Source organism: Lygodium microphyllum, chromosome 23 (assembly GCF_053477565.2).
Source record: "Lygodium microphyllum isolate KBCC chromosome 23, Lygodium_microphyllum_v1.1.10, whole genome shotgun sequence".
Classification (NCBI taxonomy): Eukaryota; Viridiplantae; Streptophyta; class Polypodiopsida; order Schizaeales; family Lygodiaceae; genus Lygodium; species Lygodium microphyllum.
Window position 1 is genome coordinate 93,000,879 of NC_141157.1, and position 288,358 is coordinate 93,289,236.

Genomic DNA, 288,358 nt, shown 5'->3' on the forward strand with positions numbered 1-288,358 from the left:
TTATGCGGCAAATAAATGTGGCAAAATACTTAACACCACCTAGTGACTAATGAGGCATGAGACCACAAACATTTGAATGCACAAGTGTCAATGGCTCATCCATGTGTATAGAACCAAAATTTTATGCAAGTTACGTGTTTACGTGCGATAAAAACAATGATCACAAGAGTCAAAACATGAGTAGTCAAGAGGTGGAAAATATTGTAAATGAGTGAGTAGTTTTATTCCTTTAAGGAACATATGCCCAAGATGAAAATGCCATAGAGATACATGTGGAACATCAATCATGGCTAAAACATGATCAACAGATCTAGATACAAGCAAAGGGCGCATGCTACTAACCTTGGGATCTCTAGTAAAAATGAGATCTCCACATATAGTCTTCTATTGAAAATTGCTAAGACAACAGTCATGGTACTGATCGTCATCTAGATGTCTAATGAAGATAAGGCTTTTAATCAAAGCCAGGACATGACATATATCATGAAGCACATATGGAGCACCAGTACCAAACTACAATCTCACATCACCTATACCAACAATGTTGCATACATGATCATCACCCATTCTGACTGAACCTGTAACAATGAGGCACCAATATTCTATTTGCCCCTTGTTCCTTCTTGTGATGGGACCTGAAATGGGCCGGCATTGGCTATAGCACTAATCGGACCTCATGCTCATGACACACAAACACCCTCACGGCCTCGCGGACCAGGAGCATCTATCAAATGCTAAAGGACAAACTGCCCTAAATCTTAATTCATGCATTTATAGTTTATAGTCCAAAATTTTCCTAAAACTCCTCAAAGGGAGAACCCTTATACATTGGCAATGCCACGATTACACACATATGGAGGCACTCCACCGACTAATAGTCGGAGCCCCACTGCAGCTCTCCTATATCGCAGGGATTGGCCCTTTGATGCGCTGCTAGGCATATAACACAAACGAACACAAACTCCTCTCAAGGTACCAATATTTTACGTTTCAGGATGTACCATTCCTTACTACAATTTCCCCCTTAGGACCCAACGACTAACCTACAGCTTAGGACATCCTCTCACACTCATCGTTGGCCACAACCTAAGGAAGACAGGTGCCATGCATCTAGGAGGTTTTTCTGATACCTTTTAATTATTATGCTTAATGCAAATCGTGTATGGCTATGTGCTCAAACAAAAGAAAAATCAGCATCGTGCATGGTGCATAAAGCATTCTTTTCATGAATTTCGCTAACGCATACTACGTTGAAAGGAGGCACCGAGCCATATGCTCATGCTACCATCCTCTTTATTTAAACCGGTTCCTATATGTCAAGTGCAATGCATAAATCAAATCTTTTATTTATCTTTCAGTGTTTCAGCCCCTCTTCATCTAACTCTTAGGATTTTGCATCATTGATCAGTTAGATAGGGTTTCTATGCATTTTTCCCTTTTAAAAGAATGATAAATACGCACAAAACATAGAAACGGGGACAAACCGAGGCCAACCTCATGCTTTGCCATCGTTATACATTGCACAAACATGGATATAATTTTCCCTAATTTTCATCAGTCCATTTCCTATTTTTTTCCTAATTTTAAACCCATTTTTTCCATTTTTTAGGTATTTTTCTCTATTTTTCTTTAATAAATAATGACTGAAAATGAAAATTGATTGTGGGCTGTGGCCCTTAGGTTCATTGACAGCAAAAACTCAGATTTAGTTGATGTGACATATCATATTTCTCATTTATATAGCAAAGAACCCAATTTTATCCTTAAAACGCATGTTTTTCATGTATTTTGACATTAATTCCGGCCATGTAGCCTTATATTTTCTGATTTTTAGGTTGCAAATAGTTGAAACTAATGGAAAAAAATATTATAATGAACTTTCATCCCATATAAACAAAGTTTCATAAAGAAAATAGCATAAAAAGATCATTTTTCTTCATAAAAATAGCATTACTGCTTATTTTCAGGTCTCGGTTTCTTGGTCTTGATTACGGGACTGATTTCCAGCATGCATTTAATGCTCAGCATATTCAAGAACATCACTCTTCATGTCTTCATCCATCCGGAAGCAATCTGGTCTCATCCAGACAAGCTTTCATTGTCTTCTTCCACACAAGAACAACCCCTTAAGGGAAAGAGAGGGAGGAGAGAGAAAGACTAGAAACAAAGATCTTCATCCAAGCCACCATTTGAGGAGCGAGAGGAGGCGATAGAGTCAACATACAGGAGGTAGACAAGGCCCATGATCTGTTTGGTAGGTTGTATGCAACCTCCATGCCATGATGAAGGAGGAGGAGTTGCATTTTTCGGGCGCAAACTGAGGCCTCCTCTCTCCATGATTTGTCAAGATTGTGGGAGAGAAGGAAGGAGTCTCACTTGTAGCTTTCTTGCTTGCACAATGGGGGAATACACATATAGGTGGAGGCTGAAAACAATTTTCCTCTTCTTAGTTGTGTAAGCCAAAAAAACTTTAGTACAAAGAAATAGAAGAACCCTATATATGGGTCTCAAACCAAACTCAACTAACTAAGGTGGCATACTAACTGAGCCACGAACTAGAGTAGATAAGGATAGCTATCATGTAGCTATTATTCATGGGCGGTGTACCAACCGCGTCTGCAACTGACAAGTCGGTGACATAAATACACAACGGTCACCCTGGCGTATCACGAGTGGAGCTCGATATCTCAACACTCCCCCTCGAGCTCAATCCCAATTCCTGCACACCAAGCAGGTCTCTGAACTTGCGCAGCTTCTCTGCGCCCAATGCCTTCGTGAATATGTCAGCTACCTGATCCTCTGTGCTGACATAAACTAGATCAATAAGACCTAGTAAAACCCTCTCTCGCACATAGTGATAATGCACCTCAATGTGCTTTGTTCTAGCATGATAGACTGGGTTATTTGCCAAGTGTATACTACTCATGTTGTCACAATAAATGACAACTGGCCCATCTGTAGACTGATGCATATCATAAAGTAGCTTATGCAACCAAGCTACCTCACATGCAGCCATTGCTGCACCCCTGTACTCAGCCTCTGTGCTCGACAAGGCAACTGTAGGCTGTTTCTTGCTACTCCAAGTGACTGTTGCAGCACTCCCAAAAGAGAACACATATCCACTGGTAGATCGTCTATCAGAAATACTACCAGCCCAATCAGCATCAGTGTATCCATGCAACTGTATCTGAACCCCAGTCTCATAAAATAGTCCATACTGCAATGTGGACTTCACATACCTGAGTATGAGTCTAGCCGCATCCAAATGTGGTTTCCTTGGAGCCTACATAAACTGACTTACCAATCCAACAGCATAGCTCAAATCTGGCATGGTAATAGTCATATAAATTAAACTTCCTACTATGCGTCTGTACATAGTAGGGTCTTCTAGAAGCTCACCTGCATCTGCGCTCAGCTTCACATTCTGCTCCAAAGGAACTGAAATAGGCTTACAGCATGTCATCCCATATTTGGACAGCATGTCCAATCCATACTGCCTCTGCAAGAGCTGTATCCCACTTGGTGATCTAATCACCTCAATGCCCAAGAAATAACGCAGCTCTCCCAAATCCTTCATCTCAAACTTCTGCTTCAATAGCATTTTCACATGAAGGATATCTTCATCACTGTCACCTGTCATAATCAAATCATCAACATAAATGACAAGTAGCATAATACCTTTCTCTGTTTTTCTCACATAAAGTGAGAAATCTGCCTTGGAAATCTGAAAGCCAATAGTGACAAGATACTGTCCTATCTTGTCAGACCATGCTCTAGGTGCTTGCTTCAAGCCATACAAGGCTTTCTTCAACCTGCAAACAAACTCAGGATGAACAGCATGCACATAACCTGGTGGCTGCTCCATATAGACCTCTTCTTGCAAATCACCATGCAAGAAGGCATTCTTTACATCCATCTGATGTAAAGACCATCCCTTTGATGCAGCCATAGCAATGACTGCTCTTACGATTGCCATCCTTGCAACCGGACTGAATGTTTCTTCATATTCAATGCCATATGTTTGTGCATACCCCTTGACGACTAATCTTGCCTTGTATCTGTTCACAGAACCATCTGCATTGTGCTTCACCTTATAAACCTACTTACAGCCAATTGCATTTTTACCTTTAGGCAAAGGTACCAATTTCCATGTAGCATTTGCTTCCAAGGCATCCATTTCTTCATCCATGGCTTTCTCCCATTTTTCTTTTCCCATGGCTTGCTTAAAAGAAGTGGGTTCTGGTTCCTGTATCACTTTGACCATATATGCATAGTGAATGGCTGTAAATCCATCATATTTCAGCCTACTCACAGGATACCTAGCTCTTGTAGACCTGCGCAAAGTAGGTTCACTCCCAGGTGCTCTCAAAACATCCCTGGTCTTCCTTACTCCAGGTGTAACAATAGAAGGAATACCCAACTCATCATCAATGCTCTGTTCTGAGCCACTGGATTCACCATCCACAAAAGAGTGACCTGCATTCACATCAAACATGGGCTGATCTATCTTCTCTTTTCCTTTTCGTGATACCTGCATACCACTATCTGCATTACTTTGAGAAGATTCTCCTGATCTCAATCTGCCTGTCCATGGCGAAGAATGTGAACCACTGCTAGAGGACGCTCCAGGTCCACTAATATTTTGTGACTGCTGCTGTGAATTCTATGCAGCATTACCATTTTGTGCATCTACATCATCAATCACATTTACTGGTTTATACCAACTACTCATCTCATCAAAAACAACATCCCTGCTCACTGTAAACTTACGAGTAGAAGGGTTATAGCATCTATACCCTTTTTGCTGCAGAGAGTAACCAATAAAGATACACTTCTCAGCTTTTGGATCCAACTTGGATCTCAACTCATCTGGCACATGTACATAGGCAATGCAACCAAAAATTTTCAAATGCGAAATATCTGGTTTCCTACCAGTATACCTCTCCTCTGGAGTCATCCCATGTATTGCTGCAGTGGGAGTCCTGTTCATTATGTAGACTGCTGTAGCAACTGCTTATTTTTCCTTTCTACAATTCCATTTTGTTGTGGGGTATGATTGCATGAATATTGCTGCTTTATGCCATGCTCCTGCAGGAACCTTGCAAACTCATTTGAGAGGTACTCTCCCCCTCCATCTGACCTTAGGCATTTTATTTGCAAACCTGTTTCTTTTTCAGCCATAGCTTTAAGAGTTTTGAAATGCCCAAAAACTTCACTTTTCTTTTTTATAAAATACACCCAAACTTTTCTGCTATAGTCATCAATAAAAGTGACAAAATAATGACAGCCTCCAAGAGATGCAGATTTAGTAGTCCACACATCAGAGTGGATTAATTCCAATGGCTTCTTACTCTCTTGAACATGTCTAGGAAATGGTTTCCTTGCCTGTTTTCCAAACTGACAGGCTTCACATACCTTATGCATTTCTGCAACCTTGAATTTGGGCAATCCTGCAACAATATTTTGGGCCTGCATTGATTTAAGTCGCTGTACATTAACATGACCAATGCGTTTATGCCAGATATCAATATCTGCAACTACACCGGTCCCATGTGCAAACATTGCTGCACTCAATTCAGACATGTCTGCATCCAATGTAAACATTCTGCCCTTCTTCTTTCCTTTTGCTATCAAGCGACCTTTATTTTTCATATCCTCAACAAAGCATCCTATTGTGCAGATTGGAAAATTTCCTTTATTGTGGGAGAGAAGGAAGGAGTCTCACTTGTAGCTTTCTTGCTTGCACAATGGGGGAATACACATAGAGGTGGAGGCTGAAAACAGTTTTCCTCTTCTTAGTTGTGTAAGCCAAAAAAACTCTAGTACAAAGAAATAGAAGAACCCTATATATGGGTCTCAAACCAAACTCAACTAACTAACGTGGCATACTAACTGAGCCACGAACTAGAGTAGATAAGGATAGATGTCATGTAGCTATTATTCATGGGCGGTGTACCAACCGCGTCTGCAACTGACAAGTCGGTGACATAAATACACAATGGTCACCTTGGCGTATCACGAGTGGAGCTCGATATCTCAACATGATTTGCTTCATCTCATGCATTTTTTTTTTCATGTGACATTTAAAGTTTGGCCTCCCCAAAGGTCACTTGCCCATTTTGCCCAAATTTTGTCCACCCCTTCGCATCTTGACTATTTCCTTGGCCATTTCTCCGTCCGGTGTCCAAATCGAGTGCTGTAAATTTTTGCGCGTCCGGTTGACATCCCGCATTGGCCGGAAACTCCTGACAACCCACATGGCAGTCTAAAAATTTATAAAAAATCCACAAGTGTCACTCGAGCACCTTTAAAGCACTTGCGCTTAAAATCGTCCTAGCTGGAGCCGTCGCCTTCAATGTTGAATATTTTTCCCTTGATATTCGTAATTTTTGGCTATTTTTAAGCACTTCTCGGCATCAAAACTTTGCTCTCATTGGTGACCATGGGATAGGGCGTCTCAGCCCGTCGAATCCCACAGTAGATCTGCACAAAACAACCAAAGGTAGCATCAAGCTAATACAAAATAGATACATACTAAACACAGCACAGTGCTCACCCTACCCCCTAACAAAACCAAGGCATGAAATCCACAAGGAGTAAGCCTGGCATAATCTGATAAAAGGTCCGAAGCTAGTCACTAACCAACTGCTCCAACACAGCCAAACTAAAAAGAACTATCAAAGAGGTTGCTCTAAGTGGTGGTCTGAACTACCTACCTAACTAAGGACAACACAACCAGGAGCTCCTACTAGGCAATGACTCCTATAGCTTGATCAAGAAGTATTTTCTTCGAGCACACTTCTTCTTTTAGGATTTTATTTTTCCATACTTGGGTATGTAAAAAGGAGGGAGCTGAGCGTAGTGACCCAAGGAGAACATGGCACTGGCCTCAGGTCTTGTCTCGGTACCCAAGAACCTACCAAGCCCTCGCAAGGCGACACTTAATCCTTTTTTTATGCTCACTTTTATTTTTACTCCAACCTTCCTTAATTTCTTCTTTTCTAGCAAGAAGCCACCCCTAGAAAGATAAGGCATCGGCCCGGGTCTCACTCGTCCCCAAGAACCTACTAGGCCTTCACAAGGCGATGATCAACTGCTTATAAATTTCCCTTTCTTTTCTTTTTTGTGATAGGGGGTAGAACCCCTTTTTACACACCTTTGTATATATTTACTATCTTTAAGTTATTCAGGATTTCTCTTCCCTTATCATTATTTTCTTCTTCGGCAGGCTTCTCTAACTGCCTCACACCTAACAAGAACTCCTAGAATGGCGGCCTAGCAGGCTAGCAGCATAGGGTCACTAGAACTTCCTTCTAAAATAGGTCTTTTGATGATTAACAATGTCTTTACAGGAGACAAACACTACTCAGACCTCCCTCAAACATATTGAACCTAAACCTGGGACTTCATGCCTTGGACGCCAGTCCCCAACAAGAAACAAAAAATCCCCTATAGGTACACATACATATATAGCATAAAAACCACGGTACTCATAAAGGAAAGATATCACTTGGAGAGGGCCATGAGAAGCTTCCATGCAACAAAGGCTCCTTCCAAGCTCTTCTCTGAAACTGTCTAGCACAAAACTAAAACAAGAAACCATTAACTGCACCTGCACCAAATAGACGACTGGCCCTCTTGGCCTAATGAAATAAATCACTTCGCTACAAAAACTGATCGGCCCTCTTGGCCTAATGAAATAAAATAGTAAAACCTCGCAAAACTGGCCCTCTTGGCCTAATGAGATCAAACCGAATAGCACCTACACATCCCTCCTTGAAAGAGCACATATATACAATAATAAGCTCCTTTCCAAGGAGGAAAACCCAAGGCTCGTAGCCCTAAACTAAATGCATAAGGTTATGACCCATCCCTCCTGCATATACAGCAAGAGACGTACGCATAATATGTTGTCTAATCAACCTATGGGTCCAAGATAATAACGGTAGATTGGTCTCGACTACTCTTTGCATCACCCATATCAACCATCCTCTACCATATATTGCATGCTCTGATAACATTCCCCACAAGTGACTGGGTCCTGTTTCATCATTGATCACAATATCCAAACTAGGACCACAATTAAAGAAGAGGTCTTCTTCATAAGCAAGATTTGCCAATGAATCTGAAAATTGATTCCAGTAACGTGGAATCAGCTGAAAAGACACTCTCTCAAACTCTTCAAGTAGGGTCATCGCAGTCCGATGATACATACAGAGAATGGGATTCCGTACTGTGTATGTCCCATCTAGTTGATTTAGGATCAACTGGGAATCCCCTTTTACTAACAATCGACGAATACAACCTTGGTTAGCAATATGCAGTCCCATAATGAAGGCTTTATACTTCGCCATATTGTTACTGAATCCTACCCCGAGATAAGCAGCTACCTTCATCGTAACTCTACATCGGGGATCGCGGATTACTACTCCAACACTCCCTTTTTCATTAGGGCCCCTGGACGCTCCGTCAAAATATAATGTATGCATCCATAATGGGTTTACACAGCCTGCCATCACGAACTCCTCTATTCGTAATTATGATAGTCAAAATTTAGCATGTTGAGAGGATGAACTGACGGCTCCATCCCACCTTCTTCATTGAACTCAATAGGGATACTTGTCAATAATCGTAAGCAGTGATGGCAGAAGACTTTGATCTCCCACACAAAGGTTCCGTCTTCTTGCTCAATCACTTTATATCCTTTGCTCCACCAGATAAGTTTCCCCTGATGGTATCTTTGCTCCAGATATGGGTGCTCCAAATAAGGAATTAACTGACCCATCAACTAGCTTTAAGCTCTTTTGCAGGTCTTAAATCATCCCCAGCATGGACCTGCAATGCATTTTCTTTGTATTAGCATACTTAGAAATAATAAGGTTTAATCTTATTAAGATTAACCTTATTTTTAAACTCTACTCCCTGTAGATCAGCTAATAGAGCCGTAGACCTATTTTTTCCTAGTCTGACAATCTTGTAGGGGCCATCCCATTTAGGTTCCAGCTTCCCTGGAAACAACTCCCTACGCGCATCATAATATAGAACTAATTGCCCCTTTTTAAAGGTATATTTCTTCGCTTTGAGGTCATGCAACTGCTTCATCCGACGTTCAGCTACCTTCTGGTGTAATAAGCTCTGGAATTTCAGCTCATCCAAGTGGGCTATAGTCATGAAGCGTTCAAAAAGGGAATCCTCATCTCCCAAAGAATGGTTGATTGCAACCGTATGGTTGGCAACTCAATCTCAAGGGGTAACACACACTCTTCCCCATAAACCAATTTAAATGGAGTATGGCCGGTAGCTCGCTTGAACGTTGTATTGTACGCCCATACTGCCACATACAACTTCCTATCCCAGTCTCATTTCTTCTCAGAGACTATTTTAGACAAGATACCCACAAGCTGTTTATTAGTACTTTCCACCTGCCCATTTGCTTGCGGATTATAAGGAGTCATTTTATTATACTTGATTTGCCACGCTTCAGTCAAGCTTTTGATCACTTTGTTCAGAAAAGGGGTTCCACAGTCCGACACTAATTCTTTCGGTGGACCAAAACGGAAAATAATCTGCTCTAAAAGGAAGCTTGCAATCTCTTTTGCGTTGTCTTGCCTCGTCGCCCGCGCTTCTGACCATTTTGTAAAATAATCAATGGCTACTATAATGTATCTCTTCTGGGTAGTAGACGACGGGGTAATAGGACCCACAAAATCAATGCTCCACTTCTCAAATGGAAGGATAGCCATGATAGGCGTAAGTGGGTGTTTCCTATTCTCTCTACTGTCATGTCTTTGACAGGTATCACATTTCTTTACATACTCAAAAGAATCTTGGAAGATGGACAGCCACCAATATCCAGCTCTTAACACTTTCTGTGCCGTCAACCGTCTTGCAAAGTGCCCTCCACATGCAGAGTCATGACACTCCTCCAAGATAAAAGGAACCTCGTCAAGCATCACACATCGGTGATAGATATCATCAACACCTTGCCGATATAGTGTTACTGTGATCAAGGAAAACTTCAATGCCTGTTGTTTGATCTTCCTCTTTTCAGACTTTGACAACCTTCTCCCGTCTCTCCTGTTGATAGATAGTGTGTAATAGCAGCATACCAAGATGGGATAGAAGTTGTATCAATTTTAAACATTTCCTCAATATCAGTTCCTTTAGCCAGAATCTCTTTCGGCTCCCTGAAATCCACAAGGCATTCCACAATACCCTGCAACCTTGGTGGCTTACTCTTAATCTCATAATCGAACTCCTGCAAAGTGATTAACCACTTTGCCAAATGATCAGGCAGCTGCAGCTTGTTCATAAGTAATCTAAACCCTTCCGCCTTCATATAGAATACTACCTTTTCATAGAGGATGTAGTGTCTGAATTTCTTAGTCCCAAAAACCATCGCAAGACACAATTTCTCCATGTAGGTATAGTTGATCTCTGAAATGCCCAATTTTCGACTAGCAAAATCTATCAGATGATACCACTTTTCCTCCCAAATTTGGGCTAAACAGCAAGCTGATACTATGCATGGTGGCTACTGAAAATATATAGAACACCTCGCCTCTTTTAGGTGCTTTTAAAATGTGTGCTTTTACTAGCTCCTGTTTCACATTCTCAAAAGCTACCTTACAAGGGTCGCTCCATTCAAATGAACAACTAAATGATAATAAATTTGTTAATGGCAACGTCCTTTCTGCCAAGGCATTGATGAACCTTCGATAGTACCCTATCGATGACAAAAAGCTATGTACCTCTTTCGGAGTGCGTGGTGGACTCATAGCAACTATGATCTTGATCTTTTCAGGGTCAGTCGCAATCCCTACTGAACTAACCACATGGCCTAGCAATAGCCCATAAGGCACTCCAAAGACACACTTCCGTGGGTTAAGAGCGATACAAAATTGTCTGCAGTGCTCAAAGCACTTTCTTAAGATAACCAACATCCTTTCCCTTACAGTGGCTGCCCCTAAGTCATCAATAAATACTTTCAACTCATCTGGGGAAATGTCACCAACGGTCTTGTTTGCTGTTTGCTGCCACGATCCAGGTGCATTGCACAAACCAAAGGCCATCACATGGTATGAAAAAGTACCAAAGACAGTAATAAAAGTTGTTTTCAACTTGTCCTCTTTTGCACGACATCTGGTTGTATCCTGTAAAGCAATCCATAAACGAATATATATCCCTACCCGCTAATTGATCCAAAATCAGGTCAATAAATGGCAGTGGTTAGTAATCCTTAATCGTCTGCTTATTTAGCTCTCTAAAATCTACACATAATCGGATCTGGTTATTTTTCTTCTTCTTGATAACGACTGGTAAACACCATTCTGTGTGTTGTACAGGGAAGATTAAACTAGCTTTTCTTAACTTCTGTAACTCCTCGAACAAACCATCCCTTAATTCAAAAGGCATACGCCTTACCTTCTGACACACAGGGCGACTGCCTTCTTTTACGGGAATAGTATGAACAGCCAGGCTGGGAGGAATACCTCTCAGCTCATCATAACTCCAAGCAAAGATATCGCGGAATTCTTGAATCAGGGACACATAGTCCTCCCTTTCTACTGAACCGAGCATGGAACCTAATTTAATTGGCCGCGAATCATTCGGCGTGCCAAGGTCTAACTCAATCACATCCACATCTCTTATCCTATCTTGAGGCTCTATCCGCTCGTTTAGAGTTATCAGATAGATATCCTCTGTAGTGGACCCCTCCTTAGATTCATCACTGGATGATGTCTCACTACCAGAGGGATCATATGCAGTCTCTAATTCAGTGGAAGATAAAGGAGCTCTCTCACTTTGAGGAGACTCAGGATAAGCATCGACTATTACTTGATTAGCACCTTGACCTAGAACCACTCGACCGGCGGGTATATCGACTTGACAGTCTGTTCGTAAGATCCAAGGCCTACCTACTGTTCGTAAGATCTAAGGCCTACCTAGAAAAACTCGATAGCTAGGTCGTCTTGCAAATCTTATCACCCTAAAGTCCAAGAAGCATTCTACACTTGCAACTGTAACATGGACCTTAGTAACACAACCTTCTGGTTGTCTCAGACTATCATCAGCCATTCTAAGAAGAGTGGAGCTACCTTTCTGGATGCCTAGACCCAACCTCTCCATCAATTCTGAACTCATGATATTGACAGAGGATCCAGTGTCTACAATGGCATGGTCCACTAATATTCCATCCACATAAGCTCGAACCCTAGGGCAGTTCTTTTCATTATGATCAAACTAATCTTCTCCTACTCGTGCTATGCCCAAAGGTTCTAGAATATACCTGATGGGACCTAAAACGGGTAGGCACTCGCTCATGCACTAGCTGGACCTCTATCATGCACTCAACAACCCCACGGCCTCGCGGCCAGGAGCGTTGATGACGCATACATCATACATTGCCTTCCTAATCATCTTGCATTTGTATCACGTCTCCTAGTCCAACTCTAACCCAATTAACACACCTCAGAGGGAGTCCCAGCACATTGCCAAATAGCACGAAGTACAAACATAGGAGGTCCTCCAACGGCTGACTGCCGCTACCTCACTGTGACTCTCCTACACCTTGGGGATTGGCCCCTCGATGCGTCGCTAAATATTAATAATACAATATCGCACATATTTCCACTCAAGGTACCAATTGATTGTATCCAGGAATGTACCATACCTCACTTTACTTCCCTTAGGACCCAACGCCTAGCCTACAGCTTGGAACAACCTTACTCACTCAATGTTGGTCATGTTCCTCTAGAAAGCAATTGCCATGCATCCTGGAGGTATTGTCTGATACCCTTTATCATTTTATGCTTCATGTAAATTGTGAATGTCCACATGCTCAAACAATTAAGAAAATCAGCATTTGTGCACATGTGGAAAACATTTCTTTCAATGATTTTGACTATTGCTCGTATGCCGCGTTGCATGAACCTAGCATCGAGAAACCCTCGTGCTACTAGGTCCTTAATTTTTAATTATCAACAAACCTAAATGGTATGCATAAAAACCAGCAAGATTTTCATCATTCCATTCAGCATTTAAACACCTTTTATACACTCTACTCCCTCACCCGTTTAGGTTGTGCATTATTGATGGGTTTAGGGTTCATTTCCATATTTTTATTGTATAAAAAGCAATAAAAACTCACTAAAACATAAAGGTAGGGCTGAACTGACTCTAAACCTCATACTTCAGACCCCCCATACATCCATAAACATAAATCTTATTTTTTCTTAATTTTCGGCACTCAAAATCAAAATTTTCCTTATTTTTCTCAATTTTCTCAATTTTTCTTATATTTTTCCACAATATTAAATAATTGAAAATACAAAATGAGTTATGGGCTTTGGTCCTTAGGTTCATTTGCAGCAAAAACACAAATTTAGTTGGTGTGTCTTATTATGTTTTCCATTTATATATCAAAAACACCCAATTTTCTCATATTTTGTGTGTTTTACGGGTTTTACACCACTAATTTCAGTCACAACACTTATGATTTCCTGATTTTCTGAGCATAAACTGATCAAACTCATAGCAAGTAGTATCATAATGCATAATCATCCCATGGGAACAAATATTCATGAAGCAAATTGCATAAAACATCAATTTCCTTTGTAAAAATGGAATTACCGTTCTTTGCGGGTTTTTATTTGCCATGTCTCGGGACTGATTTCTAGCAACCACTAATGCTCATGACAGTCCACAATCAGCAATATTCATTCCTCTTGAAGCACGGAGCAATCCGGTTTTCATTGGACAAGCATCCGTCATCCATTCCTCTTCTTCTTCCTCACCACATGAATCTGCCCTTAGAAGAGAGAGAGGGAGGAGAGAGAAAGACTGATTTCAGAGATCTTCATAGAGACCGCCATTAGAGGAGCGAAGCATGTCGATATGACCAGTAGGCAGAGGGGATTCACTACCAATAATCATTGAGGGGGGTTACATTGAGGCTGCATAATGCATCTTCATGCATCAAGCGTGAATTTCGGCGCCTTCCTGCTCACGCCCTCCTCCACGTTTCTTGCTCTCTTTTGCATGAAAATTTTCATGGTACATTAAGTTGCTGCATGGCCCCCCCAAAAGTCATGACCATTTGGCCAAACTTTGGTCCACCTCCTCAAATCTTGCCCATTTGTTGGCTCCTTCCCCGTCCGGACTCCGAATTGAGCTTTGAAAAATCCTGGGCATCCGGCTTGGCATCCCGCATTGACTGGTGACTCTTGTCAACCCACACAACAGTCTCAAAAATTATGAAAAATCAACAAGTGTCGCCCAGGCGCCTTTAAAGCACTTTGGCGCTTCAAATCGTCCTAGATCGAGCCGCCGCCTTCGACGTTTTAATATTTTTCCCTTGATATTTGTAATTTTTAGCTATTTTTAAGCACTTCTTAGCATCAAAATTCTGCTCTCATTGGAGACCACGGGATAGGGCGACTTGGCCCATCGAATCCCACAATAGATCTGCACAAAACAACCAAAGGAAGCATCAAGTTGATACAAAATAGATACATATTAAAGACAGCACAATGCTCACCCTACCCCCTGATAGAACCAAGGCATGACATCCACAAGGAGTAGGCCTAGCATAATCTGAGAAAAGGTCCGAAGCGAGTCACTAATCGACTGCTTTAACACGGCCAAACTAAAAAGAACTATCAAAGAGGTTGCCCTAAGTGGTGGTCTGAACTACCTACTGAACTAAGGACAACACAACTAGGAGTACCTACTAGGCGAGGACTCCTATAGCCTGATCAAGAAGTATTTTCTTGTAGCACATTTTTGCTTTTAGGGTTTTTATTTTGTTATACTCAGGCATGTAAAAAGGAGGGAGATGAGCGTAGTGACCCAAGGAGAACAGGGCATCGGCCTCAGGTCCTGTCTCGGTACCCAAGAACCTACCAAGCCCTTGCAAGGCCACACTTAATCCTTTTCAAATGCTCACTTTTATTTGTGCTCCAACCTTCCTTATTTTTTTTTCCTAGCAAGAAGCCACCCCTAGGAAGACAAGGCATCGGCCTCTGATTTGACTCGTCCCCAGGAACCTACCCGGCCTTCGCAAGGCGATGATCAACTGCTCATAAATTTTTGTTTCTTTTCTTTTCTTTGATAGGGGTTAGAACCCCTTTTTACACACCTTTGTATTTATTTATTGTCTTTAGGATATTCAGGGTTTTATTTCCTTTATCATCATTATTTTTCTTCCGCAGGCTTCTCTAACAGCCTCACAACTAAGCAAGAACTCCTAGAACGGTTGCCTAGCAGGCCACCAGAATAGGGTCACTAGGATTTCCATCTAAAACAGGTCTTTCATGCTTGACAATGTCTTTACAGGAGGCAACAACTACTCAGACCTCCCTCAAACTTGCTAAACCTAAACCTCGAGACTTCATGCCTTGGACACCGGTCCCCAAAAAGAAACGGAAAAAAACCCCCCTTAACAAGTACACAAACACATATAGCATAGAAACCACAGTACTCATAAAGGAAAGATATCACCTGGATAGGGCCACGAGAAGCTTCCGTGCAACAAAAGGCTCCTTCCAAGCTCTTCTTCCGAACCTGTCTAGCACAAAACTAAACCAAGAAACCATTAACCGCACTTGTACTAAATAGACAATTGGCCCTCTTGGCCTAATGAAATAAAGCACTTCACTACAAAACTTAATCGGCCCTCTTGGCCTAATGAAATAAAACATTCAAAACCTTGCAACACGGGCCCTCTTAGCCTAATGAAATAAAACAAAGTAGCACCTACACATCCTTCCCTGGAATAGCACATATATACAATAATAGGCTCCCTCCCAAGGAGGAAAACAGGCTCATAGCCCTAAACTAAATGCATAAGGTTATGACCCATCCCTCGTGCATATATAGCAAGAGGCATACGCATCACATGTTGTCTAATTAACCTATGGTTCCAAGATAATAATGGTAGATTGGTCTCGACAACTCTTTGCATCACGCATATCAACCATCGTCTGCCATATATTGCATGCTCTGATAACATTCCCCACAAGCGACTGGGTCATGTTTCATCATTGATAACAATATCCAAACTAGGACCGCAGTTAAAGAAGAGTTCTTCTTCAAAAGCAAGATTTGCCAATGAATCCACAAACTGATTCTAGTAACGTGGAATCAGCTGAAAAGACACTCTCTCAAACTCTTCAAGTAGGGTCATGGGAGTCCGATGATACATACAAAGAATGGGATTCCGCAATGTGTATGTCCCATCTAGCTAATTCAGGATCAACTGGGAATCCCCTTTTACTAACAACCGACGAATACCACCTTGCTTGGCAATATGCAGTCCCATAATCAAGGCTTTATACTCTGCCATATTGTTAGTGAATCCTATCCTGAGATAAGTAGCTAACTTCATCGTCACTCTACGTTGGGGATCTCGGATTACTACTCCAACACTCCCTTTTCTATTAGGGCCCCTGGACGCTTGGTCAAAATATAATGTATACATCCACAATGGGTTTACACAGCTGGCCATCACGAACTCCTCTATTTGTAATTATGGTAATCAAAGTTTAGCATGTTGAGGGGATGAACTGACCGCTCCATCCCACCTTCTTCATTGAACTCAATAGGGATACTCGTCAACAGTCATAAATAGTGATGACAGAAGACTTGAATCTCCCACAAAAAGGTTTCGTCTTCTTGCTCAATCACTTTGTATCCTTTGCTCCACCAGATGAGTTTCCCCTGACGGTATCTCTGCTCCAGATATGGGTGCTCCAAATAAGGGATTAATCGACCCATCAACCGACTTTAAGCTCTTCCGCAGGTCTCAAATCATTCCTAGCATGGACCTGCAATGCATTTTCTTTGTATTAGCATACTTAAAAATAATAAGGTTTAATCTTATTAAGATTAACGTTATTATTAAACTCTACTCTCTGTAGATCAACTAATAGGGCCGTAGACCTATTTTTTCCTAACCTGACAATCTTGTAGGGGCTGTCCCATTTAGGTTCCAGCTTCCCTGGAAACAACTCCCTACACGCATCATAATAGAGGACTAACTGTCCTTTTTTAAAGCTATATTTCTTCTCTCTAAGGTCATGCAACTGCTTCATCCGACGCTTGGCTACCTCCTGGTGTAACAAGCTCTACAACTTCAATTCATTCAGGTGGGCTATAGTCGTGAAATGTTCAAAAAGGGAATCCTTATATCCCAAGGAATGGTTAATTGCAAACCGTATGGTCGGCAACTCAATCTCAAGGGGCAACACACACTCTTCCCCATAAACCAATTTGAAGGGAGTATGGCTGGTAGCTCGCTTGAATGTGGTATTATACGCCCATACTGCCACATACAGCTTCTTGTCCCAGTCTCATTTTTTCTCAAAGACTATCTTAGACAATATACCCACAGGCTGTTTATTAGTACTTTCAACCTGCCCATTTGCTTGCGGATTATAAGGAGTCGTTTTATTGTGCTTGATCTGCCAAGCCTCTGTCAAGCTTTTGATCACCTTATTCAAAAAATGGGTTCCACATTCCGACACTAATTCTCTTGGTGGACCAAAGCGGCAGATAATCTGCTCTAACAGGAAACTTGCAGTCTCTTTTGCATTGTCCTGCCTCGTCGCCTGTGCTTCTGACCATTTTGTGAAATAATCAGTGGCTACTATAATATACCTCTTCTGGGTAGTAGACGACGGAGTAATAGGACCCACAAAATCAATGCCCCACTTCTCAAATGGAAGGATAGCCATGATAGGTGTAAGTGGACGTTTCCTATTTTCGCTATTGTCATGCCTTTGACAGGTATCACATCTCTTTACATACTCAAAAGAATCTTGAAAGATGGACGACCACCAATATCCGGCTCTTAAAGCTTTCTGCGCCGTCAACCGTCTTGCAAAGTGCCCTCCACATGCAGAGTCATGGCACTCCTCCAAGATAAAAGGAACCTCGTCAGGCATCACACATCGGTGATAAATATGATCAACACCTTGCCGATGTAGTGTCCGTGTGATCAAAGAAAACTTCAAAGCATATTGTCTGATTTTCCTCTTTTCAGACTTTAACAAACCAGCTCTCGTCTCTCCTATTGATAAATAATGCATAATAGCAGCATACCAAGATGGGATAGAAGCTGTATCAATTTTAAACATTTCCTCAATATCACTTCCTTCAGCCAAAGTCTCTTTCGGCTCCCCAAAATCCACAAGGCATTCCACAATACCCTACAACCTCGATGGCTTACTCTTAATCTCATAATCAAACTCTTGCAAAGTGATTAACCACTTTGCCAAACGATCAGGCGGCTGTAGCTTATTCATAAGCAATCTAAGTCCTTCCACCTTCGTATAGAATACTACCTTTTCATAGAGGATGTAGTGTCTGAATTTCTTAGTTCCAAAGACCATCGTAAGACACAGCTTCTCCATGTAGATATAATTGATCTCCGAAATGCCCAATTTTCAACTAGCAAAAGCTATCGGATGATACCACTTTTGCCCCCAAATTTGGGCTAAACAGCAGCTGATACTATGCATAGTGGCTACTGAAAATATGTAGAACACCTCACCTCCTTTAGGTGCTTTTAAAACGGGTGCTTTTACTAGCTCCTGTTTCACATCCTCAAAAGCTACCTTACAAGGGTCGCTCCATTCAAATGAACAGCTACAGGATAATAAATTCGTTAATGGCAATGTTCTTTTTGCCAAGGTAGTTATAAATCTCCGATAGTACCCTATCGATGACAGAAAGCTATGAACCTCTTTTGGAGTACATGACGGACTCATAGCGACTATGACCTTGATCTTCTCAGGGTTAGTTGCTATTCCTACTGAACTGACCACATGGCCTAGCAATAGCCCATAAGGTACTCCAAAAACACACTTCCGTGGGTTAAGAGCGATACAAATTTGTCTGCAACGCTCAAAGCACTTTCTCAAAATAATCAACATCCTTTCCCTTACAGTGGCTGCCCCTAGGTCATCAATAAATACTTTCAACTCATCTAGGGAGATGTCACCAAAGGTCTTGTCTACTGTTTGTTGCCACAATCCAGGTGCATTGCATAAACCAAAGGGAGTTTTGTAGAAGTGTAAAGTAGGAAGACTACCTTCAACTGTTGTTAGCTCGAAGGTTGGGTGTGGTTGAAAAGGTGGCCATCACACCTTATGAAATATATGTCGCCGAGGATGGACACACCAAGGCAAGAACAATCACTGGTGAGCAAATTCTCCGTATAGCAAAGTTGGTGGGTTCCAAAAAGAAACACTCTGGGAAAAATCCTTCATAATTCAAGAAAGTGCATATCCTCTACTCCCTTAAGTAGTCTCCGCTCATGAATAATAACAATGGCCCGAATTTCTACACCTTCCACTCTGTACAAAACATCCGAGTTAATGTATGCATCAGTAGGAAGATTTTCTTCCAGTAGCGTCTTGTCATGTACTTTGGGGCTGAAAGATTAAGGGAGATTCTTGTATCACCAGAACTTATAATCTTCTCAATGCTAGACTACAATGCATCCTTCAATGTACATGTTTTTATCCTATTATAATAGTTTCTCATGAATCAGAATGAGTTGTATGGACCTATCCATCCACTTGCTATGCAAACTGTGCATATTGTAGCTAGCACAAAGCTTAGATTCCAAGGCATTATTAGAAGCATACTAGGGCCTAGACATCTTGCTGAAATCAATGCATCTGTGAACCCATTCATCCTTCCCCTTATAAAATACAACTTAAGTCTAGACATTTTCATCTTCATACTCTACTAAGGCAACATGGCATTTCCAAGTTTTTTTGGGCACAAAGGGGGGAAAGCTCTAGATTTTTTGGATGACTTAGAAATGGCCTTCCTAGTCACAGGCCGGGATGATGAAGCAACCAAAGTACGGGCCTTCTCTTTAGTTCTAAAGGGTGATGCTCGAGTGTGGTATCAAGCTCTCCCGGAGGCTACAAGGGGTAATTGGGAGGATCTCAAGACCGCATTCATGCACAAGTACCAAGATACAGAGCCACCTGAAGATATTTGGAGACAACTCTTAGATCTTCGCCAAACCTTACCAGGGGAGTACCAAGCATATGAAGGCATGTTTATAAAATTATGGGATAAATGGACAGCCTCTTTAGCCGAGGGAGAAAGAGTACCTGATTGCCTTAAAAAAGATTGTTTTCTAGCTGGACTCCATCCTCTACTAAGGGAGAAGGTCAAAGGAAAGTTTCCCACATCCTATGAAGAATCAGTCACTTATGTGAGGGAGAAAGATAGAAAATTGAAGTATCAAGCCCAGTTGAAGGGGGGAGTTGAGCCCATGCAGGTTTTACCAACCATGCCAAGGCCTAGAGAAATAGCAGAGGCCTTACCTGAATCAGAGATACCACAATAAGAGCTCCTACAATGCATTACTAATCAACTTGAAAGCCTTTCATTAAATTTGGTGCAAGGAGTGCAACCCCCTCCCCTCATAAATGAAGGCAATAGAGGTCCAAGAAGACAAGAAAGAGAGTATGTTTGCTATAATTGTGGGGAGACTGGCCATGGTATGTACTTTTGCCCTCATCCTAGGCGTTTTCCAGGAAATGGGTTCCAACCAAGAAGTAGGGGACAATAAGTGACACCACCTAGGGAAAGGTTTATTCCACCGAATCCAGGGCCTCCACCACCGGTTCAAGTTCTCCAGTATCCTCGACCACTTGCAGAGGTGCCGCCCTTGCCTGTCCAGCCGCCAGAGAATCATGATATTAAGATAATTAGTTTAGATGAGAGTGATGTCAAAGGGAAGACCAAAGTAGTAGAGGTTGAAGCAATGCCGGTGAAGAAAGCCCGGAGAATTGAGATAATGGAGTCTGCACCACCAAAGGAGGTTGAAAATATGGAAGAGGAGGTAGAGTCATCAATGGCTGCAAAGACACGCAACAGTAAAAAGAGGAGGGCTCGCTCACGCCGACACATTGAGCCAAATGATTTTTCCCTGGGTAAAGGTACTAGAGCTTATGATTTGCTTGCTGATGTGAGGAATCAAGGGCCAAAAATTTCATGGCCCCAATTACTACATCTATCTCCAACAGTGCGGCGACAATGGTCAAAGATGGTAAGCATTAGACCCATGAAGAATAGACGTGTGAATGCAATCCAGGCTAGAAAGATGAAAGATATTGTGCCTCTAGTAGAAGCCAAAATCAATGGGCAGAGAGTGTCAAAGATATATATGGATGGAGGTGCAGAGATTTGTGTCATGACGGAAAATGGCTAACAATGTAGTAGTAAATTATTTGGGAGTTATAAAGAAAGTCAAGGTAAAGGTGTGTGGAGTGCAATTGGAGCTTGACATGTATGTGATGCTAGTGAAGGGGGACGGCTATCCGCTCATTCTTGGGCGACCATGGCTAATGGGAATGAAAGCCAGACAAGATTGGGAGACAGGAGCTTTAGAGCTAAGGCCACAAAAGGGGCTGCATAATAAATGGAAGAGCACTATCTACAACATGAAGGAAGGCCAACACGAGGATCTTGTGTTAGAGACCACCGCTGATGAATGGAGTTCCAGCGAGGGTTGGTCATCTATGACAGAGGGAGAGTCTTCTAATGAGGAGGAAGAAAGCTTTCTAGAAGTGATGGGGATAACATTAAAAGGGCCTTCTAGTAGTGAAATTCCGTAGCAGCTTCCAAAGGTCGAGAAGGAGGGGTTAGAAAAAATGTTGGCTAAGGATCTATCAGTTGAGGAGAAGGCAGCCTACATGGAAGTGGTGATAAAACACTCTGCACTTTTTATTTCTGATTATGAACACATCACAGGTGTGACAGCAGTACAACATTGCATTAATCTAAAAGAGCGAGCACGGCCAGTGGTGTAGCGACTACGACAATTGGGAGTAGTTCAACAAAACGCTCTACTCACTGAGGTGCAAAGACTTTTAAAGGTAGGCTTCATCTATCCAATAGGGGACTCAGAGTGGGTTTCACCTGTGGTAGTGATACCCAAGAATAATGGAAAATGGAGGATTTGTGTGGATTACAAGCCGCTAAATGCTGCAACTAAGAGAGATCACTTTCCTCTTCCCTTTCAGGATGAAATACTCAACGAGGTGGCTGGGCATGAGAGATACACTGTTTGTGATGGGTATTCAGGTTATTTCCAGATCCGAATAGTTGAGGAGGATCAACAGAAGACCACCTTCATTACACCTTGGGGTTGTTTTGCTTACAAAGTAGTGCCATTTGGATTAACAAATGTCCCAGCTACCTTCCAGCGATTCATGAATTATGTCTTCCAACCATATTTTGGAAAATCCATTAGGGTCTTTATTGATGACTTTTGTATTTATAGTTCTAAGGCTCTACATCTAGGGAAGGTGGATGAAGCTTTCAACCGCCTTGCACAAATGGGGGGGCAGTTAAACCATGAGAAGTGTCGCATTGGCGAAAGCAGTGTAACTTTGTTAGGGCATGTTGTAAGTGAGAGGGGCATTGAAATAGATCCAAACAAAGTTAAGGCCCTATTGGCGGTGCCATCACCATCTTCTGTGAAGCAACTAACCTCTTTCATTCAGAAGGTGCGATATATGGGGCAGTTCATTCATCTCCTCTCTCAATTAATATTTCCACTGCAATAGTTAACCCACTCTGAGGAGCTCCTGTGGAGTGACGACAACGAAAGAGGCTTTCACGAGGTGAAGAAGGCTTTTAGCACCCTTCCTATAATTTTACAGCCGTGTTGGGATCAGGAGTTTTTTGTCAATCCGAGTTTTGGGGAAGATGCTCTAGGGGCAGCACTAATACAAAAGGATGCTAAAACTGGCCTAATGAGACCGGTTTACTTTTCTAGTAGAAAAATGATAGCATCAGAACGAGGGTACAAGATGGTCGAGGTGATGGTTTTGTCTCTAATGTTTGCTATAAGAAAGTTTCGTCCTTATCTTCTCCCTAGGCCATTCACAATGATCACGACAGAAGAGCATTTTCCCTATGCCTTACAACACATGGATGTTTCAGCTAGAATCGCTAAGTGGGTGATACAACTCCAAGAGTTTGACTACACCTTCAAGGTGGAGGATTCTACTCGAGCTTGCCTAGCTGATTTGTTGACCCATAGATGCCATCAAAAGAAGGAAAAGGAGAAGGGAAAGGTAAAAGAGGAGACACCTCCTCTTGAGAAGCCGCCACGGGTGGAGAATGCACATCCCCTCTACTTCGATGGGGCCTACAAGCATATTAAAGACAGCGGCAACAGGAATAGTGGTGTTCAGTCCCGAAGGTGACAAACTTTATGGAGAAGGTATCAGCTTGGAGGATGTCCATTCTAATAATGAGGCAGAATATCAAGCCTTGCTTTTAGGTTTGAGGTGGTGTCTTTCACATGGTGTCACTCGACTTAATGTTTTTGGGGACTCTATGCTCATTGTTAAGCAAATGAAAGGAATCTGGGCTTGTAAAAATGATAACTTAGCAGTGAAAATGAGGGAAGCTAAAACTCTTATGAGAAAGCTACAGAAAGCCCAAATCTATTTTGTGCCAAGACGCACAAATGGCAACGCAGATGCTCTAGCAGCTGAAAAATTGAAAGAGGTAATGGTGGGCATCATTACAGTAAAGCTTCCCTTGTTTCAGGGTAAGTTTCAACTACAAGATGTGCTTTATTTTCTCGAGCAAGGTGAGGCACCTACACATATGAGTAAAAGTGAGAAAAGGTGGCTAGCTACTAAGGCCACTAAATACCGCTTGATAAATGATGTGTTGTATTGCAAAGGAAAGGATGTAGTGCTTAGAAGGGTGCCAACAGCAAAGGAGATTATAGATGTGATTAAGAGCTGCCATGAAGGGGTTTGTGGCCAAGAGGCTTTGCTTCCTATAGAGGTGGAACTGGCTAGTTTGTGTGTTTTAGTAGCCAGTCGAGAGAAGAATCAAGATAAGAAGTTAGAGGAAAGGATCTTGGATCTAGAGAGACTGGAGTTAGACAGAGAAGCAGCAGTCCAACACTATTCCATGCAAGCTGAAGAGAGAAGGAAGACATTTAATAAGAAGTTGGCTAGCAAACACATAAGGGAAGGATCACTTGTGCTATGTTATGATAACCGCTTTGATAACAGAAAGGATGCTAAACTTGTGTTTAAGTGGGAAGGGCCATTCATGGTTATAAGGAGATATCCAAATGGCAGCTATAAGCTAGGTAACATGGATGGGAAGGTTCACAAGACAAGGGTAAATGGATGGGTACTGAAGCCTTATTTTCAAAGAAATATGAACACTTTGGAGCAATCATTCAATGAAGAGCCACCAATGAGGGGGTGCAATCCTCCTTGCTCTATTGGACCATCATTATCAAGCTAGAGGCATGAATACCTCTAGACTAAGGGGAGGGCTAATGATCTGGGTTTTTTACAACCCATTTTATTACCACAAAATTTGGCCAAAGCCCCTATCAAGAGCTTACCATATCACTTTGGGTTTACTCTTCAAGCACTAGGTATGCTACATTACTTCTCGATTATGATAACTCTAGCAAATGGGGGGAACAAGTTCTTAGAAGGCATGTCAATGTAAAGGGTAAAAGGGATGGTTATCTTAGTGAAGATGAAAATGGATTACACCTAGGAGTTGAGTGAATGCATAGATTTTTCAAAGGACTAGCCTCCAACTACACATGGGCTCCGTCTGCATCACTAAGATTTGGAATCTATCACCATCATTAGAGGACACCTCACCCTAGCACACAAGTCAATATCCACATCATGGTGTCATTTGGATCTTGCACAAAAGCTTACAAGCATGGACCCCTTTTGTCACATGCTTATATGTATTTATATACATATGGGGGACTAAAGTCAAAGCAACTTTTAGAAGCTATTTTTTATAATCTCAATAACTCCCAAGAAAAAGCAAATTTTAAGAAAATTCTTGCGATGCCTGATCGATTTCGACCTGGTCTATAAAGTTGCAGAAGAAACTTTTTTCAAATTCCTCACGGATTTGAAGTTACGAAGGCGCAGACTGTTGGCTACATGCAATTTTCTTCTCTCTTTCACCACACCAACTTTCCACTCTGTCCTTCTTGTAAATATATTATAATAATGTGCTTTGGGCACCCACCTCTTGTAATCTAGCTCCATTTCTCTATTTTGTCTACCACCACCCTTGGCTTCTTGCATGATGACCAAGGTGGGGACTTGTCCCATCCACTATGCTCCATATTTTCAAAGATGCCATACATCATCTAGGATTATGTTAATCAAGAAGATTAGCTTAATCTAATCCCTCATGGAGGCTATATAAAGAGCCCATGGAGAATGAAGGGGGGAGGAAGGACAATGACAAGCCCATGAGAGCACTCTAGAATACCCTCATCTCTTTGAGGTGAGCTATGAGTGAGTTCTTTTATTATGTAGCATAATGGCAAGCTTCCTCTACCTTCTTCTATTATCTCCATCTCCTCTCATCTTCTCATTCCATGTAGCATAATGCCAAGCTTCTTCTACCTCTTCTCCTCTTATCTCCCTCTCCTCTCATCTTCTCATTCCATGTAGCATAATTGTAAGCTTCTTCTACCTCTTCTCCTCTTATCTCCCTCTCCTCTCATCTCTCTCTCTTATATTCCAATATGGTGTCTAGTACATATGTTCACTCTTGTAAATTTGTGTCTTGGTTCTCTTGATTCTCTTTGAGAAAATGGATGTCCTAGCCCATCCTCCCTTTTGCTAGGTGGTGCCCCTCTTTAGTTCTCTTAGTGAGGATTGGAGGTTGGATAGGTAAGAGGCAACCCGTTCATCATTTCAGCCCTCAGCGGGTTTTTATTTGCCATGTCTCGGGACTGATTTCCAGCAACCATTAATGCTCATGACAGTCCACAATCAGCAATCTTCATTCCTCTTGAAGCACGGAGCAATCCGGTCTTCATTGGACAAGCATCCATCATCCATTCCTCTTCTTCTTCCTCACCACATGAATCTGCCCTTAGAAGAGAGAGAGGGAGGAGAGAGAAAGACTAATTTCAGAGATCTTCATAGAGACCGCCATTGGAGGAGCGAAGCACGGTGATATGACCAGTAGGCAGAGGGGATTCACTGCCAATAATCATTGAGGGGGGTTGCATTGAGGCTGCATGATGCATCTTCATGCATCAAGCATGAATTTCGGTGCCTTCCTGCTCATGTCCTCCTCCACATTTCTTTCTCTCTTTTGCATGAAAAGTTTCATGCTACATTAAGTTGCTACATGGCCCCCCCAAAAGTCATGACCATTTGGCCAACCTCTTTAAATCTTGCCCATTTGTTGGCTCCTTCCCCATCCGGACTTCGAATTGAGCTCTGAAAAATCCTGGGAGTCCGGCTCGGCATCCCGCATTGGCCAATAACTCTTGTTAACCCGCACAACAGTCTTAAAAATTATGAAAAATCAACAAGTGTCACCCGGGTGCCTTCAAAGCACTTTGGCGCTTAAAATCATCCTAGATCGAGCTGCCGCCTTCAACGTTGAATATTTTTCCATTGATATTCATAATTTTTAGCTATTTTTAAGTACTTCTTGGCATCAAAATTTTGCTCTCAATACCCAATACGCAAGATCTTCTTAAATTCCTTGCGTACTCCTGGAGATAATTTAATCAATTGCAAGAGGTTCACATCTGGTTTGACCTCGCAAAGAGAACTTGCTAAATCAAAATCATGATAGGTAGCCAAAGCTCTCTTTTCTTGCCAAACCATCTTCTCTTTTGGTCTTTGGACCGGTTTGGATGCTTTTTTCTTAGCTCTTGCCTTCTTTCTTGGCACTGCCTCATCCTTCTTAGGGTCGCCTGTTCTGTCAACTAGCCTTAGCGGCCCCCCTTCTATGCTAGGATTCTGGACTTGCATCCCCTTATCCCCTTGTTTAGGGTTTACCTCGACCGGTTTTGTATTATCTTTGTCAACCTCTTTAGCCTTTTAGCCTCTTGTCACGGCTCTTAAGTTAGAGGTTTCAGCATCATTGACTTGTACAGCCTCGATAAGGCTGACTCCGTTGCCTTGTGGCAACTCTTCTATAGTTGTTTTTCCCCTCTGCAATATTTGTCTTGGTGCATCATTCTGCTACAAGTTATTTCCTTGCGCTCTATGATTCACTGGGCCCGGTTGTTTACTCCCTTGTTGGAGAGAACTAATCTTACTCCAACAGGTAGCAGCTAAGTGGCCTGACTTCCCACAAATGTCACATTTCATATTTGGACAGTTTTTGGGGAAGTGCTATCCACCACACCACTTGCAACTAAATCTAGAGGGTCCACCCTCTTCAAGGCATCGACTCCCTATCAGATTTTGTTGCTTCTTCAAGAAATTAACGTCGACAGCTATTTGTCGATATTGTTCAGAAATCATATCGGTATAATGCTTCATCATATCCATAACTTTGCCAAGGACATTAGATGCACTCGACTCATAGCCTCGATCGTCAACCCATCGTTCCATTAGCCTAACAATCTGATTTGGCATTGGTTGTTGACCCACAGGAACATTAGAATTTGAAACTTGGCCTCCAACGTTTGGTGGAGCCAACTGACTTGCCATAGGCATAGTCACACTAGGAGGAGCTGGCAGTAAAGGTACATTCTGAACCATGCTCCCCCTCCCATTAGGGTTAGTCATAGGCATCCCTTGACTTCCATTCGTCAATGATGGATTGCCGCCAGGTACTAAATCCCTATTAACATTCATTCGAGAGGAGTAGGCCATTTGTAATCGTGCTTCTACTCCCTCTGCCCACGTAATAGCGATGTCTATATCTGCCAAGGCCACACTGCTCAATTGTACTTGGATATTAAAATCCAACCCATGCAAAAAGTATTGCAATTGGGCAGCCGGCGGAATGGGAATGTAAGTTTGCAACTTATGAAGTACTTCAACTTCTTGGCATATGCTTTCACATTCTCGTGAGGGTCTTGGCGTGTTACATTCAAGATCCACAACCAATATTGGCCACCTCTTTCAGGGGCATATTCCGCTCGGAAAGCTGCATAGAATTGATCAATGGTGGTTATGGTTTCAGACTCTATGCTGTGATACCATACCGCAGCCCTTCCTTTTAATGTCATATTGAAGAGCATCATGAGATGTTCCTCATCTTGGATGTGATAATTGAACATCAATCTTTGAAATTCATAAATGTGAAATTCCGCATCCTCTTCCGCTAACCCATTAAAAATGGGCAAGGGAACTCCTAAGGCTGGTAAATCCTGTTGAGATGACAAGCTCAACACATGCGGACATTGATGATGGACTGCCTGGTTAGATGGGTCTATACATCTACACTTAGCACGTCGATGGTCATTATGGCTCATTACTTATTATATTTAGGTTGTTACACCTATTTACAGCTGGCATAGTTATAGCGCCAGCTGACTAGTATAGTTGGTTATGCATTGTTTGACTTAGTAGGCCACTTTCCCTTTATGTTGTATCTTATCTATACTTTGTGTACATTGTAAAGAGTGTGGAAGAAGAAGAAGAAATCAGCAAGAAAACGTTTTGGCCTCCATCTCTCTTCTTGTCTCTTGAGTGAGCTTCTCCTTGTGCATTCTGTGTGTGTTTGGCGCAACATCTTGAGCAACTTCCCCCACCACGCGATTCTTGACATGGTATCAGAGCCGCACCACTGAGAGAGGCTGATTTCGAAGGTTGAAGCAAAGGAGAAGAAGCAAGGTTCGAGCAAGCAAGCCACGGGTAAGAAGCTCTCCCATCCTTCCACTCTTTCTCTTGGATAGTGCCTGTGGAGGCACCGGAAGCAGGGCAGAGCAAAAATCTTAGATTGCAGTGAGATTTGGTGTGCGCGAAGAGCGCTCTATATTCTGCAAATAGACCCTTTAGGGCGCTCCGCTGTTATTTTGGGCATTTGAGACCGTTTCAAGGCCCGTTTTAGAGCCGCAAGGTTGCAGACAACAGTTTCAAGGTACGCTGTGACTTCGGCTGTATCGACCGAAAGTGGGTGTGCAGGTTACAGATTTCAGATTTGTAAGATCAAAGGTGTTTACCAATGAGTAAACACAAGGTTTATCTGCAAATTGGTTGCAAATTGCATGTATTGTTGAGCAGATAGTGAAAAACGATGTCTGGTGTATTGCTGTGCACTATAGGTCGAGGATTGCAGAAGATTTGCTTGCTGTTTGGTATTATTCTTGTGATAATGGCAGAGAATAGTGGAAGCCCCATCATTGAGAAGCTGGACAAGAACAACTACCCTTCATGGAAGTTCCGTGTCACGAACTTTCTTATTGGAAAAGGCCTCTACGAGTTCGTTTCAGGTAAATAAAAGGAGCCGGAGGTGAGTGATCCTCCAACTGCAGAAGAAACAAAGGCACGAAAGGAATGGAATGCAAAAGACAAGAAGGTCATGTATTGGTTGTTTGCAGTAATTGACAATAATATGTTGGGGCACATTAGAAATGCAGAGAATGCATATGCAGCTTGGACCATACTTGAAAGTATGTTTTTGGTAAATACAAAGGCACGGAAGATTCAACTCAAGCAAGAGTTGAATACATTGAAGAAAGGGAAGATGTCTATCAATGAGTATGCATTGAAGGTAAGGAGCATTGCAGATGCCTTGGCAGCAATTGATGCGATGCCCGATGATGATGATTTGGTGTCGTCTACCTTGGGTGGACTTAACAATGAAAAGGCTTGGAAGTCTTTTGTAACTTCCGTATATGTCAGAAAGCCATTTCCAGATTTCGATGAGTTGGTCTCCCTTATGATCACTGAAGAGATCAACATGCAGAGTGAGACATCTGAAAGAAGTGGTGAACAGGTCCAAGCTTTCTACTCCAGTTCAGGAAGGGGACGTGGCAGGTTCTCTTCAAGAGGCCGTGCTACAGGACGTGGTAGTGACAACCAACAAAATAGATTGAATTAGCAATTTGGCGATATGCAGGTTTCAGGAGGTCGTGGTAACTTTAGAGGCAGGGGGAGCTTTAGAGGAAGAGGTGGATGGCAGAATAGAGGTTCTAACAACTCTGGTATTGTGTGCCACTACTGTGGCAAAACAGGTCATATTGCAGCCCAATGTTATGCTAAGAAAGATGATATCCATAGTGGTAAGTTGCAGCAAGGAAACTATGCATCGTCTTCACGACAGAATGAAGACAAAAATGAACGTCTGTTTGTTATGTAGCATATGCTGAATGCTGTTACAGGAAAGGGAGCACATGATGATTTTTGGTATGTTGATTCACGTGCATCCAATCATATGACCAGCCATGCAGAATGGTTTGGAGAGATGCAGAATTTACAGAATGCAGGTTATGTGCAGACGGGTGATGACTCATGCCACCCAATTTCACACATTGGAAAAGTTCCCTTGTCCTTGCATGATGGTAAGACAAAGAGTCTTTCAGATGTATTATATGTGCCATCTATTACAAAGAACTTGGTGTCAGTCGGTCAAATGGTAGAGCAAGGGCTGTAAGTCAAATTTAATGCAAAGGGCTGCTTTGTAGAAGATTTCAATGACAAGTGCAGGTTGGTAGTAAAGGGAAGTAGAGTTGGAGGTATGTTTACTCTGGATGCTGGAATTCCTACTATGAATGCTGCTATGTATGCCAAAGGAAAAGGTGTTGTTGCAGACATTGAAATTTGGCACAAACGCATTGGACATGCAAATGTACAAAGACTGAAATTAATGCAGTCCAAAGGGTTGGTTACAGGTTTGCCTACATTTAGAGTTGCAGAATTTCAGAAGGTATGTAAAGCATGTTAGTTTGGTAAGCAGGCAAGACAACCTTTTTCACATGATAGAGATGTAAGCAAAAATATCTTTGATGTTGTGCATACAGACATTTAGGGGCCTACACAAAATGTATCTCTTGGAGGCAGTTCATACTTTGTCACATTCATTGATGATTGTTCTAGAAAGCTGTGGGTATATTTTATGAAGGAAAAGAGTGAAGCGTTTGAGCACTTTAGAACTTTCAAGGCTACAGTTGAAAGAGAAACAGGCTTGAAAGTAAAGTGCTTGAGGTCAGATGGAGGGGGAGAGTACCTCTCAAATGAGTTCAATGATTTTCTGAGGTCTCATGGGATAAAGAGACAGTTCACATGCAAGTATACCCCACAGCAAAATGGGGTTGCAGAAAGGAAAAACAAGCATATTGCAGAAGTTGCACATGCCTTGATGGCTGAAAAGAATATGCCTAAGCATTTTTTGTCTGAGGTTGTTCATACTGCTGTTTATATTATGAACAGAACTCCCATATCTACAGTTCATGGTATGACCCCCGAAGAATGTTTTACAGGTAAGAAGCCTGATGTTTCACACTTGAAAGTGTTTGGCTACATTGTGTACATTCATGTGCCAGATGAGTTGTGGAGGAAACTGGATCCAAAGGCTGAAAAGTGTATCTTTATTGGATACTCTTTAGAGCAGAAAGGGTATCGTTGTTACAACCCTGTCACATGTAAGTTCAGAGTGAGCAGGGATGTTATCCTTGATGAAATGAGCAATTGGTATGCATCTAGTGGTGATGCATTGGATGTTGATGATGATCATGATACTCATGTGCAGGCTGAAAAGCAAGAATCACAGACTCTTAGTGGACCAGAGACATCATCTAATAGTCCTTGGTCTGGGAGACTAAGGAGTACCTTTACATCTTCAGGTGCATCTAGTAGCACTACAGGTAAAGACAAAGGAAAGAATAAAGTGTTAGAAGGCATTGATGCAGTTCTTGATGGAGACTCCAGTGGCTCAGAGAGCTTGGATGATGAGCTTGGCATTCCTTCAGTGAGGACTCCAGGTGTGCAGAGAGCACCCGTTAATGCAAAGACTCCATTGAGTGATCCAGTGGTACGCAGGTCTAGCAGGGTGAGATACCCTATTAAAAGATTTGATTTTGAAGGTTATGCAACTCACCATTATGCTTATATGGTGAAACTAGTTGAGGATGTTGAGCCCACATGTTTTGAGGAGGCTGTTAGTCATGCTCATTGGGATGCAGCAATGGATGAGGAGATGGTTGCATTAGAGGCCAATAAGACTTGGGATCTAGTATCATTGCCAAAGGGAAAGAAAGCTATTGGATGTAAATGGGTTTATAAGATTAAGCACAATGCAGATGGTTCTATTAGCATGTACAAAGCTAGGCTGGTTGCAAAAGGCTATGCCCAAACATATGGCATAGATTATGATGAAACCTTCAGTCCAGTTGCTAGGATGGCAACTATCAGATGTGTAATTGCTTTGGCAGCAGCCAAAGGTTGGAGGTTGCAGCAAATGGATGTAAAGAATGCCTTCTTGCATGGTGATTTGCAGGAAGAAATGTATATGGATCAGCCAGTAGGTTATGAAGATTTAGAGCATCCCACGTATGTGTGCAGGTTGAAGAAGGCACTCTATGGGCTCAAGCAAGCACCTAGATCATGGTCTGACAAGATTAGAGAGTATCTTGTCAATATTGGTTTTTATATTTCTGATGCTGATCACTCACTTTATGTGAGAAAGGGAGATGCAAGTTTGGTCATCATAGTCATCTATGTGGATGACTTGATTATTACAGGTGATAGTGATAGTGGGATTGCTGAAGTTAAGGGCTGTTTGAAGATGAAGTTTGAGATGAAGGATCTAGGTGAGCTAAGGTACTTCCTTGGCATTGAGGTGATCAGATGTGATGATGGTATATGGTTGTTCCAAAGACAGTATGGCTTGGATATGTTGTCCAAGTATGGTATGACAGCATGCAAACCACTTTCAGTTCCGTTGGAGCAGAATGTAAAGTTGAGTGCTGATGTTGGGGATGAGATAGAAGACCCTACTATGTTTAGGAGGATGGTGGGGAGTTTGATCTACATGACCATTACAAGGCCAGACTTGAGCTACGATGTTGGTCTTGTGAGTCAGTTTATACAAGTACCTAGAAAGCCACACTTGGATGCAGTCAGTTGAGATATGTGAAGTCCACATTACATTATGGACTTTTCTATGAGGTAGGTACAGATGTATAGGTGTTTGGATACACAGATGTAGATTGGGTTGGTAGTATGTCTGATAGAAGATCTACCAGTGGATACATGTTCTCTCTTGGTAGTGCAGCAGTTGCATGGAGCAGCAAAAAGCAATCTACAGTTGCTTTGTCGAGTATAGAAGCTGAGTATAGAGGTGTTGCTGTTGCAGCATGTAAGGTAGTATGGCTGCAAAAGCTATTGGCTGATTTGGATGTGCAGGTGGAAGGTCTATTTGTCATTTATTGTGACAACATGAGCAGTATACAGTTGGCTAGGAACCCTGTGTTCCATGCCAGGACAAAACATATTGAGGTACACTACCACTTTGTGAGAAAGAAGGTACTAGCAGGTGAGATTGACTTGGTGTATGTCAGCACACAGGATCAGATAGCTGACATCTTTACGAAGGCATTGGGTACAGAGAAGCTTCAAAAGTTTCGAAGCTTACTTGGAGTTGCAGAGATGCAGTTGAGCTTGAGGGGGAGTGTTGAGATGACAAGCTCAACACATGCGGACATTGATGATGGACCACCTGGTTAGATGGGTCCACACGTCTACACTTAGCACGTCGGTGGTCATTATGACTCATTACTTATTATATTCAGGTTGTTACACCTATTTACAACTGGCATAGTTATAGCGCCAGTCGACTAGTGTAGTCGGTTATGCATTGTTTGACTTAGTAGGCCACTTTCCTTTTATGTTGTATCTTATCTATACTTTGTGTACATTGTAAAGAGTGTGGAAGAAGAAGAAGAAATCAGCAAGAAAACGTTTTGGCCTCCATCTCTCTTCTTGTCTCTTGAGTGAGCTTCTCCTTGTGCATTCTGTGTGTGTTCGGCGCAGCATCTTGAGCAACTTCCCCCACCACGTGATTCTTGACAAATCCAACGTCCCTGCAGGAATCGCAATAGGCTGTGCCATGGCGACAATCGGATTAGCAATAGAAGCTTGAACGGGTGAATTCACCCCCCCACTTGAAGTGGATAGACTTGGTGGAGGAGAGGAAGAACTTACACTTCCTCCTGCACCTAACGGAATAGGTGGAGCAATTGGGTGACTAAGACCACTGCTTTGTATACGTACTGGGCTACTCCTTTAAGGAGAATAACGGCTTACGATCTCTAACCGCCATCTAGCCCTCTCAGCACGTTCTGGTCTTTGGATTTCGGCTTGACGGTCCTTGTCACAGGACATAAACTAACTTTCTTTTGGTCCCTAGAAACCCCTAGATCCGAAAACCACCACTTTTAGGCGGCTCCAGGCAGACGCACCACTGATGGGACCTGAAATGGGCTGGCACTGGCTATAGCACTAGCCGGACCTCATGCTCATGACACACAAACACCCTCAAGGCCTCGCGGACCAGGAGCGTCTATCAAATGCTAAAGGAAAAACTGCCCTAAACACTACAAGATATAGACCTTATAGCGATGTTTAAAGCGACGAAAATACAAACAACAAAATTTGCCCCCGTCGTCGCAAAAAGCGTCGTTATTGATGAAGCCATAGAATTGTCGCTATATGCGTCGCTATTTGCATCACAAATGCGATGCATATAGCGACGCAAATAGCGACGGTTACAGAGAATTTGCGATGCTCATAGCGACGCCAATAGCGATGCGAGCAGTAAATTTGCGATGCAAATAGCGACGGTAACAGAGAAATTTTTTTTTGTGGCTATAGCACTGTGTGCTGTATAAGAGCCATACAAAATAGTTTCTGCACTGCTGCATACAAAGCGCTTGCAAACAAAAAGAATGTATACTGAAATCATAAAACTGATACATGAAATAAATACATGATCGCATAAAATGGGATTGGTACAATCATGAAACGATATCACTAATATATAGAAAATGTCTACATAGATCAGGCGACTAAAAACTAAAGGTGTGTGAGCTCTAAGGATCCAAGGGCGAGCTACAAATCCTCGTCCCCGGAAAGCTCGTCCCGCCGCAAAGGAGCATCGAATGGATTCTGCAGAAAAAGAAACAACATATCAATCCACCATACAATAATGCATTCAAATATCTCATGATAACTATGGACAAGAAAGATGAGTGACTTACAGGGCCGCCGCGTCTATACAATCGGTCGATCAATGCCCTGAGACCGTGCCTCTCTGCATATCGAGTCTCAAGGCCTTGCGGATCGCGATTTGTAATGGAGTGCTACAAAGAAAACAAAATGCTAACTGTTAGAAACATGATTGTCAGTATAAAGAATATCTCAAAAAAACAAATAAGCAAAACAAAAGAGAAACTTACAAAGTCCTCCAAATATGTCATGTGGCCGCCACTCCCAAGATGATGCACCGATCCGGCCTCGATTCGTGCCCTTGCTGCCTCCCGCTGCTGACTCCAACGTCCTGGCGAATTTGTAGCCTCCTCCCTCAGTCGGCGCCAGTTGTCTGCATCTAACCACTCGGGCTTTGGAGCCCCACTCTTGATTGCCTTGCGTGCGTCGGATCGTCTATCTGACATGTATGCACGCATGCAATCCATCATCCAGCCCGTAGAGAACATTAGGGCCAAAAACGCTTCAAAAAATGCACTTTTGTTAATCACAGGATTAAGGAAAGGGCCAAAGAGAGTTCGCCACGTGTGCAAGAATATGGTATTCTTGTCTCCTCTTTTTTAGAGATAGTGGAGTCCATTTCGTGATTCTCTCTTCTTTTTTAGCCAAAACCCCTAAAGTCTGACATGTTTTGGAGTCCCAAAGACGTTATTTACTTACAAATCTGACAAAATACATGACAGAGATGTGATGAAATTAATAATGAGTTTTTTGAAAGTCGGGAGATCTTTCAATATTGTTTTTGGTACCCAATACATACTCATTTGGGTTCTTGGCGCTACTTTTTAGTTCATTCACCCCTCTTTGAGCTTCTTTCTCTGCGCTTTCATTCTTTTCATGGCTTCCTCCAGGCGCCCTTCTCGTTTAATACACTCTTGCACAGTCTATAGCCAGGGAGTAGATGGAAAATTTGAGCCCAAAACCTTTGCTGTAAACGATTGGGTTACCATGCTGCCATCTTGCAAGGGCTCCCATAAGGTGAAAATAAGAAAACGAGAAGATATAAAACATCACTGGAAGGGGCGTATCATTGCCTTCAAAATTATGCCCGAAGGCTGGTTTGTCAAGGTGCAACATGTTTACATGGCCAAGGATATGCACTTGCCTCCAAACGAACGTGTTCCCCAACAAACACATTGTAAGTTATAAGTTGAATAACGTATATAATTCTTTTCCATTTATGCAAGTTCTAACAAACGGTTCGTCATTGTAGATATCTTTGCGTCAACAAGTATTGAATGGCAACCTGTGGAAAGCCTAAGTGGGACTTTCCATGCCATTCATAAGGTATTGGCAGACATTATTTATGCCGATCAAACTGTGTCTTTTTATAGTGAATGCAAGATTTTTATATATTATGCACAGTATGTGGTTCCCTCTAAAGCGGATAGGTATGGGAATATCGAAGATTTGCCATTGCCAAGTCTTTCATCTCTAAATTGGGAGATTCCTGACAAGGTAACAGTGCAGAGTTTCAAATTCAAAATATCTCAAGATATTAAAAAGTCCATGACAGCTGGAAGGATCTCAAGAAGAATACGTTTATCATGGTTTGTATCCCTCCATATCTTCGTGGCTTGCTTCAAAACAGCAAATTTACAAAGAACGAAGGTATCCTGGTTAAGTAGAAACTTTTCGGAAGAGGATTTGGACAACACTATAGGGACGCATTGGAAATCTAGAGAGTGCGATCATAAAGGTGATATCTTGAGGTGCAGTGCATGCCCTCAATCCTTGGCTTTAGCTTACAGTATCCCTCGCCAAAATCTTGCTTTGGGCTTTGATTACAGGCGATACAAACTAAGATTGGGTATTTGGGTTCCCTTGGATTCTGATACAGATAACACACCATATAAACTTGTGGTGCACATTTTTCCGCATGAAGAAGTAAAGAAGGTGAATGTTACTTCCAATTGGAGTCTGAAAGATGTGAGGGATACCTTGGAATTGCTAGACAATACATCCCCTAGATATAAGTTCAAAGTGAATGGTGTAACAATTGGTAAAAGAGCGAGCGCTCTTTCTTTTGTACGAGTTGTTTGTCTCCCACAATTGTGAGTTTGGGGCCTTGAGAATGAAAACTTGACAGGAATTTATCTTAATAGACTGTCCTTAAGATATTTTTTAATGGGAACTTCATAAGCTATCGTGAAGCAAGTCGCCTTTCGAATGTGTATAAATAAAATGTACATTGCATCCGATTTACAAGTGAAAATTTTCATTACACAATGAATTACAAAAATTGCATAAAAATGTACAAAGCCAAAATAATAAGGCTCGTGTATAAAATGTACATTACATTCGATTTACAAGTGAAAATTTTCATTACACAATGAGGTACAAAAATTGCATAAAAATGTACAAAGCCAAAATAAAAAGGCTCGTGTATGCTTATGTTTGCTATTTTCATTCTTTATCGATTTCTTCAAAGATATTTTTTCTCACAGGGCCTTTCTTTGACTGTTGAAAAAATTTGACCTTTGCAGGTAGTCTCTTTTCTTGGGGCTTAAGAGGGGATGGATCAAATTTAAGAGGAGAGAGCACTGGCATTCCTTTTTTCTTAGACTCTGCAGCAGTGGTCCCATTGCCTTTTCCCTTCCCCTTGTCTTTACCATTGCCATTGTCCTTACCCTTTCCCTTGACCTTTCCCTTGCTTGTGCCCTTGGCCATTGAAGTTTTGGGAGGAAGAGGGAAGTCAGGATCATACGGTGTGATTGCTTTGTCTAGAATCAGCTCGATGCATCTCTCCCTTATCCACCAAACATATGATTCAGGATAGTCTCTACACTGTAAGAATAAATATTATAAGTTAGTGAAAAGACATCATGATAAGGGTTACACAAACATCAAATGAAATAAACTTACATTCACTCCTTCTATTTGTAACAGCTTTGAATCCACTGTTCTGCAAATGTTTGAGATAACTCTCCATCCACAAGAATGCGCATCGCTTTGCAATGGAACTTCTTGTAGAAGAAAAGTATAGGGCCTTTGAGGATCAGCAAGATCCTCGTATGTTGTATCCAAAAATGTAGAAACGAGTCTACCAGCACTGCAAAAGGAAGCTTTGTAAGTTCAAAATATTATTTATAAAAGAAATCAAAGTAAGTAATTTTCTTCCAACATACATTCGTGCTTGACCGTGAACACCGCTGAGAGAATTCATAAAGATAATTTCCCTCGAAAGATAATTAATGTAGATGAGACTCCAATGCCCTCTGCAAATTCATAAAAGAGGTGAGTAGAAGGGTGAAAGCAAATGAACATAAATTTTCCTCTACAGAAAAAGAAAAATACCTTTCTACATAGGGGAAAAAGATGTGGTAATTTCTCACACTATCGAAGCTACGAAAAAATGGTGAAATATTAGAACCAGATTTTGCAAAAAGTCCCACAGAGAGAAGTGGATCAACAATGTATATGGTTCTTCGGATATCGAGAGTGAGAGAGGAGACCAATGCCCTGCAGATAATAGCAAAAGCTATTCAATACCAATTTCATCCAAAATATAATTGAACCTATAAGACTTAACTTATGCAACAAAAAACCTTACCTTATGCAACAAAATACTACGGAGTCAGATAGTTGGACATCCCTTTTTTCCAACATGGGCTTGTCCTCGGGAGATATACTAAGATATTCCTCCTCAGGTTCCCCAGCAACATTCACAAGAATCTGCCCATACACTTTGCCCATCCTCTCGCTGTTGACGGGAGCAAGTGATGCGGCTTTCCTCTTGTAAACATCGTCTTCAGTTTCAAACACCTCCTGATTTTCTTCACTCAAGAAAGCCTCTTGCTGGGTGGCACCCCTTGTAGGATAAAGGTCACTAACATCCTCAACATTTAGCTTTTTCTCTTTCCTGGACAATTTTGGGGGAACGTTAAGGATTTCAAAGGCTTTTTGATCATTGGAAGGAAAGGGCCTCAGGACTTTGTCAAACCTATACCTCACTCTGCTAATGATGCTGAAATCTTTATTCATAAGGGTGATCCTATGAGCATGGGCGGCAGCAATGTAAGCGTCGTTCATGAAATCAATAACAAAATCTTCTACGGCCTCTTGCAGGGCAAGAATGGCTGAGAGTTGCCACTTCTTATTTAGACTAGAGACAGTTGCCACTTGAGACAATCTATCAGAGATCTCTTTAACCACCCTTATAAAAGCAGCTTTTGGAATGACATGCTGTGTAGCTCTCTGGGCTTTCCTGATCTCACTGAAACATCTCTGCATATAGAAGAACCTGGACTTCCTCTTTCTCTTTTGTGGCTTGGGGTGTTCAATGGCTTCAGCAGATGTGGGCTCAGGTACCATTGTAGGGAATGAATCTTTCACAGGGTAAGCCTCATCCTTTGCTTCCTCAACTTCACGTGAAGAAACATTTATAGAAGATGTAAGGACAACACCTGGTGTAGGGGGGATTTCTGTTGTAAAATGCTATGGAGCCTGTGATGGACCAGCTTCTTCTACCCCCTTAGATTCATCAAATTTTAACTTTCTTCTATCCCCACTGTCCTTCCCATCTAGATACACTCTTCTTGTAGTTTGCTTTGTCCTTGCCATCTAGAAAAGCAAAAATAACAACCAGAAGGACAATAACTGAAAGATAAATTGGCGAGGAAAGTGACGAAATGAGCAATTCCGATACGGTGCGATATGAACAAAGTGAGCAGAATGGAACAGCGCCTTCGCTCCGTATTGGAGATCAGATGCCGATACGGCGCGATATGGAGGAAACCAACACTGCGTAAGGAAGCCCTCGCTTCGTATTGGCACGATATGGAGCAATCTGCTGATACGGCGCGATATGGAGGAAACGAGCACACTGTTTGGACGCCCTCGCTCCGTATTGGAGATCAGATGCCGATACGCCGCGATACGGAGGAAACGAGCACACCGTTTGGACGCCCTCGCTCCGTATTGGTGATCAGATGCTGATACGGCGTGATACGGAGGAAACGAGCACACCGTTTGGACGCCCTCGCTCCGTATCGGCACACCTCTTTTTGCTAGCGAAAAAAGGACTTGTATCGCACCGTATCGGCAAGCAAGGCGAGAAGAGCTCGAGAAATGAAAAGTGTACACGTCGAAAAAATGACCACTTATATACCCAGGTAAATCATGACACGTGTCAGACACGTGTCCGATACTGATTGTGCCACGTATCTGCATTTATGGTCCGTATGCTACGTGTCAAGTAATGACCGGTCCACTTGTTCGCCACGTGGTTATTTGCCACGTGTTGCCCAACGGCTACTGCCACGTGTATGAGACTAGCGGATACTGCCAGGTGGCATAATCCGCGCCTACATAAGGGTGTGTTTCTTATTTGTACGGCTTTTTTCGGTTTCCGACCTCTGTTTGTATTGCTGATACGGCGCGAGAGCGACTGTTGGTTTTCTTCGCTTTCCTCTCTTCGCTTCGTTTTGGAGGTTCTGTAGATCTAGTCTTCTTTCAGCGTTCCCCAAGCTCGTGTGACCACCTTTGTTGTGGCTGTAGCGCTTCTTACTGGGATCACCGATACGACGCGAGGGGGCCTTTCCGTCTGAATCGTTTCTCTCTTATCACGCCGTATCGTCAGAAGTTGGAAACATGTCTGAACCCATAGAATCCAAGGTTTCTTCAGGAACTGGTAAAAGAAGAAGGCTTTCAAAAGGCTCAAGTGCATCAACATCTGATCAGCCTGTGCATTCTTTTTCCTCTCCATCCTCTGCCACCAGTGTGAGAAAGCCAAGTACATCTCCAGGGAAGCGAACGTCAGTAGTGAGAGGTCAAGGAGTATCAGAGCTCATTGATATCACTCCATCAGAGAGGCTACTTGATTTTATGCTTCAGAATGGAATGGATCTCTCATTCTATGGAGTTGTGAAAAATATTTTTAATCCTGATTGGGAACTTGACAAAGTTCTGAAATCTTGTGAAAAATATATTATGGAGGACTTTTTGGAGTTTGAAACTCTTGCAGGTCCTTCTGTTGAAGTTGGCACAATTGAATATGTCCATGTTCCCATTGGGTCAACAGGAAATGAAAAGGCAGTATTTACTAGAAAGTGTAGGGCCCACTCTCTGGAGAGGTTTCATTCAACAAACATATTTTGCTACACTCATTCCAAAAACTGCAAGATGATGAGAAAATCTGCTGCTTTTATTATTTTCAGCCTTGTCAAATACCCTGTGAAAGCTGAGGAGCAACAGTTGGAAGGAGCAAAGACTGCCAGCTTTTGCATGTTGGATGATCTGGCAGATGAAAGGGAAACAGAGGAGGTTGTAGATACAGATTTTGAGGCTTCCATTGCTGAGAATTTGGATGTTGCTCACTTCAAAGCTGAGATTATCATTGAGGAGAGCCAAGGAGATACAAACCCTCAACCTGATGAGAGTTCTCACTATATTGTTCCTTCCCTGCCATGTATACCTTTCAAGGACAAGGAGTGCATTTTACTATCAGATATTCAAAAACTTTTTAATCTCAGGGAAGATTATTGTCTTGCAATTATTGCAGAGGCTTCTGATGCTGCAAATGGGATAATTGACACAGAAAATGAATCAAAGGAAGAGATTCTGAAACTTGATAAAGAAACTCTAGATGATAAGTTTATTGATGCTGGTGAGGCATTCTCTCTTTGTTTTGAAAAGGCCAAAGAAGCTGAGAAAGAGTTGAGTATTACTGATGAGGACTTCGATCGCATTCAAAGCGAGCTCGGCATTTCCAATTTTGGAAGAGAGGAGTCTGAATATGTTAAAGAATTGACTAACACCAATGAGACAGCATCATCAATTAATTTATGGAATCCGTTTAAATTGGAGTACGATGAAAATCAAGTGGTAAGATAATTTTGAATTTGCTTTTACACATTGGTAGGTTTACATTTCATGCTCATTCAGTATGGGTTTTATTTGCAGTTGGAGATTGCCGATACAGATAACTTCTTGGGGCGTGGCAAAGGATCGAGAGCTGCTAGTAACACCACCAAAGACATTGCACTCGGCCACTACTTGGCTAGTATTGACCCTGAATCCTTTTTTGTACTTCATAGTAGTTTCTCAGAGGACCCAGCATGGCCGATACTTTGTATTAAAGCTCTTACAAGGCTTCTAGGTTTCTCAGGATTACAATATAATGCCCACAAAATAATGTTTTTGGAAAAGACTGCAGCAACTAGGATTTTTGGCTACGGTCCAGGTTACTCTGCTTCTAGAGCAGGATACTTTTTGGCGTTTTCATCCTATGCCTTAGCTGCAGACAGAACTGATGTAAAATCTATAGCTGGCTACAAGAGAAAAAAAATTCTACATTATAGAGGAAAGATTCCTGAGGAGGAAGAGAATGTGAGAGTTTTGGAAAACTAGCTTTGTATATATTCTTTCTTATATATAAAAGTGTGATTGCTCATGTGTCATTGCCGTCTTTTATTTGCATTCTTTGAAGTTGTCGTCGAAAAAACCAGTTGAATAGCTCCTCCAAAGCATTGCTTTTTGTAACTCCTCCCCCATGCCTTGTGCTTCGAAAATAACTTGTGCGTGCTTGATAGTGGGATTTGTCCATGCCTTGGTTGCTATAAGTTGCTAAGGGGCCATGCTCCTCCACAAAGAAAGGTCCATGAATATGAAGAATATGCTGCAATACAAAGCAACACAAATTTTATACCAATTGAAAAACCTATCAAAATAAGCTGATATTAAATAATTCTTACTTTACCAGATAAAAAGTGATATCTTTTTCTCCCCATGCCTCTTTTATCGCCTGAACAAGCTTTGTGATTGATCTTTTGAACTCTTCCGCATATGTATATGTTGTCTTATGTTGCCTGAGGAGTTTCAGAAAAACATTAAGGTGTATCCAGACCTCCATTCTAAGAAACGCAAGCATCGGCGTGCTTGCAACATTTGTTGTGATCTCACATAGCTCTCTCCAACACTCCCAAGCCGCATTCACCTGCTTTCCTGAATGGTTTCCTAAGAATCGTCTAGCTTTTGAGCCTCCCATAGAGACATCGGCCAAGATATCTCTTGTTTTTCTTGAAAGTATTGGATCCTTTCTCAAGTGAACTTGGCCCCCATGAAATCCCATTTTCGATAGCAATGCCTCGCATTTATCAATACACTCATCTGATAAAGATAATGGCTTAATGGAATATGCGTAGTCAAGATGCAACTTGAGAAGCTTATCGATTATTCTAATCTTTGCATGCAAAGTACAAATATGAACATTCTTAAGAGAGATGGAAAGAATGGGATCCCAGATATCTTCTATGTTTTTAAATTTACTCAAATCTATAGAGTCTCTATTTGGGGCTCTTCTTACTGGTCGCAAACTACTCCAATCTTTGGATCCAATACTTTCCATGCAATAAATGCAAGGATATTTTGCATTTGCACCATTACATATTCCAAGCATACATTTGATAGTTTTCAAATCAGCACTCATATGCCATTCCACATTAAATTTACCAACCCCATCAACTACCAACATTTCGCCTTCACTTTGAGACTTAATGATATTTGGAATACCTGTATGGTTGAACAAACATTTCAACGTTTGATGATTTTCAATTGGTACCTGGGCTGCACCAATCCACCAAATCTCCATCTCGGATTGGATCTTATGCAATGGAGCTTTGCCCTCGCCATTGCCATGGTCCAATGCCATGTTCATGAGGCAAATGCTAATTCTTTCCATCTTCTGTCCCTTTTGAATCTGTGCTTCATCCAACTTCAAGGCAAACTTTAGAACACCATAACTTTCTTCTACTGTGATTTTATACATGTGAACCATTGCAATTTGCACCTTTTTTAGATCAACCCATATATTGTTAAACTCATTGTAATAAAAAATTGCCTGTTTTTTTTGTTTTTCATAGGACATAGACCTTTCGATGTGAAAGTAATCTCCAAAAACATGTGGAATCTTGCGATTCATGGAAATTCTTGCAGTGGAAACTGCAAGGGCTCGGGGCAATCCAAATATAGTTACCCTATTGCGTTTAAGATTTTTAAACCATAATCCAGAGATAGCACGGTAACCTTTTCGACTTATACCCACAGTATCGCATATCTCTACGATTTCATTTGCTTTCATTGTGCCTTTTAAATCCTTCACTAACTCTCTCAGAGTTGGACCTCTCAAATCCACATTTTCTGGTGACTTAAGAATCCTCAAAATGTCTTTCTTATTCATGGTTTCCTTCAAAAGTTTGATTCTTTCCTCATTCTCTCGGATATTTATGCCTAATATGTTAGAGACATATTTCTTTGTAAGATTTAGTCTCCTTTTCTTTGCTCTCTCACACAAGCTGGTTATATTTTTTAATGGTCTCTTCCTCTCTCTAAATCCTACTGGAGTTTCTCTCAAGCGTATTAGCTTATTCTGCAATGAATTGTTAATATTTTTCAAAATATCAATCTGACTTGTCAACTCTAAAATTTTTGTTTGTGTAGTTTCTAGTGCTTTTTTCATTTCGTGCACTTGAGCTATATATGTGTAAGATGCAGAGTATAACCTCATACAGTAGCCAAGCATTCCATTGTAACCTTCTCCAGCATATCTTATATAGTCATGGACATTCAAAAAAGGAGGTGGTTTAGCTGTAGAAGGATCCCTGGGATAGATATTTCCATCCACCCACAAATCTATATGCTTCATTCCTTGTGTTCGCAACCTGTTGGCTTCAATCTCATCTATCAATACTTGAAGATGTATACTTCTCCAAGATGTGTAAGTTAGATCTAGCTGAATAGATAGCTTGTATTTACGTGTGCTTGTGCCTGTGTTATTTGAAGTAGTATTGCTAGACATTCTAGCAAATGAACCGAGCAAGAATCTCACAGTGATAGAAAGCAAGTGCAGCAAAAGGAATGATAAAAGAGAATAGTGTATAGAAAGAAAACGTGGGAGCAAACAAATGCGAAGTTCGTACGAAAATCTCGAAAATACAAAATCTCTCGAGTTCCAAGACAATAAACGGCCGAAAAGGTGACCCCTGACCTGGATTAAAAGATGAGGGCAATTAATGGCCGACCTCTTCAATGAACCAAATATTCTCTCATTAATCACATCTGGACAACCAAATTTAGAGGTTTTATTCTTCCTAAATCTCAACTAATTAGCAACTTAATCACTTTCTTACAAGTGCCATTTTTGAAGCGTTTTTGGCCCTAATGTCTATCTACTGCGGCTGGTACCGAGAACTCCTCGTGCAAGGATGCTACTATGTAGTCCTTGCTCCCCTCCGGTATGTTCCTCCAATGATCTAGGATGTTGTGCCGAAAAACTTGTTGGCACAACTCCCTCATGCGAGCCATCACCCTCCTCCCCTCATCATTCATGATGATGGCTCCTGACCTACTACCCACTAGGTATCCATAACCCTTAGGAGTCTGCCTAAGATGGGCTCTCTCCCATCTCCATCCACGCTCCTGGGCATATCTAGGAGACGCTTGTACATCCGGTGTACCGACGGGGGTACCCTCTTCCGGAGTGCCACTCAAAGGGGTGCCACCAAAGGGGGTGCCACCAAAAGGAGTGCCACCAAAAGGGGTGCCATCTGCCGACGGCTGCGCAAAAGCCAAAGTAACTGGAGTCGACGTCCCCACAGGTGTGACAAATCCTGGAGGTGACGTAGCTCCAGCTGAACGACGAGACGGAGACACCGCGTCTGTGTCTCCACAGCAGCACCCCCCTGATCCTCCTGCAGTCGCAGTCCCCCCCTCTAGCCCAAGTCGCAAGCATCGAGATCGTCTGCTCGAAGCTGAAGCATCTGATCGTGCTGAAGCAGATCTAGTAGAGCGCCCTGACGAAGAACGAGACAGCTCCTGGTCTGCTATCTCTCTGAATCTCGCGAGCTGATCTGGAGACATGCGTGCCATCATGTCCTAAAACTCCTCATCGCTCATCCCTCGACTCATCCTGAAAATGTCGATACCTGCACAGATAAAAAATGATGTTAGAATAATCAGTTTAAACTATACAAAGCACATTAATATAAATCATTTTTGAAAAATCCCTCTTAAAATGCATATCTTATCTACCTTTATGGAAGATCTAAACAATGAATTGAGTAATACAATTCAATTGAATAACATACCACCATCGAGGTTGTCGGGGGTTTGGATAGAAGATTACCTATTCACAAACACTTAAAAAGCGAGTTCAAACCATTGTGCCATTAACCATGTCGTATTACAATTAGCAAGCAAATGACTATTTGCACCTGTTCACAATGGGCTGGCAACACAAATCGCGTATGGACAGGTCCAGCAATCTCCACTTCGTCCACAAGATGCACAAGAAGGTGAACTTGTATTGTGAGCATGCTAGTGGGCAAGTATTTCTCAAAGAGACAGACCGTCTCAACTGCTCCCCGCCTTGCAGAGTCAATAGAGGACGTCTTAATCTCTTTCTGTGAGATCCATTGCACCAAAGTCGACAACTTGTAAATGGCCCCGCGGATTTCTGGAGTAAGGCATCCCGCAATCGCGATCGGTAGGACAAACTGCCACAAATGAGAAAGCATTATGAATAATGGTCACTTTTCAAATTTCAAAATGTCCACGCTAATTAAAATCCATTCTGTTCACAAACCTGACATATCTTATGCCAATCATGGGATTTTAGCCCAAACATTTGGTCATCTTTAGAAAATGCGGACCTGAGAGAACGCATCATACCCGTCGGAGTGCGGATAGACTTGATTACTTGCTTCACAATGCGCTCTTCTTTGGTAGACAAAACCCAGGGAGCACGAGGAAGCTGCACTCCACCTTCAGCACTCGACTGTGGCCAAAGCGCCTCCATCTTACCTACCTCCTTTAAATCCATTCGTGACCCTATAGTGTCTCTCTTTCCTGTGATGTGGTCCCATAGCAAGCTGCCCACATTCTTGAAAATATGCATGGGATCCAACAAGTGGTTGACCTGTAAGTGGGTCCAATATGGCAACTCGTAGAAAATTGAGAACCGTCGCATTCCATTTGGATGTGAGCCCGAGTTTACCATTTTCAGCTCATACCAGCTTGCAGCGTTCATACGTGCTGGAGATCGTCCAAGAAAACCTTCCCTGAGTTCATGATCCTCCGGCAAGAAAGCGGCATGTCCTTGATATACCATCTTCTTCATGGTTCGTGACCTTCGGGAGTCTAACTATGGCCCACACAATGGAAATGCATGATAACCTGAGGTAACCAGACTTGTAAGGCGAGCCACGACCTAGTGAATACTTGATTGAATGAAATAAAATATAGATATTACCAGCGAGAACAAAGGTCTGCTCACCTGAGCAATCTCCCAATCCATTTTAATCCATTTTAAAATCTTGACTTTGAGTATAAGTAATCCATTTTAAAATTAATGCGCGCCATCTATGAAATTTAATAACTATAGTAATAAAATTTATTTCAATCAATTCTACTCATAGTCATAAGACCTGAGAGAAATTATCCTATACTCAATTTAAGGGTTTCTTCTTCTATAACAATACTTTTGGGTTCATTTTGATGAAGTACCTTAATGACCATTAGCCAGGGTATCATTTTCTTTTAGTCCTTCCGTTGACTAGTTGGCATGATTTCTAATTATGCCTATTACAATTAGATCCCCTACTTGGACATTATGAAGGAATTGACCATATTTAAGCCATCTTAAAGAGTTACCAATGTACGTGGCCCATGGAAAAGCACATTGCATACCATTATCAATAAGTCTATTATCTTAAATTTCATTCCCCTCCCTCTCCCTCTCTTTCTCTCCCTCTCTCTCCCTCTCTCTCCCTCTCCCTCTCTTTCTCTCTTTCTCTCACCCTCTCCCTCTCCCTCTCGTTCTCTTTCTCTCCCTCTCTCATTTCCTTCCCCTCCCTCTCTCCCTCTCCCTCTCCCTCTCCTTCTCTTTTTCTCCCTCTCCCTCTCTATCCCTCTTTCTCTCTCATTTCCTAACCAAGCAAAAAATAAAGTGATTTAAACATCCTCCAAGCAAAAGGGAGAGGGAGAGATACAATGCACTCTCTCTCTCTTTCTCTTTCTATCCCTCTCATTTCCTTCCCCCCTCTCTCCCCCTCGCTCTCTTTCTCTCTCATTTCCTCTCCTAAGCAAGCAAAAAATAAAGTGATTTAAACATTAAACAAGCAAAAGGGAGAGGGAGAGAGAGAATGCACTCTCCTCCTTCTCCCTCTCTTTCTCTTTCTCTCCCTCTCTCATTTCCTCCCCCTCCCTCTCCCTCTCCCTCTCTTTCTCTTTCTCTTTCTCTCCCTCTCCCTCTCCCTCTCCCTCTCCCTCTCTTTCTCTCTTACTCTCTCATTTCCTTCCCCTCCCTCTCCCTCTCTCCTAAACAAGCAAAAAAGAAAGTGATTCAAACAACAAACAACCAAACCCGTCGTGAGAGAGAGAATGCACACACACTCTCTCACCCTCTCCCTCTCCCTCTCCCTCTCGTTCTCTTTCTCTCCCTCTCTCATTTCCTTCCCCTCCCTCTCCCTCTCCCTCTATTTCTCTTTTTCTCCCTCTCCCTCTCTATCTCTCTTTCTCTCTCATTTCCTAAACAAGCAAAAAATAAAGTGATTTAAACATCCTCCAAGCAAAAGGGAGAGGGAGAGATACAATGCACTCTCCCTCTCTTTCTCTTTCTATCCCTCTTTCATTTCCTTTCCCTCCCTCTCCCTCTTGCTCTCTTTCTCTCTCATTTCCTCTCCTAAACAAGCAAAAAATAAAGTGATTTAAACATTAAACAAGCAAAAGGGAGAGGCAGAGAGAGAATGCACTCTCCCTCCTTCTCCCTCTCTTTCTCTTTCTCTCCCTCTTTCATTTCCTCCCCCTCCCCCTCCCTCTCTTTCTCTTTCTCTTTCTCTTTCTCTTTCTCTTTCTCCCCCTCTCCCTCTCCCTCTCCCTCTCTTTCTCTCTTACTCTCTCGTTTCCTCTCCTAAACAAGCAAAAAATAAAGTGATTTAAACATTAAACAAGCAAAAGGGAGAGGGAGAGAGAGAATGCACTCTCCCTCCTTCTCCCTCTCTTTCTCTTTCTCTCCCTCTCTCATTTCCTCCCCCTCCCTCTCCCTCTCTTTCTCTTTCTCTTTCTCTTTCTCTCCCTCTCCCTCTCCCTCTCCCTCTCCCTCTCTTTCTCTCTTACTCTCTCATTTCCTCTCCTAAACAAGCAAAAAAGAAAGTGATTTAAACATTAAACAAGCAAAAGGGAGAGAGAGAGAGAGAATGCACTCTCCCTCTCTTTCTCTTTCTCTCCCTCTCCCTCTCCTTCTCTTTCATTTCCTCTCTTAAACAAGCAAAAGAGAACGATTTAAATATTCAACAAGCAAAAGAAAGAGAGAGGGAGACTCACCAATGAGATATGGCGAGCGTGGGGCGGCTTCTCTTTGCAATGAGGGCTCCTCCTCTCCTTCGTGAACAACGGCGGCGGCGGCGGCGGCAGCAAGTCTTCTTCCTCTTTTTCTCTCACAAAGCATTCGCTCTCTCCCTCGCTCTCGCTCTCAAAAGTCGAAGCAAAAGAAATGAAAACGGTGCTCGGGTTTCGGCCGCGTTTTTTTTCCTGGGGCATCGCTATTTGCGACGCAAATAGCGATGCCAATAGCGACACATATAGTGGCGCCAATAGTGACGCCGATATCCGCCGTCGCTAATCGGCGTCGCTAATTGCCCAATTCCTTGTAGTGAAAGCTTAATTCATGCGTTTATAGTTTATAGTTCAACATTTCCCTGAAACTCCTCAAAGGGAGAACCCTTATACATTGGCAATGCCACGATCACACACATATGGAGGCACTCCATGGACTAATAGTCGAAGCCCCACTGCAGCTCTCCTACATCGCAGGGATTGGCCCTTTGATATGATGCTAGACATATAACACAAACGAACACAAACTCCTCTCAAGGTACCAATATTTTACATTCCAGGATGTATCATTCCTCACTACAATTTCCCCCTTAGGACCCAACGACTAACCTACAGCTTAGGACATCCTCTCATACTCATCGTTGGCCACAACCTAAGGAAGACATGTGATATGCATCCAAGAGGTTTTTCTGATACCTTTTAATTATTATGCTTAATGCAAATCGTGTATGGCTATGTGCTCAGATAAAAGAAAAATCAGCATCGTGCATGGTGCATAAAGCATTCTTTTCATGAATTTCACTAACGTGTACTGCGTTGAAAGGAGGCACCGAGCCATATGCTCATGCTACCATTCTCTTTATTTAAACCGGTTCTTATATGCCAAGTGCAATGCATAAATCAAATCTTTTCTTTATATTTCAGTGTTTTAGCCCCTCTTCATCCAACTCTTAGCATTTTGCATCATTGATCAGTTAGATAGAATTTCTATGCATTTTTCCCTTTTAAAAGAACGATAAATACGCACAAAACATAGAAACGGGGACAAATCGAGGCCAACCTCGCTCTTTGCCATCGTTATACATTGCACAAACATGGATATAATTTTTCCTAATTTTCCTCGGCCCATTTCCTATTTTTCCCTAATTTTAAACCCATTTTTTCCATTTTTTAGGATTTTTCTCTATTTTTTAATAAATAATGACTGAAAATGAAAATTGATAGTGGGTTGTGGCCCTTAGGTTCATTGATAGCAAAAACTCAGATTTAGTTGGTGTGACACATCATATTTCTCATTTATATAGCAAAGAACCCATTTTTACCCTTAAAACACGTGTTTTTAATGTATTTTGACATTAATTCCGGCCATGTAGCCTTATATTTTCTGATTTTTAGGTTGCAAACAGTTGAAACTCATGGCAAACAATATTATAATGAACTTTCATCCCATATGAACAAAGTTTCATAAAGCAAATAGCATAAAAAGATCATTTTTCTTCATAAAAATAGCATTACTGCTTATTTTCAGGTCTCGATTTCTTGGTCTTGATTATGGGACTGATTTCTAGCATGCATTTAATGCTCAGCATCTTCAAGAATAACACTCTTCATGTCTTCATCCATCCAGAAGCAATCCGGTCTCATCCGGACAAGCTTTCCTCCACCATTCTTCATTGTCTTCTTCCACACAAGAACAACCCCTTAAGGGAGAGAGAGGGAGGAGAGAGAAAGACTAGAAATAGAGATCTTCATCCAGGCCACCATTTGACGAGTGAGAGGTGGCAATAGAGTCAGCATACAGGAGGTAGACAAGGCCCATGCAAGAGGTAGACAAGGCCCATGATCTGTTTGGTAGGTTGTATGCAACCTCTATGCCATGATGAAGGAGGAGGAGGCACATTTTTCGGGCTCAAACTGGCACCTCCTCTCTCCACGATTTGCTTCATCTCATGCATTTATTTTTCATGTGACATTTAAAGTTTGGCCTCCCCAAAGGTCACTTGCCCATTTTGCCCAAATTTTGTCCACCCCTTCACATCTTGACTGTTTCCTTGGCCATTTCCCCGTCTGGTGTCCAAATCGAGTGCTATAAATTTTTGCACATCCGGCTTGACATCCTACATTGGCGGCAACTCCTCACAACCCACACGGCAGTCTGAAAATTTATAAAAAATCCACAAGTGTCGCTTGGGCACCTTTAAAGCACTTGACACTTAAAATCGTCCTAGTTGGAGCCGTCGCCTTCGACGTTGAATATTTTTCCCTTGATATTCATAATTTTTGGCTATTTTTAAGCACTTCTCAACATCAAAACTCCGCTCTCATCTTGTTATTTTATAATCAGAGATCTTTGGCAGATTGTAATATTATATTCTCCATCTTCTTCATATCCTTCCTAGATTGTTAACCTAATCATAGATCCTTGCCTACTTGTCTCCTCCTCATAAGATGTTTTAGGGTATGAGTTAGAATTCACTTCTTCTCTTTCCTTTCGTTTCTTGCTTTCTTCAATGTAACTTTCAGATTCCCCCTTAGTAATTTCTTGGTTTGGTGGCTATTGGTCAACATATGTTGAAGGTAGGACATCCTCAAGAGAAACTCTTAAACTATTGGTTAGAATGTTTGTAAGGACCCCTTCATAGTTGATGAGGCCATGATTTCCTTCTGATTGGTTGAGCTTTTCACAAGGGTTCTTCTAGAGGACCTTGTGTGCTTTGGCTAAAGATTCTATGATGCACTCTAGGAATAGTACATTTAAGTCTTGATTGACTAGATTATCTATTAGAATGTCCTCATCAACCATTTTGGACACTTGGATGGGTAGGCTATGGTTTTATAGTAAGTGAATATATGATGGAGTATATGTATTGTGACTCTTAGTTCCTTCTCTAGGATAATTTTTAAATTAACCCCATTTGTAGCTATTGTTGATTCCCCCAATTTTTGAGTCACTTGAGTCACATGGGATGCTTTGACATATTTTCTTGATCTTGCCTTGATGCCCAAGATTTCCTCCATCTATATTAAAGTAAACTCAATGGCCCATTCTGTAATATTTCTGCTACGAAATATTCAATACCCTAAATCTAGCACAAAAGCAGTTCAAAGTAATCTCCCGCAATGATAAAAGTTGATGGCTAAGTGCTCCCTCCCCGTGCATCAACGAACTCCAGTCCGCGTTGTGCATAAGAGACCGTGGCTAAAAACCCATAGCCCACGTGGGAACACCCCTTCAAGGGAAAAAAAAAAGGGGCTAATGGATAAATTTTTTGCAAATTTTTTAATGGATAAACTTCCCTTCCCTTCAGCCGTTGCATGGCAGGGGAGAGGGAGTGTGAGAGGAGTGGGTGTGAAGTAGGAGAGCATGGGGGGGAGGAGGCATGCAACTAGCCACGTGTGTGGCTAGCCCCTTTCCTTTCAATCTATATGACCCCCCCCTCAAGCTTGAGAGGGGGAGAGAAGGGATCGTGCCGTGCTGTTGCTGCGCCGTGCAGGAAGCTGCCACCATCATCGCCCACTGTTGTTGTGCCACCAGGCTGCGTCATCTCCATCCCCATCATCATCATAATCATCATCCTTGTTGTCTTCACCTCCATCCTCATCATTTTTCCCAATCATCATTTTCTCTCTCCACGTCATTCTACTATAACAGAAGCTTAGAAGCTTCTATTAAGGCTTCCATAAGCCTTGTTCTCTCGTGCCTTCCTCGGTTTTTAAAAAACGATCTTGCAAGGCCCAGGTTCTGTGCGGGGGGGGGAGGGAAATTATCGGCCTAGTAGGCAGTTTTGGAGATCGGGAAAAAGGGCAAGGAGAGTTCGCGGAGTCCAAGTCCACTGCGCCAATGGCTCCAAAGCAAAAGGCTAGAGGAGCACACGTAGGAGCTTCCAACCCAAGTACACGAGTGGACAACGCCCCGATTCTTAATGCCCAGGTTCTAATAATAGTCCCACATGAAAGGATGCATTAAGCATGTCTTTAAATTCTCATAGGCAAGATTGAATACATTGGAAATTTCATATACTCACATCGAATTACCAAGTTAGGTTGCATGATGAGTACTTGCATGGTCATGGTAGTTGCATTCTTGAACGCATATTGGTCAATGGGTAGTTGCATGATGAGTACTTGCATGGTCAATGGGTGTCTAAAGGCATCCTTGTTGCCTCGCAAAAAGAACAACGCATATAACACATAATGAACTTAGGCAGTAATTTCCTAGTTGTGACTCGTGTATGAGATAATCTTAGACACCCATTGAATGATGTCCAAATAGTCGCAATGCATGAAAAATTGCATACGAAGATGGTTACACTTTTAGGTCGGGTTAAGTAATAGAAGGAAGGATTAAATTAATGAAGGACTCATGGCATTCGCTCATGCATGGAGTTCTTTTATCAAAGTTTGAATGCATCTTCATTAAAAATATTAAAGCTTTGATTTCATTGCGTCATTATAGTTTAGAGCAAGGAAAAGAAAATATCATTGTAAATCTTATAGCTACATAGAAGGAAAAGGTTTATAGTCTTGAAATCGAAAATTTGCATGGAATGATACATCGCATACATCTTGCAATTCCTTGCATCTTCTAGGGAAAAGTACTTGCTAATTTAGAACGAAGTATTTGCATCTTAAAAAGGGATGATCGTCTCTAATTCGTGGGTTAGATAAATCAACTAAGTTATTCACGTATAGTTGAGTTGCTCACATGAAAATCATAAAGGTACGATTAGATTGCATATGACGATCACCTCAAAGTGCTAGGTAGGGTTAAGTTACGTTAAAATTCTGGCTAGTATCGTACTTGGGTTGCCGATTTAAGACTTTCGATCCCAAAGATCCTACCCACATTCTCAAAAATGTTAGGGTTATCTAAATGCCCATGCAAGAATGATCTAGGGTTCTCACCCAAGGATCAATTGACCAAATACTAAACCTTCGTATGAATTTAGGATCCCTAGGTCCAAAGCGTTATCCACCTAGTAGGGTTAGGGTTGGATTGGGTCAATGGGACTCCTAAACCCTATATCTTGGTCAAAGGTATTCTTGACCAAGGAATACCGTGTGATGGGAGAAATAATCCCACAAGTTAGATGCGACATTTATCCCATGCAACAAGTTGCAACGTCGCATGGTTTTGTGCCTAAATCAAAATAGAATTGCCACTCCTTAGAACAAGGTTGGCGAGTTCTAAGTACAAGTCAAATTTTCTAGACGATGAGTAGTCATCCTGCTACATCACCCTTCCTTGGGGTTGATTTGCCAAGTTAGGGTAATTATGAATTGCCTAGCAAGCAATTGACCAACCAAGTTAGGACAATGGGGTTGTCTAGGATTTATTGACCATAATATATGGAAACCTAAGGTATTGACAATTCGGATTAACAGGGTATAAACCCTAACCCAAGGATAAAGGGTAAACAAGCAGCTTAGCTTACGAAACCCTTGGGATCTTGCCAAGTCGCGATTGATCCTGGATCGAATGCTGGATGTATTCGGAGAGAAGGATTCACACCTTAGCAGTTGGCCGTATAAGCGACCACTGGAGTGCTTGTGTTTGTACACTTAGGAGCATTGTTTGTTCTTCTTTGCTCAAGGAACTAATGCTAAAAAATAACTAATGCTTTAGGTTGAAAGCCTGGAGGGAGAGGCAGCATTAGATACCCCCGACTATCTGCCTGACCCTATCCAAGGGGGTTGTTAGCCGCGCCGGGAACGTGGACCGAACCCGCCGCGAGAGGTCTGACTGTGGGTGCTACTTGGAGCAGGAGGATGTTTGGGTGCCAGGGGGCTCTGGCCGTAAATTCCTTGCCTCTTGATCCTGCGCAAGAGGTCGACGTGACTCGAGATGGGATCTCGAGGCCCGCATAGTAGTCAACGGGCGGAACTTGGAATAACGATCCCTGAGGATTGCTGGAATAGCCTTTGGGCTGGATTATTTGATGTATTCCAAAGACTGATAAATAAAGATCAAATGTTGAAAATGAACTTATTTGACATTGCTTTTCTATGTCAGTGCTTAAGTTACGTGAAGGAACCCGTGATTAATTGGTTAATTAAGGAAGCTGTTTTTGCTTATCAACCTAAATGTGGTAGATAATTAGATAACTAAAGCAACCCGAGGAAAGTGTGGTGGATGTGACCTTGGGTCCGTCCTACGGAAGGGTGGTACCAGTTGGTCGGGAACTTTTCTCAAAGGATTTGATAGCGAGGTAACAATGACTTAGAATCAATAAAAGCTAGAGTCCCGATTTGTATTGTTTTAGGGGAACGGAATGGGACTATGCCTTATGGGCAGAGAGGTCGAGCTTCGCATCCCTCTCATTTTTCATTCTCCTTGAGCCAAGTGCAGTATAAATCCACTTCAACCCTGATGTTTCTGCGTAAAGTAATTCGTCTGGGGCTCGGCGCTAGCTACCTTGTAGGAATCTACTGCCTATGAGTTGCTAGAATTAGATGAAAATAGTGGCCATGATACAAGGGCTAGCCAGGATGATATGGAAGAGGAAGAAGCAAAGGATATGGTTGCAGACGATGAGGAGAACTCTGAATCTGGTGACAACTAGGACTTTGGCACATACTGAAGGATGTGAATTCAGAGGGGGTGGATATCGTACCGCTATGCAAACACAATGTGAAAAATACATGGAGGACATAATCATTCGGGTTTCTTATTAATCTAGAGAGTCAATGCCATATTAGTCATTAGTGTTAGTGTCCATAGTATGGATAGTTCCAAAATACAAAATTTTTGGATAATTTTAGACTATTTTTGATATTTTGGATATTATTAATGTAAATATCCTAAAAAGGTGTAGAAAACTGCTAGAATAGCGTGACATGCAAAAAGCAAGTTGATTTTTAGCTAGTTTTGGGAGATCTCGTGCAAAAGGAGGGGCTTCCAAATTTTTGCAATACATGATCACAGTTTTTGGGTAGCAAACATCACTCCAAATGGAAAGAAGAAGAAGGAGCGATCCGATAGAATTATGACTAGGTGTCTTGAGGCCTTATCCCCCTTTTAGAGCCAAACGGAACCATTAGATTTGGTGTCTAAGTAGTAGAGAAGAAGCTAGTGTTTGGTGCATGATGGGACCTGAAATGGGCCGGCACATGCTCATGACAGACAAACACACGCTCACGGCCTCGCGGACCAGGAGCATCAATCTACTACTAAAGGACAAACTGCCCTAAAGCCTAATCTATGCGTTTATAGTTTCATAGTTTTGTAGTCCAAAGTTTCCCTTTCTATAAACTCCTCAAAGGCAGAACCCATACACATTGGCACTGAATGCCATGATAATCACATACATAGAGGCAACCTCTTAGTAGAAACACCGTGGCCCCATTGTGACTCTCCTACATCTTAGGGATTGGCCCTTCGATGCGTCGCTAAAACATATAGAACATTCGAACACAAACTCCTCTCTTTTATATTTCTCGTATTTCCAGGAGGTACCATGTGTCCTTACTTAACAATCCCTTAGGAAACTAACCCTCTATCCTACGGCAAGGGATAACCTTACACTCTCAATCATGGATCAAATTCCTAAGAAAACAAGTGCTATGCAGTCCAAGAGCTTTTCCGTTGATACCATGAACTATGCATAGTGCATAATGTGAACAGTTTATGCACAAACAAAAGAAAATCAGCATTGTGCATCGTGTGAAACCATTCTTTTCATGATTTCCATGCTAGCGTTTATGTGCTGCAATGAGAGAAGACACCGAGCCTTACGCTCGTGCTGCCTTTCTCTTTATTTTAAAACAATGTCCTATAGGCATGATGCAACACATAAACCAGATTTTAGTTTATGTTTTGACGCTCAACCTCCCCTCTCACCCTGCCATTTAATGTTTTGCATTCATTGATAGGTGAAAGGGTCATTTTTATGTGTGTTTCCTTACAAAAAGAAAGCGATAAACATGAACGAAAACATAGAAACGAGGGTAAACTGAGGCCAACCTTGTGCTTTACCTTCATTATACATTGCACAAACACACATGTAATTTTTTGGAAATTTCCTTTTACCATTTCCTAATTTTCTTCCATTTAAATTTCAAATTTCACCATTTTTGGGTATTTTTTCTCTATTTTCTTCAATAAAAATGACTAAAAATTAATATTGATTGTGGCCTATCACCCTTAGGTTCCTTAATAGCAAAATTTCAGATTTTGTAGGCGTTATGTCTCATATTTTCCATTTATTTTGCAAAAACCCCATTTTTACCCCTTAAATGCGTGTTTTTTCGGGTTTTATAACATTAATTGTAGCTATATCGCTTACGATTTTCTAATTTTTAGATTATAAACTATTGAAACTCATAGAAAACAACATCATAATGAATATTCAGCCCATGGAAAGAATGTTTCATCAATCAAATGGCATAAAAACTCATTTTTCTTCATAAAAATTTGAATTACCGCTTAGATTTCGTGTTTCGGGATTTTGGTTTGGCTGCAGAACTACAGGTCAGCCCACGTTCAATGTCCAGCATCTTCACAATCAGCAATCTTCATGTCTACATTGACCCGAAAGCAATCCGGTCCCAACCGGACAATCTTTCCTTCTCCGTTCTTCATTTCCTCTCTTGCACGCAGGAACAACCCTTTAGAGGAGAGAGAGGGAGGAGAGAGAAATACTAGATCTGGCTCTCTTCATTCAGTCCATCATTCTACGAGCGAAGGGCAGCGATATGACTAGCAAAGGGAGAGAAGTCAAGCCACATGATCAGTTTTGCAGGGGTTGTTTGCAGTCTGCATAATCCATCTCCATAAATGAGGGCACATTTTTCGAGCGCAGATGGTGCCATTTTTTCCACGCTTTCCTTCATCTCTCTCTCCACATTTTGATCTTCTTGTTGCATAAAAGTTGGGGGGGTCCAAACTCCAAAAGGCACTTCCCATTTGGCCTCTCAAATGTCCACCTCTTCGAATCTTGACCGTTTCTTGGCCATTTCCACGTCCGGCATCCAATTCGAGCTCTGAAAAATCCTGGGCATCCGGCTTGACATCCCGCATTGAGTAGAAACTCCTCGCATCTCACACGGCTGTCAGAAAAATTATCAAAAATCCACAAGTGTCGCTTGGCCGCCTTTTAAGAGTCGTCTTTCACTTGGTGCTTAAAATCGTCCTAGCTGGAGCCGCCGCCTTCGATGTTAAATATTTTTCCCCTAAATTTTAGGCACATCCGGGGCTCATAACTCCGCTCTCATTGGCAACCACAGGATAGGGTGACTCAGCCCGTCGAATCCCACAACAAATCTGCACAAAACAACCAAAGGAAGCATCAAGCTGATACAAAATAGATACATACCAAAACACAGCACAGTGCTCAGCCTACCCCTTGACAAAACCAAGGCATGACATCCACAAGGAGTAGGCCTAGCATAATCTGATAGAGGGTCTAAAGCTAGTCACTAAGTGACTGCTCCAACACGTCCAAACTAAAAAGAACTATCCAAGAGGTCCCCCTAAGTGATGGTCTGAACTACCTACCTAACTAAGGACAACACAACCAGGAGCTCCTACTAGGCGAGGACTCCTATAGCCTGATCAATAAGTATTATCTTTTAGCACATTTCTTCTTTTAGAGTTTTTATTTTTTCCATACTCCGGCATGTAAAAAGGAGGGAGCTGAGCATAGTGACCCAAGGAGAACAAGGCATCAGCCCAGGTCCTATCTCGGTACCCAAGAATCTACCAAACCCTCGCAAGGCGACACTTAATCCTTTTATGACGCTCACTTTTATTTTCACTCCACCCTTCCTTGCTTTCTTCTTTTCCAGCAAGGCGCCACCCCTAGGAAGACAAGGCATCGGCCCTAGGTTTGACTCGTCCCCAGGAACCTACCAGGTCTCCACTAGGCGATGATCAACTGCTTATAAATGTTCCTTTCTTTTCTTTTCTATTTTTTAGGGGTTAGAACCCCTTTTTACACACCTTTGTATATATTTATTGTCTTTAAGATATTTAGGGTTTTGTTTCTCTCTATCATCAGCGTCATTTTTCCTTTGGCAGGCTTCTCTAACTGCCTCACAACTAATAAGAACTCCTAGAACGGCTGTCTAGCAGGCTAGCAGAACAGGGTCACTAGGACTGCCTTCAAAAACAGGTCTTTTGATACCTGGTAATTTCTTTACAAGAGGCAACGACTACTCAGACCTCCCTTAGAGACCTAACCTAAACCTGGGACTTCATGCCTTGGACGCCGGTCCCCAATAAGAAAAGAAAATCCCCTACAAGTATAGAGATACATATAGCATAAAAACACAGTACATATAAAGGAGAGATATCACCTAGATAGCGCCACGAGAAGCTTCCACGTGACATAGGTTCCTTCCAAGCTCTTCTTTGAACCTATCTAGCACAGAACTAAAACAAGAAACCATTAACCGCACCTGTACTAAACAGACAATTGGCCCTCTTGGCCTAATGAAATAAAACACTTCACTACAAAAAACTGATCGGCCCTCTTGCCCTAACGAAAGAAAACATTAAAACCTTGCAAAACTGGCCCTCTTGGCCTAACGAAATAAAAAAGAATAGCATCTACACATTCCTCCCAAAATAGTATAGATATACAATAATATGCTCCTTTCCAAGGATGAAAAATAGGGCTCACAGCCCTAAACTAAATGCATAAGGTTATGACCCATCCCTCCTGCATATATAGCAAGAGGTGTACGCATAACATGTTGTCTAATCAGCCTATGGGTCCAGGATAACAATGGTAGATTGGTCTCGGCTACTCTTTGCATCACCCATATCAACCATTGACTGCCATATATTGCATGCTCTAATAACATTCCCCACAAGCGACTGGGTCCTTTCTCATTATTGATAGCAATATCCAAACTAGGACCACAGTTGAAGAAAATATCTTCTTCATAAGCAAGATTTGCCAGTGAATCCGCAAACTGATTCCAGTAACGTGGAATTAGCTGAAAAGACACTCTCTCAAACTCCTCAAGTAGGGTCATGGCCGTTTGATGATACATACAAAGGATGGGATTCCGCACTATGTATATCCCATCTAGCTGATTCAGAATCAACTGGGAATCCCCTTTTACTAACAACTGCCAAATACCACCTTGTTTGGCAATATGCAGTCCCATAATGAAGGCTTTATACTCTACCATATTGTTAGTGAATCCTACCCCAAGATAAGCAGCTAACTTCATCATAACTCTACGTTGAGAATCTCGGATTACTACTCCAACACTCCCTTTTTTATTAGGGCCCCTAGACGCTCCGTCAAAATATAATGTGTACATCCACAATGGGTTTACATAGCCGGCCATCATGAACTCCTCTATTCGTAAATATGATAGTCAAAATTTAACATGTTGAGAGGATGAACTGACAGCTCCATCCCACCTTCTTCATTAAACTCAACAGGGATACTTGTCAACATTCGTAAGCAGTGATGGCAAAAGACTTTGATCTCCCACACAAAGGTTCCGTCTTCTTTCTCAATCACTTTGTATCCTTTGCTCGACCAGATAAGTTTCGCCTGATGGTACCTCTGCTCCAGATATAGGTGCTCCAAATAAGGAATTAACTGGTGCGTAGATCGAATGCTGTATGCTTGCGTAGTAAATGTCGGAAGATCCCCAAGAACAAAAGAACTCTACTTTTTGCACAAAACTCAAGGTAAAAAACATGCACGACATGAACAAGAGACCAATTGGGTGCAATCTCCCCCCATGCCTTGTGTGAGCGCTCCACAAAGCATGTATTTTATGTATTAATCATCTTCAAGCTCAAATAATAGCCCAAATTACAAAATAGAAAGCTTTTGGCTTTTGAGTTTGCTTTAGCACAAAATAGAAATAAAGCTAATGGGCGGTGCCCAAAGAGTTAGGCATACCCAATACAATGTCCAAGTATAAATAACATAATCATGTGCCCATACACATACAAAATAATAAATAAATATCCAACGCCTCAATAAATAGGCGTGAAAAAATATAGGCGCCATGCCTAAGGTATGCGCCTATCAAAATATAAGTGATAACTCGAATACTCGCTATCCTCCAATGCTTTCCTCCACCACTGCTACTATCTCTACACATCAACTGAAGCATTCACAATCGTTACTAAAATAATACAATTAAACCAACAAAAGTGAATACCTAGCAGTCTTCAACTACATAAATAAATCAACTGGTTAGAAATCAATCCTAACCTTAATTTATTACGAGTGCGTACTCTAAACTCATAAATATTTATTAATTTAATATGTATTTTGCGGAATCACCCGCTATGGAATCACCCATGTACACACTAAATTAATGAAACGCCCAAAAAGGATAGGTGTCTCCATCAACTTCTTACACAAAGAATCCACTTTGTGTATGAGCCCCGGTCAACAAAGTTTACAGAATCCACCATAAAACCTCACGGAATCCACCGTGAAATATGCCTCCTGGCATCATACCCCCGGGGTGGGATAGCAATTGACCTCAATTTCTATTAGCTCAATGTGGAGCTAACAAAGTGAGAAAAGCATTTAAGTCTCTAGGGTGCATCCATTGGGCTTCCTCTACAGGATAGTTCTTAAACTTGACTAAATATCTAGAATATCTTTGGCCAGTTCTAGTGGTCATAAAGTCAGTATCTATGATAGCTTCAGGTTCAAGTATTTCAGTCTCTTCCTCTAACAAAGGTGGGTTTTTGTAAATAGGATGTACAAGTAATTGGCCTCTAAAGGGTCGTAATAAACTAATGTGAAATGTGTTGTGAATTTTCCAGTGAGGTGGTAATTCTAACTTGAATGCATTGTCATTAATTTTGCGAATGATCTTAAATGGCCCATAGAATCTAGGTGCTAATTTCACAACTGGGTGTTTATCTACACTTTGTAATCTACGTTTTTCTATTCTCAACCAAACATAGTCATCAACTTTGAAATTCATTGCTTGTCTTTTCTTATTGGCTCGTTTGGTATATGATTGCTGGGCTTTAGCAATCATGTATTTAACCTCATCAAAAATAGTAGCATGCATAGTAGCAATATCATCAGCACTCTGAATTCTATTTGATAAAGATGCAACAAGTGTAGACAATCTATAACCATAAATCACTTCAAACGGTGCTTTCTTTGTAGATGTGTGTGGTGTATTGTTATATGCAAACTGCAGTAAATGCAAATGTGTGTCCCATGTCTATGGTTTAGAAATAGTGTAAGCACGTAAAAGATCTAGAATAGTACTATTAGTGGCTTCTGTTTGTCCATTAGTTTCAGGATGAAATGTAGATGAGAAATCATTTTTTGTTCCTAGGTTAGCAAATAAAGTAATCCAAAAGTTGTTACAAAATCTAGAATCACGATCAGAAATAATAACTTTTGGTAATCCATGATTAGTGAAAACAATTTTCAAAAACAATTGTGCTACCTGAGATGCTGTTAAAGTTTTCTTACATGGAATGAAATATGCTTGTTTACTAAACCTATCTACTACAGTCCAAATCATATCATGGTTAGCTTTAGTATTAGGTAAACCAGTAATAAAATCCATAGAAATTTGTTCCCATGGTCTTGATGGAATAGATAAAGGCATAAGTAATCCATACTATTTACCATGATGTCTCTTAACTCTTTGACAAATCAAACATTCAGAAACAAAGTTAGATACATCAATGTCCATATGTGGCCAATAAAAATCTTTAGTTAATGTACGTAAAGTAGATATGATACCTCTATCACCTTGATATGGAGAACAATGAATCTCATTTAAAACAAAAGATCTAAATGGAACTGTAACACATAATCTCTTTTCATAAAACATGAATCTATCATTATAAGGCAATGAATCAATAGGAATCCAGTTATTTCCAACTAATTTATTCCAATCAGCATGAAAAGTAATGTTCTGATGATAAGTATCTTTCATAGGAGTTAAATAATCAAATGATATAACATAAATATTATGAATGGTAGGTTTTCTACTTAATGCATCGGCCACTACATTTTCTTTACCGGGTTGATATTGGATAATCGGATGAAAACTCTGAATAAAGGCTGCCTATTTGATATGTCGGTCAGATATTTGGGGTTGGCTAAGTAAATGACTAATACTTTGTTGGTCAGTCTTAATCATAAACTCAGAACCCATTAAGTAGTATTTCCATTGTCTTAAAGCTTGTACTACAGCTAATAATTCTTTATCATATGTGGAATATTTAAGTTCAGAGGGTTTCAGTTTACAACTAGAATAGGCTATGGGATGATTATCTTGCATAAGTATGGCTCCTATTCCAGATCCGCTAGCATCAGTAACTACTAAAAAGAATGATCTATTAAAATCAGGGAGTTGTAATACAGGAGCATGGGTTAATGCATGTTTCAATAAGTCAAAAGATTTCTGTTGATTATCAGACCAATGATAAACAATACCTTTCTTCAAAAGTTTAGTCAAAGGCAAAGCAAGTAATGAAAAATTTCGCACAAACTTCCTGTAAAAACTAGCAAGACCTAGGAAAGATCGTAACTCATGCACATTTTTAGGTATAGACCAGTTCAATATTGCTTCTATTTTCTTAGGGTCAACTTTAATACCATTAGATGATACAATATGACCTAAATATTCAATTTTCTGTTTTAAAGAACTCACTCTTTTTTGGATTAGCATACAGTTGATTATCTTTTAATAACTTGAAAACCAAGGACAGATGTTCATAATGTTCTTTCTCATTTTGACTAAACACCAAGATATCATCAAAGAATACAATAACACAATGCTGATATTTCAAAAATATATGATTCATCATTCTACTAAATGTAGCAAGTGCATTAGTCAATCTGAAAGGCATCACTAAAAATTCATAATGACCAACTAAATGCAGTCTTGAATATGTCAGACTTATCTAATCTCACCTGATGATAACCAGATTTAAGGTCTATTTTACTAAATATGGCAGAATCTTGCAGTTTATCCATAAGGTCATCGACTCTAGGAATTGGATATCTATTCTTTACTGTGATCTTATTTAAAGCACGATAGTCAATGCACATATGATAAGTATCCAAAGGAGTGGTAATGTCGTCTTCATCTTCCGTGAAATCAGGCATTTCTTCATGTTCGTCATCTTCCATTGCTCTAAGATAGTTGATATGGATAGGTGGCTTCTTCGATTGGCAATTGGTTGCTAGATGTCCAGGTTGGTGGCATTTGTAACACACTATAGGTTTGGCTTTAGATATATTGTTTGCAATGGCAAGAAGTCTAGGAATATTAGGATTTGGTTGTGGAATTGGCTTAGGGTTTTGATTGGTATTCGATGGTAAAGTAGGTGGTTTTGCCCAAGTTTTACGAAAAGATGATGAAGGAAAACGACCTTGATTAAATCTTCTAAAATTTGAGTTGAATTGTTTAGATCCATACTTACCATTGGTTTGAAATTGTTGTGGACGCTTGTCTCTTCCTCGAAGCTTGTCTTCAGTGTCATGAACTAAAGAAATGCGTCTTCAAGAGTTGCAGGCTTGAACATATTGACTTCAGCGTAGTAATGCCCAAGTAATCCAGACATATACTTGAGCTTGTGTGTCGCTTCAGGTACGTCTTCAAGCATGCGTAATTGGAGTAATGCATTCCAAAAGCGTTCGGTGTATTGAGGAATAGGCTCACGATCTCTTTGCTGAAGAAGGTCCCATTGCTTTATAGCTTTTTCATGAAATTGTGGAGGAAGGAAATTCTGCATAAACTTCTTCTTGAAATTCTCCCAGGTAGTGGGACAATTTATGCTCTTACGAACCACGATCCACCAAAGAGATGCTCTATCCACTAAATGATTAGTGACACACTTGATTTTATCTTTTTCTGCGTATGTTTCCTCATGAAAGTAATCATCAAACTAATTGATGAATGCAAGAACAGTTTCTCCATCTCGAATGCCATTGAAAGTACGGAATTTGAAATTTCTTTTACTTATCTTTGTTTCTTTGCGGATGGATTGAGCTTCGAGAGTCGCGTCGATGGTACGTCGGATAAGATCTTCAGATTGTGGTTCCTCTTTGTCGGTAGTCGATCTTTGTAAATTGGCCAATTGAACTTGCAATGCTTGCCGGACTCATCATTCTTCATCCAACTGCATTATAATTAAATCCAGCTTTTGCTCCATCGTAGGTTCAGGAAGATCGCCTTCAGCCATTAAATAATCCATATATGATTCCGTCATCCTGCAAAACTTCGAAAGACCTCACACTCTCAAAATCCAATTAGCCGGATGAGCGTAGCTCAAGATCGGGTATACAAGGCTTATATATTTTTGTGTGTGGCTTTCACAATCTTCGTCTTTGGCTATTGCGGGATTTGTAATCTTTGAAAAATCTACGTTTTGATCTTCTGCATGTGCTGAAACTGGTTCAGCAAGCGTGCGTATGTGAACAATACCTTTTAGTGAACAATTTTGCAGTTCGGAGCTTCTGCGCAGGAACAGTCCTTCTAGGAGTTGTGGACAGAAGTCGGTTTTGACTTCAAGTGACTTGTTTGACTTGCAGAGTTGTAGACTTGTGAGACTTGCAGAGTACCAGAACTTGCAGAACTTGAGTGACTTAGAAGACTTGTAGAATTTAAACTTGGAGGACTTGGGAGATTTTGTGTGACTTGACTTAGTGTAGTAGACTTGAAACTTAAGCAGCTGCAAACAACGTCGATTTTTGGGGGGGGCGTTTTTTGATGGCGCAAAAATCACGTGGACCTCCTCTGATGCCGTCGATTCAAAATTATGAAGCTTTAAAGCTTCTTTAAGCTTTATAAGCTTTGTATTAAGCTTTTAAGCTTATGAAGTTTTGAAGACTTATCTCTGTGTAACCACGACTTGGAGAAGAGGATGTAGGAGTGGTCCTCCGTCGTTGCAGGCTGGTCTTTCGCGATCATAGGATGGAAACAGAGGTTCTTGACCGCCAGGAATCCACCCGTATCGACCGTTTGCGATGAGATTGACCATAGAGCTCGATCGTTCTAGGAGCTCTGCCTTCATACAAGATAGGTAGCGATTGGAAGCTCTCGATCTCAGCTTCGCTCTAATACCACTGGTGCGCAGATCGGATGCCATATGCTTGCGTAGTGAATGCCGGAAGGTCCCCAAGAACAAAAAAACTCTACTTTTTGCACAAAACTCAAGGTAAAAAACATGCACGACATGAACAAGAGACCAATTGGGTGCAATCTCCCCCCATGCCTTGTGTGAGCGCTCCACAAAGCATGTATTTTATGTATTAATCATCTTCAAGCTCAAATAATAGCCCAAATTACAAAATAGCAAGCTTTTGGCTTTTGAGTTTTCTTTAGCACAAAATAGAAATAAAGCTAATAGGCGGTGCCCAAAGAGTCAGGCATACCCAATACAATGTCCAAGTACAAATAACATAATCGTGTGCCCATACACATACAAAATAATAAATAAATATCCAACGCCTCAATAAATAGGCGCGAAAAAATATAGGCGCCATGCCTAAGGTATGCGCCCATCAAAATATAAGTGATAACTCGAATACTCGCTATCCTCCAATGCTTTCCTCCGCCACTGCTGCTATCTCTACACATCAACTGAAGCATTCACAATCGTTACTAAAATAATACAATTAAACCGACAAAAGTGAATACCTAGCAGTCTTTAGCTACATAAATAAATCAACTGGTTAGAAATCAATTCTAACCTTAATTTATTACGAGTACGCACTCTAAACTCATAAACGTTTATTAATTTAATATGTATTTTGCGGAATCACCCGCTATGGAATCACCCATGTACACACTAAATTAATAAAATGCCCAAAAAGGATAGGCGTCCCCATCAACTTCTCGCACAAAGAATCCACTTTGTGTATGAGCCCCGGTCAACAAAGTTTACAAAATCCACCGTAAAACCTCACGAAATCCACCGTGGCACGGAATCCACCATGAAATATGCCTCCTGGCATCATTAACCTCCCCATCAACCAGCTTTAAACTCCTTTGCAGGTCTCAAATCAGCCCCACCATGGACTTGCAATGCATTTTTCCGTATTAGCATACTAAAAAATAATAAGGTTTAATCTTATTAAGATTAACCTTATTTTTAAATTCCACTCCCTGCAGATCAGCTATTAGAGCCGTAGACCTATTTTTCTCTATCCTAACAATCTTGTAAGGGCCATCCCATCGAGGTTCCAGCTTCCCTGGAAACAGCTCCCTACGCACATCGTAGTACATAACTAATTTTTCATTTTTAAAGGTATACTTCTTTGCTTTAAGGTCATGCAACTGCTTCATCCGATGTTTAGCTACCTCCTGGTGTAATAAGCTCTGCAATTTCAGTTCATCTAGGTGGGCTATGGTCATGAAATGTTCAAAGAGTGAATCCTCGTCTCCCAAAGAGTGGTTAATTGCAAGCCGTATGGTTGACAAGTCGATTTCGAGGGGTAACACACACTCTTCTCCATAAACTAATTTAAATGGAGTATGGCTGGTAGCTCGCTTGAATGTTGTATTGTATGCCCATACTGCCACATACAACTTCCTGTCCCAGTCTCGCTTCTTCTCAGAGACTATTTTAGACAAGATACCCACAAGCTGCTTATTAGTACTTTTGACTTGCCTGTTTGCTTGCGGATTATAGGGGGTTGTTTTATTATGCTTGATTTGCCAAGCTTTTGATCACTTTATTCAAAAAGTGAGTTCCACGGTCCGACACTAGTTCCTTCGATGGACCAAAACAACAGATAATCTGCTCTAAAAGAAAACTGGCAGTCTCTTTTGCATTGTCCTGCCTCGTCGCCCGTGCTTCTGACCATTTTGTAAAATAATCAATTGCTACTATAATGTATCTCTTATGGGTAGTAGATGACGGGGTGATAGGACCCACAAAGTCAATGCCCCACTTCTCAAATGGAAGGATAGCCATGATAGGCATAAGTGGATGTTTCCTGTTCTCTCTACTGTCATGTCTTTGACAGGTATCACATCTCTTAACATACTCAAAGGAATCGTGGAAGATGGACAACCACCAATATCCAGCTCTTAAAGCTTTCTATGCCGCCATCAACCGTCCAACGAAGTGCCCTCCACATGCAGAGTCATGGCACTCCTCCAAGATGAAAGGAACCTCGTCAGGCATTACACATCGGCGATAGATATCATCAACACCCTGCCGACATAGTGTTCCTGTGATCAAAGAAAACTTCAGAGCCTGTTGTCTGATTTTTTTTCTTTTCAGATTTTGATAGACCAGCTCCAGTCTCTCCTATCGATAGATAATGCGTAATAGCAGCATACCAAGATGGGATAGAAGCTGTATCAATTTTAAACATTTCTTCAATATCACTTCCTTCAGCCAAAGTCTCTTTCGGCTCCCCGAAATCCACAAGGCATTCCACAATCCCCTGCAACCTTGGTGGCTTACTCTTAATCTCATAATCGAATTCTTGCAAAGTGACTAACCACTTTGCCAAATGATCAGGCGGTTGTAGCTTGTTCATAAGCAATCTAAGCCCTTCCGCCTTCGTATAGAAAACGACCTTCTCATAGAGGATGTAGTGCCTGAATTTTTTAGTCGCAAACACCATCGCAAGGCACAACTTCTCCATGTAGGTATAGTTGATCTCTGAAATGCCTAATTTTCGACTAGCAAAAGCTATTGGATGATACCACTTTTCCTCCCAGATTGGGGCTAAACAGCAGCTTATACTATGCATGATGGCTGCTGAAAATATGTAAAATACCTCGTTTCTTATAGGTGCTTTTACTAGCTCCTGTTTCACATCCTCGAAAGCTACCTTACAAGGGTCGCTCCATACAAATAGACAGCTAAAGGATAATAAGTTCGTTAATGGCAACGTCCTTTCTGCCAAGGCATTTATAAACCTCCGATAGTACCCTATCGATGACAAAAAGATATGTACCTATTTCGGAGTGCGTGGTGGACTCATAGCGACTATAACCTTGATATTTTTAGGGTCAGTTGCGATCCCTACTAAACTGACCACATGGCCTAGCAATAGCCCATAAGGCACTCCAAAGACACACTTCCGTGGGTTAAGAGCGATAAAAAATTGTCTGCAGTGCTCCAAGCACTTTCTTAAAATAATCAACATCCTTTCCCTTACAGTGGCTACCCCCAGGTCATCGATAAATACTTTCAACTCATCTAGGGAGATGTCACCAAAGGTCTTGTCTGCTATTCGTTGCCATGATCTAGATGCATTGCACAAACCAAAGGCCATCACATGGTATGCAAAAGTACCAAAGACAGTAATGAAAGTTGTTTTCAACTTGTCCACTTCTGCAATTGCCATCTGGCTGTAACGCGCAAAGCAATCCATAAACGAATATATTTCCCTACCCGCTAATTGATCCAAAATCTGGTCAATGAATGGCAACAGGTAGTAATCCTTAATCGTTTGCTTATTCAGCTCTCTAAAATCTACACATAGTCGGATCTGGTTGTTTTTTTTCTTCCTGATAGCAACTGGTGAACACCATTTTGCATGCTGCACAGGGAAGATTAAACCAGCTTTCTGTAACTTCTGTAACTCCTCAAGCAGCCCGTCCCTCAATTCAAAAGGCATAAGTCTTACTTTCTGATGCATAGGACGACTACCTTCTTTTATAAGAATAGTATGAACAACCAGGCTGGGAGGAATGCCTCTCAGCTCGTCATAACTCTCGTCATAACTCCAAGCAAAGATGTCGTAGAATTCTTGGATCAAGGACACATAGTCCTCCCTTTCTGCTGACCTGAGCATGGAACCTAATTTAATTGGCCGCGAATCATTTGGCGTGCCAAGGTCCAACTCAATCACATCTGTGTCTCTTATCCTATCTTGCGGCTCTATCGGCTCATTTAGAGTTATCTGATAAATATCCTCTATAGTGGACCCCTCTTTAGATTCATCACTGGATGATGTCTCACTACCAAATGGATCATCTGCTATTTCTAATTCAGTAGAGGATAAAGGAGCTCTCTCACTCTGAGGAGACTCAGGGTAAGCATCGACTATTACTCGATTAGCACCTCTACCTAGAACCACTCGACCGATGGGTATATCGACTTGACAGTCTGTTTGTAAGATCCAAGGCCTACCTAGCAAGACTTGATAGCTAGGACGTCTTGCAAATCTTATCACCCTAAAGTCCAAGAAGCATTCTACACTTGCGACGATAACATGGACTCTAGTAACGCAACCTTCTAGTTGTCTTAGACTATCATCAGCCATTCTAAGAAGGGTGCAGCTATCTTTTTGGATGCCTAGACCCAACCTCTCCATCAACTCTAAACTCATGATATTGACGGAGGACCCAGTGTCTACAATAGCATGCTCCACTAATATTCCATCCACATCTGTTGAAACCCTAGGGCAATTCTTTTCAGCATGATCAAACCAATCTTCCCCTACTCGTGCTATGCCCAAAGGTTCTACAATATACCCAATACGTAGGATCTTCTTGAATTCCTTGCGTACTCCTGGAGATAATCTAATCAACTGTAAGAGGTTTACATCTGGTTTGACTTCGCAAAGAGAACTTGCTAAATCAAAATCATGATAGGTAGCCAAAGCTCTCTTTTCTTGCCAAACCATTCTTTCTTTTGGTCTCGGGACCAGCTTTTTTAGCTCTTGCCTTCTTTCTTGGCACTTCCTCATCCTTCTTAGGATCGACTTTTTTGTCAACAGGCCTTAGAGGTCCCCCTTCTATGCCAGGATTCAGGACTTGCGTCCCCTTATCCCCTTGCTTAGGGTTTCCCTCGATCGGTTTTGCCTTATCTTTGTCAACCCCTTTAGCTTTTTGGCCTCTTGTCACGGCTCGTAGGTTAGAGGTTTCAGTGTCATTGACGCGTACAGCCTCAATAAGTCTGACTCCATTGCCTTGTGGCAACTCTTCTATAGTGGTCTTTCCCCTTTTCAATATTTGTCTTGGTCCATCATTTTGCTGCAGGTTATTACCTTGCGCTCTATGATTAACTGGACCTGGCTGTTTACTCCCTTGTTGGAGGGAACTAATCTTACTCCAACAGGTAGCAGCTAATTAGTGGCCGGACTTCCCACAAATATCATATTTAGCATTTGGACAGTTTCTAGGGAAATGTTGTCCGCCACACCACTTACAGCTGAATCTTGAGGGTCCACCCTCTTTAGGGCGTCGACTCCCTATCAGATTCTATTGCTTCTTCAAGAAATTGACGTCAACAGCTATTTGTTGATATTGTTCGAAAATCATGTCGGTGTAGTGCTTCATTATATCCTTAACTTCGCCAAGGACATTAGATGCACTCGACTCATAGCCTTGATCGTCTATCCGTCTTTCGTTGGCCTAACAATTTGGTTGGGCATTGGTTGTTGACTCACAGGAACAATATTAGGGTTCGAAACTTGGCCTCCAATGTTTGGTGGACCCAACTGACTTGCCATAGGCATGGTCACACTGGGAGGAGCTAGCAGCAAAGGTACATTTTGAACCATGCTTCCTCTCCCATTAGGGTTATTCATAGGCATCCCTTGACTTCCATTCGTCAATGGTAGATTGCCTCCAGGTACTAAACCCGTATTAAGATTTATTCGAGAGGAGTAGGCCGTTTGTAATCGTGACTCTACTCCTTTTGCCCACGTAATGGCAATGTCTATATCAGCCAAAGCCACACTGCTCAATTGTACATGAATATTGAAATCCAATCCATGCAAGAAGTATTGCAATTGGGCAGCCGACGGAATAGGAATGTAAGTTTGTAACTTACGAAACTCTTTCTTAAGCTTCTTGGCATAGACTTTCACATTCTCATGGGGGTCTTGGCATGTTACATTCAACACACGCAACCAGTATTGGCCACCTCTTTTAGGGACCTATTATCCTCGGCAAGCTGCATAAAATTGGTCAATTGTAGTGATGGTTCCAGTCTCTATGCTATGATGCCATACTGCAGCCCTTCCTTTTAATGTCATGTTAAAGAACATAATGAGATGTCCCTCATCTTGGATGCGGTAATTAAACATTAGTCATTGGAATTCACAAATGTGAAACTCCGCATCTTCTTCGGCTAACCCATTAAAAATGGGCAAAGGAACTCCTAAATCTGGCAAATCCAACGTCCCTGCAAGAATTGCAATGGGTTGTGCCATAGCGACAATCGGATTGGCAATAGGAGTTTGAACTGATGGAATCACATTCCCACTTGAAGTGGGTTGACTTGGTGGAAGAGAGAAAGAACTTGCGCTTCCTCCTGCACCTAAAGGACTATGTGTAGCAGTTGGGTTACTAAGACCACTACCTCTTATGTGTATCGGGCTACTCCTTTGAGGAGAATAGCGACTTAAAATCTCCAACTGCCGTCTAGCCCTCTCAGCACGTTATGCTTTTTGTATTTCGGCTTGAGGGTCCTTGTCAGAGGACATAAACAAATGTTTTGGTCCCTAAAAACCCTAGATTCGAGAACCACCACTTGTTGGCAGCTCCCGGCAGATGCACCACTGATGGGACCTGAAATGGGCCGAGACTGGCTATGGCACTAGCCGGACCTCATGCTCATGACAAACAAACACACCCTCACGGCCTCGCGGACCAGGAGTGTCAATCTACTGCTAAAGGACAAACTGCCCTAAAGCCTAATCTATGCGTTTATAGTTTCATAGTTTTGTAGTCCAACGTTTCCCTTTCTATAAACTCCTCAAAGGAAGAACCCATACACATTGGCACTGAATGCCATGATAATCACATACATAGAGGCAACCTGTCAGTAGAAACACTGCGGCCCCACTCCGACTCTCCTACATCTTAGGGATTGGCCCTTCGATGCATCGTGCTAAAACATATAGAACATTCGAACACAAACTCCTCTCTTTTATATTTCTTGTATTTCCAGGAGATACCATGTGTCCTTACTTAACAATCCCTTAGGAAATCGACCCTCTATCCTATGGCAATGGATAACTTTACGCTCTCAATCGTGGGTCAAATTCCTAAGAAAACAAGTGCTATGCAGTCCAGGAGCTTTTCCGTTGATACCATGAACTATGCATAGTGCATAATGTGAACGGTTTAGTGCACAAACAGAAGAAAATCAGCATTGTGCATCGTGTGAAACCATTCATTTCATGATTTCCATGCTAGCGTTTATGTGCTACAATGAGAGAAGACACCGAGCCTTACGCTCGTGCTGCCTTTCCCTTTATTTTAAAACAACGTCCTATAGGCATGATGCAACACATAAACCAGATTTTAGTTTATGTTTTGACGCTCAACCTCCCCTCTCACTCTGCCGTTTAATGTTTTGCATTCGTTGATAGGTGAAAGGGTCGTTTTATGTGTGTTTCCTTACAAAGAAAGCGATAAACAGAACGAAAACATAGAAACGAGGGTAAACCAAGGCCAACCTTGTGCTTTACCTTCATTATACGTTGCACAAACACACATGTAATTTTCTGGAATTTTCCTTTTACCGTTTCCTAATTTTCTCCCATTTAAAACCCATTTTTCACCATTTTTTGGTATTTTTCCTCTATTTTCTTCAATAAAAAAAATGACTAAAAATTAAGATTGATTGTGGGCTGTTGCCCTTAGGTTCCTTGATAGCAAAATTTTGGATTTTGTAGGCGTTATGTCTCATATTTCCCATTTATTTTGCAAAAATCCCATTTTTACCCCTTAAACGCGTGTTTTTTCGGGTTTTATGACATTAATTGCAGCTATATCGCTTAAAATTTTTTGATTTTCAGATTATAAACTATTGAAACTCATAGAAAACAACATCATAATGAATATTCAGCCCATGGGAACAATGTTTCATCAATCAAATGGCATAAAAACTCATTTTTCTTCATAAAAATTTGAATTACCGCTTAGGTTTCGTGTTTCAGGATTTCGGTTTGGCTACGGGACTGCGGGTCAACCCACGTTCAATGTCCAACATCTTCACAATCAGCAATCTTCATGTCTACATCGAGCCGGAAGCAATCCGGTCCCAACGGGACAATCTTTCCTTCACCGTTCTTCATTTCCTCTCTTCCACGCAAGAACAGCCCTTTAGAGGAGAGAGAGGGAGGAGAGAGAAAGACTAGATTTGGCTCTCTTCATTCAATGCATCATTCTACGAGCGAAGGGCGGCGATATGACTAGCAAAGGGAGAGAAGTCAAGCCCCATGATCAGTTTTGCAGGGGTTGTTTGCAGTCTGCATACTCCATCTCCATGAATGAGGGCACATTTTTCGGGCGCAGATGGCGCCATTTTTTCCACGCTTTCCTTCATCTCTCTCTCCACATTTTGATCTTCTTGTTGCATAAAAGTTGGGGGGGTCCAAACTCCAAAAGGCACTTCCCATTTGGCCTCTCAAATGTCCACCTCTTTGAATCTTGACCGTTTCTTGGCTATTTCCCCGTTCGGCATCCAATTCGAGCTCTGAAAAATCCTGGGCATCCGGCTTGACATCCCGCATTGATTGGAAACTCTTGGCATTCCACACGGCTATCAGAAAAATTATCAAAAATCCACAAGTGTCGCTTGGGCGCCTTTTAAGAGTCGTCTTTTACTTGGTGCTTAAAATCATCCTAGCTGGAGCCGCCGCCTTCGATGTTAAATATTTTTCCCCTAAATTCTTGATTTTTTGGCAAATTTTAGCACATCTCGGGCTCAAAACTCCGCTCTCAGTGCATGTTTTTGGTCTATGAGGGAGCTCTAGGAGATCTAATGCTTGGAGATTGCTTCCGAGTAGTCCCGTACAAGGATTTTTTTAATCTTCTCATGTTCTATCAATAATGCTTTGAATCATTGAGATTTGTCTTTATATTGTGTAAATGCTTTGGCAGATTTGAATCCCTTGCCTATTCTTTTCTTCTGTTCTATCTCCTATTCTTTACTTTCTTCTCTCTTTGATCCGTGGTGGATACAATCTTTTGACTAAAACCCCTCCTACAACGTCGTGAGCTATTCTAAGGAAAGTTAGAACCCTAGTGGGATGGCCCTTATAAAATTGTTCACATAAGGAAGAATGGTTCTACAACCCTTCTAACAGACTGGCAAGGGGTAGAGTTTAAGACTAAAGTAAACTTTAATAAGTTAAAGCCCTATTATGTATAGAGGAATGACTTAGGACTTGGTGCCTTTGTAGGTCTCCTAGGATTTGTCTTAGACTTGCAGAGTGTACCAAGGAAATTGGATGGAAAAATTTAGTCCTTATCTCAAGCATCCATAGACTTGACACAAGCATGGTGTTAATGATCACTAATCTTCCTCCAAAGAAATATGATCCTTGGGTGTCCATCAATGTACCTTCATTTGGACTCTATTGCTTGAACTTGAGTGAACCCCAAACCTAATGGGCATCCCAAGTCCTTGAAGACTTCATCATTCCTAATCACTTTGAAGCCATATAACTCCAACCATTTTGGGGGGCCATGTAGACCCAAAGCATCTCTATCTTGTGCCTACTAATTAGTGACCTTGAGAGGTTTGACAACTCCTCATATAGCTTTAAAATAGGGTATCCACTTGATCCCAACATGCATGCAACATGTTGGAATTGTCATCCGCAAAAATTAGGAGACAAAATAGCTCTTAGGGAGCTTTAGGGGCTTTAATTGGACCAGCCAACCAAGCTTGTGTAGGAGAGGGTCTGTGACTATTGTGAAGAGGAGGGGACTATGGGGCAACCTTGTCAAATCAACCTACATAGAGAGAACTTGTTAATGAGAACACCATTGATGCTAATTTGAACTACAACATTGAAGAATAGGGTGTGGACTAGGCCAATGAAACCCTTTCAAAAACCCAAAGCAATGAGGGCTCTAATGATAAAGTCCCAGCTAATTTGGTCATATGCCTTGTTGAAGTTCATATTGATCAGGACCGCCTACTAATTGCTAGTAATTGCCCAATCTACTGATAGCATTATATTCCATGTACCATCATTGATTTCTCTCTAATAGACAAAATTGTATTGCATTTGGTGTATTGCAATGAATAAAGCACTTCTAATTCTCAATGCAAATTCTTTGGCCAAGATTTTGTACAAGAGGTGAGAGTCCACCATTGGGATAGGTTCATTCTCTTTGCTCCTTAGGGATCATCTTCATCAAACCCAAATCAACATTAGTTGGCAACATGCCTTCTTGACACCATTGGTTTACAATGGTGGCATAATCATGACCGCAGTGCTCCCATGCACATTTCTAAAGTTTTGCATGCATTCCATCTATTCCTAGAGATTTGCAATCCTTCATAGACTTTAACGTAAAGCCTCTACTGAAAAAGGGGCCTCCAGGGAGCTCATGGAAGTTACTATATGTATATCCTCTACATCACATGCATTCAAGGCCTATTTATAAATATCCTTATCTATGAATTTTTCTTGAATAAAACATAACCCTTTTCTATTCAATCTATAGATAACCCCTTTATATTACACCCTTCTATATGTAAAACATGTATAAAAATGGTACTTTTAAAATACTTTATTTTGAACCCACATGATGCACACATATTTATCAGTAACTTACCTGAGTCAGGGAGTGGGCTTGGTCGAGGGATATCTTTTCATTGTAGCTCTCAAAGGAGAACAAGATCTTCTCTTAATAGCAAAGGTTTCTCATAACCTTTACCAATAATGGATGCCATGAGTTCTCTGAAGAGTTTCTTGATTTCCCCTTGATTGGTGGACTTTAGCCATGGAGATTTTTAATGCAAGAGATCCACTTCTTTTTCCTTTCTTCTTTAGTTTATTGAAGTAGAAAGTGGTGGGTGGGGGTGCATCTCCATCCACTTTCCACTTCATCTTTAGTTGAAACATCATAGCCTAAATTTGATGATTATCTTGTACTCTAAGGTAAATATCCACCTTTTGTAGTAATCATTAGGAGCAAGGGAAAGAGTTGATATGAGATAACTAATGAATCACTACATTGATTTGGCCATGGATTTTGGCCTACTCAATGATGGCTTTGTTGCTCTCTATCCATGTTGATAAAGGGTCCTTCCAACGCCTCTTACCCTCATCCCACACATGCATTAGTTTCATGAGACAAAAGGTGGTGAATCTAGAAATCACTCTCTCTAAATCCTTATATCTAATACTCCTGTGGTAGACCTTCTACCTTACACACTTCGACATTGGTGATTGTAGCAAGTGGCTCAACATTTGACTTGATTGTATCAGACATATGAGCAATAGTATCAATAACAATGACAAGAGTGGCAACAACAAAGAATTTAGGATTTTGAAAAGCTTGAGGCTACAATTGTGAATGCTTTGTAAGGAGTTGATGAATAAGAGATGAAAAAATTTAATGGGCAGAATGTATCAACTTATATACGAGTTTATACATTAAAAATGGATTTTTATGGGGTTTCGTAGTATGCATGGAGCTAGTATTTGACTTGGCTTACCATGTAAGAATTGAAAGAGCGACGTGCAAATTTGTATAGAAAGGTTTCGAATTGGACTGTCTTTAAGAAAGTTCTTAGAGAAGAGTTTTTCTTTGAAGACACTAGTTTGGTAACACGCAACACTTTCATAGATTGGTGGGTAGATAGACCCAATAAAGTGCTTATAGCTATAGCTTTGTAGCATGAATTTGAAAGCTGATATGCATAGTTGGATGTTAATGACTAGCAATCATTAGATAGTTAGAAAATTAAATTGTTCTTTGAAAGCTATAGATCTAGTACTGTAGGAGAAATTGACTAATTGTTTGGAAGATAAGGCATAAAAAATAGGGCTAAAAATTGATTGGGCATATGTAATAAAAGCTGCAAATATGATTGTAAAGAGGGAAAGAATGAAATTGAAATTAGGTTCAGGGACTATGCTTATTGTCTCTATGAAAGCGCCAAGAATTACAACAAAACAAATTGTTTTTTTGGCTAATCTACCAATTATGTATGCTAATCCATCTGTAAAAGAGGATGTAATAGACAAGATAGTGAAGGGATTGTGTGATCTTAGTCTAAAGGTTACAAAATTAGATGAAAAAGTGGAGGAAAGGGGATGGACAATAGCCCAAAGGCTTATCAAAGAAGGATTGAAATGTAGGTGAATAGGGGGTGATAGTCTTCAGTATGAAAAACATGATTGGTGTGCCTTATTGTGATGCAGAGGCCAAAATTTTGGTATTTTGGAAAGATGGTAAAATTCATACAAGAGAGACACGATTGCTTCTTGAACCAAATTTTGAAGTGAAAGAGCATCTTGAGGAATTGGTAGTAAGAAATGCATTTGCAACCATAGATGCTATTACATATGGTTTGCGAATTGATTTAGTTCTCTTGGTACATGCAAGACTACCATGAAATCTGAAGTTTGGTCTTATGCTTTGGATTGTGCATAAAAGGGAAAGATAGCTAAGGATAAATTGTAATTTGCTAGTTAGAATATATGGAGTATGATAGGATGGGATGCTCTTGTGGATTCATTTATAGCCTATGCATATTTGGTAAAAGTGCAGAATATAGATGCAATTGTATAGGAAAAGAGGAGAAGAGATCATGAGGTTGCAGGTACTTCGAACCATGTGACATATAGTAAAATGGAGAAGTAGAAGGGTACTAAAAAATTCATTCTTGAACACATAATGGAAGATATAGTGTAGGATAAAAAACTTGATGGAAAGAAGAAAGGAAAGTATCCTTGGTATAAGTTGTAGTCAGACATTGAGACTGCTATAGGCATTAAAAAGGTACTTGAGGAGTGCATCCTTGGTAGCATGGTTGAGTTTATGCTCGATGAGGTACTTAGCATTGCTAAGCACGAATTTCATGATGAAATAATTAATATCATTAAAAGAAAATACTATTTGTCAGAGAGCCTAGTTAGGCATTGATGCATGTTGATGAGGAAAGGGATTCGCAAGGCATTCATTGGGATTTTTTTAATGATTCCATTGCTATCATAAAGTGAGATGAAGCTAAAAATGGGGTGATTAAGGATGGAAATAATGATGTGTTGGCTAAAAATATAATTGTGAGTAGCACTACTCATAGAGATGTTATGCAACAACAATCTCATGAAGAAGAGAAAGCTAGTTTCATTCGTAGAAGTTATTACTCTTGATACATTGGGCAAAAGCTACAATTGAAATGGTTGTGAAGATAGGCAAACAAGAAACTTCATGTATTACATTATTAGATCACGGGTTTGAAATTAGTGTTATGATACCTAGTTTGTATAAATAGCGACTGGCCAATAGATGTAGACCATGGTTGGAGAATGTGGGTTGCAAATAACTTGCATGGTGAACTTTATGTTGCATGCCCCAATGTATGGGTGACTATTGGAGATGTACACGATGACCATCATTTTTTAATGCATGATACTTGTAGTTATTCAGTTATCTTGGGTAGCCATACATTATGGCAACAAGGATAGATATGAAAGGGATTAATGATGGGTCTTCATATGCTCATGTTAGGAGTAGACAAGGTAGAAGAGCAATACAATTCTTAACTATGTGTGTTAATTTTCCATGTAATAGAGAGACTCTAGTGCATGCCAAGTCATTTAAGGGTTTTTAGATGGCATTACTATAACAAGAGGCTCTGATAGTTCTATTTGGAGGATGTTTGTGCCTCTTGATAAAGGGAAAAATGTTTTAACTATTGATTTTCATGTATGGACAACAAATGGTTTGAGAAAATTCAGGAGAATTGAAGCTATATGTAGGGATGAAAGAATATATTTGTATAAAGTTGAAAAATATCTTAAGAAATATGGAAATTTGGGTTGTAGATGACTACAATTTAGGGTTGCTTGATGGGATGATTTTTCTTGATACTTTGGCTAAAATTACAACGATCATTAATGTTGAAAATATTGCTCAAAACTGTGTCATATATGTATGTACTTTGGACATGTTTGAAGTCATAAAAAAATTTGTTGAATAGGAATGTAAAGGGCTACAAAATCTGACTAAAGCATTTGTGGAGATAAATTATAAAACTATAGACAAAAAGGATAAGCCTGTTTATTTGCCTTCACCCTCAACAGTGATAGCATGGATGAGACAATCTCCAAGCAACCAAGTTTTAGGGATCCGAAAGGAGTTGGGCATAAATTTATTACTAGTACACTAATGGAATTGAAAGTTGGGTGTGATGGGATTCTTTTATTTGCAGAGAAAGAATGTTTCATGAAGATCTTGGCAAAGCATGGAAAGGATTTTGCATTTTACCCTATTGAAATAGATTGTGTTGATCTATATTGTTGTGGTTCCCATGGTCATTTTTACAATGCTATATATGCCATGGAATTTAAGCCCGATTCCTGTGGCTCCAGCCTACTTGCCTAAGTTGATAGACTTATTAAATGAGAAGATCGAGATGAAAATTCTAGAGCCATCCTTAGATCCCTATTCTAACCATTAGTTTACTATACTAAAGAAAAATGGAACATTGTGGTTCATTCAAGATATACAGTTGGTCAATAGAGTCATGATAAGGAATATGGAATACAGTTGGTCAATAGAGTCATGATAAGGAATATGGAATACAGTTGGTCAATAGAGTCATGATAAGGAATATGGATGCAAGGCCTATTATAGATGAGTTTGTAGAAGCATGTGTTGGCAAGGCTATCTATTTGATGGGGGATTTATACTTAGGATCAGTTCAATTTTAGTTGGCATTAGAAAGTTGAGATATTACTACTATGAAGATGCCATTGGGTTTGGTGTGCACACATACCCTTCACAAGGAGCAATAAATTCTATTTCCACATGATGAATGCGATGGATAAGGTTTTGTGAGACTTTGCTCCCTAGCTTACTATGTTGTTTCTTGATGATGTATCGATCAAGGATTGTGAAGTGCATGAAAAGAATGAAGAGTTGGATGAGAGTGATTGTAGAATACTTGTTTCCAATCATATCATAGATTATGATAAGATTATTGTAATATTGAGAGAGTGAGTGAGGGAGTGTGAGGGAGTGAGGGTAAGGGACTGTGGTGGAGAAGCTCTCCATCTTCTCCTATTTTCTTCTTCTTCTAATCTCTTGTTTCATGCAGCTATGGAGCATGGAGCTTGAAGGTGGAGGATTGAGGTTGCTTAAGCTGCATCTCAGATTATGGAGCTACTTGAAGGTTTAAGAGAGAAGGGTCCTCGATCAGGCATGGAGGTAAGCTCACCACAGTCATGGGGTAGAGAGTGTGTATGGCTATATGAGAGGTAGCCATTAGCATTCAACTCAAAATGCTTGAGCAAAAAGCGGCCTGTGGGTCTTAGCGGTTGAGGGAAAACTCCCACATTTTGGTTTCATTGTTGCAACCAATAGATTCGAGCCTTGAGTGCTTACATGCCCAAATCAAGCATTGGAGTAGGGTTTTCCCCGAACCAGTGCTTGAGATAGATTGGTAGGAAGAAAGGGTGCTTGATCTTCATTGCAAGTAAGTGTTTTGTATTCTTAAAGTTTAGATAGGTTAGTTTGATTAATATCGGTATTTGCTTGTGATTTTTAGACATTTGTAGGCATTTATATAGGAAAAATAAGGGAAGAAAAAAAGAAAAACACAGTAGGGTTTTGCTATAATAGTAGGCCTAAATCAGGGTGCAAAATAGAAAAATAGGGTTGGAATTCGGAAGAAAGAGAAAGAGGCATCAGATGAGTTTTTCAAAGGGGGTTTAAGACCTTGAGGAAGGAAGAGAGATCTCATTTTCACCTGTAGGGTTTGAGAGAGAGAGAGAGAGAGAGAGAGAGCTGATAGGTTGTTGTAGGAGACTAAGGGAGTGGAGATTGCATTGATTTGCATGGTTCAAGTGCATACGATGCCTACAGTTGAGCTACCTCAGTTGTTTATATGTTATAGATTGTGTCTGGAGTTTGCAGAACCCTGGGGTTGAGAATTGAACCCAAATGCATCGATTTAGTGATGCACTGTGTGTTTGCATAAATGAGATCAAAGAGTCTGATTCCTAGAATCAAATGGTTTGATCCGATCAAGAACATCCGATTTTCAAAATCGAAATCGGACTCTGTCCAATTGGATGACACCAAAATCAAAAATCAAAAGTTGACAATAAAGTCAGATCGGATGCTCCAAAATCGAAAATTGAAAATTGAAAATCAGACGTCCAATTTTGAGAATCATTAGGGCCAAAAACGCTTCAAAAATACACTTTTGTTAATCATGGGATTAAAAAAAGGGCCAAAGAGAGTTTGCCATGTGTGTAAGAATATGATATTCTTTTTTTCTCTTTTTTGGAGATAGTAGAGTCCACTTCGTTATTCTCTCCTCATTTTAAGACAAAATCTCTAAAGTTTTATATGTTTTGGTAGTCTCAAAGTCCTTATTTATTTATAAAATCTGACAAATGACATAATAAAGTCGTTATGAAGTTAATGATGATTTTTTTGAAAGTTGAAATTTTTTTGGAACCCAATATATTTTCATTCGTATTCTTAATATTCCTTTTTAGTTCATTCACCTTTCTCAGTGAGCTTCTTTCTCTGCTTTTTAGTTCATTCATCTTTCTTGATGAGCTTCTTTCTCCACGAATTTAATTTAAGTATAGCATCCAAAAGGTGCTCTTCTCGTTTAGTAAACTCTTGCACTGTCTATAGCCACATAGATGATGAAATTTGGGAGCCAAAGATCTTTAGCGTAAACGATTAGGTTGCTCTCTTGCAAGGAATCTCACAAGGTGAAAAGAAAAATTGAGAGGATATTAAACATCGCTGGAAGGGATGTATCATTTCTTTCAAATTTATGAATGAAGGATGGTTTATCAAACTGCAACATGTTTACATGGCAAAGGATATGTACTTGCCTCCAAACGAGCGTGTTTCATAGCAAACACATTGTAAGACTTGAGCTGATAACGTATGTATTTTTTTTTCATTCAAGAAAGTACTAATAACGAATTCTTGGTTGTAGATATATTTATGTCAACAAGTACTAAATGGCAACCTATGGAAAGCTTAAATGAAATCTTCCATGCAATTCATAAGGTATTTGCGGACATTATCTATGTTGATTGGATTGTGGGTTCTTTTACTGAGGGAAGGTTTTTAATATGTTATGCATGTTTTGTGGCTTTGTGGAGGGGAGTCAGAATCAACTAGTGTGATTAACCTATCCAAAATCAACTCAATACATTTCTCCCTTATCCACCACATATATGAGTTAGGGTAATCTTAGCACTACGAGAAAAAAAGTAACAAGTTGGTAAACTAAAAAAGGGTCCCTGAAAAAACCAACAATATGAAAGAGACTTACATTCACCCCATCTATCTTGAGTATCTTTGAATATATTGTCCTGCAGACATTTGAAAGCACTCTCTTTCCACAAGTATATGCATGAATTTGCAATTGTACTTTTTGTTAGAGAGAGTTATATGGTTTTTTAGGATCAACAATATCCTCATATGTGGTGTCCAAGAAGGTAGTCACGAGCATGCTAACACTGCAAATGGAAACGTGTAACTAAAATAGACAATCAAATAAAGTAGATAATTAACCAAAAAGCAAGTAGTATTCCATTCAACCCACATTCTTCCTTGGCCATGGATACCACTTAGAGAGTTCATGAGGATAATTTCTCTGGTGAGTGTATTTGATGTAATGAAAAGAAATATAGTAGTTTGTGATGGAATCAAAAGCTTTTAAAGGCATTTCTATGTTTGAACCAGATCTCGAAAACAATTCCATTGATAACAGTGGATCAATAATACATATAGTTTTAGAGATTTATTGGCTAAGAGATGCAATCAATGCCCTAAAGCTAATAGCAAAAATAAAGGCATGTTATTTGCAATCAATAGCACAATCATTCTATATACTAAAAATTTTGAGAGTCAAAAAGCCTTACCTTATGCAACAATAAACTATAGAATCTAACAATTAAATATCATTTTTACAAGTAGCATGGACTTGTCCTCAAGAGATATGCTAAGATAGTCCCCTTCCTCTGAAGTGCAAGAAACATTGATAACCATTTGTCCATACACCTCACCCATTCTCTTATAATTAACAGGACCAGGTGTAGTAGTACTATCTTGTGATTTAGACGCAAGAGCATATGACCTTGCAGGCTTTTTGCCCGAGACATGTGTCAGTACCTAACTTGAGGGGTTATATCTCTCATCATACGGTATTTCTTGATCAAGAATACCTTTGATCAAGATATAGGGTTTGGGAGTCCCATTGACCCCAATCCAAAACCCTGACCCTACTAGGTTGATAAATGTTTTGGCCCTAGGGTCCCTAAATTCCTTAAGGAATTCTAGCATTTGGTCATCTGATCCTTAGGGTGAGAACCATAGATCATCTTGCACGGTTGTTTGATAACCCTAACATTTTGTGAACGTGGGTAGAACTTTTAAGATAAAAAATATTAAATCGGCATCCTAAGTGCGATACTAAGCAAAATTTTATCATAACTTAACCCAACCTAGCACATTGAGGTGACCATGGTATGCTAGCTAATCATACCTTTATGAATTTCTTATAGGCTACTCAATTACACGTGAATTACTTAGTTGATCTAACCAACTTATGATTAAAGATGATCTTCCCTTTTAAGATGCAAATACTTTCCTCTAAACTTGCAAGTACTTTCCTTAAACGATGTAAGTAACTGCAAGGAGTATGAGATGTACCATTCCATGAGAATATGCAATTTCAAGACCATAGGCCTTTCACCTTTATGCAACTATAGGATCTACAATGATCTTTTCGTCTTTCCTTGCCCTATAGGATTTCGATTGACATTAAGAACTACCTCCTATAAACTTTACATTCATGCATTGAATTCAAAGCTTTTGTATTTTAATGAAGATGCATCATTTTCCCAATTGTGAACTTTGATTAAAGAACTCCATGCATGGATGCATCATTTTTTCATGACCAGATGCCAATGAATACATCATTGATTTAATCCGTCCTTTACCACTTCACTTAGCCTAAAATGGATCTATCATTTCATGCGATATGCATACTATATGCTTTTTTTTCAAAGTTCATAGATCTTTTCCTTTCATTGCAACTATTCATTCATCATTAAACGACCTTCTACAATTATCCTATATACGAGTCACAGCAAGGAATTTATTACATAAGTGCATAAAGTGCTATATTATGCCCCTTCCTTTTCAACAATGTGAACCTCCAAATACATTAGAACATCTCAAAAATGCATTTAACCTAAATGCATGATGCAACAAGGATGTCTTTGCAGAAGTGCATCTTTAACTTGTGCATCATATGTTCAAATGCGACTACCCTTGATCATGGAAGTGCAAGCATTACAACTACCTTGTCATGTAAGTGAACTTTTTACATCGAAGCAAAATATATAAAATTTCCAACGCATTTAAGTTTTTCTATGTGAATTAAAACATGCTTTATGCATCCTTCCTATGCGAAGATAATTTTTGGAACCTGGGCTAATATCGGGGCGTTGTCCACTCTCGTGCTTTGGGTGGAAGCTCCTATGTGTGCTCCTCTCGATTTTTGCTTCGGAGCCATTGACAAAATTAATTTTGACTCAGAAAACTCTTCCTTAGATCCCTTACGAGTTCCAAAATTACTAGCAGCCCGGAATCTCCTTCGCAGCGCAAGAATTAAGCCCTGCAGAACACGATCTAGGAATCTCGAATGTCATGGGTGAACTCGGTCTAGAGGAGATTCAATAGAAGCTTCTCAAGCTTCTGACTTTCAGAGATGTCGTGAATGATGTTGATGACTAACGAGGTGAGGACGGTGAAGATGATGATAAACAAACGTGTGAGGATGAAGAAGATGATGGCGATGGCAAGAGCCTGATGGCATGGGAGGCAGTTTGGCAGCGTGGGCGGCATCTTGACGGAGTTGGTGGCAGGTCCAAATGACCCTGAAGTTTGGGATGGGGGGTTCATATAAGGTGGAGGTGGGGGGTGTGGGGGTGGCCACACAGGTGGCAGTTGCATGCTTTCCTCCCTATGCCCCTCCATAACTCCTACACACTCTCTCTCTCCCCACCATGCAACGAGAGAAGGAGAGGGAGTTTCTTTTTTTAAAAAATTTACAATTACCCATTATCCTTTTTCCCTTGAAGGGGAGTTCCTGCGGTGTCTTGCGGTTTATAAGCACACGGTTTCTTATGCACAACACGGGGGATGATATTGTTCTTGCACGAGGATGGAGCACTTAGGCCAAAGCTTTTTTTGTTGCGGGAGATTACTTTGAATTGCTTTTGTGCGGGATCTAGGGTCTTATAATATTTTGTTGTAGAAATATTACAGACACAGTAGGTGTCAAAGTTTTGTGCTGGGTTAAATCCACCCATAAACACCCGCTTGGAATCAATGCACCCATGAACAGACCTACAAGATGCACTCATTCGAGCTACACCAATAATACAGGAGGTGCAAACCAAGCCAAGGAACAATAGGACTTGGCCTTACAGGGATCAAAACAAGGGAATGTATAGGGATCAAGCTAAGAGAGCGCAGGGTCAGAATCAGGGACAAAGGAAGAAAGCTAGGACCAATGCTGTCAACAACTTTGCTCCTACACAAGGTAATGGCCGCAATCTCCATTGTTTCCATTGCAACGAGCCTGGACACTTCAAGAGGCAGTGTCCCAAGCTTAGCAGAGGACAACGCCAAGGGCCATTCCAAGGAGCCGCCCATGGCCAAGGAACCACCGTCATGGCTAGAGGGAGAACCTCCAGTGTTGCCAACAAGGAGCTAGGTGATGACGAAGATCCATCCATTGAAGCTGACATTGAGAGGGCAACAGTTCACGCCGTTCTTCACAAGAAGGGTCCGAATCGCCAATTCTTGGTGATCCAATCTCCATCGGATTATGAAGGTAAAAGCTTCAAAACCCTAATGGATTGTGGCAGTACACATTCCTTCATTTCACCGATCTGTGCAAAAAGGCTAGGGATAGCCACAATAGACGCACCTACTTTACTTGTGGAATTGGCAAATGGTCGTGAGGTCTCTTGTACTAGGAAAACTGCTAAGGTGAAATTCCTATTGGGTGGGAAGCTAATTTCGGTGAGATTCAGGGTAATGAGCCTAGGTGTCCACGAAGGTTTGCTCGGAATGGATTGGCTAATACCCAATGATGCCGACATTCACTATGGAAAGGGCCAAGTCTCCTTTCGAAATTCTAAAGGGGAACTAGTTACAACTAAAGGAGAGGTTGGTAAGCCAAAAATTCAACTGGCAAAAGCAATACGGATAATAAAGGAGTAGGAGGGGCCTACCTGTCTATTTGATTAAACTAAATAAGCTAGATCAGAATCAGGAATCTAGGAAAGAACCTTCATGGTTAAAGGAATACGCAAATGTATTTCCTAAAGAGCTGACAGAACTTCCTCCTCAAAGGGAAGTCGATCATGAAATCAAGCTGGCACCAGGAGCTGCACCAGCCGTGCAAAGAGACCATATAGGATATCCATCCCGGAAGCGATTGAGCTGAAGGAGCAACTAAAGCAACTGTTAGACCAGGGCTACATCCGTCCCAGCAGTTCGCCATGGGGAGCTCCAATGCTGTTCCAGAAGAAGAAAGATGGAGCGCTTCAGCTATGACTTAACTAAAGAGGGTTGAATCAATTAACCATTAAAAACAAGTACCCCATTCCAAGAATAGATAAACTTCTTGACTGTCTTCAAGGGGCAAAGATCTTCTCTAAGATAGATCTCAGGTCTGGATATTATCAGATAAGGATCAAGGAAGAAGATATCCCGAAGATCATATTCAGCACAAGGTATGGACACTTTGAATTCCTAGTGATGTCAATCGGGCTGATGAATGCTCCTGCTACCTTCAATAGGTTAATGCATGATATCTTTAGGCCCTATCTTGATGACTTCATACTTGTCTTCTTTGATGATACCCTAGTCTGCAGGAAAACCCCAGCTTCGCATTGTTCTTGAAACAATGAGAGAACACAAGCTTTATGCCAAGAATAAGAAGTGTGCATTTTTTAAGCGACAGATTGAATATCTGGGATTCATTGTATTAGCGGAATGAATTTCAGTGGATCCCGACCAAGGTCAGAGACATTCTGGAATGGCCAACACCAAATTATGTCAAAGAAATACGTAGCTTTCTTGGATTGATAGGATCGTACATGATCTTTATCAAAGACTATGCTTTGATTGCAGCGCCTCTGACTGATCTATTAAAGAAGCAAGCAGCAATTGTATGGTCACCTGCTGAATAGACCAACTTTGACAAGCTAAAGCAAAGCTTAGTATCAGCACCCATCCTAAAACTTGGTGATCTTAGTAAGGAGTTTGAAGTGGTAACTGATGCTAGCGCACTTGCCTTAGGATGTGTGCTTATGCAAGAAGGTCATCCTATAGCATATTCTTCAAGGAAATTGAAGAGCAATGAAAGAAATTATGCTACCCACGATCTGGAGCTGTTGGATGTCATCCATGCTCTTAAAATTTGGAGACATTACTTGCTGGGTAACAAATTTGCCTTAATGATGGACCACAAGAGCCTTAAATGGATCTTTACCCAGAATGAGCTTAACATGAGGCAATGTCGATAGATCGAAGTGTTGGAAGAGTATGATTTTGAAATCAAATATAGGCCTAGAAAAGAGAATGTAGTTGCTGATGCACTCAGTCACAAGACATTTCTGAATTCTCTTATTTTGCAAGATCCATCAACAGGAAGATCTCTAGCCACAAAGGTATCAATGCCAAACAACCCAATCCTTGAGCTAGCTAGAGAAGAGGCATGTCATGACCCAATCTACTAGAAATTGCTAAGGGAGATCCCCATCAAGGTGTCAAGATTGTGGGAGAGAAGGAAGGAGTCTCACTTGTAGCTTTCTCACTTACACAATGGGGGAATACACACAAAGGTGGAGGCTGAAAACAATTTTCCTCTTCTTAGTTGTGTAAGCCAAAAAGAACTCTAGTACAGAGAAATAGAAGAACCCTATATATGGGTCTCAAACCAAACTCAACTAACTGAGGTGGCATACTAACTGAGCCACAAACTAGAGTAGATAAGGATAGTTGTTATCTAGCTATTATTCATGGGCAGTGTACCAACCTCATCTACAGCTAACAAGTCGGTGATATATATGCACAATGGTCACCCTAGCATATCACGAGTGGAGCTCGATATCTCAATACAAGGATAAAGACCCAAAGTTAAATACGAAGTATCAAGAATTCTCTGTCAGTAGTGGACTTATCTACTTTAGGACAAGATTATGTATCCCTACTAGCTAATCTCTCAAGCAGAATATACTTTGGAAAGCCCATGACTATGCCAAGACCCTTAATGCGGTCAGGAAGAGCTATTAGTGGGAAGAAGAATATACTTTGGGAAGCAGTATATTCCTTTGGGAGTCATGGGCTTCCCAAAGTATATTCTGCTTGAGAGATTAGCTAGTAGGGATACATACTCTTGTCCTAAAGTAGACAAGTCCACTACTGACAGAGAATTCTTGATACTTCGTCTTTAACTTTGGGTCTTGATCCTTGTATTGAGATATCGATCTCCACTCGTGATATGCTAGGGTGACCATTGTGCATTTATGTCACCAACTTGTTAGCTGTAGATGAGGTTGGTACACGCCCATGAATAATAGCTAGATAACAGCTATCCTTATCTACTCTAGTTCATGGCTCAGTTAGTATGCCACCTTAGTTAGTTGAGTTTGGTTTGAGACCCATATATAGGGTTCTTCTATTTCTCTGTACTAGAGTTCTTTTTGACTATGCCAAGACCCTTAATGCGGTTAGGAAGAGCTATTAGTTGGATAAGCTCAAAGGTGACGTTCTCAAATACGTCACGGAATGTTTGTCTTGTCAATGCATTAAGGCAGAACATGTCAAAATGCCAGGGAAATTGCAACCACTTGACATTCCCCAAATGAAATGGAAATTCATTAGTATGGACTTTGTTGTTGGCCTACCCCATGTTCAGGGGAGATAAAACTCTATTATGGTTGTAGTAGATATGCTCACCAAGGTCGCACATCTCGTCCCTGTCAAGACAAACTATAAAGCCTCAGACATCGCAAGATTATTCATCAAGGAAATATTCAAACTGGTCTCTCCACATCACACTTTTGGAGGGCTATCTTCGAGGCCATTAGGACTCAACTATGTTTCAGTATCATCCAAACTAATGGTCAAATGGAACGAGTCAACCAAGTCATTGAAGATATGCTTAGGGCATACTACTGTCGCGAACCCAAAAAGTGGATTCAATATTTGCCACTGGTTAAGTTTGCCTACAATGCTTCTTACCAACAAAGTATTCAGATGACTCCTTTTCAAGCATTGTATGGGCACGATTGTTATACTCCTTTGAGCTTCTCAAATCTAACCTTGAGGGTTAAAGCTTCAAAGCAGATGCTGGAAGACATGGATGACCAAATCAAATCAATAAGACAAGACATCCAAGCCACCAAGGATAGACAGAAGGCTTACGCGGACTTGAAATGGCAAGGCAGAGGGTGATATGGTCTCCATCCACATATGCCCTAAAAAGAGTTCACTGTCCTTGGGAGAATACAAGAAGCTAAGTCCAAGGTATTGTGGACCTTATAAAATCACTAAGTGCCCAGGACCTAATGCTTACAGACTATAGTTGCCCGCAACCCTAAAGGTTCATAATGTATTCCATGTTAGCCTAGTGAAAAAGTATCTACCTAATCCAAATCATGTACTTTTTGATGATCAGCAAGTTGTAATGCCTAGCCAAGGAGTCCTTGAGCTATGGCCTGATAGAGTCCTAGATGTCAGGGAGAGGCATTTGAGGTCAAGGACCTTGAGAGAATATTGTTGAGATAACAAGCTCAACACATGCGGACATTGATGATGGACCGCCTGGTTAGATGGGTCCACACGTCTACACTTAGCATGTCGGTGGTCATTATGACTCACACATGGCCATTGACTCATTACTTATTATATTCAGGTTGTTACACCTATTTACAGCTGGCATAGTTATAGCGCCAATCGACTAGTGTAGTTGGTTATGCATTGTTTGACTTAGTAGGCCACTTTCTTTTTATGTTGTATCTTATCTATACTTTGTGTACATTGTAAAGAGTGTGGAAGAAGAAGAAGAAATCAGCAAGAAAACGTTTTGGCCTCCATCTCTCTTCTTGTCTCTTAAGTGAGCTTCTCCTTGTGCATTCTATGTGTGTTCGGCGCAGCATCTTGAGCAACTCCCCCCACCACGCGATTCTTGACATGGTATCAGAGCTGCACCATTGAGAGAGGCTGATTTCGAAGGTTGAAGCAAAGGAGAAGAAGCAAGGTTCAAGCAAGCAAGCCACGGGTAAGACGCTCTCCCATCCTTCCACTCTTTCTCTTGGATAGTGCCTGTGGAGGCACCGGAAGCAGGGCAGAGCAAAAATCTCAGATTGCAGTGAGATTTGGTGTGCGCGAAGACCTGCATCGTTTCATGGACCGTTTTAGAGCCGCAAGGTTGCGGACAACAGTTTCAGGGTATGCTATGACTTCCGCTGTATCGATCAAAAGTGGGTGCGCAAGTTACAGATTTCAGATCTGTAAGATCAAAGGTGTTTACTAGTGAGTAAACACAAGGTTTATTTGCAAACTAGTTGCAGATTGCATGTATTGTTGAGCAGACAGTGAAAAAGGCTGTCTGGTGTATTGCTGTGCACTACAGGTCGAGGGTTGCAGAAGATTTGCTTGTTGTTTGGTATTATTCTTGTGATAATGGCAGAGAATAGTGGAAGCCCCATCATTGAGAAGCTCAACAAGAACAACTACCCTTCATGGAAGTTCCGTGTCACAAACTTTCTTATTGGAAAAGGCCTCTACGAGTTCGTTTCAGGTGAAGAAAAGGAGCCGGAGGTGAGTGATCCTCCAACTGCAGAAGAGACAAAGGCACGAAAGGAATGGAATGCAAAAGACAAGAAGGTCATGTATTGGTTGTCTGTAGTAATTGACAATAATATGTTGGGACACATTAGAAATGCAGAGAATGCATATGCAGCTTGGACCATACTTGAAAGTATGTTTTCTGTAAATACAAAGGCACGAAAGATTCAACTCAAGCAAGAGTTGAATACATTAAAGAAAGGGAAGATGTCTATCAATGAGTATGCATTGAAGGTAAGGAGCATCGCAGATGCATTGGCAGCGATTGATGTAATGCCCGATGATGATGATTTGGTGTCGTCAACCTTGGGTGGACTTAACAATGAAAAGGCTTGGAAGTCTTTTGTAACTTCTGTATATGTTAGAAAGCCATTCCTAGATTTCGATGAGTTGGTCTCTCTAATGATCATTGAAGAAATCAACATGCAGAGTGAGACATCTGAAAGAAGTGGTGAACAGGTCCAGGTTTTTTACTCCAGTTCAGGAAGGGGACGTGGCAGGTTCTCTTCAAGAGGCCGTGGTATAAGACATGGTAGTGACAACCAGCAAAACAGATTGAATCAGCAATTTGGCGATATGCAGGTTTCAGGAGGTCGCGGTAACTTTAGAGGCAGGGGGAGCCTTAGAGATAGAGGTGGATGGCAGAATAGAGGTTCTAACAACTCTAGTATTGTGTGTCACTACTGTGGCAAAACAGGTCATATTGCAGCCCAATGTTATGCTAAGAAAGATGATATTCGGAGTGATAAGTTGCAGCAAGGAAACTATGCATCGTCTTCACGACAGAATGAAGACAAAAATGAACGTTTGTTTGTTACGTAGCATATGCTGAATGCTGTTACAGGAAAGAGAACACATGAAGATGTTTGGTATGTTGATTCAGGTGCATCCAATCATACGACCAGCCATGCAGAATGGTTTGGAGAGATACAGGATTTGCAAAATGTAGGTTATGTGCAGACAGGTGATGATTCATGCCACCCAATTTCACACATTGGAAAAGTTCCCTTGTCCTTGCATAATGGTAAGACAAAGAGTCTTTCAGATGTATTACATGTGCCATCTATTACAAAGAACTTGGTGTCAGTTGGTCAAATGGTAGAGTAAGGACTGCAAGTCAGATTTAATGCAAAGGGCTGCTTTGTAGAAGACTTCAATGACAAGTGCAGGTTGGTAGCAAAGGGAAGTAGAGTTGGATGTATGTTTACTCTGGATGCTGGAATTCCCACTATGAATGCTGCTATGTATGCCAAAGGAAAAGGTATTGTTGCACACATTGAAATTTGGCACAAACGCATTGGACATGCAAATGTACAAAGGCTGAAATTAATGCAGTCCAAAGGGTTGGTTACAGGTTTGCCTACATTTAGAGTTGGAGAATTTCAGAAGGTATGTGAAGCATGTCAGTTTAGTAAGCAGGCAAGACAACCCTTTTCACATGATAGAGATGTAAGCAGAAATATCCTTGATGTTGTGCATACAGACATTTGGGGGCCTACACAAAATGTATCTCTTGGAGGCAGTTCATACTTTGTGAGAGAGAAGGTACTAGCAGGTGAGATTGACTTGGTGTATGTCAGCACACAGGATCAGATAGCTGACATCTTCACGAAGGCATTGGGTACAGAGAAGCTTCAAAAGTTTTGAAGCTTACTTGGAGTTGCAGAGATGCAGTTGAGCTTGAGGGGGAGTGTTGAGATGACAAGCTCAACACATGCGGACATTGATGATGGACCGCCTGGTTAGATGGGTTCACACGTCTACACTTAGCACGTCGGTGGTCATTATGAATCACACATGGCCACTGACTCATTACTTATTATATTCAGGTTGTTACACCTATTTACAGCTGGCATAGTTATAGCACCAGCCGACTAGTGTAGTCGATTATGCATTGTTTGACTTAGTAGGCCACTTTCCTTTTATGTTGTATCTTATCTATACTTTGTGTACATTGTAAAGAGTGTGGAAGAAGAAGAAGAAATCAGTAAGAAAACGTTTTGGCCTCCATCTCTCTTCTTGTCTCTTGAGTGAGCTTCTCCTTATGCATTCTGTGTGTGTTCGGCGCAACATCTTGAGCAACTCCCCCCACCACGCAATTCTTGACAAATACCTCGTCTAGTGGAAAGATTATCCCGAAGAGGATGCCATGTCAAGATTGTGGGAGAGAAGGAAGGAGTCTCACTTGTAGCTTTCTTGCTTGCACAATGGGGGAATACACACAAGGGTGGAGGCTGAAAACAGTTTTCCTCTTCTTAGTTGTGTAAGCCAAAGGAACTCTACTACAAAGAAATAGAAGAACCCTATATATGGGTCTCAAACCAAACTCAACTAACTAAGGTGGCATACTAACTGAGCCAGAACTAGAGTAGATAGGGATAGCTGTCATGTAGCTATTATTCATGGGCGGTGTACCAACCGCATCTACAACTGACAAGTCGGTGACATAAATGCACAACGGTCACCCTGGCATATCACCAGTGGAGCTCGATATCTCAACACTCCCCCTCGAGCTCAATCCCAATTCCTGCACACCAAGCATGTCTCTGAACTTGCGCAGCTTCTCTGCACCCAATGCCTTCGTGAATATGTCAGCTACCTGATCCTCTGTGCTGACATAAACTAGATCAATAAGACCTAGTAAAACCTTCTCTCGCACATAGTGATAATGCACCTCAATGTGCTTTGTTCTAGCATGATAGACTGGGTTATTTGCCAAGTGTATACTACTTATGTTGTCACAATAAATGACAACTGGCCCATCTGTATGCTGATGCATATCATAAAGTAGCTTATGCAACCAAGCTACCTCACATGCAGCCATTGCTGCGCCCCTGTACTCAACCTCTGTGCTCGACAAGGCAACTGTAGGCTGTTTCTTGCTACTCCAAGTGACTGCAGCACTCCCAAAAGAGAACACATATCCACTGGTAGATCGTCTATCAGAAATACTACCAGCCCAATCAGCATCAGTGTATCCATGCAACTGTATCTGAACCCCAGTCTCATAAAATAGTCCATACTGCAATGTGGACTTCACATACCTGAGTATGCGTCTAGCCGCATTCAAATGTGGTTTCCTTGGAGCCTGCATAAACTGCCTTACCAATCCAACAGCATAGCTCAAATCTGGCCTGGTAATAGTCATATAAATCAAACTTCCTACTATGCGTCTGTACATAGTAGGGTCTTCTAGAAGCCCACCTGCATCTGTGCTCAGCTTCACATTCTGCTCCAAAGGAACTGAAATAGGCTTACAGCCTGTCATCCCATATTTGGACAGCATGTCCAATCCATACTGCCTCTGCAAGAGCTGTATCCCACTTGGTGATCTAATCACCTCAATGCCCAAGAAATAACGCAGCTCTCCCAAATCCTTCATCTCAAACTTCTGCTTCAATAGCATTTTCACATGAAGGATATCTTCATCACTGTCACCTGTCATAATCAAATCATCAACATAAATGACAAGTAGCATAATACCTTTCTCTGTTTTTCTCACATAAAGTGAGAAATCTGCCTTGGAAATCTGAAAGCCAATAGTGACAAGATACTGTCCTATCTTGTCAGACCATGCTCTAGGTGCTTGCTTCAAGCCATACAAGGCTTTCTTCAACCTGCAAGCAAACTCTGGATGAACAGCATGCACATAACCTGGTGGCTGCTCCATATAGACCTCTTCTTGCAAATCACCATGCAAGAAGGCATTCTTTACATCCATCTGATGTAAAGACCATCCCTTTGACGCAGCCATAGCAATGACTGCTCTTACGGTTGCCATCCTTGCAACCGGACTGAATGTTTCTTCATAGTCAATGCCATATGTTTGTGCATACCCCTTGACCACTAATCTTGCCTTGTATCTGTTCACAGAATCATCTGCATTGTGCTTCACCTTATAAACCCACTTACAGCCAATTGCATTTTTACCTTTAGGCAAAGGTACCAATTCCCATGTAGCATTTGCTTCCAAGGCATCCATTTCTTCATCCATGGCTTTCTTCCATTTTTCTTTTCCCATGGCTTCCTCAAAAGAAGTGGGTTCTGGTTCCTGTATCATTTTAACCATATATGCATAGTGAATGGCTGTAAATCCATCATATTTCAACCTATCCACAGGATACCTAGCTCTCGTAGACCTGCGCAAAGTAGGTTCACTCCCAGGTGCTCTCAAAACATCCCTGGTCTTCCTTACTCTAGGTGTAACAATAGAAGGAATACCCAACTCATCATCAATGCTCTGTTCTGAGCCACTGGATTCACCATCCACATAAGAGTGACCTGCATTTACATCAAACATGGGCTGATCAACCTTCTCTTTTCCTTTTCGTGATACTTGCATACCACTATCTGCATTGCTTTGAGAATATTCTCCTGATCTCAATCTACCTGTCCATGGCGAAGAATGTGAACCACTGCTAGAAGACGTTCCAGATCCACTAATATTTTGTGACTGCTGCTGTGAATTCTGTGCAGCATTACCATTTTGTGCATCTACATCATCAATCACATTTACTAGTTTATACCAGCTACTCATCTCATCAAAAACAACATCTATGCTCACTGTAAACTTACGAGTAGAAGGGTTATAGCATCTATACCCTTTCTGCTGCAAAGAGTAACCAATAAAGATACACTTCTCAGCTTTTGGATCCAACTTGGATCTCAACTCATCTGGCACATGTACATAGGCAATGCAACCAAAAATTTTCAAATGAGAAATATCTGATTTCCTACCAGTATACCTCTCCTCTGGAGTCATTCCATGTATTACTACAGTGGGAGTCCTGTTCATTATGTAGACTGCTGTAGCAACTGCTTCAGCCCAATAAAAATCTGGCAAGTCTTTTTCATTGAGCATGGCACGAGATACCTCTCCAATATGCTTGTTTTTCCTTTCTGCAATTCCATTTTGTTGTGGGGTATGACTGCATGAATATTGTTGCTTTATGCCATGCTCCTGCAGGAACCTTGCAAACTCATTTGAGAGGTACTCTCCCCCTCCATCTGACCTTAGGCATTTTATCTGCAGGCCTGTTTCTTTTTCAACCATAGCTTTAAGAGTTTTGAAATGCCCAAAAACTTCACTTTTCTTTTTCATAAAATACACCCAAACTTTTATGCTATAGTCATCAATAAAAGTGACAAAATAATGACAGCCTCCAAGAGATGCAGCTTTAGTAGTCCACACATCAGAGTGGATTAATTCCAATGGCTTCTCACTCTCTTGAACATGTCTAGGAAATGGTTTCCTTGCCTGTTTTCCAAACTGACAGGCTTCACATACCTTATGCATTTCTGCAACCTTGAATTTGGGCAATCCTGCAACAATATTTTGGGCCTGCATTGATTTAAGTCGCTGTACATTAACATGACCAATGCATTTGTGCCAGATATCAATATCTGCAACTACACCGGTCCCATGTGCAAACATTGCTGCACTCAATTCAGACATGTCTGCATCCAGCGTAAACATTCTGCCCTTCTTCTTTTCTTTTGCTATCAAGAGACCTTTATTTTTCATATCCTCAACAAAGCATCCATGAGGATTAAATCTGACCTGCAAGCCCTGCTCAACCATTTGACCAACAGAAACTAGATTCTTGGTGATATTCGGGACATGAAATACATCGGATAGGTATTTCTTTTTCCCATCCTGCATAGACAAAGGAATTTTTCCAATCTGCACAATAGGATGTGCAATATCATCACCAGTCTCCACAAATCCTGGTTTTTCCATTTTCCTTGCATCCTCCATTCATTCTGCATGACCTGTCATGTGGTTTGATGCACCTGAGTCAACATACCATACATCGTTGCTTTCTTCTGCACTTGTCATAGAATTATTCATGTGCTGCACCATAAATAAATGCTCATTTCTGTCATCACCCTGTCTACTAGAAGATGCATAATTCCCTTGTTACAATTTTCCATTCATGATGTCATTCTGCTTTTTATAGCAGTCTTTAGCCATATGACCCATTTTACCACAGTAGTAGCATTCAATATTACTGTTTGCATTTTGGCCTCTTTGCCATCCACCATGACCTCTTTGGCTCCCCCTGCCTCTAGAGTTACCACGTCCTCCTCCATAGGACTGGTTTTCTTGAGTTTGCTACATATTCTGATTTCTACCACGGCCTCCAAATCGGCCTCCTCTACCTCTGCCTCTACCTCTTCCAGCATTTGAGTAGAAGACAGCTTCTTTTGAAGTTCCTCCTGAAGAAGATGCACCACCATTTCTCTGCTCCTCAGAAATTAGAAGAGCAATCAACTCCTCAAAATCAGGAAATCTTTCACGAAATGAAATGGATGTCCGAAACTGTGTATAATCCTTTCCTAGACCATTCAAGGTCACAGAAACTAAATCATCATCTTCCATTGGTGACCCAATAGAAGCAAGTGCATCTACAATCTTCTTCACCTTCATGTGGTAGTCATTGATGCTCATACTTTCTCTTTGCACATTGTGCAACTCTTGCTTGAGCTGCATTTTCCTGGCTTGCGTATTTGTGCTATACATTTTTGACAAAGTATCCCATGCCTCCTTTGGCGTACTTGCATCCTGAATATGCACAATCATAGCGTCTGAAATACTGATAGATAGCCAGTATATAACTTTCCTGGCTCTCTCATGCCATGCTTTGAATGCCTGCATTTGCTGTTGATTGGGAACATCAGGAAGAACTGGTTCTTCTTCATTTCCTGCAACAAATTCCCAATATCCTTTTCCCATAAGGAAATTCGTCATTCTAAACTTCCATGCCTGGAAGTTGTTCTTGTCAAGCTTTTCAGTGACAATCTGTGAAAGAGAATCAGACGCCATTACAGAATACTGCAAAAAATTCTGTCACTGCAAAAAACACAGCTTCACCCTCACAAGCGCAAATTTGCAAAACTGGCGAAAGTGGTATTTGACCACACAATCACTTCCTAGTGACGATTTTGCATAAACAGGAACCAAGGATGATTCTGAAACTCCCAATGTCTCTGCGCACAAGTATATGATGCAATTTCTACAGTAACTTTTCACTGACCTCTAGAACAGTGGTCGCACAGCATAAAATAGGGTCTTTTCCTGAGTGCGTGCAGAAAACTTCCGCCTCCAAAACAGGCCCCGAAATGGCCTCAAATCAAAAAAACAAGGTCGCCAAGGGCTAAAGCCCTTGCCCGCAGCATATACTGCCCTCTTGCTTCACCTCAAAGGGCGTCTCAACCTGAGACAATGCACTCTTGCAATTTCCGGCTGTGCTACCTGCAGAGATCTGCTCCCAAAACAGAAAATGAAAGCAACACTGCTCCTCTTACCAGAACACCACGAGCTTGGCTTGCTTTCTTGAGCTCCTTACCACGAACAAGGCTCTGATACCATGTTAAGATTGTGGGAGAGAAGGAAGGAGTCTCACTTGTAGCTTTCTTGCTTGCACAATGGGGGAATACACACAAGGGTGGAGGCTGAAAACAGTTTTCCTCTTCTTAGTTGTGTAAGCCAAAGGAACTCTAGTACAAAGAAATAGAAGAACCCTATATATGGGTCTCAAACCAAAATCAACTAACTAAGGTGGCATACTAACTGAGCCACGAACTAGAGTAGATAAGGATAGCTGTCATGTAGCTATTATTCATGGGCAGTGTACCAACCGCATCTACAACTGACAAGTCGGTGACATAAATGCACAACGGTCACCCTGGCATATCACGAGTGGAGCTCGATATCTCAACATGCCACCTGGATGGATGAAGATACTCTCAACCAACAATACCCCCATGTCCTCTCGAGATGAGGACATCTTGATTCCTCTAAGGGGGAGAGAATGTGACATCCCATAGGAGCCCCCATTTCTTTTCAATTTCAAGGGAAATTTTTTTCTAATATATATTACCATTTCAAAATTTTTTACTTCCGCCCCTCTCTCCCCGCCGACAGCACTCGGGGGAGGGGGAGAGGGAGTGGGAGTGGTGATTGGGGGAGGGGGGGGGGAGGGGAAAAGGCATGCAGTCTCCATGTGGAGGGGTGGCCTTGCCACCTACCTCCTCCCCTCCCCTATATAAGGTGAGGCTTCTCCCCTCCCCTGGAAAAGAAAAAAAGAAGGAGGAGGCTACGTTGTTACTGCTGTTGTACCACCCCCCTCCCTGGCCATCTGAGCAAGGTCCTTCCCCCGTTCAGTTAATGGGTTTTCTCCCCCCTCTCCTCACTGGCAATGCTGCGGAGCCCTCCAGCTGGTGTTTCCCCCCCCCATCTGTAGAACGGCCCTAGGCCTACGACGACACTCAACTTTTTCCCCCTCGTCTACTACTCAACATGGGACCCTTCTCGGGGTCCTCTAAGCAAAGCCATCACCTCCCTGATTGCCACCTCCAGCCGTGAGGAGAAAGGGAGAAGGAGAGGCGGCCCACCCAAAAACATCACCTCCATCCCAAGGTTGCCACAGTGACAGCCGTGAGGAGAAAGGGAGAAGGAGAGGCGGGCCCTCTCAAAAATGCCACCTCCCTCCCTGGTTGGCACTTTCGGGCCCCCCAAACACGTCGCCTCCCTCCCTAGTTGCCGCCCTGACCAGCCGTGAGGGGGGAAGGGAGAAGGAGAGGATAAGAAGAAGAAGGAGGAGAGGATAAGAAGTAGAAGAAGGAGAAGATAAGAAGTAGAAGGAGGAGAGGATAAGAAGTAAAAGGAGGAGAGGATAAGAAGTAGAAGGAGGGAAGAGAAAGAAGGAGGGAGAGAAGAGGAAAGAAGAAGTGGGTAGAGAGGAAGAAGGAGGGAGAAAGAGAAGAAAAGGAGAAGGAGTGAAGGAGAAGGAGGGAGGAAAAGGAGGTAGAGGAAGAGGGAAGTAGAGGGAGAGTGGTAGAAGAAGAGAAGGGGTAGGAGAGAGGTAGAGGAGGAGGGAAGTAGAGGGAGAGTAGTAGAAGAAGAGGAGTAGGAGAGAGGTAGAGGAAGAGAAAGAAGAGGGAGAGAAGGAGGAGAGGAGAAGAAGGGAAAGGAGAGAGGTAGAGGAGGAAGAAGAAGAGGTAGATGAAGAGAGGTGAGAAGTGATAGAGGAAGGAGCAGAAGGAGAAAGAAGTGGGAGAAAGACAAGAAGAGAGGTAGAGGAAGAAGAGAGAGAAAGGGGGTAACCGCTACGAGTCACCCAAACTACTCTCCTGACAACGAACCACATCCGATGGTCTTCCCAACCAATTGTGTCTAAGCGAAACTGTTAAGTTCTAGACTACCCAATCTCCGCGAGACGAATGGCTCCCAAGAAGAAAGTCGCAAGAAGCATAGGAACCCAAACCACCAGTAATGCTGGAGGGACGAGCAGAACAACCAACACAGCACACACGAATCAAGCCCAGCTTCCAAGCGTTTAAAAAAAAAATATTAATTTAGGACTTATTTATCATGGAAGGGATAATGTCGTGCATAAGGTTTTGTTTATTCTAAGAACTAAGTTGCATGCGCGAAACAGTAGAGGTTGATTTTCCATAAGATTTTACTCACATAAAATGATAAGGTTATCGCCTTATTTCACATAAAATGATAGTTTTTTAACCAGTTCAATGCATGAATAGTCATTTAGAATTCACATTGCGCAATCATGGTTAAAAGAAACACATGAAATGTTAATTTCTGTTCATAAGATACACTTGCATCATTAGAAAAAAAACCCTAGTCTTCCATAGATGGAAGTCACATGTGATCCGGTGCATTAGAGATAAGTACTCATTGCCAGGAATAAAGAGAGATAAAAGCTGTTTAGGGGACAACTATACTAAACGCACAACGTGCATGTTGGTTGGGAAATCTTGCATAGAACTGCACTAAGAGAATTGGAAGGATCGCATGCATCTAAACCGCATCTTGAGAGTTTAAATGAGAAATCATGTGTTGCCATGTGTGTTGACTGAGCTTGGCTAGAATTAGAGATTAAAAGACCCTAGGTTGGGTTGCAAATAAGGCATGTCCATTACCTTGACTGGCCAACTAATGCTTGAGTTAGGGACTAAGATACCCTAAGAAAAAAAAACCAAGGGAAAGGGGCAAGTATAAGCAAGCTTACCAAGACCATTTTCTCTTGTTGAAATTATTGGAATCTCGCCAAGCCACGAAAAGACCCAAGATCGGGTGCTGGGAGCATCCAGGAAAAAGGAGTCACACCTTAGAAGTCGGTCGCACAAACGACCTCTGAAATGTTCATGCTTGTACTTAAGTACATTATTTGATCTCTTTGCTCAAGGAACTAATTCAAGGAAAACATTTAATGCTCCAGGTTGAAAGCCTAGAGGGAGAGGCAGGATCAATTACCTCCGACTGCCTGCCTGACCCTATCTAAGGGGGTTGTTAGCCGTGCCAGGTATATGGACCTAACCCGCCACGAGAGGTCTCTTCGTGGGTAGTTCTTGGAGCGGGAGGACGCTTGTGTGCCAGGGGAGGCTCTGGCTATAAATCCCTTGCCTCTGGATCCCGCGCAAGGGACCGACATGACTCGAGATAGGATCTCGAGGCCCGTGTACTAGTCAACGGGCGGAACTTGGAGCAGCAATCTTGTAGCTAGCCCTTGGGCGTTATATTGGATGTACTCCAAGATCTTTTTTTTATAAGGAGCAGTTATTAAAGAAAAAGAAACTTGCTTGGCATTGTTTTTGTGTCAATGCCTAAGTTACATGAAGGAACCCGTGATTAATTTGTTTAATTAAGAAAGCCAATTTTGCATGTCAAAACGTAATGTATTAGGTAATTAGATAACTAAAGCAAAATTGAGAAAAGTGCGATGGACGTGACTTAGGTCCGTCCTACGGAAGGGTGGTTCCAGTTAGCTGGGAACTTTTCTCAAATGATGAGATGATAAGACAATGAGGACCTAGAGACTTGCCGGTAGGAAAGGAACCCTGACCTCAGGTCGATCCCAAGTGGGAACGGCTGGACTCTGCCGCTCGAGGCAAACTCAAGAAGACCTAGATCGCAAACCCTGTGTCATTCCCTGCGAGTGCCAGGCAGAGCCTTCTAGACCCTCCTCCCGATGGGCTACTAAGACATGTCCCGCAATCAGACAAACAGGCACGTTACACAAACACATCGATTTTTCTCTTGCAAACATCATCCTTGGTTTCTATGACCTCTTGTGTTTTTTCTTCTTGGAAAAACTCTTGCTGGGATATAGTCCTTTTTGGGTATAGATGTATCACATCCTCAAACTTTGGCCCTTTTGCTTTCATAGACAATTTTGGGGTTCGTTAAGGATCTCAAAGGATTTTTTATCAATAGTGGACAAGGGCCTCAATACCTTGTCGAACATGTACCTTATTTTGCTAATCATATTAAAATATTTGTTCATTAGGGTGATCTTATGAGCATGAGCAGCAACAATGTAAGCATAATTTATAAAGTCAATAACAAAGTCTTGAACTGCCGCCTAAAGAGAAAGAATCGTTGCAAGCTACCATTTCTTTTGCAAGCTAGTTTTAGTCAACACTCTTGAAAATCTATCAGAAATATCCTTGAGAACTTTGATAAAAGCTATCTTTGGAATGACATGTTGTAAAGCTCTTTGGGCCTTCCTTATCTCAGTAAAACACTTCTACATGTAGTAAAAACTAGATTTGTTCTTTCTCCTTGGCTTGGAAGGCTCACTTCCTTGAGCAGAAGAGGGTCTAGATTGATTTGTTGGCTGATCAAGTACTCTAGGGGAGATTGAAATTGTCATCACTACTGCTTGAGAGAAAATGATAGGAAGAGTAATAAAAAACTATTTCTTGGTATGGTCGATACGACATGGAGAGGATAAGTTGATACGATGCGAGAGTAGTAAAGCCAAATCTTCCCAGGGTCCTATTCGTGCCGTATCATGGAGCAGTTGATATGTCGCAAGCATGGCAAAGCACAATCTTTGGTACTATACTTCTCCCTTCATATCATGGATGACTTGATCTGGCACGAGAGTGGCACAATGAAATCTCCATAGGGGTCCTTCTCGCTTCGTATCGTGGAGGAGTAAACATGCACATGCAAAGTACAATCCCCTTGTAATGTCTTATTTTTTGTGAGACCTTATATCTATCGAAAAAATCCCCAAAAAATTCCATAAAGTTATTAGGCTTTTAAAAAAAATTAGAAACTTTTAAGAAATTTTTGAGCTTGTTTGCTATTTTAAAACTATTTTTAATAAAAAAAAGAGTCTAAAAATTACCAAAAAAATCACCCAAAAATAGCATATCATGATATGGTGCAAATAGGGAGTGTTTGAGTCACTAAACACCCCCTATTTGTGCCATATCATGATATGTTATTTTTGGGTGATTTTTTGGTCTTTTTAAGGACTCTTTTTTACTTAAAAATAGTTTTAAAATAGCAAACAAGCTCAAATAATTCTTTTTTAAATTTTATTTTTTTCAAATCCTAATAACTTTATGGACTTTTTTGGAAATTTTTTTAATAGATTTAAGGTCTCACAAAAAAATGTATTACAGGGATTGTTCTTTGCACGCGCATGTTTACTCCTCCACGATACAAAGTGCGAAGGACCCTATAGAGATTTCATTGTGCCACTCTTGTGCCATATTAGGTCATCCATGATACAAAGTGAGAAGTATAGTACCAAAAATTATGCTTTGCCATGTTTGCGTCGTATCAACTACTCCATGATATTGTGCAAATAGAATGCTGCTCTTGTGTCGTACCAACTTATCCTCTCCACATTGTATCGACCATACTAGCGAATAGTTTTTTATTACTCTTACTGTCATTTTCTCTCACTCAATAGTGATGACAAGGACAAAGTAGACAATTGCCAAGGTTCCAATCTCCCCTAGAGTACTTCATCAGCCAACTAATCAATCTAGACCCTCTTTTGCTCAAGGAAGTGAGCCTTCCAAGCTAAGGAGAAATAATATATATTACATTTTATTGTAGCTTGATTTATAAAGGCATCTTATTGTGGATTAAGGGGGAGCATCTTGTCATGCTTTGTAATCCAATGTGGCATTGATGGAGGGGGAGGGGGGGTGTTGAGAGTGTATGCATGTAAATCTTCCTAATGCTATAGAGGATAAAAAAAGCTGAGTGTGAATGGTCTTGAGGGGAAGGGGAAACCCTAACTCAAAAAAAGCATAAAGAAATAATAAAAAATGCCATCATGATATGACGTGAATGGAGGGGTTGTGTGATGATCCAACCCCCCTGTTCGCACAATATCATGATGGCCTATTTTTGGTGATTTTTTAATGCTTTTTTGGGATTAGGGTCTCCCCTTCCCCTCAAGGCCACCAAAAAATAGACCATCATGATATGGCACAAATAGGGGGGTTGACCCCCCTACTCGCACCATATCATGATGACCTTTTTTTTGTGCTTTTTTGGGGTTAGGGTTTCCCTTCCCGTCAAGACCATTCACACTCAGCTCCCCTTATCCCTTACAACATATAAGGAGGATTCTCTTCTCCTTTTTTTTCTTAAAAATAGTTTTAAAATAACAAATGAGCTCAAAAAATTCTTAAAAACTTTCTAAAATTTTTAAGAGTCTAATGATTTTATGATTTTTTTAAATTTTTAGTAAGTGTAAGGTCTTATTAAAACTAAAGATTATAACATTATCAGAGGGTCACATGTGACCATTATCCTAAAACTTAAACTTTTTTGGGCTATTTTTTTGTTTTTATTTCTACCTATCATTACATAATTTGGATCCATAATAGACTATATTTTTTAATAGATATTGGATTAGTATATATTTGCTATAGAAATTCTATCTTCTTTAAGAGCTTTAAAAATATATAAGAGATATGAATAGTTATATACTTTTGAGATAATGTATATTTTTTATAATTTATTTTCTAATCATTCTATCAATTCACCAAAATATTTTTAATTTAACGAGATTATCTTCTTGAAGAGTTATGGAATATAGTTTATATTACTAAATAATATATTCTATCCTTTTGAGCTATAGAAAAATATTGAAGAGATATTGACTAATTATATCTATTATCATGGGTTTCATATAAGAATTTGACTACTAATGACTTATTTATTCAACTCCATTGATTTATCAATAATTTATATTATTATATAAATGACTCCACTAATAATTTATTTATCTAACTCCATTGACTTGTCAAATGGTCATGTTATTTCATGTAGAGGACTTTGTATAATATCATATAATACTCTTTAAACTATTTTTTAAAAATAAATAAGATCATGAATACTATAGAGTAAAGGAGATCTATAATCACAAAGGTTATTTTGATGGTCATTTTTTGGTGAAATTAAGATATATTACATTTGAAAAAAGATATACAAGGATAAAACATCAATAATGTAGTGATGCTTTCAATTATAAAATCAACCTGCATTAGAATCAGAGTTCTGAGAGAAAGAAACAGAGTCAAGTCCTTTCTATTTCTTCCTACAAATCAACGGGAGTTTAAGAGATTTGCTAGGATATGCTAGCATGAGTAGTATCATCCCATAACATCAAGCCACCATTTAGGTATTGAAATCTGATAGTGCTAATAAGAATTGCAATTGAGGATATTGAAACCCGATAGTGCTATTAAGAATCATAGTTGAGGGTATGATGAGAAAAAGACTCCCAAGAGCTAATATATTCAAGTAAGAAGTTGTATCCTTCATATTCTCTGAAGCATCCTGTACACATAAAATCCTCTTAGTCCTAAAGTTGATATGATACACAATATCACTAATAATTTTATCTATTACTTGTTTAATGTTTTTAATATTTTAAGAGACTAAAAATTGAATAATAAACGTTTTTAATCTATTACTAGGTAAATATTTTTATCTCCCAAAAATCAAAGTACTTCCTTTCTTCTAACTATAATATATTATCCTTGTCTTATACATTAATGCTTGCTAAAAAGTTGATATTACAACATTGTATAATGAAGATATTCTATTTTCAAGTGCCAAGATCAAGGTGAATTTTTTCACTTTTTATTCTATTAGCTTGAGGCTTATCCTTAGTATATATATCCCTACCAATTTGTATCAACACCATGGGACTCTTTTACCCATTTTCTTATGAATCAAATTGAAGGGATTGAAGAAAAAGCTTGGATTTAGTTGAAACAATCTTACAGAATGATGTCTTACGGGTCGAAGTAAAGATGCGGCTTGGATATCCCAACCTAGTTGGGTATGCTAAAAACAAACGAGATAATCTCATTTTAGGTCCATGGAGGACCATATATGTATAGCTTAATCATAAAGTAAGTGGTGTTGATCCTCTGTGTAGAGACTCTTTTGATTGTTGATCACATTCTCAAGATTTTTTGAAAGGAGATGAAGGGAGACCAATGCAAACTGCTGGTAAGAACCAGACGTGATTCTAGTGAGAAATTTTAAGACAGAGTAAATTCTGCTTTAAGAACTAAGAAACAAAGTGAAGAGGAGAGAATGATGATTCAAATGAATGCGGACAAAAAAAGAAGCGTGATTTCGGTGGAAAACACGATAATAGAATATTTAACCATTCAAAAAGAAAGAATAATGGCCGAAAAGTGACCCCTGACATGAGTTAATGTCCTTAGGCATTTAATGGATGATCTCTTAAATGAATAATATATTCTCTCATTAATCACATCTAAATGGCCAAATTTGGAGGGTTCATTCTTTTAAAATCTCAACTAATTAGTAACTTAATAATTTTCTTACAAGTGCCATTTTGGAAATGTTTTTGGCCCTAATGTTGAATAGACACTACACGATATAGGCCTTATACCGACATTAAAAGCAACGAAAATGTTCATAAAGAAATTTGCCCCCATTGTAGCAAAAAGTATCGTTATTAGCGACACCATAGAACAGTCGGTATCAGCGTCACTATTTGCGTCGGTATCAGTTGATAACGACGCAAATAGCGATGCTGATAATGACGGTTTGTGATGTATTTTGCGATGCTAATAGTGACGCATGTAGTAAAGTTGCGATGCTAATAGTGACGGTAAGAAGTTTTTTTTTTTTGGCCGCAGGGTAGCTTGCCACATATAGCACTATGTGCTTTATTTGGGCCATACAAAATAGTTTTAGTAATGTGTACAATGCTCCTGTAAATAAAGGCAAAGTGTACTTAAATCATAGCATTGATATATGAAATAAATACATGATCACATCATGAAAGTGACCAGTACAATCATGGCAAGATACTACTACTACATAAAAAATGTCTACACAGATCAGGTGACCAAAAAAGAAGGGTATGTGAGCTCCAGGGATCCAAGGGCATGCTATAGATCCTCACCATCCGAAACCTCGTCCCACTGCAAAGGAGCATCGAACGGATTCTACAAAAAAAGAAACAATTAGACATCAGTCCACCATAAAATAATGCATTCTAATTAAACATAGTAACTACGAACAAGAAAGATGAGGGACTTACAGGGCCGCCGCATCCATACAATCGGTCAATCAATGCAGTGAGACCATGCCTCTCTGCATATCGAGTCTCAAGGCCAGTGGAATCGCGATTTGTAATGGAGGGCTGCAAAGAAAACAAAATACAACTATTAGAAACAGGATTGCCAGTACAAAGGATATTGCAAAAAAATAAGCAAGGAAAACAAAAGAAAAACTTACAAAGTCCTCCAAATATGTCCTGTGGCCCGCCACTCCCAAGATGATGGACCACTCGGGCCTCTAGTCGTGCCCTCGCCGCCTCGCATTGCTATGTCCAACGTCTTGAAGAATCTGTAGCCTCCTCCTTGAGTTGGCGCTAGTCGTCCGCGTCCAGCCACTCGGGCTTGAGAAGCCCCACTCTTGAGTGCCTTGTGTGCATCCGATCGTCACATATATGCATGTATTCACTCCATTATCCAGCCAGTAGAAAACCTATCTGCTGTGGCTGGTACTGAAAACTCCTCATGCAAGGATGCTACTATGTAGTCCTTGCTCCCCTCCGGTATGTTCTTCCAATGATCCAAGATGTTGTGCCAAAAAACTTGTTGGCATAACTCTCTCATGCAAGCCATCACCCTCCTCCCCTCATCATTCATGATGATGGCTCATGACCTATCATCTAGAAGTTAGGCATACCCCTCTAGGGTATGCCTAAGATGGGTCCTCTCCCACTTGCGACCATGTTCCTGGGCGTATCCAGGAGACCCCTATACATCTGGTGTACCTATCGGGGTAGTATCTCTCGGAGTAGCACCCATAGGGGTGCCACCTATGGAGATGGTTGAGAAAAAGCCAAAGTGACTGGAGTAGACATCCCCACAGGTGTGACAAATCTCAGAGGTGATGCAACTCCAACAGAACGACGAGATGGAGACGCGTCAATATCTCCACAGCAACCACTTGAGCCATGCTCTCTCGAACCACCATGAGAGCGAGGAGTAGCACCTGTATTCTAAGCCGACCGTGGGCTCACTGTATCCAGATCTCCGCAGCATCCCCCTGAACCACTCATTCCGTCTGGCCCAAGTCTAGTGGAGCATTGACCTTGTTTGCCAGAAACTGAAGCATCAGAGCATGCCAAAGCAGATCTAATAGAGCAGCCTGATGGTGTCCAAGATAGCTTCTGGTACGCTATATCTTTGAATATCGCCATTTGATTTGGAGACATGCATGTGAAGATCTCCTGTAGCTCCTCATCACTCATCCCTCGACTCATCCTAATGATCTAAATATCCACAAAGGTCACCTCCATAGACAAAAAATGATGTTAGCATAATCAATATAAATCATACAAAGCATGGTAATATAAATCTTCAAAAAATAATCTTACTTAAAAATGTATATCTTATGTATCCTTATAATTGATTTGTCAACGAATTGAGTAGGTGGATGCTCCAAGTATGAAGTACCCTATGGTCCCATGTCAATCTCCTGACACAACTCCGCATACACTGGAAGGTTGATAGACATGTCACCACAAAAGGATGAGTCCACCTTGTTCTCAAAGAATTCTTGGACTCCTATATTTCCATCATTGTTACCCGATACTTGCTCCTCTACATGCTACAAGCTTTCGGTGGCCTTCACCCCTTGTAATATCGACCCCTCTATTTGCATACTATCCTCATCTATGCTTGGAACATTACTTTGATCATATACTCTCGCACTTTGGGGAGCTGAAGGTATAACGTACCACCATCGAGGTTGTTGGGGGTTTGGATAGAAAATTACCTATTCACAATCACGTACAAGAGAGATTTAACTATTGTGACATGTACCATGTCGTAATACAATTAAAAAACATATGATTCATGCACCTGTTTACGATGGGCCAGTAACAAAAATGTGTTGTGCAAATCCGTCCTTTTTTTTTTGAATCTATTTTGAGAAATCTAGATGGACCTCGTCGAACTGTTGCTCCAGCTCCTTCAAGTACCACTTTGAACCACTGCACATCGAATATGATCATGGAGAACCTACGGTAATCCACCGTGACAATACTTTGCAAGTTTTCAAAATACTCCATCTCATTTATAACCGTGTTTGGATCCGTTGCTCATCATCGGCTCTCTTGCTCGAACCTTGCCATGATACCACAATCTGTTGTGGAGTGCATTTTGTCAATACGCTCCACGCAAAAATGACGTCCGTGCGACCACGCTACACTATATATTTTGTACTATACATTGAAACACTCAATTAGTTGTCGCATATAAAATATAGATACAACAAACCTAAACATGTCATCACCTTTGGACTACATCCCCTCGAGAATTTTCACTTCTCGGTTGAGACCTTCGTCCCTTTGCTAGATGCTACGGTCAAAGCTCCATGAAACCATCTCATTGACATAAACCGCGGCATCTTCTCCATGCCCTCGAGATATCGAATCGGTCGATAGCGCATACTATGTTGAAATTTAGATCACGCTTCCTCTCAATCTTTCCTAGCTTGCTGGTACCTAGTGAGCGACGTCTCCATAGAGGCATGGTGCAACATACAAAGGCAATTCACTTTCTCCTTCATTGTAGCATCCATTCTTTTTTCTACCCCATTTCCAACCACCACATCTCTAGTCAGTCTATCATAGTCCTTTAGCGACGATAGCATACTATTGTTTGAATCCACCATTGGTAGCCATTGTGAAATATGCACTAGCGCCTCAGACACTAACCAACCTTCAGCCATGCTACCTTCTGGCCGAGCTCGTTGTTTCATAAATCCTTTCAAGGTTTTCATGAAGGGCTCCAAGAAGAACATCCATCGTGTATGGACAGGTCCAACAATCTCCACTTTATCTACAAGATGCACAAGAAGATGGATTTGTATCGTGAGCATGCTGGTAGGCAGGTATTTCTCAAAGAGATAGACTGTCTCCACTGCTCCTCGCCTTGTGGATTCAATAGAGGATGTCTTAATCTCCTTTGTGAGATCCATTGCACTAAATTTGACAACCTATAAATCTCCCCACATATTTTTGGAGTAAGGCATCCTGCGATCGCGATTGATAGTACACATTGCCACAAATGAGAAAGCATTATGAACAACGACTACAATCCAAATAGCAAAATACACATACCACTTACAATCCATTCGTAGTACAAAATTGACATTCTTATGCCAATCATGGGATTTTATCCCTAATAATTGGTCATCTTTAGAAAATGGGGACCTGAGAGAACACATCATACCCATCAGAGTTCAGATAGACTTGATTGTTTGCTTCACAAAATGCGCTCTTCTTTAGTGGACAAAACCCAAGGAGCGTGAGGTAGCCACAAGCGAATATCAGCACTCGATTGTGGCCAAAGCGCCTCCATCTTGCCTACTTCCTTCAAATCCATTCGTACCCCTACAACCTGTGATGTGGTCCCATAGCAAGTTGTCCACGTTCTTGAAAATATGCATGGGATCCAACAAGTGGTTGATCTGTAAGTGGGTCCAATATGGCAACTCATGGAAACTGAGAATCGTTGCATTTTGTTTGGATGTGACTTCATTTGGACAATTTTCAGCTCGTACCAGCTTTGGGCATTCATACATTGTGGAGGTCGTCCAAGAAAACCTTCCTTGAGTTCATGACCCTCTAGCAAGAAAGTGGCTATCCTTGATATACCATCTTCTTTATGCTTTGTGACCTTCGAGAGTCTAACTGTGGCCCACATAATGGACATGCATGATAACCTGAGGTAACTAGACCTGTCCCAACACCTCTATCTAGTGAATATAAACTTGAACGAGCTATGATAGATATTACCAATGAGAACAGGAGCCTACTTACCTAAGCACTCTTCGAATCCCAGAAAGTCATGCATGGTCCACATGAGAATGGCTCGAATATTGGTAGACCGTCAACCATCGCGCTTGCTCATATCTTGCACAGTGACCCCCTTCTCCCAAAAAATCTTAAGCTCATCGACTATGGACGAAGATACCCAACCTCCCAAAAAATCTTAAGCTCATCGACTAATGGATGAAGATATACATATCTTGCATGGTGATCCCCTCCTCCCACAAAATCTTAAGCTCATCAACTAATGGACTGTCGACCATCACGCTTGCTCATATCTTGTACGGTGACCCCCTCGTCCCCCAAAATCTTAAGCTCGTCGCCTAATGGATGAAGATACACATCCATATTTTTGACTTTGTAGCGGCCGGGAACAAGTAAGCTAAGGATGAGATGTCCTTTCTTCTTAGAAAGCCATGGAGGGATATTGTAGTTGACAAGGACTATAGGCCACACATTGTAAGAAGTTGAGTGTAGACCGAATGGGTTCATGCCATCCATAGCAAGACCAAGCCAAAGATTCCTTGGCTCTCGGGCAAAGCCTAGGAAGGTAGAGTGAATGTGGCTCCATGCGTGTGAATCCACTAATATTCATTAAACTCCATGTGTGGACCTATTCTGCACATGCCACGTTGTCAAGCTCGCCATGTCGGACGTACGAAACATGTGGTTTATGAGGGGGATAAGCGAAAAGTATCTAAGAACTTTTTGAGGGATGGTTTGCCCTTGAAAGTGGTGCACAGATCGGATGTTGTATGCTCGCGTAATGAACGTCGGAAGGTCTCCAAGAACAAAAGAACTCTACTTTTTGCACAAAACTCAAGGTAGAAAGCATGCACGACATGAACAAGAGACCAATTGGGTGCAATCTCCCCCCATGCCTTGTGTGAGCACTCCACAAAGCATGTATTTTATGTATTAATCATCTTCAAGCTCAAATAATAGCCCAAATTGCAAAATAGCACGCTTTTGGCTTTTGAGTTTGCTTTAGCACAAAATAGAAATAAAGCTAATGGGCGAGCGTCCAAAGAGTCAGGCATACCCAATACAATGTCCAAATACAAATATCATAATCGTGCATCCATGCGCATACAAAATAATAAATAAATATCCAACGCCTTAATAAATAGGCGCGACAAAATATAGGCGCCATACTTAAGGTATGCACCCATCAAAATAAAAGTGATAACTCGAATACACGCTATCCTCCAATGCTTTCCTCCGCCACTGCTACTATCCCTATACACCAACTGAAGCATTCACAATCATTAGTAAAATAATACAATTAAACTGACAAAAGTGAATGCCTAGCAGTCTTCAGCTACATAAATAAATCAACTGGCTAGAAATCAATCCTAACCTTAATTTATCACAAGTGTGCACTCTAAACTCATAAACATTTATTAATTTAATATGTATTTTGCAGAATCACCCGCGATGGAATCACCCATGTACATACTAAATTAATGAAACACCCGAAAAGGATAGGCGTCCCCATCAACTTCTTGCACAAAGAATCCACTTTGTGTATGAGCCCCGATCAACAAAGTTTATAGAATCCACCGTAAAACCTCATGGAATCCACCGTGAAATATGCCTCCTGGCATCATACCCCCGGGTTGGGATAGCAATTGTCCTCAATTGCTATTAGCTCAATGTGGAGCTAATAGAGTGGGGAAAGCATTTAAGTCTCTAGTGTGCATCCATTGGGCTTCTTCAATAGGATGGTTTTTTAACTTGACCAAATATCTAGAATATCTACGGCCAGTTCTAGTGGTCATAAAGTCAGTATCTATGATAGCTTCAGGTTCAAGTATTTCAATCTCTTCATCTAGCAAAGGTGGGTTTTCATAAACAGGGTATACATGTAATTGGCCTCTAAAGGGTCGTAATAAACTAATGTGAAAGGTGTTATAAATTTTCCAATGAGGTGGTAGTTCTAACTTGAATGCATTGTCATTGATTTTATGAATGATCTTAAATGGTCCATAGAATCTAGGGGCTAATTTCACAACTGGGTGTTTATCTACACTTTGTAATCTACGTTTTTCTATTCTCAACCAAACATAGTCATTAACTTTGAAATTCATGGCCTGTCTTTTCTTATTGGCTTGTTTTGTATATGATTATTGGGCTTTGGTAATCATGTCTTTAACCTCATCAAAAATAGTAGCGTGCATGTTAGCAATATCATCAGCACTCTGAATTCTATTTGATAAAGATGCAACAGGTGTAGACAATCTATAACCATAAACCAACGATGCTTTGTTTGTGGCTGTGTGTGGTGTATTGTTATATGCAAACTGCAGTAAATGTAAATGTGTGTCCCATGCCTGTGGTTTAGAAATAGTATAAGCACGTAAAAGATCTAAAATAGTACTATTAGTGGCTTCTATTTGTCTATTAGTTTCAGGATGAAATGCAGATGAGAAATCAATCTTTGTTCCTAGGTTAGGAAACAAAGTAATCCAAAAGTTATTACAAAATCTGGAATCACGATCAGAAATAATAACTTTTGGTAATCCATGATTAGTGAAAACAGTTTTCAAAAAAAATTGTGCTGCCTAAGATGCTGTTAAAGTTTTCTTACATGGAATGAAAAATGTTTTTTTACTAAACCTGTCTACAACAGTCCAAATCATATCATGGTTAGCTTTAGTATTAGGTAAACCAGTAATAAAGTCCATAGAAATCTGTTCCCATGGTCTTGATGGAATAGATAAAGGCATAAGTAATCCATATTATTTACCATGATGTCTCTTAACTCTTTGACAAACCAAACATTCAGAAACGAAGTTAGATACATTAGTGTCCATATGTGGCCAATAAAAATCTTCAGTCAATGTATGTAAATTAGATATGATACCTCTATGGCCTTGATATGGAGGACAATGAATCTCATTCAAAACAAAAGATCTAAATGGAACTATAACACATAATCTCTTTTCATAAAACATGAATCCATCATTATAAGACAGTGAATCAATAGGAATCCAGTTATTTCTAACTACTTTATTCCAATCAGCATGAAAAGTAATGTCCTGATGATAAGTATCTTTCATAGGGGTTAGAGAATCAAATGATATAACAGAGATATTATGAATGGTTGGTCTTCTACTTAATGCATCGGCCACTACATTTTCTTTACCTGGTTGATATTGGATAAGGGGATGAAAACTCTAAATAAAAGCTGCCCATTTGATACGTCGGTCAAATATTTGAGGTTGACTAAGGAGATGTCTAATAATTTGTTGGTAAATCTTAATCATAAACTCAGAACCCATTAAATAATGTTTCCATTGTCTTAAAGCTTGTACAATAGCTAACAATTCTTTATCATATGTGGAATATTTAAGTTCAGATGGTTTCAATTTACAGCTAGAATAGGCTATGGGATGATTATCTTGCATAAGTATGGCTCCTATTCCAGATCTGCTAGTGTCAGTAACTACTAAAAAGAATGGTCTATTAAAATCAAGTAGTTGTAATACATGAGCATAGGTTAATGCATGTTTCAATAAATCAAAAGATTTCTGTTGATTATCAGACCAATGATAAACAATACCTTTCTTTAAAAGTTTAGTCAAAGGCAAAGCAAGTAATGAAAAATTTCGCACAAACTTCCTGTAAAAACTAGCAAGACCTAGAAAAGAACGTAACTCATGCACATTTTTAGGTATAGGCCAGTTCAATATTGCTTCTATCTTCTTAGGGTCAACCTTAATACCTTCTGATGACACAATATGACCTAAATATTCAATTTCTCTTTGAAAGAACTCACTCTTTTCCGGATTAGCATACAATTGATTATCTTTCAACAACTTGAAAACCAAAGACAGATGTTCATAATGCTCTTTCTCATTTTTACTGAATACCAAGATATCATCAAAGAATACTATAACATAATGCTGATATTTCAAAAATATACAATTCATCATTCTACTAAATGTAGCAGGTGCATTAGTCAATTCAAAAGGTATTACTAAAAATTCATAATGACCAAATTGTGTTCTAAATGCAGTATTAAATATATCAAATTTATCTAATCTCACCTAAAGATAACCTGATTTAAGATCTATTTTACTAAATATGGCAGAACCTTGTAGTTTATCCATAAGATCATCTACCCTAGGAATTGGATATCTATTCTTTATAGTAATCTTATTTAGGGCGTGATAATCAATGCACATACAATAAGTATTATTATTATTCTTTACCAACAAAACAGGTGCACCAAATGGAGAACTACTAGGTCTAATTAATCCTCTGTTTAATAATTCCTCAACTTGATTTTGAATTTCTTTCTGCTCTATCTGGTTATGCCTATATGGTGCTTTACAAGGTGGTTGTGTACTAGTAATTAAATCTATTTTGTGGTCTTCAAGACATGAAGGAGGTAGTCCAGGTGGTAGATCTTCAGCAAAACAATCTTTAAATTGTGCAAGGAATTCTTTATGCCTAGGGTGCATATGTTTTTCTTTAGCTTGAAGTTCATTCACCCAAATTAGATAATATTTACTACTTTTGCGTAATGCACATTTAGCTTGAGTATAAGTAAGCAGTGGAAAATTATTAGATACGTGCAAACCATATAATATAATGTGTTTTCCTTGAAAATGAATTTTAATTGAATGCGTGGAATAATCTATGTCAGGATTATGCTGATGATGCCAAGGCATACCTAGGATAATATCATTGGACTATAATGGTACAACTAGAAAATTCATTCTTTCAATGTATTCACCGATTTGAATTTCTAAATCATGCACCTCTTGTGTTCCATTATACCTTGTGCCTAAGAATGCTGCTTTAATGCGATAATGCGTAGGAACAGTTTGTAATTTCAATTCTCTCACTAACTTTGCAAAAATAAAATCATGTGTACTACCATCATCATGCAAAATAATCTTTTCTTTTCCATGTACTAAACATTTCATTGTCAATAAAGAATGTGGAGTTGGCATACCTGGTAAAATATCCGAAGGAGTAGTAATGTCGTCCTCATCTTCCGTAAAGTCAGGCATTTCCTCATGTTCTTCATCTTCCATGGCTCCAAGATAGTTGATATGGACATGTGGCTTCTTCAATTGGTAATTGGCTGCTAGATGTCCAGGTTGATGGCATTTGTAACACACTATAGGTTTGGCTTTAGATACATTGTTTGCAATGGCAGGAAGTCTAGGAATATTAGGATTTGACTGTGAAGATGGCTTAGGGTTTTGATTGGTATTTGATGGCAAAGCAGGTGGTTTTGTCCAAGACTTACAGAAAGATGATGAAGGAAATCGACCTTGATTGAATCTTGTAAAGTTTGAATTGAATTGCTTTGAACCATAGTTACCATTTGCTTGAAATTGTTGTGGACGCTTGTCTCTTCCTCGAACCTTGTCTTCAGTGTCATGAGCCAAAGAAATTGTATCTTCAAGAGTTGCAGGCTTGAACATATTGACTTCAGCGTAGTAATGCCCAAGTAATCCAAACATAAACTTGCGCTTGTGAGTCGCTTCAGGTACGGTACGTCTTCAAGCATGCATAGTTGCAGTAAGGCATTCCAAAAGCGTTCGATGTACTGGGAAATAGGCTCACGATCTCTTTGCTGAAGAAGGTCCCATTGTTTTATGGTTTTTTCATGGATTGTGGAGGAAGGAAATTTTGCATAAACTTCTTCTTGAAACTCTCCCAGGTAGTGGGACAATCTATGCTCTTACGAACCACGGTCCACCAGAGAGATGCTCTATCCATTAAATGATTAGTGACACACTTGATTTTATCTTTTTCAGCGTATGTCTCTTCATGAAAGAATCATCAAACTGACTAATGAATGCAAGAACAATCTTTCCATCTCGAGTGCCATTGAAAGTACGGAATTTGAAATTTCTTTTACTTATCTTTGTTTCTTTGCAGATGGATTGAGCTTTGAGAGTCGCATCGATGGTTCGTCGGATAACATCTTCAGGTTGTGGCCCATCTTTGTTGGTAGTCGATCTTTGTAAATTGGCCAATTAAACTTGCAAGGCTTGCCGGGCTCTTCGTTCTTCATCCAACTGCATCATAATTAAATCCAATTTTTGTTCCATGGTAGGTTTAGGAAGATTGCCTTCAACCATTAAATCATCCATATTTTTTTCCTTCATCCTGTAAAAATTCAAAAGACCTCACACTCTCAAAATCCAATCAACGGGATAAGCATAGCTCAAAGTCGGGTGTACAAGGTTTATAATTTTTGTTTGGCTTTCACGGTCTTCGAATTTTGCGGTTGCGGGATTTGAAATCTTCATAAAATCTGCTTATTACCTTTTACGTGTGCTGAAATTGGTTCAAGAAGTCTGTGTACGCGAACAGAGTCTTCCAGGGAACAACTTACAGTTCAGTGCCTCTGCGCAGGAACAGTCCTTATGGAAGTTTTTGGCATAAGTCAGTTCTGACTTCTGGTGACTTGATTGACTTGCGGAGTTGCAGAACTTATGGATCTTGATGAACTTGAAGATTTGTATGACTTTGGACTTGCTTGACTAAGCTTTAAGCTTAGTCTGAAAAAACACGTCAAATTTTGGAGGGGGCGTTTTTCAACGCCGTGATTCATGGCGATCCTCTCCTGATGCCGTTTGTTGACGATTTGTTGTTTTAAGCTTCTTTAAGCTTAACACTAAGCTTTCTAAGTTTTAAATTTAAACTTTTAATCTTTTTGAAAGATATGGAGATTACTTTATTCTCTGTACAAAGCGACTTGAAGAGAGGGATGTAGGAGTGGTCCTCCGCCTCCTCAAGCCGGTCCTTCACGATCATAGGCTGTGAACAGAGGTTCTTGTCCGCAATCCACCCATATCGACCGTTCGCAATGAGACTGACTGTAGAGCTCGATCGTTCTAGGAGCTCCGCCTTGTACAAGATGGGTAGCCATTGGAAGCTCTCGATCTCAGCTTCACTCTGATACCACTGGTGCACAGATCGGATGCTGTATGCTCGCGTAGTGAACGTCGGAAGGTCCCCAAGAACAAAAGAACTCTACTTTTTGCACAAAACTCAAGGTAGAAAGCATGCACAACATGAACAAGAGACCAATTGGGTGCAATCTCCCCCCATGCCTTGTATGAGAACTCCACAAAGCATGTATTTTATGTATTAATCATCTTCAAGCTCAAATAATAGCCCAAATTACAAAATAGCACGCTTTTGGCTTTTGAGTTTGCTTTAGCACAAAATAGAAATAAAGCTAAGGCATCCAATACAATGTCCAAATACAAATATCATAATCGTGTGTCCATGCGCATACAAAATAATAAATAAATATCCAACGTCTTAATAAACAGGCGCGACAAAATATAGATGCCATGCCTAAGATATGCGCCCATCAAAATATAAGTGATAGCTCGAATACACGCTATCCTCCAATGCTTTCCTCCGCCACTGCTGCTATCTCTGCACATCAACTAAAACATTCACAATCGTTAGTAAAATAATACAATTAAACCGACAAAAGTGAATACCTAGCAGTCTTCAGCTACATAAATAAATCAACTGGTTAGAAATCAATCCTAACCTTAATTTATCACGAGTACGCACTCTAAACTCATAAACGTTTATTAATTTAATATGTATTTTACAGAATCACCCGCTATGGAATCACCCATGTACACACTAAATTAATGAAATGCCCAAAAAGGATAGGCGTCCCCATCAACTTCTCGCACAAAGAATCCACTTTGTGTATGAGTCCCAGTCAACAAAGTTTACGAAATCCACCGTAAAACCTCACGAAATCCACCGTGGCACGGAATCCACTGTGAAATATGCCTCCTGGCATTAGAAAGTCTTGTCGATACCTATGAGCACCACACTTTGGACATGTCTGCACAGTCTCATATTCTCCTCGAAATAGTATGCAATAGTTGATACATGCATGGATGTTGTTGTAGTCCATGCCAAGCTTTCGTAAAACATGTCACACATCATTACGAGACTCAGGCATGGTGTTTGCACGTGGTAATATATGATACTTCAGTAACCTGAAAAAAATTAAAAAAACACCTTGCAAACGCACAAATGTTTTTAATGATAGTGTCGAAAAGAAATCAACGAAGCATACGTACAAGGTACCTGAACAACTCGATCACACTCGCATCGCTCCACTCGTATTTTGCTTGCATACTTAGGAGTGCAAGCAGTGACTTCAGGCGAGATACTCGACACCCATCATATAATGAAATGGATGCTTTCTCTCTAAGCAGATTAGAAGTCTCGACATCCATGGGCATCAATGTATCGATCATTGCCTCCATCTCAGGCTCCAAGATTGTAGGTAAGTCTGGAAGGCTGCTTGTCTCCTTTGGTATTGACGGTATAGATTGGGTAGTACCTTCCAAGTGGTGGATTAGCTCAGGCACTCCATCCATCACATACCCACAAACTTTTCTAACTGGCTACAAAGGGTGCACTCCTCCTTGGAACGAGACATCACCTCCCTGGATAAAAAAATTGCCAACCACACCCAATGTTTTTGTATACGGTATTCAATTAGCTTGCGAATAACATGCATGATTGATATACACTTTTCTTACCATTTGATCAAAATCTGAGATTGCCTAATCAATGATCTCACATTGAAACTCACCGAAGCGTCGTATGTGTTTTATAGACAATCGATATTTTCGACTAATTGCCAAACAATTTGGTCTACATTATGACAAACAATTTGTTTTTGTTATCATTCTTTTTTTGTTTCTTAAATTTTTTGAGAAGGGATTTCTTCTCTTCTTACTCAGCAAAATTAACGTATGTAAAGTCTCCACCCACCCACAAATTAACGTATGTCCCGTCTTGTGGTATTACATCGGGCCTCACCAGACCTCGCCACTACTCTCTCTTTGTTTTTTATCCATTCATTCTCTTCTCTCCTTCCATCTCTCCCTCTTTTTCTCTTTCTTTATTATGTTGTATGTTTATTCCTTCCCTCTCGTTCCTTCTTCCTCTTTATCTTCCTCTTCCTCTCTCATTTTCTTTAACAAAACATCTCTCTCTCTCTCTACTACCAAATTTCTTTAACAAAATATATATATATCTCTCTCTCTACCACTACCACTACCACTACAATAAACAAGAAAATAAGAAAAAAAAACTACTAGTACTACTACAAAAACAACAAACAAGAAAAGAAGAAAAAACTATTACTACTACTACTACTACTACTACTACTAAAAATAAAACTAAAGAACAATAAACAAGAAAAGAAAAAAAACTACTACTACTACAACAACAACAAACAAGAAAACTACTATTACTACTACTAGTACTACTACCACAATCCCGACTACAATGACTACGACCATGACTATGATTACCACAACAACAAAAAATAAGAAGAGAAGAAATTAAACAACAACTACTACTACTATCACTATCACTACCACTACTACTACTACAAATACCACAACAAAATCAAACAAGAAAATAAGAAATTAAGCAATAACTACCACTACCACTACCACTACCACAACAACAACTAACAAGAAAAAAAGAAAAGAAGAAATAAAACAACAACAACAATAACAACAACCTCTCCCTCCCTCTCTCTCTCTCCCTCCCTTCCTCCCTCCCTCTCCCTCTCTTTCTCTCTTTCCCTATTATGTTTAATGCTTTCTCCCTCTCTCTCTCATTCCTTCTTTACTTTTCTCTCTTCCTCTCCCTCTCTCATTTCCTCTCCCTCTCTCAATACATATGATTTTTAACAAAAACAAGTAAAAGAAAGGGAGAAAAACCAAAAACAAAGCAAGAAGGAACAATGCACTCACCGCAAAGGCCCGAGGATGGATTTGGTGGCTCTTCTTTGCGATAGCGGCTCCTCTTCGCCCTCCGTACACTTCCTCCTCTTCTTTGCAAATGGCGGTGGCGGCGGTGAGAAGCTTTCCTTCTCCCTCTTTCTCTCTTTCTCTCCCTCTCCCTCTTAAATGCAAGATGGAGTTTGCTCTCCCTTTCGCTCTCTTTCATTCATTTGCGCAAACTAACACGCTCGGGTTTCGGCTTGTATTTTTTAGTCTGAGCACCGTCGCAATTTGCAACGCAAATAGCGATGCCGCTATTTTGCATCGGAAAGCACCATCGCTATGCCTCTGTATCCCTGTAGAGAGAAATTGTCAAAATTGGATAGATGAACAAAACAAAAATTTTGACTTGCTCTCACTTGAGCAAACCCAGATAGGGGCCGTAACCCTAGCCATAGGACACCCCAATATGCTCTAAGGAAAATACATAGGATAAAGAGTAGATTCTCCCAAAGACTTGGCACCCAACTATTTAGGAGTGATTGCAACCACTAACCATGCCCAATAGAGACCTTGAACAGACCAAAGAGTGTGGCCATAATATGTGCCTTAGAGCCACATCAGGCCAAAATTGAATGAAGGGGGGAGCAAGACTTGCATTGAATTTTTTTGCATTCACACATCACAATCTTTAATCATTGAAATACACGTGAAAAGTTGAAAGGCTAATTTCACACAGTGCACAATCAAGAGCACTATTCACAAGGCACTTGTTTTAATTAGAGGACTGTTTGGAATAACAAGGAACTCATACAAGATAACATAAATGGAACGAACCCACCCTTAGGAGAAGACCCCAAAATTTTAGGTAGGAGACTCAAGGAGCCAAATTGCTTGGAGAAAAAGAGGAACAACACCATTAGAGATTCAATGTTACCTGACTTGATTAACTTGATAGATACCTGAGTGGCTTAGGAAACACAACTGACATGTCTGGCCCTAACACCAATCACTAAAATGATGCGCTTAATGTGGGAAACTTTCTAGTTGATATCTAGAAGATGATCAATCAATATGACTTGCAATCCAAGATGGAGTATCACGGTAGGCTAGCTGAGGACATCATAGTTAGTTACCCTTAAGGAAGAGTGGAGATTAGCAAGGAAAGAATTGCAATGCATAGCCGGTTACAATCAGGAACATCGAGCTCAAAGGCTAAGGCAAGAAATAGAAATACGAGAGGTCTAGTGCATCGTATCACTTGCTAGCTAACATAGAACATGACCCAATGCGGAGAGGGAGAGAGCTCTAGAATTTGACCTTACGCCATTGTGTGAGCTTCTCACAAAGTGAATCTTAGATAACACGATTTTAGAGCAGAGCGGAGCGGCCCTAGCAACTTCATTGTTGCTAGTAGGACTAGGAATCACTCTGAATTTGAAGAGCCAAATGAAGATACCCGTAGTTGCTAAGCAACTCGACAAGTATCATCCCGATAATAGCACATATAGCTTTGTAGAGCAGTTTGAGAAGGTATGCGAGGCAAACAGCATGACCGGACCCTGATCAACATGTGCAAGCCTTTGATCTTTGCCTTGGGGATAAAGCACAGATGCGGTACATTAGTCTACTAGACAATGCTGAATGCAACAACTTCAACAATCTCAAGAGTCTCTTCATCAAGAGATTCTCTGAGGTAGGGTACTCAGATAACCTTATTGTCTAACTAATAGTCAAAAATTCAAGGAGGATATTTGAGATTATATCACCCTTGTGCAGAGTCTCTTTAAGAGAATCCCAACTACAAAGTGACCTAGCGAGCGAGTGGTCTCTACCATATTCATAAGTAGAATTAGGAGTGAAGAGCTTTACAAGGCCTTGGTGAGCAATTCAAAACTACAAAGGGATGTGCTAGTTAGGGTCTTTGAAGAAGCCATATGTGTGGATGACTTGATTAAAGAGAGAGGCTCAAGGGCCACAAGCCGAGATAATGCAGCCTCTAGATCTTAGAGAGAGCTACGACTATTAATGGGAGATCTAGCCAAAGTAACCAAGATAAAGAAAAGAGTGTTAACTCGAGCCAAGAGTTGGCGGATGTAAAGCTAGAGCTGGCCAAGCTACAAGAGATGATAAGAAGGCCTACTTAGCCTCATTGCAGAGGGAACCACCTCCTGCCCAAGTGCATGGATCCTAGATCTAAACCTTGTGCCAACTACAATAGGTTTGGCCATGATGTTATGTATTGCCATTTACCGAGGAGATTACCATATCCATAGCCATATGGCTAGCCATACTACTTGGAAAATAGACTCCCACACTTTGGAATGGAAGCTCCATTAGCTCTCCCAATGCCTAATGATGCCAAGCCAGTTGTCCCTAGGATGGACATTAACCCCACATGCATACCTAGACCACCTGGACATAGAGGAGCCAAACGAGGATGACACATATGTAAACCCCACCAGATGTAAGGGGTAGAGGCCTAAGAGGACAAAACCAAGAACAAATGGATTTGCAACCACTTGGGGCACATCTCATCTCATTGCCCTAAACGAGAGCAAGCCAATCGAGAAAAGGCCAACCTCAGATGCCTTGAGTGTGGAATTACTCATTTGTAAGCCGAATTCCCTTGGCAAAAAACATCCACTAGCTCGACTATCGTGCCATCTGTACTTTGGGACTATTTGGAGTCAAAACACTTGATGGTGAGGCCACTCCCATCTCATTGAATGTCATGACTAGAGCACAAATGAAGCAAGCCGACATTTCATTGCCAGGACCTAGCAATCTAGATGCACCCTCAATGGGAAAGAAGGCTTATTGAAGGAAGAAAAAGAGGGCTGACGCTAAAGTAACACTAAAAATGGATAGTGCGATCATGCTAACGAGAGGGAAGCACGTCATAAATGCAGAGGATGAGACTTCAGCACCCAAAACAATAGAGAAGGGGAGTGTGAAGGTTGGAGAATATCCAGATCCAAGGCACCAATTAGAAGTGGTTGACAAGGTTAAGGAGTGGGTGAGAGAATGTTGAGAATGAAAAAAGATTGAATTTTTGACTGATTTTTTTTGTTTTTGAGGACTGAATGATTAATTTTTGATGGATTTAGAGTGATGTATGGTTGTTAAACGAAGTGTTTGAGAGTGTTTTGGATGATATTGATTATGTTTTGGAAGTTCATGATGATTTTAGTGGAGAGATGAAGTTCTGTGATATTCTGTTGAGGTTCTAATTGGTTTTGTATACCTTTTGTATAGCTTCTGTTTTGTTCCGATTTTCTTCTGTGTATGAAGCATGGATTGATGATTGATGAAGATTGAGATATTTTGAAAGATTATCAAATAGTTTTGTATAGTTTGGAATGGTTTGAGTATGAGTTATGAGGTTCTGATGACCTTCTCTAGAGCCTCTGTCTCTGCTTTGTAACTATTCTGTAGCTGCTCTGATACTATACTATACTGTTATGTAGACCTTCTGTAAGTGTTCTGTAGAAAGTATGTGTGACTTTGGGAAAGTTTTCTAACTTTTGGAAATTATGAATCTAAGTTCAAAAGAGCTTTAAAAAATGGAAGAAGAAACTACTGAAGATTGAAGAGAAGACTGAAGTGACAGTGACAGTAGTGAGCTATGAAGAGACACTGTAGTGGCTCTGGTGACTCTTCATATCAGAATACCTCTTGAGAGGTGCATCCACGATATAAGAAGGATTATTGAGAGTTATTATGAGAGTATTGTAGTGAGGAGATGATGTACTATTGAGAGAGAGAGAGAAAGAGAGAGCCAGAGATAGTCAATTCTATCAAAACTGTGTAACTATATATGAGAGATTGAGAGAGAGAACTATGAAGACATTGAAGATGAATAATATGTGATTTATTTCCATTAAAGGATGGTGTATTCTTCTATGTTATTTGTTCTATTGAAGGATTCTATGAAGATGTTAAAGACTGTGGTTGATTCTATCAAATCCGTGGGAAATATCTACTATGATGCTACATGAAGATTTGTTGTTTCCTTTGTTTTGGTTATCAAAAGAATGAAATAAAAGCTTGTTGATGTTACAAGATAGATTTTCTTACAGTAGAATCCCCTTTTTCTTGGTTTTCCTCTTGGGGCTCCATGCTTTTGGTGCGCAGCCGGGAAACTTGCCATCAACAAGCACCAGAAGTGGCTGAAAATGAAGGAAATGGCATTGCCAAGAAGAGGAGAATTCAATGGAAGTTTGCAAAGTTCCTTCTTCCAATGAAGAGTTGAACATTATCATTATCAAAGCCACTTTCCACAAGAAGTTCATTCCACAATGGCGGAAACATATCATCATGATGATGCATGCTCTATGTGGTGGAATGTTTCCTCTTCCTGTTGAAGCAGCAAAAACTTGCATCTTGGTGGCAAATTTTTTGGGAACAAGCTAAAGAGCAGAAACAGAGAGAATGACCATACATGGAAGATTTGGCATTCATTGAGAAGTTTTGAGACATCATCAAGTGGGAGATTGTGAAGAAGCTTCAGGAGTCATGGTCTGTGGAGGTCCACGAAAACAAGAAGGAAAAGAGTTGGAATTTATTCGCGGATGCTCAACAGTAAGATACATGGGATGCTTGGTGCACTAATAATCTTCTGTTTGTCCAATTAGCAATCCATTGAAAGTTGGTAGACAGAGTGTTTTTCACAACATACACTGTTGAAACCCTCAAAAGCTCGCATTATTATAATGGCACAACAACGATCCTAAGAAGAATGAGTTTTGATACTTTCAAAATGGAATATCTTTCCCGCTATAGTGGTTTGAAAGCCAAATTCAGAGATGTTGAAAAGAGGGAAGTAAAAGAGATGTTGGTCAGAGAATCCTCCAGAGACTGAAGCCCCCTTTGATACTATCCTGTTGAGTACAGATCAACTGGTTGGAGCCAACCCCCTGATGAATGACACAATCAAGAGGCAAGCGTTAGAACGAGTCTAGAGGTATATGAGAAGAGAGAAAGAAAAAATCAAGGCTGAGAATGAGCTCACAAAGAGAAGCTTCCTTTGACGCCCTAAAAGCACTCTTTACAGAAGTTCCCATGGCAACTCTTTACAAAAGCTTCCTTTGACGCCCTAAAAGCACTCTTTACATAAGTTCCCATGGCAACTCAAGGTCTCCTTCCAAGTTTGATTCGTCTTGGAAATATTGATGACCGGCCAACAAATGTAGTCCCATTGCCAGTTTTTAAGGGAGAGTACAATGAAGACCCTGATCTTCATGTAGTAGAATTCATGGTAGCATGTGTGACTAATAATGCCAGAACCCCTGAGCATTGGTTAGTGATATTCCCCACCACTTTCAAGGGCGTGATGTTTCAAAGGTATGAGAGACAAGCAACAGGAACTTTTGGCACATGGGACGACGTGAAGTTGGCCTTCCTCACTAAATTCAGGCGTGAAGGTTTTGAAGAGCGGATGCGAGAGGAGTTCATGAACCTAAGTCAGTCCTCTGGAGAAAGAGTAGAAGCTTATGTCTCACGAATGGAATCCATCTTGAAGAGATGGACTAACCATCATCTAGACGAAGGCATTCAAAAAGGAGTGTTTCTCAGAGGCCTACAACCACAAGTTTGCAAGTTCGTGGAATTGAGAAGACCAATCAATCTGCAAGCTACAGTGGAAGGTGCAAGATTGTATGACGAAGTTGAAGCAAGGCTGTCAATGACTCCAGGAAGAGGAGTCTTACCTCTTCCCATGCCAGGAATGGTATACCCACCAAATGCAGTTCCAGGGACAACTCCCTACCCTATCCCGAGATGCAAACAATGCTGCAATATAATAAACCTAACCCACTGTGGTTGCCATAGACGATAGTGCCTCAAATGACGGTTCAACCACAACAACAATGGCCTCAAACAGTTCCTCCAATGGCGACTCAACAACAATGGAATCCTACCAACTGGAATCAACAACCCCAAGTCTCAGCAGGAGCTCTGAATCAAAGCCAAAACAGAGGACCTTCTGGATCAACCCAACCAGTGTATGCAGTAATTACAGAAGCTTCCCAAAACCCTACTACAAGCACATTAGGAGGTGAAAATGTGAAGGACTACTTATCCAACTTAGTTGCAAGTATCAAGAAAGGGCTTCTAGATGTAATTATAGAGTAGCTATAAACACTGAAGGTAAATACCACCAATATATCCACTCCTGTAGGATCTGGAAGAGATGTGATGCGCTCTAATACATGGTGTGGAAAGTATCATCAAGCGGGACATTTAGCCACCAAATGTACCCACAAACCAACCATTCCGGGAGCCTTCTGTTGTTTGCCAAAGAACCATAGAGAGGATATTTGCTCTCTGAAAGAGATGCATGAACGAAGACAGAAGGATGAAAATGCAAGATTCAACTTGCTAGAATCCAAAATGACAACACAGGGTATTGGACCAAAGCCTAGGGAATTTGGTCCTAATTTCGGTCCAAGGAGGTTTCCCTCTCAAAGTTACAGAGATTGACAGTCTGGCGGTGGTCAGAGATCAGAGGTGGAATGTTACAGGTGTGGAGAAAAGGGACATATCTCCCTAAATCATCCAAACCCTTGACAATCTGTGGATTACAAGCCCTTATGTAGCCGATGCAAAGGAGAAGACCACACTGCAAAGGACTATCCAAGCCCAGCCCCTATAAAGGCCAATGGCACTAATAGCCAACAGAAGGTGCAAGAGCCTGCCTCCAATTTGGTAGAGTTGGAAGTTGCCACTGTCACGCTCACCAAGAAGAAGGAACCAATTGTTCAGAACAAAAATAAATCTCCTTCCAAGACTGTGAAGTTCAACCTACCAACAGAGGGACAGAGCAGTACAGGACAGAACAGTGCAGTATAAAGCACTGCAATGCCATAGAGAGTTACATAGACAGTCCCAGAGATAGAACCAAAGGTCCAAGAGATAGATGAGATAGAAGTGCTTCCAAAAACAGAAGAAGTGCTGATGCTGCAATTATTAGAAGAAAAAGGAAAGATGAAAATGGGTATAGCCCCATTCCCTAGCCAGCTGGAGAAGCTTGTGGATCCTATCAAAGATTATGACTTGGTCAAAGACCTAGACACTTTTAAACCAAACTTAAAATTGATGTTGTCTCCTAGCTGCTGAAAGAAATTCAAAAGCATCTTGACAAGAAGATGTGGACTAAGGATCACTCCTTCAACAGCGGCCAAGACTAATAAGACCCCAAAGCCTGTAAAGGAAGTAGATGTGGCTAATGCCTTCCTAGATCCTGGAACCCCAAAGATTAGTGTGTGGATAGAAGGATGCTTTATTTCAGATGCATTGATTGATGGAGGCTCATTAGTAAACATAATGACAGATGTGACAATGAAGGACTTAGGGTTGCAAGAAATTCAACCTACACAGTGGCTTATCAGATTGGCAGACCAAAGTAGAATTAGACCTTGGGCATCCTCCCATATGTAAAAACAACCCTTGTAGGAAGAGACTATTGGCTGACATATCTAGTGGTCTAACCAAATTCTTATGGGACCTCATACCCTCTACTGTTGGGAAGACCTTGGCTTTTTGAAGCGAGGGTCAAGATGGACTGGTTCAAAGGAACCATGACCCTAGACACAGGACCCAACAAAGTGGTGTTAAAGCTATATGGATTGCAAAAAGATGATGCCTCTACATCCATTGAAGTCATAAGTGGCTCCTCCAACGAGGTAACAGATGGTACATCAGGAGATGAAGAGGCTGTTAAGCAAATCTTTCCTAAGAAAATAGAGTTACAGTCCCTAATAGTGGCCACTGTAAGCCAACTACCAAAGGAACCAAAGTCTTTATCCATGGGAGAATACCTCCTGCCTCAACTTGAATTGACTTCTGAAATCACCTCTGATAGTGAAATATAAGCATGGATGTACTGTTCTCCCTGTTACATGACAGTTGCAGAGACAAAATAGATATATAGTAGTAACAGATACAAAGGCAATCAAGAGACAGAGACAGAGCAGATGCAAAACAAAGACAGAGCAAAAGCAGAATCAGAGACAGAACTAGAGACAATCACAGAGATAATGACTATAACAGAAGTAGAAGCAGATGTAGAGGCAAAAGATCTATTCTTCTCATACACAGCCTCTACAGAAGCCCTCTACAGAAGCAGAGATAGAGCCTCCAGAGGAAGAGGATGAAAATGATGAGGAAGAAAATGAAACGGGTTATAAAAGTGCAGATGAAGAATTTTCTCTGATAACGGATGATCTTGTTGATGTCCCTACAGAGACCTCAGAGACCGAAGATCTCAGGGTGCTGGATGGAATGACCATGGTTCCATTTGGTTTTATCAATGGACCACAAAGTATGCAGAATCTGTATAAGCAATGGATTAAAAGCATAAAAATTAAGTTCACTAGTGGCTCCTGTCGCCCTGACCGTTCAGTCTAGAGAAAAGATGATGATGATGCCCCCTGCCAACAGAAGCCAGAGCTATCAAAGCCTCGGCCTTTAGAAGGTCCGTGTTATGTGATTCCTGGATGCATCCTTGGAAGATGAATCCCTAAGTCCAAAAGAAATTACCATTCACACAGAAGCAAACAAAGCTCTGATACCCTTCCATCAACCTAAACAGACAAACAAGTCATATGTTCAGAAGGAGGACACTAGTTCTAGTGGAATATCAGACGAGAATACTACTCTCTTGAAAGAGTCAAACCTCTACCCAGAAGCAATCTGTGGGACATTCATCCGCGAAGTGGAAGGTGAAAGACAAGTGATGCTCTTGGATACTGACGGTACTGAACGTCACCTGAAAGTGGGTCTCAATCTTCCAGAAGAAGAACTAGTGGTCCTACAAGACCTACTCAAAGAGAACTTAGACGTGTTTGCTTGGTCATATAAAAACCTAAAGGGGATTGATCCCATAGTTTGCCAGCATCACATTGAACTAGATCCTAATGCCAAACCTATAAGGCAAAGACAAAGGCATATGAATCCTAATTATTCTACTCTGGTGAAGGCTGAATTATTGAAACTTCTTGAAGTAGAGTTCATTTATTCCTTGGCTAACAGTGAATGGGTTTCACCCATTGTGGTAGTACCCAAGAAGAACAACAAAATACATGGACTTTCGAAAGCTCAATTCGAAGACAAAGAAGAATCATTTCCCTATCCCTTTTACAGACCAGCTATTGGACACAGTGGCAGGCCATGAGCTGTATTCCCTCTTAGATGGATTCAACAGATATAACCAAGTCCAAATCGCAGAAGAGGACCAATCCAAAACAACCTTCACTACAGAATGGGGGACCTATGCATATAAAGTGATGCCATTTGGGCTCTATAATGCTCCTGCCACCTTTCAACGAGTAATGATGGCTGCCTTCCAAAATCATCTTCATGATTTCATTGAGGTGTATCTTGATGACTTTTGTGTCCACAGTTTAATCCACGAGCACTGGGGACACTTAAAGCAATGTTTCGATGGATGCCGAGAGTATGGGATTTCTCTTAACCCCGACAAATGTGTCTTTGGTGTCTCATTGGGAGTTATTTTGGGCCATATTGTCTCTGCACAAGGGATTGTAATAGACCTGACAAAGATTGAGAAGATTGCCACTTTTACAGCACCAACAAACCTCAAGCAATTGAGAGAATTTATTGGCCATGTGGGCTACTACAGAAGATTTATTGCACATTTTGCAACCAAGGCATCCCCTCTACACCAGCTCCTAAGGAAAGATGCGGATTTCCTTTGGACTGATGACTGTGAAGAAGCCTTTAATACCCTAAAATAGTGCATTATCCAAGCACCTATTTTACAACCTTTTGATTGGACGAAGGAGTTCCATGTGCACACAGATGCATCAGTTGAAGGGCTAGGTGATGTCCTATGTCAAAAGGCCCCCTCTAAATTAGATCAACCAATTTATTATGTAAGCGAGAAGGTCACTGATAGGGAATGAAACTACACAGCGACAGAGCTTGAATACTTAGCAATGGCGTTTGCACTAGAGAAGTTTTGACACTATCTACTATCAACGCATTTCAAGTTCTACATGGATCATGAAGCCTTGTCCTTCCTAATGAACAAAGCAGATGTTAAAGGACAACTAATGAGATGGTTGCTCCTATTCCACGAGTTCAATTTTGAAGTGGTCACTAAGCCTGGCCATTCCCATGTCCTAGCTAATCATCTATCATGGATCCCTCAAACAGAAGAAGAGGAACACCATGATCCAGACCTTCTTGATGCTTCTTTGTTTCTAGTTGAAATAGTTACTCCGTGGTATGCATACATAGCCAACCTCCTGGAAACTCAACAGTATCCTCCTAGCATCTCAAGCCATAAGAAGAAGAAGCTTCTTTAGAATCAGCCCCCTACACTTTGCTAGGCGGTGCACTATACAAGAGAGGCAAAGATGAAGTATTGCGAAAATGTGTTGCAGGGGATGAAATCGACATAGTATTGAAAGCATGCCATGACGAACCATGTGGTGGACACTTCATAGGAGAAGCGACAGCCAAGAAGGCTCTATTAGCAGGATACCGGTGGCCGACCCTCCACAAGGATACATATGATTACTGAAAGAGATGTGATGCTTGTCAACGAATGGGAAAACCCACCAAAACAAGTGCCATGCTACTGCAACCCATTCTTCCCCTAAATTCGTTCGAGAAGTGGGGGATTGATTTCATGGGTCCCATTGATCCACCCACCAGACAGAAGCAGAACAGATACATTTTAGTATATACGGATTATATCACAAAGTGGTGTGAAGCTAAAGCCCTGAAGCGGGATGATAGCAACAGCATAGCCCTGTTCATGTAGGAGAATATTATCACTTGTTTTGGAAGTCCCCTTGAGTTGGTAAGTGACAGAGGTACTCATTTCCTTAACAAAATCATGGAGGAGTTGACAGAGTTGTATAAGATCCGCCATCGCAAGTCCACTCCCTGCTACCCTAGAGCCAATGGCCAAGTTGAAGTCACCAATTGCATCCTTTGCTCGATTTTGACAAGAACGAATGCTGCACATCGTCACGACTGGGACGATCGACTTACAGAGGCCCTCTAGATATAGAACCTCCCATAAGGCAGCTACAGGACAGACCCCTTTCCAGTTAGTTTATGGTACAAAGTCTGTCTTCCCTATTGAACTGGAATTTCCCTCTTTGCGAGTGGCAGTTAAAGAATGCTTGTGGGATGATGAGTCACTGCAACACCGTCTCTTGCACTTGGAATGCTTGGATGAGATACGGCAGATGGCCTTACAGTGCATGGAAATACTCAAGCATGACGCAAAGCCTATCATGAGAGTTTCATCAAGCACAAGGAGTTCAAAGAAGGTGATCTTGTTCTGGCCTATGATTTGAGGTTTGGTAAGTTTCCTGGCAAGCTTCAACAACGGTGGATGGGCCCGTATAAGGTACTTGATGTCAATCCTAACGACTCTGTTCAGGTGCAGACTAGTGATGCCTCTGATGATCCTTTCTTGATCAATGGCTATCGTCTCAAGAAGTACTTCCCTCCCTAGGGATCTTGACAATTACAGTCGACCTACCCTTTCCCTTTTGGCACTATCCTTCTCATCGTGCTTTTGATAGCCCTTATGATTCTTCTCATGAGGCTGTCTCGTTCTACTAGCCTCTCACAAATACCTCTCAACCTGACCTTGTTCTCTTCTCGTTTGATCTAACAACGGTGGCGAGGTTGGTCCTGACACATGGTATTTCTACCTTTTTCTTTCTTATGAAAAAAAAAAGAAAAAAAAGGAAAAGAAAAGAAAAAGAAAAAAAACAAACAACAAAACAAACAAAACTATTATGGGAGAAAAGGAAGAAATTCCCTGTCATAACATGCCTCGTTCCAAGAAAAGGTGGAAACACCCTTGGGCGGGAACCCTGATTATGGAAAAGGTGGTAACACCCTGTAGTTCAGGATAGCTGACTTATCACCAGCAGAACCTCTTCAGCAAGTAATTTGAAGCCACCTCCCTTGGTACAATGTCTCTGCAATATCAGTCCATCTGCCTTTCTTAACAGACGACTCTTCTTACAAATCATTGAAGTATGAGATTTGTTGGCTGCCTCTCGTGGGACGCCTTGTCTCAAGATCCTGATGACAACAACAGCCGCCATGATCTTCATCACCAACCCCTTGAGTGATGTGAGCTTTGAATCCTAACAGGATGGGGGCGTGAGAATGGGTTGCCCTCTCTATATCTTTCAACAGAGCGTGAGACAGAGGGTGGGGTGAGTGACTAGTCTTTCCCTTCAAATCAAATGAGAGGTGAGATGTGTGAACGGAGTGTTGCACATACGGGATGGGCCTCTCAATGCACAAAGCACGATTTGTTCATGTGCACTGCACCATAAGGTTCCCTCGCCTTCCTTCTTGCACTGTATGCCGACACAAGGTGGGATGCACAGTTGTACCATCAAAAGCACATAAGGTATACAACCTCTACACAAGTGACAGTGAGGATTATATCAATGGGTTTCAGGAATGGGTTGCCCTCTGTATCTTTCAATAGAGCATGAGACAGAGGGTGGACTGAGTGTGACTGGCGTTTCTTCAATCAAATTAAATGAGAGGTGAGGATTGAGGGACGTTACGACGATTGGAGCCAGGTACGTTTCCGTTTCCTTATGCACCTACGGATGGGTCTCTGCCATCAGCACGGGACATGTCACTCTGTTCTGTACATTGCACTACAAGGCTCCCTGGCCTTCCTCCTTGCACCTATGCCAAATGGGGTTGGACGCACTAATGCACCATTAATTGTGCACCGTGGCATACTCTCTCTGCACCATTCCTTTGTTGATTCCTAAACCGGGTGTGAGATCTGGGTTCCATCATTATTTCCTCGAGTGATGTTAGTAATGGGGCGAGTGATTGTTCTTTCATTCCATTTGAGTGATCGCGAGTTGAGTTGCAATATCCCTCGTCATCGACAAATTTCCTACGATTCCTTCAACCAGCTACCTCCCTGGGTGCTATTGCATGGTCCCTGCCACGAAGGACGAAGGACATGTGCTGTGAAGACACCTGGATACCTCCTGTAGCCAACAATGACACAAGATGCAACCTCGATATTCGATATTTCTCCTAGGCAATATGGGCCAAGTTCTTCTAACCCTACACCTTCTGCTTTTTAGTGACGGTTATGTCTTAAGTGTGGGGACATTCATGGTTGGTCTGATGTGTGGTACTAGGTCCTTGTTGTTCGGTTTACCCTCCCTGCTAAGGTTCTAAGTGTGGGGACGCGTCCCTGTGAGTCTATGTTGCATACCCCCATGTATATACTTTGCTATGATCATGCATCTATGCTGTGACATGAACGCATCCTATGTCCATTGAAACTCATATCCAACCTTATAGGCGTGTTTGTCCCTTTGAACTGTCAATTTTTCCTTTTTACCAACTCATGTTCCGACAGACGGTTCTAAAGTTACTAATTTTTGAAGCAATTCCCGTAAAATGGATGATTTTTCATGTGAACGGGTCTTTATTGCTTCGGAACCCTGATTTGGTGTGCCAACTCTATCCTACCCCTTCCTCTTGACATTTTTCCTTCTCTCTTTGTGTCATTTCGATGCACGGTTCATCCGTTTTTAATTTTTGCGGGTTTTTGGGCCTTTTTCATGACTATTTTTTACATTTTTCCATGTGAACCTGCCCTATTTTCACTGAAATTCCAATATGATTTGGCAGACGTGTCTTGCCAGCCTTTCCTCCATTATGTCCTTTTTCCTCCCCCCTCTTCCGACTGCCAGATTTTTAGTTATTAATTTTTTCGAGTATTTTCGGGTGTGTTTTTCGTGTTTTTTCCACGTGAACCCCTCCTACTTCCTTTCCAATTGAGTTTTGATGCATCAATCCTGTGAATCCCTTTCTTTTGGACATTTTTCCTTTTTATAGTCCTCTATTCCGGTGCACGGTTCTTTCTGTATTAATTTCCGTCGCCATCCCTGCCCTGTTTGATCCCATCATTGCAATTTTTTTTTACGCCCGCACGCACATGTGCGCGGGATAGGGGTGCGTTCTTTTGCCCACCCACATTCAATTTCTTTTTATTTTAAAAAAATACATAACAACACAAATCAACAAATCAATCACACAACCAACCAACTACACACAATTTAAAAAATATATTTAAAATTTAAAAAAACACAAAAAAAGAAGAAGAGAGAGAGAAAAAAAACCAACACTAATAACAAATCAAACCCCCAACCAACCACATATCCAACATAAATAATATTTTAAAAAACAAAAGAAAAACAAAACAAATACTACAAAATAAAAAAACATAATAATAATAACATTAAAAATAAAGAAAAGAAACAGCAAAAGATCGAATTTTACCAAAAAAACCAAAAACAAAAAACAAACAAAAAGAAAAAATATAAAAATATATATAAATAAAAATAATAATTAAAAAACAAAAATAAATAAATAAATAGCACACATCCATCCCACAAACCATTAAATGACATGGAAAAACACAAACCAACTAAATTTAAAAAGTTAAAAATTAACAAAACATAATAATTAAACACAAAAAAATTAATTTAAAAAAAGTGGTGACGTGTTCGTCGTCTCCCTCCTCGTTGTTTCCCTCCTTTTGCTCCTTGTCCCCTCTCCTCAGCCGCCTCCTCCTCATCCTCGATCCTCCTTCTTCCCCTCCCACACCTCCTCGCACCGCCCTCTACTACGACATCGTCGCCGCCCTCTGCTGCGACATCGCCGCCCGCCACTCGCCTGCGACATCGCCTACCGCCTGCCGCTACCGTGGATGCCCCGTCGCTGCCGTGGACGCCCCCTCGCACCGTTGACGGTCCTCGACATCCCCGCCAATCGCCTCGCTCGCCTATCGCCTGGATAGCGCCTCCAGGCCGCCGCGTCGCCAATCCTCTTCTTCTTCCTCCTCCTCCTCCTCCTCTTCTTCCTTCGCCTCCTCCTCGTCCTCGATCCTTCTTCTTCTCCTCCCACACCTCCTCGCGCCACCCTCTGCTGCAACATCGCCGCTCGCCCTAGCCTACGACAGCGTCGCCACCCTCTATTGTGACATCGCCGCCCACCACTCGCCTGCGACATCGCTTATCGCCTGCCACTACCGTGGACGCCCCCTCGCACCGTTGACGGCCCTCGACGTCCCCGCCAATTGCCTCGCTCGCATGTCGCCTAGACAGCGCCTCTAGGCTGTCGCGTCGCCAGTCCTCCTCTTCATCCTCCTCCTTCTCCTTCCTCCTCCTCCTCCTCATCCTCTTCCTCCTCCTCCGCCAGCCCGTCGTCGTTCTCCTCCGCCATGCCATCTGCCGTCCGTGCACCTGCCATCTTCCTTCTCCTCCTCACCCTTCCTCCTCCTCCTCCTCCTCCACCCTTGGTTCCACCCCTGGTTAGTGCATTAAACTAACCCTAGTTACCTTCAATTAACTCTAGTTAAATTCAACTAACCCATAGTTAATTAACCTAACCCCTAGTTAATTAACATAACCCTTAGTTAATTAACTCACCCATAGTTAGTCTAATTAACCCATAGTTAATTAACTCACCCATAGTTAGTCTAACTAACCCTTAGTTAATTAACTCACCCATCGTTAGTCTAACTAACCCATAGTTAATTAACTCACCCATAGTTAGTCTAACTAACCCTTAGTTAATTAACTCATCCATAGTTAGTCTAGCTAACCCATAGTTAATTAACTCACCCATAGTTAGTCTAACCTACCGATAGTTAATTAACTCATCCCTAGTTAGACCTCCTTAACCCATAGTTAACCTGATTAACTCTAGTTACACCTAACTAACCCAAGTTAGACTTAACTAACCATAGTTAACTTGACTACCCTAGCTTATTTAACTAATATTACTTACACTAACTAACATTACTTAACCTGATTAACTTAACCAGACTGACTTGATTAATCAGACTAACCTAACTACCATAACTTAACAAACTCCACTAACCTAACTAACTTAATTGATTTAACATACTAAACTAACTTAATTGATTTTCTCAGACTAAGCTAACCTAATTAACTTACCCTACTCAGTCAGCCCCCGTTCCTGCCCTTTCTCCTCCGTTGTTTTCTCACTGTGTTCGGGTGTGGCTAGCGGGCGTTCACGCGCGAGAATGCGCTTTCGATTCGTCCATGCGGTGGAGTGTTGCAGTCAGCCGTTCACACCCAGTCATCATTCATTGTTCACACGCAGCTCGGGTACCGCCTTTTATTCTCAAACTCGCAAAATGCATACAAACACATAAAAATACACATAAAACACAAAAAAAACTTCAAAAATTCATTAAAACTTATTTAAAATTCAAAAAAATTACAGAAAAATTTCTAAATTTTTTCCAATGTTGTTAAAATCATTTGGAATATTTTTTGAAGTGGAAATTCAAGAAAATAAATTACAAAAAATTTCAAAACTTCAAAATTACTTTAATAATACATGTAAAATGAGTAAAATTTATTAAAAATTAGTAAAAATTCAAAAATATTTGCAAAAAAAATCCAAATTTTTTTACAAAGCCCCTTGTCATTTTTGCCAATAATTTCTCAATTGAAAATTCTTCCATAAATGGCCAAAATATTATTTGAAGCCAAAGCCCCTAAGTTTAATACTTTCTCTCATGAAAATTCATTTTAAATTCCAAAAATCAGCTGAAAAATCATGGATAATTTCAAAAACATTGTTGAAACTTGTTGGATTGCTGAAATTCCACCTTTACACTTCATAACATATTCATGTATCCTATATCTCATTTTAATTATTTTTATTTAAAAAATAATAAGAAAATAAATAAACCCAAATCAACCCAATATACACAATACAAACACACCTAAAATATATTTTTTTAAAAACCATAAAAAAACAAAATACAAAAAATAAAAATCAAACAAAAACACTAAGGTGCTTTATTTTTTCCAGTCAATGGTGTTTGTTTTTTTTTACTAGATTCCTTGCATTTGGGGACTACTCAGTGCGCCTTCAGTCTATTGCATACACACCCCTACCAGGTATTTATTTTTTGAGCTTCATTTATTTTCATTATCTCTTAACCACAATTAATTGCTAAAATGAACTATATTCACCCACTTTTTCATGCGCATTCATGCTAAACACACAATTTTCTAATAATAAAAAATCAACCAGCCATTCACTTTGCACGCGCTACGTGCGCGTAAGAGGCACCTTAATTTTTAATAAAAATGAACCAGTTGGTCACAAAAAAGCATGCGCTAGCAAAAAAGCGCTCCACATCACTATTAATTTTTAATTAATGAATTTTCATTTAGAGACCCCAGTCTAGGAATCGCAGTCCAAGCACCATTTTACCCTAATAAATTGTAATTAAAATTTTAAGAAGAAACCACCCTTTTCTTATTAAGGTTTATCATTTAATAAAATGTCACCCATTGTTAATAATTTCTTAAAATGGACCCTTCATTAAAACAATTTCCCCTCAGTGCACTTTTTTTCCCTTTTTAATAAACACGCTTCGTGGGATGGGCGCGTCAAGTCCTCTTAGCTGAAAGTGTTGGTGAAGGTTATGGTCAGGTCTTGATTTAGATTTTTATGGTATTATGGTTGCTTATGTGCTACGATTACGGGTATGATTTGTAGTTTTCTTTCTTTCTTGCTTGATACGGGGTTTTGGGGGCCTATTTGTTGCATCGCATGAAGTTTTCGGTCGCATATGTATAGAGGTCATACTGAATTTTTTCTAGGATGTGGGTTGTTTGGGGTGGTAAATTGGTTAGTTACGTATATATGTGTGTGTGTATTTCTTTTGATTGACTTCTTTTTTATAGCTATTTTGATTGTTTTGCAGGCATTCTTTGTGATTGTCTATGTTGTGGTGTGTGTGTTTTCCATCTGAATGGCACCTCACGCTCCTCCCCCTATCCAGTATGTCCCACTGATTAGTAGGGATTATTCTTCCCTACTAGCTTTTGAGGCTATAGCGAAAGCCGGACTTGCAATTTTTGTGGCTGCTTCATTCCCATTGATTCCACATGATCCAACCTTGTGTGATGAGTTCCTTGCATTATACAGCAAGAAATCCAGCCTGGTTCATGGTGCTTCCATGGTATTGACACCCCGAGGGTTAGGAAAGGCTTTGAAGGAGAGCCCTTTGTTACAGCTAGACAATTATTCTCCAACGATGAGATTTTTAAGATGTTACAGAAGCAGACCAAGGAGATTCTGGATGTCAAGAAAGTGATAAACACTTCAGGAGTATCTTTTTCCATGATCATTGATCCTCTTTGGAAGTTAGTCTGCAAGTTTCTCCAAGACAGGTTTATGCCTGCCAAGACACCATCCCATTATTTGTCCAAAGAGCTCTTCACAGCTTCCAGGATGGCGTTAAAAGGGGTGGCTATTGATTGGAGTACTTACCTGCTTACAAAGATGGACCAACATTTTTTCAAAGTAACCCAAGGAAATGTCACCTATTGTTCCTACTTATATGCTTTCTTGACGTACTCAGGCCTAAAGAAGGGAAAAATCATAAAAGGAATCACTTGTAGAAGTTAGCCTTCTATATGAAGCTTTCAACGATGGATCTTCCTCTTCCAAAGGATGGTTGGAGTGGGGCTTGGTCTCCTGAGTTGCTGACAGAAGTGGTCCGTATAGTATTTGAAGATTCTGCGACAATGGATACCATGTTGCTGTCTTACATGTATCTACGAGGTGATCTGTTGATTTCAGATGAAGTAGATATGGCTTGGTATGTGGGGAACATGGTTTTGCAAGTTGTTTTGTATGTCAACTATTTGGAGTTGCGGATAGATGACATGTTCCAGTGTTATTCCTCGAAAGTGGCTACTTGCCTTGACAATTCCTGGCACTCAATGATTGATTCTATGGTCCTGAATCAACATCAGAATACAACTTCTACCCATGTACAGAGCACTAACCAACTGAGGGTGGATCTCTTAGCTTACATTTCCAAAAACCATCCATTTGATTTAACCTTTTTTTATGCCCACCAGAGAAGATCTGTCTTAGGTCCCTCTGTTCCTAGCCTATTGTACTACCAACAAATGGCTCATTGCTATGATACTTATCTTTCCCTTTATCAAACCAACTTAGCAGCTATCTTACCTCTTCTTTTCCAACCTCAATGTTTTCCTCAAATTCCCATATTTACCTATTGTTCTTTCATTCAAGATCGAGTATTTTCCCCTTCTCCACCATGCCCTTCACCATCTTTCCATATGCCTTCTACTTTTCCTGTTTATCAATTAATACCTTTCCTAACTCATCCACTTAAATTTTCAGCCACTCCTTCTTTAGCTTGTTCCTCCTTTTATGATTTTTCCTACCCATCTCTTCATCCTCTTTTACTTATTCCACTTCCATCTTCTATTTCTCAATCGCCTCAGTTGGTTAGTGAATATGATGGATTTGATCAGCAGATTCCAAGAAGAAGAGGATGGAGCTCGACTGATTCTCTTACGGGGCCCCAGATTAACTGGCCAATAATTCCAGGGGACTGGACAACTACTAGTCAAGCATACCAGAATTACCTTCATTTTGCTCACCAATATTCACAATCTCTAGATCCTTCACTGAGATTGACATCTCATTTTGCTTGGTATCTAACATACATGCATAGGCATTCCCATAATGATCAAAAGGCCATTCCAAAACTTTATATAAATGTCAATGTGAACATTGATTCCCAACAGTTGGATGTCCTATATTTTCATGCCCTATGTCTACCTAGTAGATACCTTGTTTTACTAGAAAGGATGTGTTGCCTACAGTTCTTTCAAAATCTTCCCAAGACATTTGTAGATGAATCCTTCTCTATGGATCGTTTTCGAAACCACCAAGCCTTCAAAAGGGATCACCTTCATTGATGCCTTTGCAATGTACTTTGGATAATTCTTAATGATATATATATATATCTCTTTTTGGAGGTGTCATTCAAATGGTTGTGTTAGTGTTTGTGTATATTGTTATAATTGTATGTGATGAGTTTGCGCTGGTTGAATAATTTGTTCAAGAGCTCTTTTCAAACTATTGATGGTGAATGGAGAGCATATGATGGAAAGCTGAAGAAGAACCTCTTATATCCTTTACAAATTTGTTATGATTTTTAATGATTATCAGATGTGTTAATGAATAACGAAGTTTTCCTTTAGTTTTTTTTTTAAAGATACAGGTAATAAGTTGGGGTTGTGGTTTGGAGAGATTATTGAAGATCCTACAGAAGATATAATTGGGCTCTTTAGTGAACTTATATTCTTCTTTTCCTTAGGTCGCGAGGACGCTTCCTTTCTAAGTGTGGGGATATGTTGAGAGTGGAAAAAGATTGAATTTTTTACTAAATTTTGTTGTTTTTGAGGATTGGATGATTGATTTTTGATGGATTTAGAGTGATATATGGTTGTTAAAGGAAGTGTTTGAGAGTGTTTTGGATTATATTGATTTTTTTTGGAAATTCATGATTATTTTTAATGGAGATATGAAGTTCTATGATGTTCTGTTGAGGTTCTGATTGGTTCTGTATACCTTTTGTATAGCTTCTATTTTGTTTTAATTTTCTTCTGTATGAAGCATGGATTGATGATTGATGAAGATTGAAATATTTTGAAAGCTTATTGAATAGTTTTTGATAGTTTGGAATGGTTTGAGTATGAGTTATGAGGTTCTGATGTCCTTTTGTAGAGCCTTTGTCTCTACTCTGTCTCTGCTATGTAACTATTCTGTAGCTGCTCTGGTACTGTACTATATTGTTCTGTAGACCTTCTGTAAGTGTTCTGTAGAAAGTATGTGTGACTTTGGGAAAGTTTTCTAACTTTTGGAAAGGATGAATCTAAGTTCAAAAGAGCTAAAACAAATGGAAGAAGTAGCTGCTGAAGACTGAAGAGAAGACTGAAGTGACAGTGACAGTAGTGAGCTGTGAAGAGACACTGTAGTGGCTCTGGTGACTCTTCATATTAGACATACCTATTGGGAGGTGCATCCACGACCTAAGAAGGATTATTGAGAGTTATTATGAGAGTATTGTAGTGAGGAGATGATGTACTATTGAGAGAGAGAGAAAGAGCAAGCCAGAGATAGTCAATTATATCAAAATAGTGTAACTATATATGAGAGATTGAGAGAGAGAACTATGAAGACATTGAAGATGAATAATATGTGATTGATTTCCATTCAAAGATGGTGTATTCTTCTATGTTATTTGTTCTGTTGAAGGATTCTATGAAGATGTTAAAGATTATGGTTGATTCTATCAAATCCGTGGGAGATATCTACTATGATGCTGTGTGAAGATTTGTTGTTTCCTTTGTTTTGGTTATCAAAAGAATGAAATAAAAGGTTGTTGATGTTACAAGATAGATTTTATTGCAGTAGAATCCCCTTTTCCTTGGTGTTCCTCTTGGGGCTCCAAAGAAGCCCAAGAATATCTAAAGGATGCCAAGCCCATCCCGGAAGACAAGATTGGCGAACTCTCCAGTGTGAGCTCGCATGTCTCACCAACACGCATAGAATCAAGAGATGTAACAACATCTCATGGAGTATCTCATGGAAAATGACCCAAGATCAGTTTGAAAAAGAGTGTAGGGCCACGACGAAAGGCAAGTGGCTAGCAATCAGCTTGCAACATTGATATCAGCCCCTGTAACTTTTCCAATGGGGGATTTGCTTAGGCAAAGTACCTCATTATGGCAAGAGTTAAAGCAATGGGTAGAGGAATCTAATGAGTTGAGAGTAGCCAACTTGCACAAACACGATGCAGCCACTCAGATACCTAGCCTAATAATGAGCTTAGTGCCAAAGTCCTTGGATGTAAATGTTTTCTCAAAGGGCACTAAGATGCATACAATCCTACCAGTGGTAGCATTAGGAGACATCACAAGAAAGGGTATCATAGACATAGGAGAGCGGGAGTCAGTGTGCTTAGCCATGCAATCCTACAGGCTTCGGATAACCCACTAGTGGAGACAACAAGGTTTAACATCACACTAGCTAATGGCATGAAAGCAAAACCATTCTTTAGAGTATTGAAGGATTGGCCCTTGAAAATAGCAGGTGCCCAGTTCTTAGTGAACTTCATAGTTATGAAGGGAATAGACTACGATATTTTGCTAGGCTGACTGAATGAATGAGTAATCAAAGACTGGGGTAACGGTCTTATATTCCTATGTAACTTATCGGAGGTAGTAAGAGTCAAGATGGATACCTGGAAGACCATGCCGATCAACTTAGATGCCATCTCCTCTATCTTTTAGGGAGACTCACAAGCTAGGAACTCTTACAAACCACTAACGAAGTATATCCCCTGCCTTGAGGATGAGTGAGATTAGATGCCCATGCTAGCCATCATCAACTTGCCATTCTCAGATGATGAAGAGGATTATAAGAAGGCTACAAGGTTAGTTGGTGAGTCACATAGAGCCACCACATCTCAGCTGCCAAAGGGAAAGACCCTACCATTAATGCCACTTTGTATGACGGCCAAAAGTTTTAGTAGACAACCAACACCTACTTCTTTCCACATCTTGTATAACAGACTTAAGCTCCATGGGATACTTGAGTATTTGACAAGGGAGCTAGTTGGTCACCTATCTGCCAATCTTAAGCCGCTCCAAGACCTCATGGACAAACTGAATGGTGATGAACTAAAGTGCATGACCTAAACTTGATGTACAACTCAAAATTATTCATGGATGAGAATAGAGGCCTAGACAACAATGGGCAATTATGATGTAGTGATTCAAGCGACAAGTACAAAGACTAATAGTCCATGAATGAGGAAAGTGAAGAAGAGGTCGATATAATAGAGCATGACACATATGGTCAAGTGATCAAACAAATAAGAGTGGACTCCAAGCCATGGAAAGTCAATGCCTTTAGAATCAAGAAGGCAATCTTCAGAATAGAATGTGATCGCACTTGGTTGGATCACTTAAGCATGATAGACTACGAGCAAGCAGGATTTGTCAAGCCAAGTGCTGCACCTCTCCTTAGAACAGAATCACCCTTAGAGATATGACCACTAGGGGAAACTCTTTCCTCTAGCAAGGGTTGTGAGTTTAACTTAGATTCGGAAGTGACTCTGAGAGCAACTCAGAGATACCCTGATCACATAAGACTGGATGCACCAAAGGGGACTTGTTGATCCATCTACAACACAAACGGTTGAAGGAGAAAAAAGAGGACAACCAAAGGGGTTAGAAATTGAATAGTAAAAGAAACCCCGAAACCTACCAAAGCACTTCACTAAATTCAAAAAAGGAGACAATATAGTATTCTTGTTGGGACTGAAGAGACAAGGACAGGCAAGTGAACCAATTGAAAGGCCTGCCAAGGTCAAAGAGGTCAACTTAGCAGGGGAAGTGGAAAAGCCTTGACCCATGCTTATAGCTGACTTGATTGAGGAAGAGGAGGCTGATCTTGTCATTCTCTTGCAAGAGTACATAGACATATTTGCTTGGTCCTTAGATGAACTCAAGGGAGGTGATCCAAGAGTCGTAATGCGTAACATCCCAATGGCTCTTGATGCAACCCCAATGAAGCAGCAACCTTATCGAATGAGTCATACTGTGAAGAAAGAGATTGATAAACTATTAAAGGCCTGATTCATTTATGAGATTGAGCACACAGACAAGGTATCACTTATTGTGATCATCCTGAAAAAGAAAAATAAAATCTGAGTGTGCGTGAACTACAAGAAATTCAATGTAGTGACTAAGAGAGACAATTATCCATTTCCCTACACATAGCACATCTTGGGGAGAGTAGCAAGAAAGGAAGCCTACAGTTTCTTAGTTGGCTTCTTGGGTTATAACCAAGTTTAGGTACGCCCTGATGATAGACATAAGACAACATTCGCCATGGAATGGGGTGTATTTGCTTACATAGTCATGCCATTTGGGCTGACAATTATGCTTGCTACCTTTTAATGTCTAATATGGGCCATCTTCAAGGGACATGCTCAAGTGAGAGCTATAGGTATTCATTGAAAATCTATGCATACACTCCAGTTGGAAGGAACACCTATACAAGCTTCACGTAGTCTTTGAATGATGTAGATTGTATAGTCTCTCTTTGAACCAATTAAGGTGCCAATTTAGGATCAAACATGGATGTATCTTAGGGCACATGGTGTCCAAGAATGGCATTGCCACTCACTTCTCCAAGATCAGGGTCATTATCAACTTAGCACCCCCAACAAACTATAAGGGAGTTTAATGCTTCTCTTGGGACATACAAGGTACTATCGGTACTTTGTCCTAAACTATTGACAAATTATTTTTGATGTCGAGAAGTGCTTTAAAAAAGCCAAAAATTATGAATATCAGGGGAAAAATAGACTTCATCGAAGGCGGCGGTGGCAATCAGTACGATTTTAAGCGGCAAGTCCCTAAAGCGCTGGTGCTAATTTTCATGGAAAATCAAATTATGGCGGATGGTCGAGCTAGAGTTTAACTAGATGTAAAATGGCATCAGGAATCCAACGCAAGTCTCAGATCTCAATTCCGAGGTCCTTTGATCCCCCATTTAATCCCCACAAGGTTCAGGATTGTGAAGCGGCTACTGGATCTGGAAGCCTAGAAGAGTGTGACAGGGCCCAGCTTTGTAGATTTTGATGCGACGGAACCACCCGTCCAGACAGATCTTGAATCCGATATCATTCGCCCCTCCAAAAGTGAAAAAACCACTTGCTGGAAGTGTGAAAGCAAAAGTCATGAACTAGATAATTTGGGTTTTAAGCTTAAGCTCTAATTGAGAGCTTAAAAGAAGCTCACAAAATGAAACGTTTGGGGGCGGGGGGGGGGGGAGAGGGGGGCATCAGTTTTTTGCGCCCCATTTTTTATCATTTTTTGATCGGTTTGAGGCAGGAGGAATCCTCTTGGCCCTAAGATGCTTCTATCCTTCACCCTCCATCGCCAAAAACGGATCAAGGAATGATGCACTGAGCAAAGAGATAAAAAACCAGTCTTTCTCTATCCTCCCTCTCTCTCTTGCAGAGAGGCAATTCATGTGCAAGAAATCAAGAAGAAGAGGAGCTGAAAAATGATTGTCCGACTATGATCGGATTGCTTCAAGATGAAGAGGAGGCTGAGGAAAGAGGTTCAACATTGAAGAATGGTTGCTGATCGGTTTGTGAGCTGCCCAGAATAATAATTAAAAAACCGCAACACACAAGACATGCGGTATGCTCCAATTTTATGAAGAAATGTGCTTGTTTTTGTTGTTTCATGGTCCAAATGTTGTTAATATGCAATGAATGTTTGTTTGAATCTTGTTTACTTCATGTTTTGAGGGCTGTAACTACAAAAATGCAGCACCCGTAATGATTTAGAGCCGTTATTAATTCTTTAAAACCCGTAAAATGTCATTTTTAATGGAAATTAGTGGTTTTTTCGATTTTGAGTTTAAAAAAAAGGAGTGAAAATGGGATAAAATCAGAGAAAATATTAAGTTTCAGTCAAAATAATATGAAAACACAAATAAATCAGAAAATACTTATTTTTCATGAATAATAAATAGGAAAAATAGTAAAAAATAGAGAAAATTGAGATTTTCATGCTCAAAAAATATGGAAAAATAAGATTTATGTGCGTGAATGTTTGGTGAGGTTAAAGCATGAGGTTAAGCCTCACTTTGGCCTCATTATTTGTGTTATAGTATGTGTTTATTGTTTTTTACATACAAAAATGATACAAAACAACCATTTACACCAATGCACCGCAGCAACACGTAAACGGTGAGGGAGGGATAAAGTTTGTGCGACAATCTAATTGATGAAAAGATAAAAATTCTAATTTTCCTCTTTATGCATAGCATTTAGAGATCTTTCCATAATTAAATATAGGCGACTAGTAGCACGGAAGTTCCGGTGCTAGTCCCTAAAGCAGCGCAGCACATAACGCTTAGTTAAAATTCATGAAAGGGCTGTTTTTCATACCTCACATGGCTAGTTTTTTAATCATAAAATGGTTGTGCACAATCCTCATACACCTTGCATCAAGCATGCCACGTGATATCTCTTAGAATGAATTGCAATTGATTGATAAACTTTGACCAATGCTGAGAAGATAAGAAACCTAAGTTGTGGGTTAGACGAATGCTTCTGTTGGGGAATGTTTTGTGAGGAAAATCAAAAATATCTTGGAACACTGATTTATGAAAGCGGAGTTTGTGCGTTATGTTTTATATGTTGGAGCGGCGCATCTTGGGGCCAATCCCCGAGGTGTAGGAGAGTCGCAGTGGAGCCACAATAATCAGTCGAGGGGTGCTTCCCTATGTGTGTATTACGAGGCATCATGCCTATATGTTATGGGATCTCCCTCTGAGGAGAAGGGAAGGTGAACATTGGACTACATATTGGATACAAATGCAAAATCGTCATAAGCATTTAGTGCAAAGTGAGTCTTAGATACTCCTAGCCTGCGAGGCCGTGTGATGGGGTTGTCTATCATATGCATGAGGTCCGGCTAGTGCCATAGCCAGTGCCAACCCATTTTAGATCCCATCAGTGGTGCGTTTGCCGGGAGCCGCCAACAAGTGGCGGTTCTTGATTTTAGGGTTTTTAGGGACCAAACAGTTGGTTTATGTCCTGTGACAAGGACTGTCAAGCCAAAATACAAAAAGCAGAATGTGCCGAGAGGGCTACACGGAAGTTGAAGATTGTAAGACATTATTTTCCTCAAAGGAGCAACTTGTAACGCATAAGTGGCAGTCGTTCTAGTAACATAGGTGTTACGAGTAGCTCTTTGAGTGCAAGTGGAAGTCTTTGTACTTCCCTATTTCTAGTTAATCAACCCACAAGAAGTGGGGATGTAGTGTTGCCTACACAAACTCCTGTTGTCAATCCGGTTGTAGCCATGGCACAACCTATCCCAATTCCAGCAAGTACACCAGATTTACCAGCATTAGGAGCACCATTGCCCATTTTCCATGGGTTAGTAGAAGAAGATGGACAACTCCACATTAAGGAGCTTCAAACGCTCATGTTCAACTATCGAATCCAAGATGAAGGACACCTAATGATGTTCTTCAATATGATGTTAAAAGGAAGAGCGACAATGTGGTATCAGGGTCTAGAAGCCGGAACCATAACTAGCAGAAGCAGAAGGAGTAGAGTCGCGCTTGCAAGTGGCTTATGCAGCAAGGATAAATCGGAATGGTAATAATTTGGCCTTGACCAATGGGAATTAAGGGGACCCCATATTAAATACGAGTGGCAGAGGGAGTATTATGTCAAATCTGCCTATGTTACCAACTCCTCTTAACATGACTATGCTTATGGCTAGTCAGGCGGCCTCACTAAATAGCGGTGGAAACCAAACAATGAATCCTAATGTTGTCCCAGTTGGCCAGCGGGGCTGATTCCTAATCAAGTGGCTAGGCCCATGGGGCGACAAACTGACGATCGCGGCTGTGAGTTGAGTGCTTCTAATGTCCTTAGTGAAGTTAAGGACATGATGAAGCACTACATTGATATGATCTCTGAATAGTATCAACAAATAGCTGTGGATGTCAATTTTCTTAAGAAGCAACATAATTTGATAGGAAGCCGACGCCCTGAAGAGGGTGGTCCCTTAAGATTCAGCTATAAGTGGTGTGGGGGCCAACATTTCCCTAGGAATTGCCCAAATATCAAATGTGATATTTGCGGGAAGTCTGGCCACTTAGCTACTACCTGTTGGAGTAAGATCAGCTCTTTCCAACAAGGGAGTAAACAATGAGGTCCAGTTAACCATTGCGCACAAGGGAATAATCTCCAGCAAGATGATGGACCAAGGCTAATACTACAAAGAGGAAAGGCTATTATAGAGGAGTTACCTCATGGCAGTGGAGTTAGCCTTATTGAGATTGTATGTGTCAATGATGCTAAAACTTCTAATCTACAAGCCGTAACAAGAGGTCAAAAGATTAAAGAGGGTGACAAAGGAATTGTAAAACCTGTCGAGGAAAGCCCTAAACAAGATGCTAGGAAAAAGCAATTCCTGAATCTTGATAAGGAAGGTGGACTGTTAAGACCTCTTGGCAGTAAAGTTGATCTCGAGGAGGATAAAGGATTGCCAAGAAAGAAGGTAAAGGCTAAAAAAGAGGTACCAAAGCCGATGAAAAGACCAAATGAGAGAATGGTTTGGTGCGAGAAGAGAACTTTGGCTAATTATCACGACTTTGATCTAGCAAGTTCCCTTTGCGAAGTCAAACTAGACGTGAATCTTCTGCAATTGATTAAACTTTCTCCAGGAGTACGTAAGGAATTCAAGAAAATTCTGTGTATAGTGTATATAGTAGAACCTTTGGGCATAGCTAGAGTGGGGAAGATTGGTTCGATCATGCTGAAAAGCATTGCCTTAGGGTTCCAGCATATGTGGATGGAATATTAGTGGAGCACGCTATCGTGGACACTAAATCCTCCGTCAATATCATAAGTTTAGACTTGATGGAGAGGTTAGGTCTAGAGATCCAAAAAGATAGCTTCACACTTCTTAGGATGGCTGATGATAGTCCAAGACAACCAGAAGGTTGCATTACTAAAGTCCATGTTACAGTTACAAGGATGGAATGTTGTCTGGACTTTAGGGTGATAAGATTTGCAGGACGTCCTAGCTATCAAGTTTTTCTAGGTAGGCCATGGATTCTACGGACAAACTGTCAAGTCGATACACCCGCTGGTCGAGTGATTCTAGGTCGAGGTGCTCATCGTGTAATAGTGGATGCTTACCCTAAGTCTCCTTAGAGTGAGAGAGCTCCACTATCCTTCACTAAACTAGAAATAATAGATGATCCATTTGGTAGTGAGACGTCATCAAGCGATGGATCTAAAGAAGGGTCCACTACAGAGGATATTTATCAGATAACTTTGAATGAGCCGATAGAGCCTCATGATCGAATAAGAGACACAGAAGTTATTGAGCTGGATCTTGGTACGCTAAATGATTCGCGGCAAATTAAATTAGGGTCCATGCTCAGTTCGGAAGAAAGAGAGGATTATGTGTCCTTAATTCAAGAGTTTTGCGATATCTTTGCTTGAGCTTTGGGGTATTCCTCCCAGTCTAGCTGTGCATACTATTCCTATAAAGGAAGATATCCACCCTGTACATCAGAAAGTAAGGCATATACCTTTTGAATTAAGGGACAGGTTGTATAAGGAACTACAGAAGTTGCGTAAAGCGGGTTTGATCTTCCCTATTCAGCATACTGAATGGAGCTCACCAGTTGTGATCAAGAAGAATAATAATAATCAAATCTGTCTTTGTGTAGATTTTAGAGAGTTGAATAAGAAAAATGTTAAAGATTACTACCCGCTGCCGTTTATTGACCAAATTTTAGATCAACTAGCGAGTAGGGAAATCTATTCGTTTATGGACTGCTTTGTAGGGTATAACCAAATGGCAATTACTGAGCAAGACAAGCTAAAAACGACGTTTATTACAATCTTTTGGTACCTTTGTGTACCATGTGATGACATTTGGGTTGTGTAATGCACCTAGTTTGTGGCAAAGAACAGTTGATAAGACCTTTGGTGACATCTCCCCAGAGGAGCTGAAAGTATTCATTGATGATCTGGGGGCAACCACCATAAGGGATAGGTAGTTGATCATTTTACAGAAGTGTTTTGAGCGTTGCAGACAATTTTGCATAGCTCTTAACCCACGGAAGTGTGTCTTCAGAGTCCCTTATGGGCTCTTGTTAGGCCATGTGGTTAGTTCCATAGGGATTGTGACTGATCCTGAAAATATCAAGATCATAGTCGCCATGAGTCCGCCACATACTCCAAAGGAAGTGCATAGCTCTCTATCATCAGTAGGGTATTATTGGAGGTTTGTCAATACCTTGGCAGAAAGAATGTTGCCTCTGACGAACCTATTGTCCTTCAACTGTCAGTTTACATGGAGTGATGCTTGCAAAGTGTCTTTTGATGATGTCAAGCAGGAGCTTGCCAAAGCATCTATTTTAAAAGCACCAAAAAGGGGTAAAATGTTCTATATATTTTCAGCAGCAACCATGTATAGTATTAGCTGCTGTTTAGCTCAAATTTGGGACGAAAAGTTGTATCATCTGATAGCTTTTGCTAGTCGAAAGTTGGGCATATTGGAAATTAACTACACCTATATGGAGAAGTTGTGCCTTCGATGGTGTTTGTGACCAAGAAGTTTAGGCACTACATTCTTTATGAGAGGGTGGTTTTTATATGAAGGCGGAAGGGCTTCGATTGTTGTTGAATAAGTTACAGCCACCTAACCGTTTGGCAAAGTGGTTAATCACTTTGTAGGAATTTGATTATGAGATTAAGAGCAAGCCACTGAAGCTTTAGGACATTGTAGAGTGTCTTGTGGATTTCAGAGAGCCAAAAGAGGTATTGGCTAAAGGAAGTGACATGGAGACTTTGTTCAAGATTGATACGACATCTATTCCCTCCTGCTATGTTGCTATAATGCACTATCTTTCTACAGGAGAGACTGGAGCTACTTTATCAAAATCGGAGAAGAGGAAGATTAAACAACACGCATTAAAATTCTCCTTGATCGCAGGCACATTATATCAGCAGGGTGTTGATGATATCTATCGCCGATGTGTGATGCCTTGATGAGGTTCCCTTTATTTTGGAAGAGTGCCATGACTCCGCTTATGGAGGGCACTTTGCTAGGTGGTTAACGGCACAGAAGGCTTTAAGAGCTGGATATTGGTGGCCATCCATCTTCCAAGATTCCTTTGAGTACGTTAAGAGATGTGATACCCGTCAAATGCATAACAGCAAAGAGAATAGGAAATGCCCACTTACGCCTATCATGGCTATCCTTCCATTTGAGAAGTGGGGCATCGACTTTGTGGGTCCTATCACCCCATCATCTACTACTCACAAAAGGTACATTATAGTAGCAACTGATTATTTACAAAGTGGTCAGAAGCGCATGCGACGAGGCATGACAATGCAAAAGAGATTGCCAGTTTCCTACTTGAGCAAATCATCTGCCGATTTGGTCTGCCAAAAGAAATAGTATCGAACCGTGGAACTCGATTTTTAAATAAAGTGATTAAAAGTTTGACTGAAACTTGGAAAATCAAGCATAACAAGATGACCCCCTATAATGTGCAAGCAAATGGACAAGTCCAAAGTACCAATAAGCAGCTTGTGGGTATCCTATCCAAGATAGTCTCCGAAAAGAAGTGGGACTGGGATAGAAAATTATATGTGGCGGTTTGGGCGTATAACACGACATTCAAATGAGCCACTGGCCACACCCCATTCAAATTAGTTTATAGAGAGGAGTGTGTCTTGACCTTAGAAATTGAGTTGCCAACCATTAGATTCGCAATCAATCATTCTCTGGGTGATGAAGATGCCTTATTTGAGCGATTTACGACTATAGCCCACTTGGACTAGCTCAAATTGCAGAGTTTGTTGCACCCAAGAGGTAGCTAAACGTCAGATGAAATGGTTGCATGATGTGAAAGAGAAGAAATATACTTTTAAAAAGGAGTAGTTAGTTCTATATTACGATGCGCGTAGGGAGATATTTCGATAGGTAAAAATAAGTCCATAGTTCTATTAGCTGATCTACAAGGGGTGGAATTTAAGAATAAGGTTAATCTTAATAAGATTAATCCTTATTATTCTAAATATGCTAACACACTAAATGCATTGCAGGTCCATGCTGGGGTTGATTTGATACCTACAGGAGAGCTTAAATTGGTTGATGGGGCGATTAATTCCTTATTTGGAGCACCCATTTCTCGAGCAAAGATGTCATCAAGGGAGGCTTATCTGGTGGAGCAAGGGATATAAAGTGATTGAGCAAGAAGATGATACCTTTGTGTGGGAAATTAAAGTTTTCTGCCATCACTGCTTACAAATCTTGACAAGCATCCCTGTTGAGTTTAATGAAGAAGGTGTGATGGAGCCGTCAGTTCATCCTCTAAATATGTTTTACTTTGACTATCATAATTACAAATAGGGGAGTTCTTGATGGTTGGCTGTGTAAACCCACTATGGACGTATACATTATACTTTGATGGAGCGTCTAGGGGCCCTAATAGGAAAGGAAGTGTTTGAGTAGTTATCTAAGATCCCCGACATAGAGTTACAATGAAATTAGCTGCTTACCTCAGGGTAGGATTCACTAACAACATGGCGGAGCATAAAGCCTTGATTATGGGACTAAATATTGCCAAGAAAGGTGGCATTAGGTGGTTGTTAATAAAAGGGGATTCCTATCTAATCTTAAATCAACTCAATGGGACATATACTGCCCGGAATCCTCTCCTTCGTATGTATCATCGAACTGCTATAACCCTACTTGATGAATTTGAGAGCATATCTCTTCAGCTCATTCCACATTATTGGAATCAGTTTGCGGATTCCTTAGCTAATTTTGCTTATGAAGATGACCTCTTTTTCAATTGTGGTCCTAGTCCCAATGTTGCTATTGATACTAAGACAGGATCTGGTCGCTTGTGGGGAATGTTATTAGAACATGTATTATATGGCAGGCGATGGTTGATATGGGTAATGCAAAGAGTAGCCGAGACCCATCTACCGTTGTTATCTTGGACCCATAGGTCGATCAGACGACATGTTATGCGTACGCCTCTTGCTATATATGCAAGAGGTATGGGCCATAATTTGATTCATTTAGCTTAGGGCTAAGAGCCCTATTTTTCCCCTTGGAACAGAGTGTACTTGCTTATATTTACCTTTTTCCAAGGAGGGATCTCTATGAGCTAGTTTGTTTGTTTCATTAGGCCAAGAGGACTAGTACCTTTAAATAGTTAATGTCTGATTTCTTTAGGCCAAGAGAGCCAGTTAGTTTGCAGTGAAATGTGCTATTTCTTTAGGCCAAGAGGGCCCTATCTCTGTTTGGTGCAGGTATGTTTAATGCTTTCTTGTTTTAGTGATTGCACCATACAAGTTGACGAAGTCATTGGAGGGAGCCTTTGCTGCGAAGAAGCTTCTTGTGGCCATTCCAGGGGGTTTCATTTCCTTTTCGAGTTTTTCCCTTAAGCAATTAATGATATATGTGCGGGTGAGGGTTTTCTTTTTTGTTGGGGACCGGCACTTGAGGCATGAAGTCCTAGGTTTAGGCTCTATATGTCTGGGGGAGGTTTGAGTAGTCCTTGCCTCCTGCAAGGCATTATCAAGAATTGAAAGACCTATTTTAGATGGGAGTTCTAGTGATCCTATTCTACTGACCTGCTAGGCGGCCGTTCTGGGAGTTCTTGTTAGTTGTGAGGCAGTTAGAGAAGCCTAGTAAAATAATGATGGAAAGAAACAAAACCCTAAAGATCTGAAAGAAAATATATGAATATACGAAGGTGTATAAAAAGGGGTTTTAACCCCTATAACAATAGAAAAGCAAGAAAAAATCTTGAGCAGTCGTTCATCACCTTGCGAGGGCTTGGTAGGTTCCTAGGGACGAGTAAGACTCAGGGCTGATGCCTTGTCTTCCTTGGGGTGATATCTTGCCATAAAATAAAGAAAATAAAAGAAGGTTGGAGTGAAAATAAAAGTGAGCATTAGAAAAGGATTAAGTGTCACCTTGCAAGGGCTTGGTAGGTTCTTAGGTACTGAGACAGGACCTGAGGCTAATGCCATGTTCTCCTTGGGTCACTACGCTCAGCTCCCTCCTTTTTACACGCCCGAGTATGGAAAAATAAAAGCATAAAAGAAGAAATGTGCTAAAAGAAAATATTTCTTGCTCAAGCTATAGGAGTTCTTACCTAGAAGAGGCTCCTATTTGAGTTGTCCTTAGTTAGGTAGGTAGTCCAGACCACCACTTAGGGCGACCTCTTTGATAGTTCTTTTTAGTTTGGTCGTGTTGGAGCAGTCGGTTAGTGACTAGCTTCGGGCCTTCTCTCAGATTATGCTGGGCCTACTTCTCGTGGATTTCATGCCTTGCTTTTGTCAGGGGGTAGGGTATGAGCTGTGATGTGTTGTGTTGTGTATTTTTTGTATTAACTTAATGCTCCTTTTTGTTGTTTATGTGTAGATATCTTCGAGGGATTCGACGGGCTGAGTCGCCCTATCTCGTGGTCGCCAATGACAGATGATTTTTTATGCCAAGAAGTGCTTAAAAATAGCCAAAAATTACGAATATCAGGGAAAAAATAAACTTCATTGAAGGCAGCAGTGGCAATCAATACGATTTTAAGCGACAATTCCCTAAAGTGCTGGTGCTAATTTTCATGGAAAATCAAATGAAGGCGGATGGTTAACTAGATGTAAAATGACATCAGGAATCCAACGCAAGTCTCAGATCTCAATTCTGAGGTCCTTTAATCCCCCATTTAATCCCCGCAAGGTTCACGATTGTGAAGCAGCTACTAGATCTGGAAGCCTAGAAGAGTGTGACGGGCCCCAACTTTGTAGATTTCCATGCCACATAACCATCCGTCCAGACGGATCTTGAATCCGATGTCATTTGCCCCTCCAAAAGTGAAAAAACCACTTGCCGGAAGTATGAAAGCAAAAGTCATGAACTAGATAATTTGGGTTTTAAGCTTAAGCTCTAATTGAGAGCTTAAAAGAAGCTCATGAAATGAAACGGTTGGGGGGGGCGGGGGGCGTCAATTTTTTGCACCCCATTTTTTTTCCATTTTTTATCATTTTGTGATCAGTTTGAGGCAGGAGGAATCCTCTTGGCCCTGAGATGCTTCTATCCTTCGCCCTCCATCTTCAAAAACAGCTCAAGGAATGATGTACTAAGCAAAGAGATAAAAAACCAGTCTTTCTCTCTCCTCCCTCTCTCTCCTGCATAGAGGCAACTCATGTGCAAGAAATCAAGAAGAAGAGGGGTTGAAGAATGCTTGTCTGACTGTGATCGAATTGCTTCAAGATGAAGAGGAAGATAAGGAAAGAGGTTCAACACTAAAGAATGGTTGCTGGTCAGTCTGTGGGTTGCCCAGAATAATCATTAAAAACCCGCAACACGCAAGACACGCGGTATGCTCCAATTTTATGAAGAATTTTGCTTGTTTTTGTTGTTTCATGGTCCAAATGTTGTTCATATGCAATGAATGTTTGTTTGAATCTTTTTTACATCATGTTTGAGAGCTGTAACTACAAAAACGCAGAATCCATAATGATTTAGAGCCGTTATTAATTCTTTAAAACTCATAAAATGTCATTTTTAATGAAAATTAGTGGTTTTTTCAATTTTGAGTTGGAAAAAAAGGAGTAGAAATGGAATAAACTCAGAGAAAATGTTAAGCTTCAGTCAAAATAATAAGCCAACACAAATAAATCAGAAAATACCTATTTTCCATGAGTAATAAATAGGAAAAATTAGTGAAAAATAGAGAAAATTGGGGTTTTCATGCTCAAAAAATATGGAAAAATAAGATTTATGCACGTGAATGTTTGGGGAGGTTAAAGCATGAGGTCAAGCCTCAGTTTTTCCTCGTCCTTTGTGTTATAGTATGTGTTTATTGTTTTTTACATACAAAAATGATACAAAACAACCATTTACATCTATGCACCGCAGCAACACCTAAACGATGAGGGAGGGATAAAGTTTGTGCAAAGATCTAATTGCTGAAAAGATACAAATTCTGATTTCCCTCTTTCTGCATAGCATTTAGGGATCATTCCATAATTAAATATAGGTGACTAGTAGCACCGAAGTTTCGGTGCTAGTCCCTAAAGGAGTGCGGTACGTAACACTTAGTTAAAGTTCATGAAAGGGATGTTTTCCACACCTCACATGGCTAGTTTTTTAATCATAAAATGGTTGTGCACAATCGTCATACACCTTGCATCAAGCATGCCACATGGTATCTCTTGGAATGCATTGCAATTGATTGATAAACTTTGACCAACGTTGAGAGGACAGGAAACTTATGTCATGGGTTAGACGGGTGCTTCCGTTGGGGAAAGTTTTGTGAGGAAAATCAAAAATCTCCTAGAACATTGAATTATGAAAGAGTGGAGTTTGTGCGTTATGTTTTATATGTTGGAGCGACGCATCTTGGGGCCAATCCCCGAGGTGTAGGAGAGTCGCAATGGAGCCACAGCAATCAGCCAAGAGGTGATTCCCTATGTGTGTATTATGAGGCATTATGCCTATATGTTATGGGATCTCCCTCTGAGGAGAAGGAAAGGTAAACGTTTGACTATATATTTGATACAAATGCAAAACATTCATAAGCATAGTGCAAAGTGAGTCTTAGACACTCCTGGCCCGCAAGGCCGTGTGGTGGGGTTGTCTGTCGTATGCATGAGGTCCGGCTAGTGCCATAGCCAATGCCAGCCCATTTTAGGTCCCATCAACTATGCATTGATTGATAGACACTTTACAAGTTATTGATTGTATTCGAGTGGATCGAGGAGTGCCAATGCACTCATGAGGAATTGAAAAAGGCTCTTACCACAGCACCAACCTTACAAGCCCTAGATTGGAGCATAACATTCCATGTGCATATTAATGCATCGAAGTTTGTTGTGGGAGTTGTTCTATGTCAGCCTAATGAACATAACCTTATCTATCCAGTGAGCTTTGCTAGTAGACAACTCACGGATGCTGAGATGAATTACTCCATGAAAGAGAGGGAAGACCTAGCCATGGTGTTCACTGTGAAGAAATTTCGGCATCTTGTAAACAAACCTTGCACTACAGGATGCATAACTCAATGGTTGCTTCTACTTTTAGAGTTTGACTTCTCTATAGTTTTATACAGGGGCAAGCAACATTACATGATAGACCACTTGTCCCTCATGCCCACATGAGAAACTGCTTGGATAGGGCATTGTAGATGACCTACCTGATGTACACCTTTTTAGGATGTCTAGTGAAAAGGATTTATTCAGAGCCAATGTAACGCTTTATTGAGCAGATGACATAGTCTAGATCCTAGAGCACAGATTTCTTGAAATACCTATTGATAAGGCTAGTCTAAGGTGTCTCATTCTTAAGATTCAACCCTATCAATTGATCACTGGCCAGCTCTATAGGGTAGGACAGAATGGCCTATTCTGGAGATGTGTATGTGAACACAAAATGCATGATGTGCTGATTGAAGCCCATGGTGGAATTGTTGAAGGACACTTTAGTAGAAAAGTTAGTATAGCCTGGAAGGTGCTACAATCTCAACTGTGGCGACGCACCCTATTCCTGATGTTGCTAAGTTTGTCAAGCATTGTGGCGAGTGCAAACAAAGTACCAAGGTCCCTATTCATAAATATAAGATGGAGTTGACCCCAGTTGACCCTAGTCATAGCATGACAACCCTTTGAAAAATGGGGTATTGACTTTATTGGGCTAATCAGCCTCGCGGCATAGTACTCCTACGCCAAGTACATAATTGTAGCAACAAATTACCTCACAAAATGGGCCAAAGCTCAAGACACTAGGAAGAACGATGCTAAGACTATGGCTAAGTTCATTTGGGAGTAGATGATCTCATGATTTGGCTGCCCCATTGAACTAGTTAGTGACTAAGACACTCACTTCATTAATGAAGTAATTTTCCACCTGCTTTCGACCTTCTTGATCATCCATATGAAATCATCACTGTACTACCCTCAAGCTAACGGTCAGGTGAATCCACGAGCAAGATCCTAGTGAATGTGTTGACTAAATAAGTCGCTACCTCGCACAATGACAGGGACAATAAGCTCATGGCAGTGTTGTGTGGGCCAATAGGACAGCCTATAAGACAACAGTTGGGCAAACACCCTTCAAGCTAACCTACAGGACTGAAGCGATCCTACCAGTAGAGTTTTTTATTCCTAGCTTGAGAGTAACTGTGTAAGAGAGATGGAATGAAAAGGAGGCATGGACATAATGCCTAGTAGAGCTAGAATGTCTCTTTGAGATATGACTTTAAGCCACTCATACACTAATCTGTGAGAAGGCAAGATGCAAGAGTTGGTTTGACAAGCATATCAAACAACGTGATTTCAAGCAAGGAGACCTAGTATTGCTATACTTAGTGAAGGGTCATAAGTAGAAGATGAATTTTAGAGGACTAGGGCCTTTTAAAGTTTGCAATATTAGTCAAACCGGCAATGCGGAGCTTGAGACCTTAGAAGGACATTAGAAGGATAGGGTATGGGCTTCTTTAATGGTAGTCACCTTAAGAATTACTACCCTCCAACCCATTCATTCCATGAGAGACACCAATGTTGTATGTTGAGATGGTAAGCTCAACATACAACATTAGTGTCTCTCATGCGTGTGGACATTGATGATGAACCACTTGGCTAGATGGGTCCACATGTCTACATATAGTAGCACAGTGGTGGTCATTATGATACTCACATGGCCAATGACTTATCACTTATTATATTTAGTTTGTTACACCTACCTACAGCTAGCAAAGATACATTGCTAGTCGATTGTGTAGTCTGTTATGTACTGTTTGACTTACTAGGCCACTTTCTTTTATGTTGTATCTTATCTATACACATTGTATAGTGTGTGGAAAAAGAAGAAGGAATCAGCAAGAAAACATTTTGGCCTCCATCTCTCTACTTGTGTTATTGAGTGAGCTTCCTCTTGTGTATATAGTGTGTGCTTGGCGTAGCATCTCAAGCAACTCTCCCCACCACGTGATTCTTGACGTGGTATCAGCACCACTAAGAAAGGTTGATTTTAAAGGCTAAAGCAAAGGAAAAGAAGCAAGGTTCAAGCAAGCAAGAAATGGGTAAGAAACTCTCCCATTATTCCACTCTTTCTCTTGGATAGTGCTTGTGGAGGCACCAGAAGCAGGGTAGAGTGAAAATCTCAAATTATTGTGAGATTTGGTGTGCAAGCAGAGCACTATATATTCTAATATAAGCCCTTTAGGACTATCCTGCTGTTTTTTTGGGCATTTGAGGCCGTTTTAAGCCCCATTTTGGAGCCACAAGGTTACGGATAGCAGTTTGAGGGTATACTATGATTTCGGCTGTATTGATCGAAAGTGGGTGCACATGTTACAGATTTTGAATCTGTAATTTTTGAGGTTTTTTCTAGGAAGCAAATATAAGGTTTATTTACAAACAAGTTGCAAATTACATATGCTATTGAGCAATCGGTGAAAAAGGTTGCTTGGTGTATTTTTGTGCACTTGTTGTGAAAGGTTGTAGAAGACTAGCATGTTGTGTTGTGTCATTTTTTTGTGATAATGGTAGAGACCAGTGTAAATCCCATTATTGAGAAGCTCAACAAGAACAACTACCCTTCATGGAAGTTCCGTGTGACGAACTTCCTCATTGGAAAGGGCCTTTATGAGTTTGTTTCAAGTGAAGAAAAGGAGCCAAAACTGACTGCAAATGAATTAAAAGCATGCAAAGAATGGAATGCAAAAGACAAAAAGGTGATGTACTGGCTATCTGTAGTCATTGATAATACTATGTTGGCACATATCAAGAATGCAAAAACTTCACATGCAGCTTGGAAAATTTTTGAGAATATGTTTTTAGTAAATACAAAGGCATAAAAAGATTCAACTTAAGCAAGATTTGAATACCTTGAAGAAAGGAAAAATGTCCATCAATGAGTATGTTTTGAAGGTGAGGAGCATTGTAGATGATTTAGCAACGATTGATGCAATGCCTGATGATGATGATTTGGTTTCATCCACTTTGAGTGGCCTTAATAATGAGAAGGCATGGAAATCATTTGTTACTTCAGTATACGTACAGAAGCCATTTCCATATTTTGATGAGCTAGTCTCTCTCATAATTACCCAAGAGATCAATATGCAGGGTGTCTCATCTGAAAGAAATGGTGAATAGGTCTAAGCATGTTACTCAAGTTTAGGAAGGGGACGTGGTAGAGCATCTTTGAGAGGTCGTGGTATGGGATGTACTGGCAATAACTACCAAAACAAGTTCAATAAGCAATTTGGTAAAATGCATATTTCAAGAGACCAAGGAAACTTTAGAGGTAGAGGAAGCTTTAGAGGAAGAGGTGAATGCATAACAAAGGTTCTAGAAATTCTGCTATTGTTTGCAATTATTGTAGCAAAAGAGGTTATATTGTAGCCCATTGTTATGCTAAGAATGATGATATTTGTAGTGGTAAATTGTAGCAATGAAGCTATGCATCGTCTTCATGATAGAATGAAGAAAAAAATGAGTGTTTATTTGTTATGCAGCATATGATGAATGCAATTACAGAAAAGGGGACACATGATGATGTATGGTATGTTGATTCAAGTGCATCTAATCATATGACCATTCATGTTGAATGGTTTGGAGAGATGTAGGACTTACAAATTTCAAGTTATGTACAGATGTGTGATGATTCATGCCACCCAATTTCACACATTGTAAAGGTTTCATTGTCCTTGCAAGATGCCTAGACAAAAAGTCTGACATATGTATTACACATGCCATAAATCACAAAGAATCTAGTGTTTTTTGGCCAAATGGTAGAGCAATGGTTGCAGGTTCGATTCAATGCAAAAGGTTGTTTTGTAGAAAACTTTAATGATAAGTGCAAGTTGGTCACTAAAGGAAGTAGAGTTGGTTGCATGTTCACTTTAGATCCTGGAATTCTTGCAATGGATGCTGCTATCTATGCTAAAGGAAAAGGAGTGGCTGGCAAACATTGAAGTATGGCATAAATATATTAGACATGCAAATGTGCAAAGGTTAAAATTAATGCAGTCTAGAGGATTGCTACATGGTTTCCTTCATTTAGAGTTGCATAATTTCATAAAGTTTGTGAAGCATGCTAGTTTGGTAACAAAACGAGACAACCCTTCTCGCATGACAGAGAAGTGAGCAGAAATATACTTGATGTAGTTCGTACAGATGTTTGGGGGTGTACACAGATTGTATCTCTTGGCAGAAGCAAATACTTTGTCACATTCATTGATGAATGTTCAAGGAAGCTGTAATATTTCTATATTAACGACTTTAGATCTTGCGCAAAAGTGGTTTAAAGTAGTCTTCCGCAACAGAAGAACTTTGGGCTAAGTGCTCCCTCCACATGCATCAATAAAACCGGCTCCGTGTCATGTATAGGAAGCCGTGGCTCATAAGCCATAGTTCCACGTGAGAACACCCCTTCAAGGAACAAGAAAATAGATAATTTTTTCTGCCTGCCACATGTGTGGCTACCCCCCCTTTCCTACCTATATGAACCCCCCTCCCCAAGCTTGAGGGAGGAGAGAGGAGGATCGTGACATGAAGCTGCTGCCACCGCCTGTGAGCTGCCACCGTCGCCACGTTGCTGTATCGCCCTTGCCGTCATCATCACCATCATCTTCATCATCATTACCATCATCATCTTCTTCTTCTTCAGTATCATTGTCGTCCTCCCAATCATCTCCCCACCTCCACGTCATTTCCCTATACTTCAGAAGCTTGGAAGCTTCCATTAAGGCTTCCATAAGCCTTGTTCACCCGTGCGTTCCTCGGTTTTTTTTGTCTTGTAAGGCCAATTTCTGCGCAGGGGAGAAATCTCGGCCTAGTAGGCAGTTTTGGAAATCAGAAAAAGGGCAAGGAGAGTTCACGGAGTCCAAGTCCACTACGCCAATGGCTCCTAAGCAAAAGGCAAGAGGAGCACACACGGGAGCTTCCAACCCGAGTACGCGAGTGGACAATGCTCCGATTCTTAATACCCAAGTTTCGATAATTTTTCCGCATGAAAAGGATGCAAATGTTAAATTTTCCCGCATGAAAAGGATGCATATGTTTAATTCTCATAGGCAAGTTTAAACACCTTGGGAAATTTATTCGATCTATAAGTTAGTTGCATGATGTGTATTTGCAATTGCTTACACTTCCATGGTCAAGGATAGCTGCAATTATAAATGTATGATGCATAAGTTAAAAGACGAAATTGTGTATCTCCCAAAGGAAAAGATTTATGAACTTGATATTATGCAATTCGCATACAAGGTTGCGATAAGCCGTAGAAGAAGGATTAAATCAACCATGTATTCATTAGCATCTCATCACGAATGAATGATGCATCCATGCATCAAATGTTGAAAAGGAACTTGCTTGACATTGTTTTTCTGTGTCAGTGCTTAAGTTATGTGAAGGGACCATTGATTAATTGGTTAATTAAGGAAGCTGTTTTTGTTTGTCAAACTAAATGTGGTAGGTAATTAGATAACTAAAGCAACCTGAGGAAAGTACAGTGGATGTGACCCTGGGTCCGTCCTACGGAAGGGTGGTCCTGGTTGGCCGGGAACTTTTCTCAAAGGATTTGACAGCGAGGTAACAATGACCTAGAATCATTAGAGCTAGAGTCCTGATTTATGTTGTTTTAGAGGAAAGGAATGGGACTATGCCTTACGGCCAGAGAGGTCAAGCTTCGCATCTCTCTCATTTCCCATTCTCCTTGAACCAAGTGCATTATAAATTCGCTTTGACCCTGATGTTTCTGCACAAGTAGTTTGTCTGGGGCTCAACACTAGCTACCTCCTAGGAAGTTGACCATTAGGAAAACCCTGATTCAGGTCGGTCCTAAGTGGGAACGGCCAGAATGCTTCCGCTTCGTGGCAGACTCGGGAAGACCTAGATCGCAAACCCTATGACATTACTTGGGAGTGCCAAGTGGCACTTTCTAGACTCTCTTCCCGATGGACTGCTAAGACGTGTCCTACAAGTGGACAAGGGGACACGTTACATTTGGCATCAGAGCGAACCAACGGGATCTAATAATTATAAGGAAACTTAGTGAGGGGAAATAGAGCAATGTTGCCATTAAGAACATTTCCTTACTTATGGATGCCAGCCTGCAGAGTCGCGAAGCATGGAACAAATTCTTGGTGTTCCAGGTTATGTTTATGACTGCAATGCGTGCTTCGGATTATCGATGGAGGCTAGGTATGATGAATATCCTAGACTGCATCAACAATCCTTCACCCGTGTACGTGGAACGAAGATGGAGGGGTGAATCAAGAATTTATTACATAGCTACCCATTGACTTGTGTACCTTCAAACCAACTTGAAGAGAATCAAGTGGATGGAGGATTTAAAGATCGTAAAGCTGTACATCTTTGTTGAGGCTCACGCAAATGCAACCCTACATGTTGGTGGTTGAAAGGTCAAGTAGAACAAGGATGTGTACGAGGAAGTGACTTGAATAATCCCTGCCGACAGAATCAAGGTGTTGGGACGTTATGAGAAGAATGGGTATCAAAGGAAGGGATACCCCAAGCTTCCTATGACCTATCGATTCCTGAAAATCCATGACCCCTCTCCATATTATTACTCAATTCCCGTAGTTGAATGTAATACAATCTTATTCTCCCCAAACTGATATGCCAATCAACTTGTTCTACCTTCCCAAAATAAATGTACTCGAAAGGGCTACGCCCACATGAATGAATAAGATTTTTTCTATCACTGTCTGTCATGGCTGAAAGTGTTGGTAAAAGAGTTAAGTGATTAGGTCACTTGGCTAAAAGCTGAACTGGGCATGTTAATGTAATGTGAGAAACGTTTAGCAAGTTTTAATGTAAAGAATCTTATTGCCTAAGCGCAACCTCAAGTGCAGATTCCTATATGATCCCTGCACTAAATACAGTTGTAATTCAAGAGAAAAAATTCATTCTCAAATAAATCAAGTCACTTGAATTCGATGGTAAGGGAAGGACCGTCCAAATTGACGCCGAGGTCTGGATCGAATCCATGGAGGATTACTTCGAAGCAACAGGAACTGCACCCGCTAACCAAGCGATGCTCGCCAAACTGAAGCTTACCGGTGAAGCAAGACTTTGGTGGAAGCAATGGTGCAGAGACCAAGGGATCTTGGAAGGGTAAGTTACTTGGGAGAAGCTTAAAAGAGTTGTGCGAGGGAGATATCTACCACCTACCTACTGCACATAGAAGATGAACGAATTCTATGAATTAAAGCAGCTTGGACTATCCTTGGATGTTTACTATTCAAAGTTCGTCTCTCTCCTAAAGTACGCACCACAAATGGATATGACACAATAGGTGTCAAAGTTTTGTGCTGGGTTAAATCCACCCATTAACACCCTCTTGGAATCAATGCATCCAAGGGACCTACAGGATGCGCTCATTCAAACTACACCCATAATACAGGAGGTGTAGACCAAGCCAAGGAATAAAAGGACTTGGTCTTACAGGGATCAGAACAAGGGAATGTATAAGTCTCAGGCCAAGAGAGCATAGGGCCAAAACCAAGGACAAAGGAAGAGGGCTAGGGCGAACGCTATCAACAATTTTCTTCCTACCCAAGGTAATGGCCGCAATCTCCGTTGCTTCCATTGCAACGAGCCTAGTCACTTTAAAAGGCAATGTCCCAAGCTTAGTAGAGGACAACATCAAGGGCCATTCCAAGGAGCCGCCCATGGCCAAGGAGCCACCGTCAGGGCCAGAGGGAGAACCTCCAATGTTGCCAACAAGGAGCTGTGTGATGAAGAAGATCCATCCATGGAAGCTGACATTGAGAGGGCAACAACTCATGCCGCCCTTCACAAGAGAGGCCCGAATCGCCAATTCTCAATGATTCAAACTCCATCGGATTATCAAGGTAAAAGCTTCAAAACCTTGATTGATTGTGGCAGTACTCATTCCTTCATTTCACCAATCTATGTGAGAAAATTAGGAATAGCCACAAAAGATGCACCTACCTTACTTGTGGAATTAGCAAATGGTCGTGAAGTCTTTTGTACCAAGCAAACTACTAAGGTGAGATTTCTACTGGGTGAAAAGTCGACTTCGATCAGATTCAGGGTAATGAACCTAGGTGTCTACAAATGTTTGCTTGGTGTGGATTGGCTAATACCCAATGATGCCCACATTCACTATGGAAAGGGCCAAGTCTCCTTTCAAAATTCTAAAGGGGAACTAGTCACAACTCAAGGAGAGGCTGGGAAGCCAAAAATTCAACTGGCCAAAGCAACACGGATAATAAAAGGAGTTAGGAAGGGCCTACTTGTCTATTTGATTAAGCTAAAAAAGCTAGATCAAAAGCAAGAATCTAGGGAAAAACCTTCCTGGTTAAAGGAATACACAAACATATTTCCTGAAGAGCTGACAAAACTTCCTCCTCAAAGGGAAGTCGATCATGAAATCAAGCTAGCGCTAGGAGCTGCACCAATCGCAAAGAGACCATATAGGATGTCTTTTCCGGAAGCAATTGAGCTAAAGGAGAAACTCAAGCAACTGTTGGACCAAGGCTACATCCGTCCTAGCAATTTGCCATGGGGAGCTCCATTGCTATTCCAGAAGAAGAAAAATGGAACACTTCGGCTATGCATTGACTACAGAGGGTTGAATCAATTAACCATCAAAAATAAATACCCCATTCCAAGAATAGATGAACTTCTTAACCGTCTTCAAGGTGCGAAGATCTTCTCTAAGATAGATCTCAGGTCTGGATATTATCAAATAAGGATCAAGGAAGAAGATATCCCAAAGACGACATTCAGCACAAGGTATGGACACTTTGAATTCCTAGTCATGTCATTTGGGCTTGAAAATGCTCCTGCTACCTTCAACAGGTTAATGCAGGATATCTTTAGGCCCTATCTTGATGACTTCGTACTCGTCTTCTTTAACGATACCCTATTCTACTCTAAGAAGGAAAAAGATCATGAACCCCAACTTTCCATTGTTCGTGAAACAATGAGAGCACACAAGTTTTATGCCAAGAAGAAGAAGTGTGCATTTTTCAAGTGACAAATTGAGTATCTTTGATTCATTGTATCAACGGAAGGAATTTCAGTAGATCCGGCCAAGGTTAGAGATGTTCTGGAGTGGCCAACACCAACTTCTGTCAAAGAAATACATAGTTTTCTTGGATTGATAAGATGGTACAAGGTCTTTATCAAAAACTATGCTTTGATTGCACTACCTCTAACCAATCTACTAAAGAAGCAAGTATCAATTGTATGGTCACCTGTCGAATAGTCCAGCTTTGACAAACTAAAGCAAAGCTTGGTATCAGAACCCATCCTGAAACTTCCTGATCTTAGTAAGAAGTTTGAAGTGATAATTGATGCTAGTGCTCTTGCCTTAGGATGTGTGCTAATGCAAGAAGGTCATCCCGTAGCATACTCTTCAAGGAAATTCAAGAGCCATGAAAGAAACTATTCTACCCACGATCTAGAGTTGTTGGCTGTCATCCATGCTCTCAAACTTTGGAGACACTACTTGCTGGGTAACACATTTACCTTAGTGATGGATCACAAAAGTCTTAGATGGATTTTTACCTAGAATGAGCTCAATATGAGGCAATGCTGATGGAATGAAGTGCTGGAAGAATATGATTTTGAAATCAAATACTAGCCTGGAAAGGAGAATGTAGTTGCTGATGCACTCAGTCACAAGGCATTTCTAAATTCTCTAATCTTGCAAGATCTATCAACAGGAAGATCTGTAGCCACAAAGGTATCCATGCCAAACAACCCAATTCTTGAGCTAGCTAGAGAAGAGGCATGCCATGACCCAAGCTATCAAAAATTGCTAAGGGAGATCCTCATCAAGGATCAAGACCCGAAGCTACAAACAAAGTATCAGGAATTCTCTATCAATAGTGGACTTACTATAGGACAAGATTATCTATCCCGACAAGCCAATCACTCAAGCAAAAGATACTTTGGGAAGCCCATGACTCCCCTTTTTTAGGACATCATGGCTATGCCAAGACCCTCAATGCGATCAGAAAGAGCTATTATTGGGAGAGGCTCAAAGGTGACGTTCTCAAATATGTCACAGAGTGCTTGTCTTGTCAATGCATTAAGGCCGAACAAGTCAGAATGCCAGGAAAATTGCAACCACTTGACATTCCCCAAATGAAATGGAAATTCATTAGTATGGACTTTTTTGTTGCCCTGCCCCATATTCAGGGAGGATACAACTCCATTATGGTCGCGGTGGATATGCTCACCAAGATTGCACATCTTATCCCTGTTAAGACAAACTATAAAGCCTCAAACATCGTAAGGTTATTCATCAAGGAAATATTCAAACTATATGGATTACCCATAAGAATCATTAGTGATCGTGACTCTCTATTCACATCACACTTCTGGAGGGCTATCTTCGAGGCCATTGGGACTCAACTCTGTTTCAGTACAGCTTATCATCCCCAAACTGATGGTCAAACAGAACGAGTCAACCAAGTCATTGAAGATATGCTTAGGGCACACTGTTTCCATGAACCCAAAAAGTGGATTCAATATTTGCCACTGGTTGAGTTTGCCTACAATGCTTCCTACCAACAAAGTATTCAGATGGCCCCTTTTCAAGCATTGTATGGGCACGATTGTCGTAGTCCTTTAAGCTTTTCGGATCCAACCTTGAGGGTTGAAGCTTCAAAGTAGATGCTGGAAGACATGGATGACCAAATCAAGTCAATAAGACAGGACATCCAAGCCGTCAAGGATAGACAAAAGGCTTACGCAGACCTGAAATGTCAAGACAGATCCTTCGATGAAGGTGATATGGTCTTCATTCGCGTATGTCCAAAGAAGAGTTCCTTATCCTTGGGTGAATGCAAAAAGCTAAGTCCAAGGTATTGTGGACCCTATAAGATTCTCAAGTGCCTAGAGCCTAATGCTTACAGATTACAACTCCCTGAAAACCTAAAAGTTCATAATGTATTCCATATCAGTCTATTGAAAAAGTATGTGCCTAACCCTAGTCACGTGCTTGATGATCAACAAGTTGTAATGCCAAGCCAAGGAGTCCTTAAGCTACGGCCTGATAGGATCTTAGATGTTAGGGAGAGGTATTTGAGATCGAGGACCTTGAGAGAATACCTCATCCAGTGGAAAGATTACCCCAAAGAGGATGCCACTTAGATGGATGAAAGTACTCTCAACCAACAATACCCCCAGATCTTCTCGAGATGAGGACATCTTGATTCCTCTAAGGGGGAGAGAATGTAAATTTTTCGCAAAGAAATATTAACGACTTTAGATCCCATGCAAAAGTGGTTTAAAGTAGTCTCCCGCAATAGAAAAACTTTGGGCTAAGTGTGTCAAGATTGTGGGAGAGAAGGAAGGAGTCTCACTTGTAGCTTTCTTGCTTGCACAATGGGGGAATACACACAAAGGTGGAGGCTGAAAACAGTTTTCCTCTTCTTAGTTGTGTAAGCCAAAAGAACTCTCTTACAAAGAAATAGAAGAACCCTATATATGGGTCTCAAAACCAAACTCAACTAACTAAGGTGGCATACTAACTGAGCCACGAACTAGAGTAGATAAGGATAGCTATCATGTAGCTATTATTCATGGGCGGTGTACCAACCGCATCTACAACTGACACGTCGGTGACATAAATACACAACGGTCACCCTGGCATATCACGAGTGGAGCTCAACATCTCAACACTCCCCCTCGAGCTCAATCCCAATTCCTGCACACCAAGCAGGTCTCTGAACTTGCACAACTTCTCTGCACCCAATGCCTTCGTGAATATGTCAGCTACCTGATCCTCTGTGCTGACATAAACTAGATCAATAAGACCTAGTAAAACCCTCTCTCGCACATACTGATAATGCACCTCAATGTGCTTTGTTCTAGCATGATAGACTGGGTTATTTGCCAAGTGTATACTGCTCATGTTGTCACAATAAATGACAACTGGCCCATATGTAGGCTGATGCATATCATAAAGTAGCTTATGCAACCAAGCTACCTCACATGCAGCCATTGCTTCACCCCTGTACTTAGCCTCTGTGCTCGACAAGGCAACTGTAGGCTGTTTCTTGCTGCTCCAAGTGACTGCAGCACTCCCAAAAGAGAACACGTATCCACTAGTAGATCGTCTATCAGAAATACTACCAGCCCAATCAGCATCAGTGTATCCATGCAACTGTATCTGAACCCCAGTCTCATAAAGTAGTCCATACTGCAATGTGGACTTCACATACCTGAGTGTGCGTCTAGCCGTATCCAAATGCGGTTTCCTTGGAGCCTGCATAACCTGACTTACCAATCCAACAGCATAGCTCAAATCTGGCCTGGTAATAGTCATATTCCAGAAGCTCACCTGCATCTGCGCTCAGCTTCACATTCTGCTCCAAAGGAACTCAAATAGGCTTACAGCTTGTCATCCCATATTTGGACAGCATGTCCAATCCATACTGCCTTTGCAAGAGCCATATCCCACTTGGTGATCTAATCACCTCAATGCCCAAGAAATAACGCAACTCTCCCAAATCCTTCATCTCAAAATTCTGCTTCAATAGCATTTTCACATGAAGGATATCTTCATCACTATCACCTATGATAATCAAATCATCAACATAAATGACAAGCAGCATGATACCTTTCTCTGTTTTTCTTACATAAAGTGAGAAATCTGCCTTGGAAATTTGAAAGCCAATAGTGACAAGATACTGTCCTATCTTGTCAGACCATGCTTTAGGTGCTTGCTTCAAGACATACAAGGCTTTCTTCAATCTACAAACAAACTCAGGATGAACACCATGCACATAACCTGGTGGCTGCTCCATATAGACCTCTTCTTGCAAATCACCATGCAAGAAGGCATTCTTTACATCCATCTGATGTAAAGACCATCCCTTTGATGCAGCCATAGTAATGACTGCTCTTACGGTTACCATCCTTGCAATCGGATTGAATGCTTCTTCATAATCAATGCCATATGTTTGTGCATATCCCTTGACTACTAATCTTGCCTTGTATCTATTCACAAAACCATCTGCATTGTGCTTCACCTTATAAACCCACTTACAAACAATTGCATTCTTATCTTTAGGCAAAGGTACCAATTCCCATGTAGCATTTGCTTCCAAGGCATCCATTTCTTCATCCATGGCTTTCTCCCATTTTTCTTTTCCCATGGCTTCCTCAAAAGAAGTGGGTTCTGGTTCCTGTATCACTTTAACCATATATGCATAGTGAATGGCTGTAAATCCATCATATTTCAGCCTATCCATAGGATACCTAGCTCTCGTAGACCTGCGCAAAATAGGTTCACTCCCAGGTGCCCTCAAAACATCCGTGGTCTTCCTTACTCCAAGTGTAACAATAGAAGGAATACCCAACTCATCATCAATGCTCTATTTTGAGCCACTGGATTCACCATCCACATAAGAGTGACCTGCATTCACATCAAACATGGGCTGATCTACCTTCTCTTTTCCTTTTCGTGAAACCTGTATACCACTATCTGCATTGTTTTGAGGAGATTCTCCCGATCTCAATCTGTCTGTCCATGGCGAAGAATATGAACCACTGCTAGAGGACACTCCAGGTCCACTAATATTTTGTGACTGCTGCTGTAAATTCTGTGCAGCATTACCATTTTGTGCATCTACATCATCAATCGCATTTACTGGTTTATACCAGCTGCTCATCTCATCAAAAACAACATCTCTACTCACTGTAAACTTACGAGTAGAAGGGTTATAGCACCTATACCCTTTTTGCTGTAGAGAGTAACCAATAAAGATGCACTTCTCAGCTTTTGGATCCAACTTGGATCTCAACTCATCTGGCACATGTACATAGGAAATACAACCAAAAATTTTCAAATGAGAAATATATGGCTTCCTACCAGTATACCTCTCCTCTAGAGTCATCCCATGTATTGCTGCAGTGGGAGTCCTGTTCATTATATAGTCTGCTGTAGCAACTGCTTCAGCCCAATAAAAATCTGGCAAGTCTTTTTCGTTGAGCATGGCACAAGATACCTCTCCAATATGCCTGTTTTTCCTTTCTGCAATTCCATTTTGTTGTGGGATATGACTGCATGAATATTGATGCTTTATGCCATGCTCCTGCAAGAACCTTGCAAACTCATTTGAGAGGTACTCTCCCCCTCCATCTGACCTTAGGCATTTTATTTGTAGGCCTGTTTCTTTTTCAACCATAGCTTTAAGAGTTTTGAAATGCCCAAAAACTTCATTTTTCTTTTTCATAAAATACACCCAAACTTTTCTGCTATAGTCATCAATAAAAGTGACAAAATTATGACAGCCTCCAAGAGATGCAGCTTTAGTAGTCCACACATCAGAGTGGATTAATTCCAATGGCTTCTCACTCTCTTGAACATGTCTAGGAAATGGTTTCCTTGCCTGTTTTCCAAATTGACAGGCTTCACATACCTTATGCATTTCTACAACCTTGAATTTAGGCAAACCTACAACAATATTTTGAGCCTACATTGATTTAAGTCGCTGTACATTAACATGACCAATGCGTTTATGCCAGATATCAATATCTGCAACTACATCGGTCCCATATGCAAACATTGCTGCACTCAATTTAGACATGTCTGCATCCAGCATAAACATTCTGCCCTTCTTCTTTCCTTTTGCTATCAAGCGACCTTTATTTTTCATATCCTCAACAAAGCATCCATGAGGATTAAATCTGACCTGCAAGCCTTGCTCAACCATTTGACCAACAGAAACCAGATTCTTGGTGATATTGGGGACATGAAATACATCGGACAGGTATTTCTTTTTCCCATCCTGCATAGACAAAGGAATTTTTCCAATCTGCACAATAGGATGTGCAGTATCAACACCAATCTCCACAAATCCTAGTTTTTCCATTTTCCTTGCATCCTCCATCCATTCTGCATGACCTGTCATGTGGTTTGATGCACCTGAGTCAACATACCATACATCATTGCTTTCTTCTGCACTTGTCACAGAATTATTCATGTGCTGCACCATAAACAAATGCTCATTTCTGTCATCACCCTGTCTACTAGAAGATGCATAATTCCCTTGTTGCAGTTTTCCATTCATAATGTCATTCTGCTTTTTATAGCAGTCTTTAGCCATATGACCCATTTTACCATAGTAGTAGCATTCAACATTACTGTTTGCATTTTGGCCTCTTTGCCATCCACCACGACCTCTTTGGCTCCCCCTACCTCTAGAATTACCACGTCCTCCTCCATAGGACTAGTTTTCTTGAGTTTGCTGCATATTCTGATTTCTACCACAGCCTCCAAATCGGCCTCCTCTACCTCTGCCTCTACCTCTTCCAGCATTTGAGTAGAAGACAGCTTCTTTTGAAGTTCCTCCTGAAAAAGATGCACCACCATTTCTCTGCTCCTCAGAAATTAGAAGAGCAATCAACTCCTCAAAATCAGGAAATCTTTCACGGACAGAAATGGATGTTCGGAACTGTGCATAATCCTTTCCTAGACCATTCAAGGTCACAGAAACTAAATCATCATCTTCCACTGGTGACCCAATGGAAGCAAGTGCATCTGCAATCTTCTTCACCTTCATGTGGTAGTCATTGATGCTCATATTTTCTCTTTGCACATTATGCAACTCTTGCTTGAGCTGTATTTTTCTGGCTTGCGTATTTGTGCTATACATTTTTGACAAAGTATCCCATGCCTCCTTTGGCGTACTTGCATCTTGAATATGCACAATCATAGAGTCTGAAATGCTGATAGACAGCCAATACATAACTTTCCTGGCTCTCTCATGCCATGCTTTAAATGCCTGCATTTGTTGTTGATTGGGAACATCAGTAAGAACTGGTTCTTCTTCATTTCCTGCAACAAATTTCCAATATCCTTTTCCCATAAGGAAATTCGTCATTCTAAACTTCCATGCTTGGAAGTTGTTATTGTCAAGCTTTTCAGTGTGACAATTTGTGAAAGAGAATCAAACGCCATTATAGAACACTGCAAAAAATTCTGTCACTGCAAAAAACACAGCTTCACCCTCACAAGGGCAAATCTGCAAAACTGGCAAAAGTGGTATTTGACCACACAGTCACTTCCTAGTGACGATTTTGCATAAACAGGAACCAAGGATGATTCTGTAACTCCCAATGTCTCTACACACAAGCATACGATGCAATTTCTGTGGTAACTTTTCAACGACCTGTAGAACAGCGGTCGCACAGCATAAAACAAGGCCTTTTCCTGAGTGCGTGCAGAAAACTTCCGCCTCCAAAACAGGCCCCGAAATGGCCTCAAATAAAAAAAAACAAGGTCGCCGAGGGCTAAATGCCTCACCCGCAACATATACTGCCCTCTTGCTTCACCGCGAAGGGCATCTCAACCTGAGACAATGCACTCTTTCAATTTCCGGTTGTGCTGCCTGCAGAGATCTGCTCCCAAAACAGAAAATGAAAGCAACACTACTCCTCTTACCAGAACACCGCGAGCTTGGCTTGCTTTCTTAAGCTCCTTACCATGAACAAGGCTCTGATACCATGTCAAGATTGTGGGAGAGAAGGAAGAAGTCTCACTTGTAGCTTTCTTCCTTGCACAATGGGGGATACACATAAAGGTGGAGGCTGAAAACAGTTTTCCTCTTCTTAGTTGTGTAAGCCAAAAGAACTCTTTTACAAAGAAATAGAAGAACCCTATATATGGGTCTCAACACCAAACTCAACTAACTAAGGTGGCATACTAACTGAGCCACGAACTAGAGTAGATAAGGATAGCTATCATGTAGCTATTATTCATGGGCAGTGTATCAACCGCATCTGCAACTGACACGTCGGTGACATAAATGCACAACGGTCACCCTGGCATATCACGAGTGGAGCTCGATATCTCAACAAAGTGCTTCCTCTGCGTGCATCAATAAACACCGGCTCCATGTCGCGTATAGGAAGTCGTGGCTCATATGCTGTAGTTCCACGTGGGAACACCCCTTCAAGGAACAAAAACATGATAATTTTTGCAAATTTTTTTATGTATTAACTCCCTCCCCTTCAACTGCTACATGGTGGGGAGAGGGAGTATGAGTAGGAGTATGTGTGGAGTAGGGAGGAGCATGGGGAGGGGAACATGCTGCCTGCCACGTGTGTGGCTACCTCCCCCCTTTCCTACCTATATGAACCCCCCCTCCCCAAGCTTGAGGGAGAAGAGAGGAGGATCGTGACATGAAGCTGCTGCCGCTGTTTGTGAGCTACCGCCGTCGCCACGCTGCTGTACCGCACTGTTGTCATCATCACCATCATCTTCTTCTTCTTCTTCAGCATCGTCGTCATCCTCCCAATCATCTCCCCATCTCCACGTCATTTCGCTCTACTTCAGAAGCTTGGAAGCATCTATTGGAAGCTTCCATTAAGGTTTCCATAAGCCTTGTTCACCCATGCCTTCCCCGGTTTTTTTTTTTTAAACCATGTCTTGTAAGGCCAATTTCTGTGTAGGGGAGAAATCTCGGCCTAGTAGGCAGTTTTAGAAATCGAAAAAAGGGCAAGGAGAGTTCACGGAGTCCAAGTCCACTGCGCCAATGGCTCCTAAGCAAAAGGCGAGAGGAGCACATGCGGGAGCTTCCAACCCGAGTATGCCAGTGGAAAACGCTCCGATTCTTAATACCCAGGTTTCAATAATTTTCCCGCATGAAAAGGATGCATTAAGCATATGTTTAATTCTCGTAGGCAAGTTTAAACACCTTGGGAAATTTATTCAATCTATAAGCTAGTTGCATGATGTGTATTTGCAATTGCTTACACTTCCATGGTCAAGGATAGCTGCAATTCTAAACGTATGATGCATAAGTTAAAAAACGAAATTGTGCATCTCCCAAAGGAAAAGATTCATGAACTTGATATTATGCAATTCGCATGCAACGTTAGTTACAATTTAGGTTGCGATAAGTGGTAGAAGAAGGATTAAATCAACCATGTATTCATTAGTATCTCGTCACAAATGAATGATGCATCCATGCATAGAAGCTCTTTTATCAAAGTTTGAAATTGGGAAAGGATGCAATTTGATGCATATACGTGGGATTTACAAGAAGTAGTTCTGAATGTCAACTAATACCATTAGGGCAAGGCAAAGAAAGATCATTGTAGATCTTATAGTTGCATAGAAGGAAAAGGTCTATGGTCTCAAAATCGCATATTTGCATGGAATGATGCATCTCACCTATCTTGCAGTTACTTACATCTTTTAGAGGGGAATACTTGCTAATTTAGAAAAAAGTATTTGCATCTTTAAAGGGAAGTTCATCTTTACTCGTGGGTTGGTTAGATCAAGTAAGTAATTCATGTAAAATTGAATAGCTTATATGAGAATCATAAAGGCATGATTAGTTAGCATATGACGATCACCTCATTGTGCTAGGTAGGGTTAAGCTATGATAAAATTCTGCCTAGTATCATACTTAGGATACCAACCTAGTATTTCTAATCCCAAAGATCCTACCCACATTCACGGAATGTTAGGGTTAGCTAAATGCCCATGCGAGAATGATCTAGGGTTCTCACCCTAGTTATCGGATGACCAAATGCTAGACTTCTGCAAGGAAATTAGGAACCCTAGGGCCAAAACATTATCGGCCTAGTAGGGTTAGGGTTGGGTTGGGTCAAGAGGACTCCCAAGCCCTTATCTTGATCAATGGTATTCTTGATCAAGAAAGACCATACGAAGAAATATATAATCCTACAAGTCAAACATTGACACCTATCTCATGCAACAAGTTGCAACGTCACATGGTTTGTGTCTAAATCACAAAATAGTATTGCCACTCCTTAGACCGAGTTTGGCGAGTTCTAAGTACAAGTCTAATTTTCTAGAGGATAAGTAGTCATCCCGCTACATCACCCTTCCTTGGGGCTGATTTGCCAAGTTAGGGAAATTATGAACTGCCTAGTAAGCAATTGACCAATCAAGTGAAGTCAACGAGGTTGCCTAGGTTTTATTGTCTAAGACATAAGGATACCTAAGGTACTGAGAATTTGGGTCAACAGGGTATAAACCCTAACCCAAGGAAAAAGGGGTAAACAAGCAACTCAGCTTACAAAACCCTTGGGATTTGCCAAGTCACGATTGATCCCGGATCAAATGTTGGATGTATTCGGAGAGAAGAACTCACACCTTAGCAATTGGCTGTATAAACGACCACTAGAGTGCTTGTGTTTATACACTTAGGAGCACTGTTTGTACTTCTTTGCTCAAATAACTAATACTAGAAAAATAACCAATGCTTCAGGTTGAAAACCTGGAGGGAGAGGCAGCATCAGTTACCTCTGACTATCTTCCTGACCCTATCCAAGGGGGTTGTTAGCCGTGCCGGGTACGTGCACCAAACTTGCCACGAGAGGTCTCTCCATGGGTGCTACTTGGAGCAAGAGGACGCTTGGGTGCCAGGGGAGGCTCTGGCCATAAATCCCTTGCCTCCGGATCCTGACCAATTGGTTAATTAAGGAAGTTTTTTTTGCTTGTCAAACTAAATGTGGTAGGTAATTAGATAACTAAAGCAACCTGAGGAAAGTGCGGTAGATGTGACCCTAGGTCCGTCCTACAGAAGGGTGGTCGTAGTTGGCCGGGAACCTTTCTCAAAGGATTTGACAGCGAGATAACAATGACCTAGAATCATTAGAGCTAGAGTCCCGATTTATGCTGTTTTAGGGGAATGAAATGGGACTATGCCTTACGGGCAGAGAGGTCGAGCTTCGCATCCCTCTCATTTCCCATTCTCCTTGAACCAAGTGCAGTATAAATCCACTTCAACCTTGATGTTTCTGCACAAGTAGTTCATCTGGGGCTCGACGCTAGCTACCTCCCAGGAAGTTGACCATTAGGAAAACCCTGATTCAGGTCGGTTCTAAGTGGGAACAGCCAGAATGCTTCCGCTTCATGGCAGACTCAGGAAGACCTAGATCGCAAATCCCGTGACATTACTTGGGAGTGCCAGGCGGTGCTTTCTAGACTCTCTTCCCGATGGACTGCTAAGATATGTCCTACAAGTGGACAGGGGGATACGTTACAAAAGCTATGGGTATATTTCATGAAGGAAAAGAGTGATGTATTTGAGCACTTCAAATCTTTCAAGGAAGCTCTGTTGAAATAGAAATAGGCTTGAAAGTTAAGTGCTTGAGATCAGACGGAGGGGGAGAGTACCTCTCTAATGAGTTTGGTGGCTTCTTGAGGACTCATGGGATAAAGAGACAATTGATTTGCAGGTATATCCCATAACAAAATGGGGTTGTAGAAAGAAAAAATAGGCATATTACAGAAGTTGCATGAGCATTAATGGCCAAAAAGAATATGCCAAAATATTTTTGGTATGAAGCTATCCATACTGCTATCCATATTATGAATAGAACTCCCACAACTACAGTTCATGGGATGACTCCCGAATAATGCTTTACTAGAAAAAAGCTTGATGCATCACACTTGAATGTATTTGGATGCATATGTTCATGTGCTAGATGAGCTACGGAAGAAACTTGATCCAAAGGCTGGAAAATGTATTTCTATTGGATACTCTTTAGAGTAGAAAGGGTATTATTGTTATAACCCTATCATAGATGAGTTCAAAGTGAGAAAGGGTGGTAATTTTGATGAGATGAGCAATTGGTATGCACTTGCTGGTGATGTATTAGATGATGATAATGATCATGATAGCTATGTGCAAAAAGAAAAGTAAGAATCACGAAGTCTTAGTGGACCAGAAACATCATCTGGTACTACACCTATAGTGAGCCCTTGGTCTGGGAGACTAAGGAGTAGCCCCACATCTTTAGGTGGATCTATAAGTGTTGCAGGAAAAATGCATCTACTAATCATTTGGGATTTGATGGAGATTCTAGTGGTTTAGAGAGTTTGGATGATGAGCTTGGTATTCCTTCACTCAGAACACCAGGTGTACAGAGAGCTCATAATAATGTAAAAGATACATTGAGTGATCCAGTGGTACATAGGTCTAGTAGGGTCAGATACCCTATTAAGATTTGGTTTTGAAGGTTATGCAGCTCACCATTATGCTTATTGGGTGAAACTAGTTGAGGATGCTGAGCCCACTTATTTTGAGGATATTATTGGTCATGCTTATTGGGATGGAGCAATGGATGAGGAAATGGTTGCATTAGAAGCTAATAAGACTTGGGATTTGGTACCCTTGCCTAAGGGTAAGAAAGCTATTGGTTGTAAGTGGGTTTATAAAGTCAAGCATAATGCAGATGGTTCCATTAGTAGGTATAAGTCTAGGCTAGTGGCAAAAGGCTATGCTCAAACATATGGCATAGATTATGAAGAGATATTCAGTTGCTAGGATGGCAATTGTTAGATGAATGATTGCCTTGGTAGCAGCCAAAGGTTGGAGTTTGCAACAAATGGATGTTAAGAATGCCTTCTTACATGGTGAATTGCAAGAAGAAGTGTATATGGAGCAACCAATAGGTTATGAGGATTTAGAGCATCCCACATATATGTGCAGGTTAAAGAATGTGCTCTATGGGCTGAAGTGTAAGGTGCTTACCCATCGGCTGTCCAGGGATACTTTTAGCGGTCTATCGAGAAACAAATCTAAGTGTTGTTTTCGACACTCTCATGGAATGTTCCGAGTTTTGTCACCGAGGGTTTTCCAAATCCGCCTTGCAACGGAACGTTCACGGCCCACTAGGATCGACCTAAAATTTGGGTTCCTAGTTGTCAAGGTCTCTTGTCAGCATTCTAGCGTCGGGTTTTGGACATCTTACTTTACGCAGAGATACCCAATCCGAAGCAAATCCATATCGCACTTGGTTCAAGGAGAATGGGAAACGAGAGGGTTGCGTGCTCAACCTCTCTGCTCGTAGGGCATAGTCCCATTCTGATCCCCTAAAATGGCATGAATCGAGGTTCTATCCTAACAATTCCTAAGGTCGAAGATGGTAAACCTTGTGAAAAGCCTCCCAGTTCTCTGGGACCACCCTGTCATAGGACGAAACTTGTTAGGGGTTCCACCCACCTGCTTTCCTTAATAGCTTTAGGTTTTTAATTAGGTCCTACCACATTTATGTGTGACACTGAAAGTCAACTTCATTAATTAAGCCTTTTAGGAAACAGGGTTCATTTTCATAACTTACAACATAGACACAAAAACAAAGTAAAGCAATCTATTGACAAACAAGTTCAAATAGGTTCCTTAATTTATCTTCAAGTTAATCTTTGTCTCCCGCCCATACAGGAGAAGTTATGTATCCCTTGTGTCCAATAGAAGTAACTAGTCCAAATCACATGGCATCACAAATTCCATATCTTTCCAACCCAGCAGAAGATACACAGAATTCCACGAGGGTATTCTGCCCACCAAGATTCCACCCTTGTAACTAGTAATTAGGGTTCCAGGATCCCATCTTGAGTCACGAAGGGGCTCGTCAGATTCTAGGAACAATGCATGATTTACAACTAGAGCCCCCTCTGGCACCTATATTTCCTATTGCCCGAGATTATCCCTACTGGCAGACCTTTCACCTACAAAGCCGGCCCAAGCCTCTCATAACAATAATCATGACCCCCTTGGAGTAGGGTCTCGTTGCTAGCTTGGGGGTAGCCTAGTGCGATCCTTCCTTTTATTCTAGTTTGGTAGCATGATGACATTAGGAATTTTGTCTTTACTCGCACTTGCATTAGCCACACTCGATGTTCCATTGGTAGTGGCAACTCTTGCAACCTCGGGCACTCCCGTGTCATTGGCAATACCCATTGCTTGATCGATTGTGTTGGTCCCCATGGTTTTTCCACTTTGTCGCTTTGGAGCCATCGTCCACGAGTGGTTGAGAGATAGGGAAGGTGGAATAGATTCAAGATGAGAGAGCGTAAGAGAATATGGCTTAGTTGAAGATCGAGACAAGGGAATTGAGCTAACTCTCTTCCTCTCTCTCTCTCTCTCTCTCTCTCTCTCTCTCTCTCTCTCTCTCTCTCTCTCTCTCTCTCTCTCTCTCTCAAGCTTCTTCTCACAGCCTCTTGAAGGGGTATCCTTTTACCTCTCTTTCTCTACCTCTCTCTTGCAACCTCTGGGGGTCTCCTTATTCTCTCTTGTGCCTCTCCATGCCTCATATTTATAGTGAATTAGAGAAGAGGGCTTGTGGCTGAGAAGTGGAGCTCTTTATGGAGGGGGATCTTGGAAAGATCAGTGATCTGATGCTCAGATCATAAATTTGATGGTTCCATTGGCTTTGAAAGAGAGGTAAAACTCCAAGACACTTGATTAGAAAGCTCTCAGTTCACTCCTTCTTTTCTCTGTTCAAAGTGTTGTCTACTACTTGTAGACTGTGATCGCAGTGCGCGTGATTTTGCAAACCCCTTAATTTTTCTTTTTTTTCCCTTAGTTAGTCTTTAGTTAGTAATCTTACTAACTTATTAATTAACTAACTAACTTTCAAACTAACCAACTACCTCTTATTGTGTGGAAATATTACATGAAGCAAGCACCTAGAGCATGGTCTGACAAGATTAGAGAGTATCTTGTCAATATTGGATTTTGTGTTTTTGATGCTGTGATCACTCACTATATGTGAGAAAGGGAGATGCAAGTTTGGTCATCATTGTCATCTATGTGGATGACTTGATTATTATAGGTAACAATGACAATGGGATTGCTGAAGCTAAGGACTTCTTGAAGAAGAAGTTTGAGATGAAGGATATGGGTGAGCTGAGATACTTTCTTGGTATTAACGTGATCAGATATGATGATGGTATATGGCTATCACAAAGGCAGTATGGCTTGGATATGTTATCCAAGTATGGTATGACAATATGTAAGCCTCTTTTAGTACCATTGAAGCAAAATGTGAAGTTGAGTGATGACGTTGGGGATGAGATATAAGACCCTACTATGTTCTGGAGGATAGTAGGGAGTTTGATTTACATGACTATCATAAGGCCAAACTTGAGCTATGTTATTGGCCTTGTTAGTCAGTTTATGCAGATGCCTAGAAAGCCTCATTTGGATGCAATTAGACATATATTGAGGCATGTGAAGTCCACTTTACATTATGGACTTTTTTATAAGCCAGGTAAGGATGTAGAGGTCTTGGGATACACAGATGCGGATTGAGCTGGCAGCATGTCAGACAGAAGATCTAATAGTGGATTCATGTTTTCCCTTGGTAGTGCAGCAATTAGATGGACCAACAAAAAGCAACCTATATTTGCTTTATTGAGTACAAAGGCTAAGTATAGAGGTGTTGCTATGGTAGCATGTGAGGTGGTATGACTGTAAAAGTTATTAGGTGATTTGGATGTGCAAGGAGATTGTCCAGTTTTCATTCATTATGATAACATGAGCAGCATACAGCTAGCTAGGAATCCATTGTTCCATGATAGGATAAAACACATTGAGGTGCACTACCACTTTGTGACAGAGAAGGCATTTGCAAGAGAGATTGACTTGTTTGGTATATGTCAGCATACAGGATTAGATAGTTGACATTTTCATAAAGGAATTGGGTGTAGAGAAGCTTCAAAAGTTTCAAAGCTTACTTGGATTTGTAGAGATAGAGTTGAGCTTGAGGGGGAGTGTTGAGATGGCAAGCTCAACATGCGCGGATATTGATGATGGACCACCTAGCTAGTTGGATAAGAATGTCTACAGTTAGCACGTTAGTGGTCATTATGATACTCACATGGCCATTGACTTATCACTTATTATATTTAGTTTATTACACCTACCTACAGCTGGCAAAGATATAGTGCCAGTCGATTAGTGTAGTCTGTTATGCACTGTTTGACTTAGTAGGCCACTTTCTTTATGTTATATCTTATCTATAATTTGTGTACATTGTATAGAGTGTGGAAGAAGAAGAAAAAATCATAAAGAAAACGTTTTGGCTTCCATCTCTCTTCTTGTGTTCTTGAGTGAGCTTCCTCTTGTGTATATAGTGTGTGTTTGGCATAGCAGCTCAAGCAAGTCCCCCCACCACATGATTCTTGACACTGTAACCACCTGTCAACATGAGAGTAGCCACCATCCCTCTCATAGAAATTGAGGATATGGATGAGGAAGCAATGGAACGTACTTACTTGTGAATCATAATCACTGCTAAGAAAATGCACATCTTTGATGCACTTATCGATGAGAGAGCTGACTTCAACATCCTTACGCATGAGCATTGGACTCTCATTGATTAGCCCCAATTGTAGCCTATTAATGCAAAAATCAACCCATTTGGGGGAAAGTCCTACTCATTCTTGGGAAAGTACAAAATAGCGATCGAGATTGAAAGCCTCCTTATGATCTTCTATGTATTGCCTAACTATAAGGCCATTGGTAAGGAATCGTTACTAGGATGTGCATTTAAAAAGCAAACACATTGCAATGTTGTCTACAATTTGCGGTAACTGAAGCTGCCTCTCCCTTCAGGCCTTCAACCTGAAGCATTAGATATCCATTTATCCTTATATTCTTTGATTAAACAAAGCAAAATAGTGCTCTTAAATCTGTAACAAGCACAATCATTTCCATTGGTCGTTATTGTTGGTCAACTGCTAAGGAGTGAATCCTTCTTTCTGAATGCATCCAGCACTCGATCCGGGATTACTTCCGACTTGGTAAGATCCCCTATATCCTGGGTTAGGGCGTACCCTATTAACCCAACTTAAATGCTAATGGCTACCTCTCACATAGCCGTGCACACCCTCTACCCTACGAGTGTAGTGAGCTTACCTCCATGCCCGATTGAGTATCCTACTCTCTTGAACCTTCCGGTAGCTGCATGATCCAAGATGTGAGCTCAAGCAACCTCAATCCTCTGCCTTCAAGCTCCATGCTCCATAGGTGTGTGCAAGTCAAGAAATGAGAAGAAGGGAAGAAGAAGAAAAGAGGAGAAGATGGAGAGCTTCTCCACCACTGTCCCTCACCCTCACACACTTACTCCCTCACTCTCTCACACACTCTCTCAAGCACAAGCAAGAACAAAAGAAAAGAAGAAGAAGAGGAGACCCACTTTTTGCCACACCAAGAATGAGCCTCTCTATTCACTTTTTGGCTTTTATACATGCCCTAATCCATTTTGGAAACCCATCCCCTTTTTTGAATGATCAGCCATCTTGCTAGGTCCTCTTTTCCTAGTCCCTTCTCTGTTTACACCGTCCCTTCACCTATGCCTATCTACATGTTACAACTTGCACATGAGGGAGCCTTGCGCTCTTTTACAAAAATTTAGGGACTCTTTTTCATTTTAAAATGTGTATTTTCCCTTTTGTATTTGCCTTGAACTTTTAAGGTTGTCCTTGTGCTTTTGGTCATTTCTCCTCTTATTCCTTCCATCATGCTGCCTTTTTCTATATTTTTGAATTTTCTTGATTTTTTTTTTGCTTTTTTTTGTCTATCTTGCACTGGGATTATCATTACCCCCTCCTAGTTGCCCCTCCTAGTCGAGTGCCAGTCCCATGGGACTTGTGGAGAGATGCTGTGCTGATGAAGGCTTGAGTAGTTGAAGGGTTGCCATGTGGGTCAATGATGGGGCCTTACAAGGATTGGATGTGAAGAAGAAGCATTTCAAAATGGTTGAGGTTGTGGAGGCTCAGAGTGGATTGAGTGGGTGATGGGGCCTCCAAAGTCGGTGGTTGGTTGTGGGGTGTCAAACTCACCTGAAAAGGAAAAGAAAGTACACTACCTAGGGGGTGTGTCTACCTTACTGTGCAATGCATTATGTCCATGCCCAATGGAACTAGGAGTTGGATTGAAAGCTTGGGGTGTTGTCCCACACTTGAGGGCCCAATTCGTGCATAGGGGAGGTGCAGTGGGTATAGCTTAGGCAGACAGGTCTACCCAAGTGTGATCTCCCTAGGTGTGGCATGCCCTTGATGCGCCCTAAGTGTGTAAAGTGGGGGAACAGAAAGGGAGTAGGGGGGTTAGGCATAGAGACATCCAACTGAGGCCACTGAATGCACCTAATTTGAGGATCCCTAGGTGTAGTGATTGTGGCACTCATCAAAAGCAAGATGTAATGCTTGTTTTCTCTTTTGATTTTCTTTTCCTTTTCTCTTCTCTTTTTCTCTTTTCTCTCTCTTTTTTTTTGAAGGTACGTGAAGAACTAGTCCTCATGTTCACGGTTGTGGGAGAAAGAGGTTAGGGGCTTGAGGGACTTGCTAAGAAAGTTCTTACCCTACATGTAGCCCTTTAGATTTGTTAGAGGGGTTGTGGACAAAAATGGATGATTATATCTAGTGAATCAGCTATCATTCATATCCTCTAGTAGAGCCATGCAAAAAGATGGGAGAAGTGTGGCTCGCATCATGAGTCTAGCCATTGCATAGCTGTCTATGCCATCATTCAAGTCAAAAAAGAGAGGCGGTAAGCAATATTCCTGAGCGGTAGGATCTTGTATGAGCAACACCCTAAGTAACCTTAGGTAATTGCAAGTTGTAATGAAGGCTAGATCAGGGCAAGAGGAGAACTCACTAAGGAAGTGGGAGATGGAGGGCCTAAGGTCATCTATAGAGAATGTGAGGGCTTCTTCTAGTTTAGTGGCATTTACATTATATATCTTGGGGAAGTCATAGCGGCCATGGATGTCAAAATTAAAATCCACTCCTACCCTTCTTGGATATGGCATGTAGGTCAGGTCATCTCTCTCATAGGGTAGGGTGCTCCAAAAATACATACATGCATCCATGTTTGCATCCCAAATTCTCCTCCCCCACATGGGCCCCACATGGGTTGTGCTTCATACCCCTTTACAGTCTTGGGCACTTCCATGACCTTATGTTCCCAACAATCGATGATTTTGTCCTCCACAGTGTTGGGTTCTTTTCTCTTTCTTTGTTCCATCAATCCCCAAGTCTTTCGCCCATGTTTATCACCTCTTCCACCACTCTAAGGGATAGCACATGGCTCATTGTGGGTGGAAATCGAAAGGTAAACTCAAAGGGTTGGCATTTATTTCCTCATTGTTCCCACACCATGAGTTCCATGTTCCAATTTGTAGAAAAGCACTCTTCTCTCTGTGGGATGGGGACTTTTGGAACTACTAGGGGTTTCGCCCTTAACCTTTTTCATGCCTACTCCAATATCTTCCTTCTGACTTTGGCTTTCCTTTCTAGAGTTGGATCTTCTTGTGGAACTTCCTGTTGTGCTTCTAATTGTGGAGGGCTTGAATGTGGAACTTCTTCTTCTTCTTATTGGCCCACCTCAAAATTCGGGCCTCCTCCAGTAGGTGGCATCTATTGCTCTTCTCCTCTTGCAAACTCCAATGATCTTTGTTCCTCCTTATACCCTAGCAATTCTACTTCTTGAGTTGTCAACCCTACCCTTAGCAAGTATTCTCTTTGCTCTTGCTGGCTTAGACTTGTTTTTTCTTCTTGCATTTGGGCACACAAGCCTTGCCTTATAGCTGTGCAGGCAATCTCTAACTTCTTCAAAGCTTTCATGGCCTTCTCCTCTTTTGGTTGTGTGATATTTGGAATGATGTTGAGGAAAGCGTGTTGCCTAACCACCATTCTTGTCTCCATGGCCTCTGCTCTGCTTTCTACTAGCACTCTCTTGCTTTCCACATGGGCTAGGCAGCTTGCCAAGTCCTTCACTCTTTCCTCGCTCTTAGCTACCCATTCTTCAACTCTTTGCTTTATTTCTTCTACACTTTTGTTTTGTCTTTGGGCTAAAGCCACCATTCTTGGCTCCTACTCTTTCCACATTTGGGTTGCTTTTTCTTTCTACTCTTCCAAGCGCTTCATCTCAGCTTTCAACCTTTCTTGCTCTTTAGCCCCTAACAATAGCTTATTCTCCATTTTTTAATGGTGATTTTCCTCTTCATGAAGCTTTTATGGTGTCTTCTACTACAAGTCTATATGTTGCCTCCTCTATCCTATCCAATTTCCCTCTTAATTCCTCTTCTTGCATGATAAGGAGCTTATACTCTCATTGTAACCCTATCATCTCTTGTCTTTCTTCCTTGAACCTTTCTTGCCAATTGTCTTTTTCTTCCTTGGCCTTGAGTTCATCCTTGAGCTCATGTATCTCCTTTTAATACCCTGCTACTTCGTACATCCTCTCCAACTGGAATGCTACCGGTGCTTCCTTTTCAGTCTCCAGCTCAACCACGTCTGTCTTTTTTTCTTCCTTTGCTTTTTCCAACTCGCAAGGAGCTCCTTGACATACTCGTCATACCCCATTGACAGCAACACTGCTATAGATATCAATGTTGTTGATGCCTCTACTTTTTGCTTCTTAGGATCTTGCCTTGATTTGCCCTCCGTAGCTTTCGGTCTCTTCATTCCTACAATTGGAGCTCCTCCACTTAAGTCTAGGGATATTTCTTGCACTCTACCCACTAGATGATACACCCAAGCCATTAGATTACTTTCATTCACAATGTTTGTGGTGCCTTGGGTTGTTGTTATAGTTGCCATTGGGATCGTGAGAACTAGTGGGATCATATGTAGCAAGCCCTTGCCTTTTCCTTACTCAATCTTTATTGCCTTGGCACTAAAGATTGGATCTTCTTCTATTAGCGGGCTCATGGTGGCGGCTAACTCCTCCTCCCTGGTGCACTATTCTATTGACATGTGAATATCTTGAGCAATGTCTTCTTCCTCTTCCTTGCATAGTCATTTTGCTTTTTCTTCCAATTTCCTCACCCTCTCTTCTTTGGACTTTTTTGACTCTTCTTGCGTCTTTTGTAGCTCAATCTTTTCTTTTCTCGTCATCCTCTCCTTGGTTTACTCTTGCTTCTTCAGAGGAATCTTAATATGTAACTTCTTTAGCCCTCCTTGGCTAGATGGCATCCCTTTTTCTCTACCCTCGCTCATCACTGTTCTTTCACTTGACTAATCTTGTTCATGGATTGGTGATCTCTCAAGGGTCTCCCCCACTTCCTCTTCACCTTCTACCTCTCCCACCACCTCTTGGATAATAATGGTTAGCACCGTGCTAAACCTTATAGTTGATGCTTTGGATGCAAGCATTCTGCGATCGGATTCGGAGGAGGTGGCAACTAGTGACTCACCCCCTGCTGGGGATGCTAGCACCTTGGCTGAAGATTCAATAGTTCTCTAGACATAAGCATTCAAGTTGACTTCATCTAGGCCTCTTTCCATGATGCTTTCAAGCATAGGCACTTGGATTCTTGTTCATAAGCATGTTGTACCTATGACTAATGAAGAGTGCATACACCATTTTCGCTTGTAGTTGGAGTCGGGAATGTCTGCTAAACTGATTCCATCGTTAGCGTGAACCCTTGCCTTTGTCATCTTCAACATGATATAGACATCCCTATTTGGTTTTTTTCTTTGGACATTTGCTAGCCCTAATGATTTCTCCACCAGTTTCGGCCTTAGTGCAACTTCGACCTTCGTGGGGGAACCTCCTTGCCTGATAGTCACTGTGTTGCTACCATTTCTTGCATCAAAGGTTCTCAAGAACTTAATGCACTATTGTGGTTGATTTCTTGGCTAGCTTTTGTTGAGATATCGAGCTCCACTCATGATACGCCAAGGTGACCGTTGTGTATTTATGTCACCGACTTGTCAGTTGCAGACGCGGTTGGTACACCGCCCATGAATAATAGCTACATGATAGCTATCCTTATCTACTCTAGTTCATGGCTCAGTTAGTATGCCACCTTAGTTAGTTGAGTTTGGTTTGAGACCCATATATAGGGTTCTTCTATTTCTTTGTACTAGAGTTCTTTTGGCTTACACAACTAAGAAGAGGAAAACTTTTTTCAGCCTCCACCTCTGTGTGTATTCCGCCATTGTGCAAGCAAGAAAGCTACAAGTGAGACTCCTTCCTTCTCTCCCACAATCTTGACATGGTATCAGAGCCTTGTTCGTGGTAAGAAACTCAAGAAAGCAAGCCAAGCTCGCGGTGTTCTGGTAAGAGGAGCAGTGTTGCTTTCATTTTCTGTTTTGGGAGCAGATCTCTGCAGGTAGCACAGCCAAAATTTGCAAGAGTGCATTGTCTCAGGTTGAGACGTCCTTCGTGGTGAACTAAGAGGGCAGTATATGCTGCGGGCGAGGGCTTTAGCCCTCGGCGACCCTGTTTTTTTTATTTGAGGTCATTTCGGGGCCTGGTTTGGAGGCGGAAGTTTTCTGCACACACTCAAGAAAATGCCCTGCTATGCGACCACTGTTCTACAGGTCGGTGAAAAGTTACTGTAGAAATTGCATCGTATGCTTGTGCGTAGAGACATTGGGAGTTTCAAAATCATCCTTGGTTCCTGTTTATGAAAAATCGTCACTAGGAAGTGACTGTGTGGTCAAATACCACTTTCGCCAGTTTTGCAGACTTGCCCTTGTGAGGGTGAAGCTGTGTTTCTTGCAGTGACAGAATTTTTTGCAGTGTTCTGTAATGGCGTCTGATTCTCTTTCACACATTGTAACTGAAAAGCTAGACAAGAATAACTTCTAGGCATGGAAGTTTAGAATGACGAATTTCCTTATGGGAAAAGGATATTGGGAATTTGTTGCAGGAAATGAAGAACCAGTTCTTCCTGATGCTCCCAATCAACAGCAAATGCAGGCATTTAAAGCATGGCATGAGAGAGCCAGGAAAGTTATGTACTGGCTATCTATCAGCATTTCAGACTCTATGATTGTGCATATTCAAGATGCAAGTACGCCAAAGGAGGCATGGGATACTTTGTCAAAAATGTATAGCACAAATACGCAAGCCAGGAAAACGCAGCTCAAGCAAGAGTTGCACAATGTGCAAAGAGAAAATATGAGCATCAATGACTATCACATGAAGGTGAAGAAGATTGCAGATGCACTTGCTTCCATTGGGTTGCCAGTGGAAGATGATGATTTAGTTTCTGTGACCTTGAATGGTCTAGGAAAGGATTATGCACAGTTCCGAACATCCATTTCCGTCCGTGAAAGATTTCCTGATTTTGAGGAGTTGATTGCTCTTCTAATTTCTAAGGAGCAGAGAAATGGTGGTGCATCTTCTTCAGGAGGAACTTCAAAAGAAGCTGTCTTCTACTCAAATGCTGGAAGAGTAGAGGCAGAGGTAGAGAAGGCCGATTTGGAGGCCGTGGTAGAAATCAGAATATGCAGCAAACTCAAGAAAACCAGTCCTATGGAGGAGGACGTGGTAACTCTAGAGGCAGGGGGAGCCAAAGAGGTCGTGGTGGATGGCAAAGAGGCCAAAATGCAAACAGTAATGTTGAATGCTACTACTGTGGTAAAATGGGTCATATGGCTAAAGATTACTATAAAAAGCAGAATGACATCATGAATGGAAAATTACAACAAGGGAATTATGCATCTTCTAGTAGACAGGGTGATGACAGAAATGAGCATTTGTTTATGGTGCAGCACATGAACAATTCTGTGACAAGTGCATAAGAAAGCAATGATGTATGGTATGTTGACTCAGGTGCATCAAACCACATGACAGGTCATGCAGAATGAATGGAGGATGCAAGAAAAATGGAAAAACTAGAATTTGTGGAGACTGGTATTGATATTGCACATCCTATTGTGCAGATTGGAAAAATTCCTTTGTCTATGCAGGATGGGAAAAAGAAATACCTGTCCGATGTATTTCATGTCCTGAATATCACCAAGAATCTGGTTTCTATTGGTCAAATGGTTGAGCAGGGCTTGCAGGTCAGATTTAATCCTCATGGATGCTTTGTTGAGGATATGAAAAATAAAGGTCGCTTGATAGCAAAAGGAAAGAAGAAGGGCAGAATGTTTACGTTGGATGAAGACATGTCTGAATTGAGTGCAGCAATGTTTGCACATGGAACCGGTGTAGTTGCACATATTGATATCTGGCATAAACGCATTGGTCATGTTAATGTACAGCGACTTAAATCAATGCAGGCCCAAAATATTGTTGCAGGTTTGCCCAAATTCAAGGTTACAGAAATGCATAAGGTATGTGAAGCCTGTCAGTTTGGAAAACAGGCAAGGAAACCATTTCCTAGACATGTTCAAGAGAGTGACAAGCCATTGGAATTAATCCACTCTGATGTGTGGACTACTAAAGCTGCATCTCTTGGAGGCTGCCATTATTTTGTCACTTTTATTGATGACTATAGCAGAAAAGTTTGGGTGTATTTTATGAAAAAGAAAAGTGAAATTTTTGGGCATTTCAAAACTCTTAAAGCTATGGTTGAAAAAGAAACAGGCCTGCAGATAAAATGCCTAAGGTCAAATGGAGGGGGAGAGTACCTCTCAAATGAGTTTGCAAGGTTCTTGTAGGAGCATGGCATAAAGCAGCAATATTCATGCAGTCATACCCCACAACAAAATGGAATTGCAGAAAGGAAAAACAGGCATATTGGAGAGGTATCTCGTGCCATGCTCAATGAAAAAGACTTGCCAGATTTTTATTGGGCTGAAGCAGTTGCTACAGCAGACTATATAATGAACTGGATTCCCACTGCAGCAATACATGGGATGACTCCAGAGGAGAGGTATACTGGTAGGAAGCCATATATTTCTCATTTGAAAATTTTTGGTTGCATTTCCTATGTACATGTGCCACATGAGTTGAGATCCAAGTTGGATCCAAAAGCTGAGAAGTGCATCTTTATTGGTTACTCTCTGCAGCAAAAAGGGTATAGATGCTATAACCCTTCTACTCGTAAGTTTACAGTGAGTAGAGATGTTGTTTTTTATGAGATGAGCAGCTGGTATAAACCAGTAAATGTGATTGATGATGTAGATGCACAAAATGGTAATGCTGCACAGAATTTACAGCAGTAGTCACAAAATATTAGTGGACTTGGAGTGTCCTCTAGCAATGGTTCATATTCTTCGCCATGGATAGGCAGATTGAGATCGGGAGAATCTCCTCAAAAGAATGTAGATAGTGGTATACAGGTTTCACGAAAAGGAAAAGAGAAGGTAGATCAACCCATGTTTGATGTGAATGCAGGTCACTCTTATGTGGATGGTGAATCCAGTGGCTCAGAACAGAGCATTGTTGATGAGTTGGGTATTCCTTCTATTGTTACACCTGGAGTAAGGAAGACTAGGGATGTTTTGAGAGCACCTGGGAGTGAACCTATTTTGCGCAGGTCTACGAGAGCTAGGTATCCTGTGGATAGGCTGAAATATGATGGATTTACAGCCATTCACTATGCATATACGGTTAAAGTGATACAGGAACCAGAACCCACTTCTTTTGAGCAAGCCATGGGAAAAGAAAAATGGGAGAAAGCCATGGATGAAGAAATGGATGCCTTGGAAGCAAATGCTACATGGGAATTGGTACCTTTGCCTAAAGGTAAAAATGCAATTGGCTGTAAGTGGGTTTATAAGGTGAAGCATAATGCAAATGGTTCTGTGAACAGATACAAGGCAAGATTAGTAGTCAAGGGGTATGCACAAACATATGGCATTGACTATGAAGAAACATTCAGTCCGGTTGCAAGGATGGCAACCCTAAGAGCAGTCATTGCTATGGCTACATCAAAGGGATGGTCTTTACATCAGATGGATGTAAAGAACGCCTTCTTGCATGGTGATTTGCAAGAAGAGGTCTATATGGAGCAGTCACCAGGTTATGTGCATGTTGTTTATCCTGAGTTTGTTTGCAGGTTGAAGAAAGCCTTGTATGGCTTGAAGCAAGCACCTAGAGCATGGTCTGACAAGATAGGACAGTATCTTGTCACTATTGGCTTTCAGATTTCCAAGGCAGATTTCTCACTTTATGTGAGAAAAACAGAGAAAGGTATTATGCTACTTGTCATTTATGTTGATGATTTGATTATGACAGGTGACAGTGATGAAGATATCCTTCATGTGAAAATGCTATTGAAGCAGAATTTTGAGATGAAGGATTTGGGAGAGCTGCGTTATTTCTTGGGCATTGAGGTGATTAGATCACCAAGTGGGATACAGCTCTTGCAGAGGCAGTATGGATTGGACATGCTGTCCAGATATGGGATGATAGGCTGTAAGCCTATTTTAGTTCCTTTGGAGCAGAATGTGAAGCTGAGCACAGATACAGGTGAGCTTCTAGAAGACTCTACTATGTACAGACGCATAGTAGGAAGCTTGATTTATATGACTATTACCAGGACAGATTTGAGCTATGTTGTTGGATTGGTAAGTCAGTTTATGCAAGCTCCAAGGAAACCGCATTTGGATGCGGCTAGACGCATACTCAGATATGTGAAGTCCACATTGCAGTATGGACTATTTTATGAGACTGGGGTTCGGATACAATTGCATGGATATACTGATGCTGATTGGGCTGGTAGCATTTCTGATAGACGATCTACCAGTGGATATGTGTTCTCTTTTGGGAGTGCTGCAGTCACTTGGAGCAGCAAGAAACAGCCTACAGTTGCCTTATCCAGCACAGAGGCTGAGTGTAGGGGTGCAGCAATGGCTGCATGTGAGGTAGCTTGGTTGCATAAGCTACTTTATGATATGCATCAACCTACAGATGGGCCAGTTGTCATTTATTGTGACAACATGAGTAGTATACACTTGGCAAATAACCCAGTCTATCATGCTAGGACAAAGCACATTGAGGTGCATTATCACTATGTGCGGGAGAGGGTTTTACTAGGTCTTATTGATCTAGTTTATGTCAGCACAGAGGATCAGGTAGCTGACATATTCACAAAGGCATTGGGCACAGAGAAGCTGCGCAAGTTTAGAGACCTGCTTGGTGTGCAGGAATTGGGATTGAGCTCGAGGGGGAGTGTTGAGATATTGAGCTCCACTCGTGATACGCCAGGGTGACCGTTGTGTATTTATGTCACCGACTTGTCAGTTGCAGACGTGGTTGGTACACTGCCCATGAATAATAGCTACATGATAGCTATCCTTATCTACTTTAGTTCGTGGCTCAGTTAGTATGCCACCTTAGTTAGTTGAGTTTGGTTTGAGACCCATATATAGGGTTCTTCTATTTCTTTGTACTAGAGTTCTTTTGGCTTACACAACTAAGAAGAGGAAAACTATTTTCAGCCTCCACCTCTGTGTGTATTCCCCCATTGTGCAAGCAAGAAAGCTACAAGTGAGACTCCTTCCTTCTCTCCCACAATCTTGACAGCTTTTTCCACATATTTATGAAGGTTGTACTAGTGAATCATCCTCTTCATCGTATCTTTAGTATCTATTAATTCCCTCAGGTTGCCAATGCTACAGTACTTGAGTTGGTTGAAGACTCTTGTCTCGACAGCCAACCGATACCCATTATGCTCTTCTTTCAAGAATGGAAGTTGCGTTGCCATTTTGGGTTCCTACCAAGATGCAATGGCTTTTATTAGTTTACTTGTGAGGCCATTTTCCAACATGAAGGTAAAAAAGACTGTAACTTTACGCAATGAATCAATGGACTTCAAAGATAGAATGGAATTTTTTGCTTCAATCGATCTCTAAATTCCAAGCAAGCATTTCTTGAATATTCTTCTTAAGTGCAAAGTTTATTTATCCATATTTTTACTTTTGAGTTTTGATTTTAAAATTTTCTTTATGTTTTCTTTCCCTTTTTATGCTTTTATTATTCGTGTTTCTATGACGTTTTCTTTTCCACCTTACCCCCTCCCCCCCAGGAATGATGCAAATCCTTCCTAGGATTGGAGGATGGAGGGTTAAGGACATTAAGCACATGGGGGTGATGCTGCTACTTTTTCATGAGCCAAGCGTAAAACTATGGGTTGTACTCTAAGGTAGCATGATGGCCCGTGTCCTGAGGTCTGATGTCTATGTGAATAATGTAGGTTAGGACATCAGTGAGGAAGTCACCAGAGTTCATTCTACTAGCAATATGCAGTTCTTCCTCGGTCAAGATTCTATCAAAATAGGGGTGAACCATAACATATTCCTCTAAAGTCCATTTGCAATGATGGCCAAGACTCTGAATGAGGTAGCAGCCACATAGGTAGGGTCCTACTCAACAATTTTGATTGCATATATTTGCTTGGCATTGGTTGTGATTTGGAAACCCTCTCATTCCCATTGGAGATGGAGAGCATACCATTTTTGTAGAAAAGAAGAGTCAAAGACTTCTAGTGTTTTCAACTCTTTTAGTTCATAATAGTGTCGCAGCGCGTAGGGTTTAAGGTCACCACAGGGGTTTGGCAAGAGAAGAATGTATGGGGATTCAAGAGCTTTGACTTTGAAGACGGTAGAGATAAGAGAAGGGGTGAAGGTTTCAAGGCAAGTTCTTGAAGAAAAGAGACAACAGGGTGTAGGTAGATTCAAGGAGAGGAGTAGATGGAAGAGAAGGGGTTCCAAGAGATTGAAGATGTAGAAGAATACTCTCAAAAAGAATTAGAAAATATAGAAGAATACTAACAGAGATGAAGCTTATCAATTTCTTTCAGCATTATGAGAAAATATAACGCTAATATACAAAAACGTATACAAAATAATACCTTCCTCTATGCTGCTCAGATCGCCAATCTAATGCTTCTAATGGCTCCGAAAGGGGGGTTAAATACTAGGACACCTGACCAGAATCCTGCCAAATCACTCCTTCATCTCCCACTTTCGGAGTGCTATTCACTGCCTGAAAACAGCGATCGCGCATTGCACAATTTCGCTAATCTCTTTTTTTACACAAAATCCTCTCAAATTGGCTGAAAGCTACATGCTTTCTTTGACATGTCCTCCTAATCTAGAAGTTATCTATAGTTTTATGGATTTTTACAAGAGATAATATCTAGAATATCAAAAAATTGACTAAAAACTTATCCAAAAAAATCTAATATTTTGAACCATGGACACTAATACTAATGCCTAAAGTAGCATTGGCTCTCTAAATCTAAAAGAAAACCACACTCTAGGTTTTTTTTACATGGTGTGCGCGTAGCATCACAACATCCACCCCCTCCTAACCTGCACATCCTTAGGCATGTGCTAAATTCTTATGGATTTGCAGTTTCAGAAGAAGTATCTTCTGCCATGTCAATGTCTTCATCTTCTATCTCTTCTTCTTCCTCTATGTCTTCATGATCTTGAATTATATTCAAGTCTTCTAGCTCATATGTTGAACTTTCTCTTTGTTTAAAGAGCTTGATTCTTTTTCTAGCTATGGGTATCTTCATGATTGTTCCATCCAATTCAACCAATGAATATGTGGCATTGTCATGAACGACCTTTACCACATATGGGCCAAACCAATGCTTTACTATCTTCCTAGAAGCACTGTATTGATTGTCTAGGCTGCTGTCATAGACAAGCACCCAGTCATTTTTTTGAATTGCTCTTGGCCAAAGTCGATTTCACTTATCAAATCTTCTTTTGTTCTTTAGTCTTGCTGTCTTTAACTTCTCAATAGTTGCTTGAACATCATCAGGCCTTCTTTCTAGCTGCCATATGTGCAAAGTCAGCAACTCTTCTCTACTGATGCCTTCCTCCCAAGATAGAAGACTCCATGTGAGAATAGATTCTTCAATTGGCATAATTGGTTGTTGTCCATGCATAAGTTTAGCTGGCATATAGCCAGCCACTGAACTGTGAGTAGTTCGGTTAGCCCATAATGCAAAATGTAGCATTTTAGGCCATTCTTTGATCTTTTCTCTACAAGACTTTGCTAGAGCTTTGAGAATAGGTTGATGACCTCTCTCACTCTTTCAATTGCCTTCAAGGTTGTAGGATGATGTTAAAGCCAACTTAATACCCAATTGAGCAAAGAAGTTATGTGCCTCATCAACATCCAACTCTCCTGTATCTACAGTTACTTTGCCCACACAACCATATCTACAAAACACTTCTTCAAGAAAAAAACAACAAACAACTTGAGTGGATTTGGTTGTTAAGGCTTTGTCTTCAACTTGATTAGTTAGATCCTCTCTTGCAAGCACTAAATACCGCATATTCCATATTCCTGTAGGCATCGTTATAAGATCAATAACCCATCTATAATGTATAGACAAAGGATAAGTTGGTTGTAACCCATCTCGATGCTTGACTATAGAATACATTTGACACACATAACAGGTTTCAATAAAATGTGTTATGTCTCGATACATGTTTTGCCACCAATATTTTTCTTTGACTTTACTAAAGGTTCCCCATATGCCTCTATGGCCAGCCCACAGGCTTTCATGAAATTCCTTCATTACCTGTTGTTGCAATCTTTTGTCACCTAAAACTCGGACAGTGCTCCTCTCTTCTTCTTTGCGTGCTTCCATAGATGTCCTTCTTTAAGAAAAATGCAATAAGCTTTCCTCTTGATATGTTTGAACTCCTCATTAGTCCAAGTCTCCTTCTTCTTTATTGTGCTCAAATATTGGCCAAGATCTTTAGCCAATCTTCTTCAAGGAAATGAACTAGAACTTGAGCAATGCAATGAGCATGTTGGCTTCTAGTTGACCATCATGTTGTTTTCAACTTTGGACCAATTTATGCATTAATTAAAAAGGTATTTTCAGCAGCCATGGAATGAAATTCAGCAAGTATAGATTCTTCAGCTTCATCTTCTTCCATAAGCTCTTCTTCATTGTCATATATTGCATGTGATAGCATTTCAGCACAACTGAATTTGCCTTCCCTGCAATATGCTTTAATTCGGGGTTGAGAGACTTAATATATGTAATATGCTTTAATTCGGGGTTGAGAGACTTAATATATGCAATCCATCTTAGCATAGCAATGTCGGGTGTAGAGCAGTTGGCAATCATGCCCAAGAGTGGAAGACAATCAGTTTCTACCACTATGGGAGCACCTATAAAGTATTCACGATCACACTTTAATACTGTTACAACTCCCCACAATTCCCTTTTTACTTTATTTCGGGGTTGAGAGACTTAATATATGCAATCCATCTTAGCATAGCAATGTTGGGTGTAGAGCAGTTGGCAATCATGCCCAAGAGTGGAAGACAATCAGTTTCTACCACTACGGGAGCACCTATAAATTATTCACGATCACACTTTAATGCTGTTACAACTCCCCACAATTCCCTTTTTACTTGTGCATACCTTCTTTGACGTTCATTGAGAACTTTTGCTCCAAAATAAATTTCATACTTGTTACCCTCAAGATCCTCTTGGCCAACAGCCTATCCTATCCTAATGGGACTTGTATCCACAGTAAGGATGATGGGTTGACCATTTGAATAGTCATCCCTTTTGAGAATGGGGGCTGAAATTAATAGCTTATTTAATTTGCGCATAGTGAGAGTATGCTCTTTATTCTAAGAGAATCTTTGGCCTTTTCTTAATAATTGATAAAGATTTTCAGCTACATGAGCAAAATGTGGTATCCATATGAGATAGAATACACATAGGCCAAGAAATCTTCTCACCTCTAAAACATTTGTGCATTTTTCTTACATTTTGCTAATGGCATCTTTCTTGATTGGAGAAGGTTTGCATCCATAGGGGCCACATAGATGACCGACTGCTAGGACTTCTTCTACTCCAAAAATCAACTTAGCTCCAGAAAGGGTAAGATGTACCTCTTCTAGCCTTGACAAAATCCTGTCACAATCATGAATATGGTTAACTACACATGTCCTAGAACCATCTTTGTCAAGCTCCTCATTCTTTTCATTGACTTTACATCCCTTGATAGGTGTATCATCAAGAAATGGAAGAGTAAGTTGTGGAATCAAGTCCCTTAAGACTTTGTGCAACATGGCATTCATCATATGGGCTACGGAGTTTGTTGCACCTTGTGGTAGAGTGCACATGCGGACCAATCCAAGAGGTGTCTTCATTGTGGTAATGTCTCAGCTTTCTAATGAAAGATGAAATTGGTCATATCCTGAGAATATATGTCGCCCATAGAATAAATTGCTCTACCTGCAAAAGCTTCAGCAAACTCATCAACAATTGGACCTGAACCAACATTTCAGATTGTGACACAATTAACAGGCTGTAGATCTTGAATGAATCATAAAGATCCATTTTTCTTAGGCACAGTAAACCATCGGTTTGAGTAAGGTGCTAAAGAAGTTCTAAAATCTTCATTCTGATCTTCTCATTTAGAAGTTCCAATAGTTTGGGTAGATGTGCGCTTGGAATGGGGGAATGGGCTTGAGGTTCCAAGGCACATGTGGGATCGTAAAAATGACCATAGGACCCACAATATTTGGATCCACACAGCCTATTTCACTTGGTTGAAATGCAAAAGCTTTTCCATGTTTCATTAGCATTTGCATAAAAGAGTGTTTTTCAGCCGGCGAAAGGAAAGAATTTTCACCTATTTTGAGCTCTTTTATACTTTCAGATGTGAACTTGTGACCAATGTTGGAAGGATCACGAAGACTTGGCTGATTTGTTGTCCTATCAGTGAGCCCTTCACTTTCAAGAGGCAATGGGACTACCATAGGTTTGACTTTCTTATCCATTGTCTTGTATTTTGTCTCCACTTGTGCTTCAGCCTTGTTGAGTAACCCATTGTCTTCATGTTCAACAAATTCTTGAATTGTTTGATAAAAATCCAATGTACATGCTTCTATGGACTGATTTACTGCCTGATTTTTTGCATGAGCAGCTGCATATATTTCAGCCAATGTGTCAACAGTAATCAGTCCAAAAAAAATTGCCCGAAATATCTTCATTTTCAGCCATCTTGTCATAAGTTTTCAACTCCCTTTTTACATGACATACATATTTTCTTTCAACCTTAGTCATGGCCGGAAGAGACTTATAACAGCCCATACTATTGGCTATACATACATATAAATATGCTAGAGACACGGTTTTTGTTGCATGAGGAGGTTCAATCTTTTTACATGATGCACTACCATAGCCTCCCTTTATAGTAGTGTAGCCCGAAATCCCTTGATTTCTCAGGCATTAGAAGGCACAAGATAATCACGCAATCGATCTCTATTTCGATGATGGTTAACACACACAATAAGAAATTGGACAGCTTGTTCATTATCCTTGCTTTGGATTCGAGCATAGGAAGAACCATCATCAAGAGATTTTGTTTCCAAGCAGGCTTTAGAAATGTAAGGTTGCCCAAGAATGATAGGGTAACTACAAGAGTCTTGAACAAAAAAGTGAAATTTGTCTTTTATGTCTCCAATAGTTACCTACACATTAGGACATGCAGCATATAACTCTCAAGAAGAGTTTTTTGTAGCTCTCATTCGCCAACCTGGATCAATATCTATGGGCCATCCACCACTTTCATAGAGACTCCTTGCCATGATATTTATCTCTGAGCCATGGTCTAAAAGTCCAATACATGGTGTTTCTTTTTCTCCAATTTTGACGACTATCTCCATTGTTGCTCTTGCCCAATGCGTACGGGAGTAGTGACTACTTGGAATAAATTGAGCCTCTTCTTCCTCATGCATGTGCTGTAGATGGCCTTCTTTTTGAGAGGTGGGCTACCCAACTGGTTTGGACTCCGACTATTACATTTTCAGCTTTCACTTCTTCAATTTTTGCATTCATGTTTTGTTTATCTTCAGCTTCGATTGATGCAATTAATTCTTTAACTGCTTCAAGTTGAATTCCTTGTGAAGTCAGCTTCTCTTCATCCTGCACAAAAACTCAAAGAACTTGCAAAAAAGCATGCACTGTTTCTTCATCACCAACATATTGTCTTTTCCTTTTGATTACATTAATAATTACATCATGGAATTCATGTTTGGCAATTCCAAGAATTTCACCTAAGGTGAATTCAATTTTGCTTCCTAGAATTCGTTCTTCTAGGACTCGTTTGAGATCGGTTGCAGATTCTATGTCAGACTGCAATTTGTAGCATGGCTGCTTGCCTTTCTTCTTTTCTTCGGTCTTCTTTGTTTGTGGTGCATCTTCCATCTCTTGATCTGGGGTTATATTTTCAGCAAGCTTTGGTTGTTTAGGTGTTCTTCTAGTTACCCGTTTTGGAGGGCCAAAAGAAGAAGGCCTTGGTTCATCTTCTCTTCTTCTCTTTTCTTCAATCAAGACTTCTTTATTATTGATGTCAGCCAAATGTGCAAAGTCTGAAAAAGAATCTACCAGTTCTTTCCAACCAGTTATTCCTCGAATATACTGACTGGTGTTAGCCAAATCTTCTTTGGCTACTTTACCACGTTCCATTTGATCTAGTGCATGCATCCATACTTTAGATTGCACATTAGCTTTACATGCTTTCAAACTTGATTTAATTGGCTCAATTTGCAGCCCATAGGTAGCTGCATCAATTGCTGCATAGGCATTCTTTACAGCTAAATCTTCTAATCATTTCTTCATTCCACCATTGCCAAAATTTGGCTCCAGTGGAAGACCAGTTTTAGCCGCATGAATTTTTCCATCTTTCCAAAAGACGAGCTTCTGTGCTTCAGCCTCACAGAAGGAAAAACACTCCCTCTTGTCATGTTGTTGGTTGTCACACCAAATACAATGCCTCTTAAAGCCTTCTCGTATGGGTCTTTGAGTTGATGCTCATCCTCACTCTTTGACTTTGACATCCATCTTCTCTACTTTGGAACTAATTTTTGTAAGATTCAGATGAAGGTCACACATGCTTTTAATGAGTCCATCCATCACATCATTTTTAGAAGGAACAGAAGAAGAAAGAGTTGGTTGATTAGTCAAAGGAATAGGGGATTTTGAAGGTGGAACAAGCTCCATCAATGGAGTTGTTGAAGTTGAAGTAGAGCCCAATCTTAGTCACTCCACTCTCTTTGAGCAATCATGTTAACTGCATCAATAACATCTGTCCATGCAGTCTTGACTCTTGATTCGGAGGTAGCATTTTCTAGGCGATCAGCAAGCTTCTCTTGCAGAATGGGATCTGCAGCCTTAAGGAATAATTCAATCTTCTGATCTTCCATACTTTGTTGGTCTTTAGCATCAAGTTGTCCAAATTTACTTTCAAACTCATGGTATAGAGTTGTTGCAGCTAAACCTTTGTTGGGTTTTTCAACCCATTCAGTGAAACTTTTCTTCATCATTAGGGCAGAATCTTCTAAGAAGAATTCTTTGCGTAGGGATTTTTTGAATGCAGCCCAATCCGCATCTTGTTGAAAAAGGCCATGGATTCTTTCTTAAAGACCATGCTTGGCTAGTCTGGCAAAATAGTGGCTCCATGCATGTTGTGGTACACCAAAGAAGAGCATTTTTTCAACATATAAGCGAATAAAAACAGAGACATTTTGACCATTAAATTGTTTTAATTCACGCCCAACTTCCTCTAGGGCCTTGATAGCTGTGGAATCAATCTTCTCTTTGTCTTGCCTTTGTTGTTGTTGTAACATTTGGATTTGTTGTTACTGAGTCTGTTGCAGTATGTGCACCAATTGTTGTAGAGTATCTCCTGAAGAATCCCCCATCTTGGAGTTCTCTTACACTGACCTTCACGTTAGGTTCACCAATGCTGCAGCACGTAGGGTTGAAGGTCACCACAGGGGTTTGGCAAGAGAAGAATGTATGGGGATTCAAGAGCTTTGACTTTGAAGATGGTAGAGATAAGAGAAGGGTTGAAGGTTTCAAGCCGAGTTCTTGAAGATAAGAGACAGCAGGGTGTAGGTAGATTCAAGGAGAGGAGTAGACGAAAGAGAAGGGATTCAAAGAGATTGAAGATGTAGAAGAATACTCCCAAAAAGAATTAGAAAATATAGAAGAATACTAACAGAGATGAAGCCTATCAGTTTCTTTCAGCATTATGAGAAAATATAAATCTAATAGATAAAAACGTATACAAAATAATACCTTCCTCTATGCTGCTCAAATCGCCAGTCTAATGCTTCCAATGGATCCAAAAGGAGGGTTAAATACCAGGACACCTGGCCAAAATCCTACCAGCTCACTCCTTCTTCATCTCCCACTTTCGGAGTGCTGTTCACTGCCTAAAAACAACGATCGTGCATTGCGTGATTTCGCTAATCTCTTTTTTTACACAAAATCCTCTCAAATTGGCTGAAACCTACATGCTTTCTTTTACATATCCTCCTAATCTAGAAGTTATCTATAGTTTTATGGATTTTTACAAGAGATAATATCTAGAATATCAAAAATTTGACTAAAAACTTATCCAAAAAAAATCTAATATTTTGAACCATGTACACTAATACTAATGCCTAAAGTGGCATTGGCTCTCTAAATCTAAAAGAAAGACACACTCTAGGTTTTTTTTACATGATGTGCGCATACGGCACGACAACAAGTTGTTGCAAAGACTTTGCTCTTCCTATAGGATGTGATCAATCGTTGTTTGTGAGCTTGCTCTCTAGAAATTTCATTTGCAATCAACTCCTCAGCTCTACCATAGGGACCTTAACAAATATGAATTCTGATTCTTCCCAGGTGCATGGTAGCGTGCATACTTCTATTGCTAAAGGCTCATCTATAGTATGCAACAGAAGTATGAATGCTACCATGCACCTGGGAAGAATCGAAATTCTTGTTTTCTATAGATTTTGGATTTTTTCCAAGAGATAATATCTAAAATATCAAAATTTGGCTAAACTTGTCCAAAATTCTAGTGTTTTTGGACCATTGACACTACAAACACTGACATTAATGACTAATATGGCATTCACTCTCTAGATCAATAAGAAAGCCACACTCTAGAGTTTTTCACACTATGACTGCGTAGCATCATGAAAGTGGCTTTGGCCATTCATTTGGTTCTATAGCATCAACTGTCTCTCCTAGTTTTAGGGCGTGATGTTCTGGGATGATGGACCTATGAGGGTTGGATTTTGGGTGGCCATGGATGTCATTTAGGTACCCATTGGAGATGTGGCTCTATAAGCTTTCTTGTCTTTTCTTTGGGTTGCGATTGGTCGATCTTGGCATGGCTTCTATCGGTGGCATTGCGGGCTTAAATAGGGCCACATTGCACTTCTTGAAAGCCGTCACTATTTGCACATTACCAACAGCAAGGTGAATGCATGTGTTATAAATTAGAAGGTTTTTGGATATATATGTTTTCTATCTCATATGGATTCCTCACTTTGCACATGTGGCCAATAACCTCTATCAATTGTTAAAAAAGGGATGGAGGTTCTATTAAGAAAAGAAGCATACTAAAGCAATGAGGAAATCAAAGAGACTATTAGAGTTTGCTCTTATATCAAGAAAGACAAATTGCTTAAATAGAAATCCTATTATTCTTACAATGGATACAAGCCCAATTGAAATTGGGCGGGTAGTTGGAGAGAATCATAATGAGGGAAATAGGTATGTGATCACATTTGGTGCAAAGGTGCTTAATGAGAGGCAAAGCTAATATCTAAGAATTAAGCAAGAGCTTTGGGGTGTTGTGACAGCTCTTAAATATAATAATTAATATTTTGTGGGTACTCATGATTATTGAGATAGATTGCTTGTCACTATTGGGATGATTGCTTGGGGATGCACCTATAAGAAATCATCTATATAACATGTGCTCAAAGGATATTAAGAAATGCACTTTCTTTACATATAATAAGGACTTAAAATGACCCCTTTTACTTTCTAAACTTTTTTTTTTTTTCAAATTATAATTAAAAACTCCTTTTATAAATAAAATCCTGTAAATCTTACTAAATATAATAACTATTCTTTTGAACTCATGTGCTTTCTCACATGTTCTATAAGGTTGACCACCCGGGGATGATTGCCATTGTGCCACACCAAACATGGTTATGTTACGATGGATAGCATATATTAAGCCATTAAATCCTGAATTATAGCATATTGTAGGAAGGGATAACCCAGTTGTTGACATGCTATCAAAGGCACTGTTTGATGATGAAGAGGATATGATAGAGGATGAAGTGGATGATGAATTATCATCTAAAGATACTTATTTACTATAGGGGCTGATTGGACAAATGTCATAAGTGAAGGTACAATTATTATTAATGTAGGGACAACATTGAATGTAGCAAGTACATTAGGAAGAGTGAGGAAAGGTGTTGCTGTAACAGTTTTGGAGGACTTGTATACAAATGATTGACTGAAAATAGGACAATATCTCAACACATTATCCAAGAAAAAGGAGCAGTTGAATGTAGAGTATAAAAGAATAAAGAGAAAATCATATGGATTTTTCTTAAAATATGGTTATCTCTTGAAGCATGTAAAGAAAAAGAATGGAAGTCCATTTCGGGTCATTTTGAATATAGGAGATTATGTAGGAATTTCATGAAAGTCTATGGGATGACCATAGAAATGTCTAGGGCACTCTTGAGAAGATCAATAAAAAATATTGGCAACCGAGTATGTACAAGGATATAGCATACTTTGTGGAGTCATGCAGTACTTGCCATGTATACTCTACTATGAGACATGGAGATAGATTGCAACCAACTTATCCATTGTCCATCCACTATAAATGGGTGGTTGATTTAGTGACAATGCCTATAGGTTTCTATTAGATGCGGTAACTTGTACTCGCATGGCAGGATCTAACAAATCAAGTAGAGGAAAGATCTCTCAATGCAAAGATATATAGGTTATCTATAGATCTCTCTTGGAAGAGGTGTTTTGCTGATATGGATGTGTTGGTAAGATTACAAAAGACAAAGGGAAATTGGATGCAGATTAGGCTCTAAGTTCTTCCCATGGATGGGAATCAAGTTGATAGTAGCTATAGCATACAATCTAGAAGGTGACTAACATCCGAAGAGGCAATTTTAAAAGCCCCTCAAGACCACATTTAAGAAAGATATCTTCAAAAAATTCATAATAAGCTAGGGTTTCAAGACCAAAAATGGGCCCCACATTGGCTCTAAGGCTCTAGCAGGGCCTTTGTGCTCAACCAAAACACCCCATGGCCTCATAGCCAGGAGCGTCTAGAGGTTACACACACACATATCTAACTTAAACACATGTTCATACTATTTTTAGTCCAATGGATCCCTTCACAACTCCGCATAGTGAGAACCCAACCAAATCAATGTCTAGCACCTTGTAGCACATACACAAGGAGCACCCCTCAACTGACTATCATGGTCCCACTATAGCTCTCCTACACCCTAGGGATTAGCCCCAAGATTCACCGTTAGTGAAAGAGGATATCTACTTATCATTAAGGCACCAGCATGCAGAGGCAAGACAAATGAGTAGTTAAGGATGCTATTGCTTGCATTATGGGCTAACAAGACGATGCATAGTGCAATGAGAGGTTTTATGCCTAGTAAATTGATATATGGGGACAGAAACCCATTATGATGATTGAAGAGATGGTTGCTACATGGAGTGTGCTACCTTGGCAACAAGAAGGGTTGAATAGAGAGAAACTATTGACTTTGCATATTAGATAGTTAGAGAGAAGTCTAGAGCACATTGAGACAATCATTTCTAGGTTGGGGGCACCAAGGCTTTAAAACAAGAAGAGGTTTGATCAAAAGCATCGATTGAGACCGGGGGCAATGCAGGAGGAGATTGGATACTTATTTATGAAATCAGGTTAGAGAACTAGCATGATGCTATTTGTAAGGTTTCAAAGCGGTTGTTTGGTCCATATGTGGTACGACATGTACATGAAAATGATACCTATTCTCTCAGTGAGTTAGATGGGATAATGTTGAGAATTACCCTTGTGGGGAAATGGATCAAGCTCTTCAAGAGATGGGTGTCTGATGCATACGAGATATAGGAGTTAGAGTTAGGATCTACTCATGATAGTGTGGAAGAGGAAGAAGAGAATGACACGGAGGTGGATGATGAGGGATCCAAACCTACATATGATAGATACTCTGGTATGTGTTGTAGGATGTGTAGGTTTGGAGGAGGTGGATGCCATGACATAGAATGTTTATTCACATTAAAGCTTATAAATTATATAGAAATACTATGATTTCATATGTGTGTCATGACCACTATTTGGAAGGGAAAATGAAAATTGATTATATCTTAAAGACTATGTGGAAGTATGAGTGATAGTTCAAGATACATCAAAGACTTGCCAAGTGTAAGACATAGTTTACAAATGATATACTTATCAAGTCGGTGATTATATACTTTGCAAAGGTTATAAATGGTTAGGACCAAAAGTGTCAAAAAAAAGTGAGCACCCAAGATAATATACATTGCTCATAGGACAAGAAAAAAGTGTCCAAATATAGTGAACATGCAAAGAGTAAGAAAGAGAAAAGTGGTACTTTTGTGTGAAGCGAGTGGTGGTCATCCAAAAAAGGAAGGAAACTAGCACAAATTTTTTTTGCCTTATTAGGAAAAAATGTAAAGAGGTTGGAAAGGAGAGATATATACTTCTTATACTCACAAGATAGGGCGGCAGAAGCAGAAGTTATCAAAGCTTATGACAAAAGGATGTAAAGGAGGGTCTTAGAAGTGATATTTGAAGTATCCTTGTTATCCAAAATAGGGCACTACAATAGTACTGAATTTTATTGATTTCTTTTATCAAATTTCGTGATGTTTTATGCATGAAGAAACTCTTGGATACATCCCCAAAGTTATTCATGGACTTGAGACATCAAGTGAAAGTCTTTGTGGATGATTTGGGGCTGGTATTGACTGTCAAAACATGGTATACAATAGGGTATATAGTGATGTACTAAAAATTTCAGCATACTAGTATGCATGCATGTAGAAGCTACAGGTGATGACTTATTCCTTGTCCATAGGAGATAGAAGTAGTGTCATATATGGTTGGAATGGTTTTTGAAGCCCCATAATGATTAAATAATGGTTTTGATAGAGTTTGATGCTTGGTATCACTTCCTAGCATTAATACACATAATCTATAATAGTGATTTGGATGTATGTATGGATTTATGAGGCGCATGCCTTTGATTTTGGTCTATGTACATCGGAGATCTTGGTGCATGTCATAGAATTTCTAAGCTATAGTCTCATATTTGTGTGTTGGGCAATGGTCCCAAGTATGTTTGCATGCCTAGGATTTGGGCATCATATATGGTTGTATTGAGCTATACTACTAGACCGTACATGGAATAGAATCATTAGATTGCACCTCTATTATTGTCTTTCACTTCATCTAAAAACTTAATCTCTTTCTTTCTTCATATTATACCCTTGCGGTAGACCTTCAACCTTACACACTTGGACACCGCATAGCCCAACATCCAAGCTTGTTTGACTGGTGAACTGAGAAGTGCCATGAAGAAGCCTCGACCCATGAATTTGTATTGCTATATGAATGCCTCTTCCTGATAGGTGGATGCGAACCACTAACTAAACTCTTCAGTTGGGGGATGCCTCGTAAAGTAAAAGAAAATCCCACAAGTAGCATAATCAACATACCTTTGACGAATACAATGCATCAATAGAGGCATCATTTCTTTGGGACATCATTTGCCTATAGCTTTTGCTTTGCACATCGTTGGGTGTTGATGGCTGCGTACTCCACTACAAGGGAATAGGGAGATAGTGGCAATAGCTTGTGATGCCAAATAGCAGTGTCGCTATTTGTGTCGCAAATAGCATCACTAAAACATGTTAGCAACACTATTTGCAGTGCAAATATCGACAATAATTATTGTAATGAAAGAGACCTAACTAGCCTAACTAAGGAAAAGAAGAGAGAGAAGGGCTACAGGAGAAGAAGAAGAGGAGAGAGAAAGATAGGGAGAAGAGAGAGAAAGAGAGGAATGGGAAGAAGAAGAAGAAGAAGAAGAAGAAGAAGAAGCCATGAAAGCTTGTGAAGGTGAAAAAGAGAGATTCTTGATAATTCTATGATGCCTTAGAATACCCTCTTACACCTTATATATCATTAATGTGACTGGTATGTTCCCATGCCATGTTCTTGTGATCCCCTCTCGTTACAAACCATCCTGTTTCATAAAGTTTTTGTCCTAAAAAACAAGGATGTTGTCCCATAGATGTATGCTGTAGGAAATCAGCCATAACTTTGTGTAGAAACTCCGAACGGAACAAGTGAGATGTCGTTACAGAGCCCATGAGGTGTACTTTCAGCCCATGTGGGTGAAGGGGGGCTGCAAATAGGTCAAGACCAAAACTATTGCAAAATAGATGGCTGTCCAGAAGTAACTAATACGCTATCCAAGATAGTATGGCTAGAGAAAAACAACCATAACTTCCTCTAGAAAACCCCGATTGGGGCAAGTGAGGTGTCAGCACAGAGCCCTCGAGGTGTACTTTCAGCCCATGTATGGAAAATGGGGCTGAAAATGGATCACGACCAAAATTGGTGCAAAATAGTTGGCTATCTAGACGCAGAATGCAGCCCAAAACAGGTGTCAACTTGTTGAGATATCAAGCTCCACTCGTGATATGCCAGGTGACCGTTGTGCATTTATGTCACCGACTTGTCAGTTGCAGATGCGATTGGTACACCGCCCATGAATAATAGCTAGATGACAGCTATCCTTATCTACTCTAGTTCGTGGCTCAGTTAGTATGCCACCTTAGTTAGTTGAGTTTGGTTTGAGACCCATATATAGGGTTCTTCTATTTCTATGTACTTGAGTTCTTTTGGCTTACACAACTAAGAAGAGAAAAAATATTTTCAGCCTCTACCTTTGTGTATATTCCCCCATTGTGCAAGCAAAAAAGCTACAAGTGAGACTTCTTCCTTCTCTCCCACAATCTTGACATGGTATCAGAGCCTTGTTCGTGGTAAGGAGCTCAAGAAAGCAAACCAAGTTCGCGGTGTTCTGGTAAGAGGACCGATGTTGCTTTCCTTTTTCTGTTTTGGGAGCAAGTCTCTGCAGGTAGCACAATCAAAAAGTGCAAGAGTGCATTGTCTCAGATTGAGACGCCCTTTGCGGTGTAGCAAGAGGACAGTATATGCTGCGGGCAAGGGCTTTAGCCGTTGATTGCTCTGTTTTTTTTATTTGAGGCCATTTCGGGGCCTGTTTTGGAGGCGGAAGTTTTCTGCAAGCACTCAGGAAAAGGCCCTATTTTATGCTGTGCGACCACTATTCTACAGGTCAGTGAAAAGTTACTGTAGAAATTGCATCGTATGCTTGTGCGCAGAGACACTGGGAGTTACAAAATCATCCTTGTTGCCTATTGATGCAAAATCGTCACTAGGAAGTGACTATGTGGTCAAATACCACTTTCCTCAGTTTTGCAGATTTGCCCTTGTGAGGCTGAAGTTGTGTTCTTTGTAGTGACAGAATTTTTTGCAATGTTCTGTAATGGCGTCTGATTCTCTTTCACAGATTGTCACTGAAAAGCTTGACAAGAACAACTTCCAAGCATGGAAGTTCAGAATGATGAATCTCCTTATGGGAAAAGGATATTGGGAATTTGTTGCAAGAAATGAAGAATAACGAGTTCTTCCTGATGTTCCCAATCAACAGCAAATGCAGGCATTTAAAGCATGGCATGAGAGAGCGATGAAAGTTATGTACTGGCTATCTATCAGCATTTCAGACTCTATGATTGTGCATATTCAAGATGCAAGTATGCCAAAGGAGGCATGGGATACTTTGTCAAAAATGTATAGCACAAATACGCAAGCTAGGAAAATGCAGCTCAAGCAAGAGTTGCACAATGTGCAAAGAGAAAGTATGAGCATCAATGACTACCACATAAAGGTGAAGAAGATTGCAGATGCACTTGCTTCCATTGGGTCGCCAGTGGAAGATGATGATTTAGTTTCTGTGACCTTGAATGGTCTAGGAAAGGATTATGCACAATTTCGAACATCCATTTCCGTCCGTGAAAGATTTCCTGATTTTGAGGAGTTGATTACTCTTCTAATTTCTGAGGAGTAGAGAAATGGTGGTGCATCTTCTTCAAGAGGAACTTCAAAAGAAGTTGTCTTCTACTCAAATGTTGGAAGAGGTAGAGGCAGAGGTAGAGGAGGCCGATCTGGAGGCCGTGGTAGAAATCAGAATATGCAGCAAACTCAAGAAAACCAGTCCTATGGAGGAGGACGTGGTAACTCTAGAGGCAGGGGGAGTCAAAGAGGTCGTGGTGGATGGCAAAGAGGCCAAAATGCAAACAGCAATGTTGAATGCTACTACTGTGGTAAAATGGGTCATATGGCTAAAGACTGCTATAAAAAGTAGAATGACATCATGAATGAAAAATTGCAACAAGGGAATTATGCATCTTCTAGTAGACATGGTGATGACAGAAATGAGCATTTGTTTATGGTGCAGCACATGACCAATTCTGTGACAAGTGCAGAAGAAAGCAATGATGTGTGATATGTTGACTCAGGTGCATCAAACCACATGGCAGGTCATGCAGAATGGATGCAGGATGCAAGAAACATGGAAAAATCAGGATTTGTGGAGGCTGGTGATGATATTGCACATCCTATTGTGCAGATTGGAAAAATTCCTTTGTCTATGCAGGATGGGAAAAAGAAATACCTGTCGGATGTATTTCATGTCCCTAATACCACCAAGAACCTGGTTTCTGTTGGTCAAATGGTTGAGCAAGGCTTGCAAGTTAGATTTAATTCTCATGGATGCTTTGTTGAGGATATGAAAAAAAAAGGTCGCTTAATAGCAAAACGAAAGAAGAAGGGCAAAATGTTTACGTTGGATGCAGACATGCCTAAATTCAGTGCAGCAATGTTTGCACATGGGATCGGTGTAGTTGCAGATATTGATATCTTGCATAAACGCATTGGTCATGTTAATGTATAGTGACTTAAATCAATGCAAGCCCAAAATATTGTTGCAGGATTGCCTAAATTCAAGGTTGGAGAAATGCATAAGGTATGTGAAGCCTGTCAGTTTGGAAAACAGGCAAGGAAACCATTTCCTAGACATGTTCAAGAGAGTAACAAGCCATTGGAATTAATCCACTCTGATGTGTGGACTACTAAAGCTGCATCTCTTGGAGGCTGCCATTATTTTGTCACTTTTATTGATGACTATAGCAAAAAAGTTTGGGTGTATTTTATGAAAAAGAAAAGTGAAGTTTTTGGGCATTTCAAAACTCTTAAAGCTATGGTTGAAAAAGAAACAGGCCTGCAAATAAAATGCCTAAGGTCAGATGGAGGGGGAGAGTACCTCTCAAATGAGTTTGCAAGGTTCTTGTAGGAGCATGGCATAAAGCAGCAATATTCATGCAGTCATACCCCACAACAAAATGGAATTGCAGAAAGGAAAAACAGGCATATTGGAGAGGTATCTCGTGCCATGCTCAATGAAAAAGACTTGCCAGATTTTTATTGGGCTGAAGCAGTTGCTACAACAGACTATATAATGAACTAGATTCCCACTGCAGCAATACATGGGATGACTCCAGAGGAGAGGTATACTGGTAGGAAGCCATATATTTCTCATTTGAAAATTTTTGGTTGCATTTCCTATGTACATGTGCCAGATGAGTTGAGATCCAAGTTGGATCCAAAAGCTGAGAAGTGCATCTTTATTGGTTACTCTCTGCAGCAAAAAGGGTATAGATGCTATAACCCTTCTACTCGTAAGTTTACAGTGAGTAGAGATGTTGTTTTTGATGAGATGAGCAGCTGGTATAAACCAGTAAATGTGATTGATGATGTAGATGCACAAAATGGTAATGCTGCACAGAATTTACAGCAGTAGTCACAAAATATTAGTGGACTTGGAGTGTCCTCTAGCAATGGTTCATATTCTTCGCCATGGATAGGCAAATTGAGATCGGGAGAATCTCCTCAAAAGAATGTAGATAGTGGTATACAGGTTTCACGAAAAGGAAAAGAGAAGGTAGATCAACCCATGTTTGATGTGAATGCAGGTCACTCTTATGTGGATGGTGAATCCAATGGCTCAGAACAGAGCATTGTTGATGAGTTGGGTATTCCTTCTATTGTTACACCTGGAGTAAGGAAGACTAGGGATGTTTTGAGAGCACCTGGGAGTGAACCTATTTTGCGCAGGTCTACGAGAGCTGGGTATCCTGTGGATAGGCTGAAATATGATGGATTTACAGCCATTCACTATGCATATACGGTTAAAGTGATACAGGAACCAGAACCCACTTCTTTTGAGCAAGCCATGGGAAAAGAAAAATGGGAGAAAGCCATGGATGAAGAAATGGATGCCTTGGAAGCAAATGCTACATGGGAATTGGTACCTTTGCCTAAAGGTAAAAATGCAATTGGCTGTAAGTGGGTTTATAAGGTGAAGCATAATGCAGATGGTTCTGTGAACAGATACAAGGCAAGATTAGTAGTCAAGGGGTATGCACAAACATATGGCATTGACTATGAAGAAACATTCAGTCCGGTTGCAAGGATGGCAACCCTAAGAGCAGTCATTGCTATGGCTACATCAAAGGGATGGTCTTTACATCAGATGGATGTAAAGAACGCCTTCTTGCATGGTGATTTGCAAGAAGAGGTCTATATGGAGCAGTCACCAGGTTATGTGCATGTTGTTTATCCTGAGTTTGTTTGCAGGTTGAAGAAAGCCTTGTATGGCTTGAAGCAAGCACCTAGAGCATGGTCTGACAAGATAGGACAGTATCTTGTCACTATTGGCTTTCAGATTTCCAAGGCAGATTTCTCACTTTATGTGAGAAAAACAGAGAAAGGTATTATGCTACTTGTCATTTATGTTGATGATTTGATTATGACAGGTGACAGTGATGAAGATATCCTTCATGTGAAAATGCTATTGAAGCAGAATTTTGAGATGAAGGATTTGGGAGAGCTGCGTTATTTCTTGGGCATTGAGGTGATTAGATCACCAAGTGGGATACAGCTCTTGCAGAGGCAGTATGGATTGGACATGCTGTCCAGATATGGGATGATAGGCTGTAAGCCTATTTTAGTTCCTTTGGAGCAGAATGTGAAGCTGAGCACAGATACAGGTGAGCTTCTAGAAGACTCTACTATGTACAGACGCATAGTAGGAAGCTTGATTTATATGACTATTACCAGGACAGATTTGAGCTATGTTGTTGGATTGGTAAGTCAGTTTATGCAAGCTCCAAGGAAACCGCATTTGGATGCGGCTAGACGCATACTCAGATATGTGAAGTCCACATTGCAGTATGGACTATTTTATGAGACTGGGGTTCGGATACAATTGCATGGATATACTGATGCTGATTGGGCTGGTAGCATTTCTGATAGACGATCTACCAGTGGATATGTGTTCTCTTTTGGGAGTGCTGCAGTCACTTGGAGCAGCAAGAAACAGCCTACAGTTGCCTTATCCAGCACAGAGGCTGAGTATAGGGGTGCAGCAATGGCTGCATGTGAGGTAGCTTGGTTGCATAAGCTACTTTATGATATGCATCAACCTACAGATGGGCCAGTTGTCATTTATTGTGACAACATGAGTAGTATACACTTGGCAAATAACCCAGTCTATCATGCTAGGACAAAGCACATTGAGGTGCATTATCACTATGTGCGGGAGAGGGTTTTACTAGGTCTTATTGATCTAGTTTATGTCAGCACAGAGGATCAGGTAGCTGACATATTCACAAAGGCATTGGGCGCAGAGAAGCTGCGCAAGTTTAGAGACCTGCTTGGTGTGCAGGAATTGGGATTGAGCTCGAGGGGGAGTTTTGAGATATTGAGCTCCACTCGTGATACGCCAGGGTGACCGTTGTGTATTTATGTCACCGACTTGTCAGTTGCAGACGTGGTTGGTACACCGCCCATGAATAATAGCTACATGATAGCTATCCTTATCTACTTTAGTTCGTGGCTCAGTTAGTATGCCACCTTAGTTAGTTGAGTTTGGTTTGAGACCCATATATAGGGTTCAAGAGAGTAACAAGCCATTGGAATTAATCCACTCTGATTTGTGGACTACTAAAGCTGCATCTCTTGGAGGCTGCCATTATTTTGTCACTTTTATTGATGACTATAGCAAAAAAGTTTGGGTGTATTTTATGAAAAAGAAAAGTGAAGTTTTTGGGCATTTCAAAACTCTTAAAGCTATGGTTGAAAAAGAAACATGCCTGCAAATAAAATGCCTAAGGTCAGATGGAGGGGGAGAGTACCTCTCAAATGAGTTTGCAAGGTTCCTACAGGAGCATGGCATAAAGCAGCAATATTCAAGCAGTCATACCCCACAACAAAATGGAATTGCAGAAAGGAAAAATAGGCATATTGGAGAGGTATCTCGTGCCATGCTCAATGAAAAAGACCTTCCAGATTTTTACTGGGCTGAAGGAGTTGCTACAGCAGTCTGCATAATGAACAGGACTCCCACTGCAGCAATACATGGGATGACTCCAGAGGAGAGGTATACTGGTAGGAAGCCATATATTTCTCATTTGAAAATTTTTGGTTGCATTTCCTATGTACATGTGCCAGATGAGTTGAGGTCCAAGTTGGATCCAAAAGCTGAGAAGTGCATCTTTATTGGTTACTCTCTGCAGCAAAAAGGGTATAGATGCTATAACCCGTCTACTCGTAAGTTTACAGTGAGCAGAGATGTTGTTTTTTATGAGATGAGCAGCTGGTATAAACCAGTAAATGTGATTGATGATGTAGATGCACAAAATGGTAATGCTGCACAGAATTTACAGCAGCAGTCACAAAATATTAGTGGACCTAGAGTGTCCTCTAGCAGTGGTTCATATTCTTTGCCATGGACAGGCAGATTGAGATCAGGAGAATCTCCTCAAAACAATGCAGATAGTGATATACAGGTTTCACGAAAAGGAAAAGAGAAGGTAGATCAGCCCATGTTTGATATGAATGCAGGTCACTCTTATGTAGATGGTGAATCCAGTGGCTCAGAACAGAGCATTGTTGATGAGTTGGGTATTCCTTCTATTGTTACACCTGGAGTAAGGAAGACTAGGGATGTTTTGAGAGCACCTGGGAGTGAACCTATTTTGCGCAGGTCTACGAGAGCTAGGTATCCTGTGGATAGGCTGAAATATGATGGATTTACAGCCATTCACTATGCAGATATGGTGAAAGTGATACAGGAACCAGAACCCACTTCTTTTGAGCAAGCCATGGGAAAAGAAAAATGGGAGAAAGCCATGGATGAAGAAATGGATGCCTTGGAAGCAAATGCTACATGGGAATTGGTACCTTTGCCTAAAGATAAGAATGCAATTGGTTGTAAGTGGGTTTATAAGGTGAAGCACAATGCAGATGGTTCTGTGAACAAATACAAGGCAAGATTAGTAGTCAAGGGGTATGCACAAACATATGGCATTGATTATGAAGAAACATTCAATCCGGTTGCAAGGATGGTAACCGTAAGAGCAGTCATTGCTATGGCTGCATCAAAGGGATGGTCTTTACATCAGATGGATGTAAAGAATGCCTTCTTGCATGGCGATTTGCAAGAAGAGGTCTATATGGAGCAGCCACCAGGTTATGTGCATGTTGTTTATCCTGAGTTTGTTTGCAGGTTGAAGAAAGCCTTGTATGGCTTGAAGCAAGCACCTAGAGCATGGTCTGACAAGATAGGACAGTATCTTGTCACTATTGGCTTTCAGATTTCCAAGGCAGATTTCTCACTTTATGTGAGAAAAACAGAGAAAGGTATTATGCTACTTGTCATTTATGTTGATGATTTGATTATCATAGGTGATAGTGATGAAGATATCCTTCATGTGAAAATGCTATTGAAGCAGAGTTTTGAGATGAAGGATTTAGGAGAGTTGCATTATTTCTTGGGCATTGAGGTGATTAGATCACCAAGTGGGATATGGCTCTTGCAAAGGCAGTATGGATTGGACATGCTGTCCAAATATGGGATGACAGGCTGTAAGCCTATTTGAGTTCCTTTGGAGCAGAATGTGAAGCTGAGCGCAGATGCAGGTGAGCTTCTGGAAGACCCTACTATGTACAGACGCATAGTATGAAGTTTGATTTATATGACTATTACCAGGCCAGATTTGAGCTATGCTGTTGGATTGGTAAGTCAGGTTCTGCAGGCTCCAAGGAAACCGCATTTGGATGCGGCTAGATGCATACTCAGATATGTGAAGTCCACATTGCAGTATGGACTACTTTATGAGACTGGGGTTCAGATACAGTTGCATGGATACACTGATGTTGATTGGGCTGGTAGTATATCTGATAGACGATCTACCAGTGGATATGTGTTCTCTTTTGGGAGTGCTGCAGTCACTTGGAGCAGTAAGAAACAGCCTACAGTTACCCTGTCAAGCATAGAGGCTGAGTAGAGGGGCGCAGCAATGGCTGCATGTGAAGTAGCTTGGTTGCATAAGCTACTTTATGATATGCATCAGCCTACAAATGGGCCAGTTGTCATTTATTGTGACAACATGAGTAGTATACACTTGGCAAATAACCCAGTCTATCATGCTAGAACAAAGCACATTGAGGTGCATTATCACCATGTGCAGGAGAGGGTTTTACTAGGTCTTATTGATCTAGTTTATGTCAACACAGAGGATCAGGTAGCTGACATATTTACAAAGGCATTGGGCGCAGAGAAGCTGCGCAAGTTCAGAGACCTGCTTGGTGTGCAGGAATTGGGATTGAGCTCGAGGGGGAGTATTGAGATATCGAGCTCCACTCGTGATATGCCAGGGTGACCGTTGTGCATTTATGTCACCGACTTGTCAGCTGCAGATGCGGTTGGTATACCTCTCATGAATAATAGCTAGATGATAGCTATCCTTATCTACTCTAGTTCGTGGCTCAGTTAGTATGCCACCTTAGTTAGTTGAGTTTGGTTTGAGACCCATATATAGGGTTCTTCTATTTCTATGTACTTGAGTTCTTTTGGCTTACACAACTAAGAAGAGGAAAACTGTTTTCAGCCTCCACCTTTGTGTGTATTCCCCCATTGTGCAAGCAAGAAAGCTACAAGTGAGACTCCTTCCTTCTCTCCCACAATCTTGATACAACTATGGTTAAGTTCCAGCCAATACGGCCTCCTTGAGGTGTGGAAACTCATCCAAGATAGATGTTGGGCGCCAAGAAGCTTCCTGTGTTGTTAGGCCTTTCCATTTGATCAAGTATTCATGGATAGAACGGGTGCGGAGTTGCTTTTTTATGATTGTGTAGGGCCCATAGTAACGGTGTGCCAAATTGTTGCAAGAACCATCATTTAGTGTAGCATAACGAGACTTGGGGACCTTGAGGAGCCCTCTTGAAAGTCAAGGGGTCTCCTTTTTGCATCAGCATGGAGCTTCATGTGCTCTTGAGCCCTTTTGAGATTTGCCTTGCATTGTTGAAGTAAAGCTTGCATGTGGTCCAACTCTTCTTTTCCAAGGCGGTTGAGCTTTTCATTGAAGATCACGGTGGGGAGAGGCACTCGATAACCATATAATGCTTCGAAGGGGGAGACTCCAATGCTCAAATTAGTGGAGTTGTTGTAAGAAAATTCAGCCAAATGCAGCCATACATCCCAAGAATTCTGCACATCATGACAAAAATGTCACAAATAAGTCTCAAGCCACTTGTTGACTCACTCGGTCTGCCCATCCGTTTGGGGATGATAGGCTATAGACGAAGCCAATTTGGTCCCCATGGAGCTGAAAATTGTCTACTAAATTTGGTGTCACAATCATGTACAGTGACGTGGGGTAAGTCATGCAACTTAAATACATGCTCCATAAACTGAGTGGCAACTTGAGATGCTGTAAACTGAGATTTTGTAGGGATGAAATGGGCTGCTTTAGTAAGCAGGTCAACTACCACATAGATGCTATTCCAACTTCTTGGTTGTAGGTAAACAGGTGATGAAATCCATGGTAATGTGGGTCCATTTTCCTTCGGGGGGGATAGGCAAGGGCTGCAAAAATCCACCCGGTTTAAGAGTGCTATCTTTATTTTGTTGACAAGGCACACATCTAGACACGAAGTCTTTAACATCTCACCATAGGCCTTTGCAATGGAAGCTTTTTGAAATGCGGTCATATGTTTTGAAGACCCCTAAGTGGCCAGCAATCAATGAAGAATGCATCTCTTCAAGGATCCTTTGGGTAAAATACGGCCATGGATCCAAATGAGGCCATTGTGGAGCTAATATTGAGAGTTGTCATCCATAACACCTTGCTGTAATTTCTGAAAAAGAGGGCTGAATTCAGCATCAAGCAAGTAGGCCTCTTGGATCTCTTCAATCCAATCATGGTGGAGTTCAGTGATAGATGAAACCTTGCATGCCCACATGCGAGAGAGTCCATCAGCCACTACATTGTCCTTACCATGGGTGTGGATAATCTCAAAGTCATAGTTTTGTAGGGTAGCTACCCATCTACGTTATTTGGGAGTGAGGTTGGGCTAAGTCAAGAAGTATTTGAGCACACGGTGGTCACTTTTCACTTTAAATTTACTACCATACAAGTAGTGGTGGCACTTTTTAATAGCATGAATGACTGCCAACATCTCATGATCATAGACATGCAACTCTCTCTCTTTATCATCCAATTTTTGGCTCTCAAATGCTATTACACCTTGTTCTTGCAGCAAGACTGTACCAATACCCCGTCCACTGGCATCACACTAAATGGTAAAATCCTTTGAAAATTCAAAGCATACGAGGACGGGGGCTGAAGTGAGCAAGTCTTTCAGCTACTGAAAACTGCGATCGACCAAATCATCCCATAAGAAAGCCTCTTTTTTCAGCCTGTCAGCTAATGGTGCTGCAATTGTGGCATAATGGCAAATAAATCTCTGATAAAAAGAGGAGAGGCCAAGAAAACCATGCAAGGAGGTAGTGGTAGTGGGTGTGGGCCAATCTCGAACACACTGCACTTTCTTAGGGTCAGCTTGGATGCCTTTTTCACTAACAATGTGTCCCAAGTACTCAACCTTTGTTTGCATGAAGACACACTTGCTTTCCTTGGCAAATAACCGGTGCTCTCATAGTATATCAAGAATTTTTCTGACATGCTTCAAATGCTCATGCAATGACTTGTTGTAAATGAGTATATCATCAAAGAATACCAACACAAACTAGAAAAGCCATGGCTGCAATATTTTGTTCATTAGGCTTTGAAATGTGGTGGGGGCATTAGTAAGCCCAAATGGCATGATAAGGAAATTGTACAAGCCACGGTCAGTCCGGAAGGCTATTTTAACTTCATCACCCACTCTCATTCTTATTTGGTGGTACCCGGATCGCAAATCAATCTTGGTGAAGTAGCATGCTCCCTTGAGCTCATCAAGCAAGTCATCGATTCGAGGGATGGGGTATTTATTTTTTACGGTGATCTTATTGAGATCACGATAGTCAATGCACAACTGGAAGGATCCGGTCCTTTTTCCTAACCAATAGAACCAGGGAGGCATAAGGGGAAGAGCTAGGCTCTATGAATCCCATTTCAGTGAGCTCATTGACTTGCTTAGCTACTTCCTCTCACTCACATTTAGAGAGCTGATATGGGGGTTTATTGATGGGCTTGGCATGGGGCTCCAAGTCAATTAGGTGATCCACCAATCTCTAAGGTGGGAGAGTGGTGGGGGGCTGAAATAGGTCCTCATATTCAGCCAAAAGTGCTTTTAGTGCTGCATTTTGCTTCCCCAAGGTGTGCTAGTCATCATTATCCTCATGCAAATGCGACAAAGATCTGTGAGCGTTTCTTGAATTCCTTTTTGAGTTGTCTTGTTGTTATAAGCTGAAAATTTGCAATTTCTTTGATGCCCTCCAAATGTACAAGTTGCCCATGCATTACAAACTCCTTACACAACTGAGAGAATTCCATAGAGATTTTTTCCAACTGCTCCAGCCAATCACAACCTAAAACAACATCCACGGGGCCCATATCAAGGGTAATTAAGTCCACCTTTGTTGTATAATTTTTGGCCAGCATAAGAGACACTTGTGTGCATACATGGGAGCTTATTTCCTCACTTCCATTGGCCACTTAAACCCTAAGAGATTGCTGTAATTCAGTAGGAATACATGTCAAACGGGTTTCAGATAGGGGCCTAGTTTTTTGCTCTGTGTGATAAAGAGAAGTGCCTGGATGTGAGGAGGAGATCCTTAGAAGAAAGTGTGGCAAGATAGAGCCTCTATTGTGAGATCCAGGAGCTCAAATGACTGCAGGTCCTGTCTGGCTGTGGCTGCCAGCTAGGCATTACAAACCCTGTACACTTTGTGAGGCCCCTATTACAGCCTCTGGATGTCCACCATGTTTTGGTGCCCACACTTAGCCTTTTTCTGTGACAGCCTCTGGTGTCTACCATGTTTGTGGTGTGCCCACACTTTGCAGGTGGTTCTCATTCCAACCTCTACACACTTTGTGCCTTTCTGGTTGTGATTGAGGAGGGGTGTTGAGATTCAGACAATCACATCTACTGACAGCCTCTTTGTATGGAGCTTCAGGGCTAAGGACATGCAGGCTTACCTATCCCATATGCACAGTGGTGCCTACTATAGTTTACTACTTTCCTATAAAGCATTGTACTTACTTCCTTTTCTTAATGCAATCATAGTACTCTTTTCTTTTCAGTAAAGTGTCAGTATTGTTGTCCACACACAAGATTGTGTTTATGAGTTCAAGTCTCAATCTTGAAACCTAATTCACTTGTGTGATTGTCAGTGTCTAGGTCTATGTCTACATGAGTCTTCTTCCCATCTTTGAACCACCATAGCCATGCTCTAGATCCATGTATTCTCACATGAAGGCCTCAATATACATGGATAGGTTCATAAACTAGTTGGTATACTCCCTCATGGTGAGATTTTGCTGATCAAACTGATACCATTGCCTAGCCAAATGCTCTTTCTCTATCGGGGAGACAAAAACTTGGATCATATGTATCTTGAAATCTTCCCAATCATGAAACTGTTGATTTTCTCTTTGAATAAATCTCCACCATGTGTGGGCAAAACCTTCCAGATAAAGGAAGGAAAAAATAATCTTTGCCTCATCGGTACGGAGGTAAATGAGAAAATAGGCTTCCAATTTAGAGGTCCATTCCTCTAATTTAGCCGGGGATGAGGACTATCCATTAAACTTAGTAAACACAATCTTGTCACGCAACTCGTTTGGGCCTTGCTATCCCTGTATGCCATGTGCTACATGCTGCCCATGTATGTTGTGCTGCCCATACATTCCTTGTTCTCCAAACCCTAGCTGTCCAAAATTTCCATGGGGTCCATGCTGCCCATGCATTACATGAGGACCAACTTGCACATTAGGACCTTGGTGTCCAAAATGACCATGCTGCCCAAAATTGCCATGTGCATGTTGCCCATTGCCATATGCATGCTGCCCATATACCCCTTGCATTCCATGCTACCCAAAATTTGCATTAGACCCTTACTGGCCATTCCCATGAGTGTGCATATAGCTTCCATTATGGGGGAGTTGTGGTCCCAAGGATGGGCTTGAAGGGTTCGTAATGGGGAAGGAAAGGATGGGTTCATCATGTTGAGTGGAGGGCTCACCTGTCTCATAAGTGCTATGGGGAATGCCATGGGTGCCACCAAAACCTTATGGGCTACGCCCAGTCTCCAAGGGGGGAGGGCAATTGGCCTCATGGGGAGGGACATGCTCCTTGGGCCGATCCGAGAGGGGTGCAATGGCGGGGATGAGGGCACCCATGCACTCGATGAGTAAGTCCATCTTGGCCATCATCTTGGAATGACGATGATCTTGGCGGGTTTCCATCTCCCTATGGCGTTGTTCCAGCTCTCGATGTCATTTGGCATGACAAGTCTCATGTTGGCATAGAGTATGGTTGAGCATAGAGAAGCGGTTCATCTTGAGGGAACCCTCTTCAAACATGTCTTCATGATCCTCTTGGGCTGAGCTAGGATCATTCATTGAGGCACGGGAGTCCCTTATTTCATGTTGGAAGTCATCTTGGGCCTTTTCTTTACCCTTGTGGCCTGCCATCCCAAGTGTAGTCCACCACTGCATCCCAAGTGCAGTCCACCAGACCACTTGTCACAGAAATGGCAATATCTTGAGCTAGAAAGCTCTGATTGCCAAAATTTTTGATACAAATTAAATATCTTGATCCCCTCTACGAGGCTATGTAAAAAAATCTCTAATAGTAAATGATCAGGGCTTTGCCGTAATTGATTTTTGTGGGCTGACTGTGTAGGACTGATGCATGTCCCACAGTACCTCTGAGCACAAAATTGAGCGTATCTCCCAAACCGTAGGATGGAATGGGGAGATTTTTGGTTCAGATCAAAGGGGCAATGACCTCTTAAAATCGAGCTATGGGGCCTACACTTAATCACAAAGAAGGTTTTGCTGTAATTGACTTTTGCGGGCTGACTGTGTGGGACTGGCTATCTACAATACCCTGCAAGGATTCCTTCAATGAGCATACCTTATCCCAATGCTGAGGTGTTTATTTCAAGATATCTAGGGCCTCAATGGTGATTCTCAATGCCACATAGATCCATACATCATTTGCATCCATAGTTCTCTTTGCTGAGACCATTTTCATAGCTGCATACCCTGTCCTTTTCCTGCATGCATCCACCATACATTTCCAAGTGATACATGACATTACCAATACATGTAGAGGGCTTAGATGTAAATGATCAGGGCTCGGGCTATTCATTCAAGTGTACTTGCAAGAACCTTTGGGCTCCGAATCATTGGGAGGTGGGCAAAGTGTCAAGAATCGCGTGGTGGAGGAGGTTGCTCAAGATGCTGCGCCGAACACACACAGAATGCACAAGGAGAAGCTCACTCAAGAGACAAGAAGAGAGATGGAGGCCAAAACGTTTTCTTGCTAATTTCTTCTTCTTCTTTCACACACTTCACAATGTACACAAAGTATAGATAAGATACAACATAAAAGGAAAGTGGCCTACTAAGTCAAACAATGCATAACCGACTACACTAGTCGACTGGCGCTATAGCTATGCCAACTGTAAATAGGTGTAACAACCTGAATATAATAAGTAATGAGTCAGTGGCCATGTGAGAGTCATAATGACCACCGACGTGCTAAGTGTAGACATGTGGACCCATCTAACCAGGCAGTCCATCATCAATGTCCACATGTGTTGAGCTTGTCATCTCAACACTCCCCCTCAAGCTCAACTGTATCTCTGCAACTCCAAGTAAGCTTCGAAACTTTTGAAGCTTCTCTGTACCCAATGCCTTTGTGAAGATATCAGCTATCTGATCCTGTGTGCTGACATACACCAAGTCAATCTCACCTGCTAGTACCTTCTCTCTCACAAAGTGGTAGTGTACCTCAATATGTTTTGTCCTGGCATGGAACACAGGGTTCCTAGCCAACTGTATACTGCTCATATTGTCACAATAAATGACAACTGGACCTTCCATCTGCACATCCAAATCAGCCAATAACTTTTGCAGCCATACTACCTCACATGCTGCAACAGCAGCACCTCTATACTCAGCCTCTGTACTCAACAAAGCAACTGTAGATTGCTTTTTGCTGCTCTAAGCAACTGCTGCACTACCAAGAGAGAACATGTATCCGCTGGTAGATCTTCTATCCAACATACTACCAGCCCAATCTGCATCTATGTATCCAAACACATGTACGTCTGTACCTGCCTCATAGAAAAGTCCATAATGTAATGTGGACTTGACATATCTCAATATGCATCTCACTGCATCCAAGTGTGGTTTTCTAGGTACTTGCATAAATTGACTCACAAGACCAATAGCATAGCTCAAGTCTGGCCTTGTAATGGTCATGTAGATCAAACTCCCCACTATCCTCCTGAACATAGTAGGGTCTTCTATCTCATCCCCAACATCAGCACTCAGCTTTACATTCTGCTCCAACGGGACTGAAAGTGGTTTTCATGCTGTCATACCATACTTGGACAACATATCCAAGCCATACTGTCTTTGGGACAGCCATATACCATCATCACATCTGATCACCTCAATGCCAAGGAAGTACCTTAGCTCACCTAGATCCTTCATCTCAAACTTCATCTTCAAACAACCCTTGACTTCAGCAATCCCACTATCATTATCACCTGTAATAATCAAGTCATCCACATAGATGACTATGATGACCAAACCTGCATCTCCTTTTCTCACATAAAGTGAGTGATCAGCATCAGAAACATAAAAACCAATATTGACAAGATACTCTCTAATCTTGTCAGACCATGCTCTAGGTGCTTGCTTGAGCCCATAGAGTGCCTTCTTCAACCTGCACACATACGTGGGATACTCTAAATCTTCATAACCTGCTGGCTGATCCATATACACTTCTTCCTGCAAATCACCATGCAAGAAGGCATTCTTTACATCCATTTGTTGCAACCTCCAACCTTTGGCTACTCCCAAAGCAATCACACATCTGACAGTTGCCATCCTAGCAATTGGACTAAAGGTTTCATCATAATCTATGCCATATGTCTGGGCATAGCCTTTTACAACCAGCCTAGCTTTGTACCTGCTAATAGAACCATCTGCGTTGTGCTTAATCTTATAAACCCATTTACATCCAATAGCTTTCTTTCCCTTTGGCAATGATACTAGATCCCAAGTCTTATTGGCCTCTAATGCAGACATCTCCTCATCCATTGCTGCATCCCAATGAGCATGACCAATAGCCTCCTCAAAACATGTAGGCTCAACATCCTCAACTAGTTTCACCATATAAGTATAATGGTGAGCTGCATAACCTTCAAAACCAAATCTTTTAACAGGGTATCTCACCCTGCTAGACCTGCGTACCACTGGATCACTCAATGGAGTCTTTGCATCAGCGCGTGCTCTCTGCACACCTGGAGTTCTCACTGAAGGAATGCCAAGCTCATCATCTAAGCTCTCTGAGCCACTGGAGTCTCCATCAAGAACTACATCAATGCCTTCTGACACTTTATTCTTTCCTTTGTCTTTACCTGTAGTGCTACTAGATGCACCTGAAGATGTAGAGGTACTTCTTAGTCTCCCAGACCAAGGACTACTAGATGATGTCTCTAGTCCACTAAGAGTCCGTGATTCTTGCTTTTCAGCCTGCACATGAGTGTCATGATCATCATCAACATCCAATGCATCACCACTAGATGCATACCAGCTGCTCATTTCATCAAAGATGACATCCTTGCTCACTCTAAACTTACATGTGATAGGGTTGTAACAGCGATACCCTTTCTACTCTAAAGAGTATCCAATAAAGACACACTTTTCAGCCTTTGGATCTAGTTTCTTCCGCAACTCATCTGGCACATGAACATACGCAATGCATCCAAATACTTTCAAGTGTGAAACATCAGGTTTCTTACCTGTAAAACATTCTTCGAGGGTCATACCATGAACTGCAGCTGTGGGAGTTCTGTTCATAATATAAACAGCAGTATGAACAGCCTCAGACAAAAAATGCTTAGGCATATTCTTTTCAGCCATCAAGGCGCGTGCAACTTCTGCAATATGCCTGTTTTTCCTTTCTGCAACCCCATTTTGCTGTGGGGTATACCTACATGTGAACTGTCTCTTTATCCCATGAGACTTCAGAAAATCACTGAACTCATTTGAGAGGTACTCTCCCCCTCCATCTGACCTCAGGCACTTTACTTTCAAGCCTGTTTCTCTTTCAACTGCAGCCTTGAAAGTTCTAAAGTGCTCAAATGCTTCACTCTTTTCCTTCATAAAATATACCCACAGCTTTCTAGAACAATCATCAATGAATGTGACAAAGTATGAACTGCCTCCAAGAGATACATTTTGTGTAGGCCCCCAAATGTCTGTATGTACAACATCAAGAATATTTCTGCTTACATCTCTATCATGTGAAAAAGGTTCCCTTGACTGCTTACCAAACTGACACGCTTCACATACCTTTTGAAATTCTGCAACTCTAAATGTAGGCAAACCTGTAACCAACCCTTTGGACTGCATTAGTTTCAACCTTTGTACATTTGCATGTCCAATGCGTTTGTGCCAAATTTCAATGTCTGCAACAACACCTTTTCCTTTGGCATACATAGCAGCATTCATAGTAGGAATTCCAGCATCTAGAGTGAACATACGTCCAACTCTACTTCCCTTTGCTACCAACCTGCACTTGTCATTGAAATCTTCTACAAAGCAGCCCTTTGCATTAAATCTGACTTGCAGCCCTTGCTCTACCATTTGACCGACTGACACCAAATTCTTTGTAATAGATGGCACATGTAATACATTTGAAAGACTCTTTGTCTTACCATCATGCAAGGACAAGGGAACTTTTCCAATGTGTGAAATTGGGTGGCATGAGTCATCACCCGTCTGCACATAACCTGCATTCTGCAAATCCTGCATCTCTCCAAACCATTCTGAATGGCTAGTCATATGATTGGATGCACCTGAATCGACATACCAAACATATTCATGTGTTCCCTTTCCTGTAACAGCATTCAACATATGCTGCATAACAAATAGACGTTCATTTTTATCTTCATTCTGTCGTGAAGACGATGCATAGTTTCCTTGCTGCAACTTACCACTGCGGATATCATCTCTCTTGGCATAACATTGGGCTGCAATATGACCTGTTTTGCCACAGTAGTGGCACACAATACCAGAGTTGTTAGAACCTCTGTTCTGCCATCCACCTCTTCCTCTAAAGCTCCCCCTGCCTCTAAAGTTACCACGACCTCCTGAAACCTACATATCGCCAAATTGCTGATTCAATCTATTTTGCTGGTTGTCACTACCACGTCCTGTACCATGGCCTCTTGAAGAGAACCTACCACGTCCCCTTCCTGAACTGGAGTAGAAAGCCTGGACCTGTTCACCACTTCTTTCAGATGTCTCACTCTGCATGTTGATTTCTTCAGTGATCATTAGAGAGACCAACTCATCAAAATCTGGAAATGGCTTTCTGACATATACGGAAGTTACAAAAGACTTCCAAGCCTTTTCATTGTTAAGTCCACCCAAGGTAGACGACACCAAATCATCATCATCGGGCATTGCATCAATCGCTGCCAATGCATCTGCAATGCTCCTTACCTTCAATGCATACTCATTGATAGACATCTTCCCTTTCTTCAATGTATTCAACTCTTGCTTGAGTTGAATCTTTCGTGCCTTTGTATTTACAGAAAACATACTTTCAAGTATGGTCCAAGCTGCATATGAATTCTCTGCATTTCTAATGTGTCCCAACATATTATTGTCAATTACTGCAGACAACCAATACATGACCTTCTTGTCTTTTGCATTCCATTCCTTTCGTGCCTTTATCTCTTCTGCAGTTGGAGGATCACTCACCTCCGGCTCCTTTTCTTCACCTGAAACGAACTCGTAGAGGCCTTTTCCAATAAGAAAGTTCGTGACACGGAACTTCCATGAAGGGTAGTTGTTCTTGTCAAGCTTCTCAATGATGGGGCTTCCACTATTCTCTACCATTATCACAAGAATAATACCAAACAGCAAGCAAATCTTCTGCAATCCTCGACCTGTAGTGCACAGCAATATACTAGACAGCCTTTTTCACTGTTTGCTCAACAATACATGCAATCTGCAACTTGTTTGCAGATAAACCACATGTTTACTCACTGGTAAACACCTTTAATCTTACAGATCTGAAATCTGTAACCTGCGCACCCACTGTCGGTCGATACAGCTGAAGTCACAGCGTACCCTGAAACTGTTGTCCGCAACTTACGGCTCTAAAACGGGCCCTGAAACGGCCTCAAATGCCCAAAATAACTGCGGGACTGCCCTAAAGGGCTCATCTGAAGAATATACAGTGCTCTTCGCGCACACCAAATCTCACTGCAATCTGAGATTTTTTCTCTGCCTTGCTTCCGGTGCCTCCACAGGCACTATCCAAGAGAAAGAGTGGAAGGATGGGAGAGCTTCTTACCCGTGGCTTGCTTGCTCGAACCTTGCTTCTTCCCCTTTGCTTCAACCTTCGAAATCAACCTCTCTCAGTGGTGCGGCTCTGATACCATGTCAAGAATCGCGTGGTGGAGGAGGTTGCTCAAGATGCTACGCCGAACACGCACAGAATGCACAAGGAGAAGCTCACTCAAGAGACAAGAAGAGAGATGGAGGCCAAAACGTTTTCTTGCTAATTTCTTCTTCTTCTTTCACACACTTCACAATGTACACAAAGTATAGATAAGATACAACATAAAAGGAAAGTAGCCTACTAAGTCAAACAATGCATAACCGACTACACTAGTCGACTGGCGCTATAACTATGCCAGCTGTAAATAGGTGTAACAACCTGAATATAATAAGTAATGAGTCAGTGGCCATGTGAGAGTCATAATGACCACCGACGTGCTAAGTGTAGACGTGTGGACCCATCTAACCAGGCGGTCCATCATCAATGTCCACATGTGTTGAGCTTGTCATCTCAACACAAAGTTCCCCTCGGGCCAGGTTGTGCACCCCTTCAGGGTCTTTGATGGGAAGGGGGGGTCACCCCTCTTTTGTCTTGCCACTTCGCCTGGCATCGGACTTTTCCTCACCCAGAATATACATGCCAGACATTTATTATTAAGCAATCAGCATGATATGGATTTACAAATTGAGGATTGGGCCTTTCATGATATGCATGATTAATAAGGAAAATGGGATGGGAAAAGGGGTTACCTCTGCAAATCAGTGACTCACTGATTGCATGGCTTACCCTTCTTACAATTTCTTTCTTATCAATCAAAATGAAAATAAGAGTACGATTAAGGATTAGAGTAAAATCTTGATCAATGGGGAAAGAAATTTAAAGATCATCCAGCCATGCATGCATTTCAAGGGTGTGGACTAGGGATGGGAATCCAATTGGCACCCTCAAACTCCAAGAAGGCGTGCAATTCTTCATCAAGTGGCTGAGCTCAACAATTGGATATAAAAGAGAGAGCAAGAACTGATTGACATACCTTATTCAAGCTTGGGGAAGAGCTAATGGCTGCCCTTCTCCGAGAAATTTGTGGTTGCCCTTCTTCTTGCAGCCCCTGGTTGTATGGGGGCCTTCAATGTCGTATATCTTTACTTGTTGAAGCTTGTGGCTACTCCCAAGGCTCCCGAGGTAAGAAAATTGAAGGGGCTTCAGTGTGCCATGAGCTTGGTTGAAGGTTTCATGGCTGCTGCCCACAGTAGGGTTTGAGGTATTGTCAAGGACTGGTGGGGGACCTCAATACCCGTGCTCAAGGTTGCCCAAAAGTATGCCAAAGGCTGGAGAATGAAGTAGGGAAGGCTGGAGCTGGAGGAGTGAGCAGGCCACTCAGCGCAAAATGCACCGCATTTTTTGGGTTGTCCATAGGAGACTCGAGGCAGGTCAGGTAGGGCTCATGGCTACTCTAGATGTTGAGCATGATGGGAGGAAGGCTCTAAGACAAGTCATTCAAGCTGAGGAAGAGGGGGAAGCAAGATTTCTACACTTCTTGGGGCTAAAGGTTCCATGGCAACTTGAAGGAAGAAGGAGAGAGAAGGTTCTCTTGAAAAAGTAACTGTGCTTTTGGACTTTTCTAACTCTGCTGCACTCCTTCTGTCCAAAACCCTCAAGAAACTTACATGGAAATTAGTGACGACCTGCCAAATTTATATTCCCGCCTCTAGATGTGTCCATGGTTCTTGGGAAAGCTCCAAGAAAGGTTTCCATAGTCTTCAAGAGGGCTGATAGCTTGCCTGAGTACTCCTTGTGTACCTGTGAGAGAGATGTAATTGAGGTTTTCTAACTGTGAGAAACTGTGAGAACCCTAAATCTATGGGAAAAGAAAAGGATCAAGGACAAAGCTCTTATACCACTTGTAATGAAAGAGACCTAATTAGCCTAACTAAGGAAGAGAAGAGAGAGAAGGACTATAGGAGAAGTAGAAGAGGAGAGAGAAAGACAGGGAGAAGAGAGAAACAGAGAGGAAAGGGAGGAAGAAGAAGCCATGAAAGCTTGTGAAGGTGAAAAAGAGAGATTCTTGATAATTCTGTGATGCCTCAGAATACCCTCTTACACCTTATATATAGTTAGTGTGGCTGGTATGTTCCCATGCCATGTTCCCTGATCCCCGCTCGTTACAATTGTGATGCTAATAATGGCGCTTAGTGATGCTACTGCGATGCTAATAGCGATGCTGGTCTAAGAAAAAAAGGGGCTAAAAACCCAAGGATGACATTTTTCGCAAACATTTTTGAAAGAGAATGAACAAGAGAGCGAGAGAGTTCATCACCTTGAGAGGGAGAGGGAGAGGAAGAGGAAAAGAGAGAGAATGAGAGCTCCTCACTACAGCTTCCACTGTTGCCATACGTGAAGAAGAGGGAGAAGTGCGCAAGGGAAAAAGAAGAGACGTCATGAAGAGGAGGCAGAAAAGAAATTATCCTCGAGTATTTGTGGTAGGTTTATTGCCTCTTCTTGCTTTATTTTTGTGTTTTCTTCTTTTTTTTTTGTTTTCTTTGTAATGAGATACATTGAAAGAGAGAGAGGAAGAGAGGAAAGGAGAGAAGGAGAAGAAAGAAGAAAGAGAATGAGAGAATGAGAGAGTGAAAAAGAGGAAAGGTAACAAAGAAAGGGAGGAAGAGATAAACAAGATATAAAGGAAGGGAGAGGAAGAGAGAAAAAGAGAGAAAGGGGGTCAGGGTAACAAAGAGAGAGAGGGAGAGAGAATTGAGATATGAAGGGAGGGACAGAGGAGAATGAGTGAGAAACAATGAGAGGAGGAGAGAAACAAAGAGAGAGGTAACAAAGAAAGAGAAATAGAGAAAGAAAGAGAGGGGGGAGAGAAAGAGAAATAGACAATGAAAGAAGAGGTAGAAGAAAAGGGTGAGGTAAAGAGAGGAAGGAGAGTGAAAAGAAAAGAGAGAGAGGGGGGGAAGAAAATGGGAGATAGAGAGAACAATAAATAGAGAGTGAGAGAGAAGTAGAGAGAACAATGGAAACAATGAGAGAATTAGAGAAAACAAAATGATAGAAAAATAAAGGGAGAGGGAGAAGAGAGACACAAAGAGGGGTCGGGAGAGAGGGTCTTTCAATGTCTTGTTTTATGAGTTTTCTATTTTCTATCTTTTCTTTTGATTGTAATGAGATGCATTGAGTGTGAGTGGAGAGGAAAAGTGAGAAAAACATAGAGAGAAGGGAGGGAAATGAAAAGAGAGAAGAAGTGAGAGTGAGGAGGAAAGATGGGGGAGAGAAAGAAACATTGAGAGAGAGGGGGAGGGGAGAGAGACAAAAAAAGAAGGATGAAGGGAGGCAAATAAAAAAAGAGAAAGAGAGAGAATTCAAAAGGGTAAAAAGAGAAATAAAGAAAGATGAAGGGAGAAAAATAAAAAAAGGGAAAAGAGAGAGAGAGAAAGAGGGGCGGGGAAATCTGATAAAAGCGCCACTTGTCTATAGGACATGTACGATGATTCGGTGAGTTTTAATCAGAGATAATTGGCCAAGTGATCTCAGACTTTGAGAAAATGGTAAGAAAAGTGTGTATCAATCATGCTTTACATTTGCAAAGTAATTGAATATCATATACAAGAATATTCAATGTGTGTATCAATCAGGTTCATACACATGGATGTTGATATGATAAGCTCAACACATGCGGATATTAATGATGGACCTCCTGGTTAGATGGGTCCACATGTCTACACTTAGCACGTTGGTGGTCATTATGACTCTCACATGGCCACTGACTCATTACTTATTATATTCAGGTTGTTACACCTATTTACAGCTAACATAGTTATAGCGCCAGTCGACTAGTGTAGTCGGTTATGCATTGTTTGACTTAGTAGGCCACTTTCCTTTATGTCGTATCTTATCTATACTTTGTGTACATTGTAAAGTGTGTGGAAGAAGAAGAAATCAGCAAGAAAACGTTTTGGCCTCCATCTCTCTTCTTGTCTCTTGAGTGAGCTTCTCCTTGTGCATTCTATGTGTGTTTAGCGCAGCAACCTGAGCAAGTCCCCCCACCACGCGATTCATAGCATGGTATCAGAGCCATGCCACTGAGAGAGGCTGAAGTGAAGGAGAAGAAGCAAGGTTCGAGTGAGCGAGCAAGCAACAGGTAAGAAGCTCTCCCATTCTTCCACTCTCTCTTGGATAGTGCCTGTGGAGGCACCGGAAGCAGGGCAGAGAAGAAATCTTACATTGTAGTGAGTTTTGGTGTGCGCGAAGAGTGTTGTGTATTATGCAAATAGGCCCTTTAGGGCTTTACCACTGCTATTTTGGCCATACGAGGTCATTTCAGATCCCGTTTTAGACTCGCAAGGTTGCAGATAGCAGTTCGAGGTATCCTGCAATTTCAGCTATGTTTGCCGTATATAGATGCACAGGTTACAAATTTCAGATCTGTAAGTTCAAAGGTGTTTATCAGTGAATAAACACAAGGTTTATCTGCAAACTGGTTGCAGATTGTATGTATTGTTGAGTAGGCAGTAAAAAAGGTTGTCTGGTGTATTGCTGTGCACTACAAGTCGAGGGTTGCAGAATATTTGCTTGTTGTTTGGTATTAGTTTTGTGATAATGGCAGAGAACAGTGGAAACCCCATCATTGAGATGCTCAACAAGAACAACTATCCTTCATGGAAGTTCCGTGTCACGAACTTCCTTATTGGAAAAGGCCTCTACGAGTTTGTTTTAGGTGAAGAAAAGGAGCCGGAGGTGAGTGATTCTCCAACTACAGAAGAGACAAAAGCACAAAAGGAATGGAATGCAAAAGATAAAAAGATCATGTATTGACTGTGTGCAATAATTGACAATAATATGCTAGGACATATTAGAAATGCAGAGAATTCATATGCAGCTTGGACCATACTTGAAAGTATATTTTCCGTAAATATAAAGGTACGAAAGATTCAACTCAAGCAAGAGTTGAATACATTGAAGAAAGGGAAGATGTCTATCAATGAGTATGCACTGAAGGTAAGGAGCATTGCAGATGCCTTGGTAGCGATTGATGCAATGCCCAATGATAATGATTTGGTGTCGTCTACCTTGGGTGGACTTAACAATGAAAAGGCTTGGAAGTCTTTTGTAACTTCCGTATATGTCAGAAAGCCATTTCCAGATTTTAATGAGTTGGTCTCTCTTATGATCACTGAAGAGATCAACATGCAAAGTGAGACATTTGAAAAAAGTAGTGAATGGGTCCAAGCTTTCTACTCCAGTTCAGGAAGAGGCCGTGGTATAAGACATGGTAGTGACAACCAACAAAATATATTGAATCAGCAATTTAGCGATATGCAGGTTTCAGAAGGTCGTGGTAACTTTAGAGGCAGGGGGGAGCTTTAGAGGAAGAGGTGGATGGCAGAACAGAGGTTCTAACAACTCTAGTATTATGTGTCACTACTATGGCAAAACAGGTCATATTGCATCCCAATGTTATGCTAAGAAAGATGATATTCGCAGTGGTAAGTTGCAGTAAGGAAACTATGCATCGTATTCACGACAGAATGAAGACAAAAATGAATGTCTCTTTTTTATGCAGCATATGTTGAATGTTGTTACAGGAAAGGAAACACGTGATGATGTTTGGTATGTTGATTCAGGTGCATCCAATCATATGACCAGCCATGTAGAATGGTTTGGGGAGATGCAGGATTTGCAAAATACAGGTTATGTGCAGACGGGTGATGATTCATGCCACCCAATTTCACACATTGGAAAATTTTCATTTTCCTTGCATGATGGTAAGACAAAAAGTCTTTCAGATGTATAACATGTGCCATCTATTACAAAGAACTTGGTGTCAGTCGGTCAGATGGTAGAGCAAGGGCTGCAAGTCAGATTTAATGCAAAGGGCTACTTTGTAGAAGACTTCAATGACAAGTGCAGGTTGGTTGCAAAGGGAAGTAGAGTTGGACGTATGTTTACTCTGGATGTTGGAATTCCTACTATGAATGCTACTATGTATACTAAAGGAAAAGGTATTGTTGTAGATATTGAAATTTGACACAAACGCATTGGACATGCAAATGTACAAAGGCTAAAATTAATGCAGTCCAAAGGGTTGGTTAACAGGTTTGCCTACATTTAGAATTGCAAAATTTCATAAGGTATGCGAAGCATGTCAGTTTGGTAAAGCAGGCAATACAACCCTTTTCACATGACAGAGATGTAAGTAGAAATATCCTTGATGTTGTGCATACAAATATTTGGGAGCCTACACAAAATGTATCTCTTGGAGGCAATTCATACTTTGTTACATTCATTGATGATTGTTCTAGAAAGCTGTGGGTATATTTTATGAAGGAAAAGAGTGAAGCGTTTGAGCACTTTAGAACTTTCAAGGCTGCAGTTGAAAGAGAAAAAAGCTTGAAAGTAAAGTGCTTGAGGTCAGATGGAGGGGGAGAGTACCTCTCGAATGAGTTCGGTAATTTTTTGAAATCTCATGGGATAAAGAGATAGTTCACATGCAGGTATACCCCACAGCAAAATGGGATTACAAAAAGGAAAAATAGGCATATTGCAAAAGTTGCACACGCCTTGATGGCTGAAAAGAATATGCCTGAGCATTTTTTGTCTGAGGTTGTTCATACTGTTGTTTATATTATGAACAGAACTCCCACAGCTGCAGTTTATGGTATGACCCCCGAAGAATGTTTTACAGGTAAGAAGCTTGATGTCTCACACTTGAAAGTATTTGGCTGTATTACATATGTTCATGTGCTAGATGAGTTGCAGAAGAAACTAGATCCAAAGGTTGAAAAGTGTGTCAGATGAGTTGCAGAAGAAACTGGATCCAAAGGCTGAAAAGTGTGTCTTTCTTGGGTACTCTTTCGAGCAAAAAGGGTATCATTGTTATAACCTTGTCACATGTAAGTTCAGAGTGAGTAGGAATGTCATCTTTGATGAAATGAGCAGTTGGTATGCATCTAGTGGTAATGCATTGGATGATGATGATGATCATGACACTCATGTGCAGGCTAAAAAGCAAGAATCACGGACTCTTAGTGGACCAAAGACATCATCTGGCAGTCCTTGGACTGGGAGACTAAGGAGTATCTCTACATCTTCAGGTGCATCTAGTAGCACTACAGGTAAAGACAAAGGAAAAAATAAAGTGTCAGATGGCATTGATGTAGTTCTTGATGGAAACTCCAGTGGCTCAAAGAGATTGGATGATGAGCTTGGCATTCCTTCAGTGAGGACTCCAGGTGTACAGAGAGCACACGTCAATGCAAAGACTTCATTGAGTGATCCAATGGTACGTAGATCTAGCAGGGTGAGATACCATGTTAACAGATTTGGTTTTGAAGGTTATGTAACTCACCATTATGCTTATATGGTGAAAGTTATTGAGGATGTTGAGCCCACATGTTTTGAGGAGGCTGTTGATCATGCTCATTGGGATGCGGCAATGGATGAGGAGATGGCTGCATTAGAGGTCAATAAGACTTGGGATCTAGCATCATTGCCGAAGGGCAAGAAAGCTATTGGATGTAAGTGGGTTTATAAGATTAAGCACAATGCAGATGGTTCTATTAGTAGGTACAAAGCTAGGCTGGTTGCAAAAGGCTATGCCCAGACATATGGCATAGATTATGAAGAAACCTTCAATCCAGTTGCTAGGACGGCAACTGTCAGATGTGTGATTGCTTTGGCAGCAGCCAAAGGTTGGAGGTTGCAGCAAATGGATATGAAGAATTCCTTCTTGCATGGTGATTTGTAAGAAGAAGTGTATATGGATCAGCCAGCAAGGTTATGAAGATTTAGAGCATCCCACGTATGTGTGCAGGTTGAAGAAGGCGCTCTATGGGCTGAAGCAAGAACCTAGAGCATGGTCTGATAAGATTAGAGAGTATCTTGTCAATATTGGATTTTATGTTTCTGATGCTGATCACTCACTTTATGTGAGAAAGGGAGATGCAGGTTTGGTCATCATAGTCATCTACGTGGATGACTTGATTATTATAGGTGATAGTGATAGTGGGATTGTTGAAGTTAAGGACTTTTTGAAGAAGAAGTTTGAGATGAGGGATTTAGGTGAGCTAAGGTACTTTCTTGGCATTGAAGTGATAAGATGTGATGATGGTATATGGCTGTCCCAAAGATAGTATGGCTTGGATATGTTGTCCAAGTATGGTATGACAGCATGCAAACCACTTTCAGTCCCGTTGGAACAGAATGCAAAGTTGAGTGCTGATGTTGGGGATGAGATAGAATACCCTACTATGTTCAGGAGGATAGTGAGAAGTTTAATCTACATGACCATTACAAGGCCAGACTTGAGCTATGTTGTTGGTCTTGTGGGTCAGTTTATGCAAGTACCTAGAAAGCCACATTTAGATGCAGTCAGATGCATATTGAGATATGTGAAGTCCACATTACATTATAGACTTTTCTATGAGGCAGGTATAGATGTACACGTGTTTGGATACTTAGATGTAGATTGGGCTGGTAGTATGTCTGATAGAAGATCTACTAGCGGATACATGTTCTTTCTTCGTAGTGCAGTAGTTACTTGGAGCAGCAAAAAGCAATCTACAATTGCTTTGTCGAGTACAGAGGCTGAGTATAGAGGCGTTGCTATTGCAGCATGTGAGGTAGTATGGTTACAAAATTTATTGGCTGATTTAGATGTGCAGGTGGAAGGTCTAGTTGTCATTTATTGTGACAACATGAGCAGCCAGGACAAAACATATTGAGGTACACTACCACTTTATGAGAGAGAAGGTACTAGCAGGTGAGATTGACTTGGTGTATGTCAGCACACAGGATTAGATAGATGACATCTTCATGAAGGCATTGGGTACAGAGAAGCTTCAAAAGTTTCAAAGCTTACTTGGAGTTACAGAGATGCAATTGAGCTTGAGGGGGAGTGTTGACATGACAAGCTCAACAGATACGGACATTAATTATGGACTGCCTGATTAGATGGATCCACACGTCTACACTTAGCACATTGGTGGTCATTATGACTCTTACATGGCCACTGACTCATTACTTATTATATTCAAGTTGTTACACCTATTTACAGCTAGCATAGTTATAGCGCCAGTCGATTAGTGTACTCGGTTATGTATTGTTTGACTTAGTAGGCCACTTTCCTTTATGTTGTATCTTATCTATAGTTTGTGTACATTGTAAAGTGTGTGGAAGAACAAGAAGAAATCAGCAAGAAAACGTTTTGGCCTCCGTCTCTCTTCTTGTCTCTTGAGTGAGCTTCTCCTTGTGCATTCTGTGTGTGCTCGGCGTAGCATCTTGAGCAAGTCCCCCCACCACGCGATTCATGACAATGGAGCCATATTGACTCCACCTTTCCAGGCTTTGCATGAGAGCCAAGGAATATTCAGCTCAATCTTGCTATGGATGGCGTGAATCATTTGGTCTTCGCTCAACTTCTTACAATGTGTGGCATGTAATCCTTGTTAACTATAATATTTTGCCATGGCTTTCTATGAAGAAAGAACACCTAATCCTTAGCTTGCTCATTCTTGGGCACTATAAAGTCAAGAACATGGGCGTCTACCTCTGTCCATTAGTTGATGAGCTCAAGATTTTGTGGGAGGAGGGGGTCACTATGGAAGACATGAACAAGTATGATAGTCAACAACAGTCCACTAATATACGAGCCATTCTCATGTGGACCATGCATGACTTTCCAAGATTTGGGGAGTGCTTAGGTAAGTGGGCTTCCGTTATCGTTGGCGATATCTAACATAGCTCGTTTAAGTTTGTGTTGACTAGATAGGGGTGTTATGACAGGTTTGGTTACCTTGGGTTATCATGCATGTCCATTCTGTGGGCTACAATTAGACTCCCGAAGGTCATGAACCATGAAGAAGATGGTATATCAAGGACACACTGCTTTCTTGCCAAAGGGTCATGAACTAAGGGAATTTTTTCTTGGACGATCTCCAACGCGAATGAATGCCAGTACGAGTTGAAAATGGTGCCATATTTGGATCCACTTACAGATCAACCATTTGTTAGATCCCATGCATATTTTCAAGAATGTGAGCACCTTATTATGGAACCACATCACAGGAAAGAGAGACACTATAGGGACACAAATGGATTTGAAGGAGGTAGGCACAATCAAACACTAATGGTCGCTTGCAACTACCTCATACTCCTTGGGCCTTGTCCACTAAAGAAGAGCACTTTGTGAAGCAAATTATTAGGTCTATCTACACTCCAACGGATATGATGTGTTCCCTTAGGTCTGCTTTCTCTAAAGACAACTAGCTACTACTATCAGGGCTAAATACCATGATTGGCATAAGATATGTCAGGTTTGTCTTAACCTTGGTTGCAAGTAGCATGCATATTTTACTCTTTATTGTCTACTCGGTGTTCATAATGCTTCTTCATTTGTGACAATTTGTACTACCAATCGCGATCACGAGATGCCTCCCTCCAGAAATACATGATGCGATTTACAGGTTGTCGAATTTAGTGCAATGGATCTCAGTGAAGGAGATCAAGACATTCTCTATGGTGGTGGAAACGGTCTGTCTCTTTGAGAAGTAGTTGCCCACCAACATGCTCATGATACAAACTCATCTCGTGGTGCATCTTGTAGATGAAGTGGAGATTGCAAGACCCATCCATACACGATGGATGTTCTTCTTGGTGTGCTTCATAAAAACCCTAAAGGGCTTTGTGTGACAATGAGCTTAGCCAGAAGGTAGCATAGCTGAATATTTGGCTGGTATCGGAGTCATTAGTGTATATTTAAAAGTGGGTATCAAAACAATAAATTCAGACAACAATATGCTATGGTCACTGAAGGATGATGATAGACTGACTCAAGATGTGGTGGTTGAAAATGGAGTAGAAAAAAGGATGGATGCTGCAATGGAGGAGAAAGTGAATTGGTTTTATATGTTGCATCATGCATCCATGGAGAAGTGGCTCACTGGGTACGAGTAGGCAGAAAAGATCGAGAAGAAATGTGATCTGAATTTGATACAGTACATATTGTCGATCGATTCAATATTCTAAGGGCATGGAGGAGATGCTGTGGTTTATGTCTATGCAGTGGTTACATGGAGCTTTGATTGTAGCTTCTCGCAAAGGGGTCGAGTTCTCTACCGAGGAGTGGGAATTCTCAAGGGGATGTAGTTTGAAGGTGACCGCATGTTTTATGAGCCATCATATCTAGATTTTATATTCAATAACTAATCTAACCGTTTCACTATACACTACAAGATCTATAGTGTGGCATGGTCATGTGGGTGATATTTTCATATTGAGCACATCAACAAAATGCGCTCCACAATGGATTGTGGTATCATGGAAAAGTTTGAGTAAGAGAGCCGAGGGCAGTAGAACATTGTTGTAGATGAGATAGAGTATTTTAGAAACTTGCAAAGTGTTATCTCAGTGATTACCATAGCTTCTCCATGATCATATTTAATGTACAGTGATCTAAAGTGGTATTGGAAGGAGCTAGGGGCAACCATTTTGGTGAGGTCCATCAGGATTTCTAGAAATAGATTCCAAGAAAAGATAGATAGATCTGTGTGACATGTTTGTCCCATCGGCCCATTGTGAACATGTACATGATCTTCTTCTTTTTTTAATCACGACATGAAATAGTCACAAATGTTGATTCACTATTATATATGATATTAAACATGTAATCTTCTATCCAAATCCTCGAAAACCTCGATGGTGGTATGTTCAACTCCTCGGAGTGCGAGACTGTATAATGAAAGCAATGTTCCCAACGTAGACGAGGAGAGTATGCAGGTCGATATTGCAGATCAGGGTGGAGGCCAAAGAGGGCTTGGAGCGTGTAGAAGAGACATACATGGGTAACGTAGACAAAGAGACAAGAGGCCATGAATTTTTTGAGAATGAAGTGCACTCCTCCTTCTGTGGTGACCTATCTATGGACCTTCCAGTATACGCGGAGTTGTGCCAGGAGATAGACATAGGGCAATAGTATAGGTCATATTTACATCCACCTGCTCAATTCATTAATGATTCGCTTTTAAGGGTACTTCAGAATATGTATTTTAATTAGCATCATTTTTTTTAGAATTATATTATCATGCTTTACTTAAATCTTTATATTGATTATGCTAACATCATTTTCTGTCTGTGCATGTTACCTTGGACAATAGTTGGAGAAAGGGTAGGATGAGTCGAGAGATGAGAGATGAGGAGTTGTCGAACATATTCACACATATGTCTCTGGATCAAATGACCCAATTTAGAGGTATGGCAGATCAGGAGGTGTCTCGGACATCATCGGGCCATTCTGTGAGATCTACTTCGGCATGTTCTAATGCTTTGGTTTCCAATAGACGAGGTCGAAACTCTAGACTGGCCCTAGATAGAGGGAGTGGTTCTGGGAGGTGTTGTAGAGATCTGGATGCTGTGAGCCTATGGGTGGTTCTAGAGAGGGATGCTACTCCTCGCTCACATATAGGTTCTAAAGAGGGTGGCTCAGGTGGGTATTGTGGATGCACCGATGCAGTCTCCGTCCCATTGATCTGGTGGATACTTGTTACCTCCAAGATTTATCACACCTATAGGGATATCTACTCCAGTGAGACTCCGAATTTTTCTCAATTATCCGCAAGTGACACCCCTATGGGTGCTGCTTCAAGAGATACTACTCCCATGGGTATACTAGATATACAGGGGTCTCCTGGTTATGCCCAAGAGTGTGATCGAAGGTGGGAGAGGACACACCTTAGACATGCCCTGATAGAGTATAGATACCTTGTATAGATGACAAGACATGTGCTGTGATCATGAACGATGAGGCCAGGTAATGTCTTGCATGAGAAAGTTGTACAAAGAAGTATTTAGGCACAATGTTCTGGACCATTAGAAGAATATACCAGAGGGGATCAAGGACTATATAGTGGCATCTTTGCATGAGGATTTTTTGGTACCTATGATGGCAGAGAGGTTTTCCACTAGGTGGATGGAGTGTATATGTGCATACAAGTCATATAGATGATCAGGATACACGCAAGGCACTCAAGAGTGCCGCCTCAAAGCTCGAGTGGCTAGACATAGAGGATTGGCAGAGCCTCAGGCAGGAGTGCATAGATTCTCCAGGATGATGGTGACAACATCAGGAGACAGTGAGGGCATGATTGAAGGCAAGGGTCATGCATCATTTGGGGAGTGGTGGCCATAGGACTTATCTGGAGGACTTTGTAAGTTTTCTTTTGGTTCTTATCACTTTCTTATTTGCAATATCACTTGTACTAATAACCGTGTTTCTAAAAATTGTATTCTATTTTCTTTGCAGCACTCCATTACAAACTACGATCCCATAGGTTTGGAGACTCGATATGCAGAGAGACACATTATTATTACACTCATCAATAGATTGTACGCATGCGATGGCCTGGTAAGTCAATCATCTTTCTTATATGTAGTCACTAGTTTTTTTAATACATTATGTATGGTGGACTAATGTCTAGTTTTTCATTTTGCAAAGTCTGTTCAACGCTCCTTTGCATCGGGATGAGCTTTCAGATGGCAAGGATCTGTAGCATGTGCTTGGATTCGTTGAGCGCACGTTCTCTTCTTTTTTGGTCCAGTAATGTGTGTAGGCGTCTCCTATGTAGTATTCCTTAGATGTAGTTATCATCCTTTATATAAAATCACATCTTGCAATATTCACAGATAGATTTTTATGTTTGTTTTGGCTCTCCTCTCTCTCCATGGTTCTATGTAATGTCATGAGTTTTCATCACTAGTCTTATACTTATTCTATAAGTTATCGGTCTTGTGGATTTAAATACTTTTTGCGCTCATCTTGACGACCATTGCGTATCCAACATGTAATTGCTTTGCAGAATATTATATAGCACATGGTACTATCTATCACAAAAAAAAATTCATTTGTAATTGTCGCTATTTGTATCGTTGATTTCTCTGCACATATTGCTATTGCCATCGTTATCTACATCGCAAACCATTGCTATCTGCGTCGTAAATGTGACACACATAGCGATGGTTTCTGCAATGATTTTGTAGAGACGTTTATACCGACGCTTTTAGCGATGACAGGGGCAAATTTTATTATGAACATTTGCATTGCTTTGAACATCGATATGAGGCATGTATTTTATATTGTATGCACATTTCATATAGATAAGAGAGCAAATATAATTAGACGAACGAACATACCAATAGTATTTTGGTAAAGATGTTAACAATCATTCCTTTAATGAGGTAAACCAAATTGGTTTTAGACCCAGTAGTGTAGGTCAATAACCTTTAGTCTACCTTATGCAAAGACCCTTTACTTCACAATGCCTTTTGTTTTAGCTGTCTACAAGAGTAGAATCCATATGTAACTTTCGAAAAATCTTAGGATAGATCTCTTAGCTATTGCATGATCATATACTTACTAGTTTTCCTTTTATAAAGCTCTTAGAGGCCTTCTAGTAAGGATAATTATGCTTACTAGTTTTCCTTTTATAAAGCTTTTACATGCCTTTTAGTAAGGATAATTGTGTGAACTTCCATGGTCATGATCTTCATGAATCCAATATCTCGACATTTCATTTTGAATACTTGCTTATTTGCCTTGATCGCCATGATCCTTGATATCCCATTGGTGGCCCCTGCCCTCAACCGCTCCCTCATGATGTTGCTATTCGTGACTAATAATGTCGGCATCAGAGTGAGAACTGTGATAGATAATGTAGTGACCGATAATGTAAGGTTTATAGTGGGAATTTATCGAAAACTTCGTGTGATAGACAATATTGTCTGGGAGGAGAAAGATCATGCTCGTTTTCATGATAATAATGGACGCCGAACAGGCTGCTGCTGCCGCTGTCGCCCATCCTGGCGAGGGCACGGCCATACCGAGAGTCTGCCGCCTGCAGACAGGCCTTGACGTATGTGTCACGGCAGCGGCGCCACGTGTCTCCCACCAGGGCCGCGAGATCGACGGCCAAGATCTTGCTTCTCCTCAGCTTGGCGGCCACCCACAGGCAACTCCTGCTTCGCCCCATGGTCATGCGCGCCGAACGAACGAGAGAGAGAGAGAGAGAGAGAGAGAGAGAGAGAGAGAGAGTCCGTGTGTCTTCTCTCGATATATGCTCGACTACAAACGGCTGATGATAATGATCATACCGCCGGCCAAGCCCAAGCCGCGTCCATGGGCGGCAAATTGTAAGAGACTGTGCCTCTTATTATCATTGCCCACCGCCTCCACAAGCGTTGAGCTTCCAGCTTCAAGTTTCCACCCTCTTCTCAATACGACTCATATTCAACTCAATCATTGGGAACTTGGAACACTTCTCTAGCTCAACTTCAAAGTTATATAATAATCCAAATATGTAGAAAATGCAGCACAAACTTGTTCACGTAGCTCACTGTCCAAAAAAACATTTTTGGTAGGAGATACAAAAAGCTCAAGTTAGTAAAAAATTTGGCCATCAAGCATGAAGCTAGGGGAGGTGGGGTAGTAATATCAATCCACAAAAGAAATGCTACTCTCATTAAGGACATAACAATTGGCTTGGACAACAACTGGATAGTTGCTTGTATCAAGGCCAACAAGGAACTCGCAGTAGTTTCAATATATGCTACATGAAATATCTACTCTAGAGTGAGGCTATGGCAATCTATGATAATTATACACTACCCTATCATTCTAACACATGATTAAACATGGTAGAGTCTCTAGAGGATTGTTTTGAAAGGAGAGGACACATTTTTAAGGGGCAAGAGAGAGATGGAAGATTGGTCCACATTATTCCTTCACCACCTTAGGCAACTCAACCTTTCAAAGTACCCCATATGGATAGATTTTCCACATCACATAATAATTTCTCTCTAGTTAACTTCAAGCCAAAAGCGGCTTCACCACAGGTTTAAAAAATATATTATTATTGGTAGAGATATAAATGCTCATCGTAACAAATAATACTCCCCAAATGATGATCTATGCAGTTAGGGATTCAATCTGGTTGAGGTTCATAGTGGACAATAGTCAAAGGGAAACTATAAAATGAACACTAAATTAAGTAAGAAAGGGCTAAGGGTTTGGGGAGATATGTGAAACGTTTAGACTAAAGACTAGATTGAGGATAATTCCCTTAAGCTAAAAACCTAGCTAGACCCCACAATTTATAGCTTCAGAAGTTAGCTATATGAGATGTACTTTGATCCTTGGCCACCACTAATGTACTTGGACTTGTTGGGTTGGGTGCAAACCCTTGTACACATAGCACATGCATGTATAAGAGAGATTTAGAGTGTATACTAACTTGTTTGATAGCCAATGATGAATGAAAGTATATCTAAAGTATGAAGAATCACCACCTTGAAGGGTAGCCACACAAGGGAAAGCCCTTTCTAGGAAGGGTGCCATGTACCAAAGCCCCTTCATGCTAGAACCACTAAAGAGATACACAAGGTGTAACAAACTACACTCAAGTGAATTTTTGAGCAATCCATGGACTAGCAAATCAAAACCCAAATGATAGTAAGTCTAAAGCCTTGTGACAGACTTCAAACTACATTCTTGGAAAAGCCTTGCAAATACCTTTGCAACACTATCTTTGTAGGAACATAAAATAAGCCATTCTCTCCATCATGAAGTATCTCCTTAACATAACAATAGTGTACCTCAATCCACATTGTGTGAGCATAAAACACTTGATTTCTCACACTTTCTATAATAGTTAAATTTTCAACATAAATAGGTGTAGAGGATGGCAATCCCACATAGATTTTTCGATAGATAGCTGAGCCAAGTACACTTGATTATGGCTTTAAATGTTGTCTTCTTCTACTTAGTCTCACAACTAGAAGTGGCCACAATTGGTTGTTTCTTGATGAGCCATAAGATATGTGAACCATCAAGGACAAAAAAATTGCAACTCATCCAGACCCATGTGTTGTAAAATCCCAACCAATCACTATGACATTAATGCATGCAAGTTCATATGGGCATTTTTCCCATAGAATATGTATGCCTTTGAGGTACTTGAAGACATATTTGATTGCATATGAGTGCAATGTGCAAGGGTTGTGCATAAATCTACTCAATTGAGAAACTTCATACTACATATCTAGCCATGTGTTCAGAGACAGAGTAGTATTGAAGCTTTCTAAGAAAAGAGGAATCAATATTCTCTTCTATTTTCCTCCTCTCAAATGTTTATGTAGCAAAGAAAAAGTGAGAATATATTTCAAACATTCACTTTGAGAGCTATCCTATCATTTTGAGTAAATATAGAGCATCTTATAGAAGTCATGGATAGCTATGGTAGTTTGAGAACGCTCAATAATTTGGCTATAAAATTTGCATCTGATATGAGATTGAGGTGTTCTATAGCTCAAAATGAAGAGCACAATGGCAAATATAGATTTTTATAACCATAGAGTTGTTTTTATGCAACTTTCAATTCTTTGTTTTACATAGAGTAGAACTATTCTGGTTTAGACAATACCTTGAAATCTATGTGTTGCCGATGGATGATGGCAAAAAGGAAGATAAATAAGGAAAAGATAGAGGAGATAAATGCATATAATAGTGAATTTGTTGGTGATGTTTTATATGTATTCTCTTTGGGTGATGCATTCTTGGTTGCCATGGATAATGGTTTATCTCCAAACTGGCTTTTGGACTCGAATACATAGAGAGTGGTTCTCTACTTTATGATGCTTGAAAGAGAGGATATGTTTATCTTGCAAATAACTATTCATGCAACATTGTTGGGACTGTGAGTATGCACTTGTCACTGCCAACTAGATCCTCTTTTGTCTTCCAAAATGTATAGTATATTCCAAACTTAACAAAACATTTGATCCATATAGGACTCTAGATGATTATGGTTATAGAGTTAGCTTTAATGATCTTGTATAATAGATTTACAAGAGATCTCTCACTGTGTGACCATAGGGCTGAAATCTTGTACTTTGTATCTTTTGCATACTTCTAATGTTAAAGATCATGTAGAAATCACTAAACAACCATCTATTTAAGTTATTGCATCACTGTTTGGAGCATATGTTAGTCATTGAAATGAAATCTTTATATCGTTTAAACTATAGTTCTTGTCTCAATTTTTTTGAACTTGGTTATTGTGAGCATTGTCTCTTTGGAAAGCAAACTACAATGTCACATAAGAAAAATGGTGGGAATAGAAGACTAGAATGTCTTGATTTGGTTGATTGTCATTTGTGTAGGAAAATACCCACAATTTCATTGGAAGGAGCCTTGTATCTTTTTCTTTTATAGATGATGCCACTAGAAAGGTTTGGGCTTACTCTCTTCACAAGAAGAGTTATGTGTTATGTGTATTTTAAAAGTTCTTATCATTTGCAAAGAATCAATTAGGCAAAAAGCTTAAGTACTTAAGAATTGATGATGAAAGTGAGTACACGTATCATACCTTTATGATCTTTTATGTAAGTCATAGTATCAAGAGAGAGTTGATATCTCATGAGAATCTTGCTCAACATAGTGTAGCTAAGAAGATGAATAGGACCATTAAAGAAAGGGTCCATAGTATGTTCTCTAACGCTAGTCTCATTAATGGATTTAGGGATAAAGCTATAAAGACAACATTGCATTTAATCAAGAAGTCTCCTAGTAAGCCATTAGATGGTAAGATAACAAAGGAGTTATGGTCTTGCAAGTTACCTATTTATGATCACTTGTATGTTTTTGGTTATGTGACATTTATGCATATACATAAGGATAAGTTAAGTAAGCTTCATCCTAAGTCCAAGAAGTGTATTTTTCTTGGTACTATGGAGAGTCAAGTGAAATGGGCTATTTCTTGTGGGATCCTAATTTAGAGGATAGTATGCATCCATGATGTCTTCCTTAATGAGGATAAGATGCATAAGAAGCCTATCATAAGAGGATCCTATTGGGCCAGTTTTACACATGTATACGAGGGTTTCTAGAACACCCAATTGATCTTCTCAATCTCTAGACTATGGCATGGTCAACAAGGATTATGATGAACCTTCTTGTTATGTAGATGTTATAACTAGGGATGACAATCATAAGTGGCACATGGTTATGCAAGCAGAGATGGATTCTTTAAAAAATAATGCTACGTAGGATTTAATTCCTTTGTTTAAGGAAAAACATGCATTCCCATGTACGTGGATCTACAAGTTGAAGGTATCTCCATCTGATGCATTACCTAAATACAAGGCAAGATTGGTGGCCAAAGTATTCAAGTAGAGACTTTGATGATATATTCTCACAATTAGTCACCCTTTGTACAGTCCTTAATTCGGTTTTTAGAGAGGATATGAAGTTGGTTCAAATTATATAAAGATTGATGTCTTGTATGGAGACTTGGATGAGGATATTTACATGCTACATAAGAGCTATATTGTTTGAAATAGGCTCCCAAAAAATAATGTCATAACTTGATGCCTTTATGCAATCTCAAGGGTTTACTAGTAGTAGTGGGACCAAGTACAACCTATACACTAGGAAGGCTAGGAATAGTAGCCTCATGATCACAATGTGTGATTGGCCTTCTCCTTATTCAATAATCACTAAAAGAATAAAGAATAAAGTGATAGTAATGGGCTATAGGAGTAACGGCCTAACCATAGGGCCTCCTTGCAAGCCTTAATGGTTGCAACATACTCTGCCTTACTAGTAGATAAGGCTGTATATTTTTGAACCCTAGACATCCAAGAAACACTACAAGATATAGGCCTTATACCGACGTTAAAAGTGATGAAAATGTTCATTAAAAATTTTGCCCCTATCATAGCAAAAAGCCTCGTTATTAGCGATGCCATAGAACAATCAGTATCAGCATCGTTATCAGTGTCGCTATAATGATGGTGATGATGACGCTTTGCGGTGCATTTTTCGACGCTAATAGCGATGCATGCAGTAAATTTGCCATGCTAATAGCGACGGTAACAGAAAAAAAAAATTGTGGCATGGCAGCAAGCTGCCCTGCCACATATAGCACTATGTGCTTTATTTGGGCCATACAGCATAGTTTTAGAAATGCGTACAATGCTCGTGTAAATAAAGACAAAGTGTACTTAAATCATAACACTGATACATGAAATAAATACATAATCGCATAATGAAAGTGACCGGTACAATCATGGTAAGATACTACTACTACATAGAAAATGTCTACATAGATCACGTGACCAAAAAAGAAGGGTATGTGAGCTCTAAGGATCCAAGGGTGAGCTATAGATCATCGCTATCCGAAACCTCATCCTGCCGCAAAGGAGCATGGAACAAACTCTGTAAAAAAAGAAACAACTACATATCAGTCCACCATACAATAATGCATTCTAATTAAACATGGTAACTACGAACAAGAAAGATGAGTGACTTATAGGGCCGCCGCGTCCATACAATCTGTCGATCAATGCAGTGAGACCGTGCCTCTCTGCATATTGAGTCTTAAGGCCAGTGGGATCATGATTTGTAATGGAGTGCTGCAAAGAAAACAAAATACAACCGTTAGAAACACAATTGTCAGTACAAAGGATATTGCAAAAAAATAAGTAAGCAAAACAAAAGAAAAACTTACAAAGTCCTCCAGATATATCCTGTGGCCGCCATTCCCAAGATGATGAACCACTCCGACCTCTAGTCATGCCCTCCCCGCCTCGAGCTGCTGTCTCCAATGTCATAGAGAATCTATAGTCTCCTCCCTGAGTCGGCGCCCATCGTCCACATCTAGCCACTCAGGCTTTGAAGCCCCACTCTTGAGTGCCTTGCGTGCGTCTGATCGTCTGTGTGACATATATGCATGCATGCACTCCATCATCCAGCCCGTAGAAAACCTATCTGCTGCAGCTAGTACCGGAAACTCCTCATGCAAGGATGCTACTATGTAGTCCTTGCTCCCCTCTCGTATACTCTTCCAATGATTCAAGACATTGTACTGAAAAACTTGTTGGCACAACTCTCTCATGCGAGCCATCACCCTCCTCCCCTCATCATTCATGATGATGGCTCCTGACCTATCATCTACAAGGTAGGCATACCCCTCTGGGATATGCCTAAGATGGATCCTCTCCCACCTACAACCATGCTCTTGGGCATATCCAGGAGACCCCTGTACATCTGGTGTACCTATCGAGGTAGTATCTATCGAAGTAGCATCCATAGGGGTGCCACCTGCAGATGGCTAAGCAAAAGCCGGAGTGACTAGAGTAGACGTCTCCACAGGTGTGACAAATCCCGGAGGTGATGCAACTCTAGTAGAACGACAAGACGGAGACACTGCATCCATACCTCCACAGCAACCACCTGAGCCACACTCTCTCAAACCGCCACGAGAGCGAGGAGTAGCACCTGTATCCCGACCCAACCGCGGGCTCACTGCATTCCGATATCTGCAGCATCCCCCTGAACCACTCCCTCCATCTGGCCCAAGTCTTGAGCATTGACCTTGCCTGCTAGGAACTGAAGCATCAGAGTATGCCAAAGTAGATCTAATAGAGCGGCCTGACAGTGTCCAAGACAGCTCCTAGTCCGCCATATCTCTAAATCTTGCCATCTGATATGGAGACATACACGTAAAGATCTCCTGCAGCTCCTCATCGCTCATCCCTCGACTCATCCTGATGATCTAAATCTCCAGAAAGGTCACTTGCACAGATAAAAAATTATGTTAGCATAATAAATATAAATCATACAAAGCACGGTAATATAAATCTTTAAAAAATGATCTTACTAAAAATGCATATATTATTTACCCTTATAAGCGATTCGTCAATGACTTGAGTAGGTGGATGCTCCAAGTATGAAGTATCCTATGGTCCCATGTCAATCTCCTAACATAACTCCTCATACACTAGAAGGTCGATAGACATGTCACCACAAAAGAATGAGTTCACCTCGTTCTCAAAGAATTCTTGGACTCCTGTATTTCCATCATTGTTACCCGATGCTAGCTCCTCTACATGCTCCAAGCTTTCGGTGGCCTCCACCCCTTGCAATATTGACCCCTCTATTTGCATATTGTCCTCATCTATGCTTGGAACATCGCTTTGATCATACACTCTCGCATTTCGGGGAGCTGAAGGTATAACATACCACCATCGAAGTTGTCATGGATTTGGATAGAAAATTACCTGTTCATAATCATGTACAAGAGAGATTTAACTATTGTGACATGTATCATGTCGTAATACAATTAAAAAACACATGAGTTCATGCACCTGTTCACAATGGGCCGGCAACACAAACATGTCGCATTTTTTTTTCGAAATCTATTTTGAGAAATCCAGATAGACCTCGTCGAACTGTTGCTCCAGCTCCTTCAAGTACTACTTTGAACCACTGCACATCAAATAGGATCATGGAGAAGCTATGGTAATCCACCATGATAATACTTTGCAGGTTCCCAAAATACTCCATCTCATCTATAACTGTGTTTGGATCCGTTGCTCGTCATCGGCTCTCTTGCTCGAACCTTGCCATGATACCACAATTGGTTGTGGAGTGCATTTTGTCAATATGCTCCATGCGAAAATGACGTCCCCACGACCATACTGCACTATATATTTTGTATTGTACATTGAAACACTCAAATAGTTATTGCATATAAATTATATATACGACAAACCCTAAACACGTAATCACCTTTGGACTACATCCCCTCGAGAATTCCCACTCCTCGGTTGAGACCTCCGCCCCTTCGCGAGACGCTGCGATCAAAGCTCCATGTAACCATCGCGTTGACATAAACTGTGGCATCTCTTCCATGCCCTCGAGATATCGAATCGGTCGATGGCACGTACTATGTCAAAATTTAGATCACGCTTCCTCTCGATCTTTCCTAGCTTGCTGGTACCTAGCGAACCACATCTTCATAGAGGTATGGTGCAACATACAAAAGCAATTCACTTTCTCCTCCATTGCAGCATCCGTTCTTTTTTCTATCCCATTTCCAACCACCACATCTCCGATCATCATCGTCCTTCAGTGACCATAGCATATTTTTGTCTGAATCCACAGTTGGTAGCCATTATGAAATATACACTAGCACCTCAGACACTAACCAACCTTTAGTCATGCTATCTTCTGGCCGAGCTCATTGTCGCACAAAGCCTTTCAGGGTTTTCATGAAGCGCTCCAAGAAGAACATCCATCGCATATGGATAGGTCCAGCAATCTCCACTTCATCTACAAGATGTACAAGAAGGTGGATTTGTATCGTGAGCATGCTGGTAAGCAAGTATTTCTCAAAGAGACAGACCGTCTCCACTACTCCCCGCCTCATGGATTCAATAGAGGACGTCTTAATCTCCTTCTGTGAAATCCATTACACTAAAGTCGACAACCTGTAAATTGCCCCGCGTATTTCTAAAGTAAGGCATCTTGTGATCGCGATCGATAGTACAAACTGCTACAAATGAGAAAGCATTATGAATAACGACTATACTCCAAATAGCAAAATACATAGGCCACTTACAATCCATTCGTAGTACAAACTTAACATATCTTATGCCAATCATGGGATTTTAGCCCTGATAATTGGTCGTCTTTAGAAAACACAGACATGAGAGAACGCATCGTACCCGTCGGAGTGCGGATAGACTTGACTATTTGCTTCACAATGCGCTCTTCTTTAGTGGACAAAACCCAAGGAGCATGAGGTAGCTGCAAGTGACCATCAGCACTCGACTGCGGCCAAAGTGCCTCCATCTTGTCTACCTCCTTCAAATCCATTCGTGCCCCTATAATGTCTCTCTTTCTTGTGATGTGGTTCCATAGCAAGCTGCCCACATTCTTGAAAATATGCATGGGATCCAACAAGTGGTTGATCTGTAAGTGGGTCCAATATGGCAACTCATAGAAAACTAAGAACCATCGCATTCCGTTTGGATGCGACTCCGTGTGGACCATTTTTAGCTCATACCAGCTTTGGATATTCATATGTGCTGGAGGTCGTCCAAGAAAACCTTTCCTGAGCTCATGACCCTCTGGCAAGAAAGCGATGTGTCCTTAACATACCATCTTCTTCATGGTTTGTGACCTTCAGGAGTCTAACAGTGGCCCGCACAATGGACATGCATGATAACCTGAGGTAACCAGACCTATCCCAACACCTCTATCTAGTGAATACAAACATGAACAAGCTATGATAGATATTACCAATGAGAACGAAATCCTACTTACCTGAGCACTCTCCGAATCGCGAAAAGTCATGCATCGTCCACATGAGAATCGCTCAAATATTAGCGGACTATTGACCATCACGCTTGCTCATATCTTGCATGGTGACCCCCTTCTCCCACAAAATCTTAAGCTCATCGACTAATGGACAAAGATACACGTCCATATTTTTTACTTTGTAGCGGTCGAAAACGAGTAAGCTAAGGAGGAGATGTCCTTTCTCCGTAGAAAGCCATGGAGGGATATTGTAATTGACAACAACTATAGGCCACACACTGTAAGAAGTTGAGTGCAAACTGAATGGGTTCACGCCATCCATTGCAAGACTGAGCCGAAGATTCCTTAGCTCTCGGGCAAAGCTTGGGAAGGTAGAGTCAATGTGCTGCGTGTGAATCCACTGATATTATTCGTTGAACTCCATCTGTGGATCTATTCTACGCATGCCACGTTGTCAAGCTCGTCATGCTGGACATATGAAACATGTGGTTTATGCGGGGGATAAGTGGAAAATGTCTAAGAACTTATTGAGGGATGGTTTGCCCTTTCAAGTCCTGTCGATACCTGTGAGCACCACAATTTGGACATGTCTCCATAGTCTTGTATTCTCCTCGAAATAATATGCAATCCTTGATACATGCATGGATACTGTTGTAGTCCATGCCAAGCTTTCGTAAAACATGCCGTGCATCATCACAAGACTTAGGCGTGGTATTTGTAAGTGGTAATATATGATACTTCAGTAACTTGAAAAAAAATCATAAAATACCTTGAAAAAGCTTAAATGTTTTTAATGATAGTGCCGAAAAGAAATCAACGAAGCGTACGTACAAGGTACCTGAATAACTTGGTCACACTCGTATCGCTTCACACGTATTTTGCTTACACACTTAGGAGTACAAGCAATGTCTTCAGGTCAGATACTCGGCACCCATCATATAATTTTATGGATGCTTCCTCTCTAAGCGGATCAAAAGTCTTAACATCCATGGGCATCAATGCATCAATCATTGCCTCCATCTTAGGCTCCAAGATTGTAGGTAAGTCTCGGAGGCTGCTTGTCTCCTCTGGTATTGATGGTATAGATTGGGTAGTACCTTCCAAGTGGTGGATTGGCTCAGGCACTCCATCCATCGCACCCCCACGAACTATTCTAACTGGCCACAAAGGGTGCACTCCTCCTTGGGACGAGACGCCACCCCCTAGGTAGAAAATTCACCCGCCACACCCAATCTTTTTGTATATGGTATTCAATTAGCTTGCGAATATAATGCATGATTGATATAAACTTTTGTTACTGTTTGCTCAAAATCTAAGATCACATGATCAATGATCTCAGATTGAAACTCGTCGAAGTGTCGTACGTGTTCTATAGACAATCTACGTTTTCGTCTAATTGCCAGCTTACATTGAGAGCAAGGACATGGGACATGTTGATTAAGATACGCCTCGTGATCTTAAACATCTCGACCTTTATCGTTTTCCATTTGGTCTAGGTTATGACAAATAATTTATTTTGTTATCATTATTTTTTTCTTTCTCAACAAGAAAAAAAGAAAAAAAAACAACAACAATAACTACTACAAAAAAAAACAAGAAAAGAAGAAAAAACTACTACTACTACCACTACTACAACAACAACAACAAACAAGAAAACTAAACAACAATAAACAAGAAAACAAAAAAAACTATTACTACAGCAATAACAACAACAAAGAAGAAAGCCACTACTACTACTACAACCATGACTATGACTACGACTATGATTACGACAAACCACTACCACTGCCACTGCCACTGCCACTGCCACTGCCACTATAATAAACAAGAAAAGAAGAAAAAACAACAACTACTACTACTACTACAATAACAACAAACAAGAAAAGAAGAAAAAACTACTACTACTACAAAAAAAAACAAGAAAACTAAACAATAATAAATAAAAAAATGAAAAAAATACTACTACTACTACAAACAAGAAAAATACTATTACTACTACTAGTACTACTACTACAATCACGACCACGACGACTATGACCACGACTATGACTACCACAACAACTCTCTCTCTCTCTCTACCACTACCACTACCACTACCACTACCACTACCACTACCACTACCACTACCACTACAATAGAAGAAAAATCAACAACAACAACAACAACTACTACTACTACTACAACAAAGAAGAAAAGAAGAAAAAACTACTACTACTACCACTACTACAACAACAACAAACAAAAAAACTAAACAACAATAAACAAGAAAATAAAAAAAACTACTACCAAAAAAAAAACCACTACTACTACTATTATAACCACGACTACGACGACTACGACTACAACTACAACCATCACAACAACAAACCACTACCACTACAGTAAACAAAAAAAGAAGAAAAAAAAAACAACAATAACAAACAAGAAAACTAAACAACAATAAACAAGAAAAAAAAAACTACTACTACTACAACAAACAAGAAAACTACTATTACTACTACTATTACTACTAGTAGTACTACTACTACAATCACGATAACGACTACGACTACGACTACCACAACAACAACAAACTAGAAGAGAAGAAATTAAACAACAACAACAACTACTACTACTACTACTACTACTACTACTACTACTACTACTACTACTACTACTACTACTACTACTACTACTACTACTACTACTACTAAGAAAATAAGAAATTAAACAACAACTACCGCTACCGCTACTATGACTACCACAAAAAAACAAACAAGAAAATAAGAAATTAAACAACAACTACCACTACCACTACCACTACCACCACCACCACCACCACCACCACCACCACCACTACTACTACTGCCACAACAACAACAAATAATATTTTTAAAAAAAGAAATAAAACAACAACAACAATAACAACAACCTCTCCCTCCCTCTCCCTCTCCCTCTCTTTCTCTCTTTCCCTATTATGTTTAGTGTTTTTTCCCCCTCTCTCTCGTTCCTTCTTTCCTTTTCTCTCTTTCTCTCCCTCTCTCAATACACATGATTTTTAACAAAAATAAGTAAAAGAAAAATTTTAAAAAAAACAAAGCAAGAAGGAACAATGCACTCACTGTAAAAGCCCGAGGATGGATTCAGCGGCTCCTCTTCGCGACAGCGACTCCTCTTCGCGACGGTGGCTTCACTTCACCCTCCGTACACTTCCTCCTCTTCTTCGTGAACGGTGGCGGCGGCGATGAGAAGCTTTCCTTCTCCCTCTTTCTCTCTTTCTCTCCCTCTCCCTCTCAAATGCAAGATGGAGTTCGCTCTCTCTTTCGTTTGTTCGCGCAGAATAATGCGCCCGAGTTTCGACTTGTGTTTTTTCGTCTAACCACCATCGCTATTTGTGTTGCATTTGCGATGCAAATAGCGGCGCTGCTATTTTGCGTCAGAAAGTGCCATCACTATGCCTCCGTATCCTTGTAGTGAAACAACATCTCAAAAAAAGTAAAGATACACCTAGAGATGGACTATGGGAGCTTTTGCTCAACCGCCAAGACCCACGGACTGCTTATTGCTTCAAGCATTCCAAGCTGAGCACTAATGGCTATCTCTCACCTAGTCGACATGCCATCCATATCTACAGGTGTAGTGAGCTTACCTCCATGCCAATCGAATTACCTCCTGTCCCACGCACTTCGGTAGTTCCACGATCCAAGTGCAAACTTCAAGCGAGCTCCATCCTCAAGCTCCATGCTCCAAACTCCATTGCCACAAGCAAGACAAGAGAAGGGAAGGGAAGAGAAGAGGAGAGAAGAAGATGAAGAGCTTCTCCTCCCCAATCCCTCACCCTCACACACTCTCTCCCTCACACTCTCCCACTCCCTCTCTCAAGCATAAGCTCAAGCAAGCAAGAAGAAAAAGAAGAAGAAAAAGAGGAGAAGCACTTTTGGCCACACACAAGAATAAGCTTCTCATTCACTTTTCAACTTTATATACAAAACCCTAAATCTCTTTTGGGTGCTCATCCCCTTATCCCCTTTTTTACATGGCCGGCCGTAGTCTACGTCCTTTTTCCCATTGTCCTCCTATCTTCCTAGCTTCCTTCCTACCGCCCATCTACCTTTACAAATTGCACGGGTGAGAGCCCGACGCTCTTTAAATTAAATCATGATGTGCTTGCACTCTTTTACAAAAGTATTGACTTGTGCTTTTTCTTGTGTGTATTTTTCCTTTATTTAAGACTTTTCTGCACTTCTTGTGTTTCCATATTTTTCATGGTGTGCCTTTATCTTCCGTTTACTTTTGCCTTGGCCTTTGTCTTCTGCTTTAGATTTTCTAGATTTTCTACCTTGTTCGTCTGACGGTTAACATTACCTCCCTCCTAGATGAGTGACAGTCCCATGGCACTCACTGTTGTAGGTAGCAAGCTTTGGCATGCATTGAAGATGTGGATGGAAAGGAAATCAGTTGATTGCTGTGGAGGAGTGTTGGTGGTGGTGTAAAGGAAGGTCGTTGGGGGCACATTGGTGGCCTAGGTGGCTGGTGGTAGGGTTACTAGAGTTGGTGGTAGGGCTATTCTTTGTTGGGGATTCTACACATGAGGATTCTTGGCGGGCTTGCAAGATGATAAAGGATAAGAATTCAAAGGTGAGTGTTGATGAAGAGCGAACAACACTTTCGTTGGAGTCTTCAATACCTACAATTGAAAACCTCTCATATGTGGTCTCTCCCTAGTGGTAGTGCTAGTTTTCTTTATCGTGCACAAGACGTAGTTCAATTAGTTTGGAAGATAGGTCAAACTCTAAGCAAGCTGAGAGTATTGTCCTGCACTTAAGGACCCAAACTATGTATATATTTCGGTGCAGATATTATGTGAGTGCTCGTGCATACTTAGATATTATGTAGTTAGAAGACTGCGGGCTAGTTTCTCATAATAACTTGTGGGTGAAGCAAAGTTATCCATGTTGAGAAGAAGTACACGTGAAGGTGTATGAGACATTCTTTGCGTTGTGACTGCACGACGTAGCATAATTAAACACAAGGGCACCGCACTTTCGGTAGCTGGTAGCTATTGGACCTGCATGATGAGGATGGTGTACTTTTCATGGCCATTTGTGCGGTGCTTACCACGATTGATTGCAATGGTATTAAGGCAGAGTGCAAGAGGGAATCGTGTGAATGGGTCAGGGTGACAGGTCTAACCATAGGCGAGACAAGCTCCCTAGGTATGTCCTACCCCCCTTGATGTGCCCTGAACAATTGTAGGTGATGCTAAAGGGCTAGGGGACTAGGGACGGAGCCAGTCGACTAAGGTCACTGGACGTACCTAGTTTGAGGACCCCTAGGTGTTGTGCTGTGATGATTGTGGATGCTTCTTATCTTTTCTTTTCTTTTTTCCTTTTTCATTTTCTTTTTTATTTTTTTCTTTTCTTTTTTTTTTCTTTCTTTCTTTTTTGTTGGACTTACCTAAGTACAACCATTGCAATATGTTGAGGCTATCAACCTTTCAATGGGTTGGGAAATGTCAAGCTTCGAAGGCTCAGGAAGTGGATATTACAGTGATGATGCTGTCTTAGCCTCATTGTTGGAGAAGCAGTTGTTGAGATGGGGAGATACACTTGAGATTTTGCAACCCTATTTGGAACATGCGATGTTGGTATAATTGAGGTAGAAAGTGGTTATGATTATGCTTTGGGCCATGTGATGTGGGTGATCGGCAAGGGTGATTTTCGCTTTCGATACCGTGATTTTTGCTTTCGACAGCATGGCTTTGTCATGGCTCTTCGTAGGATTGGCGGTCTTGCGGTGTCTTGGGTATTAAACACTTTTGCACAAAGACCTACATCATCCTACATTCACTTGTCACTTCATGAGAGTACATGCACGACACATGCCGCAACTGTAATAAACTAGTGCAACGCAAGGAGACATCACTTATCTGAATTCCATGGTGTTGACTTAGATACTTATCACCTGTGCTTGATTGTTTTTTTCTTTTGCTAAAGTCGGAAAATATATTAAACGCATATATAAAAAGTTTGTACAATTGGGGAACTTGTCAGCACTTAACCATTTAGAGACAAAAAGTCATGGCCAAGTAGCATTTGATAAGCTTTTTATACAACATGGGGCCTTCTCTATTTGTATGAGGCGGGGCGAGTTCCGGTGGTCCGGTTACTGAGGCTCTACTGGTGAGGAGCTCCTATGAGGTTGGTCGGGGAAGATGTTGGATGGGAACTGAATGGTGTAGTCCCTAGCTGCAACTGTTTCCAGAATGATTTTGAACAATGCATCAAATTCCTGCTTGTCTTGAGCTGCCCTCTCCTCTTTGGAGCACCTAGGGCTCGAGCTTCTAGGGAGGGCCCGCACGGCCGAGGTTGCCACCCCCGAGCATTCCCTTGAGCTTCTATTCCCCTGGCCTGGGGATTTTTTGGCCTACGTCTATGGCGGTGTCGCTTGAGGCCTCGTTTCTTTGCATACCTTTTAAGGGTAGGTACGTAGCATTCTGGCGGAGGAGCTTGTGCTGCATGCTCCCTCCAACGGCGGATAGCATCCTTTTAAGCCAGCTGCACTGGGTGCTCCATGTTGGCTCCCGTAGGGGGACCTGCAAATTGCGAACCAAGGATTAGGCCCTGAGGCACGATAAAACTATTCGCATGGAAGGAATTATACAATGGGTTATCCAACACATATGACGAGGAGGGGTGAGGTGAGGCATACAGCATTTGTTGTAGAGGAACAGCCCCTTGTTAATGTTTGTTTTGCCTCCAGCCATTAGCACATCTTGGCTTATGCTAAGTTGCACGGACTGGTTATCATGGAGTGGAGCAAGGCTCATCCCTAGAAGGATAGACCGGAAAGAGGAAAGGTGTATAGACAGAAATGGTGCCCCGTCTACAACATCACAGATGTTGATCAGGGCTTCCTATGGCGCTAATGAGGGTTGCATGCCCTCCTCCTAGAGGCAGGAATGGTCACCCGACTTCTAAATGTGTGGCGAGAGGAGGGGTTCTGATGAGCTCAGCCTGTCAAACCCAACTCTTCTCGCTACGCTTGACTATCATTGCTTGTGTGTGTTGATATTATCTATACAAGGTCACAAAATTCATTGTTTATTTATGCACATATTTACAAATCCATATCACTTCATGAGGATAAAAACCAATTGTAAAACTCTGGATTGTACTGGAGTGTGGCACACGCATCCAGTACTTGTGGCAGCTTACTTAGTAACGATAGATATTTTGCAACATCGAGTAGCATGGTACCTTGTCCGAGTCTACTGGCAACATGTAGCTCCTATTCAGTGAAAACCTTATCAGTTAGAGAGTTCTCTTGGCTAGTTCCAGCTAAGTCCGTACCTCGAATGGCAATCAAAACTCGAAAGGAAGTTGATGTCACATAGGTTGGGTTTCTTTGAGACCGCCATCTAGCCAATCGCTCCTCTGAGACTGTCATAATTTGGGCTCCTAGTTTGGCCATTGCAACACGGTTTTCAAACCAATGTTTTTCAAATTGACTTGGACTCTCTGATTGTCACTTTAGTTGCTCTATCTCTAAGAGATTTGGTTGGCAGAGCACGTCATTGAATGTTATAGTTAAGCGTAGTTCGTCAGCTTTCTCATCAGAGGTGAGTCGTATGCGTTCATGCAGGAGCCTATCATAGTGCTCATCAAGATGTTATTGCTCTTCCCAGCATAAGGAAAATGGTAAGTATTCTTCAAGCTGCTCCTTAGGGAATGCTCCCATATCCACAAGGATGTAGACACATGCGAACACTTTGAGTTTAGCATCCAGCTTAGTTAAGCATTCTGCGACACTTCTATGTTCAACAAGGGCTTGCTCGGTTGCTATCTCATGCAAGGTTCTAGGATTTTCCCTAGGCTTTAGCATAGCTGGGGGCTCAAGCCTAGATGAGCAAGATTGGTCAACGCTAGGGTTGCTTATGCTCTCGGGGTTTCCATATTTCCCCTGAGGTTTTTCTGCTATTGTGTCATGGTTCTCCTCGGATGTGACTGGTATAGATTTGTCACCCTGTTGTGATAGTGTTGTATCCACTCTTGATTGGTCAATGTGAGTTTTGTTGTCAGTGGATTGAGTGTTGCAAGCAATCATTGGTGGTAACAACTGCTTTGGTTTTTCAGGACACACGGATGTGTCTAAGGTTTCGCTGCTATTAGGAGAGACATCAATGGGTTCATTGGTGGATGGACTCGATGCTTTATTCCTCAGCTCTTCGGCATTCTTGGTTTCAATCTTCTTGGGGTCTACAACCATTTGCAATTGCCGTTGTTGTTTTCATTCTTTTCTCTTATTTTTCTTAGGCAATCAAGGTGTATCCCTTGAAGACTTGGGACCTTGAACTAGGTCAATCATCATCGATGTGCTTGGCTGGGCCTCAGCATTGTCTTTCTCTAGTGTGTCCTCATGGGACATAGCCGCGGCATGCTGAATAGCCTCCCTAGGTTGTGAGGATACAACTGCCTCTCTTTTTGGAGAGTCTAGCTCTTCAGCCAATTCCCTTCTATTTAACTCCTCCATCCTAGGCTTTAGGCGCTTTGGAAGTGCTGGAGTTGTCAAGGAAGTTGGTTGCGATACCTCCTCCACAGGTGAACAACTAAGGACACATTCCACAAGGGGCATTGTCATGGCCAAGGGCTGTAACTGCTATGATCCCTGATTGGAAGGAGTAGTAGCTATTTCACTGGACTAGCTACTATTGGTGGATTGCGGTGTCAAGTCCTTAGGCCGATTTCAAGTGGCCGTACCTTTTGTTGCCCTTTGAGAATTCACTTGTGTAGATCGAGCCTCAGCTATTCTAGTCACAATAGATTGCACAGGCATACCCTTGGGCTAAGAGCTATGGGTGGTGCCATGTCCCACCTCTTGGACATTTGAAAGCTTAGATGGAGATAGAGATTGGGATTGAGCAGCTGCCCTTGACGACTACTGTTATGCTTCCTGCATCCGTTTGGGAAAAGAGGGTGTAGGAGATCTGAGACTCTTAGGTGGACTTGGCACTAGCTAAATGATTTTCTCGAGGCTATTAGACAATTGTGCCATTTTCTTTGTTGAGCAATCAGCCTTCTTACGAGTAGCATTGTGCCTTTGGTCCTCATTATCCTCTTGGGAAGTCAAAATCTCCTTGAGAACTAGTGGTCTTTGTGCACGCTCAATGGCTACATCTGACATCTGCTTATTAAGCATGCTAGGCTGAGGCTCTTCCTTTAGAACACTCATGTTTGGTTTCTTGCCCCGAGACCTAGAGTTTCTCTTAGATTTCCTCCTGTGCTTCGTTGCTTTTGATGCAATCTGGCCTTCAGCTGATAGAGGTGGTTTAGCAGGGGTTTTGGTACCCAAATCCATCAGTTACCTGCATAATACCCTTGTGCACGTAGCAACGCTTTGGATATCCATCTCAGCGTTGTATTGGCTCTCCATCGATGCCTTCGTCTATAAGGCTTGGGCTTCTTTTGGGGTCTTCTACGATATTTATAAGTCCAAAGCCTGTCCTTGGCATTAGCTCCCGACCACCTTGTTTCAAGCATGGCCTCACTCACTGGTTCTTGTTGTTCAACCTGTGCCTGTATCAACTCTTTCAACAGGTCCTTGCTCTCATTACTAGGCTTGCCTATTATGTCAGTACCTTCCTTTCCTTTCCCTCGAGGTTCGATGAGGTCACCCTTGATAAAGGTTGTGACTATCCTCACACCCGGTAGTGTCAAGTGTATCCTCTGTGCTACGCAGTCGACCTCACACTTGCTTGCTCTTTTGAAGGGTCTTCCACAAAGGGTTTCCTTCTCTCAATTAGCACTATTTGGAGGAACATGAAATAGGATAGACAAGCTTTCAGTTTCAATTGTTGCAAGGATTTTACACTTCCCTATGAGTGCTTGTGGGTGTCCCCTGTAAGGGCTAAGAGTTGCATTAGTCAATGTGAGCTCTAGTTGGCCTAGAAGGGTCCATGCTTCATAGGTCAAGATATTAAAATTTTCTCCTTCATCAATCAGAGCATCGACAGTGTGCTCTCTTTTCGCGGTGAGTTTGACCCTAAGATAAGCAGGCGGTACTATGTCTTCATCTTCCGGGTCTTGGCTTATAAATTTAAGCCTTCTGACAAATGCCCTTGAGTTCCCAACTGCACGATCAAACATGGATTCTCCACACTGATGTCTTGGATCATCTATGTAGTGCTATTCAAGGTGCATCTATCGTTAGGACTATCATATCTAGTCATCCTCGCCATTGTAGCTTGATGTTATTAGATCTTTTACATCAATGCAAAGAAAACATTAGAAATGCACAAGATGTTATGAAGGCTTATGCCGATGAAAAGAGGAGGCCTTTGGAGTTTGAAAAAGGAGATTGGGTATTTCTCAAAGTGCCTAAATCTAGGTATGCTTCTCTCAAAGGCGGTCATAATAAGTTGGCTCATTGTTACTATAGGCCTTATCAAATCCTTAAATGAGTTGGTGATCTTACATACAAGCTTGATTTGCCTTCTTCAACAAGGATTCATTCTACCTTCCATGTTTTCCAACTTAAGAAATATGTGGGTCCAACCATAAAGGTTTTAGAGGAGTTACCTCCCACAGATGAAGATGGTCTAATCATTTATGAGCTCCAAAAGATTATTGGAAAAATAAAAAAGGTTTTAATGAACCGTTCATTGTTGGAATACCTTATTAAATGGCAAGGTTTGCCCATGGAGGAGTCTACTTGGAAACCATCATCATACTTATATTCTTTTCCATGGCTTTTGCAAGAAACATAGTAAAACCTGAACAAGATAACATGCTGTATAAAAATTCTATATCATAAAAATAATCACTCTACTGTCAAAGATTCCCACGGGTAATCTTCCATGAGGAATCACCAAAAGAGACAACATAGCCTACATCATCCAAGGTGCCAACAGAGATAAGGCTCTTTGTGAGAGATGGTACATGAGGTACATCATGAAGAGTGAACATGTTGCCCGAACCAAAGTGTAGCTATACATTATCAATACCAACTATCTCCAATGCTAGGTCATTACCCAAATGGACAGATCTAGTCATACTGTGATAGGAGGGAAACCACTCTCTATGAGGGGTCACAAGAAAGAAAGCTCTTGAATCTATCAACAAATACTTAGTATATGCTAACAAAGCATCAATTAACTATGAGGCATTCAAAGAAGAAGCTTCCAAGATAAGATAATCATATATATTAGGCTACACTACATAAATCTCCTCAATCTCAATGCTAGACTTGCTAGGCACAATGTTGCAATCATCATTCTTGTCCTATACTTTACCCTTTTCCTTTTTCTTTTCCTTGTGCTTTTCTTTATGCATTTTATGGCATTGTAGCCGAATATGATCTACTTTTCCACAATAATGACAAGTAAGATGGCTGGACCTATGGCCACGAGACTTACTACAAGACTGTTTACATGTCCTAGACTGAGACCTATTAGAGTCTCTACCACGGCCATTTCTATCTTGTTGTTGGCCTCTCGTAATCAATGCATGTGATGTATGTGAAGCATCCATATTCTTTCTGTTCATCTCTTTTGTCAATAGGACACTCTCAACATCTTGCAATTTCAGCCCATCCTTAGCATAGAGAGCCATATGGAAAGTGTCCCATGACTTAGGTAGACTACAAAGTAGAAATAAAGGATGCAAAGTATCCTTGAACTCAATCTCTTGAAAGCTAAATGGCTGATAATGGAGTGAAACTCATTCAAGTGTGCAGACATAGAAGTCCCTTCCTTCATGCAAAGGTCTATCAATTGTTTCTGTCACAATACATTTGAGATGCAAGACTCTGCTTGTCATAAAGATTCTTAATCTCTGTCCAAAGCTCATATGCAATCTGATTTCTAGTTACAACATTGTAGTGAACCTTCTTAGAGAGTGATAGAATTATTGTGGACTTACATAGCTCATCCAATTCATCCCAATCCTTAGCCATAATATTTTTTGGTTTGGCATTCCCATTTTTGAGTGGTCTAACATGCAACTTTTGCACTACAACTTGCCATATATGGATCTTCCAATAACTGTAGTTGGTTCCATCTAGTTTCTCAATATTGAAGATAGCACTATCACAAGAACCACTAGCCATAATGAGATGACCAAGTAAAGGAAAGTCAAGTCCAGGTGATTGGCCTCAAATAGAATGCATAAAACTAAAATAACATGCTATTGTAATAAACTACATCAATATGCCAACAACCAACAATGAGCAACCAAGAAGAAAGAAGCCAAGAATAATTAGCATTGAAGACTATCACAATTGTAGTGTATCAGTAACCACACATGCAATATGCATAGATGTTATGCATAGGGTAGGTCTCAAGGGTGAATGAAGAGAACTTCCACATGCATAACCCACTAAGCAAAGCTCAATATATAACCCAAAAGCATATAAATACCATTGAAAATACCTTGTGAGACATAAGTACCAAGTCCAAGCCAAGAGATCAAATCAGCCCATGATAAGATAACTATATCCAATAAATATCAAGAGAGCATGTGCATGTCACAGTGAGTCTCACTATCTCACTATAATAAGCTCAAGCTCAATTGCATAAATCGAACTCTTTATAGTACATCTGAGTGCCAGTGTGGCTCAATACATAAAGCTAAATAGCTCCCACTAAAGAAAAAGTCTAATGTCTCAAAAAAGCAAATAAATCTCAAAACATCGTAATGATGATATCCATACATCCAAGATCCATATAGCATATAGTCAAGTAATGTAAAACCAAATATGTATTCTTCAAGCCCATAACTGCATAGCCTACTAAAGAAACCAAGGCATGCAACCACAATCAAGATGAATGTTGCCCAGCTCATAATCAAATCTCAATATCATCCAAGAATATATTTGAGTACATATACCAATGCTAAGTATCAATACATTTGTATGAAGCACTTGAATGGCATATAAGAGAAATAGGCATTTAGTATTCTTGGAAGGAAGCTTTTTGTCCATTATATTACAACAATGAAATCTCTACTAGAATTAACACAATATGTGGAAACTCCAACAATCACAATGTGTGATCGATGACCTTTCCTTTATTCAAATGTCACTGAAAGAATAAAGAATGAAGTAACAGTGATGGGTGCCCACCACCTGCAGTGTACATGTGTGTACATACTATTAGTGTAGTAATATATGGGTGGCTAGGCATATGCATCTTTACTCCCAACAATCCAGCTTTTCAGGGAAGAGGTGAGAGCTTGGATTAGGAACCTATCATGGCAGCTAGGAGTTCTAGTTTAAGCTTTTCCCATCGGTCAAGCTAGTCCTTCTCATAGTCGTGCTAGAGTTCTTCAATTATCTCCAAAAAGAGTGGAGTCATGCAATCTAGGTTCTCCACTCTAGTTGCACATGCTTGGAGAAAAATATTCTTCCTCTCCAATTGCTAGGCTCTACTCTGAACATCATCTACAAAGGCTAGTTTTGCTTGATAGCATGCCTCCAGCCTTTGCATGTGTTGTGAAGAGTGGCATCCTTCTGCTAGAACTACTTAGAGAGGGCAGTGTCGATCTACTTGAGGCTGCCCCTTGGTGGTGAGTTCTTGTTTGTTGGTGTTTCTACCATTCCAAGAACCCATTGATGAAGTTTACTAAGTAGTGAGCCATTTTCTAGTGGAACTCTAGCACAATAAAAACAACTTGCTACAACACATTTGCGAGGGAAGGGACGTGGAAGCAGAGGAGGTGCCATCCGGACCTGTAAGGGTCACTGGAGGGGGGCCAAGGGTCTTGTTGTCTTCTTGAGGCTCCTCTTTCCTCTAGAAATTTTGGCCCTTTAGACTTGAGGAGGGTAAGTTTGGCAGAGAGACTAGTGGTAGAGATGGACTTTTTGGGTGATTTGGGGGGTTCATGTTCCTAGGGTGGGCAATCTTGCTTGAGGGACTTCTTGTCAATGTTGTTCTCTATTTAATCCCCCTTTTTGAGGACTTGGTCTTCAGGGTGCTGCTCCATCGAGTCCTTGTGAGGGTTGGGGTTGGGCTCATACAAGGTTCTAGTCTCAAGTTGAGCCTAGGTAATATCTATCGTAAGTGGTGAGGACTAACATGGTGGGCTAAGGAGAGTAGATGGGGGAAATAGGAGAGTAAAGTGTTTTTCACATATTACCTTCATGATTTGGGTGATAGATGGAGCCGATGGGTTAGGCATTTTGCCTCAACAAAGACACAATCATGGAGGATATGGGCCCAAGTATTAGGAGAACTAGAAGCTGAGAAGATGAGAGATACTACATTTCTAGAGATATTAAACACCTTGGCTTGCAGGTACAAGGCTTCAACCAAGAATTTCGGGGTATTGTGCTTAGATTTGTGGGTGTTGAGAAGGTTTCTTAGTCACTACTCCTTGTTATAGTGGGACCAAAGACTTCTTTGATGACTGCAATGGAGAGTGTTCATGGGTTGGGGTTGCCATGACTGGGTAGGCATAGCTTTTGCTGCCCTCACATAGAGGACATTAGATATTTGTGGCTGTGAATGTGGATTGTGGAGCCTGAGAGGAGGTGCTCCAGGATGGACTAGGTGTGAGGGTGAACTAGGATAGTACACCGTGGTAGGTTACTGAAGTTGGTGAGCTACAAGGAGTCACAATCCATGGATGTACTTTGTTCGAGGCCTCAGGGCTAGGAGGGAAAACTTCCTCAATAGTAAATTGAAAAGCAACCATGGAAGCACGAACCAAGAGGGACAATACACAAAGAATGCAAAAGAAGGAAAGCAAACTTGAGAAACAAGGCGACGGACACAAGTGTTAGATGAAAAATAAGAGTGCTGAAAGAAAAAACATTTCTTAAAAGGTCATTGAGTTAATGTGAAAGGACTATGGCCAATGCATGAGTGCCAGGTCAACAAGATAGGCCATAACAAGGCATGATGAAAATGGGTTTTTTGAAATAGTGTGCTACCATCAAGGTTATCATCAAATAAGTGGGGTTCATAAATGAATGCCACATCATCATGACTATCGTCTTTTGGATCTAAGATGATCTATAAGTAGGAAACCAATGAATTCGGTCGAGAGGGAGGGGTAAGGAAATATCATTCAATGCAAAATGGGCACTAGAAGCCTTCAACATGGTAATGATGCAATCAAAATCCATTGACAGGCTTTGCTAGCAACTTATCCTATAAATTGGTTAAATAGAAAAACTTAGTTCAGAAATCATGAAAGACATAGAAAGGACCGCTCCACCTAAATTTGAGCTTGCTCAAAAGCATTTGAGTCTTAAATACTAGGATGAGTTGGCAGATCCAATCTTCTTCCAATTATGCAATGGTTTCCATCTGAAAAAGAAGACATTCCTCTGGGATGAGTCAACCTTATATTGTGATCTATAAACTAGGTACTACATACTCCAAGGGTGCAATGGCTTCCACACCGAATGCTAATTTATAAGGATCATTTCGCTAGCTACCTTGAATGAGGTGCAAAAGGGCCATAGTGTTATTGGAAGCTTAATATCCTATTTTGATCTATCAACTTGGTTAAAATTTTACGTAGCACCTTGTTGGTTGATTCTGCTAAGCCATTAGTTTGTGGATAATAAGAAGAGGACTTTTTATATACAATGAGGAAAAAAGATGTGAGTTCTTTGATGAACTTATTGATCAAATGCATACCTCTATCTCACTGGCCAATTCAATAGGGATACCATGTTGAGTGAAGAGATCTCTAAATAAGCATTTGACCACACTGATTTGGCAATGTTGTTAGGGAGAGCCCATGTTCCGACCCATTTTGTGCAATAACCAATTGTATGATGTACTTATTTTTTGTATAACCAATTGTGTGATGCTCCAAAGTAGGATTGGTTGAAGCAGTAAGCGGTCTCTGGCACCAGCATGAGACCTAGCCTTCGGTAGCAGTCGCACTACTAGATCCACTTGCATGTATCATCGTGCATAGTTGGCCACCACAATCTAGCTTACTGGATTTTGTAGATTGTCACCTTCATAGAAAAGTGACCACCAAAAATCCCTTGGTGAGCTTCCTCCAAAACTACAGGCTACTCCATTAGAAGGACTACTCTTTGTAGCACTCTAGAGAGGCTGTGATAGTATAAGTGACCCATAATGGCCTCAAAACGATAGCTTCAGAGAGACAATTGTTTTTTTTTTAATCCTTTTGGATATGGGGTGGAGGAACTCTGGTTTCCAAGAAGGTCACTATTTCTTCATATCATGTCCATGAGGGTTAGGTGGTTCAGGCTCTAGGACATTTATTGCAATTGCAAATAAACAGGCATCTGGGAACTCATCTTCGACACTAGTTTGGGATTCTCTAGAATCAAGGCATAATAGAAATTCGACAATCACATGTTGTGCTCCACGATGATGTATCACCTTGTATTCAAATTCTTGTAATATTAAAATCCATCTAGCTAGTCGCCTAGTGCTATTTTGCAACTTAACCAAATAAACTAAAGTTGAATGATCCACACAAAAAGAAAAAGCGTGCTCGAGCAAATAATACCCAAAATTCTTGATGGAATAGATCATGCCAAGGCACTCTCTTTTCGTGATGACTGAGTAGTTCTTCTCTACATTGTACAATCTCTAGCTTGTATAGAATACCCAGTGGAACCATCCACTAGCATCTTCCTACATAAGCACACTGCCAATAGCCATATTAGAGGCATCAACAATTACATGAAATGGTTTCTCCTAATCTAGTGGGATGATTTTAGGGAAAAAAGGAGGAGGAATCCACCTCCTCCTTTTTCGGGGTTTTGTCAAGCTAGCTCTGTGTGGTGGGCTACATATAGTGTTCACTGATCTGCAACACATTAATTAGACACCGTGGCTATAAAATTACATTAGCCTTTAAAAATTACTCATGCTCATCATCACTCAAGCCTTCTACCATGTTGATTGTTTTTTCCATAGTCGGTCTACATTTTTGTGAGGAAGGGGTAACATTCTTCAAGAACATAGTCACTTTATGTTAATTCTCACACATTGTGAGTTTGTAGTATCCCAATTTTGGGTGACTCTTGCTTGGCGAGGTCAAGGCCTTCCCAACAAAAGGTACTAATTTTCTCTTGTATACTCCATATTTAAGACAACTAAAGAAACCAAGAATTGAATTGAAATAATTTCCAAAAGTGTAGACCATATGATACCAAGTGGTCTCACCCTTTCCATGCCTACTATTTTACACTTCCATATTCATCAGCAACCTTCCCAAAGATCATATCACAAGCACCTTATCAATTTCTATCTTACTATGGTATCTAATGACATTGGGATCATATTTCCATCTACAAACATGATTTCACTATTATTTCACTCCACAACTATCAAGATCCAATTGAAATACATCATCTATCTACATGATGACCCCAAAGTCTATCATGAAGTAAACTATGGCGATCAACTCTTCATCAAGGTGTCCATCAACCAAAGCTTGAAGATCTTCATCATCAAATTACATCACTTAAATCATTGCAAGAAAAGATTGATGTATATCTTCTACAACAACAAGGACAAGGTCTCATGCTATTAGTCATCATTGTAATCTTACTTCTCTTGTAGGAAAAATGATTGGCAGAAAGTCTTTGTACTACAAAAGAAAATCCTATTTTCTTTTGAGAAGGAAGGAAGAATGTTAGAAGATATTGTTAAGTACTCATATGAACATGTACTTAGAGAATATTTAGGAAGACAATATCTAGATATTTAGGAGAGCTAGATAAGATATACTTCACTAAGAGAACCTACCATATCCACGCCTTCATTGTATATATATGTGTACTCTCACCTATTCCAATGTAGTAATGTGTAAGCAAGTGAGAAATACAAGTGTGTGGTTCATTCTCCTTCTCATTGTCTCAATATATATATATATATATCTCACCATCACTTTCACTACATAAAGTGGTAGCAATCATAACTGCTACTTTCGGTTTTGGTAACACTAGTTGCTTTGGCTGAATCATCTTCAATAGGCGATCCTTGAAAACTAGTATAAGATTCAAGAGATCTTTTAATGGAATAGTATTTTTCACTGGCCCCCATCCAATTGATTCTTTGGATGACTCCAAAATAGCCAAAACTCTTGGTGTGTTTCCTTCTCCTAGTGTGGGCTCAACATCAATCTCATGGCTTCTATTGCCTCCAAGATTAGCTTCCAAGGTCTTACCATGACTCTGTCTGTGAGGTGATCTTCTAGGTTCTTGTTGTGCTCCCTATTGGGATAATTGTCCATTATATGACTCTTTTGTTTACCTGGATAAACCTCTTGTCTGCTTTCTCTTGGGAATTCCAAGATAACCATTTGGATTCTTAACTCCACTAGGTTTTGAATCTTCTCTTGCAACTTGCTTTTTTTTTTCTCTTGTTTTGAGGTTGGTACTTCCCGTCCATATTCCTACTATGGTTTTGAATTAAGAGACTTCGGGCCTATGGCCATTTTGGGGGTTGGGTAACTTCATCTTTGATGTGGGTATATCTTTACACATTGTTGTATTCCCTGAGCTGGTGGAGTATGTGCATCTTCCTACCAGCTAAACTATGGATAATTCCTCACAGTGTGGCTCCCTTTCATTCCTTTTAAGGTTTTATCATCCCGATTATCTTGTTGTTGTGAAGGATTCTTCTCGTATCATGAGTTACTAGACCAACTGTCGAGCTGAACTTCTGGCTTGGCAATGGTGGATATTTCATCATAACTCGCTCTCTTATGGACCATCCTACCACCTAGGAGTGAACTTTCTCCTACTCTATCCATGAAGTGCCTATGGGTCCTAATGTGGCTTCCTTATATGCTTCCCTGGACAACCAAGCTACCACATAAATATTCGGGTTTATCAATTCTTTTATTTCAATAGTGTTGGCTTTGGGCATGTTGAGATATCGAGCTCCACTCGTGATATGCCAAGGTGACCGTTGTGCATTTATGTCACTGACTTGTTAGTTGCAGATGCGATTGGTACACCGCCCATGAATAATAGCTAGATGACAGCTATTCTTATCTACTCTAGTTCGTGGCTCAGTTAGTATGCCACCTTAGTTAGTTGGTTTGGTTTGAGACCCATATATAGGGTTCTTCTATTTCTTTGTACGAGAGTTCTTTTGGCTTACACAACTAAGAAGAGGAAAACTATTTTCAACCTCCACCTTTGTGTGTATTCCCCCATTGTGCAAGCAAGAAAGCCACAAGTGAGACTCCTTCCTTCTCTCCCACAATCTTGACATGGTATTAGAGCCTTGTTCATGGTAAGGAGCTCAAGAAAGCAAACCAAGTTCACGGTGTTCTGGTAAGAGGACCAGTGTTCCTTTCATTTTTCTGTTTTGGGAGCAAGTCTCTGCAGGTAGCATAGCCGGAAAGTGCAAGAGTGCATTGTCTCAGATTGAGACGCCCTTCGCGGTGAAGCAAGAGGGCAGTATTTGCTACGGGACAGAGCTTTAGCCCTGGTGACCCTACTTTTTTGATTTGAGGCCATTTTGGGGTCTATTTTGGAGGCGGAATTTCTATGCATACACTCAGGAAAAGGCCCAGTTTTATGCTGTGCGACCACTGTTCTACAGGTCAGTGAAAAGTTACTGTAGAAATTGCATCGTATGCCTGTGCGCAGAGACATTGGGAGTTACAGAATCATCCTTGTTGCCTGTTGATGCAAAATCGTCACTAGGAAGTGACTGTGTGGTCAAATACCGCTTTCGTCACTTTTGCAGATTTGCCCTTGTAAGGCTGAAGCTGTGTTCTTTGCAGTGAGGGAATTTTTTGCAGTGTTCTATAATGGCGTCTGATTCTCTTTCACAGATTGTCACTGAAAAGCTTAACAAGAACAACTTCCAAGCATGGAAGTTTAGAATGACAAATTTCCTTATGGGAAAAGGATATTGGAAATTCGTTACAAGAAATGAAGAAGAACCAGTTCTTCCTGATGTTTCCAATCAACAGCAAATGCAGGCATTTAAAGCATGGCATGAGAGAGCCAGAAAAGTTATGTACTGGCTGACTATCAGTATTTCAGACTCTATGATTGTGCATATTCAAGATGCAAGTACGCCAAAGGAGGCATGGGATACTTTGTCAAAAATGTATAGCACAAATACGCAAGCCAGGAAAATGCAGCTCAAGCAAGAGTTGCACAATGTGCAAAGAGAAAGTATGAGCATCAATGACTACCACATGAAGGTGAAGAAGATTGCAGATGCACTTGCTTCCATTGGGTCACCAGTGGAAGATGATGATTTAGTTTCTGTGACCTTGAATGGTCTAGGAAAGGATTATGCACAGTTCCGAACATCGATTTCTGTCCGTGAAAGATTTCCTGATTTTGAGGAGTTGATTGCTCTTCTAATTTCTGAGGAGCAGAGAAATGGTGGTGCATCTTCTTCAGGAGGAACTTCAAAAGAAGATGTCTTCTACTCAAATGCTGGAAGAGGTAGAGGCAGAGGTAGAGGAGACCGATCTGGAGGCCGTGGTAGAAATCAGAATATGCAGCAAACTCAAGAAAACCAGTCCTATGGAGGAGGACGTGGTAACTCTAGAGGCAGGGGGAGCCAAAGAGGTCGTGGTGGATGGCAAAGAGGCCAAAATGCAAATAGCAATGTTGAATGCTACTACTGTGGTAAAATGGGTCATATGGCTAAAGACTGCTATAAAAAGCAGAATGACATCATGAATGGAAAATTGCAACAAGGGAATTATGCATCTTCTAGTAGACAGGGTGATGACAGAAATGAGCATTTGTTTATGGTGAAGCACATGAACAATTCTGTGACAAGTGTAGAAGAAAGCAACGATGTATGGTATGTTGACTCAGGTGCATCAAACCACATGACAGGTCATGCAAAATGGATGGAGGATGCAAGGAAAATGGAAAAACCAAGATTTGTGGAGACTGGTGATGATACTACACATCCTATTGTGCAGATTGGAAAAATTCATTTATCTATGCAGGATGGGAAAAAGAAATACATGTCCGATGTATTTCATGTCCCGAATATCACCAAGAATCTGGTTTCTGTTGGTCAAATGGTTGAGCAGGGCTTGCAGGTCAGATTTAATCCTCACGAATGCTTTGTTGAGGATATGAAAAATAAAGGTCACTTGATAGGAAAAGGAAAGAAGAAGGGCATAATGTTTACGTTGGATGCAGACATGCCTGAATTGAGTACAGCAATGTTTGCACATGGGACCAGTGTGGTTGCAGTTATTGATATCTAGCATAAACGCATTGGTTATGTTAATGCACAGCGACTTAAATCAATGCAAGCCCAAAATATTGTTGCAGGATTGCCTAAATTCAAGGTTGCAGAAATGCATAAGGTATGTGAAGCCTGTCAGTTTGGAAAATAGGCAAGAAAACCATTTCCTAGATATGTTCAAGAGAGTAAGAAGCCATTGGAATTAATCCACTCTGATGTGTGGACTACTAAAACTACATCTCTTGGAGGCTGTCATTATTTTGTCACTTTTATTGATGACTATAGCAAAAAAGTTTGGGTGTATTTTATGAAAAAGAAAAGTGAAGTTTTTTGGCATTTCAAAACTCTTAAAGCTATGGTTGAAAAATAAACATGCCTGCAAATAAAATGCCTAAGGTCACATGGAGGGGGAGAGTACCTCTCAAATGAGTTTGCAAGGTTCCTGCAAGAGCATGGCATAAAGCAGCAATATTCATGCAGTCATACCCCACAACAAAATGGAATTGCGGAAAGGAAAAACAAGCATATTGGAGAGGTATCTCGTGCCATGCTCAATGAAAAAGACTTGCCAGATTTTTACTGGGCTGAAGCAATTGCTACAGCAGTCTACATAATGAACAGGACTCCCACTGCAGCAATACATGGGATGACTCTAGAGGAGAGGTATACTGGTAGGAAACCAGATATTTCTCATTTGAAGATACTTGGTTGCATTGCTTATATTCATGTGCCAGATGAGTTGAGATCCAAGTTGGATCCAAAAGCTAAGAAGTGCATCTTTATTGGTTACTCTCTGCAGCAAAAATGGTATAGATGCTATAACCCTTCTATTCGTAAATTTACAGTGAGCAGAGATGTTGTTTTTGATGAGATGAGTAGCTGGTATAAACCAATAAATGTGATTGATAATGTAGATTCACAAAATGGTAATGCTGCACAGAATTCACAGCAGCAGTCACAAGATATCAGTGGACCTGGAGCATCCTCTAGTAGTGGTTGACATTCTTCGCCATGGACAGGCAAATTGAGATCAAGAGAATCTTCTCAAAGCAATGCAGATAGTGGTATGCAGGTATCACGAAAAGGAAAAGAGAAGGTAGATCAGCCCATGTTTGATGTGAATGCAGGTCACTCTTATATGGATGGTGAATCTAGTGGCTCAGAACAGAGCATTGATGATGAGTTGGGTATTCCTTCTATTGTTACACCTAGAGTAAGGAAGACCAGGGATGTTTTGATAGCACCTGGGAGTGAACCTACTTTGTGCAGGTCTATCAGAGCTAGGTATCCTGTGGATAAGCTGAAATATGATGGATTTACAGCCATTCACTATGCCTATATGGTCAAAGTGATATAGGAACCAGAACCCACTTCTTTTGAGCAAGCCATGGGAAAAGAAAAATGGGAGAAAGCCGTGGATGAAGAAATGGATGCCTTGGAAGCAAATGCTACATGGGAATTGGTACCTTTGCCTAAAGATAAGAATGCAATTGGTTGTAAGTGGGTTTATAAGGTGAAACGCAATGCAAATGGTTCTGTGAATAGATACAAGGAAAGATTAGTAGTCAAGGGGTATGCACAAACATATGGCATTGATTATGAAGAAACATTCAGTTCGGTTGCAAGGATGGCAACCGTAAGAGCAGTCATTGCTATGGCTGCATCAAAGGGATGGTCTTTACATCATATGGATGTAAAGAATGCCTTCTTGCATGGTGATTTGCAAGAAGAGGTATATATGGAGCAGCCACCAGTTTATGTGCATGCTGTTCATCTTGAGTTTGTTTGCAAGTTGAAGAAAGCCTTGTATGGCTTGAAGCAAGCACCTAGAGCATGGTCTGACAAGATAGGACAGTATCTTGTTACTATTGGCTTTCAGATTTCCAAGGCAGATTTCTCACTTTATGTGAGAAAAACAAAGAAAGGTATTATGCTGCTTGTCATTTATGTTGATGATTTGATTATCACAGGTGACAGTGATGAAGATATCCTTTATGTGAAAATGCTATTGAAGCAGAAGTTTGAGATGAAGGATTTGGGAGAGCTGCATTATTTCTTGGGTAGTGAGGTGATTAGATCACCAAGTGGGATACGGCTCTTGCAGAGGCGGTATGGATTGGACATGCTATCCAAATATGGGATGACAGGCTGTCCAAATATGGGATGACAAGCTGTAAGCCTATTTCAGTTACTTTGGAGCAGAATGTGAAGGTGAGCGCGCAGATGCAAGTGAGCTTCTGGAAGACCCTACTATGTATAGACACATAGTAGGAAGTTTGATCTATATGATTATTACCAGGCCAGATTTGAGCTATGCTGTTGGATTGGTAAGTCAGTTTATGCAGGCTCCAAGGAAACCGCATTTAGATGCGGCTAGACGCATACTCAGGTATGTGAAGTCCACATTGCAGTATGGACTATTTTATGAGACTGGGGTTTAGATACAATTGCATGGATACACTGATGCTGATTGGGCTGGTAGTATTTCTGATAGACGATCTACCCCAGTGGATATGTGTTCTCTTTTGGAAGTGCCGCAATCACTTGGAGCAGCAAGAAACAGCCTATAGTTGCCTTGTCGAGCACAGAGGCTGAGTACAGGGGTGCATCAATGGCTGCATGTGAGGTAGCTTGGTTGCATAAGCTACTTTATGATATGCATCAGCCTACAGATGGACCAGTTGTCATTTATTGTGACAACATGAGTAGTATACACTTGGCAAATAACCCAGTCTATCATGCTAGAACAAAGCACATTGAGGTGCGTTATCACTATGTGCGGGAGAGGGTTTTAGTAGGTCTTATTGATCTAGTTTATGTCAGCACAGAGGATCAGGTAGAGGACATATTCACAAAGGCATTGGGCGTAGAGAAGCTGTGCAAGTTCAGAGACCTGCTTGGTGTGCAGGAACTGGGATTGAGCTCAAGGGGGAGTATTGAGATATTGAGCTCCACTCGTGATATGCCAGGGTGACCGTTGTGCATTTATGTCACCGACTTGTTAGTTGCAGATACGGTTGGTACACCGCCATGAATAATAGCTAGATGACAGCTATCTTTATCTATTCTAGTTCGTGGCTCAGTTAGTATGCCACCTTAGTTAGTTGGTTTGGTTTGAGACCCATATATAGGGTTCTTCTATTTCTTTGTACAAGAGTTCTTTTGGCTTACACAACTAAGAAGAGGAAAACTGTTTTCAGCCTCTGCCTTTGTGTGTATTCCCCCATTGTGCAAGCAAGAAAGCCACAAGTGAGACTCCTTCCTTCTCTCCCACAATCTTGACAGGGCATGGGTGCCAAGCCTTGTCATTGCCTTTTCTAGGCATCATATGCCTAAGCTTCTAGACACTTGGATCTCTAGTGTCCTTGCATATAGAAGAAATAATATTTAGAGAATGGCCAAAAAATTCCTCTGCCTCTTTCTCCTCTACCACGCATACCATGGGTACCTACATATGATGAGATTTATATACAACAACCTAAGGGCTTTTAGGAAAAGAGTAGGGAACGCCTAGTGTGCAAGTTAAGAAAGTTTGTTTATGGTCTTAAGTAGGCACCTAGAGAATGATATCATAAGTTTGATGCATTTATGTGGTTGTAGTCTTGCTCCCACAATAGATATGTGTCTCTTAATTACTGGGAGAGTTGATGATGAGCTGAACGCTTTAGCTCAAGAAGAGCTTTGAGATAAAGGACATGGGCCAGGTCACACATATTCTTGGGATGCATATCATGCGTGAAAGTCCTTGAGTGCTTCCATATGTAAGATGTTACATATATTGTCTATCCTTTACCTTCCCATGTGAAGGTCAGTTAAGGAGATTTTCCCCTAGTTAGATGAGCAGAAGGTGAAGCTAGCCAAGATCTCTTACGTATCCATAGTGGGTAGTTTGATATATGCCATGATAGCCACTTGCCCTGACATAGCATTTGCATTGCCAAGTTGTGGTATGCTATATGGCTAGTTCTGGCTAGTTACATTGGAATACCATAAAGGGTATCATGAGTTACTTGAAAGGCACTATTGATATGAACATTTGCTATGGTGGTTAGGATACTACAGTCATGGGTTACACTAACTCTAACTATGCAGGACATACTAATACTAGGAAGTCCATGTTAACCGTCAGAAGAACAAGGTGGAATCGTCAGATGAACAAGGTGGAAAATCTGGAAAATCTAAAGCAGAAGACAAAGACCAAGGCAAAAGTAAATGGAAGACGAAGGCGCACCATGAAAAATATGGAAACACAAGAAGTGCAGAAAAGTCCTAAATAAAGGAAAAATGCAAACAAGAAAAAGTGCAAGTCAATACTTTTGTAAAAGAGCGCAAGCGCATCATGATTTAATTTAAAGAGTACCGGGCTCTCACTCGTGCAATTTGTGAAGGTAGATGGGTAGTAGGAAGGAAGCTAGGAAGATAGGAGGACAACGAGAAAAAGGGCCTAGACCATGGCTGGCCATGTAAAAAAGGGGATAAGGGGATGACCACCCAAAAGAGATTTAAGGTTTTGTATATAAAGTTGAAAAGTGAATGAGAAGCTCATTCTTGTGTGTGGCCAAAAGTGGTTCTTCTCCTCTTTTTCTTCTTCTTCTTGCTTGCTTGAGCTTGTGCTTGAGAGAGGGAGTGGGAGAGTGTGAGGGAGAGAGTGTGTGAGGGCGAGGGACCAGGGAGGAGAAGCTCTCCATCTTCTTCTCTCCTCTTCTCTTCCCTTCTCTTCTCTTGTCTTGCTCATGGCAATGGATCTTGGAGCATGGAGCTTGAGGATGGAGCTCGCTTGAAGCTTGCACTTGGATCGTGGAGCTACCGGAGTGTGCGGGAGAGGAGGTAACTCGATCGGCATGGAGGTAAGCTCACTACACCCGTAGATATGGATGGCGCATCGGCTAGGTGAGGGATAGACATTAGTGCTCGACTTGGAACGCTTGAAGCAATAAGTGGTCCGTGGGTCTTGGTAGTTGAGTGAAAGCTCCCACATTTTGGTTCTGTTTTGCCGGGACCAATGAATTCAAGCCTTGAGTGCTTGCATGCTTCGAATCGAGCATCAAAGTAAGGGTTTTCCCCGAACCTGTACTTGAGGGAGATATGTAGGAAGCAAGGGAGTTCAAAGAGGTATTCGATCTCCTTAGCAAGTAGGTTTTTGGTTTTTGGATTTGCAAAAGCATGATGGAGTAGTGTAGGTATTTCCCTTATGATTTTTTCTTGCATTTAGGAAAGATTGGAGAAAAACATTGGAGAAAATAGTAGGGTTTTTTGTTGCTGTATAGCAAGCTGAAACGGAGAAAAGAAGGGCAAAAAAATGAAATTTTGGGTTAAATGTTAGTAAGGGAAGCAAGTCTAAGGTGAGTACAAGCCTGGGGAGGGTGATAAGGGGCCGCGAGTGGCAAGAAAGGCCACATTGTGCATTGTAGGGTTTCAGGAGAGCAGGAGAGAGGGAGAGAGCTTCTTCACGTGGATCCGCTTCGATTTGGCCATTTAAGAGTTATTTGCCCAGCGCAGGTAATTCCACACCTTCCCCTACATGAGTAGCTTGGATCTGGAGGTACTCAGCAGTTAGGAAGCCCTTGATCACTCGACGCAAAGAATTCTTTGAAGTCTGACAAAATCGCATCATGCTCGGCCCGTCCGAGTGACAGCGATTCTAGGCCAAGTTCCAGGTTCGGCCCTCGGACCATTCGGCCATTTGGTCCACTACACTCAGATGCCTTTCACTCGGCCCGTCCGAGTGAAGCATTCAGACCAACTTTGAAATTTGGCCCTCGGCCCTGCTGACTTAGCCCAACCCCACTTGGACAAGTTGACATTCGGCCCCCGGTCGAATTCACCATTCGGCCCCTGGCCGAATTCACCATTCGGCTCTCAGCCCACTCGGCCCTCAGACAACCGCACTCGGAGTGCCCAATTACATTCGGCCTTTCCTCATTTGGCCCTCGGCCCTCAGACAAGCCGAATCGGGCATTCGGCTCCTACAATTTGGACCTATTGGGCCGAATTTGGATTTTTTCAAATCTTAACCTATAGACCTCAAAACTCACCGAGAGACCATATAGAGCTGAAACCATATCATAAATCAATCATTGGGCTGAAATTTAGAGCAAGTAGTTCAAAATTTGGCTACGAATGACCCTTCAAATTGTGCATGGTGTTTACCATAAAACGGCCCTACAGGCCCGGGGGACTGCCCCCCCCCCCCCCCCCCTCGAACCCCCATAGAGGCTTTGCCCCCTCCGCACCTCCCCCAAGTAGGTTGAAGAGAAAATGCGCACCATGACAGGTTCTCCAAATTAGACCCTAGTATAGTAATAGCTCTACACAAGCATGGATTCTCACTTGCAAAAGAGCAACCAAAAGCCCATATCCGAACAAAGACAAACAGAGACCCTAGAACCTCAATGGGCCAATCTAGCCAACAAGGGCAAAAAGGCCACACTGCAAAAACATATACGTGTTGCATTCGGATTGCATCTAGTCAAAGCGAAAAGCAACATTTTCTCAACTTCAATCTTGGCTTGTGGATTCACATCTTCATGAAAGAGAGCTGAAGGTATTTGCACTTTATATCCATAAAGCGCTTCAAATGGCGATATGCCAATGCTCATTTGATGAGTGTTGTTATAACAAAATTCAATAAGATGTAGCCAATGATCCCACGAAGCTTGAGTGTCATGCAAAAATGTCAAAGATAAACTTCCAACCATTTATTAACATGCTCGGTTGTTTGGCCATCCATTTGGGGTTGATATGCCATGCTAAGAGTCAAAATTGTTTCCATAGAAGTGAATAAACTCCTCCAAAAACTTCCCATGAACTTAGTATCACGATCGGATACAATCTTCAATGGCATACCATGAAGCTTAAAAATATACATTCAATAAATTGTTAAGCCACTTGTTTTGCTGTAAATTGAGCCTTGGTAGGGATGAAATGAGCTAATTTATTCAACCGGTTTACCACTATATAAATGCTATTTCACCCATGCTGTGTTGTAGATAATCCCATAATAAAATCCATCATAATATCAGTCCACTTGCCTAATAGGGAGTGGCTGAAGTACATGGTCAGGTAAAAGAGAGGAGTCCTTATTTTGTTGACATGAAAGACATTGCATAACATAATCCTTGACTTCCCTCCAAATTCCCTTCCAATAGAAACTCTTACGGATATTGGTCAAATGTTTTGAACAACCCATGGTGTCTCACTAAAGGTGAAGAGTGCATCTCATGCAAGATACAATCTTTGAAAGAAGATTGTGGTGTCAAGTAGACTCTATCATGATATCATAAAAGATCGTTGTGCCATTTGAAATTGGGATACTCTTCTCCTTTGCCTTGTTGAAATTCCTTCATCATCTTTGATGCTTGCTCATCAAGCAAATACTCTTCTTGGATACCATGTATCCAATCCTTATGCACAATTGAAATTGTAGAGATGGAACATACCCATATTCTTGATAAGGCATATGCCACCACACTATCTTTTCCAACCATATAAGATATCTCAAAATCATATCCTTGAAGAGTAGCTAATCATCTTCATTGCTTAAAAGACAAATTTGGTTGCGAAAGGAAGTATTTTAGCACACAATGATCACTTTTGATCTTGAAATGGCTGCCATAGATGTAATGATACCACTTTTTAATAGCATGCAATATTGCTAACATCTCTTGCTCATAAATATGTAATTATCACTCCTTGTCATCAAGCTTTCGGCTCTCATAAGCTGTGACTCCATGGTCTTGATATAAAATAGCCCCAATTCCTCTTCCATTGGCACCTGCAACATATGATAAACTCCTTAGAGAAATCCGAGCATATAAGGATAGATGGTGAAATTAAGAGAGATTTTAACTCATTGAAACTTCGGTCGGTGATGGAGCCCCAAAAGAAAGCCTCTTTTTTTAGTCTATTTGTCAATGGAGCCGCCACATGAGCATAATTATTGATGAGCCTCCTATAGAAGGATGATAACCCAAGGAATCCTCTCAAAGAGGTTACATTCGTAGGAGTAGGCTATTCTTTAACACATTTTACCTTATTGGGATCCACTCTAATGCCTTGCTCTCCCACAACATGACCTAAGTATTCAACTTCATCTTCCATGAAAGAACACTTTGTCATCTTGGCGAAGAGTGTGTGTCTTCGTAATGTGTCAAAGATCTCTCATATATGGTTCAAATGCTCATTCTTGGATTTTCTATAGATAAGGATATTATCAAAGAAAACACGAATTTTTTTGAACAAGAAGGACTACAATATTTTATTCATGAGGGCTTGAAAAGTAGCGGGTGCATTGGAAAGTCCAAATGGTATAACCAAGAAGTAGTACAACCCTCTTTCAATCCTAAAAGCTATTTTGAATTCCTTCATTCGAATTTGATGATAACCAGATCAAAAATCTATTTTGGTGAAGACCTTTGCATCTTTAAGCTCATCCAAAATATTATCAATTCAGAAAATAGGATACCTATTCTTGATTGTTGACTTGTTCAAATCTTGATAATCAATACACATGTGAAATGATCAATCTTTCATCTTGACTAAGAGCACGAGAGAGGCAAATGGTGATTGACTTTGCTGAATTAAACCCATTTGCAACAATTCTTTGACTTGTCACTCCACTTCTCCCCTTTCAAACTTGGACAAGCAATAGAGAGGTTTATTGATTGGTTTTATGTTAGGCAGCAAATCAATAGGATGGTCAACCTCTCGCTTTGGAGGTAAAGATGATGGTAACTGAAATAAATCCTTGTATTTCTCTAATAGCTCTTCCAATCTTGGATCCCTTTTCTTTGAAGAAGAAGATGGCTGATTTGATGATTTCCCTTCATCTACTTTTGCAAGCAAAAGATGCATGACTTGGCATTGATTTCTTTTCGCAATTTCTTCATGGAGATGAGTTCTATTTGTTTGTGGTCTCTGTCTTTCAATTTTATGTGATGTCCTTGTCAATTAAATCCATTTGCATTTGCTCCAAGTCTAAAGTGATGATTAAAGATGTAAAAGAAATTCACTCATCATACCTTCCACCTTCATGAACTTGATTGTTGATTGCATTTTCTTTTTGTACCTTTGAGAGCTCATGATAAAAAGTCTTGTAGAAGGAGTCACATCTATGATAATCATTAACCCATCGAGTGTTGTATTGTTCCCCTTCATGTGTATGATTATCTTTTGGGCTGCTAAACTAAGGCCTTGGGGTATGAATGCCATGGATTTGTGAAGGATGATGGTTGCCCCTAACTCTAGATAGTTCTCCCCTTTCAAAAGTGTGTATAACTAGCTGAGAGTTCTCTTTGTTTGGATGGGAATGATTACCAACAAAGGGAATTGCATGGGAATCTTCAATAGTTTGAGGTTTCCTTTTTGCCTTGCTCCCAATTTTCTTTATGGGTGAGATGAGTTCTTATAATAAAGATTTGTTGCTTTGCTAAAAATCAGAGATTCCCTTGTTTACTTGTGCCATCCCTTGCAAGAGACCTTGATTCATATGTGTTAAGCCTTCATTCAAAGTCTTCAAATCCTTAGAAAGGCCTTCATTGACATGTCCCAACTTTTTTGACAATAAAAGGTAATCATTCTTTGCATGCATTTCATGTATGTCATGTTGTCCTTGATGTGTGCTGTAAGCAATCCCAATGCTTAAATCTTCATCTATTTTTTCAACGTTATGGACTTCATTTGTGTAATTTTGATTCTCTTGAAAGTCCCTGACACCATCATTCAATGCTTCAATAATGGGATCTTTCTTCTTATTCCTCGTCATTAGGAGACAATGATGTAGTAGTAGACAGTTTGTCAATTAACCCCTGTTTTACTCAGAATATAGCACAAATCCCAATGCTTAATAGCTCTATGGGAAGCTTATTATATGGGGATATACTCAATTTCAAAATATATGGACTTGGGATGGATACTTTGGGTGGAACAATGTCAAACAATGTCCCCTGTATGTTGTCTAGGTGTTGTCTTCGTATACCTAGTGTCAGAAAGTCAGCAATAACTTGAGCTCTTGATATCATATCACCAAAAAAAAATTATTCAAATCAATCAAGTTCTCTATCAGAGAGTGAACTAGGGAGAGAGAGAGGAGAGAGAAGACTGCAGAAGAGAGAAAAGAAGAGTGACAAGAAGAGAGAAATACTAGATTTGGAGAGAGAAAGACAAGAAAGAGGGAGAAGCCATAGAAGCTGTGAGCAAGATGGGAGAGAAGGACTGTAATTGTATTAATGTGTCAAAAGATATGAAAAATTACATGTCCTCTCCTTTTATACCAATGTTAGTGTGACATGGCATAATATCAATATTATTTACACTAAATCCTTATTCCCAACTTCTTGCAATCCATCCCTTCCCAAAAGTTTTTGTCCTCAAAAACAAACCTGGAAGACTAGAAAAAGATGGATATAACATAGTACTACTCTATTTTTACAGCTTTATAAATGAAAATGAATGAAGTATGACCAACTATATGGATTGAGATTGAAGAACAAGAGTAGGCCTCAGCTATATACATGATCTTGAGTACTTCAAAAGTATATGGAGAAAAGTAAACAGCTTACTGTGTAAACAGACCTTGCTGGACCAAATCTGCCATAACTTCTAGTAGAAGTGTCCAAATGAGGTATACCAAATATCTAAACAAAGCTCTTGAAGAGTACTTTAAGCCCATGTAGATAGCTTAATTCTGAAAATTAGGTATGATAAAAAAATTTCTAAAACAGCGTGCTGTCCTGATCCTATCTGCATCATCGCTAGCTCCATAATCAATAGGCTTTAGCCAACCACCAATGTATCCCTTAAGAAAGGAAACTCATCCAATATAGAATTAGGCCTCCAAGAAGCTTCCTCAGGTGGTAAACCTCTCCATTTGATCAAATATTCCACGATAGAACGAGATCAAAGCTTCTTCTCACACTGACCTATAACAGCCTCTGGGATATATTGAATAAGAACTTCTTCATCAATAGGTGGCAGCTCATCAGCTATATCCATTGGATTACCATAAAAGGGCTTGAGCTGACCAACATGGAAGACATTATGAATCTTTATGGAAGAGGAAAGCTCTAATCTGTATGCCAAATCTCCAATTCGCTTAAGGATCCGATAAGGGCCATAAAACCTGTGGGCAAGCTTATTACTAGATCCATCTTTTAATGTAGAGTACTTGGACTTGGGCACCTTCAGTAAGACTAACTCTCCTTCTTGAAACTCTAAAGGTCGCCTCTTCTCATCAGCATACATCTTCATTTGGTCTTGAGCCTTTCTAAGATTCATCTTACATTGCTGAATAAGGGTCTCCATTCTTTCTAACTCTTCTTTCCCATGAGGATTGATCCTTTCATTAAAAATGACTGTGGGTAAGGGCACCTTGTAACCATACAAAGCCTTAAAGGGTGAAACTTTGATACTAGCATGGGTAGAATTGTTATAAGCAAACTCAGCCAAGTGTAGCCAAGAATCCCATGAAGTTTGGACATCATAGCAAAAATGGCGAAGATAAGTCTCCAACCATTTATTGACTCTTTCTGTCTACCCATCAGTTTAGGGATGATAGGCCATAGATGGAGCCAATTTAGTACCCATAGATGTAAATACCGCCTGCCAAAAGTTACTCATAAACTTTGAGTCTCTATCATGAACAATCACGTGCGGTTCCACCTAGTCTAAAAATCTACTCCATAAACTAACTGGCCACTTAAGAAACAGTAAACTGAATCTTGGTTGGAATAAAATGGGCTACCTTGGTGAATCTATCTACCACCACATATATACTATTCCATCCCTTCTTGGAAGTAGGCAAGCTAGTAATGAAATCCATAGCAATATGAGTCCATTTACCTGTAGGAATATGTAATGGCTATAACAAACCTCCTGGCTTATGGGTGTTGTCCTTATTCTGCTGACAAGGCATACACTTCATAACAAAGTCCTTGATATCTTTCCACAGTCCTTTCCAATAGAAACTTTTGCTGATCTTGTCATAGGTCTTAAAAACTCCTAAATGTCTAGCTAGAGGCGAAGAATATAGTTCCTCCATAATTTTCTACATAAAAGAAGAGGTAGAAGGAATAACAATCTTGTCTTTCAACCAAATAATGCCATTTTTGAACTGGTAATGTGAGTTTTCTTCCATAAGACCTTGCTGTAATTTCTAAAAAATATGGCCGAATTCTTCATCCAAAAGATAAGCCTCTTGTAATTATTCAATCCAATCATTATGCAATTCTGTCATAGCTGAAACTTTGCAAGCCCACATATGAGAAAGAGAATCAGCCACTATATTATCTTTGCCCCTTCTATGAGTGATGTCAAAATCATAATTCTATAATGTAGCTACCCAACAACGTTGCTTTGGAGTAAGATTGGATTGAGTAAGGAAATACTTAAGTACCCTGTGATCACTGTGTACTCTGAATCGGCTGTCATACAAGTAATGGTGCCATTTCTTAATTGCATGCAAGATAGCCAACATCTCCAGGTCATAAACATTCATGGCCATTTCTTTATCTGTAAGCTTACGACTCTCAAAGGCAATCACTCCATGCTCCTATAGCAAAACAGCCCCAATGCCACGGCCACTAGCATCACACTGTATAGTAAATTCTTTGGAAAAGTCCGGGCATACTAAGATAGAAGCAGAGGTAAGGAGTTCCTTTAACTGGTTGAAGCTGTATCTGCAAGAAAATCCCAAAAGAAAGCGTCCTTCTTCAACCTATCAATCAAAGGAGTTGCAATGGCTGCATAATGCTTAATGAATCAGCGATAAAATGAAGATAAACCAAGGAATTCTCTAAGAGAGGTAGTAGTAGTAGGTGTTGGCCAATCTTTTATACATTGCACCTTCTTGGGATCAGCTTGTATTCCTTTTTCACTGACAATATGTCCCAAGTATTCCACTTCAATCTGCATGAAAGAACACTTCTTCTCCTTAGCAAAAAGCTTGTGATGTCTCAATATATCAAAAACCCTCCTCATATGTGCCAAGTGATCCTGTAAAGTCTTGTTGTAGATCAGAATGTTATCAAAGAGCACCAAGACAAACTAAAAGAGGAAAGGCTATAAAATCTTATTCATCAGGCTTTGTAAGGTAGGTGGAGCATTTGTAAGCCCAAATGGCATCACTAAGAAATGATAGAGCCCACGATCAGTCCTGAAAGCAGTCTTGACTTCAGTACCCTCTCACATGCGAATCTAATGATACCCTAACCTCAAATCAATCTTCGTAAAAAATTGAGTCCCCCTTAAGCTCATTAAGCAAATCATCAATCCTAAGTATCAGATACATGTTCTTCACTGTGATCTTATTAAGATCCCTGTAGTCAATGCACATTCTGAAAGATCCATCTTTCTTTTTGACTAACAGGATTAGAGATGCATAAGGTGAAGAACTTGGTTCAATGAATCCCATCTCAAGAAGTTCCTTGATTTTCTTGGCTACTTCCTCTCATTCACACTTTGATAATCTGTAAGGTGGCTTATTGATTGTCTTTGAGTTAGGCTCCAAATCAATGGGATGATCTACTGCTCTCTTGGGAGGCAATGAAGTAGGTATCTCAAACAAATCTCTATACTCCTCAAGAAGAGCTGTCAAGGCTAGATGGTTCGCTGAATTATTGGGCCGATCTTGCATTTCTTTATTCAAATGCAAAACAAATATTTGTGAGTGCCTCTTGTACTCCCTTTTGAGTTGTTGAATGGTAATAAGCTGAAAATCTGATCTACTAGGAATTCCCTGTAAATGGATAAGCTATCCATTGAAGATAAACTCCATATACAACTATGAGAAATCCATAGTGATCCTGCCTAAGTCTATAGGCCCCATTTCCAAAGTGATCAAGTTTACTTTTGCTTCAAAATTTTCAACCAACTGTAAAGAAACCTGTGGGTATATATGTGTGTTAATTTCCTCTTCACCATTTGCCACTTGAACTCTAATGGGCTATTGTAAATCTGTGGGAATACAATTCAGCTTGTCCATGATGGAGTTATTCACAAAACAATGAGTACTGCCACTGTCTATCAAAATGAACATTGGCTTTCCATATATGTTTCCCTTCATACGAAGTGTATTAGGGCTCTTAGATCCTA